The following is a 220632-nucleotide window of genomic DNA, read 5'->3' as shown; positions in this document are numbered from 1 at the left end:
ATTCCTGGCACCCTAAATGTGGGGCATCCAATCTAGACCTTTTGAAGAGCTGATGGGACTCCCATCTGTGCTCTCTCCACCTAAGGAAACCCCAGCTCTGGGGAAATGAAGGAACATTGGGTCTGCTCTCTGTGCGACGCACACAGCACAAAGGACACTGTCTTGTGTGGTGGCCTTTGTGTGACGTCACTTTTCCCCCAGTATTCATTTTAGCTAAACAAATGTATCTTTATTTCACTATTGTACTTTTGCAAGATCTTCCTTCAGTTCTTTCAACGTTAGGTCTTTTTTTTTAATTATTTTTTTTATTTTTATTTTTATGGCTGTGTTGGGTCTTCGTTTCTGTGCAACGGCTTTCTCTAGTTGTGGCAAGCGGGGGCCACTCTTCATCGCGGTGCGCGAGCCTCTCACTATCGCGGCCTCTGTTGTTGCGGAGCACAGGCTCCAGACGCGCAGGCTCAGTAATTGTGGCTCACGGGCCCAGCTGCTCCGCAGCATGTGGGATCTTCCCAGACCAGGGCTCGAACCCGTGTCCCCTGCATTGGCAGGCGGATTCTCAACCACTGCGCCACCAGGGAAGCCCAACGTTAGGTCTTTTTAATTAAATCTTTCTTTCCTGCATATAGTCCCCTTCAATAAATAATAATGGACACTCTAACCCCTGCTTTTATCAGTACTCCCAGTGAGATCATAGGGCCTCTTTGCCTGCCCCTTTCTCTCTCCATATCTAATCAATCCCCAGACCTGTGGCTTCTACCTTTTTATCTGGCAGAATGACATTTACTATTCACTGAGCCCTTCCTGTGGGCCAGCCATGCTGCTAAGCGCTTTACACGTATTAACTCTTTATCTCCATTTTACAGATGAAGAAACAGATTTTTAAAGGAAAATAACTGATCCAAGTTTCCACAGTAAGTGGCAGAGTCAAGATTTAGATGCCAATTGAGTCCATTTAAGCGGGTATTTCATATCTTTGAGACATCTAGACTCTCAGAACTCTCTACCTAACCTCTCAGTTCTTACTAACAAGGTTGATTTCTACTAACTGGAGTGAACATATCCCAAGAAGGAAAGCCAGTCATGTAAAGCTGTGTGAACTTTGTAAACTTAGGGTGGATTTTTTTACTTGAGGTTTGTATCACAAGTAAAGCTGTCAATTTTCTGTTTGATTAGGCTGAATCGTGTTCTGTGAATATCAGCTTTTAATTCTTACCGTAAAGAATTTATTCAGCTGTGGTGACCTAAATGGGAAGGAAATCCAAAAAAGAGGGGATATATGTATACATATTGCTGATTCACTTTGCTGTACAGTAGAAACTAACACAATATTGTAAAGCAACTATACTCCAATAAAAATTTTTTTAAAAAAGAATTTATTCAGGTAGGAAGAAAGATCAGCTGAGGTGGGCCTTTTAGAGTGGTTAATTGTTTTTTGTTTTTTTTTTTTTTAGCACTTTTCTTTTTTATAGCTACTTTATTTATTATTTATTTTATTTTATTTTTGGTTGTGTTGGGTCTTCGGTTCATGCGAGGGCTTTCTCTAGTTGAGGCAAGTGGGGGCCACTCTTCATCGCGGTGCGGGGACCGCTCTTCATCGCGGTGCGCGGGCCTTTCACTATCGCGGCCCCTCCCGTTGCGGGGCACAGGCTCCAGACGCGCAGGCTCAGTAGTTGTGGCTCACGGGCCCAGCCGCTCCGTGGCATGTGGGATCTTCCCAGACCAGGGCTCGAACCCGTGTCCCCTGCATTAGCAGGCAGATTCTCAACCACTGCGCCACCAGGGAAGCCCCTGGTTAATTGTTTTAAGTGAGCAGTTTTCTTCTGAGGAAATTAGGCACCATTTTAAACTGCACTGATTTATCTTTAAGAAGAATATGTACAGTAAGTTTTCAAGCATCATAAGGGAGTAGAACAGTGATGTAATGTGTTTGCATTATCTTGGAGGAATAGTTGGGGCCATGAGACCCAACTCCCTTCATGGTCCCCGCCCCAGAAAGCCTATCTCACGGTGTCTGTTTTCACACCTCTCAAGCAGAGGCAGACTAGAGCAGCCCTCTCCCGTGCGCCTGTAGGCTTTCTTCCACCCTGTGAGGTTAATGCACTAAATCATCTGTGTCCCTGAGAGCCAACTTCCTTAGACATCTTAGTAGTGAACCCAGGTCTGACTCGGGTATCAGGAAACATTATAAATTTGTGGGTTTTTTAAAAATTACATAAGGGAATTCCCTGGCGGTCCAGTGGTTAGTACTCAGCGCTTTCACTGTGGTGGCCCGGGTTCAATCCCTGGTCAGGGAACTAAGATCCTGCAAGCTGCGTGGTGCAGCCAAAAAAAATAATAAATTTAAAAGATAAAAATGAAAAAGGACATAAGTAATGTATTGCAAGAAAAAATAGAAAATAAAGCCATTAAGTCATCCTTTGGGTCTCATCTTGAAAGTCACTTCCTTCTGGAAGCCTTCTATGACCCACTAGTCTGGAAGAGATTCATTTTATGTTGTCCCATAGCAGAGCATACCATAGCATCCCAATCAAGGCTCATTTTACACTCTGGTTCCCGTGGCTTTTCTCTTCTGTAATCTCCCAATAGATAAGAAACTCAGACAGAAGCTGTGTCTGTGTTCCTTCCCCAGCACCTGGCACTTGTTTGGCAGATAGAACGAACTCAAAAATAGTTACTAGAATAAGAATAAAATAAGCATGAGAGGAATTAAAACCACCTGTAACCCCACCCATGGTGATTGTAACTAATTCTTAACAACAACTCAGTGGGGCTCAAGCTCCACAGAGACCACTTCTCCCAGAAGAGACCACTGGAGAAAAAAAAAATCTCATTCCTATAGACTGTGCAAGGGAACAAAGGGAGGTCTCTCCTCCACAGACCCTACGAGCGTGTCTACTGTGGGGCGGGGGCATCTTGACTTCTAGAAGTTGTAAAGGTGATGGGCAAAACTCAGCAACACGGTAATAGAAGGATTGATCTCTGAAGGAAAATTAAAGGACAGCTAAGATGAGGGGCTAGCTGATGCTCTACCGCAATTTGCAATCAAAAGGAAATGACATTCTTAGCTCTATTCTTGTGATCAAGTTCCTTTTATGTGAGCCTAAATCAGTAGGGCTCTGAATGAAAAATTAAATCGCTAGATGTGCCTCTCCCTTGAACTTTCTCTTTTCCCTTTCCTAGTAGATCAATGTATTTTTAAAACAATCAGTGACCAGGACTTCCCTGATGGTGCAGTGGTTAAGAATCCGCCTGCCAAAGCAGGGGAGGTGGGTTCGATCCCTGGTCCGGGAAGATCCCACATGCCCCGGAGCAACTAAGCCCGTGAGCCAGTACAACTGATGTGTTCTTCAACTTCCCGGGCACTTCAGATTTAAATAAAACCCCTGAAAGGCTGTATGTGATAAAGCATGTTTGTCTTACAGCCTTTACAAGAGTATCTCAAGATTGCAACAGTAAAGCCTTGCGCATTTCTCTGTGGTGGGGACCACAGACACTAGTCCAGAAGTCCCCACCAGGTAAGTCCTGCAGTGGAAAGTAGTAATCAGAGGAGGAGTGTGAACTCCAGAAAAGGTGTGTGAAAGCACAGGAAGGGAAGCTGAGGAATGGGGCAAGAAGCGCCCCCTGCCCTTGTGTGAGAGACCTGGTTCCAGGAAGGAAAGTGTTTCAAGCAAGGTGTGCAAACATGGAAGAGGAGCAGTCTGATTCAAAAAGAGACTAAACGTGTTTGCATGAGGACTCAGAACTAAAACCTGCCCTCTTCTCATAAACCAAAACTGATTAAGATGTAATCCACATGCCATAGAATTGTATCATTTAATGGTTCTTAATATTATTCACTGTCATGCAACCATCACCACTATCGGTTTTAGAACATTTCCATTAATCCCTAAAGAATCTCCACACCCATAAATAGTCACTCCCCTTTCTCCCCCCAAACTTCTCAGCTCCAGGCAACCACTAATTTACTTTCTGTCTTTTTTTTTTTTTTTTAATTATTTATTTATTTATTTATTTTTTTTTTATTTTTTTTATTTTTTTATTTTTTTTATTTATGACTGTGTTGAGTCTTCGTTTCTGTGCGAGGGCTTTCTCTAGTTGCGGCAAGTGGGGACCACTCTTCATCGCGGTGCGCGGGCCTCTCACCATCGCGGCCTCTCTTGTTGTGGAGCACAGGCTCCAGACGCGCAGGCTCAGTAATTGTGGCTCACGGGCCCAGTTGCTCCGTGGCATGTGGGATCTTCCCAGACCAGGGCTCGAACCCGTGTCCCCTGCATTGGCAGGCAGATTCTCAACCACTGCGCCACCAGGGAAGCCCTTTACTTTCTGTCTTGATGGATTTCCCTGTTCTGGATATAGAATCATATAGCATACGTAGTGTTTTTTTTAATATTTATTTTTATTTATTTATTTGGTTGTGCCAGGTCTTAGTTGCGGCTCGCCAGCTCCTTAGTTGCAGCATGTGGGCTCCTTAGTTGTGGCATTTGAACTCTTGGTTGCGGCATGCATGTGGGATCTAGTTCCCTGACTAGGGATCAAACCCACGCCCCCTGCATTGGGAGTGCGGAGTCTTAACCACTGCGCTACCAGGGAAGCCCCCAACACTTGTTTTTGCCCATTTTTTAAATTATAGCCACCCTAGTGGGTGTGAAGTGATGTCCTGTGTTTTGTTTTGTTTGGCCGTGCCTCATGGCATGCGGGATCTTAGTTCCCGGACCAGGGGTTGAACCCGTGCCCCCTGCAGTGGACGTGTGGAGTCTTAACCACTGAACTGCCAGGGAAGTCCCTTGTGGTTTTGATTTGCATTCTCTGATGGTAAATGATGTTGAGCATCTTTTCACTTGCTTATTGACCATTTGAATGTCTTCTTTGTAGAAATGTCTATTCAGAAACTTTGTCCATTTATTAATTTTTAAATTATTGAATTATGAGTCCTTTATATATTCTACACACATCTGTTATCAGTCTATGATTTGCAAAAAATGTCCCCCATTCTATGAGTTATATTCCCTTGATGGTGTCCACTGAAGCACAAAAGTTTTTAATTCTGATCTACTCCAATTTAACTGTTTTTCTTTTGTCATTTGTGCTTCGGAAGTCATATCCAGGAAACCATTGCCTAATACAAGGTCATGAAGATTTACTTCTGTGTTTTCTTCTAAGAGATTAATAGCTTTAGCTCTTACACTTACATCTTTGATCCACTTTGAATTAATTTTTGTATGTGGAATGAAGTAAGGGTCCAACTTCATTCTTGTCCATGTGGCTGTCCAGTTGTTCCAGGACCAATTGAAATTCTTTCCCCAATTGAATGGTCTTGGCACCTTTGTTGAAAATCAATTAACTGCAAATATGAAGGCTTATTTTTGAACTCTCAGTTTTAGTCCATTTAATTTTATGTCTATCTTTATGCAGGTATACATTATTTTGATTCCTGCAGTTTTGTAGTAAGTTTTGAAATTAGGAAGTGTGGATCCTCCACCTTTGTTCTTTTTCACGATTATTTGGCTACTCCGGGTCCCTTGAATTTCCATATGAACTTTAGCATTAGCTTGTTAATTTCTGTAAAGAAGCCACCTGGGATTTTGATAGGGATTATGTTGATTCTGTAGATCAGTTAAGGGAGTACTGCCATCTTAATTATATCAAGTCTTTCAATCTATGAATACGGAATGTCTTCCCATTTATTTAGATCTCCTTTAATTTCTTTCAACCATGTTTTGTAGTTTTTGGAGTATAGGTTTTGTACCTCTTTTGTTAAATCCTTTTCTAAGTGACTTATTTTGATGCTATTTTCAATGGAATTGTTTTCCTAATTTCATTTTCAGACTGTATAGAAATACAGTTGGCTTTTGTCTATTGATCTTGTATCCGGCAACCTTGCTGAACTACTTTCTTAGTTCTAATACTTTTTTAGTAGAGTCCTTAGAATTTCTACTTACCAGATCATGTCTTCTGCAAATAGGGATAGTCTTACTTCTTTCTTTCCAATCTGGATGCCTTTTATTTCATCTTCTTGCCTTGGCTAGAATTTCTAGCACCGTGTTGAATAGAAGTGGTGAGAGAGCACATCTTTGTCTTGTTCCTGATCCTAGAGGAAAAGCTTTCAGTATGATGTTAGCTGTGGGTTTTTTGCAGATGCTCTTTATTAGACTGAAGAAATCCCCTTATACTTCTAGTTTGTCGAATGTTTCTATCACGAAGGAGCACTGAATCTTGTCAAATGCTTTTTCTGCATCTATCGAGGAGATCACGTGGTTTTGGTCTTTTATTCTGTTGATATGGTGTATTACATTGATTGATTTTCAAAAATTGTCTGACACATTATCTGCTCCATGGATAGTCTGGAGCTAATGGTGAAGCACTGCGGGTCTGCATCCTCTCATTAGGCCTGGCCAGGGATGCTGAGCTGTCTTAAAACTTGCTCTAGCTAAAAGAAACTCTCAGCTCTTTCACACTTTGGTTATTGCATCTTCTTTTCAACATGTTTTTGTTCAGAGCTAGTGTACATGTAGCCAGTAATGTTCTGGCACTTTCTGTACTTGGGAATTGCTTTGTCAATTCTTGTTTTAAATGAGTCAAGACATTTCCATTGCTTCTTTTCAGAGAGTGCTCTACCAACAAAAAATTGTTCACTTTATTGCATTACATCTTATTTTTCTCCATCTTATGATTTATTGTGACTCTCAGCAGTTCACTGCCTTATTCCTTATTCTTTCCACTGGACCATCTGTAGCATTTCCCCTTCTGTTGGATCCCGGTAATAACCATGTTCCAGTTATTTTCTTCAGCAAGAGAGAACGTGGAAAAGCCACATTCTTTCTTCTGATATTTTTGTTATTCTTCTGATATTTTTGTTATTCTTGAGTTTATTGAGCTTTGCCAGCATGCTGGAAGGTTTTATAGGACACATACACATACTCATTGCCCAAGTATCTTGCAGTCTGATTTAACACCAGGCAACCGATGCAGACAGAGACTCGGTAATGGCGTGGCGAGAAGGCAGTTAGCTGAGTGTCACAGGAATGAGACTATTGGCTTCTAATAGCAGATGGCTCTCTGCCAATTCCTGGGCTTCAGGAGGCAAGAAGCAGCAATCTGCGTTGCTGAGTGATGCTTCCACACATAGCAGGTCCATCCTCCACTTCCAAAGTGGAAACTAGTCTCCAGGGAGACAGGCAATGTTTCAGCCTTGTCAATATCCAAGGAAACCAGTCAGATTCCATTCAGTCTTGCCCAGGTTTTAAGGCTCCCCACGCCATCCTATTATCTCATTCTTGATAAGTAGCCTCATCAACCTGATTCCACAGAAACCACTCTAAACTCCAGGTTTAAGGCCACAGCAGCTCAGTCTCTTCCACAGCATGGCATAAGGAAGATGTGTAAACAAGCTAAAGGCCTGGTCCCTGCCCTCGGGAGCTCATGGTTCAAGATAACATAAAAACACTTGAATCCTCTTTCCAAGGTGGGATTATATGTTTATTTAGAAATCATTTCACTTGGAATGATGGTACCATCAGCTAGCCTGTCCTCAGGGGGGACCTCTGACATGGAACTAGCTGTCCACATTGATGGGGCATCTGGAAGGAAGCACTGCCCCATGTCGGAGGGTTCCTTACCCAAGGCTGGAGTGGAAACCCAGCCACTGCTTTATTTATTTTTTTTTAATTTTATTTATTTATTTATTTATTTTTGGCTGTGTTGGGTCTTCGTCTCTGTGCGAGGGCTTTCTCTAGTTGCGGCAAGCGGGGGCCACTCTTCATCGCGGTGGGCGGGCCTCTCGCTATCGCGGCCTCTCTTGTTGCGGGAGCACAGGCTCCAGATGTGCAGGCTCAGTAGTTGTGGCTCACGGGCCCAGTTGCTCCGCAGCATGTGGGATCTTCCCAGACCAGGGCTCGAACCCGTGTCCCCTGCACTGGTAGGCAGATTCTCAACCACTGCGCCACCAGGGAAGCCCCAGCCACTGCTTTGCAGTGCTCCACTCTCTACCTTATCTCCTGTTCTGACCAACTGGCAGGTGCCCCAAAGGAATGACAGCTCCTCTCCCAGGGGACACATCCTGCCCTTCTGCTTGAGTGGGACGGGGACGGGCTCCAACAGTTTACATGGGACTCAAACATCATCAGTCACCTAGAGAAACACAGTGCGAGTGAGGTGACATTGCAATTTTAGATTCTTCCTCATCTGTGTTCTGTGGAGCCGCCCGTTGTGGCCCTATCTATCTTGTCAATAAAAGTGATGTTTCTATTTTCAAGAAAAAAAATAATTCAGTACAAAAGTTATTTTAGGCTATGAGTTCTGTGAGCCAACCTGTCTGCTCATTGTTTTCCTTATATTCTGGTCCTCTTCTCTTTGATAGAGTCTCATTTTAATCTGCCCTCTAGGAAGGATTCTAATGTGTAACACAAAGCAAAACAAAAAGTTCTAATGTTTACAAGGAACAAATGAATGCTTAGGGCCAAAGTCTATATTTGAGGCTATTCATGAATGTGAGGCCTGGGTCAGATGACTGCCCCCCCACCCCCACCCCAGGCTCATCCTGTTCCACAACAGACCCCCTGCAGAGACAGAGAAGTGAGCTGAACCCAGTATAGCTACCAAGGTGTAAGTAATTTAAACAGTTATGGATTCTAACTCATGAGTTCTGAGATACTACACACCCTCGTTCTTGTCTGCTTGTATGAGTGCCCGAGAACAAGAAATCATACTTTTTCTGAATAAGGTTCTCTACATTAAGCCAGTAGCAGGGCCTCTGGCAGAAAAGGCAAATTTGGGCTTTCCCCAGCAGCCTTTATTATTATCAACTTGCATTCACCCTAAAGGTAACTGGGAAACTAAGCCATTGTTTTTTCTTACTTGATATTTCAGGATACTGAACTCGCTTTTGCTTCTTTTTTTTTTTTTTTCTGGCAGACCTGAAGATTGTTCCACAAGGTGAACAACTCACTGACCTATTTGACTTGGCCACAGGCATGCTTTGTACAGAAATTTCCTCTTCTGAAGAATTCTGATAGAACTCCCTGGGGAAAAACATCCATCTTAGTTGACATACACCAGAATCACTGAAATCTGTTACTACTAAATTACAATTCACTAAAATTTGGAAGGATTTCGGAATTACTATTGTTTTCCTGGTTAAGTTACTGGATCATACTGGTGTCTTGAAATAAGGCAACACATTTAAACTGTAAGTTTCCCTAAACTGTAACTTAACTTCCCCAGCTCCTAGGGGATTTTCACTGGCCCAGACTCAGGAAGAATTATTTGTGGGATCCAAGACTTCAGAGACCAAACATTTCCTGAAGACTTTCCTCTGCTTTCTGACTTCCACTTACCTCCTCCCAAAGACATACAAATAAACTATTTCTGATCAGTGCAGGCAGCCAAGAGTGCCCAGTGGGCCTAAAGTGCACGATAAGGGAACATGAATCCAAGATTCTTTCTTGGCATTAGGATACCACTGAGTTGCCCGATGGCTTGAGTATGTTGACCCCTTGCCTTATGGCTAGGATTTTAATAACCCACCTGGAGCTTTCCTGGAAAATTGATTTTGTACAAGATTTTTACTCATATTCCAGAAACCAACTCTATCATCAAATAGGAGTGACGACGGTTCGGAGTAAAGGCAGCCAAGAGGACTTAAATGATCAGATTCTGGCACCAGATGTTTTGAAACTTGTTAATTCTGCTGCCTCTCCCCCACAGCTTGTTAAAACCTGAACTGAGCGGTTGGGTTAATGGTTTGGGGTTAGAATTTTGGAGCAATTATTAGGAGATGTCCTAGCCTGTTGTAACGACCCCACTCACCCCCAGCTGCCCAGGAGCAGGGAGAGCTGGTAGAGTGGCATTCCCCAGCCCTTTCCCTGCCACTGACCAATCCTGGCTTTTGCATCCCTCCAAAGTTCACTTGGGGACCTCTCAGGGCACGTTCCCCCGCTTTACAAAATTGCAAACATCTTTGCCCATAATTTCAAAAATCTTGCCTGGACTAGACTTTCTCTGCTCCTTCAGGGTAGGAACCTTGTTTCCTTTCGGTCCTGGCATCCTTAGTCCCGTCCCCACCCAGGGGCCTGGTCTCTGGCCAGTGGACGCTCTGTTAATATGAACTGGCACCGGTGTTCTGGGCACTGCCAAGACAGCTTCTGGCGCTTGTCACCAATTAGCCCAATTCTCACCACTTTCTTCTTCATCACCGTCATCGATGGTCTCCTCCTGTAGATCATGACCCCCAGTTCAGGAAACAGGACCCCTGTCATGCCTTTCTTCCTCCAGGAGATGCTCTCCTCCGCTCCCCACCCCACTCCCCTCCGCCAAGCCCCCAAAGCTCCTTGTTGTTCTGAGCCTGCGTGCGGCTCCAGACCCCTGGAGTCCGATCCCCGCCTGGGCTTGGGGACGGACCGCGCAGAGCGAGGTGGCAGCAGGCAGGGCGCGCGGCCAGGGTGCCCAGCTCCCGGGGCTGCCTGCAGGGGGGGGCGGTCCTCGCGGCCTCTCCCTCTCCGCTCCTGCCCCATCCCCAAACAGTACACCCCTCCTCCCGCCGGCCCGCTCCCCACCCTCCGCGGCGCCGCCTCCCCCGCCGCCTGCCGGCGCTGGCCCAGAGCCGCCCAGGCAGCCAGCGAGCGAGCGGAGCGCTCTGGGATGGGACTCGGAGGAAGCGGAGAAGGAGGAGACAGCGGCAGCACCTCGGGCTTCTTCCTCGGCTCCCACGAGCGATTCCCGAGGAGAGCCGTGGCTCTCGGAGCGGCGAGGAGGCCAGCGACGAAGACCCGGGAGGCTGCGCCCCTGTCTCGCTTCCCAGGCGCCGGCGGCGGCTGCAGGTGAGCGGGGCGCGCTCTCCCCGGGGCCCTGCCTGGCCCCGCAGCCCCGAGGCGCAGACAGACAGACGGACAGACAGGCAGAGCTTGGGCACCCACGCACGCGGGCGCGCCCAAAGGCCCGCGCCCCGGCCCGTGCGGCCCCACGCGGCCGCTCCCGCCGGACGCCCCCTCCCGCCCCGGGCCCCTGGCTCCCGACCCCTCGGGGCCGAGGGCGAGAGGGGGGGTGGCGCTGCGGGACCCCCAGTCGGGGCCAGTTGGGCCGCCCTGGCCGGGCGAGCTCCGCGAGCTCCCTGAGCCCGGCGCAGCGCGCGGCAGCCACCCCGCAGTGCCCCGTGGGGGCGCTGTGCCCCGCCGCGGGGCCGCCCAGACCTGGCCTCCACCGACCCCGGGAAAGCGAGACTTGTTGAGCGGGGATCCGGTGCGATTGCTGTTCAGCTGGCCAGCGGATCGATTCCGACTCCCCGCCTCGGTCGGCTGGTATTTTAATGCCCGTGTCATCTGCATTTTGTTCTTGGTTCTCTAGGACAGCTAAAGCTCCAGCTTCTCTACATTGCGGAGAAAGGAAAGAAAGGGGAGGGCGTTTTGTGGTAGTTGCTAGAAACCCCGAGGGCAGTTTGGAGAGAGGACAGAAAAATGGGGACCCTCACTCGTTAAGGTCTCCTGCACTGGACGCACAGGAAGGTAGCTCCTCGGGAACACATACTCCCGCCGGGAACAAACCCAGTTGACCAAGTACCAAATCGTCATAAATCAGGGAGCTGGGCTGCATCTGCACCAAGTGCATTTAATTGGTTTCCCGCTGCGGGGGTGGGGGAAGGGTGGGGGAGGGGTGGGGGAGGGGTGGGGGAGGGGTGTGGTCAAGACCAGAGACTCTGGGGTTGGCTTGCTTAGGTTCAGACCCCGGCTGTGAGTGAAGCTTACAGGTTGGCAACTTGGGAGTTACCCAACTACTCTATGCCTCACTTTCTTCATCTGTCCAATGGGGTTGATAATACCTAAAGGGCTGTGAGGATTAAATTCAAGTCCTTAGAACGGTTCCAGGCATTTTAAGATTGGTGATTAGTTCCATCACCTGTCTCTCCAGAAAAGCAAGGCGTTCCTCTAAGCAGTCACTTCCTCTCCAAGTCAGGAAGGTGGGCCCTCTGTGGGTACGTGAGGGTGGTAGATGATCTACATGTATTTAACTGGAGTTTTCCATTCAGGAGTGCATCCTACACGGTTCTCCCTGCCTGTTTCTCCCAACCTTAGAAAACCATATTGCTGTTCCAGGATGGGTTTATGGTCTGGAAAGTTTCCTCTCAGCCCCTGAAGCTTGGTCCCTGAGAACCCCCTGTTGAGAATGCAGGTAGATATCTGTTGGCTCTTCACCTTCTGTTTTCCTATCTGCCCAAACTTTTAGTCCTGCCAATAGAATTCAGTCAGACCTCTGTGCTGCCAGGCTTCTCTTTTCTACAAATCCAGGGTTCCGGGCTCAGGAGTCCAGGCCCTGGCAAGCTGGAGGCACTGAGGTCTGAGCTCACTGGCTGGAGGTGCCGCACCAGAGTCCGCCTCTGAGACACCCTCAGATGGCCGTCATGCTCTAAGCTCTTACCAGCATCACCATATATCTCCGTTCAGCAAGAGGTAGTTGAAATGAGGCCCAAGATTTAAAGAAAAGGAAATAGAAGATTGCTCCTTGAAAGATAGAGGAGGAATAAGAGGATCACTGAAGCTTCTACAGAGAAATCCCACAGTTTTCCTAGAATCAGCTCTGCCTGGGGCGAAGAGGGAGTGCCAGTGTAAACGCTGGCCTGCAGGGTGTTGGGTGTGAGGCTGGGTGGGAGGTGAGAAGGCACATGCTGGGACTCAGGGGTGAGCAGCTGAGTTTGAGACCAGCCAAGTGAGCCAGAGCCTCGAATGCTATCCCTGGGACGGGACTGGCTCCCCTCTGGTTTTTAGCATGTGTGTTTAAGAGAGCCCTTTCCTGGGACTCCCTGTCTTTAGGGAAGCTCAGGAGGGCACCCCTGTTTAACGTACATGTGGGAATAAGTCAGGAGGGTCAGAGGAAGAGGGAGGCTGAAGTGCCAAGGAGAGAGTGGAGGCTATCGTTGCTGTTGCTAATAAACAGTGCCAGGGAGGCCCTTCCAAGGGACCAGTTGCCACTTGGAGCTCTAGCCATGAGGTCATCTTTGAACCCTGCCACGTGGCTCGTTAGACAGCCACCGCTGCCTTACCTGGTAGGACCCTGAAAGGGACTCAGAGAGAAAGGCAGGGCTGGGCTCCATCCCAGAGGCCTCGGCTGTTATCAATGATTGGTGGTAATGATGCTGACAGTGAGAGGTTGTGGGAGTACGACCCTGATCTTGGCACCTGAGGGACCTGGGTTCCAGTCTCAGCCCTGCCACTCATTACCTGCAAGGATTTTGGAACGTTACTTAGACACCCTGCCTCAGTTTTCTCATCTGTAAATGGGAATGGAATTGTTGGGAGAATTAAATTAGTTAACACACATGAAGTGCTTAGTATAATGCCTAGCTCAGAGTAAGTGCTCAATATTTATTACCTATACTTATTGTTATTATTATCTGAGCCTCAGTTATACCATCCATCAAATGGGGATGATACGATCTATGTCATAGTGTTGTTATAAGGGTTAAATAAGATAATTAATGTGAATTAATCTGCCAGTGCTCGGAGAGAGTTGATTGAAAATAAGATTTTTACCGAAATATCTGCATGTAAAGTCAGTGGCCTAGCAGGTGGCCTAGCTAACATTTTTCGAAAGTTCTTTTAAGAGTATTGTCAGAGAAAACTTTACTGTTGGAGACCGTGGCTCCATCCCCATTGGAATACCCCACTGCTTTTTTAGGTTATTGTACTAGTTTCTTATTGCTGCTGTAACAAATGACTGCAAACTTAGTGCTTAAAACAACACAAATGTATTGTCCTTCAGTTCTGGAGGTCAGAAGTCTGAAACAGGTCTCACTGGGCTAACATCAAGGTGTCGACAAGGCTATGTTCCTTCTGGAGGCTCTAGGGGGAAATCTGTTCCCTTGCCTTTCCTGGCTTCTGAAAGGTGCCTATGTTTCTTGGCTCCTGGTCTTTTCTTCCATCTTCGAAGCATAGCAGCTTCCAGTTCTTCTCTCCCTTCCCCCTTCTCCCCCCTTCTTCTCCTTCCCCCCTTCTTCTCTCTTTTGTAAAGACCCTTGTGATTACGCTGGGCCCACTTGGATGATCCAGGCTAATTTCTCCTTCTCAATATCCTTAGCTTAATCACATCTGCAAAGTCCCTTTTTCCACAAAGGTAACATATTCACAGATTCTGGGATGATTAGGTCGTAGACATCTTTGGGGGCATTATTCTGCCTAATAAACAGTTATTATTAGAGAAAATGATGTAAATCAAAGAATTTTTTTTTAAGATTTATTTCTTATTTATTTTTGGCTGCGTTGGGTCTTAGTTGCGGCACGCGGGATCTTCGTTGAGGCATGTGGGATCTTTCGTTGTGGTGTGCAGGCTTCTCTCTGTGGCATGTGGGTTTTCTCTCTCTAGTTGTGGCGCGCAGGCTCCAGGGAACGTGGGCTCTGTAGTTGCGGCAAGTGGGCTCTGTAGTTGTGGCGTGTGAGCTCAGTAGTTGTGGCACATGGGCTTAGTTGCCCCGCGGCATGTGGGATCTTAGTTCCCTGACCAGGGATCGAACCTGCGTCCTCTGCATTGGAAGGCGGATTCTTTACCACTGGACCACCAGGGAAATCCCAATCAAAGGATTTTATCTCACGTCTGTTTAGGGCTTATCCTTGCACCTTCCCAGTTAGGTGAGTTTGTTTTCACTTGTCTTAAAGATGAGAAGCTCAAGACCACAGGGGTCAAGACTATGGGTCAGATCTTTCGTGAGCCCTGGGTTGCTTCAAACTCAGTTCTGAAGTTGCTACTTTCACAGTTTCTCCCTTTCTTTGACAAACCCTCAACTTTTAACACTAGCCCCTCAGAATGGTCTCCTTTTCCCCATCAACAGTGTTTGCTGATTTTTTTCTAGCTCCTTCTCCTTCTCCATTTCCATTGAAATACAAAGAATGCCCCCACCCCCAAGATCTCCTCTAATAAAATTACCACCTCTCTGAAATTTCCAGACAGTGTCTGTATTAGTTTCCCACTGCTGCTGTAGTAAGTTACCACAAACTTAGTGACATAAAACAAGTTTATCGGAAGCAACCTATACGTCCATCCACAGATGAATGGATAAAGAAGATGTGGTATATATGTACAATGGAATATTACCTAGCTATAAAAAAGAATGAAATAATGCCATTTTCAGCATCATGGATGGACCTAGACATTATCATATTAAGTCAGACAGAGAAAGACAACTATCGTATGATATCACTTACATGTGGACTCTCAAAAAATGACACAAATGAACTGATTTACAAAACAGAAATAGACTCACAGGCAGAAAATAAATTTATGGTTGCCAAAGGGAATAGTGGGTGAGGGGGGAGAGTTAAATTAGAAGTTTGGGGTTAACATATACACACTACTAAATATAAAATAGGTAGACAACAAGGACCAACTGTGTAGCACAGGGAACTATACTCGATATTTTGTAATAACCTATAATGGAAAAGAATCTGAAAGAGAATATATATATTATATATAATATATATATATGTATAACTGAATCGCTTTGCTATGCACTTGAAACTAACACAACATTGTAAACTATACTTCAGTTTTTAAAAAGTTTATTATCTTATGTTTCTGGAAGTCAAAAGTCTGAAATGGGTGTTACTGGGTGAATTGTTCCTTCTGGAGGCTTTAGGGGAGAATCCATTTCCTTGCCTTTTTCATCTTCTAGAATCTTCCCTCATTGCTTGGCTTGTCGCCTCCTTCCATCTTCAAAGCCAGCAATGTCAGGCTGAGTCCTTCTCATGCTGCCTCACTCTTCTGTTTTTAAGGACCCTGGTGATTGCGTTGGGCTCACCTGGATAATTCAGGATGCTCTCCTTATTTTTTTCTATTTTTTAATTGAAGTATAGTTGATGTAGGGTATCTCCCTATTTTTAAAGTCAGCTGATTAGCAACTGTAATTCCTCTTTGCTGTGTAACATAACATATCCACAGATTTTGGGGATTACGACATGGACATCTTTGGAGGGACATTATTTTGCCCACCCCAGGGCTTGAGAAGGAGTTCCAGGTCAGGACCAGCTGTGCACCCTCATTCTTATTAACACCTCTTCCAGAATGTGCACAATAGCCCACTCAAGAGAACACCCATTAGCCTCTCTCTAAAATCTCTGCTGCAGCTCACATCTCTCCCTGAATCCCTTTGTCCATGGCATGATCAGAGAGCAAGGGGGGCAGAAGTAGTACTGCACACTTCATTTGTTAAGTAAATTTTTAATCAAAAGAACATATAAAAAGATGCACAAACCATAAGGGAACAGTACAATGGATCTTTTGCAAAATGAACACTCTCATGTGACCACCTCCCAGATCGGCACCCCAGAAGCCTCCTTTGTGCCCACAATTACCCAATTAATTATCACCTCCCCCTGAAGGTAACTGCTCTTCTAACTTAGTTTGCCTGTTTTTTAAGTAAACTTTTTACTGAAGCATATATATAGAAAGGTGCACAAATCTGGCGTGTAGCTGGATTATTTTTCATGAATGTGTAGTCAACATCCTGAGTAATCAGCAGAACATTCCCAGTACCCCACAATCCCCACCTCACACCTCCTTCTGTGCACTGACACCTCAAGTGTAACCACTATCCCGATTCCTAAGATTGTAGATTCATTTTGTCCATTTTTGAATTTTATTTTGTTCAATATTATGTTTGTAAGTTTATGATGATATTGCACCAAGCGGTAATTCACTCGTTTCTATGGTTGTATAATAGCCCATTATATGACTCCACCACAGTGTATCTGTTCTCTTGTTGAGGTTGTTTCCATTCACACTTCAATTTGAAAGGGAGTGATTCCCTCCCTATATCTCCGTGGTCCTAAACTCAATCCAACCAGTGGTGAGTAAGAGACATTGTATGGAGCTACTGGGCTGGAGTGGAGGGTTAGTGTGTGTGTGTGTGTGTGTGTGTGTGTGTGTGTGTGTGTGTGTGTTGGTGGGATGGATGGTGGTGTTTCTGAGGTTAGCATTGTAAGACAGGGCCAGATTATGGGACTTTGAGTGCTAAGCTAAGGAATCTGGATTTTATCGGCTTGGTATGTAGAAGTCACTGATAGTTTTTGAGCAGGCGCATGATAAGCATGATATTGTGTTGGGAAGATTGAATTCAGCTGGTGCCAGATGGCGTCAATAGGAGAGACTTAGAAACAGTCAATTAGGATTATGTTCAACTCCAAGTTATAGAAAAAACTGAAATGACAGTGACTTGAAGAAGGAAGTTTATTTCTGTCTAGAAGCCTGGAGGCAGTGTGTCCAAAGTGAGCATGGGGTTGGGGACCCACACTTTTGTGCCCTGTCACTTTTACCATGCAACATGACTTCCATTTTCATGCTGCCTCGTGGTTCAAAATGACTGCTGGGTTTCCAGCCAGGATATGCTCATTCCAGCCAGCAGGAAGCAAAAAGCAAGGCGGTCATCCCCCCACCCCTCCTTTAAGGACACTTCTCTGAAGTTGTACTCGCCACATCCACTTCCATCCCCCCTGACCCCCATGTAGTCACCTGATAGGGAAGAAAGGAAGACTGGGCATCTTGGTCTTTATTCCAGCCCCATACGTGTCCAGTTAAAAAGTGAGGGTTCTATCACTAAAGAAGGAGGGGAGGATATTGGGGGGCAACCAGCAGTGTCTGCCAGGACCTTTGTAGTCTCTCCAATATGAATAAGGGGCAAGACTAGGGCTGTGACCTTGGTATGAATGGAAAAGGGAGAAGGCATGCGAGACATCACGTGGTAGAACATGGTGCTGATTGAATGGAAGGGAGAAAAGATAAGGTAGGAATGACCATATATTCCAAAATATGAGGTGAGGGTTTTTTTCCCCCAGAAAATGATTCCTTGGAAAAGAGGAAATTGCTCTATATGTGAGTCCTTGCAAAGTCTCTCAAAGTATGTGGAACTCTGTCAGATATGTTGAACAAAGTACTATCTGGGGAAGACACGTTAGCTTGAAATATCCTCAATCAGTGTGCTAATTTTGAATACATGTAGAAGTCAATGACCAAAACAGTAAAAGAAAAATCAACTCAAATTTAGTCATTATTCTTCTGGGCACAGTTTCACAATTGCAAGGGCTGGATGACACTGGATATGATACTTTACGAGCAACACAGTGAATGAGTAAGTTGCAGAGACGGTGAATTTATGCCTCCAGGACATATTAAAAAACCCAACAACTGTCCTCATGTTACATAAGTGGGAACTGGTGGTCTGAGATAAAATTTCCAGTGACAGTATCATATATAGATTCAGAAAGCACTGTATCTCAGGCAACCTAGAAGTAAAGATGTCAGAAAACAAAAAAATCTTCAGCGTTGATGAAATACTGATGTTAGAGAGGCAAGCATTTGAAAACTGTTTTATGAAATGAAAGAAAGAAAACACTGTTTTCTGAAACATTTTTAATGAATAAAGCATTATTTCTAAACGAATATATATTTTGTAATTTCAAATGTTTTGAATATGCATGTATGACTAAATGGATACTTTAATTATTATAACTAGATATTTGATATTTCACCTGTATCATTTAAAAATTATACATTCAAGGCCAAGAAATCTGGGGCAGAGGCTTCTCCCATCATAGGAGAGAGCCATTGGGGTTGCCTGCATTAAGGCAAACAGAGTATGTAGACGAAGACCTGGGCTCGGCCTTGCCAGTTGTCAGGTGCAGAACTAGGGCCAATTTGATTCAACATTTATTGATCTTTTGTTGATCAATAAATGTGTTTATTCAACATTTACCTATTTTCTAAAACTTTATTTATAAAATTCAGCATCTAGCACATGGGTGTGGTTTCAAGGAACAGCTCAGAGTCTAGGCAGGGAGACAGATATGGAAGCAAGAAAAAGAAACACAGTGCTAGGGAATTCCCTGGCGGTCCAGTGGTTAGGACTCCGTGCTTTCACTGCGATGGTGTGGGTTCGATCCCTGGTCAGGGAACTAAGATTCCACAAGCTGCGCAGCGCGGCCAAAAAACAAAAACAAACAAACAAAAAACCCAGTGCTAGAGCAGACAACAAACCCATTGTCAGGGGTGCGTAGAAAAGTCAATCCTTGCTGAGAAAATCGGAGAACATTTTAGAGAGTGGGTGACGTGTGACTTGAGCCTTTAGGAATGAATGTGTTTCTGAATAATACAGAAGGTAGACCAGGCCAAGGGACCAGCATGGATGAAGGCACCCAGCTAGGACAAGAATCTGAATTCTTTTTGGCACCGTTAGAGGGGCTGGGGTGCACGTGGGACTGCCATGGTTGTAGGGCGGGCAGTGGTCTGTCATGGAGGGCCTTGAACATGAATGTTACGCAGTAAGGCCATAGGTGGGTTCTGAGCAGGGAAGGGACAGGACCCAAGGCAGGAAGAGCAGTTCCAGAGCTTCTGGAGAAGTCTGGGTGAGAAATAGAGAGACTGGAGCATTGCTGCAGTGGCGGGAACCGTCAGGAGGGCTGGAGCAGGGAGCCGGCAGAGGCGGGAAAGCCAGGGCTTGTCCACCCATGAATGTGATGGTGATGCAAGGGAGACATGGAAGCTGAGGCCAAGTTTGCAGTCCGGGTACCTGAGCAGATGGAGTTACCTTGACCATGAAGGGACTTGAGTCTGTATCTGGAAAGGCCGGGCTGGCAAGCAGGCCTTGACCACTGGGTGAAAGTCACAGAAAGCCAACGTCAGGTCAACATCTAAACGGAGGTTGGGCTCCATTTGCCGGCCCTGTGGGAGCTGGGGATTCTGGTCTGAGGTGGGAGACAGGAAGGAAGGCCTCTGGGGCTGCTGCGGCCCCAGCCCTGTGTGACTGGTTCTCATTGAACACAGAGTAGTAGTAGTATGCACACTAGGTGTGCCAATGGAGTGGCCTTTGAGGGACAAAACTATTGAATATGATGTCTAAGAACTTTCAGAATTGGAGAGGGGACTCAAAATCTCTTTTTTAGCAAGTAGGCTGGCTGCCTGAGAGGTGGTGGGGGTAGAATCTTGGCTTTGTCACTTCACTAGCTCTGAGACCTTGGAGAGTGTCTTTCTATCTGTGGCTCCCGGTGTTCCTCCCATGAAATTGGGACCTCGTCCACCTCACAGAATGATTGTAGGACCAAATGAGATAACAGTCTACAAGTGCCCAGCTCACTGCCTGGCCCATAGTAGGCACTTAGGAAATATTAGTGCCTTAACTCTGTTGTCTTCTTGTGCAGGGGCAAGAAGAGGGTGTCATGCCCATCTTCCTCAGGGGAGCGGCGTTGTCCTGTCCTGGGCCCCTGTCCTGTCCTGGGCCCCTGTCCTGGGCCTGTGGTCTGGTTTAGGCTGAGAAACACTGCTTCCAGACCACGCCTCTCATTTCATGGCTGACTAGTTAAAGCCCAGAGAGTTAAATCACCTAACTGAGGTCACGCAGCGTGTTGTGACAGAGCCAGGCCTCTCCTCTCAAGGCCCACAGCACACAGTGTTGGCTCTGATGGGATTCTACGCATCTGTTCATTTACTTGAAACAGTGATGCTTAGAACAATCTCCTTCTCTCTCTCTTCCCCACCCTCTTGGTAAAGCTAAATGAAAAGACTCAGTTGTCTCATGGAGAGGAGAAAAATTGCTAGAACAAAAGTCAAAGCTGTTTAATTGTTTTAAAAATATTCTTTCCATGCCCCCAAATGCTTCATGGAATCTGTCCTGATTGAATTAACCTCTATTTCTCCGCAAAACAATTCTTCTCATATGCCCATATGTGAAAGGAACTGTTTCTCAAACATCATTTTGTTTTCCAGTTGGAACTGGCTCTGGCTCCTGTTTTTCAAATGCTAGCAGCTGTAAATGCTGCCCTGAGAAACAATGATTAATGTGGGCTACATGTACTGACTTATTTTTTCTTGTTTCACTGCCCTTGCATTTTTTAAAAAAATGCCTGTCTTGTCTGATATGAATATTGCCATGCTGGTTTTATGTTGACTTGTATACAGTATCCTTTTCCCCATTCTTTTAGTTTCTATTAAACAGCTTTTTTGAAGTCAAACGTAAAACAATAAAATTCATCACTTTTAAGTGTATAATTTGATGGGTTCTGACAAATGTATAGAGCCATGTAACCTCCACCATAATCATGATATGAACATTTCCATCACCCCCGAAATTTCCCTCCTGCCCCTTTGTAGCTGACCCTCTTCTCGCATCCCACCCCCTGGAACCATTGATCTTTCTGTCACGGAGTCTTGCCCTTTGTTGAATGTCATATAAATAGAATTGTTCAGTATGTATTCTTTTTGTGTCTGGCTGCTTTCACTCAGCCTAATTATTTTGAGATTCACCCATTACATCATTCCTTTAACTGCTGAGTAGTAGTCCATTGTATGGATGTACCACAATTTATTTATCTGTTCGTTAATATATGGACATTTGCGTTGTTCCCAGTTTTCAGCTTTTACAAAGAAAGCTTCTATGAGCATCTGAGATAAGTCTTTGTGTGAGTGTGTTTTTATATCTTCTGGGTAAATATCTAGGTTGCTGGTTTGCCCAGTTTGCCCAGGACTGAGTTTTCTGGGATGAAGAACTTTCAGTGCAAAAACACAGGCAATTCTAGGCAAACCAGGCCATTTGGTCACCCTGTGCTGTCTCATTTGGGAAGTGTATGTTTAACTGTATGAGAAACTGCTAAATTGTTTCCCTAAGTGGCTACACCATTTTGCATTCTTACCAGCAATGTATTAGGATTCCAGTTTTCCACATCTTCGCCAATACTTGGTTATATCGGTCTTTTTAATTTTTGTTATTCTAGTGGATTTGTCATGGAATGTCATTGTGATTTTTTTTTTTTTTTTTTAGAAATTTCATGTAATGTCTGAAACATTTATATTAACATATTTCCATACATATTTCCATACAAATAGAAATATAAGATTTTTAGAAATTTCATGTAATGTCTGAAACATTTATATTAACATATTTCCATACAAATAACCCAATGAAAGTTTAGTATTAGTTGTTTTGTTTGTTTGTTTTTTTATACTGCAGGTTCTTATTAGGCATCAATTTTATACACATCAGTGTATACATGTCAATCCCAATCGCCCAATTCAGCACACCACCATCCCCACCCCACCACAGTTTTCCCCCCTTGGTGTCCATATGTCCATTCTCTACATCTGTGTCTCAACTTCTGCCCTGCAAACCGGTTCATCTGTACCATTTTTCTAGGTTCCACATACATGCATTAATATACGATATTTGTTTTTCTCTTTCTGACTTACTTCACTCTGTATGACAGTCTCTAGATCCATCCACTTCTCAACAAATGACTCAATTTCGTTCCTTTTTATGGCTGAGTAATATTCCATTGTATATATGTACCACAACTTCTTTATCCATTCGTCTGTTGATGGGCATTTAGGTTGCTTCCATGACCTGGCTATTGTAAATAGTGCTGCAATGAACATTCGGGTGCATGTGTCTTTTTGAATTACGGTTTTCTCTGGGTATATGCTCAGTAGTGGGATTGCTGGGTCATATGGTAATTCTATTTTGAGATTTTTAAGGAACCTCCATATTGTTCTCCATAGTGGCTGTATCAATTTACATTCCCACCAACAGTGCAAGAGGGTTCCCTTTTCTCCACACCCTCTCCAGCATTTGTTGTTTGTAGATTTTCTGATGATGCCCATTCTAACAGGAGTGAGGTGATACCTCATTGTAGTTTTGATTTGCATTTCTCTAATAATTAGTGATGTTGAGCATCTTTTCATGTGCTTCATGGCTGTCTGTATGTCTTCTTTGGAGAAATGTCTATTTAGGTCTTCTGCCCATTTTTGGATAGGGGTGTTTGTTTCTTTAATATTGAGCTGAATGAGCTGTTTATATATTTTGGAGATTAATCCTTTGTCTGTTGATTCGTTTGCAAATATTTTCTCCCATTCTGAGGGTTGTCTTTTCGTCTTGTTTATGGTTTCCTTTGCTGTGCAAAAGCTTTGAAGTTTCATTAGGTCCCATTTGTTTATTTTTGTTTTTATTTCCATTACTCTAGGAGGTGGATCAAAAAAGATCTTGCTGTGATTTATGTCAAAGAGTGTTCTTCCTATGTTTTCCTCTAAGAGTTTTATAGTGTCCAGTCTTATATTTAGGTCTCTAATCCATTTTGAGTTTATTTTTGTGTATGGTGTTAGGGAGTATTCTAATTTCATTCTTTTACATGTAGCTGTCCAGTTTTCCCAGCACCACTTATTGAAGAGACTGTCTTTTCTCCATTGTATATCTTTGCCTCCTTTGTCATAGATTAGTTGACCATAGGTGCGTGGGTTAATCTCTGGGCTTTCTATCTTGTTCCATTGATCTATGTTTCTGTTTTTGTGCCAGTACCATATTGTCTTGATTACTGTAGCTTTGTAGTATAGTCTGAAGTCAGGGAGTCTCATTCCTCCAGCTCCTTTTTTTTCCCTCAAGACTGCTTTGGCTATTCGGGGTCTTTTGTGACTCCATACAAATTTTAAGATGATTTGTTCTAGCTCCGTAAAAAATGCCATTGGTAATTTGATAGGGATTGCATTGAATCTGTATATTGCTTTGGGTAGTATACTCATTTTCACAATGTTGATTCTTCCAATCCAAGAACATGGTGTATCTCTCCATCTGTTGGTATCATCTTTAATTTCTTTCATCAGTGTCTTATAGTTTTCTGCATACAGGTCTTTTGTCTCCCTCGGTAGGTTTATTCCTAGGTATTTTATTCTTTTTGTTGCAATGGTAAATGGGAGTGTTTCCATAATTTCTCTTTCAGATTTTTCATCATTAGTGTATAGGAATGCAAGAGATTTCTGTGCATTCATTTTGTATCCTGCAACTTTACCATATTCATTAATTAGCTCTAGCAGTTTTCTGGTGGCAGTTTTAGGATTCTCTATGTATAGTATCATGTCATCCGCAAACAGTGACAGTTTTACTTCTTCTTTTCCAATTTGTATTCCTTTTATTTCTTTTTCTTCTCTGATTGCCGTGGCTAGGACTTCCAGAACTATGTTGAATAATAGTGGTGAGAGTGGACATCCTTGTCTCATTCCTGATCTTAGAGGAAATGCTTTCAGTTTTTCACGATTGAGAATGATATTTGCTGTGGGTTTGTCATATATGGCCTTTATTATGTTGAGGTAGGTTCCTTCTATGCCCACTTTCTGGAGAGTTTTTATCATAAATGGGTGTTGAATTTTGTCAAAAGCTTTTTCTGCATCTATTGAGATGATCATATAGTTTTTATTCTTCAATTTGTTAATATGGTGTATCACATTGAGTGATTTGCGTATACTGAAGAATCCTTGCATCCCTGGGATAAATCCCACTTGATCGTGGTGTATGATCCTTTTAATGTGTTGTTGGATTCTGTTTGCTAGTATTTTGTTGAGGATTTTTGCATCTATATTCATCAGTGATACTGATCTGTAATTTTCTTTTTTTGTAGTGTCTTTGTCTGGTTTTGGTATCAGGGTGATGGTGGCCTCATAGAATGAGTTTGGGAGTGTTCCTTCCTCTGCAATTTTTTGGAAGAGTTTGAGAAGGATAGGTGTTAGCTCTTCTCTAAATATTTGATAGAATTCACCTGTGAAGCCATCTGGTCCTGGACTTTTGTTTGTTGGAAGATTTTTAATCACAGTTTCAATTTCATTACTTGTGATTGGTCTGTTCATATTTTCTGTTTCTTCCTGGTTCAGTCTTGGAAGGTTATACCTTTCTAAGAATTTGTCCATTTCTTCCAGGTTGTCCATTTTATTGGCATAAAGTTGCTTGTAGTAGTCTCTTAGGATGCTTTGTATTTCTGCGGTGTCTGTTGTAACTTCTCCTTTTTCATTTCTGATTTTATTGATTTGAGTCCTCTCCCCTTTTTCTTGATGAGTCTGGCTAATGGCTTATCAATTTTGTTTATCTTCTCAAAGAACCAACTTTTAGTTTTATTGATCTTTGCTATTGTTTTCTTTGTTTCTATTTCATTTATTTCTGCTCTGATCTTTATGATTTCTTTCCTTCTGCTAACTTTGGGTTTTGTTTGTTCTTCTTTCTCTAGTTTCTTTAAGTGTAAGGTTAGATTGTTTACTTGAGATTTTTCTTGTTTCTTGAGATAAGCTTGTATAGCTATAAACTTCCCTCTTAGAACTGCTTTTGCTGCATCCCATAGGTTTTGGGTCGTCGTGTTTTCATTGTCATTTGTCTCTAGGTATTTTTTGATTTCCTCTCTGATTCCTTCAGTGATCTCTTGGTTATTTAGTAACGTATTGTTTAGCCTCCATGTGTTTGTCTTTTTTACGTTTTTTTCCCTGTAATTCATTTCTAATCTCATAGCGTTGTGGTCCGAAAAGATGCTTGGTATGATTTCAATTTTCTTAAATTTACTGAGGCTTGATTTGTGACCCAAGATGTGATCTATCCTGGAGAATGTTCCGTGTGCACTTGAGAAGAACGTGTAATCTGCTGTTTTTGGATGGAATGTCCTATATATATCAATTAAATCTAACTGGTCTATTGTGTCATTTAAAGCTTCTGCTTCCTTATGTATTTTCATTTTGGATGATCTGTCCATTGGTGTAAGTGAGGTGTTAAAGTCCCCCACTATTATTGTGTTACTGTCGATTTCCTCTTTTATAGCTGTTAGCAGTTGCCTTATGTATTGAGGTGCTCCTATGTTAGGTGCATATATATTTATAATTGTTATATCTTCTTCTTGGATTGATCCCTTGATCATTATGTAGTGTCCTTCCTTGTCTCTTGTAACATTCTTTATTTTAAAGTCTATTTTATCTGATATGAGTATAGCTACTCCAGCTTTCTTTTGATTTCCATTTGCATGGAATATCTTTTTCCATCCCCTCACTTTCAGTCTGTATGTGTCCCTAGGTCTAAAGTGGGTCTCTTGTAGACAGCATATATATGGGTCTTGTTTTTGTATCCATTCAGCCAGTCTATGTCTTTTGGTTGGGGCATTTAATCCATTCACGTTTAAGGTAATTATCGATATGTATGTTCCTATGATCATTTTCTTAATTGTTTTGGGTTTGTTTTTGTAGGTCCTTTTCTTCTCTTGTGTTTCCCACTTAGAGAAGTTCCTTTAGCATTTGTTGTAGAGCTGGTTTGGTGGTGCTGAATTCTCGTAGCTTTTGCTTGTCTGCAAAGCTTTTGATTTCTCCATCAAATCTAAATGAGATCCTTGCCGGGTAGAGTAATCTTGGTTGCAGGTTCTTCCCTTTCATCACTTTAAGTATATCATGCCACTCCCTTCTGGCTTGTAGAGTTTCTGCTGAGAAATCAGCTGTTAACCTTATGGGAGTTCCCTTGTATGTTATTTGTAGTTTTTCCCTCGCTGCTTTCAATAATTTTTCTTTGTCTTTAATTTTTGCCACTTTGATTACTATGTGTCTCGGCATATTTCTCCTTGGGTTTATCCTGTATGGGACTCTCTGCGCTTCCTGGACTTGGGTGGCTATTTCCTTTCCCATGTTAGGGAAGTTTTCGACTATAATCTCTTCAAATATTTTCTCTGGTCCTTTCTCTCTCTCTTCTCCTTTTGGGACCCCTATAATGCAAATGTTGTTGCGTTTAATGTTGTCCCAGAGGTCTCTTAGGCTGTCTTCATTTCTTTTCATTCTTTTTTCTTTAGTCTGTTCCGCAGCAGTGAATTCCACCATTCTGTCTTCCAGGTCACTTATCCGTTCTTCTGCCTCAGTTATTCTGCTATTGATTCCTTCTAGTGTAGTTTTCATTTCAGTTATTGTATTGGTCATCTCTGTTTGTTTGTTCTTTAATTCTTCTAGGTCTTTGTTAATCATTTCTTGCATCTTCTCAATCTTTGCCTCCATTTTTATTCCGAGGTCCTGGAACATCTTCACTATCATTATTCTGAATTCTTTTTCTGGAAGGTTGCCTATCTCCACTTCATTTAGTTGTTTTTCTGGGGTTTTTTCTTGTTCCTTCATCTGGTACATAGCCCTCTGCCTTTTCATCTTGTCTATCTTTCTGTAACTGTGGTTTTTGGTCCACAGGCTGCAGGATTGTAGTTTTTCTTGCTTCTGCTGTCTGCCCTCTGGTGGTTGAGGCTATCTAAGAGGCTTGATGGGAGGCTCTGGTGGTGGGTAGAGCTGACTGTTGCTGTGGTGGTCAGAGCTCAGTAAAACTTTAATCCACTTGACTGTTGATGGGTGGGGCTGGGTTCCCTCCCTGTTGGTTGTTTTGCCTGAGGCAACCCAACACTGGAGCCTACCTGGGCTCTTTGGTGGGGTTAATGGCAGACTCTGGGAGGGCTCACACCAAGGAGCACTTCCCAGAACCTCCGCTGCCAGTGTCCTTGTCCCCACGGTGAAACAGAGCCACCCCCCGCCTCTGCAGGAGACCCCCCAACACCAGCAGGTAGGTCTGGTTCAGTCTCCCCCAGGGTCACTGCTCCTTCCCCTGGGTCCCGATGCGCACACTACTTTGTGTGTGCCCTCCAAGAGTGGGGTCTCTGTTTCCCCCAGTCCTGTAGAAGTCCTGCAGTCAATTCCCACTAGGCTTCAAAGTCTGATTCTCTAGGAATTCCTCCTCCCGTTGCAGGACCCCCAGGTTGGGAAGCCTGACGTGGGGCTCAGAACCTTCACTCCAGTGGGTGGACTTCTGTGGTATAAGTGTTCGCCAGTCTGTGAGTCACCCACCCAGCAGTTATGGGATTTGATTTTACTCTGATTGCGCCCCTCCTACCGTCTCACTGTGGCTTCTCCTCTGTCCTTGGACGTGGGGTATCCTCCTTGGTGAAGTCCAGGGTCTTCCTGTCAATGATTGTCCAGCAGCCAGTTGTGATTCTGGTGCTCTCGCAAGAGGGAGTGAGAGCACGTCCTTCTACTCTGCCATCTTGGTTAATCCTCTGTCATTGTGATTTTTAATTTGCATTTTTCTAATGACTAAGAATGTTGAACATCTTCTCATGTGTTTATTTGTTATCTGAATGTCTTCTTTGGCAGTGTGAGTGTTCAAATATTTTGCACATTTTCAAGTAGGTTTTTTGTCTTTGTGTTGAGTTACAAGAGTTTATGTCCGGAGATAAATGATATACCAGATAATGTTTTGTAAATCTTTTCTACCAGACTGTGACTTGCTGTGCCATTGCATTTTGAAAAAAGAACATTTTAAAAAATATATTTTATTGAAGTACAGTTGATTTACAATGTTGTGTTAATTTGTACTCTACACAAAGTGATTCAGTTATACATATATTCTTTTTCATATTCTTTTCCATTATGGTTTATCACAGGATATTGAATATAGTTCCTGTGCTATAGTAGGACCTTGTTGTTTATCCAGTCTATATATAATAGTTTACATCTGCTAATCCCAAACTCCCAATCCATCCCTTCTCTCCCTCGGCAACCACAAGTCTATTCTCTATGTCTGTGAGTCTGTTTCTGTTTTGTAGATAAGTTCATTTGTGTCATATCTTAAATTCCACATATAAGTGATATCATATGGTATTTGTCTTTCTCTTTCTGACTTACTTCACTTAGTATGATAATCTCTAGGTCCATCCATGTTGCTGCAAGTGGCATTATTTCATTCTGAAAAAGAGAGTTTTAAATACTTTTAGATACTAACATGTATTTTTAAATTATGGATTTGTGTGTCATTGTTTTATTAGAGTAGTCATAGGTAAGCATCAAAGTTAATTTAAGGTACATTAAATGGCTCAGTATGACAAAAATTAACAATGTGTACTTTATATTAATTGGTTTGATTGCATAATGATGATAATAATAATAAGTAGCTATCGCTTCTTGAGCACTTACTATGTGCCAGGCAGTGTTCTATGTGCTTTATATATATATATCAGCTGATTTAATTCATACAACGACCAGGTTTCTTCATTATCCCCAGTTTAAAGATGAGGAAACTGAGGCAGAGAGAGGGAAAGTAACCTTCTCAGGGTTAGACAGCTAGAAGTGTTTACTTCTGTTTATTTTTAACTCCCTATCCCTCACCTATCTTCAGGGCCTTTTGGTGAGCAATGGTGACTTGAAAATGCAAACACTTCTTGAAATCCACAGTAAACCCAAGCCACATGAAGTGGTATTTGTTTTCTGAAAATGATAATTATCCACCACATCATGCTCTAAATGTTTGGATTTAATTGCAGATGTGTCAGGAAGGACGTGTGCCTTCAGAGCATGTTGTATACATTTTAAAAGAAATAAACGTGGACTTTGTATTTGCTCAGATGGGAGGAAGGAGAACATCATTAAAATAATAAATCGCATATAAATGACATAACACACTTAGAATGTCACATAAAATGTGATAAATACCAAGGAAACTTGACAGTAAACAGTAGGTTTAAGATCAGAGAAAGAGGCAAAATCTTTTTTCTTCCTTTTCTAAAAGGGAATCTCACAGATTAAGCTATGAATAGGGAACAGTCCAATTAGTAAAGAGTTTAATTTGTTTATAAGGGGTGGGCAGTAGTTATCTGTAATGAACTAGCAATGCTCTGGAGCTTCACCCCTTTATCAGCTGCATACCCTTGGGCAAATTATTGAACTTCTCTAGTTACTGTAAGAATTAAATGACTTAATAAATTTAAAGCACTTGGCCCAGTGCCTGGCACATAGTAAGTGCTGCATAAGCATCTGCTATTTTTAATAGAATTTTAATGCATAGTGAAAAGTGAGCTAGCTCAACACAGCAAGTGTGAAAAACTGTGGACTTTGAAGGTCGACAGGCCTGGGTTCATCTCCAGGTCAATTCCTGAAAGCAGTTTGCTGAGCAAACAGTTCACTGAATTATTGAGTATTATTTTTTCACTTTTTAGAAAGTGGTCCCTGCCCCTGCCCTGCCCTATTTCCATCTCTGATGGTGAAACAGCTATGGCCTTTCATGAATTGCCTTCTGGGGACTTGACTTGCAGCTAATCAAGTTTTCTGCTAATCAGTGAATTGGCAAATTAGCCTCTTACCCTGGGTTTGAGTCCTTACTTTGCTACTTACTTTAGCTGGGTGACCTAGGTCAAGTTACTAAACTTCTCTGAGCCTCAGTTTCCTCATCTCTAAAAAGCAGAAATAATAATTCTGATTTATGCAAGATAGGTATGAAGATTGGATGAAATCAATTGGGTGAAATTGCTAAGCACAGGATGAGGATTTAGTAAAGACTTTACAGGCAGATGATCTTCCTTAAATGTGGTTCCTCCTTAAATATTCCCTCCTCCTCACTCATTTGTATAAATTAATAAGTTGCTATGACACCCACCATAATGATAGAAACTAGAAGAAAACTACGTTTAAACCTAGTGCCAGGATATTGCCTTCTCCATGAAGGTTTGCCAGGCAGAATAGTCAATATCATTCATCATGTGGAAAGTACCTTTCTCATCCCATGTGAAGCACTGAGATTGGCCATCCTGGGAAACCCTGGATCTGACCATGTCGCTTCCCTGCTCAGAATCTTTCCTCCTGAGCCTTCACACCAGCTACTCTCCAGGACCAGTACAGAAAACGGGTAAAGTCTGGTCAAGAGTGTGCTACTCTGGTTGAAACTCCCTCGCCCCTGTGGATATCTGAAACTCAACTCAAGAGTCAAAATTCTTTCTGCATCCAAGAGCTCTGTGCTCAACGTTGCGTTTGATCCTATTCTTCTCTGGTGCCCTAACGCTGTTGCTTGTTTGCTTGTACTCATCTCCCCATGTGTGCCAGACACTATCCTGAATGCTTTTGTTACATGGATTAAGTCACCCAATTAACCATATTCCCACATGGCATGAGAAGGTTAAGCAGATTGCCCAAGGTCACACACAGTTAGCAAGTGTCAGAGCCAGGACACTGCAAAGCCAGGCGGTCTGGTGCCAGGGTCCAAGCCCTTAAAAACACTGCACCATGTTCCCTCTTAATAGATGTGTGTGGAAGGCAGAGAGGCTAGGAGGCTAAGTCATGTTAACTTATGCAACCGTATATGTATTCCTTGGGAAACATATATATTAATGTGTACCATCCACTATTATTAGACTAAGAAAATATTGTTACTTGGAACCCTCAGATGTAGTTTTTCCTTTTTCAAATCCAAGATATAGAATGTGACTATGAATAATTGATAATGAACTTGATTGAAAAGAAACTTCAGGGTAGACTTTTTTCCCCCAAGTTTTCCATTCAGTCTTATAGTGACCAAAGTGACAAAAAACTCCAACTATGCACGCCCTGCTCAGAGTATCCAAGAACCTACCAGTGGGTCTGAGGGTCATACACACAAATGGAATTTTCAGTACAAGTGGCCTGTCTGATCTGGGGAAAGGTGGGGGGGGCGAGTCTGCAGCACCTAGCATTCAGGGAGACCCAGAAACCTCACCCAGCCCTCTTCTCCCATTGTGTTTGTCACAGCCTTGCCCCTCTTTCTCCTCTTGAAGATGGAAAAGATGCTGGTGGGCTGCTTTCTGCTGATCCTCGGACAGGTCCTCCTCCTCCCCGCTGAGGCCAGGGAGTGGCCTCCTTCCAGGTCCATCTCCAGAGCGAGACATGCTCGGACCCACCCTCAGACGGCCCTCCTGGGTGAGTGACGGGGCTCCACCTACAGAAGTAGGAAGAGGTGGTCGAGGGTGGACCTCCAGACCAGGGGATGGGTGTCCGTCGGGGCAGCTCTCCCAGCCCTGGGTCCCGTGTTGGGCGTGCTGGGGGAGAGGGCATCTCATTGGCAATGAGTGTGTCCTGAGTTGAGAATGTGGTTGTACACGGGTTTTCAAATGAAATTAAACCTCTTCTGTTGCAAAGCTTTTCATTTAATCCAAAGCTCATGACTTTTCCTCAATAAGCAAGGGCACGAGTTTTCATCTGAAAAAGTCCTGGTTGGACTTACCTGGACAAGGGTGTTATGAGAATTTTTTATTGGATTTGTCTGGCTAATCTGTGTTAATAATGCTTCCCTGCCTGGCAGCATGGGAAGAAGAGCAGGCGGGTTTGGGGAAGGTGGGAGCCGGCCCAAAAGAGAGGTGGAATCAAGATATTAGAAATGGAAAATGTTAGAGGTCTGTTAGGCTCACCCAGTGAACGTGTTTTCTTCAGGTGAATTCTTTTCTTTCTCCAAGAGGAAGGAAAAGTCCTGAAAACACACAGAATATAGATGCATGGGCCTGGTTCTAAACATGGGCTCTGGAAGGCCTAGGATGCGGGGGTAACAGGAAGGCTGGCCAGTGGAAGGATGGTGGGTTTTGGCATAGACCTGAGTTCATAGACCTGGCTCTGGTAGTGACCAAGTGTGTACACTTAGGCAACATGACCACTCCGAGGTTCAGTTTCCTCATCCATAAAATGGGAATGTTAATGCTGATCTTGGAATATTTTTGTGAGGAGAAAGCAAGATGATTAATATATGTAAATTATAGGTATGCAGTGAATGAAAGCTTTACCACAACTATCATTCCATGAAGTTGTTCTCCAAAACTGTGTTTTATATTTGTACCCCCTAAAATCTCACCCCCTGTGAAGGCCACTGAGAGAACTGCCCAGTGCCTGGTCGCCTCAGCATCTGAAATGACAGTTAGAGACCAGAGGAACCAAAAGCTCTGTTTTGAGAGGTCAGAATCTTTACGGTGTTAACCTAAACAATGACTCCATGATGCTGGGCCCTCCATGTCTTTAGTCTCTTGAGAATCTGTTTCCATAGTGACATAAACATAGGACTTCTGCAAATGTGGAAAGGGCTGGGGGATATTTAGTATGCTGATTAAAGGGTTTTTTAAAAACAAATTTCAAGATGATAAACATATACCATCATATGATAAACATATCTATCTATGTATCTATCATCTATCTATGTATCTATCATCTGTCTATGTATCTATCTATCTATCATCTATCTATCATCTATCTATGTATGTATCTATCTATCATCTATCTATGTATCTATCTATCATCTATCTCTCTATCTAGAAAGACAGAGGTGGTGGAGATGTGTAGGCGTGTGTGTGTGTGGGAGAGAGAGAGAGAGAGAACTGGAAACGCCTGATTCCTAGATCAGCAGCAGCGATTACACAGTTGGGTTTCTGATGGGGCTGCTTTCCGAATGAGCCTCTACGCTCTTAGCCAGAAATTCATACTCCTCTTGGTGTCAAATATCTCTGCCCCCGTGCCATCCCCACCCCCTGCCTCTCTCTCTCTCTCTTCTCTCCCCACCTCCGACACATACTTGTACACACACATGCACACAAACACACACACTCACACACTCTCATACCCCCCCTCCCCCCACGGGGCCTCCCCTAGTTGTCAGCATTCACTGCCCTCTCTGTCACCCTGAGCTCAAGCTCTGAAGTAGAAACCCCTTGTCTTCGGAGGTAAAAGATCCTGTTTTGCTAAGGGCATCCATCCCACGTCCAGTATCCTCCCCATCCCCTTTTCTCATTTTGTAGGAGAATGTGTCAGGGACAAAGAGGGGGATGGGATATGGCACATCTCTGCTCCCCAGGGGATGGTGTGGCCGCTCCCTGACATGCTGGAGGGCTGCTTGACTTGGGAACATGGTGAGTGAGTGAGAATCGTGAAACCAAAGGCAAACACCGCAACTCTGGCCTGGATCCTCTAGTGCCATCTGCTTTTGGTCTACCTTTGACAGTGAACAAAGATGGAGAAGCTGTGTTTGTTTTGGTCCTTGCCCTGATCTCTTTTTTTGTGGCAAATCATTTTGGCTGTATTTGTGATATCCACTGCATGGTGTATTTCCCCAGTTACTTGCTTGCATGGGGTGTCTCTGAAAGTTTAACAGAGTAGAAGCAGAATTGTTTCTTAGGTTAATTTTTCGTTTGAATTTTCTGATTTTTAAAAAAATATTTATATTTATGTCTAAATTCAAGTCAGAGGCCCAGTAACAACTTGAGCCAGTTAAAAAAAAATAATGCAGATATTTATCTGCCCTCCTATGAATGTTTGCACGTAGCGCGGGCAGTAGCCTGTGATGTGTGTCCACGTGGGCTTCCCTTCTACTTCGTTCATTCATCTGGACTTTCTGCTTTGTGCCAGACATGAGGGGGTTAAAGAACAACCATCAATAAATCACAGCAAGATCCTTTTTGACCCACCTCCTAGAGAAATGGAAATAAAAACAAAAATAAACAAATGGGACCTAATGAAACTTAAAAGCTTTTGCACAGCAAAGGAAACCATAAACAAGACCAAAAGACAACCCTCAGAACGGGAGAAAATATTTGCAAATGAAGCAACTGACAAAGGATTAATCTCCAAAATTTACAAGCAGCTCATGCAGCTCAATAACAAAAAAACAAACAACACAATCCAAAAATGGGCAGAAGACCTAAATAGACATTTCTCCAAAGAAGATATACAGATTGCCAACAAACACATGAAAGAATGCTCAACATCATTAATCATTAGAGAAATGCAAATCAAAACTACAATGAGATATCATCTCACACCGGTCAGAATGGCCATCATCAAAAAATCTAGAAACAATAAATGCTGGGGAGGGTGTGGAGAAAAGGGAACACTCTTGCACTATTGGTGGGAATGTAAACTGATACAGCCACTATGGAGAACAGTATGGAGGTTCCTTAAAAAACTACAAATAGAACTACCATACGACCCAGCAATCCCACTACTGGGCATATACCCTGAGAAAACCATAATTCAAAAAGAGTCATGTACCAAAATGTTCATTGCAGCTCTATTTACAATAGCCAGGACATGGAAGCAACCTAAGTGTCCATCAACAGATGAATGGATAAAGAAGATGTGGCACATATATACAATGGAATATTACTCGGCCATAAAAAGAAACGAAATTGAGTTATTTGTAGTGAGCTGGATGGACCTAGAGTCTGTCATACAGAGTGACGTAAGTCAGAAAGAGAAAAACAAATACTGTATGCTAACACATATATATGGAATCTAAGGGAAAAAAAAAAAAGTCATGAAGAACCTAGGGGTAAGATGGGAATAAAGACACAGACCTACTAGAGAATGGACTTGAGGATATGGGGAGGGGGAAGGGTAAGCTGGGACAAAGTGAGAGAGTGGCATTGACATATATACACTACCAAACGTAAAATAGATAGCTAGTGGGAAGCAGCCGCATAGCACAGGGAGATCAGCTAGGTGGTTTGTGACCACCTAGAGGGGTGGGATAGGGAGGGTGGGAGGGAGGGAGACGCAAGAGGGAAGAGATATGGGAACATATGTATATGTATAACTGATTCACTTTGTTATAAAGCAGAACCTAACACACCATTGTAAAGCAATTATACTCCAATAAAGATGTTAAGAAAAAAAAAAAGAACAACGATCATCAGGAAGCACTTGTGCAGTGGGGGAGACAGACATGTAAAAAGGTCATTAATTGGTGGAATCGGCGTTCAACGGTAGAGGCATAGCTAAGTTACAGCTCTACTCTGCCTGCTGTAGGCTCAGTAGAAGAAAGTGGTCTCAGGACCCTTGTGCACTCAAAAATTATTGAGGATACCCAAGAGCTTTTATTTTTGTGGGTTAAGTCTACTGAGGTTTACTGGATCAGAAATTGAAATGGAGAACTTTAAAAACTATTAATTAATTAATTTAAAAATAACAATAATAAACCCATAACCTAACCATAATGTAAGTAAAAATATTTGTATAATAATATTTTCTAAATAAAAAAATTGTGAGAAGAATGGCAGGATTTTACATTTTTGCAAATCTGTTCAGTGTCTGGCTTAATTAAAGACAGCTGGATTCTCATTTCTCATCCATTCAGTCTGTCATGAAATATTGTTTTGGTTGGGTTACATGAAGAAAATATGGCCTCACACAGATATGTAGTCAGAAAAAGAAGACGTTTTTCAATAGCCTTTTCATGTGATTATGGATATTCTTCTCTGATATGACACCAAAACTTGACAAATGGTAGTTCCTTAAAGGTTAATTGCAGTGTGGAATCTAAAACCACATCAATAAACATTTCGAACTATGTTCACACATAAGAGAGTTAGAGTATAACAGGCAAACATTAGTACAAAAATAGTTTTGATTTCATGGACCCTGTGAAGGGGGTCCCCAAACCACACTTTGTAAATGGCTGGTTTCGGGAGACATTCCTAGGGAATGTTTTCTTCAGGTGAATTCTTTTCTTTCTCCAAGAGGAAGGAAAGGTCCTGAAAACACACAGAATAGGGAAAGCTGAGACCATGTGGAGCTGGGGGATGAGCTGGCAGGAGAGCAGTGAGGATGGAGCACGGGGATGGGACCTGGTGAAGCCACTGGGGCCACCGTGTCTGTCAGGCAGGTGGTCTGGGCTGGAGACAAGCCCAGAGGAGTTGGGAACCAGCTCACTTAGGACCTCAGGGGCTCCAACGAAAAGTCTGGGCTTCATGCTGCAGGGGTGGGAGCCCCTGGAGGACTTTAAGCTGACAACAGTGGCGATCACTGCTGACTCCCTTTCTACCCCCTACTGTGCCATCTGGACTGCCTAAGCCTTCCAGGGCTGGGGCAGGGAGAGCCTGCACTCCCAAGGCCACCAGGAAAACCAGTGAGCACATTCTCCAACTCAAAGTCCCTTCAAGGCAAGTGTGCCGGCAGGTGGAGTTGGAGCAGCAGGGTGTGCTGTACGCAGAGCCTAAGCTCATGGAAGCCTTCAGGTTCTTCCCTCTGCACCCATCCTGCATCAGTGGCACTCGTCCCCTCCCAGACTCTTCCCTAAGGTCCCCTCAAGGTGGTGCTAACTGGAAGTCATGCTGCTCCCTATCCTTAACTGCTGCCTGCTTTGCTTGTGCACATTTTTCTCTTTACTGTATCACAGTCATATGGGGGTGGACCTGTCGCCAGGGCAACCAGTGGGGGCATATCAGCCTTTTTGGAAACCTTCACCCTCCTTGCCCAAACTCCCACAGTATTGGTGACTCCCCTTACTCCTGGAATGAGAGCACACACTCAAACTGTCTGCACTTCAGCCCACTGGCTCCCCTGTTTCATCTGTCTTTTACCAAGTCTTGTTGACATGTGCTTTTTTTTCTAAATTTACCAGCCTATCTCATTTTATTTCTACTTCCTTTCCCTATAATAGATTCCCCTTTTGGATCAAGAGCACCCACGAAGAATTCATGTTTGTGTTTTTTTTTTAATATTAAAAAAATTAAAATTAAAAGGAGGGTGACCCCACAGTGTGTTCAGGGGATGGTGGGACCTGACACTCCCTCCCCCCACACACTCCGCTAGGAAAAATTCCAGAGGTGTGCGAGGGTGGAGGTCACAGAATTTAGTGAAATTTCTTCATAGCAGTTAATTTACTACTTAAAAATAAAGCTAATACAGATAATCTAAGAACTCACTGTATACAGCCCCAAATTCTGTTCCTTGGAAATCACAGTACATTAGGAGGCATTTATTTTCAATTCTGCATACATCTCTAATTAAATCTGACATCAAAACATGAGTAAAAATGCAATGTGTTTTGTATGAGGAGCTGAAACCGCCTAAATTAGCAATGTGACTGAAGGAGTTGGCTGGCATAGAGAATTAAGCGTAAGAAATGTCCTGCTCTGTATTGCCAGTGGAGGTTTTCGCCTAGGTTGATAATTATTAACATTTTCAAGCATTGGCTGACAGTAAATGAATTTCCACATCCTGAAACAATCCCCCTAATTGACATTTGTTAGCACCCTCAGTGAAGGAGGAAAAGCAGATGCCGGAAAGCCATCTGAGCTTCTGGTTTCTGGAAGGACAGACCCATTGAGGCCACCAGTCTTACATGCCCTGAAGCCACTTTGTCAGGGATACAACTTTTGTCTCCTTCCCTGAGCTTTCCAGGGCTTTGTTCACTCTCTTCCTTCTACCTGGAGTATCTTTCCTTGGCCAAGGCTTGTGATCACCCAGGGCCAGGCCAAATGCCACCTCCTCCGGCTGCCCACCAGGCAGGACCCTCCCATCCCGGGATGGGCCACACGCACTGCAGGTCCTCTACCAAGGTGACAACCCTCTTTGCCTTATTCTGAGGGGTGATAATGGCACCTATCCTAGGATTCCTATTCTGGTTATTTTTGTACTTGCCTTGTTTTTAGCACCGGATTGTAAACCCTTGAGGAAAGGGACTGTTTTTCATGTTTCATGACACCTCTGGAGGTACTCTCACTTACTGAGCCACTGTTGTGAGCAGGGACAAGCTAGCTCACTTGATCTGTAAAAAAAAAAAAAAAATACAAACCACTGCAAGGTGGTTATTGGTTTATCTCATTTTCAGACGAGGAAGCCAAGGCGAAGAGAAGTAAAGCGATCTGGCAAACTTGTTAAGGCTTCTGAAAACCTAGAATGAAAAGGTGACCTCCCGCCCCCGCCCCTCGCCCCAGGAGAGGATGCATGACTCAGGAGATGTGTGTTTGAGCAAAGAAAAAGGCACCTCACACTCGAGCTTGCTCCCCGACCAGGAGTTTTGAGAACAGGAAATGCCCATCAGTATTTGGAGGTACTGCGGCTCCTGCGGGAAACACGGGGGTCGCCGACCTCGAGCCCCTGCTTTGGCCCCGCCCACAGCGAAAGCTCCGCGTGTGTTGGACCCCTGAGAGGATGAGGCGTACAGGTGGCTGATTTCATCCTCTTGTGCATGGTTTGAGCCTCTTAGCAAGTGCCCCGGGGCAAGCCGCATTTCCTCTGAGGTGGCTGAAGTCAGGGATCCTTCAGGTCTCGTCTGGGGCGTGGTGACATCACCGATTCCCGCCTTCCAGTTGTCCCTTCTCTGGTTCCCGTAGTGAACCCTCCCCCCCCCCCGCCCCCCCATGCAATCTTTGGCTTTCTTTCCCTCTCTCCAGGTGAGAGGGAGAAGCTTTGAGACAGAAGGAGTGGGGCAACAGAATCAGGCAGGAGGCGGCGGCAGAGGGGGGAGGTGCGTAAGGATCAGGAAACTGAACAGTGGTTCCCAAACTTCACTGGGCGTCAGAAGCTCCTGAAGGGCTCGTTACGCGCAGACCACTGGTTCCCATGCCTGGAGTGTTTGATTCAGTAAGTCTGGGTTGGGGCCTGAGAAATTGCATTTGTGGAGACCTCAGTTTGAGAACCTTCGCAAAAGAGAAATCTAGGAGGTGGGGTGGGGATGGGCAGGAGGAAAAGGTCTTAGGAAGAGGTGCTGTGGGGCACGAGCCAGATGCAGGATGAAAAACATTTGCTGAGAAAATTGCAGCTGGAGAGTATAAGCAAACTGTAAGTCAGGTCAATCAACCCTTTCTGGGGCTTTCAAAATAAGCTGCTAACATTTTTCTACCTAAGGGGAGTTAGCAAAGGGGGGAGACTCAAGCCTCTTACAGCGCAGCGATGAACACATATCTAAAGAATCCAGTGGCTGGCGTGTGTCTTTATCATTAGAACTGATTATAAAAATGAAGGTTGATGCGTAGAACTTATCGAACTGTTTTAACTATAGCAAAGGCTTTTTATTTTATTTTTTATTATTTTTTAAAAAATTATTTATTTATTTATTTATGGCTGCGTTGAGTCTTCATTGCTGCATGTGGGTTTTCTCTAGTTGTGACGAGCGGGGGGCTACTCTTCGTTGCGGTGCACGGGCTTCTCATTGCGGTGGCTTCTCTTGTTGCGGAGCACGGGCTCTAGGCGCGTGGGCTTCAGTAGTTGTGGCGCACGGGTTTAGTTGCTCTGCGTCAGGTGGGATCTTCCCAGGCCAGGGATCGAACCCGTGTCCCCTGCACTGACAGGCAGATTCTTAACCACTGTGCCACTAGGGAAGTCCTGTAGCAAAGGCTTTTTAAAAAATAAACCCTTTGAAGTAAAATCACCCCCCCCGCCCTTTTATCAGTCCCCCTCTATGCATCCTCTGTAATACGGTCGGGACGGAATTATGGACCTGATGGAGGGACTGTCATGGCTGCTGCTCAGCCCAGATGCAGAAAGTGCATCATCTCATCTCATCTCTCCCTGCCTGTGCTCAGTTTTACGTATAAACTAACGTCTCTGGGATCATTCAATTTTTAGAAACTGTATGCAGTGAATTCTTCATTCCAGTCTTGTGATTAATACTGGGAAAACTCCAAAAAGCATTAGTATCTGACTTCCAACAAGCCACAGAGTTAAAAGCTTTCCTACCCAGTGAATGTATAACTTGATTTTTTTTTTCTTTTACAGATTCTCTCTCTCACCTTCTCTTCCCTAGTAAACGCTTTATCCCCTTCCTTTTCCATAACTTTCCATTATCCCTTCCTCTCCATTCACTCCCTCCTTCAGTTCCAGGATGTTTGATCCTCAGCTTGCCCATGTGTTTGGCACCTGCAGTGTGTATGTGTGGGGGATGGGGTGGAGGACGTCCCCTCGGGGGGTGGCATGGCCACCGTTCTTTTCTCCTCTTTGATGACTGCTCCTCTTGGGGGGCGAGGCATACAACCTTACCCCTCTGGAGCCAGTCGTGTCCCAGGTTTCCCCACCTGATGATAATAATGATAACAATGGTAACGACGGCTGCCCGTTTTGGGGAAACGTCTACTATGTGCCAGGCACTGTACTAGGCAGTTCACCCTTCCCTTCGTGGTATTATTATCCCCATTTTACAGATGAAGAAACTGAGGCTTAGAGAGGTTAAGTGTTTTGCTCAAGGTCGTGCAACCACTGAGCAGCAGAGGCGGGGTTGGAGAAGCCAACATAACATTTCCTCTGCTCAAACCCTTTTTGGCAGTCCTACCTCCTCTGTTTCATCCAACCGAATTGGACTCATCTTTCGGGTCTATGTGGAAGCAGCCCTAATCTTCTAGGTTGGGATTAAGTACCCCACATCACATCCCTGCAGCATGCCCATCTGTTCCAGCCCAGCGCTTGTCAGCCTTGGTAGTGATTGATTGCTGGCGTCGATGTCTGTGTTGTATTGGCGATGCTAGTAACGTGCCAGGTACACGACAGACACTCAGTAAATTCCTAGAGAAGGAGAAAATGAACCAACAAATGAGCAAAGAGGAAAAGTCTCTAAAGCCAGGGCATGTGGAAAAGAGTTGAAAGACCTGAGGATGTTTAGTTTGAAAAAAAAAGTGAAGATGAAGGGCTCTCTGAAGGCTGTGTTATGGCAGAGTTTAGACTTGTTAAGAATTTAAAGAGGAGATGCGGACCCAAATACCTGTGCTTTTTTAAAAAATAAATATATAAATTTATTTATTTATTTTTGGCTGTTTTGGGTCTTCGTTGCTGCGCACAGGCTTTTTCTAGTTGAGGCGAGCGGGGGCTACTCTTCGTTGTGGTGCGCAGGCTTCTCATTGCTGTGGCTTCTCCTGTTGTGGAGCACGGGCTCTAGGCGTGCGAGCTTCAGTAGTTGTGGCTCATGGGCTCTAGAGCGCAGGCTCAGTAGTTGTGACACACAGGCTTGGTTGCTCTGTGGCATGTGGGATCTTCCCGGACCAGGGCTCGAACCCGTGTCCCCTGCATTGGCAGGCAGATTCTTAACCACTGAGCCACCAGGGAAGTCCCAATACCTGTGCTTTTAAGGAGACAGATTTTTCTTCCATATGAAACTTTGTAGCCCCTGGATTAGCCCAGGAAATGAACTGGCTCCTCAGGCTTCAGGGATATCGAAGGCCTTGTGTGCAGGGAGTTAAATAAACCTCTCATCTGCAAACCATCACATTCCAGGATTCTGGGGAGGTGCTTGCAGAATCAGGAAATGAACTCAAAGATAAGGACTTTCTCCTCTATTAAAAAAAAAAAAAGCTAAATATTTGCTTTCCAAGAAAAATCTGCCTTAGGAGCCTTTGAAATAACATTTTTTAAACAAGGGAGAAATTGCCAAATTTTTAGTGACTGGCAACATATAATTTGTTGAATACCTGGGTTTCACTTCTGGCAATGTTAACTGAATGAGTGAAAGAATGATTACAGGTATATTGCCTTAGCTTTTTGGGTTAATTCACGTAGAGCTTGCAGTCAACAAAAATCACTAAACTTTTATTACAGGTGGCTTAGTATCGTATAGCACAGCGGTCCCCAACCTTTTTGGCACCAGGGACCAGTTTCGTGGAAGACAATTTTTCCACTGACGGGGGTGGGGGGTGGTTCAGGAGGTAATGGGAGCGATGGGGAGCGATGGGGAGCGATGGGGAGCGATGGGGAGCGATGGGGAGCGATGGGGAGCGATGGGGAGCGATGGGGAGCGATGGGGAGCGATGGGGAGCGATGGGGAGCGGCAGATGAAGCTTTGCTCGCTCGCCCACTGGCTGCTCACCTCCTGCTGTGTGGCCCAGTTCCTAACAGGCCGTGGACTGGTACCGGGGGTTGGGGACCCCTGATATACCAAACTTTTTTTTTAAACTTAAGTGGAATACTTAAAATTCTTTTTTTTTTTTTTTTTTTTTTTTTTTTTTTTTTTTTAAATTCTTTGTATTAAATTTTATCTTCTTCATTTAGGTTCATCATTCTCAACTAATTTATTTTTCCTCCTTAACTTAGCAAGTTTGAATCATTTGCAAATTTGATGAAATGTTTTCTGTATCTTTCTCCAAGTCCCCACTGAAAATATTAAAAGATATTTTATGTTCTTTTGAAATGATTATGAAGAATAGTCATCTTTACTTTAAAAATTCATGTCTAAATATTTAATGAGTATTAGATACTGAAAATCTTGATACGAGGAGAGCTAGTTCCAAAGTTGCTTGAATAATCAATCCATAAACAGTTCATGTATTCTTTTTTTTTTTTTTTTTTTATAACCATGTTTAAATTTAATTTTGTTGCCAAAGTTATTTGTTAAAATATAATGGTGTTAGGATGTTTAGATTTATATAAGGAAAATTTTTCAATATTTTGAAAATTGAAGATCAAAAAGAAAGTTGTATATTATACATTATATATGTGTATATATACATTGCTCGTAGGGAACCAAATCATTTTGGCCATCATAATATAGAAGTTCTATTTTTTTTTTTTTTTTTTTTTTTAAAGATTTGATGAAAGTTCATAATAATGCAGTTGACAAGAAAATTAGTTATTTCTGAGATATACATTTTAAAGTAATAACTAGGATTATTACTTATAACATTATACCCGACAGTTCATGTATTCTTGAGAGGAAATATTATGGAGACTTGAGTTGTATATTAGTTTATTAGGGCTGCCAAGACAAAGTGGCACAGACTGGGTGGCTTAAACAACAGAAATTTGTTTTCCCATGATTCTGGAGGCCAGAAGTCCCAGGTCAAGGTGCTAGCTGACTGGATTCTTGGTGATGTTGCCGAACGCAAGTTTGTGTGCCAGAGACACAGTGAGGCCAAACGAACCAAAACGTCGTAGTCTGGAGCAGAGAAAGGTTTATTGCAGAGCTGAGCAAGGAGAACGGGTAGCTCATGCCCAGAAAAGTCCCTGAACTCCCTGAAGGGTTCCAGCAAAGCATTTTTAAAGGCCAGGTGAGGAGGGGTGTCCCAGAGCATGTGATCAGCTCATTCACAGTTCCCTTATTTGTTGATGGTGAGGTAGCAGGGCGGTTAACATTATCAGTCCTTAGGTGCCAGAAGGTCTGGGGGCTACTTGCTGATGATCGTCAAGTAGTTAATTTTTTCTGTTTGGGTGGTGGTTTTTAGTATCTGAAAAGCTCAGGAAATATGCATGAGATACTGTTATCTGGGTACTTCAGAGAGGAGCTAGAGAAGAGGATATGGGGAGGGGTCTGTCCCAGGAAGGCCCCATAGGGTCCTGCTCAGTTACAGTGAGGCTTCTCATCTGGGCTTGCAGATGACCACCCGCATCCTGTGTCCTCACATGGGCTTCCCTCTGTACCTGTCTGCGTCCACATTTCCTCTTCTTATGAGGACGCCAGTCATATTGGATTAGAGCCCACCCTAATGATCTCTTTAAATCTTTATCACCTCTTTAAAGACCTTATCTCCAAATACGGTCACATTCTGAGGTAGTAGACTTCAACTTATGAAATTTGGGGACACAGTTCAGCCCGTAACAAGCTGCTTTGCTTCCTGCTTTCCCAGTTTGTGGAGGACAGTATGTCTTCTCTGACACGTTCCTAAGTAGCCTCTTTTTCCTTTCTGTTCCCTTTATCTTCCCATTTCAGGGCGATATACCGTTACTGACATGCGCCAGGGAAGCATGTTCAAAGACTTCTGTGGTGTGGTACTTTTTAATTTACCATTGTGCATTTCTGAGTCTTTAAAGCAGATTGGACAAGCCCATGGGGTTGGGCAGCCAATATCCTCGGGCTGCAGATGGGAAACCAGTGCAGTCAAGCCAGGATGTGAAACCAAGTCCGAGTAAGATCTTTCAAAAGCCAGGAATTAAAACCACTAGCTCAGACAAGCTTCCTTTCAGTATATCCAGAGGAGGCTGATTTATAGGGAAAGATGAAAGGAGAAAGGAGGGCAGTGTGTGTATTTTGGCGGCTCAAGAGGATGGTGGGGCTGAGAAAGGAGGAGGAGGGAGAAGTTATCCTAAGCCCGCAGGCAGTCAGTGAGTAAGAACATCAAAGAGGAAGCTGGACGGCCAGATGTACGAAGAGCTGATGCAGGGGAAGGGGCTGGGGGAGAAACAGGAGGATCGTAAGCATCTGACCACTTGGACTCAGAGCCAGGAGGGGCCTTTGGAAAGGCACGATGGAGGAGGTGCAGTGAGGGGCATTTGGCCTTGAGAAACCCTGGGAGGATGAGCCCCTGGGGCTTTTAAAGTTAGGTTGGACCATGAAGTAAACTGCAGAGGAATCCTGTCCAAGGGGCTCAGGTCTGGCCAAGCCTGTGAGAGGCTGCTTTCCATCTCCAGCTCTTAATTCCCCAGGCCTGACACTGGGCCTTCTTCCAGTCTACTCCATCCATTCATTGAATAAATATGTTAAGAGAGTCCCCATGTTCCAGGCGCTGTGCTAAGCCTGGTGCAAGATGAAGAATCCTTATATCTTTGGGACTCGTTGATGGACAGCCAGGGAAGCATCCCCTCCTCCTCAGGGTACCATTCACCCGTGTGCACCGGTGCCAGTGTCTTGTGGCTATCCTGTGTGTGATTGTCCCAACCACTGAAGGTGGCAGGCTCCTTCACTGCCCTCTTCCAATCAAACTTGAATTTGTCTCCAAAATGAAGAGGAATAGGTAGACCACGCATTTTACCTAGCTGTTTTTCTCTACCAAAATAGTTTAGTTCTAATACATTATGTTTCGTTTCATAATTTGCCTCAGTTTTATCATTTATTCATTCATTAAAGGAACACGCGTCTTTAGGGTTTGGTACACATTCCACAGTTTCAGGCAGCATGGGTCTTTTGGGGGGAAATTTGTATGGGATCAGTGAGAGAAGACGTCCTCAAGAGCTAGTATAACTTACTCATAAAACCATCTGGGCTTGATGCCTTCTGTAGAGAGGATATATTTGACAACTCATGCAATTTCTTTAAGAGTCATTAGTGTGTTTAGGTTTTCTGTTTCTTCTTGAGTCTATTTGATAATTGGTATTTTCCTTAAAATGATCTGATTTGTCTGTATTTTCGAGTCTGCTGGCATACATTATAGTTCATAACACTATGTTTTTACACGGGGCATGGTATTCTTTAACAAAGGGGGCCCATTGTTTTGTTCCCACAGTTCACAAAGATCTGAGCAAAAATTCTGAAGGAACCCTGAGCCCTGGGGGACGGGCGTGCAGGGGATGGGGCAGACGTCTTCATGGACTCTTAGGTTTCCCTGATACTACCTAGCATTTACAAGAGAGCTTTACGGTTTTACAAAGCTCCTAATGCTTTCCTTACCTCCCTTTCCCTCACAAAGTCCTTGAGAGGCAGATTTTATAATAATCCCCAGCTACAGATAAGAAAAAAAACTTATCAGAGATGTGAATTTATCCATAATGTTCAGATGAGCCAGAAATCACTGCTAGATCACACCGTTTTAATTAGAAGAGAGTTTAGAGATCATCTCGTTGAGAGGTTTTTAACCTGGGGTCCATGGGCCACCAAAGATCCCTTGGATAGACTTCAGTGGGTCCGTAATTTGGATGAGAAAAAAATAACATCCTTTTTCACTAACCTCTAAGTGCAACTTAGCATTTCCTTCTATTATAATTGTAAACCACAAACCACAAGAGTAGTAGCAGTGCCGTCTCAGCAATAGAGATCACAGATCTGTTCATGGCACATTATAGTCGTGAGAGATAACTCAAAATAGTGCTTACGCTCACCACTACTTCAGAATTACACTACTTAGTAACCCATCTTTTGATCTTGTTATTTAGTGTTATTTTTTAAAGTCAGTATGTTAATATATCCACAATTTTTTTTCTTTTTAATATCTTGATTCACTGTAGTTCAAATAATTGGCCTCCTTTCTCTTCCTTTGGATTTATTTGTTTGTTTATTGTGTTAATATATACATAAAATAAAATTAACCATTTGAACCATGTTAAAGTGTACAGGAGACACGTAGTTTTAGGGGGCAGGAGCCCACTGTGTCCCCGTTTGCCTGGCAAAGTAACAAAGCTATTCTTTTCTACTTCACCTCCCACCCCCAAAAAAGTGTACAATTCAGTGGCATTAAGTACATTTACACTGTTGTGCAACCATCATCACTGTCTATTTCCAGGACGTTTTGAACATTTTCATCCTCCCAAGTAGAAACTTTCTACGCATTAAGAAATAACTCCCCATCCCTCCCCCTCCATCCCCCAGGAATTTCCTTTCTACTTTCTGTCTCTATGTTGCCTATTCTAGATACCTCATGTAAGTGGAATGATACCATATTTGTTCTTTTGTGTCTGACTTTTTTCACTTAGCGTAACGTTTTTACGGTTCAGGCATGTTGTAGCATGTATCAGAACTTCATTCTTGGGGCTTCCCTGGTGGCGCAGTGGTTGAGAATCTGCCTGCCAATGCAGGGGACACGAGTTCGAGCCCTGGGCTGGGAAGATCCCACATGCCGCGGAGCAACTAAGCCCGTGTGCCACAACTACTGAGCCTGCGCGTCCGGAGCCTGTGCTCCGCAACAAGAGAGGCCGCGATAGTGAGAGGCCCGCGCACCGCGATGAAGACTGGCCCCCGCTCGCCGCAACTAGAGAAAGCCCTCGCACAGAAACGAAGACCCGACACAGCCAAAAATAAATAAATAAATAAATAAATTTATTAAAAAAGAACTTCATTCTTTTTATGGCTAATGGTCCATCATACGTATGTACCACATTTTGTTTATCTATTCATCCGTTGATGGACACTCGGGTTGTTTCCACTTTTTGGCTACTTGAATAGTGTTGCTATGAACATTGGCATACAAGTATCTGTTTGAGTGTCTGCTTTCAATTTTTTTGGATATGTACCGAGGATGGAATTGCTGGGAAACATGGTAATTCGATGTTTAACTTTTCTGAAGAACTGCCAAACTGCATTCCGTAGCAGCTGCACCATTTTGCATTCCCACCAATATTGCACAAGAGTTCCAATTTCTTCACATCCTCACCAACACTTGTTATTCTCCATTTTTTTTCTACTTGCCATCCTAGTGTGTGTTGCATTTTATTTTGGACATCTAAAAACTGTATTCTGAGAAGGGGTTATGGGCTTCACCAGACTGCCATGGAAGTCCCTGGTACAAATAAGGGTTAAGGGTGAGGGAACCAGAGTCCAGAAATATTCCTTCTTGCTAAAGGTGAAGTAATTGACCAGCAGCAGCCTAGGGCTTAATACCAAGTATTCTAGGGCTCAGGGGAGCCCTTTCCCCTCCTACCACATGGGCTGTTCTCACGTAGACGTTTGCCTCAGCCAGTGGTCAGACTGAGTCAGGGCTGGAACAAAGCCATCAACCAACCAGCCACTGAAGCTAAGACCAGCCCCAGACACAGACGAGACAGACATAATCCCTGTCTGCTGCAGAGTCAGCCTAAGATGGTTTCCTTTGTCCTGACAGTCTCATGGCCCCATTTTCTTACTGACCTTCCAATCAACCGTGGCTCCTGAACCTTTCCACGCCTGCCACCACCCTTGTCAGCTTGGTTTTACAAATAACCATAGCTAACTTTGAACAAGTGTGAGCTCTGGCTTTCCACTGTGTGACCATGAGTAAGTAGCGGAACGACCCTAACCCCAGTTGTCTCGCTTGTGAAATGGAGATGATAATGGCACCTCCCTCAGAGTGGGAATGAAGATGGGATGAGATCATGCAGATAAAGGGCTTGGCCCAGAGCCTGGCATGGACTTAGCTTTCAATAAATGCTTGTTGCTGTTATTGTCGATTTTAAAGTTTATTTTGAAAAAACAATTTGTACATTGCAAAGTGGTGTTAACTCTCCTGTGGTCCCACTCTAGTGTGAGATCTTTAAAACTAGGAACTAGGTCTTTTCGTCTCTGGGTATAAAGCATCTGGTGTAGCAGCCTCACAATAAATGTGTACTGAATAAATGAATGAGAGATGACATTTATTAATATTATTAGTATTATTAATTTTTATTTATCTCTTTGAGCACCTACTGATTTAAATATAAAGTAGCAGTTTTTTTCTCTTTCACCCTTAAATCAGATATTGATCTTAGAGAAGGACGTCTAAAAAATTGATTACATGAGCATTTCAGAAAATACGTGCAATTAGCAAAACACTTTAATACATTTTATTTTTAAAGTGTCAAAAGTTGTACCATCAGATTCATTCCTTCCTACGTAGAACAAAGGCATTTTTGTTGAGCAGCTACTCTATAGCAGGCTTGGTATCAGTAGTGAAATCTCTGGGTATTAGGTAGGGTGCAGTTGGAATAAGCTAACAGTGTATGTCTTAAAAGATATTTGAATATCTTACAAGAAGTCTGGAGATCCGTGATTCCCAGTTCGTGGCAGTGGCTCAGCTTTATCATTGAGGCCAGGGTTATTTCCAGCTGAAGCGACCTCATCCCAGGAGATTGGCTCTCCTTTCTTAGGCTTCTGCCTTAATAGTCACAGGATGGCTGCTGCAGCTCCAAACATCACATCCTTCCATGGTTATGGTCAAGGCAGGAAGAGAATAAGAGTGGAGGAAAGAGGACATTTTTGTCCCTTCACTCACTCCTTTTAGCAGAGACCAAAATCTTCAGTAGACTTTCCCTTACTCCCCATAGGCCAAAACTGGATTGCGTGCCTACTCCAGCTACCTTGTCTGGAGACTGGGATAACCAAGACTGTCTTCTTCCAATAAGGAGTCGTTCCTGGTGGGGATGGGACCTATCCTCGCAGAGATCATGGTCACTTTCTTGCTGCTTGGAATCTTAGCAAGGAAGCAGGAAGGGGATTAGTAGAGAAATGACGTTTAAGTAGGCAACACTAGCGTCATCCAGTCTACTTTGTTAAGCCATTTTCTTGAAGGTGGTGAGGGGACAGTCGCTGAATCCAGGGGAAGAATGTTCCAGCTCGCCTGAAGTGTTTAGAACAGCAGTGCCAGTGCAGTGTGGCTCAGGGAAGTAACATGGGGACCTTGGTGAGTCGTTGTTAGGACTTTGGCTTTTCTCTGAGAGAGATGGGAACCATCGGAGGGTTTTAAGCAAAGGAGTGACATGCTTTCACTTGTGTTTAAAGGATTGCTCTGGCTGCCTGATTGAAAGCAGTCTGTAGAGGAACAAAGGCAAAGGCCGTTTAGGAGGCTAATGACATCATCCCAGTGAGGGATGTTGGTGGATGTGATCATCCCTGGCGTGTAATGAAGAACTAAGAACTATTTTATTTGTGGCAAGTTTCCCAAAACCTTCTTGAATAGTACCAGTTGCTGGGAATTTATGTAAAGCCTGCAGAGTACCTACAGTTACAATGAGGGAACATTAATGTGATATAAAGTCATGCAGGTTGTATCCTTCTATAGCTGTGTTTGTACATTTGTTGTTTCCTGTAGATTAATCATCAGGAGTATGAATTCTAGATTCCTGGATTTGAATCTTGATTCTACTACTTACTAACTGTGTGACCTTGGACAAATTAAACTCTCTGAGACTCAGTTTTCCCACCTGTTAAATGGGGATAATAGGTTGTTGTGAATGGTAAGGAGTTAGTGCATGTAGCATTATATTGATATATAATCGTTGCTCAATCAATATTAGCTATCATTATAGATATGGATATAACCACTTGTAAAGGTCAAGGAACATCCCTATTTAATTCATTTTACTTAAAACCATAGCATACGAGAGCTGGAAAGGAACTGAGAAATTATTTAGTCCAACCCTAGAGATCAAAGTAACATAGCCACCCTCCCCCTCTCCAAAAAAAGAAGGTTATGTGGCCACTGTCACCTCGTGGGTGGCAGAGTGGGGACCAGAACATGGGTCTGTGGACTCCCAGTCCATAGCAGTGCTTTCTTTATGGCTATGGCCATGTTGCTTCCATACAGCCCTCAACACAATACCAGGCGGAAATAACAATAATAACAAAAATAATTATTTGACTCTTACTTTGTGCCAGGCACCATTCTAAGTACTTTACACATATTCACTTACTTAATCTTCTTGGCACCCCTCTGAGGCAGGTACAGTCATTGTCTCCATCTTGTAAAAGAGGAAACTGAAGGTTAGAGAGAGGAAGTAACTTGCCCAGGATGGAGAATGTGTGTGGTGTCGGGGAACATGGGCGGCCTGAGAGTCAGGAGGCTGCCCCACCTTTACCCTGCATGACCTTCTCCATTTGCAGAACAGGGAGATTGAATCCAGCCTTTAAAGTTCCTTTTCAGTGTTAAAATTTGCATATCCTAAGTGCTTTGTGATGATCAAGTCTGATCATTTCATCATCATGAAACTTGCTGTCTTATTAACTGCTCTTCATCTTAATGATCAGCTACAAGAAAGACGATTTGTAGAACAGCCTAGAAACCAAAGTCACCCAGGCTGTGAGGGATTCCTGAAATGTTATTTCTGGTTTCCATAGCAGCCCTGGCATTGGGCATTAAGCTTACTGGAGTCAACTGCAGCAGCTGGAGCCCAGTGTTCGCTGGAGCACCACGAGTGATGAGGAAACAAATCGCTGGCTCGGTAGATTTCCTTTTGTGTAATATACTGTCTCAGTGTACTTAGGGAGTGGAAACCTAAGCCAAGTTAAGTAAGGACGGAGGAAATGAAGCATTGTATCAGAGTGGAGAGAGAGAGGACAAGTTTCCAAAGGACATGGCGATGAGAACAATCTAGGTTCCTGAGGGAGTCACTGTAGAGAAGAGGAGGGGATAGGCAAACAGAGGCTTCAGGGGAGGGGAGGAAAGTTGGCCCCGCTTTCACAAAGCTTGGAGGGACTAGGTCTTCAGGTGAGCTTTGTGAAGAGGACTGAGCATGCCTTGTATTTTTTTGTTTCAATGTATTTGGAGTTTTCATCAAGACCCTACTGTAGATGAGGGAGGCATCAAGAAGGCAGATGTATTGAGGAGTTGAGGGGGCCACCAGGGCCAGTGCAGGAAACAAAGCTCTCTAGGTATTTTATTTTATTTTTTAATAAATTTATTTATTTATTTATTTTGGGCTGCATTGGGTCTTCGTTGCTGTGCGCGGGCTTTTCCTAGTTGAGGCGAGTGGGGGCTACTCTTCGTGTGGTGCGTGGGCTTCTCATTGCAGTGGCTTCTCTTGTTACAGAGCACAGGCTCTAGGCGCATGGACTTCAGTAGTTGCGGCACGAGGGCTCAGTAGTTGTGGCTCACAGGCTGTAGAGCGCAGGCTCAGTAGTTGTGGCACACGGGCTTAGTTGCTCCGTGGCATGTGGGATCTTCCTGGACCAGGGATCAAACCCATGTCCCCTGCATTAGCAGGTGGATTCTTAACCACTGCAGCACCAGGGAAGTCCCTCTCTAGGTTTTTTTTTTTTTTTTTAAACATGCACATTACTTTTTTTTTTTAATTAATTAATTTATTTTTTTGGCTGCGTTGGGTCTTTGTTGCTGTGTGCGGGCTTTCTCTAGTTGCAGCGAACGGGGGTTACTCTTTGTTGCGGTGCGCGGGCTTCTCATTGTGGTGGCTTCTCTTGTTGCGGAGCATGGGCTCTAGGCGCGCGGGCTTCAGTAGTTGTGGCTCACGGGCTCTAGAGCACAGGCTCAGTAGTTGTGGCGCACGGGCTTAGTTGCTCCGCGGCATGTGGGATCTTCCTGGACCAGGGTTCAAACCCGTGTCCCCTGCGTTGGCAGGTGGTTTCTTAACCACTGCGCCACCAGGGAAGTCCACCTCTCTAGGTATTTTCAGCAGAAAGGGATTTCATGCAGGGAATTAGGTGCTTACATAATTGATGGAAAGGGTGAAGGAGTGGAAGTTCAGGACCATCACCTAAGAACCCATTGCTGGGATCGGGATGCTGTTCTGCCATAGCTACATCTGTGAAGCTGGTGAGCAGACACTAGAACACCGAGTCTGTGTTTCTACCACCTTACTTGCCAGCAGAAACAGGCTTCACCTCACTTCCTCCTTTGTGAGTGTATCTACTTGGTGTTACCTAATTCTCACCCAGGACCCTAGCTGCAAGGGAGTCAGTAAAATGTGCTTCTTGTCTTTTTAACGTCTGCAGTACTGGAAGGCTCATAAAAAGAGGTGGGAGTTCATGCTGAGTGCCCGCTGACATTCAATCAATAGTTATTTCCTTTGAATATTCAATTAACTAGGGAGAGAAATAGCAGTAGAGGAGTTGGACACCCAAGAGGGATGAATTGGAAGGGGCCAACTGCTGACCTAAGCTTTCTGCTCCACCAGCTGAAAGTCCTTCAGGTAGACTCACTCCAGGGTTAGATAACAAAGGGGCAGAAACTCAACTCCTAAAGACAAAGGAGTTGTCTTTAAATTCTCCCTGGTGCCTTCTCTATAGTATATACATAGGGGACATTCATTTATACCTGAGACCACGCTGGGAACTCCAGTGGGAGGGGCTTTGGGTTAGGCCAGGGATGGAGAAGAGTGAAGTCTGGGCTGAATCAGGAGCCCTTAGAATGTGCCCTAAAAGAGGATGGGCACATTTAAAACCCTTCAGTGGCTCCCCATGGGCTCCTGAATGGAGTCCAAACTTCTCAGTAGGAGGTACATGCAGCCCTCCCTGTCATCCCCATCCTGTCCTTTAAGATCCAGCCATACCACCCTATCTGCATTACCCATGCACATGGCACCCTGCTCTGTTCTGGCCTCTAGGCCTTTGCTCATGCCAACACTTTGCCTAAAATGCCCAACCCAACTCTGCCTGGCCAATACCCACTCATCCTTTAATAATGGAATAATATTATAAGACAATATAATGTGGTACCCTTCAGCTTCTTTAAGAATCTTCCCACCCATCATCCCGGGATCGTGCTCTCCTCCAGGCTCTAGTTGCACATGATTTTTATGAATCTTATGAAGCTGTCTTCTCTACAAGGTTGTAAGCGTCTCCCAGGCTGAGATTAGTTCTTGGGCTGTATCCCCAGCACCTGGCACAGAGAGGAGGGTTCTACAGTGTTTGCATAACTCAACCAAACCGAAATGATGAGAGAAACTTTTCCTTGGCTGGTACACGTCTGTGGAAGCTTCTGCCCCTGCCTCTGTGTGTGCCTGCACCCCTCCCCTTCCAGGGAAGAGCTACAAGACTGCATCTAGCAAGGCCTCTTCCTCGTGGCCCTCACTCCTCCCCAGCCCGACCCTATTGCTATTCACAGGTCTCTGCTCTGTGCCCGACTTCCATCTGGACACCCAGAAAGCAGATGAGGCAATTGTTCAATGTATTAAGTTAAAATGCACCTGTGGGTGAAATGCCAGTTTGCTTTTTGAAAGCCACCTACACTCTTTTTCACTTTGCAGAAAGGAGAGATCACCTGTTTCCCAGTACTTTCTGTACTGTCTTGTATTGGGGGATGGGGTGTGTGTGTGTGTGTGTGTGTGTGTGTGTGGATTACAATTTTAAGATATGAGTCATTTCTCAATTTGAGGAAGGAAGAAAGCTGGTGAGAAGGGTTTTGATAGAGAATACCAAACTGATTCCGTATCTATTCAGTCAGCTCAGTGAATTTTAAAACCATCGACCATTTCAGGGCTTCTTTATCCGTCTTTTCTCAATTAAGAGAAAGCCTGTTTGTAGACACACTGAGAGTAGATGTGAGGGGCATTTTTTTTTTAAGCGAAACTTGAGCAAACTGCTTTACCTTGCAAGGAAATTCAATTCATTGAAAATTGTTTTTTCTCCAGGGCTAAACTGGGGCAGCTTTCTCTGGCTCCCTCGCAAAGAAAATTGTCCAGGGTTCTGGAAACCACAGTTGTCGAACTTCATACGATGTCTCTTTTCTTTTAGCTCATGTAAGAGTTACGAGAGGAGACTGGTGTGATGTGGCATGTTTTTTCTTTCTTCTCTTTTTCTTTTCCATTTCTATGGCTAGTTGGTGCGTACTCCCTGAGGGCCTTGCAGAGCTGCGTTCCTAAAGGAATTTATGAGGGTCAGCAGGGACAAAGGAAATTTGAGCTGGTGTCAACCCAGGATCCCTCAGGGCGCCACTGGCCCTTGTCTCTGGTTTATGCAGCACCATTGCTAACCAAAGATGCAGGCTCATTCACCAGAACCTTCTTTTAAATAAAGACAAAACCCAAAACAAACTCATTGTGACATTGGCAAGTATATTTTGCATAAAAACTCCCCAGTGTGGATCTCCACGAGCAGACAGAATCCATCCTGCAAGTCTCTCTCCCACCACAGCCATCTCTTTCTGCCCTGCAGGGGCTCCTCTGGGTTTTGGTTAACGTGTACACAGGTCAAATCTGACAGTAGGTTTCAGTGCTTGCCTGTGAACTTTGGTTCTGCTTGTAGGTGTTGGAAAGAAGTTAATGGAATGAAAGTTGACATTCAGACCATATCTCTGGGCGTTCATGAGGGGAGCACATAAATGGTATCAACTGGCATTCAGAGCAGGTGTGTGAGGGGAGGAGATCACAGAAATCACCTCCGTCTGGATATACATCCTTGCTTTGTCCTCAGTAATCGGCCAAGAGATAGAGATGTGTTTGCTCTGTACCTCTGCTGGAGTCATGCCTCCTTGTTCATCAGTACAGTCTCTACTGACCTTTGTGACTGAGGGTGCAGCTGTTCTGGCTAAGCATATATTATGCTTCCTGAATAATAATTCATTTTCCCTGCCTCGTTCTGCCGCCATCTGCACGCTCGTGTCACTACCTGCCTGGGCTGTAAGCCGCCCAAGGCCAGGCCCGGCATCCTCTGGGTGGCAACAGCCCCACAGCACGAGCACTGTACAGACAGACCTTGTTTTATTGGGTTTTGCTTTTGTTGTGCTTCGCAGATAACTGTGTTTTTCACAAAATGAAGGTCTGTGACAGCCCTGCATCAAACAAGACCATTGGTGCCATTTTTCCAACGCATTTGCTCACTTTGTGTCTCTGTGTCACGTTTTGGTAATTCTTGCAATATTTCAGGCTTTTTCATTGTTATTCTGTCTGTTACGGTGATCTGTGATCGTTGATCTTTGATATTCTATTGTGAAAAGATTACAACTTGCTGCAGGCTCAGATGATGGCTGGCATTTTTTTAGCGATAAAGTATTTTTAAATTAGGGTAAATTAAGGTACACTTTTTTAGACATAATGCTATCGCACGCTTAATAGGCTACAGTATACTGTAAACATAACTTTTACATGCGCTGGGAAACCAGAAAGCTCGTGTGACTCGCGGTGTGGCGATATTTGCTCTATTGCGGTAGTCTGGGACCGAACCTGCAGTTCCTCTGAGATGTGCCTGTATTTTGCCCATAGTGGCGTCAGTTCACTGCCTTCTATGTGCAGCCCTGAGCCAGGCATGCGTGAAATGAGGATGAACAAGGCCCACTCGTGACCTCAGAGGTTTGCCTTATGGTCTGGTGGGGCTTGCAGGCCAGCATATACGGAATTTGTGGGATGATGTCACTGCACATTGTTACTAGTTGTGCTACTGTTATCTGTGCCTGGGGGTGCAGAAGGCACCTGTGGACGTGAGTAGGTGCAGCGGATGTGCTCGTAGGTATCAGAAGGAACTTAATAAAATAAAGGTGAAGCTCTGGGGCCGAAGGCACTGGCCCAGGACACAGGGTGAAGAGGACTTCGCACTTGGGGGAGTGTCTTGAGTTGAGCTTTAACTCCTGAGTCTCATTCAAGTCTCTGCCGTTGGCCCTCCCAGATATTAACTGGGGTTTAATGTGTTAACTGGTGACTGGGAGAGTAAGTTCATAAGCCTCTCCTCTGGGACGTTTTTCTGTTCAGAGGAGACACTTCATGCTAGGTCACCTGCTGGGAAACGGAGGGTAGAAATGCAGGTGCTAGAATCAGACTGGCTTGGATGTGAAATCCCTGTCTCGTACCACTCATTCCCCATGCCAGTGGACTTGTCATTTAGCCTCTCTAAGCCTCAGTGCCCTCATCTGTGAGTTGGAAGTAATAATGGTGCCTACCTCGTTCATTTTCTGAACCTAATCAAAAGCCAGGACACAGCTGACCTACACATGATCTGACAATGGACCAGATGTGGATCAGAACCCATGAGAGAATCCAGGATGTAAGGTTTCCATATCTACAAGGTCTCTCGTGGTCTTGCGGAGGAGGGTGCTGAGACACAGGAAGGGGTCTCTTCTGGGCTCTTGCTCTGTGGCCTCTTTGATGGTGTCTCAGGCTCACATGCCCCTTGGGATAGAGTCTTCAGATTTGTCACACCTATGAATCATCTGGAACAATTGTCTAAGTGCAGATTCGTGGGCCTCAGCCTCAAAGATTCTAATTCACTGGGTCTAGGGTGCTGCCCAGGATTCATCATTTTAAATAAGTACCCCCAGGCGTTTCTGATGTCATCAGGACATTGAGGATCCCCACTGTGGGCTGTTTTTATTGGACCTCCACTGACTAGCTCCCCCAGCCCACTCTGGCTCGTGGAGGGGTATGTGCAACTTCTCCCTTCTTTGCCCTCCTACCCCTCCCATCACATATGCACCCTGAAGGAAAGAAGCCAAGACCCTACTGAGCATCTATGTGCGTTGCACTCTGCTGGGTGCTAGGGATTCATAGAAGACACTACATGTGGCCGGTAGCTCCATACATGAGATGCTGGTAGGAGAATGCTCAGACATAGGTGACCACAAGGCCAAGTCTTAAGCTGAGGAGGCAGCTGAGAGAGGATGGTGTGTAGGGAACTACAAACTGTTAGATATCACTGAGGTGTAAGATATAGGGCAGGGAGTGGTGGGTGGGTCCAAGAGGCTAAAGAGTTCATTAGTTCATTCTCCCATGACCTTGCTGTCCGTGACCCTTAGGGTGGTGGCTTTTGAAGAAATTGCTTTGAGGAGACAGCGTCCTGGGCTCATTTATCCCGAGAACTCACAGCTGCCAAGTTGAGCTACTGTGACTCTGATGAAACTCACCAAAATATTTAGTCATCGGAAAGTTCTGCTCTAAAGAGGGGAAGAGTAAGGTCCATTTATGGAGAGAGTCTCTCTACTCTCCCAGGCCAGGAAAACCATCGGTGAGATGATGGGGCATTATTGCCTGGAGGGCTCTGATGGGAGTGAGTGGAGAGAATGTCTGGCTGGCAAATCGGTTTTGTTTCTCAAGCCCCTTCCAGGCACTAGGGGGTGGGAAGAGGATGAGGGATGCTGTGCCGAGAGGACCCCTGTGGCTGAGCTTTGATTCTGAGGCTGGGATTGATTAGCAGGGGGGTTGGTGTCTCACAGGTGCTGGAGTTGGGGGTCTCGGGGCCGGCATGCAAGGCTTGGGATTTGCTGTCCTGGCTCGACATTTTATCATGTGACTAGCTGTCAATCCAGATGTCTCCTTTCTGTGGTTTATACAGTTGATTTTTTGAACCTTATGTTCAGGGCTTGACATTTATACCACTTAGATTTCCTCGTTAGTTTTTTTTTTTTTAACATCTTTATTGGAGTGTAATTGCTCTACAATGTTGTGTTAGTTTCTGCTGTATTACAAAGTGAATCAGCTATACATATACATATATCCCCATATCTCCTCCCTCTTGTGTCTCCCTCCCACCCTCCCTATCCCACCCCTCTAGGTGGTCACAAAGCACCGAGCTGATCTCCCTGTGCTATGCGGCTGCTTCCCACTAGCTATCTGTTTTACATTTGGTAGTGTATATATGTCCATGCAACGCTCTCACTTCGTCCCAGCTTACCCTTCCCTCCTCTTGTTAGTTTTGACTCATTATTCCAGCCCTCAGAAATCCTTTCTGGTCCTGACTCTGTTATTCAGCTTTTTAGCGATTCCTTCCAGCATAGTGTGTAGTGGTGTAGTGAGAACCACAAATGCCCCCAGAATTTGGAAAACTGTTTGGAAAATGTTACCAAGTGGGGACTGATTTTCTAATGTGTCTACGATATGTCTTAGATCCCATTAAGAAGTCCAGGGTGTATCCATAATATAATATAATCAGCTTTTCAGGCCACTCCCCAGGGGTTCTTTAGGAAGATGTGAGTGGAGCATGATTGATTCAGAGGAAGCCATAGCTCATCATCTGCATTGTAAAACGGCTGGCGTGAGGTAATGCAGTAGCTGACAACTGACTAAGAAGGGAATTAGAGGGGGAAGGATTGAAATGTGGTCCTTTCAGCCCTGGCCAAGGACCATGGCACCCTAGTCAAGAGCCCTAAATACAGGGGAGTTGCAGATTAAGTCGCACTGGAGGCAAAAATCAAAGGTGCTCCAAATTGCCTCTGAAATATCCATGAGATCACCTGTAAATCGCAGGGCTGGTCATAGTCTAGAGGCACAAGGGGATGGAACACATGAGGTGGCCACAGGGGCCACATCTAAGGCATCTGTGGGCACAAGCTCATTGAGTGTGATGGTGGGTGTTATGCGGTAGTCTTTTCTCTCAGTCTGTCTGTCTTTGTTAAGCCCATATAGTTCAATACACATAAACCAATTGCTTAAGGGATGCAATTTCCTTGAATTCTGATGTGCTATTTTATATTCTTATAATGGAGGATACATACCACTTGTACAATTTGATGAGACTATTTCTTTTCTTTTTTATAAATTTATTTATTTAATTTATTTTATTTTTGGCTGTGTTGGGTCTCTGTTGCTGCACGTGGGCTTTCTCTAGTTGCGGCGAGTGGGGGCTACTCTTTGTTGCGGTGCGTGGGCTTCTCACTGCGGTGGCTTCTCTTGTTATGGAGCACGGGCTCTAGACGCGCGGGCTTCAGTAGTTGTGGCGCACGGGCTCTAGAGCTCAGGCTCAGTAGTTGTGGCTCACGGGCTTAGTTGCTCCGCGGCATGTGGGATCTTCCCGGACCAGGGCTCGAACCCGTGTCCCCTGAGTTGGCAGGCGAATTCTTAACCCACTGCGCCACCAGGGAAGCCCGAGGAGACTATTTCTTAGGACATTTCTATTTCCTTTGCTCTGACCCCATGCCCACCAGCAGCCTTCCATCATAAGTGTGACTTTACCTAAAAGTTCATGTGCAGGCCGTCGACGTGGCCACCCTTATTATTTCTCATTGAATAGTAGTAAGTTAGCACTAATTATCAGATAATGTCTCAAAAGTATGATTAGCTAACTTACCTTTATTCAGTTTCTTAGAAGTAGATAAAATTGAGTACTTCAACCTTTGTTGGAGAGCCCCAGACTCTAAAACCAGGTTGGCAAAATGATTCCATTTCATCGTCTGTAGGTACTTGCAGGGCAGTGTTGAAAGCATCCTGAGGCTGAGTCCAGGCTGAGTGGGAGAGGGTGGGAATTGATTAGTAATGTCTGCCAGGGACAAGATAAAAAAGAAAGGGGACATTGCTAATCCTGCCCTGGAGCCTGGGTACCTACACCCAGAGGTAGTCAGCCATGCCTTCCCTCTCTCTCTGAGAATCCTACTTATCTTTTTAGTCTGCCTATTTTATTGTATCCTGTTATCATTGGTCTGTATGCCTGCTGTTAACAATTGGGAGTCTTTCCTTTGTTATATTCCCAGAGCCTGACACACAATAGGTTCTCACCAAATATTTGTTCAAAGATTGGCTTTATTTAACTGTTCTACCTAACTGGTCTAAATGTGTGGAATCTGCATTTCTTCCTCACTGGAGTCAATTATTTGTCTTGCTGAGATACAAACTATAGATTTCCTCTGATTCTCCTGATCTATCCTAACTAGGAGTAAATACATAAATTGTGCATGCTTTTTTTCCCTTCTCAGTCTCCTGCTGGCTCAAAATCATCAAGTTCTCCCTACCGCCACCCCCGCTTTCTGTAATTATAAAACTGCTTTTCTCCCTTTGAAACTCTTGGTGAGCTAGTTTTTTCTCTGTCCCTTTATGACCTTTGAATCATGTTCCAAAGTGTCTCTGGTCACTCTTAGGGAGTTAAAGAAAACCCTCTGGTTAGTCCTAGTTGTAAAACCAGTTTTAGCTCTCGGCTCCTTGCCACTTTCTCCAACGTTACTCTTGTCATAGTTCTTGGTGATTTCAATATCCACATGAATGATGCCCCCTTTGAGGGATCATTACTGGAGTATTCGTGTCCTCCACCATATCTCAGCCATTTACCTCTCTTACCATACTCCTGACCCTGTGATTATAATAACTGCAGTCCCTTCATCATCTCAATTTAAACCTCCTATTCCCCCAGCTCACCCCTTCTAGGATTCAACAATCCTGTGACCTCATCTGGACTTTCAATCCATTGGCCCTGCTGCTTTTTCTCTGCCCTTCACCCCTTCCTGTCTTCTACTTCCTGTTCCCCCAGTTTAATTCCATAGGAAATCTTTATAGTCGTTCTGTTGCCTACCTTTGTCACTCTCCTGATTCATCACTCTCGCTTGGCTAAATGACAACCCTGGTTATATCAACTTCTGCCTGCTTTCCCCCTGTTCCTGTGCAGCTGAGTGTAGCCGGAGCAAAACACACCACATGCTATCGGTGTCCCTTCAGTTTCATGCTCACCACCCTCAAGTTGGCCTTTAGTGTCACCTGGAAATCATACTTCAGTCCCCTCGTCCATCCACTCTTGCACTGTCCTAGAAATTATTCCATTTTTTCCCCTTGTATCATTATATTTTTCACAGTTCTTTTTTTAAAGTGCCCACAAACCATCTACTTGTGGGAACTTTGCTGGGAATTGTTAGGAAGCATCACATTTTCTGAAATCCATTTCCCTTCTCCACCCCACCCTGGGCATTTGCCTGTTGTCCAGATCATGTTTCTCCTGTTCCATCAACGATCGGTGATCGACTTTCTGTCATACCTGTCCCATTCTTCTGTCTCCCCCAGGGCCCAGCTCCTACTAATCTCACAGTAGGCAAGTTAAGTGCATGAGAATGTGAACCACTAGCAGCCTCATGTGCTGAGCTGCTGCTATTCAGAGAGGCGAGCATCTGTTTTCATCATTTTATTAAATCTTAAAAAAATACAAATAAGCATTTAGCAGGGGAGAAGCAGTTGGCAGGAGACAGCCAATTTTGAGCCATAGCTTTCAGGCCCTGATTCCAGGGAAGGAAAGAATTGACCCCAGAGAGCCAGTGCAGTTCTGGTGCATCTTGAGTGTGCTGGGAAAGGCAGGTCTAAAAGGACAGAATCCTTTCTGAGCATTGCTTGGTGGTTAAGAGTGTGGGCTACGGAGCCAGACAAGATGAGTTCAGATCTGGGCTCCTGCTAAGTATGAGGCCCTGAGCTAGATATCTAACCTTTCTAGACTCATTGTTCTCATCTGTAAAATGGGAATAGTACCTACTTGCTAAGTTGGGTGTGAAATAAATAAGCCATCCCGTGTAAAAGTACTCAGAACAAGGCCAGGTACTTATTAAGTGCTCAATAAACAGTAGCTATAAATTATTATTATATTCTCTTTTGAGTATCCCGATAGCCCTGTGAGGTATTGTTATTCTCATTTCGCAGAAGAGACTGAGGGTCAAAGAGGTGAAGGAGAGGTTTAAGACCACATGGACAGAAAGTGGAATTGGCTGGGCTTGCCCTGAGGTCATAGGACTCTGCTGCTGTTTCACTGAGCATTTCAGAGCCCCTTTCAGTCTCTGGATGAAATTATTTTACCCTTGTCATCGAGATTCACATACCTTCCTTCTCTAAACATGCCCTGACCTCTCCAGGCAGATGGTACCAAATACTTACTGTACAATTACACAGCCGTAATTAAATAGAGCTGCAGCAAGGGAGACCGATTAGCAACAAATCTGCAATCCTGAGAGGAAGGAAATAGTTCCAAGGCTGCACGTTGTAATCCTGCTGGGGTGGGAATGTTGCTTAAAATTGTTCTGGCTCAGGTTCACCTTCTCTGCAGGGGGAAGAGACACTTGTTTGCCCATTGAGTAGGCTGTAGAGTCAAGCTGACAGAACTGGAAGTACTGTTCACAAGGCTCAGACCGTTACTCTTTTGGTTCAAGGCATGACGTTTTTATGATGTGCCCAGAAACCCTCTTCCAACTGCTGTGGAAAGTCTGTTGTGAGGGGCGAGAAGGAAGATCGTGTGTGTTCTTCTCACAGGCTGAGACAGGGAGGGAGGCTGTTTATCAGAACCAGTATGTGAAAGGAACACGCACAGAGGAGAGTCCATTTTCTGGAAACATCTCTCAGCAGTCCCCATGTGGAGAAACTGTGAGGCACGTATTTCAGAATGTCCCCAAGTATTTACAAAGCTTGTATTGTAATGTCAGCGGTATTGAGAGTTTTCCCAGATGCCCACCATGACATGGAGGAAAGGCACCAGGATGGTCCCAGGTCTGATCCTAATGAGCCATGAGGCCTCGTGGAGATAGAGTCACCTGCCTGGGCCTCAGTTTCCCCTTCTGTAAAGTGAGTAACTTGGACTCTATTTAGACCCTCCAGCTCTAAGATTTTATTAGTCTGTGAGTCCATGGACCAGAAGTTCAAAAGTGGCTATGCTCCCCCATAAAATGGCAAAGATTTGGGTCCTAGAATCTGTGACTCTGTTAGCAGGACCCAGAGACCTGCTCCAGCACTTTTTGCCTCTGTGGTTTTAATCCACCTCCTTGAATTGCCTGCTCTGACTCAGTCCCTTCCACCTGAAACCTTGCTCCACCACCCAGAATTCCATTTAACTCCACAAATGTTGACTGAAGACTTACTGTATTCCCACCGCATGGCTATAGAGATGATTAGTTTCCCACGTTGGGGAATTCACAGTGAGATATGAGATCAAGACTTGCCAGAACTTCGTTTCTCCGGAAATCTCTCTAGTTCCTAAACTAGTGGTTTCTCAGAGTGTGGTCCTTGGACCAGTGGCATCAACTTCACCCAGGAACTTGCTAGAAATGCACATTTTCAGGTGCCAGCCTAGACCTACAGAATCAGAAACTCTGGAAGTGAGGCCCGCTGACCTTAGTTTTTAACAAGTCCTCCTGGGAACTGGGAGGCACCTCGAGTTTGAGAACCACTGAACTGGCCCTTTCAGGGACAAGCTGCAGAGCTTCTGAGCTCTCGAGGGACCCGAGGAGACATCCTGAAGAAACTCCGTCACTTGGGCTGCCAGGACTCGTCGTTTCCAACTCACAATCACTGCTCTCTGGAGGTTCCCTCCAACTCTATTTCGAACCTTTGTGGTGTTTTTGTAAATGCCAGGCATCGTGGAAACTCCCCATTTGTTTTGATGGGAACTAATCCAGTTGAGCACATAATTCCCCATGGAACTTCCAGGCTTCCCTTTAAATTGATTGTGATGCTTCCTGGGATGCTGACACCATGACTAAGACCCACAGTAACAATCCCAGTCCCAGAGGATCCCCTGCTTCCAAAGATTTCCAGAGAAGGAGAGTTCTTAGGGAACCAGTCTGCAGACTCTTTCCCTGTCTCCCTTCCAAGGAGTCTTTCATTAATATCCTCCTCCGTGGCAGGGTCTGGGCTGGTTCCGGTCCTCCTGAGCAGGTGGAGGTCATTGGGTCACATCCTCCCTGCATTAAGTTCAGACTGAGATGAGGGGCAGGTGTGGCTCCTGGAGTGGGGCTAGCCTCAGTCCTGGCCCTTGTCCTCTTTCCGGGGACCTGCAGGTCTGTCATGCTTTGCTCTGGCCCGGGACCACGTGCTAGACCGTAGACACCTTTGTGAAAATTAGAGAAAGGCACTCCCTCCAGGTGCCTCTCAGGGTGGACGCAGCCCCTGGGGCTCAGAGCTAGCCTGGATTTCAGGCCCCTCGCTTCCTTGGGCAGCACAAACTACACAGCAGCAGTAGCCCTGCCCCTCCCCAGCCTGGGCCTAGGAAGGTGTGGACTTGGGGGGCGGTGTGGGCCGGGCAGAGCCTGCATGTGCAGCTCCCACGTATTGGGGGTTTCCACATGCTGGGCCCAAGGCTAAGCTCTTTACCCACAGCATTTCCTGAGATCCTCACAACCACCCAGTGAGATGGGTGTTGGTGTTGTCTCCACATAGGTTTTCTTTTTCTAAATTATAAGAGATTTTCAAACTCTCAGTGCCTTCATGTTCTCATCTGTCCAATGGGTACGGTACTCCTAGCTCCTTTCTTAAGAGCTTATTCTGGAAATCAAATGAGACCGTAGCGATGAAAGCTCTCTGGAGTAAAGATGTTAAAACACCCTGCAAATGTCAGGGTTGATGTTGATCTTATCCCTGCGTCCTCAAGGGCAGTTTCTGGGAGCTCTGGTTTGAGAAACTCACCTTAAATTCACCCAGCCTCCAGTGTTATATGTGGGTGCCACAGAAGGTTGGCTTTCTGCCATGATGCCGGCATGCGGGCGTGCTTCCTCCCCTAAAATTGTTAGACTTGTGAGGCTGCGATGCATGAGGTGTGTGTGCAGGCGCTCAGGGGCGAGTCACGACCTGGCAGGCCGGCCCGGTTGGGATGACCTCAGCCGCCTTTTCCTACTTCTCATTTTAATGACTGGGTTCACTGCTTCATTTCTGGTTTTCTCCCTCTTTCTTGCTGCAGCTGCAGTGATTGGGATTCAGGGCAAGCATTTGAGATCCCTTTTCTAATCCCTATCAAATCCGGATTTAGCAGTGGGAAGTCTGGGAAAGGGAGGGGGGGGGAGGGGCTGGAGGCCATAGCTCAGAACATCTGAGAAATCCCAACAGGAATGCCCGGCCTCCACCCTGTGGGGCCAGAGGCCTCTCATCTCATCCAATCTCACCCGCTTCCCAGAATGCCTTCTTGCTTGCCCACTTGAGTACAGCGATTGTGGTGGTAAGGGAGAGACTTCGACATTTGCCTTTTTCCAATTTAACTGTGCCCTTTGTTGAAATGTTTCTTGGCCAGGTACCTTCTCCATTTCCACTACTGCTCCCACCTCCCTCCCCCGACCACCCACCCCTGGTTGAGATTAAGTTTCTCTCTCAACCAGATTTGTGCAAAAATGGTCTGGATCGTCCACCCTGCAAACCCCTGCCTGACTCAACTATTTTTTTTTTTTTCGCTTTTTTTAAAAAGACTGAGGTAGAGTTGATGTACAATATTTTATAAGTTACAGGTGTGCAACATAGTGATTCACAGTTTTCAAAGGTTATACTCCATTTATAGTCATAAAATATTGGCTATATTCCCTGTGCTGTACAATATATCCTTGTAACTTATTCATTTTATACATGGTAGTTTGTACCTCTTTATCCCCTACCCCTATATTGCCCCTCCCCCTTCCCTCTCCCCACTGGTAACCACTAGTTTGTTCTCTACATATGTGAGTCTGTTTCTTTTTTGCTTTATTCACTAGTTTTATTTTTTTAGATTTCACATATAAATGATATCATACAGTATTTGCCTTTCTCTGTCTGACTTATTTCACTTAGCATAATGCCCTCCAAGTCCATCCACGTTGTTGAAAATGGCAGAATTTCATTCTTTCTGTGGCTGAGTAGTATTCCAGTGTGTGTGTGTGTATATATATATATATACACACACACACACCATATCTTCTTTATTCATTGTTGGACACAATGAATGGACACTGTTGATGGACACTTAGGTTGCTTCTGTATCTTGGCAATTGTAAATAGAGCTGCAATGAACATTGGGGTGCATATATCTTTTTGAATTAGTATTTCTGTTTTTATGAGATATATACCCAGAAGTAGAATTGCTCGGTCATATGGTAGTTCTATTTTTAGTTTTTTGAGGAACCTTCATATTATTTTCCACAGTGGCTGCACCAATTTACATTCCCACCAACAGTGTAAGAGGGCTCCCTTTTGTACATATCCTCTCCACAAACTTCTGCCCCACTCAATTGACTTTTTTTTTTTTTATTTTTTATTTTTTTTATTTTTGGCTGTGCTGGGTCTTCGGTTCGTGTGAGGGCTTTCTCTAGTTGCGGCAAGTGGGGGCCACTCTTCGTCGCGGTGCGGGGACCGCTCTTCATCGCGGTGCGCGGGCCTTTCACTATCGCGGCCCCTCCCGTTGCGGGGCACGGGCTCCAGACGCGCAGGCTCAGTAGTTGTGGCTCACGGGCCCAGCCGCTCCGTGGCATGTGGGATCTTCCCAGACCAGGGCTCGAACCCGTGTCCCCTGCATTAGCAGGCAGATTCTCAACCACTGCGCCACCAGGGAAGCCCTCAATTGACTTTTTATTATGTAACTTCCCTACAGAAGAGATAAGTTACATAATATAATGCCAGTCATATTATGCCCATCACCTGTGGCATCATGTACAAATTTCAGTCTGAATTTAAAGTCATTTTGTAACTGGCTTCATGCTACCCCTCCAACTTAATTCCTATCCATAACTCCTAGCAGGGCCTTCATCACTCGTTCTTTTATCCACTCTATTCATGCCATCTTGGGCTTTTGTTCATGTGTCCGTCTCCATGTGTTCCTTCTTTCAGTCCAAACTCTATGCATCTGTAAAGCCAGCTCGTGTCCCATCTCCTTGACTCCAGCCCACTAATATCCCTGTTCTTTGAACATCTAGTGTCAGCACCACATAGTTTCATACTAGTTATTCTTTCCTTGTTCCAGTAATTAAGTCTCCCCAGGTAGACTGTAAGCTCCTTGATTTGGGTCGCCCCCCACCCCCAAGTGTCTTCTATACTCCCTGCAGTATCCAGCCAAGCTTATGTGCTGTGCAGTAAATGATAAAGTAATTTTGACCCTGCTCAGGTGTTTGCCCACCTGAAAACTGCATTGATGACTTTCTAGAAACTGAAGTTCATTTATCTTATAAAAAGAAATAGTATCTTTGTTGCCAATACTGATGATCACCCAGTCATGCAAATATACACCCTTACAACCTTCCCAAGGGGGGAAGAAAAACGATGAAGACGGGAGGTTTGAAAGGTGATCCCTGGCCCTAGGATTTCCAACCTGCACTGGGTCCTTAACACTCTTCTTTTCATTCCTTTCCTTTTCTTTTCTTTATTTTTAATTGAAGTATATTTGATTTACAATATCGTGTTAGTTTCAGGTATACAGCACAGCGATTCAGTTATACATATATATATGTATATATAACTTCTTCAGATTCTCTTCCCTTATACGTTATTACACAATATTGAGTAGAGTTCCCTGTGCTATACAGTGGGTCCTTGTTGGTTATCTATTTTATATATAGTAGTGTGTATTTATGCTTAACACTCTTCTGATGCGTTTGCCCTCCCCTCTTTCCCCAGAGAGCTCCTGTGAGAACAAGCGGGCAGACGTGGTCTTCATCATTGACAGTTCCCGCAGCGTCAACACCCACGACTATGCAAAGGTCAAGGAGTTCATCGTGGACATCTTGCAGTTCTTGGACATTGGCCCTGACGTCACCCGGGTGGGCCTGCTCCAATATGGCAGCACCGTCAAGAACGAGTTCTCCCTCAAGACCTTCAAGAGGAAGTCCGAGGTGGAGCACGCCGTCAAGAGGATGCGGCATCTGTCCACGGGCACCATGACGGGGCTGGCCATCCAGTACGCCCTGAACATCGCATTCTCAGAAGCAGAGGGTGCCCGGCCACTGAGGGAGAACGTGCCGCGGGTCATAATGATTGTGACCGATGGGAGGCCCCAGGACTCGGTGGCCGAGGTGGCTGCAAAGGCCCGGGACACAGGCATCCTGATCTTTGCCATCGGCGTGGGCCAAGTGGACCTCAACACGCTGAAGGCCATCGGGAGCGAGCCGCACGAGGACCACGTCTTCCTGGTGGCCAACTTCAGCCAGATTGAGTCGCTGACCTCAGTGTTCCAGAACAAGTTGTGCAGTAAGTCCTGTTTCTCTGGGGCTCTTCTCAGGGAATCATTAGGATGAGTTCATTCATCTTCCAGTGTTCATCCTGTGCTAACCTGGTCCCGGGTACCGGGCTGGCAAGGGGTGTTTAACAAAGGCCAAGGTAGACACAGTGCTCTCTTGGGGCTCACGCTCTGGCCAAGGAGACATATTAAGGATGCAGTTATACAAATAAGTAAGTAAGTGCAGTTGTAACAGTGTAACGGAGGAAGAATTCAGGACAGGACCTGACCTAGGCCAGGGGGCTCAGGGAGATTTCCCTGAGGAAGGGACATTTACGCTCAAACTGCAGAATGAGTAACAGTAGATAGGTGAAGTTTTTCTCCAGCACATTGGCTTGCCCTGGCATTCCCTAGGTTGGAATTCATGAGTTGTGGTAAGCATGGGAATGGGAGGGCAAAAATAATAACATAACTTCTCCTTGGATGGTGTGGAATACTGAGCATTTTTGCCCCATGGTGGTGCTAGCAGTGGATGTTTTCTCAACCCAGAAAGCAGCCCAGTGTACGGGGAAGACCAAGACGTGCTCCTGGTACCTTCCCACCTGGTAGGATGGCAGGTGTCTCCCGACTCCTTCTGCAAGGACATGCCTCCCCAAGTCCTTGAGCTGCATTCTTCTGCTTTAAGGGTCTTCTTCCCCGTCTTGCTTTCTAACCCTACCCTCCCCAAGGCTTCTTTCACCCTTTCTTGCCAGACTCCTCCCAGCTACCTCCAAGCCGAGCTCCTGCCTCAGCTTTCCCAGCAGGTCAACTTGCCCTCTCCCCAGTTTCCTGCTTCTGCCACCGTCTTCTCGTCCTTTTCTCCTCCAGAAGGGCAGGGCGCCAGGCTGCCAACCCAGGCTCCACACTAGTCCCTGGAAATGGGAAACAAGCCTCCTGACCTGGTAAACAGTGTCCAATCCAGCTTTGCCCACCCCCATTGGTCCCTGTCCCCTCCAACTGCCATGCTTCTTCGACGGGAAAACAAAAGCAAGTATCTATTCTGAAATGACTAGTATTTCCCTGGAGTCTGCATGGAGAATGACCTGAAGGACCAGACTCATCTCCAACTCACCGGGAGCAGGAACCTTTAGACCAGTTCTCAGAATGTGACAAAGCCTAGAAACACCCCCCAACCACCAACCTCCCCCGACCCTGTCAAAGCCTCAGGAAGGAAGTATGGTGTGCTTTTGACGTCTTTTTAAAAAATTCTCTGCTGAAAACTAACTTCAAAAAGCAGAGACCCCATGAATTCTTGACTCCAAAATCAAAAGTTTTACTTAAAAAATCAAGGCCATGAAGGAAAAAGAAACTTTTGCTCTGCAGTGTCACTTGGAAAACATTCAGAAGTGCCATTTCCCTGGCGCCGCAGAGGGGCTGGGTCTCTGTGGCGTGCCGTGGCCTGAGTCACCTGGAAAACTTCAGCCAGTAGAATGCACTGCAAACATTTTTAAGGTTTTATGACTTTAAATGACTTCTGCAGAATTTATATTCCCCCTTTCCTGGAAATATTAAAAAAAGAAATTGGTTCTGTAACAGTTTTGACGTGTTTATTCAGTTGTCTTGGAAAAATGTTAATGGATGAGTTCTTTTATAAGCTCTCTGAATTGCTCAGCAAAGGGAAAGGTAATATGAGGCTGAGGATGTGGACTTGTTCGTAGAAGAAGCTTCTCTGTGCTTTATGGCCTGGCAGCAAAATTAAAAGGCAGTTTGGCTACTCCCGTTTCTGTAATCTTGAAGCTCTAAGAAAACATCAGTATTGTGCCATTCATTCATTCATTTGTTAGGGCCCGGGAACTGAATCCCCCTTCCTACCCCACAGAAGACCAGCTCCTGTCTCTCCTCATTGCAGGGCTCTGCTGAGCAGACTTGTCAACTGTCTTGAAAGGTGAAGGAGGCCCCGGGGCCTCTTCATCAACCGTGCAGTAAGGATCGCAATAACTAACATTTACAAAGCACTTTCTCTTGTGTTTTCGCACTTTATCCTCACGAAAATCTGGGGAGGCAGCACGATGCTATCCCTCCCTTTCACAGGACTGTAAACTTGTTAAGTGAATTCCCAAGCAGCCAGGAGATGGTGGGTTCTACTTCCAAACCTCCTGCTCATGTCATTCCTCTTCGCATTGGGAGATAGAAATTCCTCTTTTAAGGTAAACGGTTTTCTGCAGACAGCCTCCGCAGTCCAGCCATGCTAGGCACACCAGCTCTGAGGTTGATATTCACCTCGGAGTTTGATGGGAAGCCTTTGTGATGGGGAGGGATAGACTGAGATTTCAATGACCCCACCTGCCAGCTGTATAGGTGCTGAGCACATCTGTAAACTGGGGATTTTACCTGCGGAGACTAGATGTGTGAACAGGCGTTATAAACTGTAGAGCCCCATTCAGTGTGCACCATGTTGTGTATGATTACAGTCAAACACACGAAGGACCAGCAGGGTAGGCAGTTGGCCTCAGCTTTGACCTGCCCTCCAATCCTCAGACAACAGCGTCTACCATGTTGCAGATGGCAGTTCTCTTGGGTTTTGGAAGTCTCATTTGTTCCTTAAACATTTATTGAGCTACACTCTGAGAATAACAGCCAGTTTTGTCCTGGGCTAGGTACTTACCAATATGTTATTTCATTGAATACTTATAACAGCCCTGTGAAGCAGGTACTATTATTACCCCATTTTACAGAAGTAGAAACTGGGGCTTAGAAAGGACAAGTGGCTCCAGGTGGCAGAGTTGGAGTCTCTCTGGCTTCAGAACTCTTACCCTCCACCTGCCAGGTCTGAGGGTTTCAGGCTGGTGGGAAGACGCTCTCATCACAGAGAAATGGGATGTTGGCTATATGAAGTATGCACTTCAGAGGCCTTGGGAAGTCACCTGGCACTGGGGGCCCTCTGATCAAAGAATGCCAGGGTCTGCCTAGGGAGTCCAGGAGAGCTTTAAAGAGATAATAATGATTATACCTAACACTTACTGATATTAATATGTGCATTGCTGTTTTGCGCTATTAGTGTATGTTAACTCATTTTATTCTCACAACAAACCTGTGAAGTAGGTGCTCCTATAATTCCCATTTTACAGAAGAGGAAATAGAGACCCAGAGGAGTTCAGTAACTTGTCCAAGGTCACATAGCACAAAGTGGCAGAGTTGAGGTGTGAACCCAGGCATTCTGGCTCAGAACCTACATCTTAACTACTATGTGCTACACAGACTTGAAAAAGGAGTAGGGGGGACTTCCCTGGTGGCCCAGTGGTAAAGAATCCTCCTTACAATGCAGGGGATGCGGGTTCGATCCCTGGTCAGGGAACTAAGATCCCACATGCCGTGGAGCAGCTAAGCCTGTGTGCCTAACTACTGAGCTCGCGTGCCTCAACTAGAGAACCTGCGTGCCGCAAAGTACAGAGCCCACGTGCCCTGGAGCCTGCGCGCCACATCTAAGCAAGAGAAAACCCGCACGCCACAACTAGAGAGAAGCCCGCACGCCGCAACGAAAAGATCCCGCGTGCCTCAACGAAGATCCCGCATGCTGCAACTAAGACCCGACGCAGCCAAAAATAAATTAAATAAATATATAATAAATAAATCTTAAAAAAAAAAAAAAAAGAGAGTAGGAGTTTACCGGCTAGAGATGTGTAGGGAGGGTGATTGCAGTAAGCCAGGAAAAGAATGATATGTTTAATAGTTTTTTTCTATTTCATTTAAAAACAAAAACAAAAAAATGAGTCCAGAGTCTCTGTTAATTTCGTGACCTGCTAAGGAGACACAACCCACAGCTTGAGAAATGCTGATGAGAGGCTAGGCAGGGACGTGGAGGTCAAAGTGCACCTAGAGAAGGGATTTCAGAGGGAAACTGAGCGGAGGCTTGTGTGCTTTTGGGCAGAACCGAAAACCGCTGCTGGATCGGTGGATCGGTGGGGACAGGGTATTTCCAGGAGTGATCAAGACAGGAACCTTTATCGTACAGTTAGGAAGAGAGTAGGCTCTTGTGCTCACTGGCTGTGTGGACGTGAACTCAGGCACAGGGGTGGCTTTGTACCCACAGGCAGTGAATTCCCGCACCAGCCACAGCTGGGGGCAGGGGAGCTCCTGAGGTTGCATTCTCAGGCCGCTCCGAGACCTCCAAGAGAATCTTAGAGGCCTCCTGTGAATGAGGCCCTGTCTACAAGATGACCAAAACCTACCCATCCTGGGGCCCACCATTTCTGCCACCCAGTGAGAGAGGACACTGAATCTAGGGGCTGAAAAATGCATGTCTATCCTGAGCCTTCTGATGACTTGCAACCTGGGCAGGGCTGCCTTTTTTTTTTTTTTTTTTTGGCCGCACCAAGCAACTTGCGAGATCCTAGTTCCCCCACCAGGGATTGAACCCTCGCCCTCGGCAGTGAAAGCGCAGAGTCCTAACCACTGGACCGCCAGGGAATTCCCAGGGCTGCTTTTACTTAACCTCTTGGTATCTGCTTTATCAGGCACTATTGAAGGCCCTAACAGTGTTCCTAAGACACACCTCCCATCAACCAGCCCGGGTAAAGTCCACACTTACTGCAGCCCTTCAAGGCCCTGTTGCTAAGTGGGAGGCCAGATGGACTTCCACAGGCCTTGACTTTCCGTACCCAGTAATTGTTCCTTTCAAGACCCCCAGTCAGCCCACCACTCCTTTGATCATTCCTTTAGTCAATCACACAGTCATTAATAAACATTTATGAACATTCAGATCGCCTGGTTAAAAATCCAGTCCTGCCAAAGACTTAGTCTGCTGATTAGTGATTTCTCCCGCTGAATGCAAAGCCTTGACCCAGCTTCAACCTACAAGGCCTTCTGAGGTGTGAGACCACCTGCAGGCCACCGTAGGAGGCAGGACTCTTGTGCCCGCTTCAGTCACATCACAAAGGCCTGCCCCACGGGAGGGCAAGGCATTAGGGCCAGATGCTCTTAGTATCACCGATTCCTCATCTGTAGAATTTTACAGGTGGAAAACTTTTATACTACCTTAGTAAAAATGTTTGGGATTCTTTTGGTTGAAAGTAATAGAAATTCAACTTGAACTAGCTTTAGAAGGGCGGATTGTGTTATATTACTCATGGAAATAAGGAGACGCATAGTGAATGACAGCTTTGCTTTCTCTCCACCCCTACTCTGCTTCCCCTTGGACTTCTCTGGTCCATGGGCAGAGAGCATGCACCCTGTCAGCCCCCAGATATGCTTGCCCTCGGTATAAACCCCCTTTTCCTCAATTCTAGTGGCTAAATGCCAAGAAAAGACTGACTGTCAGACCCTGAACACCCAACAGTGGCCAGGAGAGGGGCTACCTCACACCAACACAGCCGCTCCCCCAGTCAGCATGCATTTAGAATGAGAAGGAAGGCAGCTTCTAGAAAATAATTCAGTGTCTGTACTGAAGGTCCCTGGACATCATACATGCCTTGATTCTACAGGTAAAGAAATAAGCCAAAGAGAGCTACGCAACTTACATGAACTTCCCTCACTTGTTCGAGGCAGAGGGGAACTAGAGCACCTGTCTTCTGGCTTCTGACCCAGTGGTCTTTCCATTACACCAGGTTTCTGGTTTCAGTTTCTTTTGTGGTACGTGGGGCAGTCTCCTGGGTCCAATTTCTTTTATCGTACATGGCCAAGACAAGCCTTAGTAACAAGCTGTCACTCCAAAACCCTATGCAATAGTTCTTTTAATTTCCCTATTTGACAGGTGAAGAAAGTGGAGTTCAGAGTAATTAAGTAATTCATACAAGGTCATGGTGAAGCTCAGCTGTAGTCTTATTTCCAGAAGCCTTTCTCATCACCACTGTGCTGTCTGCTGCCCAGCAGGTATTTCCTCTGCCTCACATCTCCTGTCAAAATAATTATCTGTCAGGGTCTCGGTGAGAAGTCAGGCAGCAGGGTCATCACTTGGGCCTCATACCAGTGGATAACCGCTGCGTTGCCGGTTGTCTAGACTTTAGATTTTCTTCATTATGGAGGAAAATAGTGACATGCTGGGAGTTGCATAAGAAAGAACTCCTCTATGCCCGTGGGTAATTTGACTCCAGCAGCCTAGGAAAAGAAGAGAGCCTTCCAGGGTGCAAAGCAAATACAAATTAAAAACAGGATAATGATTTTTCCCTCTTAACACGGTCAAAATCTTAACGTTTGATAATCCTGAGTGCTGAAGTTTTGAGGAGGTGAGCATCATTACTCTCATGCATTGCTGGTATAAACTACCTTGCAAGACAGTGAGGTGATATCTATTTAAAGTAGGACCCAGGAACTTCCCTGTGGCGCAATGGTTAAGAATCTGCCTGCCAATGCAGGGGACATGGGTTCGAGCCCTGGTCTGGGAACATCCCACATGCTGCGGAGCAACGAAACCCGTGCGCCACAACTACTGAGCCTGCGTGCTGCAACTACTGAAGCCCGCACGCCTAGAGCCACTGATCCACAACAAGAGAAGCCACCACAATAAGAAGCCCGTGCACCGCAACGCAGAGTAGACCCCGCTCACCACAACTAGAGAAAGCCCTTGCGCAGCAATGAAGACCCAACGCGGCCAAAAAAAAAAAATAAAGTAGGACCCGGTCCTAGAGAAACAACTGCACATGTGCTCAAGGAGATGTGTTTAAGACGGTTCATCACAGCATTGGGAAAGCGAAACTGTGGACTGGTGGGGAAATGGCTAAATATAATGAGGACTAGTCATGTGACCAATGGATAAAGCAATTAAAAGGAATGAACTAGATCAAATGTATTTGATCAAAGCTAAGGTGTACAGTTGATTCTCATTGTTCTTGGTAATTATGTTCTATAACGTCATGGTGAACGCTGACTGAAGTAGCAAGTACTGAACCACAGCTCCTAGGGGAAATACAGATTTAGGTTCCTCGGAGCCTCTGGTCCAACACTGTTGTCAACTGATCAATACATAATCTTGTTTTATGTGTGTTTCTGTGTAAAGACACCTTATTTATATACTGTTGATTCATTAACATTGAATTCACAGCCAACAGCACTATCACTCTTGCCCGAATGAAATTTATCAAACACACATTTTCTCCATAAGGCACATCATAGCCTCCTTGCACTTAGGAACACCAGACACACTTCACTTCAGCAAACACCAACACTTCAGCACTACACTTGGGGCCATTTGAAACAGCAAAATCATCAACAAAAAAGCACAAAAATGCAAACAGTGTGGCACTTGAAAAGGATACTCATTCACAGTCTGAGAGCAGAAACAAGAATGCAGAGAGAGCATCGTCTTGTTCAACCTCAGCTGGCGACCTAAATTTTTCATCGCTCTGAGTGCGTCCACGAATGATGATGAAAGCACTCTGAGTATTGATTTCAGGGTTACAAATAAACGTTTGCAAGTAGGCAAATTCTCAAATATGGAATCTGTGAATACTGAGGATCAATGTATGTGTCCTCACACTTTAACATCTCGGAAATTGGGTGCATCTTAGATTCCATGAAAGATAGTATATATCAATAGAGATAGAATCTGTTATTAATGCTGAGTGAAAAACCAAGGTGAAGATGAATATATATAGGATGAACCCAGGTATGTAAAATAAAACAAAAGTCCACCATGCTTCTCCTTTGCTACATACAGTTAACGCATATCAAGCATTACCCTGCGCTATGTTTTAAGCACTTTACCATCTTAATTATTTTTAACCCTTACAAGGCCCTTATGAGGTTGGTACTATTTTTACTCCCATTTAATAGAAAGAAGTTAAGAAAATTGCCCATGGTCACAAAAACATATTTCTTTCACTCTGAAGTAAAAATGACTGATTGGATTTAATCTATGAACTTTCCTAACATTATTTGTATCCTAACAGGAATTAAAACACAGTCAATCGTAAACTCAGAACAATCATTCTAAATTGTATCATGAAATTAAAAAGTTTTACTTTTGGGCTTCCCTGGTGGCGCAGTAGTTGAGAATCTGCCTGCCAATGCAGGGGACACGGGTTCAAGCCCTGGTCTGGGAAGATCCCACATGCCGCGGAGCAACTAGGCCCGTGAGCCACAATTGATGAGCCTGAGCGTCTGGAGCCTGTGCTCCGCAGCAAGAGAGGCCGCGATAGTGAGAGGCCCCGCGCACCGCGATGAAGAGTGGCCCCCGCTTGCCACAACTAGAGAAAGCCCTCGCACAGAAACGAAGACCCAACGCAGCCATAAATAAATAAATAAATAAATAAATAAATAAAGTTAAAAAAAAAAAAAGAATTCGCATGCCGCAACTAAGACCCAGCACAGCCAAATAAATACATAAATAAAAATATTAAAAAAAAAAAAAAAGTTTTACTTTCACTTACTGCCCACCATGTTTCTTACTTTGAAGTAAAGGGACGTATACTTAAGATATGCCACGATTTCATCAGTAGCTGAGTTTTCCTAAGCACTGGAGTGAGGGGATTATTCTTAGCTTTTGAAAGCCTCTTCTGTTTTAGCTTTATAAAAATATATTTCTACATATGGACATCCTTTTTGTTTATGACAACACTTGCATAAATTGTACTCTGCTTATGCTGATGCTTGTTAATTTTAAATATGTTCAGGTTGAATTATATGGAATAAAGTCATAAATTAAGATGTAAAAAACAATAAGAATTTTCATGAGCTCCAACAGACTTATGCAAGAATCAATGTATCTGAAAGCCGAGGTACTTCAGAAACTAAACGCAGAAATATATTATTTATTTATTATTATTATTATTATTATTATTTTTTGTAATGTCTGAAACATTTATATTAACATATTTCCATACATATTTCCATACAAATACAAATATAAGATTTTTAGGGCTTCCCTGGTGGCGCAGTGGTTGAGAATCTGCCTGCCAATGCAGGGGACACGGGTTCGAGCCCTGGTCTGGGAAGATCCCACATGCCGCGGAGCGGCTGGGCCTGTGAGCCACAATTACTGAGCCTGCGCATCTGGAGCCTGTGCTCTGCAACAAGAGGCCGCAATAGTGAGAGACCCGCGCACCACGATGAAGAGTGGCCCCCGCTTGCCACAACTAGGGAAAGCCCTCGCACAGAAACGAAGACCCAACACAGCCATAAATAAATAAATAAATAATAAATTAAAATGAAAAATTCATTAAAAAAAAAAAAAAAGATTTTTAGAAATTTCATGTAATGTCTGAAACATTTATATTAACATATTTCCATACAAATAACCCAATGAAAGTTTAGTATTAGTTGTTTTGTTTGTTTTTTTATACTGCAGATTCTTATTAGGCATCAATTTTATACACATCAGTGTATACATGTCAATCCCAATCGCCCAATTCAGCACACCACCATCCCCACCCCACCACAGTTTTCCCCCCTTGGTGTCCATATGTCCATTCTCTACATCTGTGTCTCAACTTCTGCCCTGCAAACTGGCTCATCTGTACCATTTTTCTAGGTTCCACATACATGCATTAATATACGATATTTGTTTTTCTCTTTCTGACTTACTTCACTCTGTATGACAGTCTCTAGATCCATCCACGTCTCAACAAATGACTCAATTTCGTTCCTTTTTATGGCTGAGTAATATTCCATTGTATATATGTACCACATCTTCTTTATCCATTCGTCTGTTGATGGGCATTTAGGTTGCTTCCATGACCTGGCTATTGTAAATAGTGCTGCAATGAACATTCGGGTGCATGTGTCTTTTTGAATTACGGTTTTCTCTGGGTATATGCCCAGTAGTGGGATTGCTGGGTCATATGGTAATTCTATTTTGAGTTTTTTAAGGAACCTCCATATTGTTCTCCATAGTGGCTGTATCAATTTACATTCCCACCAACAGTGCAAGAGGGTTCCCTTTTCTCCACACCCTCTCCAGCATTTGTTGTTTGTAGATTTTCTGATGATGCCCATTCTAACAGGAGTGAGGTGATACCTCATTGTAGTTTTGATTTGCATTTCTCTAATAATTAGTGATGTTGAGCATCTTTTCATGTGCTTCATGGCCATCTGTATGTCTTCTTTGGAGAAATGTCTATTTAGGTCTTCTGCCCATTTTTGGATTGGGGTGTTTGTTTCTTTAATATTGAGCTGAATGAGCTGTTTATATATTTTGGAGATTAATCCTTTGTCCGTTGATTCATTTGCAAATATTTTCTCCCATTCTGAGGGTTGTCTTTTCGTCTTGTTTATGGTTTCCTTTGCTGTGCAAAAGCTTTGAAGTTTCATTAGGTCCCACTTGTTTATTTTTGAACTTTGCTCAACATAATAAAGGCCATATATGACAAACCCACAGCAAACATCATTCTCAATGGTGAAAAACTGAAAGCATTTCCTCTAAGATCAGGAACGAGACAAGGATGTCCACTCTCACCACTATTATTCAACATAGTTCTGGAAGTCCTAGCCACGGCAATCAGAGAAGAAAAAGAAATAAAAGGAATACAAATTGGAAAAGAAGAAGTAAAACTGTCACTGTTTGCGGATGACATGATACTATACATAGAGAATCCTAAAACTGCCACCAGAAAACTGCTAGAGCTAATTAATGAATATGGTAAAGTTGCAGGATACAAAATTAATGCACAGAAATCTCTTGCATTCCTATACACTAATGATGAAAAATCTGAAAGAGAAATTATGCAAACACTCCCATTTACCATTGCAACAAAAAGAATAAAATACCTAGGAATAAACCTACCAAGGGAGACAAAAGACCTGTATGCAGAAAACTATAAGACACTGATGAAAGAAATTAAAGATGATACCAACAGATGGAGAGATATACCATGTTCTTGGATTGGAAGAACCAACATTGTGAAAATGAGTATACTACCCAAAGCAATCTACAGATTCAATGCAATCCCTATCAAATTACCAATGGCATTTTTTACGGAGTTAGAACAAATCATCTTAAAATTTGTATGGAGTCACAAAAGACCCCGAATAGCCAAAGCAGTCTTGAGGGAAAAAAAAGGAGCTGGAGGAATCAGACTCCCTGACTTCAGACTCTACTACAAAGCTACAGTAATCAAGACAATATGGTACTGGCACAAAAACAGAAACATAGATCAATGGAACAAGATAGAAAGCCCAGAGATTAACCCACGCACCTATGGTCAACTAATCTATGACAAAGGAGGCAAAGATATACAATGGAGAAAAGACAGTCTCTTCAATAAGTGGTGCTGGGAAAACTGGACAGCTACATGTAAAAGAATGAAATTAGAATACTCCCTAACACCATACACAAAAATAAACTCAAAATGGATTAGAGACCTAAATATAAGACTGGACACTATAAAACTCTTAGAGGAAAACATAGGAAGAACACTCTTTGACATAAATCACAGCAAGATCTTTTTTGATCCACCTCCTAGAGTAATGGAAATAAAAACAAAAATAAACAAGTGGGACCTTATTTATTATTTTTAATTAATTTATTTATTTTTGGCTGTGTTGGGTCTTCACTGCTGTGCGTGGGCTTTCTCTAGCTGTGGCGAGCAGGGGCTACTCTTCGTTGTGGTGCATGGGCTTCTCATTACGGTGGCTTCTCTTGTTGCAGAGCACGGGCGGTAGGCGTGCGGGCTTCAGTAGTTGCGGCACGCGGGCTCAGTAGTTGTGGCGCACGGGCTTAGTTGCTCCGCAGCATGTGGAATCTTCCCGGACCAGGGCTCGAACCCATGTCCCCTGCATTGGCAGATAGATTCTTAACCACTGCGCCACCAGGGAAGTCCCCATTATTATTATTTATAAAATTTAACTTATTTTTGGCTGCATCGGGTCTTAGTTGCGGCACTCGGGATTTTCGTTGAGGCATGCAGGATCTTTCGTTGTGGTGAGCCGGCTTCTCTCTAGTTGTGGTGTGCAGGTTTTCTCTTCTCTAGTTGTGGTGCGCAGGTTCCAGCGCGCGTGGGCTCTGTAGTTTGCGGCACGCAGGCTCTAGTTGTCCCGTGGCATGTGGGATCTTAGTTCCCTGACCAGGGATCGAACCCGCGTCTCCTGCATTGTAAGGTGGATTCTTTAACACTGGACCACCAGGGAAGTCCCAGAAATTTTTTTTTTAACATCTTTATTGGAGTATAATTGCTTTACAATGTTGTGTTAGTTTCTGCTTTATAACAAAGTGAATCAGCTATACATATACATATATCCCCATATCTCCTCCCTCTTGTGTCTCCCTCCTACCCTCCCTATCCCACCCCTCTAGGTGGTCAGAAAGCACCGAGCTGATCTCCCTGTGCTATGCGGCTGCTTCCCACTAGCTATCTATTTTACATTTGGTAGTGTATATATGTCCATGCCACTCTCTCACTTCATCCCAGCTTACCCTTCCCCCTCCCCAGGTCCTCAAGTCCATTCTCTATATCTGCGTCTTTATTCCTGTCCTGCCCCTAGGTCCTTCAGAACCATTTTTTTTTTTTTTTTAGATTCCGTATGTATGTGTTAGCATACGGTATTTGTTTTTCTCTTTCTGACTTACTTCACTCTGTATGACAGACTCTAGGTCCATCCAGAAATATTTTAAATGGAGACATAAAGATTATGGAAACATATGAGTGCATTTTTTAACTCCAAAAATTTTTATAATACTTTTGCCTATTAAAAAATTACATTGGGGGCTCCCCTGGTGGTGCAGTGGTTGAGAGTCCGTCTGCCAATGCAGGTGACATGGGTTCGAGCCCTGGTCTGGGAAGATCCCACATGCCGCGGAGCAGCTGGGCCCGTGAGCCACAACTACTGAGCCTGCGCGTCTGGAGCCTGTGCTCCGCAACAAGAGAGGCCGCGATAGCGAGAGGCCCGCGCACCACGATGAAGAGTGGCCCCCGCTTGCCGCAACTAGAGAAAGCCCTTGCACAGAAACGAAGACCCAACACAGCCAAAAATAAATAAATGAATTAATTAATAATTTTTAAAAAATTACATTACTCTTGGGATTTATGATCCTGAGAAACCGTTGATTCTTTACCACATCCTCATTTAACTAATAGCTTTTCCTCCAAACCCGCTGCGGCCTACCAAGTCCACACGTTAGTCAGAGCCACTCCTGGTATCAGCAAACTTTCTGATCCCTCTGCCCACCGACTGGATAGTATTAATTGCACTGTGAAATTGCTGTTTTTGTAGGTCGTTTTTGACCTGTGTTTAGTTGGATATCAGCAATCTCGTATGGCTCAGCCTAACATCATTTCCCTTTGACCCTCTGTGGCCCCCTATCTATATATTGCTGATGGCATTTATGTAGAAGTGTCTGGTCCTACCAGAGGCTACCCCTTGAGGGGAGGGACTTCAGCTTGTTTCTCTTTGAGTCCTGCTCGTTCCTTCACAGAGTAGATTCTGGATGAATGTTCGTGAGGGGGATGCAGTTAGAGAAGGCATCATCGTTGCCTTAACTTGCCGTGTCTTCCCTTTCAGCGGTCCACATGTGCAGCATCCTGGAGCATCACTGCGCCCACTTCTGCATCAATACTCCTGGCTCGTATGTCTGCAGGTGCAAACAAGGCTACATCCTCAACTCGGACCAGACGACTTGCAGAAGTAAGATTGCTTTGCTGATATATTTGTTCTGTCCTCCTCTGCTCTCCCACTCTCTCCTCTTTTATCTGGGCCCATTTAATTCATCTGTGGTCCCTCCCCCAACCAAGTCATCGTTTCCCTAAGGACAGAAACGAGGTTTTGTAACTCGTGCATTTTGTGTTGACCCCTGGCCCCCACTCTGCCTTCACAGCGCTGAGGCCAGAGCCAGGCACACAGTAGGCCATCAGGAAGAGTTTGGAAGATCGTTGGAGGCTCCTTCTCAGAAATAGCCTCCTTGAAGTCATTTTGCTGAGGTTGAGTATTTTACAAAGATATTCTGATAATGCTAAATCAGAAAATTTAATTGATTAAGACCCATCACCCCAAATCACCTTTTTATACACTGAAATATTTACAAGTAAAATGATATGATGTCAAAGATTGGCTTCAATATAATTCGGTGCTGAAGTAGGTAGAAAAAAAAAAAAAAAGAAATAGCCTCCTTGAATTCGTGAGCTGCTGTCCTTTACTTCCAAGCTGTTCTTTAGGGGGGAACCGCTGAAGAGCCTTTTCATCCGCTGTCTCTATTGACTGTGCCCTGAGGAATTGTTTCTGTATTTTATTCTCTTCCCTGAAGTGTGGATTTAGGATGAGCTACTAACATTGGCTGGGAATGATTATTCAAGTTCTGTTTTAGAGGTGTGCGGGGACCTCATTGCTTTGGTGAGGGATGCTTTATAGGTCTCCTAAATAGAAAAGGACAGACAGATATAGTGTTAATAGAATGCACATTCTCTTTTTTTGGCCAAGCCCCAAAACTAGGCAACATACTGACATTTGAGGCACATGAGGTAATCCGCCTCTTAGAGGAGAGAATTACCCATACACTGAGTGTTGTGCCTGTAATTTTTTTTCAAGTTATAAATAAAGCCACTGTGTTAGCCCACAGACAACCAGACTTCCTCAAGACATGAGGAAGACTGGCCCACATGGAGGCAAATAAAACTCAGCTAATCTGACATGTAGGTCATGCAATGCGTAATTGTTATTATACTGCATGGTAAGCAATTAAGCACTAATGGAAAACAGTTTGCACAAATGGCTATAATTAGTATCCCGTTTATAGAGCCAAACCACATTTTCCTTTTGTCTTCTCAATTTTCTTTGGGTTGAGAGTGGTTGGCCAGGGGCCCCCTGACCCCCAAGATTAGGGAACATCTGCTCGACTTCTCCGGTTCTGTGGCCTGTAGAAGCCCAAAGCCCTCAGGCTATGTAAGTCCTGGGGGACCCTGTGTTCTCCGGCTCCTCCAGGTTGCCAGATTGTTTGTTGTGTGGAGCCTGAATCATCCTGGCCTTCCGCTTGAACCTCTGACCCTTCTTCAGTTTCCACAACGAAAATCACTCGTACCATATGCTCATGGGTTTAATAGAATTTACTGGAGGACTGAGGGAGCCCAGGCAAGGTCGCCTCACATACTGCTCAGCAAACAACCTAAACATCTTCTTAGACGTGCCCCATCCTCTCCAGGAGCCTCCCACTCAGAGTTTCTCTGCAGAGCACTCAGCCTCCCTCCACCTTGCTAACTCCCATCCTGCCCTTCCCTTCCCCGGAGCACAAAAAGTTCTTCTCCTTGCGACCTGCCCCGGTGATCCGCTGGGATCCGGGCATCTGCCGGTGTCCACTTTCCATGGTCTGGCTTAGTCAATCCAGAGGAATTTCGAGACCAGAAACTAAAAAATAAAAAGTTTGATGTCATGAGCTGGGCCTTCCCCACACAGCAGGTTTGCCAGCCCCCCGCCTGGTCCCACCTCAAGTCCTGAGGCCCCAGGCTCTCCCAAGGTCGGTCTGGCCTTGACTCCCTCCTGTTCTCGGGCTGTGGGTGCAAAGAGCGTGATGCAGAAACTGCCTGGGTTCAGACAGACTGATTTGGGTGGAGGAGCAAGGAGGCCCGGGTCAGAGGGCCCTGAACCCAGGCAGTGGTTCTCAAGCATCAGTAATTAAGAGTCACCCAGGGGACTTCCCTGGTGGCGCAGTGGTTAAGAATCCGCCTGCCAATGCAGGGGACATGGGTTAGATCCCCAGTCTGGGAAGATCCCACATGCCGCGGAGCAGCTAAGCCCGTGCGCCACACCTACTGAGCCTGTGCGCCACAGCTGCTGAGCCTGTGTGCTGCAGCTACTGAGCCGTGATCTTGGTCTGGCGAACAGTGCAAAATTGTGCCAAGGGGAGGCTGTTCTGAGCCGCTCGCGGGGGCCTGTCCCTGCCGACATGGAGAGAGACTCACTGGGCCTGGAGGGGAATGAGACACAGCTATTTCCAGTTTTGAACCTTTAAGGTGTTCCAGGCCCCGTACAAATTACTAGAAATCAAAGAGTGAATAAAACAGCCGTGTTTCTGCTCTCTTGGAGCTACATTCTTGCATGGAAGTAAATTGGATAAACAGCCAAGGTAGTTACGGTCCAAAGTGATTGCAGCCCCTGCCCAGCTCAGTGTGCCGCACAGGACGTCTGGCCTAACTATAGCCACTCATTAAGTGTTTCCCATGCGCCAGGAGCTCTCCTGAGTGCTTCATACTCATCATCTCATTAACTCTGACACTGAGCTCTTCAGGTAGGTTTAGCATTCTCATTTTACAGGCAAGGAAAATAAGGTACCAAAAAAGGTTAGACTATTTACTCAAGGTCCTGTGGCTAGTAATGAGACCAAACCAGAACCCAAATCCTATTATGTGTGACTGCATGGGCCTAGCTTTTACTCACCATTCGATACTGTCCCATGATCCTTGAGGTGGAAGGCAACCCTGCAGCCAGAGACACTCCTCCAAGCCCACGAGGACAGGCAGGTTCAAAGGCTCACTGTTCCCAGGGGAGACTCAGAACTAATTCACCAGGACTAACATTCAAATGATTGTCGTTCCCCCAAGTTAACTACCAACTCCTGTGATATTGTCATTGTACAGGATGATTGTGAGAGGGACTCTTAGGCGATGGCCTTCAAACACACACACACACACACACACACACACACTATACCCACCATATTCTATTCCAACCCTGCCTGTGTGGAGAGAGTAGTCAGACACAGCTGATTCATAGGTTCTTCGAGTGGAAACAGACCTTGTCTATCAGACTGTTAGCTCTCTTTCCCACTTAACCCAGGAATTCTGTTTCTTCCCGGTGTCCCACAGTGATGGTGCATGTCCAACCATCATCACCCATCTGGAACACCAGGTCATTACAAAGCACCTGTATCCCACCTCCAGATAGCCTGGATCAGTGGTCGAGCTGAAGTCCTACTCTCTGTAATTCCCACCTTTGATCCTATTTTTGCCATCTGAAGCTGTATACCAAAAAGTTTATTTCCTTTTCCAACTAAAAAGAGAAAGCCCTTTGATTATTGACGAGTGTAATCCCCTACCCCCCATTAATTTTCTCTTTTTCAGGGGAGGCACGAATACATCTTTAGATGACTTGGATTTGGGTCTTTTCAGTCCAGAAACCCTCTTCTGGACACCAGTTAGTCAGTGTCTCAAAATGTGCCCTTTCATTTAGAGACCAGATCAAGCATATTAAATAATCTTATGTTCAAAGTTTTGCCCACATGAGCAATTTGGAATGTATTGGGGGCAACATTATGGATTCTTCTGTTCTCCAAAAAGGCTTCCCCATCCAAAACCATTATATAAGGTATATGCAAAAGTACTACCATAGTGCATAGCTCATAGGGCTCAATAGAAGTTTATGTTCTTCCCTTTCTCCATTTAAAAACGTGGGGGGGAGGCGATCCTCATGAAGTGTGCCTATCTTCACATGTCTATTTCCCTCTACCATTTCCCTCCCCTTGAATTCTTTTCCCACTAACAAGAAGGAACTTTATCTTGTTTTCTTTCTTTTTTAAAAAATAAGGAATTCTCCCTTTCTTTGCCTCCCTTCTGGAATATTTAATCTATCTGGAAGAATAATGAAAATGCAACATTTAGAAAACTTCACTTGGCAAGAAAATGTAACTTGCTTGTGCAGCTTTCTCATTTTTTCTCTCTCAAGAAACACACCAAATGCATTTTACAGCTTTCATTGTTCAGATATGTTCCTGACATTATTTTCCCAAGCTACATAAGAGATTTAATAGCTTTTATTTTATTTATTATTTTTTGGGGGCCACACTGTGCGGCATATGGGATCTTCCCTGACCAGGGATCGAACCTGCGCCTCCTGCAGTGGAAACATGGAGTCTTAACCACTGGACCGCCAGGGAAGTCCAAGAGCTTTTATATTCGAGTTTAATCAAAGGGCATGACCCCTTTGATGTGACAGAAAAACAGTCACATTATTAAAAAGGGAAAAGAAAGCTATACCCAACATTTTGAATGTGAATGCAAAAATTATTAAAAACTTATCAAATAGAATCCATATATGTAATGTAATGTAATCAAGACCAAATGGGATTTATCACAAGAACGCAAGGTTGGTTTAACATTCAAAAATCAGTCAATATATGACATGATACTATACATAGAAAATCCTAAAGATACTACCAGAAAACTACTAAAGCTCGTTAATGAATTCGGTAAAGTTGCAGGACACAAAATTTTTTTTTTTTAATTTATTTTTGGCTGTGTTGGGTCTTCGTTGCTGTGCGCGGGCTTTCTCTAGTTGCGGCGAGTGGGTGCTACTCTTTTGTTGCAGTGCACAGGCTTCTCATTGCAGTGGCTTCTCTTGTTGCGGAGCATGGGCTCTAGGCACGCGGGCTTCCGCACTTGTGGCACACGGGCTCAGTAGTTGTGGCTCACGGGCTCTAGAGCGCAGGCTCAGTAGTTGTGGCACACAGGCTTAGTTGCTCTGTGGCATGTGGGATCTTCCCGGACCAGGTCTTGAACCCGTGTCCCCTGCATTGGCAGGCAGATGCTTAACCACTGCGCCACCAGAAGCCCTGTAGGATACAAAATTAATATACAGAAATCTGTTGCATTTCTATACACTAACAATGAACTATCAGAAAGAGAAATTAAGGGAACAATCCCATTTACCATTGCATCAAAAAGAATAAAATACCTAGGAATAAACCTACTTAAGAAGGTAAAAGACCTGTACTTGGAAAACTATAAAGCACTGATGAAAGAAATTGAAAACGACACAAATAGATGGAAAAATATATGTGTTCTTGGATTAGAAGAATTAATATTGTTAAAATGACCATACTACCCAAGGCAATCTATAGATTCAGTGCAATCCCTATCAAAATACCAATGGCATTTTTCACAGAACTAGAGCAAATAATTTTAAAATTTGTATGAAACACAAAAGACCCTAAATAGCCAACACAATCTTGAGAAAGAAGAACAGAGGTAGAGGAATCACACTCCCTGACTTTAGACTGTGCTACCAAGCTACAGTAATCAAAACAGTATGTACTGACACAGAAACAGACACATAGATCAATGGAACAGAATAGAGAGCCCAGAAATAAACCCACACACTTATGGTCAATTAATCTATGACAGAGGAGGTAAGAATATACAATGGAGAAAAGACAGTCTCTTCAATAAGTGGTGCTAGGAAAACTGGACACCTACATGGAAAAGAATGAAATTAGAACATTTTCTAACACCGTATACAAAAATAAACTCAAAATGGATTAAAGACCTAAATGTTAGATCAGAAACCACAAAACTCCTAGAGGAAAACACAGGCAGAACACTCTTTGACATATATCATAGTAATATATTTTTGGATCTGTCTCTTAAAACAAAGGAAATAAAAGCAGAACTAAGCATATGGGACCTAATTAAACTTAAAAGCTTTGCACAGCAAAGGAAACCATTGACAAAACAAAAAGCCAACCTACTGAATGAGAATATTTGCAAATGATATGACTGATAAGGGGTTAATATATAAAATATATAAACAGCTCATACACCTCAACATCAAAGCAAACAAACAACAACCCAATTGAAAAATAGGCAGAAGACCTGAACAGACATTTTCCCAAAGAGAACATGCAGATGCCCAACAGGCACAGAAAAGAAGCTCAACATCGCTAACCATCAGGGAAGTGCAAATCAAATTCACAGTGAGATATCACCTCACCCCTGTCAGAATGGCTATCATCAAAAAGAACACAAATAACAAATGTTGGCGAGGATGTGGTGAAAAGGGAACCCTCATACACTGTTGGTGTAGCCACTGTGGAAAACAGTATAGAGGTTTCTCAAAAAACTGAAAAAAGAACTACTGTATGATCCAGCAATTCCACTCCTGGGTATATATTTGAAAGAAACAAAAACATGATACATGCACCCCAATGTTCATAGCAGCCTTATTTACAATTGCCAAGATATGGAAGTAACATAAGTGTCCATCAACAGATGAATGCATAAAGAAGATGTGATATATGTATACAATGGAATACTACTCAGCCATAAAAAAGAATTAAATTTTGCCATTTGCAGCAACATGAATGGACTTGGAGGGTTTTATTATGCTAAGTGAAATAAGTCAGACAGAGAAAGACTAATACTGGATGTTATCACTGATATGTGGAATCTAAAAAATACAACAAACTAGTGAATATAATAAAAAGAAACAGACTCACAGGTATAAAGAACAAATTAGTGGTTACCAGTGGGGAGAGGGAAAGGGAAGGGGTAAGTAAGGGTAGGAGATTAAGAGGTACAAACTATTATGTATGAAATAAGCTACAGTGGACTTGCCTGGTGGCACAGTAGTTAAGAATCCGCCTGCCAATGCAGGGGACACGGGTTCGATCCCTGGTCTGGGAAGGTCCCACATGCTGCGGAGCAACTAAGCCCATGCGCCACAACTACTGAGCCTGCGCTCTAGAGCCTGAGAGCCACAACTACTGAGCCCACGTGCCACAACTACTGAAGCCTGCACACCTAGAGCCCATGCTCTGCAACAAGAGAAGCCACCCCAATGAGAAGCCCGCGCACCGCAGCGAAGAGTAGCCCCAGCTCGCTGCAACTAGAGAAAGTCCTTGCGCAGCAATGAAGACCCAATGCAGCCACAAAAAAAGACTACACACACACACACAAAACTACAAAGATATATTGTACAACACAGGGAATATAGCCAATATTTTATAATAATTATAGAGTAAAACCTTTAAAAATTGTGAATCACTGTATTGTACACCTGTAACTTATACAATATCAACTATACTTCAATAAAAATCAATATAATTCAATTCACCCTATTAACAGATTAAAAAAATGAAAATATATAGGATCATTTCAATAGATGCCAAAAAGCATTGGACAATACACAACGTTTGTTCATGATAAAAACTCTCAATAAACTAGAAATAAAGGGAAATTCCTCAACCTGATAAAGAGCACCTGTGAAAAAACCTACGGTTAACATCATACTCAAGAGTAAAAGACTAAGTGTTTTCCTTTTAAGATAAGGAACAAGAAACTATGTCCACTGCCACACTTCCATTCAACATTGGACTGGATGTTTTAACTGATACAATAATGAAATAAAAAGAAATTAGAAAGTCATACAGATTGGAAAGGAAAAGGTAAAACTGTCTTTATTTACAGACTATGTGATTGCATATGTAGAAAAGCTAATAGAATCTTCAAAAAAGCTACTAAAATTAATGAATTCAGCAAGGTTGCAAGATAAAAACTCAATTTACAAAATTATTTGATTGTATTTTTATATACTGGCAACAAAACTCTGAAATAAACATTTAAAAAGTACCATTTTACACTAGTATCAGAAATATAGAAATTAGGGATAAATTTGACAAAAGATGTACACTGACAAAGGCAAAAGATGTCTACAATAAATTAAAGAAGACCTAAATAAATGGAGAGATATGTCAAATCATCGAATAGAAGACCTACTATTGCTAAGATGTCAGTTCTTTCCAAAATGACCTATAGATTCAAAGCAATCTCTATCAAAATCCTAGCAGAATTTTTTGGGTAGAAACTGATAATCTGATTCTAATATATAAATGAAAATGAAAAAAATTGAATAGTCAAATACGATTGATTCTTATTATTCACAATAGTTATGGTTTATAAGTCTCTGTTAACATTGAACTAGTGATTACTGGATCATCGTTCCTAGGTGAAGTACAGGGTTCGTTTCCTGAGAGCTTCTGGCCACAACATCTCACCAATCGATACAGAACCTTGTTTTATGGGTGTTTCTGTTTAAAGACACCTTATTGAGTGTATATTGTTGATTCATTAACATTGAACTCACAGCCAACAACACTATTACTCATGCCTGAATGAAGCTCATCTAACACACATCTTTCCTCCAAAAGGCAGATCACGGCCTTCTTGCCTTAGGAACACTAGACAGCACTTCAACACTACTGTTAGGGGCCATTTTACACAGTGGGGTCACCAATAGAAAGCACAAAAATTTTTAAAAATATGGCCCTAAATAGAACACAAAAAAGATGCTTATTTACAGTATGAGAGCTAAAACAAGAAGTCAGAGCATTGCTTGTTTGACCTTCACTGGGAAAGTGCATTACGTGGCTCAATTTTTTCACCACTCTGTACAGATCCATGAATGGCCCTGAAAATGCTACAAGTATTGATTTTGGGTTCCAAGAAAAATTTTATCAAGTAGGTGAATTTGCAAATATGGAATCTGCAAATAATGAGGATCAACTAAAACTTTGAAATAAATAAAGTTGTGGGGATCAAATTATCTTACTTGAGGACTGACTGTAAAGCAATAGTAATCAAAACAGTGTGGTATTGGTGTAATGATGGACATCACCTGAGCAGAATATAGTCCATAAATAGACCCACACGCATATGGTGAAGTGATTCTTGACAAAGGTGCCAAGGCAATTCATGGGGAAAAAATAATGTCATCAACAGATGGTGTTATAACAATTGGATTGCCATGTGCCAGAAAATGAGCATTGACCCTTACCTCACACCATATACAAAAATTTATTCAAAATTGATTTTAAATGTTAATATAGAATAGAAACATTTAAATATCTAGATGAAAATGTGAGAAAAAATTTTGATGACCCTGGGTTTGGCAAGGATTTTTTAAATAGGACACAAAACATAAAAGAAAAACTCAGTAAATTGAACATCATCAAAATTAAAACACTTGCTCTTCCAAATACACTGCTACTAAAGGGAAAAGGTCAAGTCACAGACTGGAATTAAATATTTGCAAATATATATCCAACAAAGGACCTTAGAATTTATAAAGAATTCTTACAACTCAATAATAGAAAAATAAACAGCCCAGTCAAAATGGGCAAAAGATTTGAATAGACACTTAACCAAAGAAGATATATAAAGAAGAGATGCTCAAACTTATTAGATACTAAGGAAATACAAAATTAAAGCCACAATGAGATACCACTATACTTCCACTAGATTAGATACATTTTAAAATATTGACCATGCCAAGTATTAGCAAAGTTGGGAACAGAATTATCATTGTTCCTGGTAGGAATGTAAAATGGTTCAACCACGTTGGAAAACAGTTTAGCAGTTTCTTACAAAGTTAAGTATGTACCTACCATAATTCCACTTTTAGGTATTTACTCAAAAGAAATTAAAGTTTATATCCAAACAAATGTTTATAGCAGCTTTACTTGTAATAACCTAAAACTGGAAACAACCCAAATCATCAACAGGTGAATTCTTAACAAATTGTGATATATGCATACAATGTAATACTACTAGGCAATGAAAAGAATGAACTATTGACCCATGCAGCAAGCTGGATGAATGTCAAAATAACCATGTTGAATGAAAGAAATGAGACCAAAAAAAAAAAAAAAAAGAGTACATATTGTAGGATTCCATTTATATGAAATTTTAGAAAATGGTAACTAATCTATGATCAGCAGATTAGTGGTTGCCTGGGGCCAAGGGGAGAGAAGGGACAGGTGGAGGGATTACAAAGGGGCACTAGGAAACTTTGGGGATTTGGAGGTGATGGATATGTTATCTTGATTATGGTGATGATATGTTGGTATGTCAAGTTTACCAGCTTGTCTATGTTGAATATGTAGTTTATTGTATGTCATTTAAATTCAATAATATATATGTATGTATATATATGTATTTTCAGAACAGGGTGGTTTGAGAAGGTAACTGGTGCTGAGACAGAAGGCTGCAAGAGAAGAGACTGGAGAAAGAGTCATGGAACAATCAGGGAAGGCTTTGGGGAATAGGGGTTTTTCTAGCAAGTCAAAGAAGAGAAGAGAAATGTAGAGCTGTTGTCTTTAGGGGATGCTGCCTGTACAGGCTGCCTATTTGGAATAGTTTGGGACATTAGTGGGGGATGAGGAAACGAATTTAAGCTGGAACAAATTATGGAGTGATTTGATTCTCAAGCTGAGTTCCAGCTGCTGTTTCTGGTGGATAGAGGGGCTGAACACAAGGTGTCAAGGGGAAAACCACATTTTAGTAAATTGACCGTGGCAGTAATATATACCTAGGATTAGAATTAGGATTAGATAATAGGTGCAGAAATACCATCTATCCATCCACTCATTCGTTCATTTATTCATTCAATACTTACTGATTCCCCTCTGTGAGCCAGACGCTCTTGTGGTGTGTGGGAGAAAAGTAAGTGTTTTCTCTTATATATTTGAGACCCAAGACCCTCCAAGAACACTCAGATCTTGGCTTCGCTTGTGCTCTGCACGTGCGGAGCTGAACATGGACGATGCAATCAGTTTACAGTTCAAATCAGTTCAGTCAATTCAGTGCGTGTGTTTCTTATGCCCATGGAGTTAATCAGGAGATCACAGCAATAATCCCCGCCCCAGGGAGGAGTTTATGACCGAAGATGGGGAATGGTGGGTGAGGGGTGTTAGAATTAAAACTGATAAATAACTTAAGAGAGGAAACAAGAATTTAAACTGATAAATAACTTAAGAGAGGAAACCAGAATTTAAACTGATAAATAAGAGAGGAAACCTGGTTTTGCGGGGAAAGCAGTGAGTCCAGGCGAGAGCCCACACAAGTGGTTGGATGCAGCTGGAGATGAGGGTTAGAGTTCAAGAAAAATGCCTGGCTGGATACGCTTGGTGGTGGTAATTGGCCCTGAAGATGGTTGGAATCTTGGAGGGATTGTGGGAAAGGGGAGGGAGTGGGAAAGGGAGTGTGGAAAGGGGAGGTCAAGGTCTCAGCTTTGGGGCAGCCCACAAAGCTGAGACAGCGCGGAGCAAGTGCAAGAGCGAGCAGACTGCGTGCGTGCACACAAACAGGCGGCTTTGGGGGTAAACTTGTTAGGAATGCAAATTCCCAGGCCCTACTTACCCCAGACCTACTGAATCAGGGACTCCAGGGATGCAGCCTAGGAGGGTGTCTTTTAACATCCTTTTAAAGCCCTCCAGGGGATTCTGGTCAAGTTTGAAAACCACTGCTCCCGCTGTTTTAAACTAGATCTCTCCCTGGGAGATTCCACTCCGCAGGGAGTTCATAGTGAGAACGTGATGATGTGACTGACAGCTGTTTGGAAATTGCAAAGCGCTCTGCATGACTAGGGCATTATTCGTTCACGCTTATTTATTATTTTGATCAACCTCATTCAGTCAGATTTACTTATGTTTTCAGGCTTTGTTTTGGGGATCCTCCTCTTTTCCCCTTCTGAAAAGAAAACTAAAATCTCGTTCATGAATTGGAGAACTGACTGAAAAAGAATGAAGCCGTTGGGGGAGGAGGGATGCGAGGCACAGCTGGAGTTTGCCTGGAAGGACGGGTTTGTTTTTCTGGGTGACATTGGGTTGGTGGTGTTTCTTCCAGCAGAGAAGCACAAGGCTGGTGGCTCCCAGTTACTGCTGAAAGTCTTTAAATCCAAACCGCAGCTGTCAAAATAAGATTAGGGCTTTCAGATATGATGAAAGAAGGGGGATGGTCCCCAAAATGCAGGCTTAGGTTTGGCAGGTGTTTGCAGAGCCCTAACTCCAAGTGAGTTTTCGGGGTTGGAGCAGGCAGAAATCGCATTGTTTCCCAGCTGAGTGAAATAACAGCTCTAATAATACATTTCTCTTCTCTCTCGCTGTGATACATAATTTCTGATTTCTACATCTCAGGCTAAATAGCAGCAGGAGCCGTAAAAAAAAAAGTGGAGCATGTCTTTAAAGGTGTTCATTTTGCTTTAAGTCCAGAGGAGAAATTAAACTGTCATTGGTGTCAATAGCATGCCATGCGGCTTGTCTCCAATTCTGAAAAGTCAGTAAAAAGCCTTTGATTTTGCCCAGGATGATGTCAGGCACAGCCACTGCAGTCTTTGTCCCGTGCTTCTCATCCAGTGTAACCAGATGGAAGTTTTCCAAGTTCTTCGGCTGAGGCGCTGTGCTAGGGTTTCAAGATCACACACTGAGGAAGGCCCTTAAATCTAGAATGGCTGTGAGCCTCAGGGGAACGCTAGGGCAGGATTTGAGCATAGCCCTGGGGCGCTTAGTTATCAAATCCTCACTGATTTATTTCACTTGGGAAGACTGAGCAGCTGCAGCTAACATCCCTCCTAAAATTCTCCTGGAAACAAGAGAAGCAAGCGGATTTTGCTGACTGTCAGCTATATAGGCTAACATTTGCCCTCTGGCAAGGCATTGTTTGAGTTTGTTGAGATCTTTTGTTATAAAATTCAAAATTGCCTACTTTACTGTGTCAGATCAATTCAGCATAGAACTCACAAACCAAAACTTAGTCACAGATACACTGATGTCATTTAAAGAAATCTGAATCTAGTGGGGGGTTTCATAGGCACCCAATGAAGTGATATTATATTAGAATTGTGATGTAGGCAAAATCTGGTTGGGGTTCACCTTTCCTCCATGCTTAACTAGGCCTGCACCACCAAGACCTTTCTTTACCCTAAACTAGGAAAAAAGGAGACTAACATTTGTTGAGTACCTCCCATCTCTCAGATGCTTTATCATCTATATTATCTCATGTAACCCTGCAATAAGATGTTTTCTCCACTTAATTATTTAACGTCTTTGAAAATTCAATCTCATAGAAATCACTTATATGAAGTCACACAGGTCACCTCACTGAAGCCAGGTCTGGCTCCAAAGGCAATATTCTTTTCATTCTATCCGATTGCTTCCCTTAAGCCCTATGGAAAGAAACATAACTGCCCCTTATCTCCTCCTCCAAGATTCAATCCCCTTGATCCCTACTTTTTCATATTACCTCCCTCAGGTTCTTGTATAAAATAATCTTTTCTGTGAGACCACCTTCTGACCACACTATTTAAAACAGAAGCTCCCTTTCCTCCATACTCCCAACCGCCCTTTCCTGCTTAATTTTGTTCTATAGCACTTCTAAGATCTAACGTAATATATATTTTTACCTGTTTATGTTGTTTATGTCTGACCCCTGTCCATGGTATGCTAGTAAATGTTTAACAACCAGATCTCCAGGGGGAAAAGGTCCAATTTGTAATGTTCACCAATTCCTGTGTTGTCAATACTACCACCATGGCTGATTTCAAGCTACCCACTTGGCCTTGCTGAACGCAGAGTTGGGAAGAGGTGGGCACGGTCTGTCAATGTGAGTCAGTAGGAGCTGGCTTCCCAGTTGAATATCTGCTACATGAGGACAGAGATTGATTGATTTTTTTAATCTATTTTATTCACTGTTTTTTTCTCAGCAGTTTGAGCAATTTGACGAATGAATGAATGAATGAATGAATTCAGTCATTCAAATATATTTTTAAAAATTGACCACATGCCAAACACCATGCTAGTTATTTGAGCTGGAGGGCTGAACAGAACAAGCACTGCCTTCAAATGGCAGAGGAAGTAGACATGAAATAAACAATTGCAAATTAAGTGTTAAATTATAACTGTGGTAAGGGAAACCCTGAAGGGGAACTTGACCTCTAAAAGGGAGTGGTCAGATAAGAGCCCCCCATCCCTGAGTACTCCAGGCTGGTGACTGTCAAGTCAGATCAACACATGTCCACTAAGCACCTGCTATGTGAAGTGTGTGGTATCACAGGCACCCTGAAGACCACCGAAGACTTATCCTGTGCCTTTCAGAGCTTACAGCCTGGGTAAGACTGATGAGTGAGGAATGACTGACAACCCTGTATTTCAGGTGTTGGGTCCATTCATCCATTCATAAGCACTTAATGAGCACCTACAATGTGCCAGGCACTGCGCTAGGTACCAGGGATGCAGCAGACAGCAAGGCAGCTGGTTCCTTAGCTGTCATGAGAATTCTGGTGTCTGCAGCTGGGGGCTGGCTCCCCGATGTCATTGTACTCTTCTGGGAGAGGAATATCTCTTGCTGGGGACGAGGAGAGGTACAGAGACTCAGGAAACATTTTATTCCCATCTCACTCATCTTCCCAGGACCCCATTTCTGGTGGAGGAGATATTTTAGGACTCTAGGAACATCCCTGTTGGGAGGCAAGGGGTATGGGACTTTGTCACTGTTCATTCAGTAGACGAACACTTATGGGGCACCAACTACATGCGCTAGGACACTGGGGAATCAAAACTGTGTCAGACCAGATCGTTCTCATGGGGCAGACAGACCTGTGATCCGGTCCTTCTAATACTGTGGGCTAAATGCATAAGTGCTCTAGTGGAGCTGTGTGTATAGGGCTAGAGGAGCCCAGAGGAAGGAGACTCTAAACCCAGCCAAGCTGAAGAAGGCTTCCTGGAGGAGGTGACATCGGGCTGAAGTCAGCAGCCATGAGTGTGGGTAACGGGGTAGAGAAGGCTTGGAAGGGTAATGGGAACTCTGAATCCACTGTTTCTCCGACGTCCACGGTTTTATCACCCTTCAGTGAAATCCTCCCAGGCTGTGAGAAAAAGAAGTGCTGTTTTCCTAAAGAATAAGGAGTCATCCAAAAACATCTGTATTTGTTTCAAATGGAAGTGACCACTGCCAGGAAAACAACAAAGTTGTTTTGTGAGAACCTAGTCTGTATTTACTCCTTACTCTTTGTTTAATTAAATTAATCCTGCATGGTTTCCTTTGGGACAGTACAGATCACTAGTGGTCATAAATCCCCAGTGTTCTAAAAACAGTATGAAAGGCCTGAGGCCAGCTGGCAGGCCTGCTGTTTGTGGGATCGTTCTTCGGGAACGCAAGCCATGATCCTCCCGTTCCAACCACACTTTGCACCCTCACTTAGTGTCCGGGGTCTTTTAGCCACTTGGAGAGGGGTCCAAGGACAGCAGAAAAAAATCTGAGATTTGCTTAAAAGAAGAATCTGAGCCTGCAGACTCAGTTGATAAAGGGGGAGGCTGACTCTTGCCTCTGGGCCCCTTCCCCTTGGGTGATTGTGAGGACTTTCATCCCGTAGTTCAATGGCTCTCAACCTGGCTGCACATCGGAGTTATCTGGGAGCGTTAGCAAACAGTGTTGCCTGCATCCCAGCCCCAGCTGTCTGATTTAAGGGGTTGGGCTGGGCATCAGGATTTTCCAAATGTCCCCAGATGGTTCTAATGAGCAGCCGAAGTCGTGCTCTGGTAGACGGGACCCTGCAGTGATTCATGGCTGTCCCGTTCTGGAAGGCATAAGCATCTCATTGCCTCTCTACCTACCTTATGGGGGGAAGTCTTGGGGGAACAAATGTTTATTGCTTCAAGATCCTGGTTCACTGCTTTTATTTTATTTTATAAAGACACGCTTTGTTTTTTATTTTTTATTTTTTTTTTATTTTTATTTTTGGCTGTGTTGGGTCTTCCTTGCTACGCGCGGGCTTTCTCTAGTTGCAGTGAGCAGGAGCTACTCTTCCTTGCGGTGCACGGGCTTCTCACTGCAGTGGCTTCTCTTGTAGAGCACAGGCTCTTGGTGTGCAGGCTTCAGTAGTTGTAGCACGCAGGCTTCAGTAGTTGTGGCTCGTGGGCTCAGTTGTGGCTCGCGGGCTCTAGAGCACAGGCTCAGTAGTTGTGGTGCACGGGCTTAGTTACTCTGCGGCATGTGGGATCTTCCCGGACCAGGGATCGAACCCGTGTCCCCTGCACTGGCAGGAGGATTCTTAACCACTGCGCCATCAGGGAAGCCCTCACTGCTTTTAAGATGCTACTTTCAAAGGAGTTCTTTTGTAACGTTGATTTTTTTCATTATTATAAAACTCTTGGTATAAGCTCTTGTTAGAAAATTCAAAAACAGATCATTATAAATAAGAGAAAAAATTTACTTAAACTGCCACCACTCCTTCGTAACCACTGCTAGGCAGGATTCCTGCTGGACACAAGAGAGGAGGCAAAGCAGCTGTGGGAGCTGAGAAGGGGGACCCAGGTGGAGAAGCTCCTACCCCCCCACCTTCAGAGATGGGCTTGGGATTTGGGGGTACGTTGTTCCAGTGTACTGGGGTGTCATTTTCCAGCCATCAGGACTTTGTGCAGGGTCGCTCTCCTCCCAGTTAGGGAGCCTAGCAAGGGAGACACAGTAAATACATCACTACATGAATGCCTATGTAATTAACATCGTGATACATGCCAGGAGCGAGAAGTGCAGGGGTGCACTGACATGCACTGACAGCCGATGGGCGGGGCCAAGAGCTCTGAAGAACAATTGAAGGTCCTCCTGTCAAGAGGTTGATTTTCCCATCAACGTGCAAGCAAACCCAAGCTACTTTGGCTTGGAATTCAGAAAACTACCGCTGTTCCCAAAGTAGTGATTTTCATTTATCTGTTCTAGACGTCCTTTATATTTCCCAGAGCTAAAAGAAACTGTGATGCAACCAGAATTATCCTTCCAAAGCACGACTCAGGTGAAATGGCCCATCTCCCTTTTTAAGGCTTTTACCTTGAGTGGTCCCCACTGCCTGCTGAACGCAGTTAAGACCACGCAGCCTGATTCCAGGCCCTCTGCCATCTGGTGTCAATTGTCCTTCCGATGCTCCCTCCTGCTACTTCCCTTGGAATTCCCAGAGTGGAATTCAGCTACCATGCCTGTCCTGCTTTCCTCTGTTTCTGCACATTTACTGTTCCCTCAGCCCTGGGTCCATTTCCCTTTCTCCATTCTCTCCCACTTGCCTGCCAGCCTTTTCTGATGGATCCAGCCTTGGCTGGCAGTAATTCATCCCCGTTCTGAACTCCCATTGTATTGGCAGCACCTCTCTTCTGGATTTCTAGCATGTTTTATTTTGTATTTTAGTTATTTAGGATGCATCTGATAGCTACTCTGGCCTTCCCAGTCCTCAAATGGGGCTAGTTTTTTCTACCTAAGGACCTTTGCATTCACTGTTCTTTCAGTCAGAAACACTCTTTACATCCAATATTAGTTTCAGGTGTACAACGTAGTGATTCAGTATTTTACATTTTCATTATATACTTTTTGAAATAATCACCACAATAAGTCCAGTTACCATCTGTCACCGTACAAAGTTGTTACAATATTATTGATTATATTCCCTATGTGTACATTACGTCCCTGTGACTTATTTATTTTATAGCTGGAAGTTTGTACCTCTTAATCCCCTTTACCTATTTCATTCATATCCTTAACCCATCCCCTCTGGCAACCACCAGTTTGTTCTCTGTATCCATGAGTCTGTTTCTGTTTTGTTGTGCTTGTTCACTTGTTTTGTTTTTTAGATTCCACATATAAGTGAGATCATATGTATCTGTCTCTCTCTGTCTGACTTATTTCACTTAGCATAATACCCTCAAGGTTCATCCATGTTGTCACAAATGGCAAAATTTCATTCTTTTTTTATGGCTGAGTAACCTTTCATTGATTTTATGTAGCACATCTTCTTTATCCATTCATCTGTTGATGGACACTTAGGTTGCTGCCATATCTTGGCTATTGTAAATAATTCTGCAATGAACATAGGGGTGCATATATCTTTTTGAATTAGTGTTTTTGTTTTCTTTGGATAAATTCCACTTCTGAGTTTTTATCAGAAATGCTCTTCCTAGAACTTCACATTACTAACCCTTAGAGTACAAGCTGTGTGTCGGCAGGAACCCCTTTATCTTTTGGTTCACCACTACATCCCCAGTGCCTGGGATAAAGTAGGCGCTTCATTGACTGAATAAATGAAAAGTGTCTGATGATTCAGATTTTTCTTAGGTCTCTGGCTTAAGCTTGTAACTAACTGTAAATTTTGTCACTCTTTAATTATTCACCATGATTTTTGCATGAGCTGAAGTTTTTTCTGATTCTTGCTATTTTCCTTATATCTGGATCCATGGGAAATCTCAGTTGGAGTTCCCAATTGGAAATATAAGATAGAAATAGACTGGTAAGAGAGGAATTTGCATCTATAATTTTTTCATCTACTTTATTGATTTAAGAATGAAAATAATTCTTTTAGCATTTTAAAACCAGAATCCTTATTTCTGGAATCTTAGACCTAAATGTTTTTTAATCTTATGATGTAGCTTTTATTTTTAAAAAGAATTTAATGCATTTGATGGAGGTGATGAATATATCAGCTTTTATCTTTTTTATCAATTTGATATTTTATAATTATCTAAAAGCATAATAAACTATAAAACTCAAAGACCTAGGAGATTACATTAAAGCGTAGCCATTGGATTCAGGGATTAATCCAGCTTTCTATGTATTAAGTTTTTCCATAGCTGTCCTAGTGGTAACTTTTAACCAGAGGAGAACAATTTTTAATATATTCAATCCCTTTAATGCTCTTTGATTTTCTCCAACTTTAATGGGAAAGTCACTCAAAGAGCTAGTTATGAAACCAAGCCATTCTCCTTGCTGAGAAATAATGCCATCATGTCAGCCTGTTTCTTCAAAGGAGAGACTGAGTCAGTGATGGAGTGAAAATGCCTTTAACCGTTTCATCCTCTGATAGATTCTTAGTTCCACGGCAGTAAATGCACTGCTGTGAATGTGTTCTTACATTGCATTTGAGTAAATAGCCAGGGCCCAGCACTAATAAATATTTGACCAAAATAGAATTGTTAATAGCCATACATTCATTTCTCCCTAGTAATCTTTGTTAACTCTACCTAACCTCCTTTGGCTTCCCATTTTCCTCATCTATGGGATGAATAAGTAGAGCACAAAGTGGATTTTGAAAGGTCCTTCTGATGGAGAAATGGAATGAGGAAAACTATGTCCAAAGAGACTAATGCAGATTTGGGAATAAGGGGCTCTTCTAGACCTGCCATGTTTTTGGTGGAGTAGCAGGTCTTTTCACTGTACTCTCTCTCAGCTTCTGCAAAATGTCAAAGGCAGCACCAGATTGCCTTGGTGAGACTGTGTATATCGGTGTGTACCTTGGTGAGACTCTGATTACAAAGCCTTTTATTTCTCAAAGAATAGGAATGGTACTTGATGCAGACAAGCGCAAATACCTGCTTGTGATAACTTCAGTCCTCAAGAACCATCCAGATGTTTTCAGAACACTTTCACTGAGATGGGAAAAATACAAATTCGTGGGTTTTTAAAATTAATTTATTTATTTGGTGGCACTGGGCCTTAGTTGAGGCACGCAGGATCTTCGTTGCCTTGTGCAGGATCTTTAGTTGTGGCATGGGGCTCTTTTAGTTCCGGCATGCGGAATCTAGTTCCCTGAACAGGGATCGAACCCACGTCCCCTGCGTTGGGAGCACCAAGTCTTAACCACTGGACCACCAGGGAAGTCCCACAAATTGATGTTAATTTTAAATTATTTAATGCATTTAATAGAGATGAATAATTCCAACTTTGAAAAATGAGTTTTTCTATATACATAGAAACACACCCGGGTGTTAAGAGCGGTGGCCTCTGGATGGTAGGACTGCAGGTGGCGGATTACAGGTGACTTTTCTATTTTCTTTCTATGTTTCCCAAATTTTCCACTATGATCTCATAACGCTTTCAATGCTTTTAAAGGTTGTTTTGACAAGTGCTGTAGAGTTGCTTGCTGATGGCCGAGGGTCACCGAGGGTCACCTCCTTGAGAGCCATGTTCTAATGGTATGGCTTTGCCCCAGTCCAGGACCTGTGTGCAGCGGAGGACCACGGCTGCGAGCAGCTCTGCGTGAACCTGCTGGGCTCCTTTGTCTGTCAGTGCTACAGTGGCTACACCCTGGCCGAGGACGGGAAACGGTGTGTGGGTGAGTATCCCACCCAGCCTTGCTTGATGGGGAAGCACAAGAGAAGCTAGTAAGAAGGGAGGGGGGGGCCCACGTATCCAATTGCTCTCCTTTGAGTTTCAACAAAGTGCTCCAAGTTCTCTGGCCTAGTTGTTAGTCAGAATTTGAACTTTAAAGACTTCGTTTGTGGCTGAGGTTAGCATTTTCTCTACTGATTCCCTCGGAAAGGACTGGGCAGATTTCCATTCAGTTTGGAAGGTATGTCTGGGCTGGCCTGACTTCAGCACAGCTCACGTGTTATACATGAGGTCCAGCCGGTGGTGGGTAAGGTTGCTGAGTGGCACCTCGAAGAGGCAGGCAGCCTTCCTTCTAAGTACGGATCTGCAGTTCAGTGACAGGCCCCAGGGACCGCCAGGTGTAAGAGGCCAGCTGTGTGTCGTGAGACACCACGGTCAGAGAAAACAAATAGCAGCCTCAGACGCTGGTCCTGGGTAAGAAGTCTCAAGGGCAGTGCTCGGAACTACAGGCACTGGCTCGCAATCAGCTGAGCGGTTTCCCATTTGAGCGGCAACTCCACATTGCGAGGGCCGGTGGGAGGTGGGGGGATGGCATCTAATTTCTTCGGTGATGGATAATGGTTTTCATCGGCACCTGCAGGGCAGACCAGTGAATCCCTAATATGCATGTGGCACCTCCCAGTTTGTCTGCAAAGCCCTTGAAACTTGCACAGCCTCATTTATCTTTCCACCAACAAACAGTGCCTGGCAAATAGTAGGTGTTCAGTAAACTGAGCTGGATACTTATGAGGCAGAAAATCCGTAAGGAAAGGAAGGAAAAGGACTTGACTGACATCAGAACTGGAACCTTCATTTTCTAACTCTGAATCCTACACGTCCTGTTCCACATTCTGTTGTTTTCAGAGGACCTGTTCTGTTTTGCTTCCCACAAACAGTCGATTTTTTTGCCCATAGAACTTACGCTTTCCAGCACACTGCGATTCTTAGCTGAGGATGTGAAAGGAAAAAGCAACAAAACAAAAGTGCAGGTGGGGCCTGTTCTTTGCAGGTGATGATGAGAATAAAATGGGTTTGTTTGTTTGTTTTTACACACTGATGGAGATGAAAACGGCCCTCATCAGAAGTCCACAAATGGAACTGGTCTCCTAAGCCTGCGTTGTTTTTTCCCCCTTATTCTGTGGGTGGTGACCGTGATAGGTACCACATCCATTAACACTGGCAAAAAAGAAGCCAATGTGGAAACACCAGCTTTTTTTTTTTTGCTTCATTAATTTTTATTATGCAAATAATCTATTTTCATTGAGGAACTTAAAACAGACGAGAAAAGCACTATTAATAGCTTGTTGTATTTTCTGCCAGACCTTTCCCCACATAAATATCTACTTCTAAACATTTTGTTAATATTTACCAAAATGAGGTCATACTCTCTATTTTGTTTTACATATATATTTTTCCCTTACCAGTTGTTAAATGGGGAGAAACTTTGGGTGCTGTTGTGTCAGAAGGAAGTCAGTTGGAAGTAAGGCCAGTGGATGAGCTACAGGATACAGGTTGAGGGTGTCTGGTTAATTAGGGTGAGAGAAGGAACAGGGAGGGCCCAGAGCTTGTGTGAGTGACGGGGAGTAGGCGGGGCAGGGGCATTAGGGGCCGTGGCTGGGGCAGGAGACCAGCCTTGGCCCTTGGGAAACTGGAAGGCAGTGAGGAGCCCAGGTCTGGGTGCTGCCAAATAATTGCCTAATGGTCCTCTGTAGTAGACAGCCTTTGAGCCTCTAAGGGTTTTGCTGAAACTTCTGGAGCTTGACATTTACTGAAGAGCAACAAGCATGAGAAGAAATGCCGTGGTTGCCGGGGAGCTGGCACGGGCTGCGTTTATTAGAGATGCGCGCTGCTCTTGCTGCCGCTGTCAGTGTGTAAGAATGTCTGCCTTCCTCAGAGCGGGGGTTCAAGCTGAAGAATGGGAAACTGGGAGAGACTGTGTGTGACCCCGGCCTGATGCATCAGATGTTCTTATTCTCATCCTCTTCCACCAAACGCCTGACCTGTTAGAGGCTGGGAGTCAGATGATTAAGTGGCCCTGGACCTTTGTGGCCAGTTGCTTTGGTTAGGGAGACTGAACCAACTTCCAGAATGTCAGTTGCTGCTCGATGGGGCTGTGCTGAGTGCAAAGCAAATGATGGAGGTAATAGAGGCCACAGGAGGTCAGAGAAGAGGGACAGACTCATGGCTAGTGTGGGGAAGATCTGGGTGAGGAAGGAAGGGTAGCAATGGGACAGATGTCTAAGGCAAGGGGAGACATGAGGGCAGTGACGGTGTAGAGGTGGCAGTGCGGACTGAGACCGGGCTGGGAGGGCCAGGTAGAGAGCTGGTAGATCAGGAGAGACGGTCACAGTGAGAAGCCACCAAATTGAAAGCTAAACCGGCAGCCTAACCTGAAGACATCAATCTGAAGGCACTTGTCAAGATGGAGACTCCAGGTATCAGACTTAGAGCAGGAAATTTAGAGGAGAAACAGAGGCTGTTAGGGACCCTGGAAGCATTCCGTTAGCCCCTGGTCTGAGTGGCCTGTATGTAGATGGGCAGAGAACGGTATGAATAGGGGGAACCGTAATCCCAGTTAATCCAGGAGGGTCCCAGTTTATGGCTGTTGGCTCACTTCTCAAGAGCACTCCCTTTCACTTTCAAGGGGGTTCCAGTCTGAACACGAAAATATAGGATCACCCTAGGTAAGGCCAACCTGACTTCAGCAGTTAAGGAGACTAACGCTGTTGAAGCAGAGAATTCCTGCAGGTGAGAAGTAGGAGATGAAGTTGAAGACATCAGGTGGAACCAGAGTATACAGGGCTTTGAAAACCAGGCTAAAGGGTCTGGACTTTATCTCTGAAAAAAGAGACACTAAAGGGTTTTTAAGTGGGACTGATAAAGGCAAAGCCTCACTTTAGGAGACTTAATCTCGTGGTAGAGGGCAGGATGGATTCCAGGAGGAAGATAGGGAGGGCTGCAAAGACCAGTTAGGAGACTGTGGCAGCCCTCTGGTGAGGGGTGACAAGAGCCAGATTTGAGTAGCGACCGTAGAAATGAAGAGAGAAGGAAGGGGTAAGGAATGAGAAGAAGGTGCGATGAATAAAGAGGGGGAGGAAAAGCCACAATCGAATCCTGGGTTTGAGCTTCCATGACTCTGAGAGTGATGGCAACAGTGATGAAAGAGTGATGGGAGTTTTAGAAAAGATAACGAGGAGTTTTAGACACAGTGGGTTTGAAGCTGAGATGGGACACCTGCAAGGACACATCGAGAGGGAGCAGGGGCGACAGTAACACCACAAGGAGAGGGTAGAGCCAGTGGTGCAGGCAGGAAGCAGCACAGCCCGTTTCCTTCTGAATTTTAATTTCCATTTCCAGTGTTCACTTATGTGTTTGTTTTGGACCTTCAATACAGCGAGACCTGGGCTGAAATCCCAGTTCCGCTACTTGCGAGTCATGTGTCATTTTATTTCTGAGCCTTGGTTTTCTCATCTATAACATAGAGTAAAAATACCTCCATCATAGAGTTTGTGGGATTAAATAAGATAACGAGTAAAGTTCCTAATACGCATTAGACAATTGTTGTTATTACTGTTGTTATTATTATAACACATATTATCATCATCATCATCTCCTGGATGCCATGAAGTGTGGCCTTAGGAGGGAGTGAAGCCTGAGCCTTGGGCTGCAGCCACATGCAGGAAGCAGGAGGGAGACGTGGGGCAGGAAGAATGTCCATGAAGGAACCGCCTAAGGTGGGGATGGAGGAGTTGGGGAGAGGTGGGCGAGAGAACCAGAAGTCATGGAATATGACAGGAAAGAGAATTTCTAGGCCAAGTCAATATTAGTGTCATGCCCCAGCGAGGCCAAATGGAACAGAACTTAGAGAAAAAGCCATTGAGTTGAGTCATTGATTCATCTCAGCAGACATTTCCAGACTCTACCAGGCACTCTGCTAGACATTAGGGACACAAAAATGACCAGGAGGTCATTGATAATGATCAAGAGGGGTGGGGTAAAGGACAGATTTCAAGGGGGAGGGGGGAGGGGGGAGAAAGTAGGGACAGCAAATCTAATCTCTTCGTTTAAAGAAGTTTGGTAGAAATTCACGATGACCAGCTACTGGTAAATGGACCCCATGGGAGTACTTTGACTCATCCCAGAATTATGACTGTGACCACATGAAAATTCAATTCTTAGCCAGACTCAGGACCTTTTAGCCAACATTTCCACACTTTTGAGTTAGTGGAACTTTAACTTCGAGTGCTAGAGTCTGGAGTTTGACATTTACTGAAGAGCAACAAGCATGAGAAGAAATGCTGTGGCTGCCGGGGACCTCTAACTGCTCATTTAACTCTGGTTAGAACTGAATTTGTTTCAACATTCAGGTGATCAGGAGTGGATTACTGACTAACGAAAGTCCTCATTTTGCTTTAGTTGAGTCCTGGTGTTTGTAATCCATCAGCTTCCACTAAAGCTGTGTTAATTTCCATCCAAAACTGTACATTTTTCAAAGACCATTTAGCTCTATCTTTGAGGGTGAATTTTTTACTGAACTTGCTCTCCTGATGTTTACTGACTGCCTTGTCTTTTGGGGTAGCTTTGGTCCTGTTTGCATCTTATCTGCCCAAGCAGATTGTAAACCCATGGGGGGGCGGAAACCAATTCCTATACTTTTCATCTTTCACAGAGTAGACTTGCAAAATGTTTTTGTTGAATCATTGACTGAGATTGAGTGATCACAATCTCAAGTATTCATGTTTTTTTTTTAAAAAAAACTTTTCCACTTCATTGGTTTTTAAATTACAAAATCAACTTTTGCTTATTAAAAAAAAGTCAGAGTACAGATGTGTATAAAATCAAAACCTGAAAGACATTACTCCTCAATTTCACTTCCTGGAGGTAATCACAGCTAAAAGCCTGGCTTCTCCTTCCTGCCTTTCTTCAAAGATGTCTTACCACCTTAACCGGTTTGCAGGGCAGAAATTGAGACACAGATGTAGAGAACAAACGTATGGACACCAAGGGGGGAAAGCAGAGGCGGGGAGGGGTGGTGGTGGTGGTGTGATGAATTGGGAGATTGGCATTGACATGTATACACTGATTTGTATAAAATGGATGACTAATAAGAACCTTCTGTATAAAAAATAAATCAAATAAAATTCAAAAACAAAAAGATGTCTTGGGCTTCCCTGGTGGCGCAGTGGTTGAGAATCTGTCTGCCAATGCAGGAGACACGGGTTCGGGCCCTGGTCTGGGAAGATCCCACATGCCACGGAGCAACTAAGCCCGTGAGCCACTATTACTGATAAATAAATTAAAAAAAAAAAAAAAAAAAAAAAGAACCTCTCATTATGGGCTTCCCTGGTGGCGCAGTGGTTGAGAATCTGCCTGCTAATGCAGGGGACACGGGTTCGAGCCCTGGTCTGGGAAGATCCCACATGCCTCGGAGCAGCTAGGCCCGTGAGCCACAACTACTGAGCCTGCGCGTCTGGAGCTTGTGCTCCGCAACAAGAGAGGCCCGCGCACTGCGATGAAGAGTGGCCCCCGCTCGCCACAACTAGAGAAAGCCCTCGCACAGAAACCAAGACCCAACACAGCCAAAAAAATATAAATAAATAAATAAATAGCGTTCCCTTTAAAAAAAAAAAAAAGTACGATTAAAAAAAAAAAAAAAAAAAAAGATGTCTTACGATCTTAAGATGCTATTTGCTTGTCATTACCATCCAGGATTTAGGGCAATGCCTGACACATAGTAATTGCTCAGTAAACGGTTGTGGAACAACTGAATAGCATTAAGGTATCTCTTTACTCCCAAATTCAACCTTATCTGATTAGGGAGGCAGTGTGATAAAAATATAATCTACACTTCTTTAATGTTACTAAATCCTAGGACCTGTTTGAAACCTTTTACTTATAATTGCAACAATCCTTTGAGGTAGGTACTATCGTCATCCACATTTTATAGGTCTCTTGACCTCTCTGTTCCAGTGGCTTCATCTGTAGATTGAGGAAAACAATACCTACCTCCAAGGGTTGTTGTGAGGGTGAAATGCGTTAATATATGGGAAGCCTCAATACTCTGTAATGACCTATATGGGAAAAGAATCTAAAAAAGAGTGGATATATGTATATGTATAACTGATTCACTTTGCTGTACACCTGAAACTAACACAACATTGTAAATCAACTGCAGTCCAATAAAGATTTTTTAAAAAATATACGGGAAGCACTTGGAACAGTGCTATACACGGTCAACTGAGAAACAGTTGAATCTGAATTTCTATATCCTTTATGAATTTTTGTCTTCTTCTGAATGCTTGCATTTAATAATGCATCAAACATATGGTACATTTGAAAAATCATATTGAGGTCCATACCCAGAATGATGGTGGTACATAACATGGGGATTTAGTATGCTGTTATTGCTGCCCTCAAAGCTTTCCTCCTATATTCTCCTACATCAGTCACCTTCAGTGAGAAGGGGATGGTTGATATTTAAGTTGGCGACGAGGGATGGGAGGATCAATCTTTGTATTGAAAGGTCAGATTTTCAGCTTACTCCTCATGCTTGAAACATGATCTCCCCCCAGTACAAGGATTTCTCCCTGTCTTAGTTTGCTAGGGCTACCATAACAAAATACCACAGAGTGAGTGGCAATAGAAATTTATTTTCTCCCAGTTCTGGAGGCTAGAAGTCCAAAGTCAAGGTGTCGGCAGGCTTGATTTCTTCTGAGGTTTCTCTCCTTGGCTTGCTGCTTCTGCATGTGGTCTTTGTTCTGTGCCCATGCATGCCTGGTGCCTCTGTGTGTGTCCAAATTTCCACTTCTCATAAGGACACCAATCAGATTGGATTAGGACCCACCCTAATGGCCTCGTTTTAACCTAATCACCCTTTAAAGGTCCTGTCTCCAAACGCAATCACCATCTGACCAACTGGGGATTAGGACTTCAACAAATGAATTTAAGGTGGGAAGACAGAATTTAACCCAGAACACTTCCTTATTGTTATCAAAATCAATAGGAAACTTTCTCTGAGTTTTAAACTCCTACATGTAAGAATTCAGTCATGCCCTGGGTAAGAGAGGTTTTGTGAATCTGACTCTGTGAGTGTGTCTTATATATACTCAGCAAGTAAATTGGTTCTACCATTTCTCTAAATGACAAATTTGGTTTTTCTTACTCTGTCATCAACACACTTAAAAAGCCAAACACTCCTCTGTAAAATATCCTGTTTCTTCTAAGGCCATCCTCTTTGCAGACTGATCCCTGCTGAGGAGACCTTGAAATCTGACCAGATTGTAAATCAGAGACTGTCAATCTTAGGCTTTATTACCTTGCACCAAATAGGAGACAGATGAGCGATTTCTCACATGTTAGGCCAAGACTGGCTTCCAACCCTGAGATCTTAGCACTTTGTGATCTGGAGGGCCAAAGGACCACAACCAAGGAATTAATCTTTCTGGTTGTAGAGAGTAGAATTTTCAGGCAAAATGACCAAGAAAGGATTTCATTGAAGTAGGAGAGGACTTGGAACAACAGTCCTCTGAGTTACACACACAAAGTCACCTCCATACATCCACCCCCTAAACTTGGCCTCTCTTTTTATAAGTACAATTTGGCAACCAAGGAGGTTATGCAAAGAACCCAAAACATGCAGCAAAGGATGTCAGAGTTGAATGGACGGGAACTCTCTCACCCTTAGAAAGCTTTTAGGTTCACGTGCCCGGAAGTGGGCTCCTCCGTGTCTCACGATGGCCTCCTCTGCTGTCCCCAGAGGTCTGGCAGTGAGCCCGTGGGTGGCCCTCAAATCAAAGTGGGGTTTGACACCTTCAGGTTTTACAGGCCAGGGTCTTGAGACCCAGGAATGCTTGAATCCTGCCTTGCCAATCTCCCCTTTTCCCTTCAGTTCCCCAGAGAGCTATGCACACTAGAAATAAAACCAACACGAGAATCAAAGTCCAGGAGAAAACTTCTTATCCTGTGAGATTGGCTAATTGATGAAAAATTTCATTCAAAGAGCAGAATCATGGAAAATGCATCTCCAAACCTACCTTAAGCATTTACATTTTCTTTAAAACACATAAATGTACTTATAATAAAAATTGCTTTTGATTACTCTTCCAAAAATTACTAATTTTAAGTTCATTTTTTAAATATATGATTTAAAAAGATCTTTCTTGCATAAATCATACCCATAATGTGTTGTCTATGGTTTTCAATTTTGATTTTTTTAAATTGGGGCAAGAATTTCAAGACTTTGGGCTTCCCTGGTGGCGCAGTGGTTAAGAATCTGCCTGCCAATGCAGGGGACACGGGTTCGAGCCCTGGTCCGGGAAGATCCCACATGCCGTGGAGCAACTAAGCCCGTGCGCCACAACTACTGAGCCGGCGCTCTAGAGCCCACAAGCCACAACTACTGAGCCCACGTGCCACAACTACTGAAGCCCGCGCGCCTAGAGCCCGTGCTCTGCAACAAGAGAAGCGACCGCAATGAGAAGCCCACGTGCCGCAACGAAGAGTAGCCGCTGCTCGCTGCAACTAGAGAAAGCCTGCGTGCAGCAATGAAGACCCAACGCAGACAAAAATAAAGAAAGAAAGAAAGAATAAGCATGCAGCCCAACCAACAAGAGAAGTGCACAGGTATTCGAAAGCACAGGGGTCCAGTAACCTTGAACATTTAGCGTGTTCTGGGCATCAGGTCCCATATTTTCAGAGAGCATGGAAAGCAGTGATTGATCGGAAGTTGGTTGAGTGGAGGTCAATGAAAAGAGCTGCTTCCGTGCAACTTTATTAACACCTGATCCGATATTGGATACTGTGTTCTAGAGCGTTCTGGAAAAAAAGGCAAGGTTGGAGTATGTGGCTTAGACTTTAGGCCTAAGCAAAGTTTCTAGCCTCTCCCCAGTCTAATATGGGGCCAGTGTCTCTCTGAGGGACAGAGACGGCTGGGCACAGAGATTATACCCCACGGTGTGTAAGAGGAAGTTCGAGAGAGAGGCAGAGTCTTGAGTTTCGGCCTTTTAGGTACAGTGACCTGCCCACTCATCATCGTGGTGCTGTCAGGGGCGTGGAACGTGGATGTCAGGTAGATTAGCAGCTCTTCTGTTTGGAAGGGATACTAACGAGTGGGTGGCCTGAGGTGGGTGCAGCTGACTGACAGCAGACACCCATATCAGGGATTGGGAGATTTTCAGGATGGCAGCTCAGGCCCAGCACAAGGAGGTTGCGGATGGGGAGTGTCTCCTGCTAATACAGGTTAGCGTGGGCTACAGCAAGGCCCACTCCTGTGACATGTGGCCTGGGGCACGTGCCAGGGCTGGCTTGGTATCCTTTATCTGTGCCCTCAGTGTCCCCGGTTATTTGTTTAATGATACAGTGATTCTTTTTTTTTTTTTTTTTTTAATATTTACTTATTTGGCTGCACCGGGTCTGAGTTGCAGCACGTGGGATCTTCGTTGCCGTGTGTGAGGTCTTCGTTGCCACACGCGGGATCTTTTAGTTGCAGCATGTGGGTTCTTAGTTGCGGCATGTGGGTTCTTAGTTGCAGCATGTGGGATCTAGCTCCCCGATCAGGGATCGAACCCAGGCCACCTGCACTGGGAGCGTGGTCCTCTTAACCACTGGACCACCAGGGAAGTCCTGATACATTGGTTCTTGAAAGATGAGACATTAACTTTTAGAAGGATCTGGTGCTAGCTCAAAATTTATATTTTGACTCAACTCCAGGAACTGGCTAATGCCCATGATATTCAGATCCTAAGACTGTATGAATGCACTGTTCCCACCAAAATTGCTTGCGTATTAAAATCACAAATATCAGGCGCTATTAGAACTCTTTAGGGAGTGAAGAAGTTACAAAAAAACAATAACTTAACAGAAACTTAATGAAGCCTAGGAGCAAAAGAATAAACACAACACATGTTATTACCCTTTAAAAATCTTTAGCTTTTCCCCTTGCATCTTTTGATTAGTGTGTTAAGCATGTAATATCTTCTCAGTGCGTGGTTTTGCTTTTTTAAATTGTGCATGTGTATTGATTTGCAGATTCCATTTCCTTGTTATTATTTGCAAAGTTTTGATATTCAGATATCCTAAATCATTATATAGAGGGAAACATTTTTTAAGGAAAAAAAAATATCATCCTTAATCCTACTACCTTGCCTACACAGCAAGCATTTTTATTTCTAATTTTCAGGTTTTGCCTTAGAGCCATATTTTACCTGGATATAATCACTGTAAATATATAACTTTCAGATCTGCTTCTTTCACCAAATTGTAATTGTCTTCCTATTTACAGTTATGTAAGAATTATAATGTTAACTACTACCTACTGCCCCAAATGGAACTCCTGACCATTCCCTGCAAAACCTGCACCTTCCCCATCCCTGAGTCAGCCTTAATCCCTCTCTTTTTCCCTCACCTCACCTCTAATCTGACAGGAATCTTACTGACCCCACTTTCAACCTGGTGTATTATTGACAGTTCTCTAGGGCTGCCACAACAAAGAACCACAAACCAGGTGACTGAAAACAGCAGAAATGTATTGCCTCCTAGCTCTGGGGGCTGGAAGTCTGACATCAAGGTGCTGGCAGGACCATGACCCCTCTGAAACTTGTAGGGGAGAATCCTTCCTTGCTTCTGACGCTGGGTGTTGGTCCTCGGCACCCCTCAGCTTACAGCTGCATCACTCTCATCTGTCTTCACGTGGCATTCTTCTCTTCCTATAAGGACACCAGTCATATTGGATTAGGCCCCAGACTAATGACCTCATCTTACCTTGATTGTATTTGCAAAGACCCTATTTCCAAATAAGTTCACATTCACAGGTATCGTTTTAGGGGGACACAATTCAACCCAGAGGACCACCCCTCTCTCTCCGCCCCACCTCCTTCCTGCACTGTTCTGGTTTACCTCCCCCCGCCCCTCCAATTCCTCACTGGGATTATTGTACTAGCCTCCTAGCTGGTTTTCTACTGTCACATTTGCCTGCTATGGTCTATTCTTGATTCCTTTGTTCAGAACACTCCAGAGACTCCCTAATCACTCAGAGTAAAAGCCAAAGTCCTGGGCTTCCCTGGTGGCACAGTGGTTAAGAATCCGCCTACCAATGCAGGGGACATGGGTTTGAGCCCTGGTCTGGGAAGATCGATCGCACATGCCGCAGAGCAACTAAGCCTGTGCGCCACAGCTACTGAGCCTGCGCTCTAGAGCCCACGAGCCACAACTACTGAGCCCACGTGCCACAACTACTGAAGCCTGCATGGCTAGAGCCTGTGTTCCGCAACAAGAGAAGCTACTGCCATGAGAAGCCTGCGCACCACAACGAAGAGTAGCCCCCGCTCGCCGCAACTAGAGAAAGCCCGTGTGCAGCAATGAAGACTCAACGCAGCCAAAAATAAATAAATAAATAAATTTACTAAAAAAAAAAAAGCCAAAGTCCTGGCAGTGACCCTACGGTCCCTCCTGATCTGCACTTGTTCTCATCTCTCACCCCTCTCTGCTGCAGCCACTCTGGCCTCTTTGCTGATCCTGCAGCTCACCAGGCATATTCCCACCTCTGGGCCTTTGCACCTGCTGTTGTTCCCTTTGCCCGCGATGCTCGCTCCCAGATATCCACAGGGCTCATGCCTCATTCAAGACTCTGCCCAACTGCCACCTTCCTGACCACTGCTGTTACATCACACCCTCACTCTCTCCCACCCCGCCACGGTCTCTACGCCTTTGTGCCTTGTATTTTCTCCAGAGCACTCTCCACCTTCTAAGAGACTGTGTTCTTTACTTGTTTATTTTCTTTTTTATCTACCACCACCATCCAAATGGAAGCTTCTCTAGGACTGGAGTTTTTGTCTGTTTTGTTATTTGTTCCATCCTTAGCACCTAAAACAGGGCCAGGCCCAGAGTAGGTGCTCAGTGAATATTTGTAGGATTAGTGAGAAACAGGCCAGCACATTTTCTCGTAAATTACTAAACCATTTATCCTCATTAAATGTTCATCTTATTTTCCTAATTTTTTGGTCACTGTAAATAATGCTGCTACAAATAGCTTATTCTGTATAGTTAATTTCCTCCTTTTTTTCAATTACTTCTTGGGGCCACATTTCCAGAGTGAATATTGTCAAATGTCCTTCCAGAAGAATTTTTATCAGTTCATAATGCCACCCACTATTAATAATTGGACTCTGTTTCCATGCTGCCCTGCCACCATTGGATTTTTTTTTAATTAATTAATTAATTAATTAATTTTTGGCTGCGTTGGATCTTCGTTGCTGCACGCGGGCTTTCTTTAGTTGCGGCGAGCGGGGACTACTCTTCGTTTCGGTGCGCGGGATTCTCATTGTGGTGGCTTCTCTTGTTGTGGAGCACAGGCTCTAGGCGCATGGGCTTCAGTAGTTGTGGCACATGGGCTCAGTAGTTGTGGCTTGCGGGCTCTAAAGTGCAGGCTCAATATTTGTGGCGCACGGGCTTAGTTGCTTCACGACATGGGGGAATCTTCCCGGACCAGGGTTTGGACCCGTGTGCCCTGCATTGGCAGGCGGATTCTTTTTTTTTTAACATCTTTATTGAAGTATAATTGCTTTACATTGTTGTGTTAGTTTCTGCTGTATAACAAAGTGAATCAACTATACATATACATATATCCCCATATCCCCTCCCTCTTGTGTCTCCCTCCCACCCTCCCTATCCCACCCCTCTAGGTGGTCACAGAGCACCGAGCTGATCTCCCTGTGCTATGCGTCTGCTTCCCACTAGCTATCTATTTTACATTTGGGAGTGTATATATGTCCATGCCACTCTCTCACTTCATCCCAGTTTACCCTTCCCCCTCCCCGTGTCCTCAAGTCCATTCTCTACCCCTGCATCTTTATTCCTGTCCTGCCCCTAGGTTCTTCAGAACCTTTTTTTTAGATTCCATATATATGTGTTAGCATACGGTATTTGTTTTTCTCTTTCTGACTTACTTCACTCTGTATGACAGACTCTAGGTCCATCCACCTCACTACAAATAACTCAATTTCGTTTCTTTTTATGGCTGAGTAATATTCCATTGTATATATGTGCCACATCTTCTTTATCCATTCATCTGTCGGTGGACACTTAGGTTGCTTCCATGTCCTGGCTATTGTAAATAGTGCTGGCAGGTGGATTCTTAACCACTGCACCACCAGGGAAGTCCTGTAAGTTCTTTAGTATCTTCTGATATGAATTGTCTGATCCAGACTCCTGATTTTTTTTTTTTCGGAAGGGAGGTTTTAGATTAAGATTTATTTATCCATCTTCTTCTAGGGGCAAAAATATTAATCCTAACTTATATTTGTTATAAGTATGTTTCCATTCTACAATGCCCTTTACCTCTGTTTGTGTTTCTACTTAAACTCTGTGTTTTAATCTTTACAGCTGTGGACTACTGTGCCTCAGAAAACCACGGATGTGAACATGAGTGTGTAAATACCGACAGCTCCTACTTTTGCCGGTGCCCTAAAGGATTTGCTCTTAACCCGGATAAGAAAACATGCACAAGTAAGTTACACACATACACACACATTTTTTGATGCAACTGCTATAAGCCCTGTGGCTGAGGAAATCTTCCAAGCACAGAGTAGCACAGGATTATGTGCTGGGGTTAGGGGACCTTTTACCTTCTGCCCTATTCCTCCTTTGTCAGGCCTTTCTTAACTTGTCCCAAGACCGTAGCCCGCTCTATCTCAGTGTCACCCTTCACAGCATCTGACAACAGTATGTGTCTTTGATCAGAGACTACATGTCGGAGTGTTCCCCCAGCATCTACAGAGCGTGTTGACAATCAGACCATCTTACTTCATGCTGGCTCAGCCTGCCTGTGCCCACCAGTGTTAACAGGGCTTAAGAAATACTTTCACTGAAGCTTTGTGGCTTGTGGGCTGCAGCTCTGACTTCACACAAGTAAAGGAAAATCTTTGAGCCAAAAGGAGTTGACTGTGGTTGCCCCTGGGTGGGGGAGGAGTTGGTGCAGGGCATTTTGCAGCGAACTGCTCAGTTTTTGTTTGAGCTATTTCGTTCTATTTGGTTTTAACTATACGATCCACATCAGAATTAATTTGAGCTCCCCAAATCTGACCATAACAGTTTATAAACTGACGGTGGCCGTTCGTTTTGTAAAAGGATTCCAAAAACATCCTTTTAAATGTAAAGATACGTCAGAGCACTTAAGGGATTGTGTATGGATAATTATCATCCTATAGAAAGGTTCACTTGAGAAAGTTTGTTTTTAAACTATTGGGGCCCAGCATTTTTAAAAAGTGACATTTAATAGCAACTTAGAATAAAGTCACCTCTGAAACGTCCGTCAATGAGAAAACAGGATTTCAATTCATAAAAAGTTCATGTACCCACAACCTTTCTAACTACATCTATTATGTAAAGCACGATATGCCTGCATAGTTTTTAAAAAGCATCCCCCCAAAACTCCTGAAACATCAACTTGTTTTTCAGTCCCTGCATATCAACAGGTTATAAGCACCAGAGCTAGAGGCAGGGGTGGAGGATAAAACTGTAAGGGGCACAGGAAGTCAAAACATACATTTCTGGACCCCAAACCACATGCCAACAGCAATGAATAAGGCCAGGTCCTTCCTGGAGGAGATATCTCGGCTGAGTCTTGAAGGCAGAGCCATCCTTCACCAGGTAAAGCAGAGTGAGATGTAGGTGGCCAGGAGGAGGAAAAATGTGCAAAAATATCAGCCAGGCAGACCCATCTCCACAACTGGCCTACAGTTGCTTATTGAACAAATAAGAGAAAGAGTGAATGGGCTGTTCTGTTCCTAGTCTCCCTTCCTTTCTGAATATTCTGAGCTATGAGCCAGCGGCCCAGACTGGGGTAGTGTTTGTGGAGTTGCGGCTGCTGGGCTGATGAGTCAGTTCTGTCCATCAAAGGGGAGCCCACATGCCGCCGAGGGCAGTTCAAATCCCAGTTCATCTGCGTTTTTGCCGGATGATCTTGGGCAAGTTATGCCTCAGTTGCCTCGACTGTAATAAGGGAGATAATACCGCCTACTCCATAGTGTTGTCTTGAAGACTAAATGAGAGAATTCATCTGAACCATTTAGCACGTGGCCTGGTGCCGAGCAAATTCTTGAAGGGATGACACTGGCTTCAAAAAGACTTTAACTTGGGGCTTCCCTGCTGGCGCAGTGGTTGAGAGTCTGCCTGCCAATGCAGGGGACACGGGTTCGAGCCCTGGTCTGGGAGGATCCCACATGCCGCGGAGCAACTAGGCCCGTGAGCCACAACTACTGAGCCTGCGCGTCTGGAGCCTGTGCTCCGCAACAAGAGAGGCCGCGATAGTGAGAGGCCCGCGCACCGCGATGAAGAGTGGCCCCCACTTGCCACAACTAGAGAAAGCCCTCGCACAGAAACGAAGACCCAACACAGCTGTAAATAAATAAATAAACAAACTATTTGTGAAAAAAAAAAAAAAAAAAAAAAAAAGACTTTAACTTGGGGCTTCCCTGCTGGCGCAGTGGTTGAGAGTCTGCCTGCCAATGCAGGGGACACGGGTTCGAGCCCTGGTCTGGGAAGATCCCACATGCCGCGGAGCAACTAAGCCCGTGAGCCACAACTACTGAGCCTGCGCGTCTGGAGCCTGTGCTCCGCAACAAGAGAGGCCGCGATAGTGAGAGGCCCGCGCGCTGCGATGAAGAGTGGCCCCCGCTCGCCACAACTGGAGAAAGCCCTCGCGCAGAAACGAAGACCCAACACAGCCCCCCAAAAAATAAATAAATAAATAATTTTTAAAAAAAAAGACTTTAACTTGGGATCTATTGAGCATATACCACGTGCCCAGGGTAAGTTTAACAGTGCCTAAAAAATTCAAAATTCAAGACTTCCGCTGGAGGCTGCTTGGGAACACACGCCACCGAGAGCAGCTCAGTCACCTGCAAGGTGTTATACGACCAAAGGCTCCCAGGGTGACACAGACAAGACTCATGTAGGCGTTAAGGAAAGGAGGAGGCCAGCTGGACGAGAAGAGGTGGGGATGCGGCTGCCGCCCTGGGACGAGGCCCGGAGGGACACATGCACCCTCTCCAGTCTCCTTCCTGCCTCTGTAGCACTCCTGCCCTGGCTGGGGTCGCCTGACCTCACCCTCCAGCCCCTGTTCCCAGAGCCTCACCATCAACATGTCACCTGTCCAGAATCTCACGGGATGTGGAGAGTGACAAGCCCCAGGACAGTACAAACAAGGAGACCCTAGAAGTCGATAGTGCTGTGCAGGGGACCTGGGAGAGGAGTTCCGGCTGAAAGTCCGGGGAGGGACTGGTCCAGCTGTGAGGTCTCACCAGCTAGGCACGGAGCCTGGCGGTTCAGCTGTCTCTGGGCCCTGTTGGGGTCAAGACCCAGAAGTGGGCCCCCCCAATGTGTGGGCAGAGAAGAGTGCTGGGCAATCAGCCTCTGGGAGATGAGTCCCCTAGAAGGGTCCCCTTCCTGCTATGCTTGGGGGCAGGGCAGGGAGCCAGACCTGGGGAGGGGGCTGGCAAGAGAATAGAAACCCACCCCGGGAGGACTTGGAAGGCTGTGAGAGTAGGGAATAAGGCAGTTCAGTTGTAAGAACCAAGGCACTTGGGAATGCTCCAGATCTCTGACAAAAACAGGACCACAAACTGAGAAATAGGGACCAGTTAAGAGGACAGAAACACAGGATGGAGGTGAAAGCTCAGAATCAAGGCAGGGATCCTGTTTTTAATTAATGAGGTATCACATCAGCTTCCAGCCAAGTCAGAGCCTGGCTGCTGCTGTGATGTTGAGAGATTTAAAACAATTTTTTCCCATTCCTCATCAACTTGCAGAAAATGAAATAAAAGAAACTCAGTTCCTTAAATTTGAGTCTCTATTTTTTTTTTTTTTATAAATTTATTTATTTATTTATGGCTTCCTTGGGTCTTCACTGCTGCGTGCGGGCTTTCTTTAGTTGCCGTGAGCGGGGGCTACTCTTCGTTGCGGTGCACGGGCTTCTCATTGCGGTGGCTTTGCTTGTTGCAGAGCACGGGCTTTAGGCACGAGGGCTCAGTAGTTGTGGCTCGCGGGCTCTAGAGCACAGGCTCAGTAGTTGTGGCGCACGGGCTTAGTTGCTCCGTGGCATGTGGGATCTTCCCAGACCAGGGCTCGAACCCGTGTCCCCTGCATTGGCAGGCGGATTCTTAACCACTGCACCACCAGGGAAGCCCCTGAGTCTCTATTTTTAACCAAAAGTATATTTGAAAGCTAATCCAATTAGTAAGTGTGCAATTATTGTCTAAAAAATATAGGCTTGTCAATGTAATATACCAAGCACGATTAATTTATGATTAAACCAAAATGTACATAATAGAGCTTTATGTTCCTGAACAAATCATATAATTAAAGTATGTAAGTAGTGTTCAGTTCTTTACTCTAAAGCATCCCATACAAATCCATCTGAATATTTTCTAGAGGGGAGAAGGGTAGAAATATGCAGGTGCCATCAATTTGCAAAATATTGGCAAGACTTTTTTTTTTTTACTGTGGTAAACTATACATAATATAAAATTTTCCATTGTAACCATTTTTAAGTGTACAGTTCAGTGGCATTAAGTACACCCATGCTGTTGTACAACCATCACCACCATCCAGCTGCAGAACTTTTTCATCTCCTAAACTGAAACTCTGTACCCATTAAATAATAATTCCCGCCTCCCCTTTCTTCCCCACCACCCCTGGCAACCACCATTCTACTTTCTGTCTCTATGAATTTGGCTACTCTAGGTACCTCGTGCGAGTGGAATCATACAATATTTGTCCTTCTGTGATTGGCTTATTTCACTTAGCATAATGTCCTCAAGGTTCATGCATGATGTAGCATGTGTCACAATTTCCTTCCTCTTTAAGGCTGAATAATATTCCATGTATGTATACACCACATTTTATTTATTCATCCTCTTGTGTTGCTTCCACCTCTTGGTCATTATGAACAATGCTGCTATGAGCATGGGTGTACATGTATCTGTTCAAGTCCCTGCTTTCAGCTCTTGGGCATATACTTAGAAGTGGAATTGCTGAATCTTATGGGGACAAGATTTTTAGAGGTCCATAGACACCATTACTCCTGAGCTGGCACGAGAACATTCTCAGATGCTCAAGGTCTTTTCAGGAGATAGATAGGGATTTGTGTCTTTGGTATCAAGGAGACTGTGGGTTTCATGTCTAATGCTTAATCATCTAACACCTGTAATGTTGAGTAAAGGCAGTTGTCGACATCGTATTTTACATCTTGCTGTTTATTACTTACTGGCTTTGAGATCGTTATACTCATTATTTTTCAGCCTCCATTGATAACTTGGTTGACATTTCTATCCTTATTTTTCAAATAGGAGTGCTTTCACAAAATACCAAATGAATATTTATACTTGCATTAAAAATGAAACACAGACATAGGAAATAATTTTTTACTGCATCAGCGATAGACGAACTAGAATGTGTCAGTCTTTGGGTTTCCTGGCCAGCTTGTTGTTAACCTGCTGAGCCCCAGTATCTTCTTACAGCCTGCAATATGCCACTTGCTTTTGTAAGACCTGTGTGCATGAAAAAAAGACTCTCAGTTGGTAAAAATAGAGTTGCCATATGATCCAGCAATCCCACTCCTGGGCATATATACAAACAAAACTATAATTTTAAAAGTTACCCCTATGTTCATAGCAGCACTATTCACAATAGGCAAGACATGGAAACAACCTAAATGTCCATTGACAGATGAATGGATAAAGAAGATGTGGTACATTTATACAATGGAGTATTACTTAGCCATAAAAAAGAATGAAATAATGTCATTTGCAGTTACACGGAAGGACCTAGAGATTATCTTACTAAGTGAAGTAAGTCAGAAAGAGAAAGACAAATACCATACGGTATCACTTATATGTGGAATCTAAAATATGACACAAATGAACTTATCTGCGAAATGGAAACAGACTCACAGACATAGAGAACAGACTTGTGGTTGCCAAGGGGGAGGGAGGGTTGGGGAAGGGTGGATTGAGAGTTTGGGATTAGCAGGTGCATATCCATATATATATCCATATATATAGATCCATATATAGAATGGATAAACAACAAGGACCTACTGTATAGCACAGGGAACTATATTCAATATCCTGTGATAAACGATCATGGAAAAGAAAATAAATGTGTTTTCTTTAAAAAAAGACTCTCAGTTGAAAGAGACCTCCAAGTTCAACCTACTTCTAGCCCAACCACCCATCCTACAATATCCTCACTGTGTCATCATCCAGCCTCCACTTGAATACCCCTACTGACAGGACACTCACTACACCCCCTGCAGTGCATTTCACTTTGTACAGCTCTGACTCTTAGAAAGTGATTCCTTACACTGAGCTGATCACTACTTCCTTGCACTTTGAGACCAACAGGACACATTAAGCTTCTCACATTTTCTTGTTCACTAAGAATGAGTCACATCAGAATAATTTTATTTCATTTAGTAGACTAGCCAAGCATGGAAAATGTGGGAGCAACTATCTAGACTCTAACAGACACTCCATCAATTTGCTAAAGAGATCCCCATGCCCCATAGACTGGATGGAGAAATGTGTGCTGGATGAAAGAATCATTGGTTGAGTTCATAACTGGCTGAATGTCTGAGCTGAGATCCTCCTGGAGGGAAGTGTTTAAACAGCCTGGCCAGAAGCATCAAGGAGGGTTCACGAGCTGTCTTCTGTTCTTAGTGACTCCTTGTTGGTTCTTAGTGGGCAGTGTTTACACATCTAAACTTTCACAAAACACTCCATTAAGAGTAATACCAGTAACCATTTATTTATTCAACAAATACCTGTCGATCGCCTACTATATGCCAGATACTTTTGTAGATACTGGGAATGCAGTGGTAAATAAAACAGACCAAGAACCTCTTGTACTTATGGAGCGTACGTTCTATTGGAGCAGGGTAACAAAGGATTACAAGTCTCAACAAGAAAGTGACATTTGGTCAAAAACTTGAAGCAGATGAGGGAAGGAGGAAACTTTTGAAGTAGAGGAAACAACACTGGTGCAAAGGCCCTGAGGCAGAAACTGTGATGCCTGGCAGTGTTGAGGGACAGCAAGAAAGTCCATATGACTAGATTAGAGTGAGAGATGGTGAGGCAGGTGTTGTTGTGGTCCACAGTTCATACAGCTTGCCCTCTCCACAGTCATACATTCGCTTCCTATCATCTCCCCAAATTCCAGTGATCCCTGGGAGCTCATGGTCACTCCCCTATGCTGAGCTCCCAAACAGGCTTTGTTTGTTTGCCTATATCTTGTGTGTCAGGTATAGACATCAGAAGCTATACATATTGTTCCTAGCAATGTTCCCTGATTATTTTCTTCTCCAAATTACTGGGCACCTCCCACACCGTTCTTTTTTCTATTTTATTTCTGCCATTTTCCATGGCAACTAGTCTCACAATTATGTATGTGTATATTTATTTTTAACACCTTTTCTAATTACAAAAGTAATGTAGACTTATTGTAGAAAACTGGATAGTATAGAAATAACATTGTATAAAATGAAATGATCTGTAATCTTATCACCCAGCAATAACCATTGTTAATATTGATTTGCTACATTTCTCTTGGTCTTTCTTTTTTCTTTTTTTTTTTAATTTTATTTATTTATTTATGGCTGTGTTGGGTCTTCGTTTCTGTGCGAGGGCTTTCTCTAGTTGTGGCAAGCGGGGGCCACTCTTCATCGCGGTGCGCGGGCCTCTCACTATGGCGGCCTCTCTTGTTGCGGAGCACAGGCTCCAGACGCGCAGGCTCAGTAGTTGTGGCTCACGGGCCCAGCTGCTCCGCGGCATGTGGGTTCTTCCCAGACCAGGGCTCGAACCCGTGTTCCCTGCATTGGCAGGCAGATTCTCAATCACTGCGCCACCAGGGAAGCCCTGGTCTTTCTTTTTAATGCATATGTATATATTTTTATAGAGTTGAGATCATGGAGTATAACATTAAATCATGAGCATTTTCACCTGTCATTTAAACTTTATCAAAAACATTTTAATGTCTGCGTAATATCCTATCATATATATGTATCACAGTTTGTTCGGCACTTTTTTTGGCTGTTCAAATTGTATTGTGATAAATGTTCTTGCATATAAATCTTTGCATTTCTGATCATTTTCTTAGGAACAAAACATGAAAGGAAATTTATTGAGTCAAAGGCTATTAACATTTTTAAGGCTTTTGATGTATATTACAAAATTATTTTCCAAAAACTTTGTACCATTTTTTTATACTATACCATAAAATTACCTGATTTTTTTTAATAAATTTATTTATTTATTTATTTATTTTTGGCTGCGTTAGGTCTTCGTTTCTGTGCGAGGGCTTTCTCCAGTTGTGGCAAGTGGGGGCCACTCTTTATCGCGGTGCACGGGCCTCTCACTATCGCGGCCTCTCTTGTTGCGGAGCACAGGCTCCAGACGCACAGGCTCAGCAATTGTGGCTCATGGGCCCAGTCGCTCCACGGCATGTGGGATCTTCCCAGACCAGGGCTCGAACCCGTGTCCCCTGCATTGGCAGGCAGATTCTCAACCACTGCGCCACCAGGGAAGCCCCCCCATTTTTAAAAATCATCTTCAGTTTCCTTTATCAATGTTTTATAGTTCTCAGCATATAAATCTTTCACCTCCTTGGTCAGGTTTATTCTAAGTATTTTTTCTTTTTTGATGTAATTTTAAAAGGGATTGTTTCTTTCTTTTTTTTAATATTTATTTATTTATTTGGTTGCACCAGGTCTTAGTTGCAGCTTGCGGGCTCCTTAGTTGCGGCTTGCCGGCTCCTTAGTTGCAGCATATGGGCTCTTTAGTTGCAGCTCGCTGGCTCCTTAGTTGTGGCATGCATGTTGGATCTAGTTCCCTGACCAGAGATCGAACCCAGGCCCCCTGCATTGGGAGCATGGAGTCTTATCCACTGCACCACCAGGGAAGTCCCCAAGGGATTGTTTCTTTACTTTCCCTTTCTGATATGTCATTGTTAGTGTAAAGAAATGCAACTGATTTCTGTATGTTAATCTTGTACCCTGCTACCTTGCTGAATTTGTTTATCAGTTTTAGTAGCTTTTGTGTGGAGTTTTTAGGGTTTTCTGTATATAGTATCATGTCATCTGCATATAATGAGAATTTTACCTTTTCCCTTCCAATTTGGATACCTTTTATTTCTTTTTCTTATATGATTGCTCTGGCTAGGACTTCCAGTACTATGTTAAATAGAAGTGATGAGAATGGGCATCCTTATCATGTTTCAGATTTTAGCTGGAAGGCTTTCAGCTTTTCACCATTGAGTATTATGTTGACTGTGGGTTAGTCATAAATAGCTTTTATTATGTTGAGATATGTTCCCTCTATACCCACTTTGGTAAGAGCTTTTATCATGAATGGATGTTGAATTTTATCAAATGCTTTTTCTGCATCTGTTGAGATATCATGTGGTTTTTGTCTTTTCTTTTGTTGATGTGGTGTGTCACACTGATTGATTTGCGTATGTTGAAACATCCTTGTGATCCTGAGATGAAGCCAACTTGGTCATGGTGTCTGATCTTTTTTATGTGTTGTTGGATTCACAAACTCCTAAAATTAACTCAAGGAGAAATAGGTAATCTGAATAGGCCTCTATCTATTAAAAGAAATTGAATTTGTACTTGTAAACCTTCCCACAAAGAAAATTCCAGGGCTAGTTGGCTTAACTGGTAAATTCTACCAAGTTCTACCATTTGAGGAAGAACAAATACCAATTTTACACAAATTCTTCCAGAAAACAGTAGAGGAAGGAGCATTTTTCAACTTATTCTATAAGGCCAGCATTATCCTAATACCAAATCCAGAAAAAGACATTACAGGAAAAGAAAACCAGGGACTTCCCTGGTGGTCCAGTGTTTAAGACTCCGTGCTTCCATTGCAGGGGGCACCAGTTCGATCCCTGGTCAGGGAACTAAGATCCAGCATGCAGCATGGTGCAGCCAAAATAAAAGAGAAAACCACACAAATATCCCTCATGAAATAGATGCAAAAGATCTTTAATTATTTTTAGCAATAAAATTCCACAATATACAAAAAGGATAATACCTCATGAACAAGTGGGATTTATCCCAGGAATTCAAGGATGATTTAACATTCAAATGAAATTTAAAACATTAACATACTAAAAAGCAGAAACTATATGATCCAAGTCAATAGATACAGAAAGAGCACTGGACAAGACCTGACATTCATTTACTATTAAAAAAAAAAAGTCTCTCAGCAGACTAGGAATGAAGAGAACTGCCTCAATCTGATAAAGTGCATCAGTGAAAAAACTATCAGCTAACATCATACTTAATGATGAAAGACTGAATGCTTTCCTTATAAGATGAGGAACAAAACAGGATACCCACTCTCACCACTTCTATTTAGCATGGACTGTAAGGTTCTGGCCATTGTAATAATGAAGAAAAAAAGGAAGTAAGAAATGAAACCTAGACTGGAAAGGAAGAGTTAAAAGCATCTTTATTATGGTCATTGTTAAGTATAGCACTCTCCTATGTTCTGTGAGTGATTCTAATAAATTCCTGAAAGGAGTGAGTTGTGGGAGACCCCAAAATTGTAGGTGGCTATGCAGAAGTGAAGGTGGCCTGGGGACCCCACTGCAGGCTGGTATCTGAAGTAAGGGCAGTCTTACTGGGGACCTTACACTTTACCTTGTGAGACTGGATTTTAACTCTGGGTAGTTAGTGTCAGAATTGAATTAAATTACAGGGCTCCAAATTGGTGTTGGAGAATTGTCTGCAGAACAAATTGAAGCAAATGAGCCTAACTGTATATGAGGTTGTTAGCATAATCACCCAGAGAATTATTTTAAGTGACAGGCAGGGAATATGTTGACTTTACATTCCAAGTGGCAGATATCCGAAAAACAAAAGAGCTTTAACTGTTTCCAGTAGTATTAGCATTAATAATAGAATTGTTTTCTTATTTTGAAATTATACATATACACATATAAATATATGATACAATAAATATATATAATGTTAATGTCACTTTGTACCTATACTTTCAGCATAAGAGAAAACAAATACAAATGTAAAATCAAAATGATTAAGTAACACATTTCAGGGCTGGTTTCTCTGTTCATAACCAATTCTGGTGCTTAGGAACAGGGACCTATGCTGATGCCCAAGGGCAAAAAGCCCCACTTCCTTTAAGAAAGGGAGCAGGCCTGACCCTGATACCCAGTAAGGGGCAACCCTAGACTTTTTGTTGGCCTTGTGCTGGGTTTGTTTATAAAAGATGTTTTTTTGTTTAAACAAATATTAAAAATGGAAAACTCTATACAAAAAATATGATTAAGTAAAACAAACAAACAAACAAACAAAACCCGTCTTTATTAACAGGCAACATCTCCAACGGAATTTACAGAAAAGTTCTAGAACTATTAAGTGAGTTTACCAAGGATGCAGGGTACAAGGTCAATATACAAAAATCAATTATTTTTTATATACTTTCTTTTTTCTTTTAAACTGAGTCTCTTTTACTCTATATGTCCTCCTTCCCTCTTTTTTTCTTTGCCATTCATTTGTTTTTTTGTTTTTTGTTTTGTTTTGGCTGCTTTGGGTCTTCTTTGCTGTGCACGGGCTTTCTCTATTTGCGGCGAGCGGGGGCTACTCCATTGCGGTGCGTGGACTTCTCATTGCGGTGGCTTCTCCTGTTGTGGAGCATGGGTTCTAGGTGCGCAGGCTTCAGTAGTTGCAGCACGCAGGCTCAATAGTTGTGGCGCACGGGCTTAGTTGCTCCGCGGCATGTGGGATCTTCCCGGACCAGGGATTGAACCCGTGTCCCCTGCATTAGCAGGTGGATTCTTTTTTTTTTAACATCTTTATTGGAGTATAATTGCTTTACATTGTTGTGTCAGTTTCTGCTGTATAACACTGCCAGGCAGATTCTTAACCACTGCACCATGAAGGAAGTCCGTTTTTATATATTTTCAATGGAAAATCACAAATTTAAATTTTAAAATGCTATTTGTAATAGCATCAAAAATATGTACCACCTAGGGATAAATTTGACAAAAGATGTGAAAACCTTTACAATGAAAGCTACAAAACATTGCTAAGGGAAATTAAAGAAGACTTAACTAAATAGATATATTCATGGATCAGAAGACTTAATACTGTTAAGATGTCTGTCCTTTCCAAATTAATCTATATAAATCACAGTATTATCTATCATAATCTTAGCATGCTTTTTTTTTGTAGAAATTGACAAGCTGATTCTAAAACATACGTAGAAATGAAAAGGACTAAAATAGCCCTTTTTGAAAAAGATACACAAAGTTGAAGGACTTAAACCACCTGATTTTTAATACCAATTATAAAGCAACAGTAATCAAGACAGTGTGGTACTGGTGTAAAGATGAAGTATAGATCAATGGAACAGAACAGAGTCCAGAAATAGACCCACACATATATGGTGAAAGTATTTTCAACAAAGGTACTAAGGCAATTCATGGGGGAAAGGATAATGTCTTCAACAAATGGTGCTGAACAATTGGATTGCCATGTGCAAAAAAAAAAAAGGAACTTGACCCTTACCTCACACTACATACAAAAATTAACTTGAAATGGGTTTTAAACTTAAATGTAAGATTGAAAACTATAAAAATTATAGAAGGAAACATAGGAAAAGATCTTAGTGACCCTGCGTTTGGCAAAGATGCCTTAAAGAGCACACAAAAAGCACAAACTATAAAAATAAAAAATGAATAAATTGAACGTCATCAAAATTAAAACTTTTGTTCTTCAAAAGGTACTATTACTAAAATGAAAAGGCAAGCCACAGACTGGGAAAAAATATTTGCAAAATGGATATCCAACAAAGGATTTGTATTTAGAACATTTAAAGAACTCTTCAAACTTAGTGAGGAGACAAACAACCTAATAAAAATGGGCAAAAGATTTGACCAGACACTCCATTAAAGAAAATATAGAGATGGAAAATAAGCATATGAAAATATACCCAACAGCATTAGTCATGAGGGAAATGCAAAATAAAACCACAATGAAATAACCACTATGTACTTACCAGAAGGGCTAAAATTACCAAGTGTTGGTAAGGATGTGGAGCAACTGGAACTCTCATAAACTGCTGGTGGGAATGTTTAAGAAATTAATACATCTACCATACAACCCAGCCATTCTACTCCTAAATGTTTACTCAAAATGAAAGCATATGTCTATGGGACTTCCCTTGTGGTCCAGTGGATAAGACTCCATGCTCCCAGTGCAGGGGTCCCGGGTTCGATCCCTGGTCAGGGAACTAGATCCCACATGCTGCAAGTAAGAGTTCGCATGCCACAACTAAAGATCCTTCATGCCTCTACTAAAAGATCCCTCATGCTGCAACTAAAGATCCTACATGCCCCAATGAAGATCCTGCATGCCACAACTAAGACCAGATGCAGCCAAATAAATAAATAAATAAATATTAAAAAAAAAAAAAGAAAGAAAGCATATGTCTACACCAAGACTTGTTCATGAATGTTCATAGCTGCTTTATTTGTGATAGCCCCAAACCGGAAACAACTCAAATCCCGCCAGCAGGTGAATAGACAAATAAATTGTGGTATATCCATATAATGAAATACTACTCTACAGTAAAAAAGAACAAACTGTTGACATACACATGAACATGGATGAATCTAAAAATAATTATGAGGAATGAAAGAAGCCAGACCAAAAAGAACACAACTGTATGATTCCATTTATGTGAAATTCTAGAAAATGCAAACTAATTTATCTTTTTTTTTTTTTTTTTTTTTTTTTTTAATTTATTTATTTATTTATTTATTTTTGGCTGTGTTGGGTCTTCGTTGCTGCATGCGGGCTTTCTCTAGTTGCGGCGAGTGGGGGCTACTCTTCCTTGCAGTGCGCGGGCTTCTCATTGCAGTGGCTTCTCTTGTTGTGGAGCACGGGCTCTAGGCACACGGGCTTCAGTAGTTGTGGCACGCGGGCTCAGTAGTTGTGGCTCGTGGGCTCTAGAGTGCAGGCTCAGTAGTTGTGGCACATGGGCTTAATTGCTCCACGGCATGTGGGATCTTCCCGGGCCAGGGCTCGAACCTGTGTCTCCTGCATTGGCAGGCGGATTCTTAACCACTGTGCCACCAGGGAAGCCCAAACTAATTTATCTTGACAGGAGATTAACGATTATTTGGGGGCAGAGGGAGTAGGAAAGAATGAATTAGAAAGTGTCTTGAGGAAACATCTGAGGGAAATGCGTAAGTTATCTCGGTTGTGGTGATAGTTTCATGGGCACGTATGTATGTCAAAACATCAAATGTCCATCTTAAATATGTGCAGTTTGGTTTTTGTCAATTGTACATCAATAAAACTAAAAATGAGCAGGGGAGACTGTTTTATTTTAAAATGTTAATGTCATAAAACACAAAGAGAGGCTGTGGAAGTGTTTCTAGACTGTTGCTACTGGATAGAACACTCTGTGATAGTGAAAATGCTCTATATCTGCCACATACAACATAGGAGTCAGGAGCTACTGTGGCTACTGAGCACTTAAGGTGTGGCCAGTGCAACTGAGGAACTACATTTTAAATTTTATTTACTTTTAATCTATTTTAATTTTTTAAAAAATTTTATTGAAGTATAGTCGATTTACAATGTTGTATTTAATTTCTGCTGTACAGCAAAGTGATTCAGTTATACATATATATCAACACGTTCTTTTTCATATTCTTTTCCATTGTGGTTTATCACAGGATATTGAATATAGTTCCCTGTGCTATGAAGTAGGACATTGTTGCTTTCCATCCTATATATACTAGTTTGCATCTGCTAATCCCAAACTCCCAATCCTTCCCTCCCCACCTCCCCTCCCCCTTGGCAACCACAAGTCTGTTCTCTATGTCTGTGAGTCTGTTTCTGTTTCATAGATATGTTCATTTGTGTCATATTTTAGATTCCACATATAAGTGACATCATATGGTATTTGTCTTTCTCTTTCTGACTTACTTCACTTAGTATGATAATCTCTAGGTTCATGCATGTTGCTGCAAATTCCATTATTTCATTCTTTTTTATGGCTGAATAACATTTCATACTGTGTGTGTACATATATATACACACACACACACATCACACCTTCTTTATCCATTCATCTGTTGATGGACATTTAGGTTGTTTCCATTCCATTTTAATTTAAATGGCCACATTAGACAGCATGGTTCCAGATTAAAGGAAGCTAAGCATACATGAATATTAAATATAATCTCTGACCCTCTATTGGGTTCTATACTGGAGGATGAAAAATGCTACAAAGAACATTATTAGATGAATTTAGAAGACTAGAATATGGATGGTAGATTAAATAAAAGTCTTGTATAAATGTAAATTTATGAAGTTATGGCTACACTGTGGTTATATAAGAGAATATCCCTCCTCTTAGGAAGCACACACTGTGTTTAAGGAAAAAGGATGGTGATATGTGTAACTTACCCTCAAATAGTTCAGAGAGATAAGCAAATGATAAAGCAAATGGGATAAAATGTTAACAATAGATAAATCTGGGTAGAGCGTATATAGGTGTTTCTTGTACCTATCTACTTGTATTTTTATGTTTGCAACTTTTGTAAGTTTAAAATCATTTCCAAATAAAAAGTCTTTTTAAATACCTTTATATGTGATTGTGGTATTGCAGTTATATTTTTTAAAGAGTTCCAGTCCTTTAAGGATACATTATGAAATATTTATGGACAAAATGATATAACATCTGGGGTTTGCTTTCAAGTAATATGGCATCTTAGCATGGGGGATGGGAGTATACAGGAAACAAGGTCAGCTGTAGATTGATTCTCTTGAAGCCGAGTGATATGCACGTGGATTTATTATACTACTCAGTTCATTTGTTTATATATGTTTAAAATTTTCCATGACTTTAAATTCGGAAGAATTGGCATTTTCTCAATGTTTTTTCTTTTGAGAATATTGTACGCCTTTCTCTTACTCGTTTCGTTTCCTTTGGTACAGGCTGGGAAAACTCATTTATACCAAATGCTTCATTAGGAAAATGATAGATGTAGTTCATATATTCCTTAAAACAATAAAAATCCTCATTAAAACAAAAAGACACCTTCTAAGACCCCATCAGTGGCCACTTATTTCAAGCCATTTTAGACAACGCACCCAAGTTCCACTACAGCAAAGTACTTGGTGCAGACCTGTCAGTAGAACAGTCCTAATCCATATCTAAAAAATACTTATACAAGTAAAATTTCACTATTAAAAATTCCATGTGACCTTTGTTTCTGAATATTTTGGTTTAAATTAATGTGGACCTAGAGATCACATTCCCTGACTGTGAAGCCTTGAGATGATTTAAGTGTAGATGAGACCAGTGACGTAACAGGGGAGGTGTTTTGCCCTCAAAATATGCCTTTCACTCCCAGGCCTTCTTTTTCCCAGGATATCATTTTTATCCTATTTGGCTCAGTGTTTCACTCAGTTAAGTGGTTTAAAGTTTGACTTTGGGAAGATTTCATTATTTTAATTGCGTAAGTTCAGTAAAATATTCAGCTAAGCTCTCTCTTCCCAGCCTGTGGCACAACAACCGACACCCAGTCACACACTTCCATTTTAGTGGCTCTGACATGAACCAAGACAAAGTAAGCATCTTCACAAAGCATAAACATTTTGTAACATGTCAAGAAAGTTCTCTTCCTGGGAGGCTGTATCCCTAAACATGGAAATACCTTCACTGAGAGATCCCTCTGTGGCATGAGTGTTTGCGGTCATGGGAATGTATTCGTTTAGGAAAAGTTAAGACTGCAAATCCTTTGACTTTTCTATGCTAGATTTCTAGTTTTGTTCATCACTCTGAGTTTTCTTTCTTTTCAGAGATAGACTACTGTGCCTCACCTAACCATGGATGCCAGCACGAGTGTGTTAACACAGATGATTCCTATTCCTGCCGCTGCTTAAAAGGCTTTACCCTGAATCCAGATCAGAAAACCTGCAGAAGTAAGTTGCACTGGGCCTTGAAGAAGGGCTTGTTCCTCAGATGGCCCTGTTGGTTTTCCTTTCCCTTGCAAGTCTCAACCAGGTGCACTTGTACTCAGCATTTGTGTTTGCTAACAGTATTCTGCCTTTTATTTTACCTTTTGTCTCACCTGATCCTGTGATGGGGATAATTTTTAGAGACCGCATAGACTGGGTCTGCCCATCAGATTCATTTAGTGAAATCGAGGCCCAAGCTGAAGCTCCCACCTATTTGAAATGAGGGCACATCCTCCCTTCTTTTACCACCCCCCCAACCCGCCCCCAACCTGCAACAAGTATTTGGAACTTTGAGAAAGAAAAGGCTGGATCCAGAGTTGGAGGGAAAAGGAGCTGGTTTCTTCCAGTCCTACAAGATGAGACACTTGATGGCTGCTAAGAAAGGGGAAGTTGCAGCTCTTTCCTCTTTGTTATGAAGGAAGGAAAAATACAAGACTCTGGGGCATCCCTGCAGCATTCAAGAGGCACATGGTGTCAGCAGGATGATATTAAGGATGTGCTGAGTGGCTCAGATACTGTTGTGCAGCACCTCAGAGGGCTTGACTGGGGATCTAGAGCACGGACCCCCAGTGGGATCTCTTTAAGAGATCTGTCCCTGAGAGGCTGCTAGAATGCAAGGTCTACAAGGACAGAGGTTCTTCCCTTCTTCTCGTTCGTGAATCCTCATCACCTCAGTGTTTGGCGCGTGCTGGTGTGACACAATATTTAGTGAATGAATGAATGAGCAAATGGATCTCTGAGATTCATCATCCTGGAGAAATGGCAACTATCGTCTGAATTACTCTACCTTGTTAGAAAGATGGCCCTTTTAAGGCATGCAAGTGTTTCCTCAAAAAGCATTCCCGAAGTTAGTCCACACATACGCACACTAAATTGTACACGTTCTCCCAACAGTGTCATTCACAGAACTCTCTGGAACTCCCATTATGGGACATATTCTCTTATGTGTCCCTTCATCCACTTCTTCCTGGTGATAAGTACAGCAGTGTTCTGCATCACAGGACCGGAGTTTCAAAAGTTTTACCATATATCTTTTTTTGAAAAGCTTTGTGGTTTATAGAATTGAGTCCACAAGCTACAGTCTGCTTACAGCACATGTTAACTCACACGCTCACTCTAATTCGTGTTAAACCTTATACGGTGGTGGAGGGTGGCAGAGCCCATATTTTGAAACGGAGCCTCTCTTATAAAAAACGATTCCCACCACCTTGCCTGGATGCAAACCCTGGAAACATTCAAGCATCGGACGGGAATTTTAACTGAGAGCATTCAGAATGTGCAAACAATTAGATGGACACATCTAATTGTTTTCCATTAGACCACACATGCATGCAGTACGTGGGAAAGGCCAGCCTGGCCACTCCTCTCTGTGCTATTTACACCTTTTTCTAGGGGTGAGAGTGTCAGTGGCTGACTTCACCCAGGGAAAAGCACTCACCATTGGACTCCTTTGTGAACCCAAATCTCTTACATGGGGGATAATTAGATCTGGTTCAACTCAGACACTCATTGGAGTTGCAGGCTTCACTGTGTGTCGCTTTTGGAGGGAGAAGGAAGCGAGCTGGGCGTGTGGCCATCAGTGGAGGGGAACTGGTTTGAAGCTCTGCATCTCTTACAATCGTCTAGGAGTCCCTCGCCCTCTGCCCCTCCCTCCACATCCTGCCTGGAGAGGCACTTGGAGTAAGAGAAGAGTCCAAGGCATGGACTGCACAGTTATCAAGGGAGGAGACAGGCCAAGAACAGAAGGACGAGTGCAGAGCAAGTGACCATTTGGGAGTAATGTGACCACTGCCCACAGACGGCCAGTCTCAGGCTGCGACCCAGCCCGAGTCCCTAACGCTCATTCATATGTATTCAGTGATAGCTCCATTTCCTCTTTAGCCAGGTGCCCTACTTTTCATCCAAGAAAAATGGAATTTGTTTTTAAAACCCAATGTCCTCATCAGCCCTTCTCCCAGCATCCTGCCTCATCATTACTTTTTCCATTGTCTTTGCTACAAACCCAGCCCTTGACTCCCGAGGTCCCTCTTGAGAGCCACCTCGCCCTAATGCGCACACGCCGGCGGTTAGGGCAGAACGGAAAGTGAGCGCTCACTCTCTCTCTGGAGCATTACATGGAATCGGGAAGCAGAGGAATGGGGCTTAAAATCTGGAGGTTGTTATTAGGAGTCTGAGGATACTGAGAGCATTAAAGATCTCAAGCGCAGGGTACAGCCATTCACATTTAATCGGCAGTTGATGGATGTGGGCTATTTTCAATTCTAATAAGAAATCTATTTTTCAAAGGAATTTGATGTCATCCAGTTTAACTGGAAAAAAAAAAGTTCAAGGCAGAATCCTACTGAAGAAAACAGTCTTGGCCAGGATTTGTTCTTCCTCCTCATCCAGGCATAATTTCTTTTTCTGGAAATTGCTGTCATCGACTTAAAGCATAAATTATTAAGGCAGCGACACAGAGACCGGAACTGGCGGTCTAGGCGGGGGCCCCAGGGTGGAATCAGAGGTGGGTGGGACCCGCTTGCTGGACTCCAGGATTGCTCACACTGGCACCATGGCTGAAACATCATATTCGTTTTTTTTTTGGCCGCATGATGCAGCATGCGGGACCTTAGTTCCCCAACCAGGGATTGAACCCGTGCCCCCTGCATTGGGAGTGTGGAGTCTTAGCCACTGGACCGCTAGGGAAGTCCTGGAGACATCACATTCTAAACAGCTGGGGCGGGGGCCACAGGTTGAGCCGGGGGACGCGAAGGCTGGTCTTGGCAGTGTCACTCATGCTGGCCATGTGACCTTGGACAGCCTTGGACAGGCTGATTTGCTTCTCTGGACCCCGATTTCCCAAACTGAAGGAACACGACTTTCTGCTTTAACATTTTGTAGCCTGTCCAATTTTTCTAAAACTTACTCTCTGTGCCACTCAGTTGGCATTACAATTTACTGTCTGGGTCACTAATCTTTCATGTTTTTATTTCTCATCTTCTCAGTGAGGTCTCCAGCTCCTTTGCGAGTTGGCACTCATAAGCGCTGTTTAATTGGTCATCTGACAGTCCTGCCATGTGACCTCACAGGGTTATTGGACACTCCAGGCTTTGCCAGATAAACCTACACCCAAGCCTGGCCCATGTATAGCTCATCACAGTTAGGGAGGAGACTGGACCAGATGTGGGGGGCATAGTGGGTAGTCAATAAATACAGATTGAATGAATAAATGTGTGAATGACTAAATAACATGTGAAGAATTGTGACTGAAGCACGTAAAGAAGGCAAAGATCTACAGTTAAACCTCTGCTGTAAACTACCATTTGGAGAAGAGGCATTTTTTTAATTGCTGTTTGCCAGATAGCTGAGTGATAACCTCTTTAAGAACCTTCATGTTTTTTAATTTAATTATTGTGTGTAAATCTTTCTTAAAGACAATGTTGGCCCTTTAAAAAATTGTGTTAAAATATACATAACAAAATTTACCATTGTAACCATTTTTACAGGTACAGTTCAGTGGCATTAAGTACATTCATGTTGTTGTACAACCATCACCACCATCCAGCTCCAGAACTTTATCATCTCTCCGAACTGAAACTCTGTACCGATTCTCTCTCCCCCCAGCCCCTGACAACCCCCCATCCTATTTTCCATCTCTATGACTTTGCCTACTCTAGGAACCTCATATAAGTGGAATCTTACAATATTTGTCCTTCTGTGACTGGCTTGTTTCACTTACCGTAATGTCTTCAAGGTTGATCCATGTGTGGCATATGTCAGAATTTCCTTCCTTTTTAAGGCTAAATAATATTCCACATTATATAACAGAAATAAAAACAAAAATAAACAAATGGGACTTAATTAAACTTAAAAGCTTTTGCACAGCAAAGGAAACCATAAACAAGACAAAAAGACAACCCTCAGCATGGGAGAAAATATTTGCAAATGAAACAACAGACAAAGGATTAATCTCCAAAATATACAAATAGCTCATGGAGCTCAATATCAAAAAAACAATCCAGTTAAAAAATGGGCGGAAGACCTAAATAGACGTTTCACCAAGGAAGACATACAGATGGCCAAGAGGCACATGAAAAGATGCTCAACATCACTAATTATTAGAGAAATGCAAATCAAAACTACAATGAGGTATCACCTCACGCCAGTGGGAATGGCCATTATCAAAAAAGCTACAAACAATAAATGCTGGAAAGGGTGTGGTGAAAAGGGAACCCTCCTGCACTGTTGGTGGGAATGTAAATTGATACAACCACTGTGGAAAACAGTATGGAGGTTAAAAAACTAAAAATAGAACTACCATATGACCCACTACTGGGCATATACCCTGAGAAAACCATAATTCAAAAAGAGACATGCACCACAATGTTCATTGCAGCACTATTTACAATAGCCAGGACATGGAAGCAACCTAAGTGTCCATCGACAGATGAATGGATAAAGAAGATGTGGCACATATATACAATGGAATATTACTCAGCCATAAAAAGAAACGAAATTGAGTTATTTGTAGTGAGATGGATGGACCTAGAGACTGTCATACAGAGTGAAGTAAGTCAGAAAGAGAAAAACAAATACCATATGCTAACGCATATATATGGAATCTAAAAAAAAAAGGAAAATTGGTACTGATGAACCTAGTTGCAGGACAGGAATAAAGAGGTAGACATAGAGAATGGACTTGAGGACATGGGGTGGGAGGGCGAAGCTGGGGCGAAGTGAGAGTAGCATCGACACATATACACTACCGAATGTAAAATAGTTGGCTGGTGGGAAGCAGCAGCGTAGCACAGGGAGATCAGCTCGGTGCTTTGGGATGACCTAGAGGGGTGGGATAGGGAGGATGGGAGGGAGGCTCAAGAGGGAGGGGATATGGGGACATGTGTATGCATATGGCTGGTTCGCTTTGTTGTGCAACAGAAACTAACACAGTATTGTGAAGCAATTATACTCCAATAAAGATCTATTAAAAATTTTTTTCGAAATAAAATTCTGCAAAAAAAAAAAAAATTCCACATTATGTATATACCACATTTTGTTTATCCATTCATCCGTCAATAGGCACCTGGGTTGCTTCCATCTTTTGGCCTTTGTGAATAATGCTGCTATGAACATGGATATACAAGTATCTGTTCAAGTCCCTGCTTTCAGTTCTTTTGGGTATAAACCCAGAAGTGGAATTGCTGGATCACATGTAATTCTATGTTTAATTTTTTTGAGGAACCTCTATACTGTTTTCCATAGTGGCTGAATGCTGGCTTTTAAAAACAGTGTTTACTGAAGATAATTTCACTTTTCTCTGATGGTGTAATGAAGTGTAGGATTTGCAGGCCCTACACTATGTGGCCCCAAACTGTGGGACCCTTTGTGTTCTGTGTTTGCTTGGCTTTTTGTTTGTCTGTCTGTCTGTGGCCGGAGTTTTATTGCCGGGCCTGTTTTTCTTCACTGAAGCTCTTTACTTGTTTCCTGGCATTCAGTCTGTTCTGCCCAGGTAAGGCTGTTGATGAACTGAGAAATCGCACACAGCTAACAATATTCTGCCTCTGTCCTGCAGAAGGGATGAGGTACAGAGAGAGTGCCAAGGGGTCCGTGACCCTCGTGGTGGGATCTCTCCTCTTAGGCCAGCCCCTGCGTGTCGTGGGAGTTCTCTCCCTGTGCTCGGTCTGCACCTACTTCTGCCCGTGCTCTGTGCACGTGGAAAGTTCCACCCACCAGTCACATGGGAGGGCACATCATGGACCCTTTAAGGGATAGTCTGAGGTCCCTCGGGTGTGGGTTTCATTTCATTTCTTTTCATACATCTTTGTCTTTTCAGGAAGGGAAATCTTTCCTAGGGGCCCCAATAAATTCCTCCTGTGTCTCATTGGCGAGAACTAGGCATATTCCCAGCTCTAGACCAATCACTGACACAGGAAAACATGGTTGCCAGGCTGGCTTGGACAACTCATGACTCATGCCTTGGGGGTCAGGATTCTGGTTTCAAGAAGACAGGGTAATAGTTGCTGGCAAGGCAACCAACAATGTCTGCCACATCCCCAGGAAAAAGAACAATGCAGTTAAATGGATCCAGCTCAGCCCCTGAGGTTGCTGGTGACCATTTCTCACAACACCAGTCTCATAGAGGCCCTCCACAAGCTTACTTTATTTCCCGTTGTACTTCTCCGTCTCTCCCATTACCTTCTCTGGTGTGTGTGAGTTGCGGTGGGTGGGGGGGGAACGAGGGTGGGGGGGGAGTGGCCTATCTTGTGGTTTTAGCATTTTCTACCAGAAAATGAAACTGCTAATTGGCTGCTGGTTGTGATGCTGCTTCCCTCTGCTGGCAGAAGCACAGCTAGGATGGGGGTGAATGTTACCATAGGACAGAGCCGCAACTACCTGGGCCGGCATCAGAGATGCGTCTTCTCCAGTTTCTTGATAGCTTTGCTGTTATGCTCTCACCCAGAGCCAGGTTGAGCATTGGATCCTTCTTAATGCAACTGCCTTTTCCTGCCTCTCCTAAATAGCTGGGTATCTTGTAAGATCAGCTGTTGTGTATTCTGTCTTGTGCTGTCCCATGTCACTGTCAGATGTCACTGCCAACAGCAGCTCCCTACATGTTTTGAGCCCTAGTTATCAGGTTAACTGTAAGAAGAGACTGAATTTTCCCAGCTTTTCCATCTTTCTTGGGGGGAGATGGGCTGGGAACTATGGCGCTCAACCCATTTCACCAGCTTTTTGGCCATCAAATGGGGAAGAGACCTATGCTGGAGAATGCGAAGGTTCACTGCAGGTGCCAGGTTCTCTTTCAAACAAGCACATGGAGAGCAGGAGCTGTTGTCTCCAGCCTATAGAGGAGTGGTCCCTAAGCTTTTTGGCACCAGGGACCGGTTTTGTGGAAGACAATTTTTCCACGGGCTTGGGGGTGGTGGGGTGGAGGGGGATGGTCTCGGGATGATTCAAGCGCATTACATTTATTGTGCACTTTATTTCTATTATTATCACATTGTAGTATATAATAAAATAATTATACAACTCACCATAATGCGGACAGGAGGCGGAGCTCAGGCGGTAACGCGAGTGATGGGGAGCAGCTGTAAATATAGATGAAGCTTCGCTCAGTCGCCCGGCGCTCACCTCCTGCTGTGCGGCCCGGTTCCTAACAGGCCACGGACCGGTACTGGTCTGTGGCCCGGGGGTTAGGGACCCCTGCTATAGAGCATCTTACTTACTGAATATTTACTGTGATGGGCTGACATCAGCCCTTGGAGAAGCCCTGAGCCTGAAGTAGGGTCTGCCCTTTCTCCCCTCAGGGATCAACTACTGTGCGCTGAACAAGCCGGGCTGCGAGCATGAATGCATCAACACGGAGGAGGGCTACTACTGCCGCTGCCACCGGGGCTACACCCTGGACCCCAACGGCAAGACCTGCAGCCGTGAGTGTGCCCGGGGCAGGGGCTCTGATGGGAAGGCCAGGTTCACACACAGGCCCCCAGGCTCGCTAGCAGCCAGTCACTTTTGAGGCCCCTGGGTTTCCAGTGAGGCTGACGGTCCGACAGGCTTGACGGTCCTGGCCTCAGTTTCATCACCTGTAAAATGGGACTATTCATGCCACCTACCTCAGAGGTTGGATTGTTTAGTACCACATACTAGACGTGTGACCCCAGGCAAGTTATTTAAGTTCTCCAAGCTTTGACTTCCCCATCTGTTTAAAAAAGTGAAGATAATAATAGTATTGGTCTCCTAGAGTTGTTAAGGGGAATAATCAGGACCATTTCAGTCTCTTAGCACTGTGCCTGGCACAAGGAAAACATACAGTTAAAGATAATAGTTCATTATTGTCATGGAACCTGGCAGAGTAACCAGTGCTGGCCCCAGGGTGAGACGATGGGACGGAGGAGACAGACCTCAGAGAGCCCTTGGGCTACCACGGAGCTGATCTGAGGGCAGAGCTGAGAAACATGGGACTTTTTATGAAGACTTTTCTTAATTTTCTTTTGTAAGAGGCACAACAAAGCTCCATTTGGTGATGTAAATGCACGGAAACGTGCAGGCTTTGCCAGCTGGATGGCTCCGTCGTTTTTTATGAGGCACAGTCTCCACTGGTCCAGGCCAGCGGGGGTGGGGGACGCATGACACTGCGGTGGATGTCTGTGACCCTGGTGTGCTGGAGAGGGGTGCAGTGACGTGACCAGCACAGAACGGGCCCTTTGTGTCGCTTTCCACCCAGCAAGCCGCACATCTGCTCCAGCTTTGGGGACAGAGATAGATTGTGAATGAGAATACTGCAGCTGTTCAGCATTTGGACCTTAAACTGCCCGGAGGGGAAGTTTCACAGATGAAGTATTAGATAGAGAGCAGTCCTCAGGAAAGCTAGTGCACAAAGTGCCTCAATTAGGCTTTCTAAGGATCGATCTCGGAAGTCAAAGAAGTTTTGAACCAGAAAGTTGGCACTGCTCTGCATTTGCCTCTGGAAGTCTCTGAGTCCTTATGAGAAGCCAGTGGTGAGCAAGAGTCCTTCCACTCATCAAGAAGATGCCCTGGGGAAGACGGATCTGTGTACAGTCTGCCTTCTTCCAGGAGTGCGGGGTCTGCCAGCCGACAGCTCTGGCAGGTGTCCCAGGGCAGGCTTGGCATGACCTGGATGAGCCCACCTAGAGCCCCAGGGGCCATGACCTGCCTCTCCCTCCCAGCATGCCTTGGGGGAGCCCAGAAGCACTCAGAGGTGCGGCCAAAAGAGATTGAACCGTCCTTCCTCTCTGGGATCTAGTAAGAAGGACCGTCTAGTCAGCTTCAGGAAGGTATAAACCAAGCCATTTCTTCCCAGGGGTCCCCAGAGAAAGGCATGGTATCCTCTTCCCCGTGGGGGCTCAGGGAGCCCCCAGGCCATCATGACAGGAAGCCCTTACAAGGCACCTGCTCTGTGCAGGCACGGCCGTGAGCACTTTCCAGGCACTCGCTCACTTTACCTGCACCGGAGCCTTATGAGGCATCGACATTCTTATCCCTATTTAAAGATGGGGAAACTGTGGCACAAAAAGATTAAGCTTCCCGGGGGTCACGTGACTGGTAAATGGTATAACTGAGATGTGAATACAGGCCTCTGGCTCCTGAGATCCTGCAAGTGTTTGCAGTAGGCAGATCCACTGGTGGAATGTTCCAGAAGGCACCAGTCCCAGGTCCTGTGGGAGTCAAAGAGGCCCACCCGATGGCCCTGCACAAGGCCTCCAGCGTCTCTCCAGTCTCTGGGAGTGCGTTTCCTCCATCAAGGAAATCTGGGAGGCAGCCTGCAGGTCTGTCTTGTGGGAGCCGTTCACCGCAGCTGTGTGTCTGTTATCCTAGCGGGGCCAGCTGTTCAGGGCCCCGGTGCCAGGATCGGCCACGCATGCAGGCCTTGGCTTTGGTTTGTTTTCTGAATCTGGGTGTCCTGGTTATGGGGGGGTAACAACACTTTTTCATTTTCAGATGTCAAGAAACTACACAATTCTTCCCCAGCAATGTACTAGTAATAATAAGCGTTCAGGAAGTAATTACTGTATGCCAGCTACTGTTCTGAGGGCTATAGATGAATCAACTCCTCTCACCACGTTCCTCTAAGAAAGTAATCGTCAACCCCATTTCTCAAGTCATGAGATGACGGCAGAGAGGCCAAATGACGGCCCAGCATCCCGCGGCTGGGAAGCGGCGAACGTGGGATTTGAGCCCAAGTACTTGGGTGCGGAGCCCTCATTCTGATGCACTGTTCTGTCAGCTGCGGGCTGTGGGCTCAGCAGCTCGACTTTCCTGAGGCTGGCTCTCCTCTCTGTGACAATGGGGATGGCACCCGCTCTCAGCGTTGCCCCGGGATTGCAGGTGATGCGTGCCCAGGCCTGGCACAGAGGGCTGCTGTCATTACCACCCATGACAGGAGTCGTATGCACGTTACTCCTCAAAGAAATGCGAAGGAAAACAAACAAGGCCGTGGCACAGGGTAGAATGAAACCTTCCACGTCACTCTTTTTGAAGTGAAGTAGCCCAGCAGGGGCTCCCTGGGAGGTGGTTTTGTTTTTTGATGCCCCCTCGCTGGTGGGCGCAGCGCCCTTGGTTACGGTCTCTTCCGTGTGTGATTGCCTCAGGGGTGGATCACTGCGCCGGGCAGGACCACGGCTGTGAGCAGCTGTGCCTCAACACCGAGGACTCCTTCGTGTGCCAGTGCTCGGAAGGCTTCCTCATCAACGAGGACCTCAAGACCTGCTCCCGTGAGTCCCTTCGTGCTTCTCTTACTGGGAAAGGTTTCTGCAACAGGCGTGAAAAATGTGACGACTGCAGAGGACAGCAGGCCCCCTCTGTCCCCTGCTTTTGGCCCCCCAGAGAGCGTAGGGGTGTCTCCTGGGGACTGCGTGCCTTCCCGGTGCAGAACCTGGGGCGGAGGTGGGGGGGGGTGTAAGCACGAACGGTCACTTGATTCCCATCCTCAGTAGCCCAGGAGCCTCGAGGACATCTCACCGGGCTGTTGGGTTTTGCAGGAGTGGATTATTGTTTGCTGAGCGACCACGGTTGCGAATACTCCTGCGTCAACACCGACAGATCTTTCGCCTGCCAGTGTCCCGAGGAACACGTGCTCCGCAGTGATGGCAAGACCTGTGCCAGTGAGTGTTCTGAGGTTGGACGAGCGGGACTTGGCACAAGCGATCGTGAGTGGGGGGCACTGAGGACAGGGGCCACCGGTGTGTCCACACCCCGGTTTTCGTGGGTGAAAGTGTGTGAAGGCCTCTCCCAGAGATTTCAGCGCTGGTGGCTGCTTTCTCCCGCTGCCCCGAGCTCCTTTCCCCACTGCCTGAGACGGCTGTTTGCTATTCCTGTCTGCCTCGTGGTCATTTTGGAGCTGGCACGAGTTATAATAATGCGGATGCATTACTGACTGGGGACTTCAGGCGGGGCTCTGTGCTGAGCACATGCTTTGTCCGGCCGCAGCCCCGTGGAATCCCCATCTTCCGATGAGGTAACTGCAGCTCAGATTAAGTAAAGAGCCTAAGGTTACCAGCTATTAAGTGATGGGTTCAAACTCTGGGCTATGTGACTCCAAAGTCAGTTCTGGGAGAAGGGGAAGCTGCTGAGACCCTCACCCCCAATCCGGATAATCTGGCAGCAGATGGTGATGTTTCCTGGGTACATACTTCCCTGCAGCTGGTCCCAATTCCTGTCTCCATGACTTTAAAAAAAAAAAAAAAACGACTCCCAGATATTCTTCTCTTCTTCACTCAAGAATGCTGTGTCTTCTGCCCTGCAATCCTGTTTCCAAGTTGGCCTAGATAAAGATTAAAAAATAGTCATTTTGAGAGAAGGGATCAAAAGTGGAGGGAAAGGATTGTAATGTACCTCGTCTGTCCTGCTGGTCTTTCTGGTTATAGGGCCGACTTCCCTGACCCCTGATACAATTGTGGCCACAACTTGTCCACCTTTTTATATCGTCTGTTCACTTGGGCAGGTGAGCTGATTGCACAGCTGGGTGTGCCTCTCTAACTATGCAGCCTGTGAGAAAATGTTTCCCCCATTTGGGATAGAGTCTTGAGTCTTATGGCTTGCTTGTGGCTGCCTGCCCAGCTGCCTCCCAGCCCGCTGCTCTGGCCAGCACGGCCAGCACCACCAGCACCGGGACGGGCTGGGTATCGGGGTGCAGAAAGAGGGTGGGTGTGTCGAATTGTATCTACCTTTGACTGCAGGACAAAGCCAGAAGCACACTTTTATATATTTTTTTTAATTTATTTATTTTTGGTTGTGTTGGGTCTCCGGTTTGTGCGAGGGCTTTCTCTAGTTGCTGCAAGCGGGGACCGCTCTTCATCGCGGTGCGCGGGCCTTTCGCTATCGCGGCCCCTCCTGTTGCGGGGCACAGGCTCCAGACGCGCAGGCTCAGTAGTTGTGGCTCACGGGCCCAGCTGCTCCGCGGCATGTGGGATCCTCCCAGACCAGGGCTCGAACCTGCGTCCCCTGCATTAGCAGGCAGATTCTCAACCGCTGCGCCACCAGGGAAGCCCCAGAAGCACACTTTTTAACTGGTTTGTTTTAATTCTCATCATCTTAGATTATTCATGCCTTTCTTTGGTCCTCCCCATTACTGTGATGACCAAGAGCTGACCATAAGATAGTTGCAGGAGTTCTACGAAATTCTCAGGGCCCTTCCAGACAAATGCTACTCCTTCTCCTTACAATCGCGTGCCCGTCCCCCTCCCTCCCTACGTCCACATCTGTTATGGCCACTGACACTTTTAAATGTTGCCCATTTTCTCATTTATGGTGTTTGTAACTAATGATACAGTGATATCATCCACATGAGTAAATGTTCAACAATGCCATTAGAAGTGAATTTTGATAAGTATTTATTTATATATGGTGTGTCCATATGAGGTGTGAGATGATCAGATGGGTTAGAATTATCCTATCCTCAGGCAATGGTGGTATGTAAGAGATGCACTTTACCCATACATATCTGTTGAGCTCGTCCCCTAATTGAAGACTCTCTGTCTGCCCAAGGATGATTCAGTCTAGCTGACCTGTCCTGAAATAATGGGCTGTGTTTTCGGTGTGGCCGTAGTTAACTGGGGTTGGGATGTATGTTTCCCAGCTCTATGCCAGATCACAAAGAGCCTGATGCCATGACTGCATCTTTTTTGTAAATCGTGCTGGGCTGTGGATGGGGAGGCAGCTGGGGTTCAGCCAGGCCTGGCTCAGGAGCTAAGGGTGTCCTTGGCCCTTCATAAAGGCAGCCTCCACTTAGAGCCTTGATAGCAGGTGTCCTGCAGAACACTTCACTCGCTTTTTGGAAGGTTCTCTGAAGCATGGAGAGCAGGCCCAGTTTCCCAGGGCCCAGGAAGGAAGTAGACACAGTTATGCCCACACCCCTGCAGGCACCTTGGGCTCTCTGGCCTCTAGAGTGACGCCCATCCTCCCTTCCTCTAGGTCCCCTGGCCCCCAAGCTGTGATTGCCTGTAGAAGCCTTCCTTGCCTTGGAGGGATGTTCCACAGACTGGGGGGTAAGGTGGGGAGAGGAACGGGGGAGTCTCTTCTACAAGCTGCAGCTGAGAGGACTCCTCCCATCTCTACCTCCTGGAAATTTCCCTGAGACAGACCTCGTACAAGGGCATCCCAGCACCAGGAAAGACTCTGTAGGCTAGATGTGCATGGAACACACAGCCCACTGCCCTGCGAGCTCCTGGAGGTTAGAGACCGGATCTTATTCGGACCCTGAGTTCCAGGCCTGGCCCACAGGAGATGCTCTATAAAGTTCAATGAATGAGAGAGTGAATGGACAGAGACCACCAGTCTTTTCATCCTGTGGCACCTGGCACAGGGTCCACCCCTGCCCAGTAACCTTCAGTGGCTCTCCACTGTCTCCCCCAGTTTCCAGTCGAGTGCCTTGATTTGGCAGTGGTCGAGAACCCTTTCCTCCCCTCCTGAGCCCCACCCAGGTCTTCCCTGCTCCCTCCAGTTCTTTAGGGGGGCAGCTCCCCTATCCTCTGAGTAAGCCCTGTACCTCCAGCCCATCCTGTCTCCACTGAGGACAACGTCCCTATCCCACCCTGCTGGCGGAAACCCAGCCCAGGGCCAGCATCACCTCCGTGGGGAGCTTCCTGCCCCTCCCCCCTGCTGGGAGCAGCTCTGCTCCACCCACTGCAGGCAGGCTCCACTAGGACCTCTCGTGGCCCCACCTCGCCCTGTGGCTGTCTGTGTCCAGATCTAGAACCAGCGTGGCAGAGTAGAAAGAACACTGAACTGAGAGCCCAAAGACTGGGTTTAAATCTTGTAGCTCCCATGCTGGGCAAGGGAATTGACCTCTCTGGATCTGATTGTTCATCTGTAAACTGAGAATGATCATTTCTGCCTCTCTCTCAGGGTCTCTGTGTGGCACAGGGAGAGACATTCATTGGGAAACTTGTCAGTTGCCATAAACCCTAAGGTACTCTTGTTATGGTCTTGCTTCCCACTGCTGGACTGCCCCACACTGAGGAGAGGGCTGAGGTAGCATCCTTGCCTTGATGCCTGGAGACCCACTCCCAGGGCCAGGCCTGCCCCCTTGTGGGGCTCCAGAGATGGACCACCCTGGGAGGAGTCAGACTCAGGAACCCAGGGACTACCTTCTTCTAGCAAGTGGAGGGTGCTGATGGGGATCTGAGCTGCAAGCATAGGGCACTGGGAATTTCGGTTGGGGATACTCCTACTGTGGCCACCAGAGGTGGGTGTGCAAAGGCCTTTTCCCACCTGATGCCTACCAACTTGACTTTGAAGGACAGAAGCAACCCTGAGCAGGGCAAGAGGAGTGTATAAGTCTGCTCAGGCTGCCATCATGAAATACTGTAGGCTGGGTGGCTTAAACAGCAGAAATGTATTGTCTCACAGTTCTGGAGACTGGAAGTCCAAGATCAAGGTGCCAGTATGGTTAGGTTCTGGTGAGAACCCTCCTCTTGGCTTGCGGATGGATGCCTTCTTGCTGTGTCCTCCCATGATAGAGAGAGAATAAGCTGTCTTGTGTCTCTTCTTAGAAGGGCACTAATCCCATCATGGGGGCCCCACCCTCATAACCTCAACTAACCCTAATCACCTCCCAAAGGCCCCACCTCCAAATACCAGCACATTGGGAGTTAGGGCTTCAACATATTAATTCGAGGGGAAACACAATTCAGTCCATCACAGAGAGTGAAGGCAAAAGACCACCTTTACCCTCACATATTCACATTAGAGGTTTAACGGAACAGAAGGAAACTTAAAGATCTTTCCTTTCTTTTGTGGGAAACAGGCACAGGGAGAAAACTGGTGCCCTCAAGCTGGCCCTGGGGGTCAGTGACAGAGTCAGGACTAGAACTGGGGTCTTCTGACTTCAGGATCTCTTACCCAGTGTGAGATGCCCTTTAAAAGTACATCTCAGTTCAGCTGCTTCTGGTCTCTCTGAGAAAAAGCCTACACAGGGTTAGCAAACGAATGGCTGCTTCTAGTTTTACTACTTTAAAAAGCCAGCAAATGGTGTAATTCTATCTCTCGGCCTTGGTTACCCTCTTGGCAGGGGGCCACTGTGGCTTTCTCCCTCGGGTTGGGGTTGGTTTTAATAACCTCCTACGTGGAGCGCCAGACGCAGGATTGCTGTCTGTCATCGCCACAGAGGTGCGAGTCCTTGGAACACATCACCCCATGACTACTGCACCACAGACGTGCATGAGTCACCATGAGTCACGTGCATGTGGAATCCAGATGTGAGGAGCGCAGGCTGTATCAGTGTGTGGGGCTGTTAGACACGGGCCCTAAAAACCTGTGCTATGTCCTGAAACTTCTGCTCACCTTGATCACAAATCGCAGACCCCATTCACGATGAGGGTTTAATTAATGTGTAGACCTGCCTCCTTACATGTAAAAAAAAGAGGATCCTTCTTTTACAGGGAAAATGTTTTCTTCCTGCACCCTGGGATTTCTCCTAATTCCTCTCATCCATTTCACTTAAATGATGGTTCCCAATCAAGTCTGTCCTCACTCTCGTCTCTGGATTTGAGTCTAGGTACTTCCTTAAGCTCTTGGTTCATTGATTCTCAGTCTCCACAAGTATTTACCATGTACCTGCATTTTTGTGCTGGTCATATTGTGCTGGGCACTGGGCATCCCTGGGGTTGATGCAGGTTCCGTTTCTGCCCTGGCAGTGTTTAAAGTTTCTCAGGGAGGAAGGATATTAAAGATGGATCATCCATTCTGTGTGATGAGAGTCATGATATGGGAAGAAGAGGTGTCACAGGGGCGTGTGGCAGGGGGACCCTCACCTAGTCTAGAGAAAGTCTCCTGAGAAAGAGATGTTTGATCCAACACCTGGAGATTGATGGAGGGAGCTAGCCAGAGATGGAGGGTGTTATGGACTGAATGTTTGTGTCCTCCCCAAATTCATATGTTGGGAGTCTAACCCCCAAGGTGATGGTGTTAGGAGGTGGGGCCTTTGGGAGGTGATTAGGTCATGAGGGTGGAGCCCTTATGAATGGGATTCGTGCCCACAGGGCTCTCCAGCCCCTTCCACCATGTGAGAATACAGGAAGTCTGTGACCCGGAGGAGGGCTCTCACCCAGCCATGCAGGTACCCTGATCTCAGACTTCCAGCTTCCAGAACTGTGAGCAATACATTTCTATTGTTTAGAAGCCACTCGGTCTGTGGTATTTTGTCATAGCAGCCTGAAAGGACTAAAACGGAGGGGAGCAGTCTTCCCAGGCATAGGAAATAGCACATGCAAGCCCAGGGTCCAGAGAGTGAACTGAAGGAAGCTGAGTGTACTTAGTACTGAGTACTAAACATTGAGTACTGAGTACTAAGTACTGAGTGCTGAGTGTGAGAGGGAGACTGGAGAGAGGTGAGCCTGGAGAAGCCGCTGGGACAAATCACCTGCAACATTTAGTTACATTAAACTATTTAGAGACCCAGCCTCCCTTGAGAAAACCATTTTAGTTTGTCTTCTGAGAATCTACCAGTCTATCTGAGCAGACTCTGCTGACCCTGCTGGGCTAGGATGACCACTGGATGTGCAGCTGGACCAGGGAACATGGAGGTGATAGACTTGTGATCTAATCACGCCTCTGCCCCCAGCACAGCTGACACTAATCATCTCTGCAGGGTAAGGGGCCTTGTGAAAGTCACTTCCTCTCTGTGGCCATCAGTTTCCTGGACTCTAAAGGAAGGAGTTGGACCACTTCATCCCCAGGGTCCCTTCCAGCCCGAGAATGAGGGTAGAGCCTGGCAGAGTAAGTGCTTCGTTAACACTTGCTGAATGAATGAATTCTCGGCGGGGTGCCCACCATTCTCCCCAGGCTGAAGGCACCCCATGATCGTGAGTCAGGGATGGTGGCTCTCTTTGCCTGTTGGGGAACCACTGAAGTGCTTTCCTAGTGGGAGTACCTTTGGCTCTGGGGAGAAGCTGACTCCAAGCTGGTTTCCAGACTTGGTGACTGGAGGGCAGCTAGAGCCTGTGGTCGGGGAGTTACCACGTGTAGTTCTTTAATTATGAGTGACCGGAATGTCCCTGATGTGCAGAAACTGGACATTTTGCTGAACAAATATGAATTGCGTTCTGCGAGGCTGGCACGTGGGAGAGAAAGGGGCGCCCAGCTGACCGCCAGCATCCCCACCACATGGGTTCTGATTTAAAACACCTGCACAAGACCCCTGGGCGGTGGATCTAGTTACCCTCAGTTTTCAGAGTAGAAAACTGAGGAAATGTTTCCTTGTACTCAGCAGGGATTTGCTGAGGACCTGTTGTGGGCCAAGCATTAAGTTAGGTCCACAGAGAGGAGGGCAGAGGCAGCCCGTGGTCCCCTGGAGGTCAGAGCCCATGGGAGCGTAGTCCAGTGAGGAGGTGGGCACAGATCCAAAGCAACCACATAACTAACTGTTCAGTGACAGCTGTGATGTTACCAGAGGGGGCAGATGCCTGGTGCTTTGGGCCCTATGCCGGGGGGGTCTAGGAAGACATCTGGAGGAGGTGGCGGAGGAAGGAGAGGCAGAGGAACGGCTGTGCAGAGCCCTGTGCGGGGAGAGCTTCTGGCTTGGCACTGAGGTTCTGAAAGAAAGTACTCAGAGTTGGGGGAGCATGGATGAGATGACGCAGCAGGGCAGGTCCCGCGAACCTCACCAATGATTCTGTGTCTTATCCAGACTCTTGGAAGCATTAAAGGATCTCAGGCAGAGGCAGGGAGTGATGTGAGCAGATTCACATTTTGGAAAGAGGACTTGGGCTGAGTCGGGGAGGATAGGCTGGAGGGGGCGGAAGTAGGTTTGTGGAGACCCCGTTAGCAGACGATGTAGTAATAGCCCAAGAGAAAGACGATAGCATGTGGTTCATGATGGTGGAGGTGCAGAATCATCTGGACACTTGGGAAGGTCTCTGAACATAAGCTCTGGGTCCAGTGCCAGCATCTCACCCCTGGTGGTTTACTGGAATCATCTGTGGGGCTTTTAAAACATCTAGAAGCCCAGTCGGCACCCTGGACCCCCAGAAATAGAGATTATCTTACGGTGATTGATGCAACGTCCTTGGAGGACAATTTGAAAATATGTATCCAGTTGTAAATGTTCATTCCCTTTAACTAGGCAATTCCACTTCTAGATGTTTATCTTTCAGACATGCTTTCACATTGTACGCAAAACTACAGGCACACGAATATCCATTGCAATAATGTTTGTAATAGCAAAGCCTAGGAACCACCTAAATGCCCTTCCAATAAGAAACTGGTTAGGGCTTCCCTGGTGGTGCAGTGGTTGAGAATCCGCCTGCCAATGCAGGGGACACGGGTTCAAGCCCTGGTCTGGGAAGATCCCACATGCCGCGGAGCAACTGGGCCCGTGAGCCACAACTACTGAGCCTGCGTGTCTGGAGCCTGTGCTCCGCAACAGGAGAGGCCGCGATGGTGAGAGGCCCGCGCACCGCGATGAAGAGTGGCCCCCGCTCGCCGCAACTAGAGAAAGCCCTCGCACAGAAACGAAGACCCAACACAACCAAAAATAAATAAATAAATTTATTAAAAAAAAAAAAAAAGAAACTGGTTAAATGAATCATGGTGCAGCCTTTAAAAATAATGCTGTAATGTGTCAAAGGTGAGCAAGAGGAGTACTTTTGTAAGATTTTTTTGTTTAAAGTTTATTCTATTTTTAGAATAAGTAAAAGGTTTTTACATGGTTTAAAAATCAGAACAATATGAAAAGACGTACATTAAGAAGTCTGGCTCCTATTCTTGCCCTTCCACCCATCCCCTACCTCCACTTCCCATCAGGAACGGGTAGTGGGCCGCCTCCAGGGTGGCCCCCAGCAATCCCCATCTCCTGAATTCACACACGTGTAGTCCCTCCTTCACTGTTGGTCTGTGTGACCAACAGCATATGGCAATAACAATGGTATGTCACTTCTCCAGTTACGTTATCAGAGACACTGTGGCTGCTCTCTTGGGAGCTCTCTCTCACTTCTTGAATCACTCACTCTGGGGGAAACCATGTCGGGAGCAACCCTGTGGAGAGGCCCACATGGTGAGGAACTGAAGCCTTCAGGCAACCACCAGGGAGGAACTGAGGCCAGTGAATACATGAGTGAGCTCAGAAGCAGATCCTCCAGCTCCAGTCGAGCCTTGAGATCAATGCAGCCCCAGGGGACAGCTCGACTGCAGCTTCTTGAGAGACTCTGAGCCAGAACCTCCCAGCTGAGCCACTCGGGGATTCCACAACCTCAGAAACTGTGTGAGATAATACATGTTGCTTTAAGCTGCTAAGTTTTGGCATAACTTGTTTCGTAGCAACAGATAGCTAATATTCCATTTTTATTTGTGTATTATTTATCCTCCATGTTTCTTTGTGTGAATAAAGGCCAATACAAATATCTGTTTATATTTTTTCCCCTTTCCTTAAACACACACACAAAGTGGTGCACTGTATACCCTATTCTATGCCTTTTTTTTTCTTCATTCAATGATACTTATTGGAGATTTCTTCAAATCATTACATAGAGAACTGCCTCATTCTTTTTACAGCTGCTTCGTGTCTCATTGTATAGAATATTTATTCAGCTTGTCTCCTGAGTAGTCGTGGACACTTGGGTTGTTTCCCACTTTTCGTTATTACAAACAATGCTGCCGTGAATAACTTGAAAGTATACCAGGGGCTTCCCTGGTGGCACAGTGGTTAAGAATCGGCCTGCCAATGCAGCGGACACAGGTTCGAGCCCTGGTCTGGGAAGATCCCACATGCCGCGGAGCAACTAAGCCCGTGCGCCACAACTACTGAGCCTGCGCTCTAGAGCCCGGGAGCCACAACTACTGAAGCCTGCGAGCCACAACTACTGAAGCCCACGCGCCTAGACCCCGTGCTCCGCAGCAAGAGAAGCCACCGCAATGAGAAGCCTGCACACCTCAACGAAGAGTAGCCCCCGCTCGCCGCAACTAGCCCGCATGCAGCAACGAAGACCCAATGCAGCCAAAAATAAATAAATAAATATTTTAAAAAAGTATATCAAAATATTGATACACTTCATATGTGCCAGGGTATCTGCAGGAGGGAATTCCAGAAGTGAAGTTGCCGGGTCAAAGGTACATTTTGTACTTTTGGTAGATATTGCCAGATACCCCTCCATAGGGGAAGTCTGCCCTTAATACGTTTGAATTTTGAACGATGGGCCTGTTTTGCCTTTAAAATAATCTCTGCAAGTGACTGATGCTCACCAGAGGGTGAGAACCGCAGCTCTCCCCTCTCTTGATCAGATGCTCTAAGGGGGTGAGGAGGGGAAAGGTTAAAAACCCAAACTCTCTACATGCTTTTAAAGCATGCACACCACAAAATTTCCAAACAGCTATTAGTACAAAAGCCCAGGAGAGCTCAGAAGCTGGGCTGGGAGCTCCTGGGATAGTCTGCAGCCAAGAGTGAATACGCCCCCTGAGAACAGGGGCTTCAGGCTCAGCAGGCTCCTGATAAAGGATAGCAGCGCCACTCTGCCTAGTACAGGCTCAGACCATCACGGCTCGGCGTGGGAGAACCTGGGGGCCGATGAGCTTTCAGGGCCCCTGCACCGAGACAATCACTCTTCAAAATTGCAGCCTGAGATGGAGCTACGGAGACAGGACAGGGCATGGGGGAAGCTCCAGAAAGATGGCGGGTGGGCTTCCCTGGTGGCGCAGCGGTTAAGAATCCGCCTGCCAATGCAGGGGACACGGGTTCGAGCCCTGGTCCGGGAAGATCCCACATGCCGCAGAGCAACTAAGCCCGTGCACCACAACTACTGAGCCTGCGCCCTAGAGCCCACGAGCCACAACTACTGAAGCCCGTGCACCTAGAGCCTGTGCTCCACAGCAAGAGAAGCCCGCACGCAGCAACAAAGACCCAACGCAGCCAAGAATAAAAATAATAAATTTATAAAAAAAAAAAAAGAAGGGGTGTGCTCAGGGGGTTCTGTCTGGATTATGGCTTGGCAAGACTGGACTGAAAGAGTTATGTATAGCTATTTTATTGCATTGGAAAATGGAGTATTCTTAATATAAATTCATGGTGAGGAAAAAAGTGCTCGCCTCCACAGCCAGCCAGCTGTCTGTATTATGGATCACTCAACTGCATTTCCACTCAACACTATGTGAGGGATTACCCCAAGCCATCGGGTGATGTTCTGCATTAATAATGAGTCTAGACTGTGCCCAGAGAAGTAAGTCATGTTCAGAGCAAAGAGGAAGGGGCAGCTCTGTTTTGACTCTCCTCTGCAGTTGTAATGTTAGTTGATATAATGCCTTCCCGTTGTACAACGATTTTGGCGGTGCTTCTGCCCAAACGAAGACAAGCACAATTCCCTTCATGTTTGGAAGCTTACTTTAGAATATAGCAACGCAGTGTAGCTAGGGAAAACATTTATTTAGCTAGGGATTTATTATCAGAAAATTACATGTTTAATCTGGTGCTATCACTTATTAGCATTTGATGTTGGCAAGCCATTAATCTTCCCAAACCGTAGTTTCCCTAGCTAGTAAATGAGAATAACAACAGCTGCTTTAATTAACGCATAGGGTGGTTCTCAGGACTCCCTTCCAAAAAAAATACTGCAAAAATGTCTTAGAAAAAAGCGTATAGTCTGTGCCTGACTATAAAAGTGATTATGCACTTTGGAACATTTATTTAATAACCTCATGTCATATGCATTGTAGAAATTCTCCTCGATCTGAAATGATAGCGTTGACTCTCAGAATTATGTTTGGTTCTTATAAAAAATCACTTCCCACCTGTCCTCAGTAATGGGTTTTTTAAATATCAGCCTGGTTTTCACAGGTTCACAAACCGGCTCCCGCAGAAGCTGCTCCAGCCATGTGGACGGCAATGCCATTCTGCAGTTGCTCAGTCCTGTAACCTCAGAGTCACCTGTGACTCTTCTGTCATATCCATATGAAGATAAACTCTTTATATTAACCCATCAGCAAAGCTTGTAGGCTCTACCTTCAAAGCACAGGCACAGTCTGACCCCTCTCACCAGCCTGTCTGGGCCACCAGGATCAGTGCACTGGGTTTCTTCCAGCTCTCCGTGCTCCAGCCTTACCTGTACCCCATTCTGTGCACGGTAGTCCTTTAAAAATAAAGTCAGTTCATGTCTCTCCACTGCTCAAAACCATCCAGTGACCCCTTCTTACTTAGATGCAACCACTGCCTGTGACTCCCACGTGGTCTATCCCGGCTTATCACTTGCCTGGCCCCCTGGTCTCCTTACCTTTCCTGAAACGTGCCACACCCACTCCTACCACTGCCATTTGCAGATGCTGTTCTCCTTGGATGCTGTTCTTTCCAAACACTACGTATTCACTCATCTCTTTCTTCAGGGCTCTGCTCAGCGTCACCTCCTCTGACTGCAGCTTGTAAAATTACAAGCCCTCCCTGTGCCCCAAACCAGCAGGCACTCTCCATCCCCCTTATCCTGCTTTTCCCCATAGCACCTTCCCCATCTAACATATATATTTGTTTGTCTGTCGTTTGTCTTGCCCCCTCTTTCCTCCCACCCTTGCCACCAAATGTAAACTTCACAAAAGCAGAAACTTGGTTTTATTCATTGTTACATCCCCAGACCCTAGAAGAGTACCTGACTCAGAGAGAAGGGACTCATGAAATATTCCACAACTCGGTGAACAAATGAATGAACGACTGGATGGATGGATGACCAAAGTAGGACACATACATGCATACATAAGCAGATATGTAGATAAGCTGACATTATAGTTATATGATAATCAATGATGTGGAACTTATTTTCTAATATTTATAGGCCATTTTTATCTCTCCTTTTGTAACTTTTCTTTCCATGTCTTTTGTTCATTTTTCTTATGGAGATGATCATATTGTTTTATTTTATGTGCTCTTTATATATTAAGAACTTTTGCTCATAGACATGCTTTCTATTTTGAAATGTGCCCTGTGGGATAAAGTACTGCTTTCATTTAAGGTGTCTGAAATGTCTTATAAGATTGAATAAGTAATGTAAGAATCATTTCCTTTTTCTCTTTCTCTAATTCCAATTGGATTGTCAGAATTGGACTCTTGCGCTTTGGGGAACCATGGTTGTGAACATTCGTGTGTAAACAGTGGAGGCTCTTTTGTGTGCCAGTGCTTTGAAGGGTATATACTCCGTGAAGATGGGAAAACCTGCAGAAGTAAGTTTTTATTGGAGTGGGCTCACATTACTGTATCTGACCTCTGCATGAAATCCACCGTCCTGATCTCTGTGTATCAGTTACTCTCAAAAACCAATGCCACAAGACCACTAAATGTAATGTAGGATCCTGGATCAGAAAAAAAGGACTTTGGCTTAAAAACTAAGGAAATATAAATAAGCTATGGACTTTAGTTGATATTACTGTGTCAGTAATGGTCCATTAATTGTTAACAAACATGTCACACTAGTAAAAGATGTTAATAATAGTGGAAACTGGGTATGGGGTTTATAGGACCTCTCTGTACTATCTTCAATATTTCTGTAGATCTAAAACTGTCCTAAATAATAAAGTCTATTAAAAAGAAAACAAACAAATGGACAAATGAAAAAAGTCAGTGCCAGAGCTACAACCGAAGGTGTTCATTTATGCCCTGTGGAAAGAAACGACAGGTTGGCAGTGTGCTCTACTGGAAAGATGTACAGTCTGAAATCCAGTATTCTATCAGCTTCTAGCTCTGCCATTTATTAGCTGGGCAAGTTGCTTAACTTCTCTGAGCCTCTGTTTCTTTATTCTTAATAGTATTGTTGTTGTTTCTGGTGGTGCAAATCCCTCTTAGAGACCATCTTATGATGAGGCCATTCTACGTCTCAGAAAGCAAGGCCTCTTAGATGGGGCCAAGACACGTCTCTATATAGTCAAAGGGGGGTGTGTAACCCTGAGCAAATGATTCCCACCCCTATCAGTCGTCTTTTTCTCAAGCTTCTCAAAAGTACTTTACAAAGAACACCTCATATTTCACATTTGAAGAAAAGATGGGTAACTGGAAGTATTTTTCTCATTTTTCAGAAAGGAAAGTTAAGGTTAAGTCATTCTCCAAAGTCATATGTCAGGGGAAAAGCCAAAATTAGATTTCAGTGCCACTAATCTAAACTGAGGTTTAATCTCCTAAGTAATCATACCAACAGTGTTTCCTTTCTGATATCACAAACTGCATCTGCAGAAAGCTGATGATGGCTTGCATATTTATGAGACACTGAAGTAGGTGCTGGTGAATGACGGCGGCGGTGATAGTGAGGAAGTTGGGAGAGTGAGCCCAAATTAGAGCCGCTGAACTTCATCCTCAGTTTTACCTTCCTCCCCACGGATCACTGAGCTCAGGTGGCCCTGGAGTCCAGTGGCTGAGATGGATGGAAATTCGCAGGTGAAGCCCAGGGAAAATTGATGTTGGTAACATTTAACTTGCTCTGCTGTCCTCAGGGAAAGATGTCTGCCAAGCAGTAGACCACGGCTGTGAACACATTTGCGTGAACAGTGGTGAGTCGTACATCTGCAAGTGCTTGGAGGGATTCCGACTCGCTGAGGACAGGAAACACTGCAGAAGTAAGTGGCTTCAAGGTAGAGGCGGACTTTTCCATCTATGGGTCTTGGACAGTTGGAGAACTTCATTAAGCATTGAAAGTCTTCCTTTATAATCAATGTCACTATTGTAAGTTCCTGCCTTGGGTGCTCTGAAACTGTTGTGCTAGTGATCAGTACAACAGACCCTTAGTTCTTCAAGAATTTCTCAGTCAAGGTCCTGAGTTGTCAGGCTCTTCGCTGCTTTTCACTTTCTCCCAGCTGTAGGCCCTTTCCACAAGAGTTGTGTGGATGCCCAGAGCCTAGCACGGTGCCTGGCTAGTCATTGGATGGGATTAGAATCTCTGCCAGCAATCTCTATAAGGATCAAAGAATAGTTATAGTGCTATTTTTTCTTGGAAAACCTTATAAGTAAGGGCAGAAGGTGCGAGAAGGGCCGAAAGGATTTTCTGTGAGTCTTGTTTATCCATTCTATCATTTGCTTCTGTAGGTCACTCAAAACAGATGCTGAGTTTACTTAGAAGATATATTGGTCAGGGTTCTCCAGAGAACCAATAAAATGTATGTGTACGTGTGTGTGTGTGTGTGTGTGTGTGTGTGTGTATAGATCGATAGATAGACAGGGAATCTGTAGGGCAGGCTGGCAGGCTGGAGACCCAGGGAAGAACCAATGTTGCAGCTGTAATCCAAAGGCAGTCTGGAAGCAGAATTCCCTCTTCCTTTTGGGGAATTCAGTCTTTTTTTTCTCTAAAGGTCTTCAAGATAAGGCCCACCCACAATATGGAGGATAATCTGCTTTACTCAGTCTCCTGATTTAAATGTTAATCTCATCTAAAAAAAATACCTTCACAGCAACATCTAGACTGGTGTTTGATGCAACAACTGGGCACCATAGCCTAGACAAGGTGACACATAAAGTTAACCATCACAGCCCCCAACAGAAGAGACAGGGTTGGCCAAGCTCAGTGAGGTGGGCAGTAGACAAGAACAAGGTGGAGATTTTTCCTCCACTGTGAGATTCTGAGCTGTTAATCCCTGCTTTGGAGGATCTTGACACTGTCCACTTGCTTTTGTGATACTCTGCTCTGGTGGGCAGGATGTTCCTTTTTTAGTTTAAAAAAAAAAATTCACTTGCTGTTGAGGTTGATTTGGGGGAATATCCTCATGGATTCCCGAAATAACTGGGGGCCTCCACAGGTCAACCTTAGTGGGGTTGGGGAGAACTCATTCCGCATTCTTCTGCCAGGAAGAGGGGCTTCTACTGTTAGTGAGAAGTTCTGTCTGAAAAACCGATTCCTGGGATGCCCGTGGGTCCGTGGCCTGACTCTGCAGGGCTCCCTACACTAGCCTATGTTTTGCCTTCACAAGGCGGTGTCCTTCTACGGAGCCCATGGCTACAGTTCTGCCCATTATGTCTGCCTGAGCCATTTGTTCTTGCTTCTCTTTCTGTAAGCATGGGCATACATGTGCATCATTTCTTCGTTCAACATATTTTTTGCTCAATAAGTTGAGCTATTGTACACAATTGTACACAAGGCACAACTTCTTCCTCTGAAATTTGATTGCTAAATCAAATCCCACCATTCCCACTTCCAGAGGGATCTGTAGTCACTGATTCCAATTTTGTAGGAAGCTTCTCCTTGTAGGGAGCTAATGACAGAAAAGAACCAGAGAACCAAAGGCTTTCATGCCGCGGAGGAGGACTACTCGGGACACATCCTGCTTCAGCTGTGTCATCAACTGGTTGTATGACCTTGGGCAACTCTGTGAAACTTCGTTTCTTCATTTATACATTGGGTATAATTATCCCTGCCCTCCTCTTTGCACAGGACGTTGTGAAGATTAAAAGGCTGTAACTACTTTGGAGAGTTAAAAGTATCTCACACATGAAAAATGTTAATCAGACAATTAAAACTGAAGCGTTTGGGATGTCTATGGGGAAAAATCAGTAGCTTGGGAAAATCAAAACTCAAAGCACATCGAACAATTCTAAAAATTAACAATAAATCCAGGACACCTGATTACCCATCTCACCATTCAGTTTCATGGGAACTAGAGCTTTCTGAGAGGAGGAGGTTTCCTTTACCATGCCGTATCCTGAGTATTAGACTGAAAAGGGGGATGTTATAGAGGAAGTTTGACTGAGATTTTTTTTAATGGATTATTTCTATGATCTGTCCTGACATGACTGTTCAACCCAGCTCATTTCTACATTGATGAGGTTGCTTAACTTCCTACATTACCCTCAGGGAAGGATGTCTGCAAATCAACCCACCATGGCTGTGAACACATTTGTGTTAATCGTGGCAGTTCTTACATCTGCAAATGCTCAGAGGGATTTATTCTAGCTGAGGATGGAAGACGGTGCAAAAGTAAGTGATCTCAACTTGGTTTTCTACCTTAATTTGGTTTGGGAGCAATTGCTTTTTGGAGTATTTGCAGGAAGTAAATCCCTCACCTCTGCTTCTACCATAGATATAAATGTGTATGCATAGATACAGAATGGGGAAGAGAGAGCTTAACTGCACCTATGAAAAAACTTCTGGTTTTAGTTGACAGTAAGTTCACTATCAGCTAAGAGGCTAGAATGATCCTAGCTGAATAAGAATATCTGGAATGAGGGAGGTAAGACTTGTGCTTTTAAACTTAAAAAATAATACCTCTAAAGTAGCAGAAAAAATCTTGAGTTATTTTATAATCTCAGAGTAGAGAAGAACTTTCTAAACATGACATGAAACATAAAAGCCATAAAAGAAAAGAAAGGGAAAATGTATAGTGAGAGATTAAAGCTACCATACATTTTTTTCACCTGTTATCAGAGTTCAAAAATTTTGATGATTCCTTATATTGGCAATGGTGTGTGTGTGTGTGCGTGTATATATATATATATATATATAAAAATTTTTTTTATTTATTTATTTTTTGGCTGCACTGGGTCTTAGTTGCAGCACGCAGGATCTTCATTGCCATGTGCGGGATCTTTTAGTTGTGGCACACGAACACTTAGTTGCAGCACGTGAACTCTTAGTTGCGGCATGTGGGATCTAGTTCCCTGACTAGGTATCAAACCCAGGCCCCTGCATTGGGAGCATGGAGACTTTAGCCACTGGACCACCAGGGAAGTCTCCAGCAATGGTATGTTGTAATAGGCAATTGTAAATTTATCACTAGGCATCTGAATTGGTACAACTTTTAGGAGGGCAATTTGGCAATATTTTAAAGGCAGTTCCAGTTCTAGGAGTTTATCCCACAGATAAGTGCATGTGTTCTTATCACGTAAGAACACATAGCCATATTTAAAGGGATGTTTTGTGCAGCGTTATTTGCAGTAGCAAAAATGGGAAATAAGGTAAATGTCTATCCATAAGATACTGATTAAATAAATTATGGTACATCTATACAATAGAATACTATACAGCTGTTAAAAGGAATGAAGCAGCTCTAGATGTATCCCCAAGATATTTTAGGTGAAAAAAGCATGGTGCTGAATGGTTTTTATAGTATGTTACCATCGATGTATTTTGCAAAAGGCTCTCTCTAACCTATATTCTCTCTCTCAATAGAGATATAGCTATATAGGTAGATGGAGATATATAGATATAGATACCCTTTGTAGTGTTTGAACTTTGTTCCATGTGCATGTAATGTTTTTTTTAGAAAAAAAATAAAGAAAAAGGATAGAGACAAGATTTAGAAAGCATCATGGTGGGGAAGTTCAATACGATGTCAAGTGAAAAATAAAGGAAGATCTATGTAGAAAAAAAGACTTGAGGTACCTTTCAAATACCAAACTGACAATCTCCTCACCCATTATTTATATGACACTCCCCCCAGACCCCAGGGAAAGAAAGGACATCGGGGAGAAGCTACAGCTGAGTATGAGGACAAAGACACTTTGTCTCAGAGAAGCTGTGTGATTAATTAGTTAAGATCATGAGCTTCGACAGACCTGGATTTGAACCCCCTATTCATACATTTGTGTGACCTTGGAGAAATTATTTAACTTGAGTCTCAGTTTCTTCATATAATATGAAGATAATACCTCACAGAATCGTCATGAGGAATACATGATATCATGATTTAAAAGTGTTTAGCCCAGTGCTGGCACATTCCAATTGCTCGACAAATGATGGCTACAAATGTAATCATCAACAGCAGAGCTGTCTACAGATGGGGCTTCAGTGGTGAAGTGATGAGTTCCTCATCAGGAGAGGTGTTCAGGTCCAGGCTGAATGAATGGCTACTGGGTAGGGATGCAGTAAAGATGTGAGCAACAGGGGTGGCTGGACCAGTGGCTTTTAAAGGTCTTGTCCAACCCTGAAATTCTGGCACTCTGTGAAAATTAAGTTCAGAAAGCAAAACACTGCTCCGTTCCAGTCTCATTGACTTAACTACCAAAAGAAAACATCCAAGGAAAGCTGAGTGACCTTCCTGCAAACAAGTAGCCAGCAAGAGGGCCTGTCATTCTCCCTGGATCTGAAAGTGAGAGTCTGGCACCTCTCACCCTGATGCTCTTCCACTCGACCTAGGATTCTTGTTTCCTGGCGAAGCCTTCTACACCCCTCTATGCATGGAGTCTGCAGGTGTTGGTTTCATTCTGTAAGAAAAGAGTATATGGGGAAGAAGAGAAAACAGATTCACTGCTGGAAAATTATTTCACTATTTCTGAAATCCGCTGGAGAGTCACGTGCACACTCCTTGAGATTCAGGCTACGAATGTAAATGAAGCTCTGAATTGGCCTTTTCCTCTCATTAATAACAGATCAATAGGTTGGGTAAAGAGGACAAGCACTTAATGAAGAAAGAGAGGAACCCAACTCTTCCAACACACACACACACACACACACACACACACACAATTACATTAGCATATTAGTTAAGCCCAGGAATAGAAATATTTTTGCATGTGTCTTTACTTCCTAATATTGCTGTGCTTCATTTTCAAATATTAGACAGCTGCTTGATATGTAAAAGGGAATGTATATTGCATAGACTGTTTGAAATGAGATCATTCATTTGGAATCTGTACATTTTTCTTATGCAGCCCTAAATAACAAAAAAATCTCTCCACACCCAGTTTGCTTACGTATTTGCATAAAGCTTTTACTGTCACCCATCTGCGTTGCTTGGAAAACTTCCATATAGATAAAGAATTCACAGTGATAATTCATTTTAAAACTTTAAAAGGTCAATAGGGGGGGAATTCCCTGGCAGTCCAGTGGTTGGGACTCCGTGCTTTCACTGCCGAGGGCCCAGATTCGGTCTCTGGTTGGGGAGCTAAGTTCCCACAGGCTGTATGGCTCAGCCAAAAAAAAAAAAAGTCAATAGGATACTAACGGGTGTGCTACCCAATGGACACCACCTCCTTCGTTTATTCTGTCAACAAGTATTTATTTAACAACTATTGTGTGCCAGGTATTGGAGGTACAGAAATTAATGAGAAATGGCTCCTGCTGAGGAGGAACTGGCAGACTGGAGGAGGAAACTGACACATAATTAACTAGCCGTTGTACTGTGTGGAACACTGCACAGAGTACATTGGACTGTAAGCAACGTGGTGTCAGGGAGTTTGCTTTGGTCACTGTTGCAATCCTGCTGCACTGACTGCCTTACACAAAGCAGGTGTTCAATAAACAATGTTTTGTCGACTAAATTAGTAGTGTTAGGGCTACACAGAGAGTAACTAAGACAAGCTGAGTTACTAGGAAATCTCCCTGGAAGAGGTGATGGCCGAGCTGAACTGGAAGACTTTCCAAGTCTGTTGTCTGTCAGATGCCAGCACTGGGGTGGTATCACCCGCCTGGAGTAAAGTTATTGGAATCTTTTGGGTGCTGTCAGACCCTTCAGAGTACTATACACACAGTCCCTCCCAGACCTGGCTGCCGGTGACCCAGGGTACAGTGTGGACCTGGTTTCCAATTTGTACATCTGCTGTGTGTTTTTGCTTGTGGAAAATACTACTTTTTAACAATTTGACAAGCCGCATCTAAAGGCAATTCTGAGCATTATTGTTGCTCGTTACTCTCCCTACACTGTCTGTCCTGTGTATTATGTAAAGAATAAAGGTGGCTCTCCCAAGTGGTTATGCCTCCAGTGGAAGCACAGTTTTCTTCTCCTCTTGTGCGTAAGTGATTTTTATCATTTAACTAGCTCAACTTTCCTTTCATTCCTGTAGGATGCACTGAAGGCCCAGTTGACCTGGTCTTTGTGATCGATGGATCCAAGAGCCTCGGAGAAGAGAACTTTGAGATTGTGAAGCAGTTTGTCACTGGAATTATAAATTCCTTGGCAATTTCCCCAAAAGCCGCTCGAGTGGGGCTGCTCCAGTATTCCACGCAGGTCCGCACAGAGTTTACCCTGAGAAACTTCAGCTCGGCCAAAGACATGAAAAAAGCTGTGGCCCACATGAAATACATGGGCAAGGGCTCTATGACTGGACTGGCTCTGAAACACATGTTTGAGAGAAGTTTTACCCAAGTAGAAGGGGCCAGGCCTCTCTCCGCACGGGTGCCCAGAGTGGCCATCGTGTTAACAGATGGACGGGCTCAGGATGATGTCTCCGAGTGGGCCAGTAAAGCCCAGGCCAATGGTAATATGGGATGGAGGTGTGGTTTACACCACTCAAGGTTCGGGTTTCTTAAACTCACTTGGTGTTCACATGGGGCCACAGGAGTGAGATTCTTTGAGCAGACAGAAAGGCTTCCTGTCACCACTGTTACACACCTTTACTAAACTGCCACCTAGTGGCCTTAAAGGCACCCCACAGGAGTTAAAGGACTCGGGAAGGATACGAAAATCTTGCAGACTGGGAGGTTGGTCTACACACAGACTATACCTGAGTAATCATCTACTGTGATTTACTAGCCAGGGTGTGACCGGCAGAGCAGAGAATCAATCCTGCACGTGCTATTTAACCAGAGAAATACACAACAGTTCCGACACTGGTCTGGTTGCTTTAGAATCACCTGAAGAGCTTGATAAAAATAGACTCCTGATAGGAAGAACGCTTACCAATACTTTTCTTTTTTAAGCAGTGCTTCCAGTGAACACTCTGGGAGTGCAGTAGCCTTAGGACATCGAATACTCGTGTGTGTTTGCAGGAGGCAAAATTTAACTTTTGAGAAAATCAAAATGTCCCACAAAAGATCATGACTCTAAACTCTTGCTGCTCAGTAGAGCTCAGCCTCTTCTCTGAGGTTTGTCTGACTCCATGTATAATGCAGGGGGCATTTGAGGTGACTTCATTTGTGTATAGATGTCAAGTGTGGCGGGGGAATATGGCTCTTGACGAAAGGAAACCCAAAAGCTATGATGGTTGGTGGAGAGAGCTTGAGGGAAAGTGTCTGGATCTCCCTTGGGGAGATGAGAAACCTTGAGGCTGTGAAGCAGTTTGCTTGAAAGCTGCTTTCTTTAAGAACTTGTCGAGGGCACATTGCTTCAGCAGGTCCTATAAGAGGGAAAGGATATGTACCAACCAGGGCTTCATCCAAGACGTTATGGACTCAGTGCCTCCATCAGGCATGGAACACAGTACATGTGTGACCAGCCCTTGCTGAGTGAATGAACAAAGGATGAAAGTGCTGGCAGTAGCATTGGTGAACTCCGTTCCTGCTCACAGAAAGGCTGGTTCACGTCAGCATTCAGTCACTCTCTTCACAGAGGAGGCCGTTTTATTGATATTGCTTACGTCACTCTTTTCTTCTGAACCCAACAGAGTAGGAGCCACAAAAAGTGTCCTGCCTGAATCATCTGGGTGGATTGTAAAACTGGCTGCTCACAGCCAGTTCCCCTGCTTCTAGACTAGCTTACCTGAGCCTATGTCAAACCCACAGACCCCTCTAACCTGCATTCTTAAAATGTATAGGGGAAAGCACCCTGTCTCCAAAGACAGTTGTCAACCCTTTTATTTGTCTCATTGAAGCCAATCTACCTTACTCTTACCCACTCAAATTTCCACGAATCCTCCAAAGACAGGTGGTGGAAGAAACAGATGTTTACTTGGTTCTTGAATCAACAAGATTTATCTGAAGTGACATCCTCTAATGAATTTAATTACTGCTATGTATAGCTAACACAATCTTAAAATAGTAGTTATCCTTTTTAGGAAGTTGTGCATAAAGTCACTGGGCTCTCAGACAAATATGCTGAACTTGGCTGTTGACCTGACACAGACTTTAGAACGAGGCCAACTCTTGCCCTTTGGCTTAAAGAGCCATTTTTATGTCCATTAAAAAAAAAGAATCTAGTCTAATGAATTAGCCAGAGTAAGATACCTGCTGAAAATCAAGCAGAACTTAAGTTCTTATTATGTTTTACTTTCAAATGAAGGGGATATTGAGGAAGGGAGTCTAATGATTAATTTTGTTTAGAAAAGCTTTTGGAACAATCTCATATGCCTCTTGGAATCTAAGGTTGATACTTGGGTTTGTTCTTTTTTCTGACTTACTTTGGGGATTTCCACTGGTCTGCAGATTCTCCTTTTCAGCTTAGCACCTCCTCACAAGGCTTTGTCCTCCCAAGATGGGTGGGCAGAATCCAGCTTCACTTGGCCGCAGGTCACTTAAAGTTCCTATCTGTACCTCTGAGAAGTAGAAACTAGGTTACAAGGTCATAAACTGACCTGTTTCTTAGAATTCTCCCAGAAGAGATTCTCATTTAGCAAGCAAGCCATAAGGTAGTGCCCTTTTCTAATTTACCCACAAGGCTAATTCAGGGGAAGGTTGAAGATTTGTTAATGACCTTGTCCAGAGCTGAGCAACAGGTTGGTGGTCTAGCTCCCCCTCTCCTTCATGCCTCACCTTCCTCTCTTGGATCCCTTTCTTTTGCTCACAAAGCCAAAATTAAAATGATGCAAAAGTAAAGGGAGGTTGACATGGACCCCTCAAATCACACCACTTATTAATATCTAGCTGGCTTTGGGTGCAGTACACACAACTTCCAGATCCTGGGAATACAACTCTAACTACTGTGGTTTTTTTTAATTTAAGTAAAGTTGGTTTACAATGTTGTGTTAGTTTCAGGTGTACAGCAAAGTGATTCAGATTATATATATATCACATATATATTACATGTAATCACAGATTATTCTTTTTCAGATTCTTTTCCATTATAGGTTATCATAAGGTATTGAATATAGTTCCCTGTGCTATACAGTAGGACCCTGTTGTCTATTTTATATATAGTAGTGTGTATCTGTTAATCCCAAGCTCCTATTTTATCCCTTCCCCCCCTTTCCTCTTTGGTAACCATAAGTTTGTTTTCCATGTCTGTGTAACTACCCTGCTCTTAATTTGCTCTGTTCCTTAGGTGTAACCATGTATGCTGTTGGGGTAGGGAAAGCCATTGAGGAAGAACTACAAGAGATTGCCTCTGAGCCCACAGAAGAGCATCTCTTCTATGCCGAAGACTTCAGCACGACGGGCGAGATAAGTGATAAACTACGGAAAGGCATATGTGAAGGTATTATAGCTTACGTCTAGGAGAGACCTTAGCAAACACAGCAGCACGTGAATGAGAAATTCTCAATCCATTCCTTCAAAGTGCTCAAAAAAGTGCCTCCCTTGTAGGCAGGGCCAGTGAAGCCCAGAAACACTAAGCACAAAAAGTGGAATAGGGGAGAGGGAAGACAAAATAATAGCTAACGTTGCTTGAGCACTTGCTCTGTACTGAGCAGTGTGATAAGTGTTCTGACACATGGCAAAATTCTTAATCATCACAAAAACCCTATGGAGATGATCACGAAACTAGAAAAAACCATTATATGAATCAGGAAAGCTGATGCACAATTTTGGGATACACCTGTAACTAGAGTGGAAAGGGATGGTAGTCCTTCCAAGCTCACTGATGAAAATTTAAAGAATGCCCTCTTGCACGGACTACTTGTTTACAGAACATTAAACTGCCGTTTAGAATTTAGATTTTCTTACGCATAGGAGCCCCTTGTGCTTTTCTGCAGTTCACTGTTGTGCCGGGTGTCCTTGCATATAGCAGTTCTCACCATTTTTCCTTTTATTCCTGTCCCAGCTTCAGTCGCCAGTAAAATCCCAAAGTGATGTGTCTTATTCCTCCATAGGAAAGAGCAATGGGATGAAAGAGGCCAGGAAGGGAAGGCCTTTCAGATTTCTAATGCAACTTGGTAATGTTCTGCCTTTAAGCTCTTTCATTTAAGCTGAAACGCCTCAAATGGAGCTGCTGCCACTGCAACTTAATCCTTGGACAAACTTAATTTTTTTTCCCACCCTACCTTCTAGACGTAACATTTTGGGGGATATTCTTAAGATGCATTTAAGGGATCCAAGCTTCTCTTACTAAAGAGAACTGCCCTAGAAAGGTCTTAGATTATCGGGGGAACCAAGTGCTTTTGTGAATCGGTGGTGTTACCAAATCAAACCAGAACATCCTGGGTGGTGGCAGCTAGGTAAGGAGTTGGTCTGGGACCAGTTTTCTAAAGAACACATGCGCCCATGTGGACAAGTGTCACTCTTTTGGTCATCTTTTACCTCTCAGCTCTGGAAGACTCTGATGGAAGACGGGATTCCCCAGCAGGGGAACTGCCAAAGAGGGCCCGCAAGCCAACAGGTACATTTTTTAAAAGCAGTATTTTTAGAATCTTTGGTTGATGCTTTGCACCATGGTTTCCCCACAGACAAAAGTTGTTCCATCACACAGGAAACATTTACTCTACACTTTTTTAGCCATAGTTGGTAATAGCCTCTCTGCTGACAGTCTTTCTGCCATAGTATGTCCCAAAATAAAGCTATGTACCCCATTCTATGTACCCCATTCTATAAGTACCAAGTACCTTACTCTGACAGTTGATGGCTGTATTATAACCACAACCATGTTAAACAGGTTTGACTTCAGTTTTCTTTTTCTTTACAGAATCTGAGCCAGTCACCATAAATATCCAAGACATACTTTCCTGTTCTAATTTTGCAGTGCAACACAGATATCTGTTTGAAGAAAACAATCTTGCACGGTCTACACAAAAACTTTTCCATTCGACAAAATCCTCAGGTAATTCCAAGTAAAATATTACTATAGGGTAATTTGCTATCAGCCTCTCAATTTGCCAACAAACTCAGCTTAAGGGAGGACAGGAAAGGAGGAAGTAGGAAGTAGGACAGGGGGAAAGAGAAGAACTTAAGAAAAATTAGAGCTAAAAAAATAAACTAAAAGAAAGTGGAGTAGTCGTCCCGCAGTCCACAAAAAAGGGCACTTCCAGCATTGGAAGCACATACACCCCTTTCCTGGTATTTACTGGATCTGGCTGCATGGAAAAAGTTGAACATTTCTTTCATTATGGTTTCCTTCATATGCTGATTCAGTCCTACTATTACGAGTCTGGGAAGTTTGGTGGGTTATAGAGGTGAACACTTTCCATCTGCTTTCTTAGGAAGTCCTTTGGAAGAAAAACACAATCAATGCAAATGTGAAAACCTTATAATGTTCCAGAACCTTGCAAATGAAGAAGTAAGAAAATTAACGCAGCGCTATATCCTTTTCTAATGTTATGTTTCTGTATGGAATGCAAAGAATATTATCACAACTTCAAAAAATTCTATATATGGGTATATATCAAATGAAGTCATTTCCATAAAGTCAAGAACAGTGAACTCCAAGAAAGGCTTTTTCTTAAGCAGACTGATAGGTGCTTGAGAGCCAAGGGCAAGCCAAGCTTCCGGCACAGGTCAGGCACTTAGCTGCTATCTGCGGTTGGTTCTAGGAGGTTTAGCAGTTAAGGCCAGTCAGCCAGTCAGTATGCAAAGTAAAGAAAAGACAGACTTATTTAACTCCTTCTCTGCTGGGAGGAAATGAAAGCTATATACCAGATCTGAAGTGCATTAAAGATACAGTGCGTATAGGCAAACAATTAATGTAGAATGAAGAGGTTTCAAAGTCTTTTACCTAAACTCCAAACCCTTCCTTTGGTCCCAAGCCATACTGTGGCCACATCTGGTCAGTGTGTAGGTTCTAGAGGACTGGGGTGGGGTTTTGTTTGGCAGCAGGGATCTTTTATATCAGCACTCTAAGATGAAACATTCTACCAAGGGAACAGCAGGATCCAATGATTCATTAATACAATTATTACAAATAAAAGGGATGCTTTGGGATAATGGAGAAATGAGGATTCAGTGCTTTTATACACTGAACACCCTGCCAAATGCTCTGAACTTAAAATTATAGTAAGCTTATTAAAGCTGCCTGATTATCTAGCTCAACATGCATCAACTAGTCTAAAGGGAAACGGTTTAATTCTGAATTATTTCTGTGCAAATGGGTTTATAAAATAAAGAACAGCATATAGCCATTCCCTCTCTGAAAACCAGAAATATGCTCCATAAAGTAAACTAAAATAATCTGACAGTGTTTAATATAGGTGATGAATCCAGGCTCTCATTCTGCCATTGAGGGAGCAGGTGGAGGGTATTAAGAAGCTTCAGGAAGGAAGACAAATGTTTATTCTAATGCTCCTCTGCTCTGCCTTTTCCCAGCCCACCTCTGAGGGTTTACTTCACAAGAGAATAAGGAAGTTATATATAAAAGAGAATAGGTTGGGACTTCCCTGGCAGTCCAGTGGTTAAGACTTCGCCTTCCAATGCAGGGGTGCAGGTTCAATCCCTGATCAGGGAGCTAGGATCCCACATGCCTCGCGGCCAAAAAACCAAAACATAAAACAGAAGCAATATTGTAACAAATTCAATAAAGACTTTAAAAATGGTCCACATCCAAAAAAAGAAAAAAAAAATCTTAAAAAAAAAATTAAAAAAAAATTAGAAGAGCATAGGTCAGAAGTCTTCAAGGCTGCTACACTTTGGTCCTATCATCATTGGTGAAAACTCCTCATCTTTCTTCATCTCTTCTGATGTCATCTTACTTTCCAAGGCCTAATCCTTTTGTTTTCTTCTCTTCACCTCATTCCCAACATTATCAGTTTGGCTTTGAGAGGTGTGCTATGGCAAATTAATTTATAAGCAACAGGGGTGTGAGTAGAATTAAAATTTTTAAAAAGAAAAATTTGAACTGAACTATCTGGCTTTAAAAAAAAAAAGAGTATTTAACCCCATACAGATTTATAGTCTTGATAGCATGTGCTAATAAGTTACTATAAACTTGTAAGTCAGAATTTTAAAATACTTAACAGAAATGGGGAAAAAAAACCCCAAAAGCCTTGGATTTTTCAGGACACAAATTCTTATGTAGATAAATCAAGTTGATTTGAATGTAAATAAATACAGGCCATTCAGATTCCTCTTCCTTAATTTGAGATTTACTAGAAGAAATGACACAGAGAATGGAAGCCCTAGAAAATCGCCTGAGATACAGATGAAGATTCAAAATGATACATGTATTTGCACGTCATTGTATCAAGGATTACAGTGAAACAGTTCAGAGCCCCAAAAGCTCAAGCTATCATTAATTCTGTAAGGTTGTAAACTAAAACATAACTAGTACTGAGAAAGCTGGTTTGCTATAGAACAAAGGCAAAAAGTACACACCAACTTGTATAAATTCATTGAGGAAAAAAAAATCTTTCAGAATCCTAAAATGAGTTTATCAAGTGAGAACAAATAAGCTATGCAAGATATTCTGTAATATACTGTGGACACATCTGCTTTTGCCTTGTTCTGCCTTAGTGTTGCAATCTCATTTGACTACAAAATAAAGTTTGCACAGTCTTACTTCCGTAGAACACTGGCCATGGGAAAGCTATTTTTTTTTTGTATTGGACTTTACCTTGATATATGTATATGGATGTATGCAAAAAGTCACAGAACATATGTACTGTGTAACAAGTTTGATTTTTTAATACAATATTAAAATTCACTTCAGAGAATGGTATTCTGTGTAAAATTCTAAGTTTAACTTTAAATGAAAGGTATGTATACATGAGAAATGGCTAAAATACATATGAAAAAAATGTTGAGTCTCACCAATAATCAGGAAAATGCAGGTTAAAACAATCAGCTTGGCAAAGTTAGCATGCCTGACTATAGCATTGGTAAAGATGTGAAAATATGGGGCTCTTGTACACTGCTAGTGAGAACACAAATGGGCAGCCTCTGGAGTATAATCTATCAACACCTAGGAAAACTGAAAATGCAGCCCTACCCTGTACTCTAGCTACTGCAGTTACAGGTATTTAACTAGATGATTTTAGCTTCCTCAGTAGTGTATGCAGCCTGTTGCCTATACGGGTTGCCCTAAGGGACCTTGGAGACAGCCATTTCCAGTGTACACTAATGACTGGCATGCTGTCCCCAATCTAGGCTCCAGACAGGTATGCGCGGTACCTTTGGAAAGCGCCAGGGTCCACATTGGCCAAATCATAATGTCCATCCGCACCAAGCTGCAGAACAAGGAGCATGTGATTGAGGCCCTCCGCAGGGCCAAGTTCAAGTTACCTGGCCGCCAGAAGATCCGTATCTCCAAGAAGTGGGGATTTACTAAGTTTAATGCGGATGAATTCGAAAACATGGTGGCAGAAAAGTGGCTTATCCCGGGTGCCCGTGGGGTCAAATACATCCCTAATTGTGGCTCTCTGGACAAACGGCGGGCCCTGCACTCATGAGAGCCTTGGCGCTGTCCCCTCCTTACTCATGCCCACCAATAAATCCTACTTTCTTGTCCAAAAAGAAAAAAAAAAGAATGTGACTCGAGTTGATAAAAGTTAAAAAATTACAAATAACCTAATCATCCTCAGAGGGGGAAGTGATAAATTGTGGCATACCTCAGAAATACTATGCAACATTTAAAAGAAATGTATTGGGCTTCCCTGGTGGCACAGTGGTTAAGAATCCGCCTGCCAATGCAGGGGACATGGGTTCGAGCCCTGGTCTGGGAAGATCCCACATGCTGTGGAGCAACTAAGCCCCTGCGCCACAACTACTGAAGCCCGCATGCCTAGAGCCCGTGCTCTGCAACGAGAACCCAAGATGAGAAGCCTGCGCACTGCAACAAAAAGTAGCCCCCGCTCACCGCAACTAAAGAAAGCCTGCACGCAGCAACAAAGACCCAACGCAGCCAAAAATAAATGAAAAAATAACAAATAAAAAATTAAAAGAAATGTATTGCCTACATGTATACATGGTAAAACTCAAAAACAGAGATGAATTTAAAAAGTCAATGGCAAACTGTGTTTACCATACCATTTCTGTAAATGAAAAAAAAACAAACTACACTGCTAGTTATTCAAAGATACATAAATATGTACATTAAAGTACAAAAAATGTTCCAGAAGAATATACACAACAGTGGTGTTTTCCCTGGGAAAACAAGGAAGTGAGAATTGGGACAGAGTCAAAGGAGACTTCAAATCTATGAGTTCAAGGCACTTATAGGATCAAGAAAATACGACAAGTGGCAGCTTCTTTAAGAAATGAAGACCCCCCCACCCCCAATGACATCCATCCTATGGAAGCTACTGTATTTTTGAGGCCAAATGATGCTTTTACAAACAAAACACCTTGAGTAAGCTTATGTTTAAATACTTCAAGACAAGTGTTCCCATCAAAATTTCCTCCCAAAGGGCAGTGTGGTAAAACTAGGAAGAACATCTCCTGGGCTACAATCCTATCTGGAAATCATCTAATTCTATCCAGGTATAAGAGTTGTGATTCGAAGTATTAAACCTTCAGTTTATATTCATATTTGAGTCCTCCGAGTGATCCTGAAAACAGGTTTTCATTCGAAGTGCTGATTTGGATTGGCGTTACCTTTTGAGATGCAATCATAGTTTAGGCATTGCTTCCAGCTGGCACAAATCTGTCTTCTGTTGAGTCCTGGCTCCCTCTAGTGGCTCTAGACTGTGCGCACACACAAACACAGCCACCACTCCCACACACTTTAGCTATTAAATACATGTTTCAACTTTCTCCAACTTGGGAAGGAAAATGCCTTCGTGGGAGACAAAACCTCCAACCAATCCATCAAATTTACGTATTAATCTAAGATATTTAACTTGAATATTGTCTAAAATTTAAAATAGTTCTCCATTTTCCTTGTTTTGCTCTCTGTACATCTCAGGGTAAAAGTTTTGCTTTCCAGTTTCATTATTTGTGTGACCTTTCCAGCCTTGATTTCCTCATCTGTCAAACAGTACCACCTCAGGGCTCTAATCAAGACGGCGGAGCATAAGGACATGGAACTCACCTCCACAAATACATCAAAAATACATCTACATATGTATTCTCACAGAATACCTACTGAACACTAGCAGAAGACCTTAAACACCTGAAAGGACAAGAAAGATCTCCCCGTGAACCTGTGTAGGACACGGCAGGGGTGGGGGTGGGGGAAGCGGGATGGGACCTGCGCCCCTGGGAAGGAGCTGTGAAAGAGGAATCAGCCGGACAGAACAGGAGCTTCCGAGGCTCAGAGGGGAGCACAACCACGTGCCACGTCCCTGTGCTCCCCAGTCTGAGACGCACGCACCCGTGGGTACAGGTGGGGGCTGGGGGCTGAAACTCGGGTTTAGAGGACAGACCTGGGGAGAGGAGTGAGGTTGGCTGTGTGAAGACAGCCCAAAGGGGCTGGAGCGCGGTACGGCCACAAGCAGAGGTGTACACAGAAGCCCAGGCCCACCACAGAAGCAAAGCGCCACTGTTAAGCGGTGCACGAAGGGGCAGTGCCCAGTGTGGCAGCCTCTTTCCTCTGTGCACCAGCCACTGCCCCAGCGGCCTCTGAGATCAGGTGCCAGAGGCTGTGCAACTTAGGAAGCAGGGCTAAACCTCTCCTCAGGGCTGCGTGAGACGCGGGTTTACACCTCCACCGCCAGCTTTGTAAACTCAGCACTACGGGACGTGGAGTGGAAAACGGGTGTCCCCGTGGCTGGGACAAGTCTGGGCTGCCTCCATAGCTTCCACAGAGGGTCCAGGTGCGAGACTACTGCAGTCCTGGGACCTGACTTCAGTGGATCTGCGCTGGTGCCCTTGTGAAAACACCACCTCAGGGACACCAGGGCCAGTTGCCAGCACTCCTGTGGTTGAGGCAGGACAGATGGCAGTGCCAACAGTGTACTCTGTGAGCCCACACAAAAGTATGACAGGTGACACAACAGAGCGCACTCCCAGGCAGACAGCTCTGGCGGAGGAATACTCAGTGGCTCTTCTCCCAGTGGGAGCACTTCAATCCCACCTACCTCGCACCACAGCTCAGAAGTGCAACTCAGAAACACATCTGGGGGCTTCTACTCCAACAACTAGGGAGCAGACACGGTCCCTGGCAGGGTTACGACAACCACAGAGCAAAAAGGCAGCCCCACTTAACATCCAGTGCAGGCGCTGGTCACCACACCACCAGTGACACCCCCTTATCAAGGGGAGAAGGGCCAGGACACACTGAGGAGAGAGGTGGCAGGCATCCATACTAAACACAGCCCTCGCACCAAAAATATTAAACCCATGCAGGCTACACAGGGACGCTCCTACACAGCCCTCCAAGATCACAGTAGGTAACTGTTTCTCCTAAACTCAGAGTAAGAGAAATACAAGTAAAATGAAGCAGAAGAATGACCCCCAGTTAAAATATCAAGAGAACGCCCCTTGAAAGAGCAAACAATGAAACAGATCTCTTCAGTCTGATAGACACCAAGTTCAAAAAATAGATAATGAAAATACTGAAGGAATTAAGAAAGGCTATCAACAGAAATACAGATTACTGTAAAAAGGAATTAGAAACTCTAAAGAGGAGCCAAGAAAAATTAGAAAACTCATTTGCAGATATGAAAGCTAAAGGCAGTGAACAGCAGACTGAATAGTGCAGAAGAACGAATAAGTGACCTGGAAGATAGAATAATAGAAATCACCCAATCAGAACAGCAGTCAGAAAGCCAAATGAAAAAAAAAAAAGAAAGCAATATAAGAGACCTATGGGATAATATAAAGCGTGCCAATCTATGCATAATAGGAATTCCAGAAGGAGAAGAAAGAGAAAAGGGGATCGAAAATGTATTTGAAGAAATTATGGCTGAAAACCTCCCAAACCTAGAAAGGAAACAGATATCCAGGTACAGAGGGTCCCAAATAAGATGAACCCAAACAGACCTACACTAAGACATATAATTCAACTGGCAAAAGTTAAAGATAAAAGAGGATTCTAAAGGCAGCAAGAGAAAAACAGAGTTAATTACAAGGGAACCCTCTTGCTGATTTCTCTAGAGAAAAGTTACAGACCTGAAGGGAGTGGCAAGATACATTAAGTCCTGAAAGGGAAAACTATGCAACCTAGGATACTCTACTCAGCAAGATTATCATCTAGAATAGGAGAGAGAAAGAATTTCTCCAACAAGCAAAAACTAAAAGAATACAGCAATACTAAACCTATCCTAGGGACTTCCCTGGTGGTCCAGTGGCTAAGACTACACGCTCCCAATGCAGGGGGCCGGGTTCGATCCTTTGGTCAGGGAACTAGATCCCACATGCTGCAATGAAGAGTTCGCATGCTGCAACCAAGACCAGGTGCAGCCGAATGAATGAATGAATAAATGAATGAATGAGTGAATGAATGAATGAATAAATAAATAAATAATTTTTTAAAATGCTTTAAAAAAACACTATCCTAAAAGAAATACTGAAAGGTCTTCTCTAAATAGAAAAGCAAGAAGCTATAGGAAAGAGAAAATAAGCCAGTATAGAGATTAAAAGAAAAAAATTTTTTTGTCAAAGCAGTGATAACCACAATGAACAGCAAAAGGATAAACATGGATAATCCTGCAGCCTGTGGACCAAAAACCAGTTACAGAAAGATAGAGAAGATGAAAAGGCAGAGGGCTATGTACCAGATGAAGGAACAAGAAAAAACCCCAGAAAAACAACTAAATGAAGTGGAGATAGGCAACCTTCCAGAAAAAGAATTCAGAATAATGATAGTGAAGATGATCCAGGACCTCGGAATAAGAATGGAGGCAAAGATTGAGAAGATGCAAGAAATGATTAACAAAGACCTAGAAGAATTAAAGAACAAACAAACAGAGATCACCAATACAATAACTGAAATGAAAACTACACTAGAAGGAATCAATAGCAGAATAACTGAGGCAGAAGAACGGATAAGTGACCTGGAAGACAGAATGGTGGAATTCACTGCTGCGGAACAGACTAAAGAAAAAAGAATGAAAAGAAATGAAGACAGCCTAAGAGACCTCTGGGACAACATTAAACGCAACAACATTCGCATTATAGGGGTCCCAGAAGGAGAAGAGAGAGAGAAAGGACCAGAGAAAATATTTGAAGAGATTATAGTCGAAAACTTCCCTAACATGGGAAAGGAAATAGCCACCCAAGTCCAGGAAGCGCAGAGAGTCCCATACAGAATAAACCCAAGGAGAAACACGCCGAGACACATAGTAATCAAAGTGGCAAAAATTAAAGACAAAGAAAAATTATTGAAAGCAGCAAGGGAAAAACGACAAATAACATACAAGGGAACTCCCATAAGGTTAACAGCTGATTTCTCAGCAGAAACTCTGCAAGCCAGAAGGGAGTGGCATGATATACTTAAAGTGATGAAAGGGAAGAACCTACAACCAAGATTACTCTACCCAGCAAGGATCTCATTTAGATTTGATGGAGAAATCAAAAGCTTTGCAGACAAGCAAAAGCTAAGAGAATTCAGCACCACCAAACCAGCTCTACAACAAATGCTAAAGGAACTTCTCCAAGTGGGAAACACAAGAGAAGAAAAGGACCTACAATAACAAACCCAAAACAATTAAGAAAATGGTCATAGGAACATACATATCGATAATTACCTTAAACGTGAATGGATTAAATGCCCCAACCAAAAGACATAGACTGGCTGAATGGATACAAAAACAAGACCCATCTATATGCTGTCTACAAGAGACCCACTTTAGACCTAGGGACACATACAGACTGAAAGTGAGGGGATGGAAAAAGATATTCCATGCAAATGGAAATCAAAAGAAAGCTGAAGTAGCTATACTCATATCAGATAAAATAGACTTTAAAATAAAGAATGTTACAAGAGACAAGGAAGGACACTACATAATGATCCAGGGATCAATCCAAGAAGAAGATATAACAATTATAAATATATATGCACCCAACATAGGAGCACCTCAATACATAAGGCAACTGCTAACAGCTATAAAAGAGGAAATCGACAGTAACACAATAATAGTGGGGGACTTTAACACCTCACTTACACCAATGGACAGATCATCCAAAATGAAAATAAATAAGGAAACAGAAGCTTTAAATGACACAATAGACCAGATAGATTTAATTGATATATATAGGACATTCCATCCAAAAACAGATTACACGTTCTTCTCAAGTGCGCACGGAACATTCTCCAGGATAGATCACATCTTGGGTCACAAATCAAGCCTCAGTAAATTTAAGAAAATTGAAATCATATCAAGCATCTTTTCTGACCACAACGCTATGAGATTAGAAATGAATTACAGGGAAAAAAACGTAAAAAGGACAAACACATGGAGGCTAAACAATACGTTACTAAATAACAAAGAGATCACTGAAGAAATCAAAGAGGAAATAAAAAAATACCTAGAGACAAATGACAATGAAAACACGACGACCCAAAACCTATGGGATGCAGCAAAAGCGGTTCTAAGAGGGAAGTTTATAGCTATACAAGCCTACCTAAAGAAACAAGAAAAATCTCAAGTAAACAATCTAACCTTACACCTAAAGAAACTAGAGAAAGAAGAAGAAACAAAACCCAAAGTTAGCAGAAGGAAAGAAATCATAAAGATCAGAGCAGAAATAAATGAAATAGAAACAAAGAAAACAATAGCAAAGATCAATAAAACTAAAAGTTGGTTCTTTGAGAAGATAAACAAAATTGATAAGCCATTAGCCAGACTCATCAAGAAAAAGAGGGAGAGGACTCAAATCAGTAAAATCAGAAATGAAAAAGGAGAAGTTACAACAGACACCACAGAAATACAAAGCATCCTAAGAGACTACTACAAGCAACTTTATGCCAATAAAATGGACAACCTGGAAGAAATGGACAAATTCTTAGAAAGGTATAACCTTCCCAGACTGAATCAGGAAGAAACAGAAAATATGAACAGACCAACACAAGTAATGAAATTGAAACTGTGATTAAAAATCTTCCAACAAACAAAAGTCCAGGACCAGATGGCTTCACAGGTGAATTCTATCAAACATTTAGAGAAGAGCTAACACCCATCCTTCTCAAACTCTTCCAAAAAATTGCAGAGGAAGGAACACTCCCAAACTCATTCTATCAGGCCACCATCACCCTGATACCAAAACCAGACAAAGACACTACAAAGAAAATTACAGATCAATATCACTGATGAATATAGATGCAAAAATCCTCAACAAAATACTAGCAAACAGAATCCAGCAACACATTAAAAGGATCATACACCACGATCAAGTGGGATTTATCCCAGGGATGCAAGGATTCTTCAATATACGCAAATCAATCAATGTGATACACCATATTAACAAACTGAAGAATAAAAACCATATGATCATCTCAATAGATGCAGAAAAAGCTTTTGATAAAATTCAACACCCATTTCTGATAAAAACTCTCCAGAAAGTGGGCATAGAGGGAACCTACCTCAACATAATAAAGGCCATATATGACAAACCCACAGCAAACATCATTCTCAATGGTGAAAAACTGAAAGCATTTCCTCTAAGATCAGGAACGAGACAAGGATGTCCACTCTCACCACTATTATTCAACATAGTTCTGGAAGTCCTAGCCACGGCAATCAGAGAAGAAAAAGAAATAAAAGGAATACAAATTGGAAAAGAAGAAGTGAAACTGTCACTGTTTGCGGATGACATGATACTATACATAGAGAATCCTAAAACTGCCACCAGAAAACTGCTAGAGCTAATTAATGAATATGGTAAAGTTGCAGGATACAAAATTAATGCACAGAAATCTCTTGCATTCCTATACACTAATGATGAAAAATCTGAAAGAGAAATTATGGAAACACTCCCATTTACCATTGCAACAAAAAGAATAAAATACCTAGGAATAAACCTACCTAGGGAGACGAAAGACCTGTATGCAGAAAACTATAAGACACTGATGAAAGAAATTAAAGATGATACCAACAGATGGAGAGATATACCATGTTCTTGGATTGGAAGAATCAACATTGTGAAAATGAGTATACTACCCAAAGCAATCTACAGATTCAATGCAATCCCTATCAAATTACCAATGGCATTTTTTACGGAGCTAGAACAAATCATCTTAAAATTTGTATGGAGACACAAAAGACCCCGAATAGCCAAAGCAGTCTTGAGGGAAAAAAATGGAGCTGGAGGAATCAGACTCCCTGACTTCAGACTATACTACAAAGCTACAGTAATCAAGACAATATGGTACTGGCACAAAAACAGAAACATAGATCAATGGAACAAGATAGAAAGCCCAGAGATTAACCCACGCACCTATGGTCAACTAATCTATGACAAAGGAGGCAAAGATATACAACGGAGAAAAGACAGTCTCTTCAATAAGTGGTGCTGGGAAAACTGGACAGCTACATGTAAAAGAATGAAATTAGAATACTCCCTAACACCATACACAAAAATAAACTCAAAATGGATTAGAGACCTAAATATAAGACTGGACACTATAAAACTCTTAGAGGAAAACATAGGAAGAACACTCTTTGACATAAATCACAGCAAGATCTTTTTTGATCCACCTCCTAGAGTAATGGAAATAAAAACAAAAATAAACAAGTGGGACCTAATGAAACTTCAAAGCTTTTGCACAGCAAAGGAAACCATAAACAAGACGAAAAGACAACCCTCAGAATGGGAGAAAATATTTGCAAATGAATCAACGGACAAAGGATTAATCTCCAAAATATATAAACAGCTCATTCAGCTCAGTATCAAAGAAACAAACACCCCAATCCAAAAATGGGCAGAAGACCTAAATAGACATTTCTCCAAAGAAGACATACAGATGGCCACAAAGCACATGAAAAGATGCTCAACATCACTAATTATTAGAGAAATGCAAATCAAAACTACAATGAGGTATCACCTCACTCCTGTTAGAATGGGCATCATCAGAAAATCTACAAACAACAAATGCTGGAGAGGGTGTGGAGAAAAGGGAACCCTCTTGCACTGTTGGTGGGAATGTAAATTGATACAGCCACTATGGAGAACAATATGGAGGTTCCTTAAAAAACTAAAAATAGAATTACCATATGACCCAGCAATCCCACTACTGGGCATATACCCAGAGAAAACCGTAATTCAAAAAGACACATGCACCCGAATGTTCATTGCAGCACTATTTACAATAGCCAGGTCATGGAAGCAACCTAAATGCCCATCAACAGACGAATGGATAAAGAAGATGTGGTACATATATACAATGGAATATTACTCAGCCATAAAAAGGAACGAAATTGAGTCATTTGTTGAGACGTGGATGGATCTAGACACTGTCATACAGAGTGAAGTAAGTCAGAAAGAGAAAAACAAATATCGTATATTAATGCATGTATGCGGAACCTAGAAAAATGGTACAGATGAGCCAGTTTGCAGGGCAGAAGTTGAGACACAGATGTAGAGAATGGACATATGGACACCAAGGGGGGAAAACTGCGGTGAGGTGGGGATGGTGGTGTGCTGAATTGGGCGATTGGGATTGACATGTATACACCGATGTGTATAAAACTGATGCCTAATAAGAACCTGCAGTATAAAAAAACAAACAAAACAACTAATACTAAACTTTCATTGGGTTATTTGTATGGAAATATGTTAATATAAATGTTTCAGACATTACATGAAATTTCTAAAAATCTTATATTTGTATTTGTATGGAAATATGTATGGAAATATGTTAATATAAATGTTTCAGACATTACATGAAATTTCTAAAAAAAAAAAAAAAGGATAAACATGAAAATGTAAAAGAAGAGCTCAAAATCATAAAATGTGGAGGAGAGTAAGAAAATGTAGTGTTTTCTTAGAATGTGTTTGAGCGTATATGAATAGTCTAAAGCACGTAAAGGAAGGGGTTAACATACTTGAAAAACAGGGTAACCACAAACCAAAAACATATAAGAGATTCACAAAAACCAAAAAGAAGAGAACGAGGCTTCCCTGGTGGCGCAGTGGTTAAGAATCCACCTGCCAACGCAGAGGACACAGGTTTGAGCCCTGGTCTGGTAAGATCCCACATGCCACAGAGCAACTAAGCCCGTGCACCGTAACTACTGAGCCTGTGCTCTCGAGCCCACAAGCCACAACTACTGAGCCCACGTGCCACAACTACTGAAGCCCACACTCCTAGAGCCCATGCTCCGCAACAGAAGCCACCACAATGAGAAGCCCGTGCCCCGCAACAAAGAGTAGCCCCCTCTCGCTGCAACTAGAGAAAACTAGTGTGCAGCAATGAAGACCCAACGCAGCTGAAAATAAATTAAAAAAAAAAAAGAGAACAAAAGCACAATATAAAAGGAACTCATCAAACCACAAAAGGAAAAACAAAAAGAAACAAAGAAGAAATAGAGAATCAACTGGGAAACATGGTTTAAAATGGCCATACATACCTATCAATAATTACCTTAGGGCTTCCCTGGTGGCACAGTGGTTAAGAACCCGCCTGCGAATGCAGGGGACACAGGTTCGAGCCCTGGTCCGGGAAGATCCCACATGCCACGGAGCAGCTAAGCCCGTGCGCCACAACTTCTGAGCCTGCGCTCTAGAGCCCATGAGCCACAACTACTGAGCCCACGTGCTACAACTACTGAAGCCCATGTACCTAGAGCCCATGCTCCACAACAAGAGAAGCCACCGCAATGAGAAGCCTGCGCACCGCAATGAAGAGTAGCCCCCGCTTGCCACAACTAGAGAAAGCCTGCACACAGCAACGAAGACCCAAGGCAGCCAAAAATAAATGAATAAAATTAAAAAAAAAAAATAATTACCTTAAATGTCAATGGACTAAATGCTCCAATCAAAAGACACAGAGTGGCAGACTGGATAAAAAAAACAAGAGCCTACAATATGCTGCCTACAAGAGACCCACTTTAGGACACAGACTGAAAATGAGGGGATGGAAAAAGATATTTCACTGAAATGGAAATGACTAGAAAGTGGGGGTCACAATGCTCGTATCAGACAAAATAGACTTTAAAACACAGACCATAAAGAAAGACACCATATAATGATAAAAGGATCAACACAAGAAGAGGATATTACACTTGTCAACATATATGCACCCAACACAGGAGCACCCAAATACATAAAACAAATACTAACAGACATAAAGGGAGAAACTGAAAGGAATACAATAATAGTAGGAGACTTTTAACACCCAATCACATCAATGGACAGATCTTCTAGACAGAAAATCAATAAGTTAACAGAGATCCTAAATGATACAATAGAACATTTAGACTTAATTGATATTTTCAGGACATTATATCCAAGAAAACCAGAATACACATTCTTTTCAAGACACTTGGAACATTCTCTAGGATTGACCACATACTAGGGCACAAAATGAGCCTCAACAAATTTAAGAGTATAGAAATTATTTGAGTATCTTTTCTGACCACAAGGGCATGAAACTGGAAATCAACCACAGAAATAGAAATGAGAAAAAAATGATTACATGGAGACTAAACATGCTACTAAAAAACCAATGGGTCAACAATGAAATCAAAGAGGAAATTTAAAAATACCTTGAGACAAATGACAATGAAAGCACAACCATACAAAATTTATGGAATGCAGCAAAAGCAGTTCTTAGAGGGAAGTTCATAGTGATACAGGCCTTCCTTAAAAAACAAGAAAAATCTCAAACAACCTAACCTACCACCTAAAAGAATTAGAAAAAGACCAAACAAAACCTAAAGATGGCAGAAGGAAGGAAATAGTAAAGATCAGAGAGGTGATAAATAAAGGATGTTTTAAAAATAGAAAAAAAAATCAATAAAAACAAGAGCTAGTTTTTTGAAAGGGTAAACAAAAAATGACAAACCTCTGGCCAAGCTCACCAAGAAGAAAAAAGACCCAAACAAACAAAATAAGCAACGAAACAAGAGAAATAGCAACCGATACCACCGAAATACAAAAAACTCTAAGGGAATACTATGAAGAATTATATGCCAACAAATATGACAACCTGGAAGAAACAAGACAAGTTTCTGGAAACATACAGCCCACCATAACTGAATCAAGAAGAAATAAATTGGGACTTCCCTGGTAGCGCAGTGGTTAAGAATTCGCCTGCTAATGCAGGGGACATGGGTTCAAAGCCCTGGTCCAGGAAGATCCCACATGCCGCAGAGTAACTAAGCCTGTGTGCCACAACTAATGAGCCTGCGCTCTAGAGCCCATGAGCCACAGCTACTGAAGCCCACGCACCTAGAGCCTGTGCTCTGCAACAAGAGAAGACACTGCAATGAGAAGCCCATGCACCGCAACGAAGAATAGCCATCGGTCACTGCAACTACAGAAAGCCTGCACACCGCAATGAAGACCCAATGCAACCAAAAATTAATTAATTTAAAAAAAAAGAAAGAGATTGAACAGACTGATCACTAGTAATGAAACAGAACCTGTTTAAAAAAAAAAAAAAAAAATTCCCTACAGACAAAAGTCCAGGACCAGATAGCTTCACAGGTGAATTCCACCAAACATACAAAGAACTTATACCAATCCTTCTTGAACTCTTCTTCCAAAAGACTGAACAGGAGGGAACACTCCCAAAGACATTCTATGAACCCACCATAACCCTGACACCAAAATCAGACAAAGACACTACCAAAAAAGAAAATTACAGGCTAGTAACTTTGATGAATATAGATGTAAAAATTCTCAACAAAACATTAGCAAACTGAATCCGACACCACATAAACAAGGACCAAGTTGGATTCATCTCAGGGTCACAAGGATGGTTCAACATAAACAAATCAATCAATGTGATACACCACATCAACGAAAGAAAAGACAAAAAACACATGATCATCTCAACGGATACAGAAAAACCATTTGATAAAATTCAACATCCATTCATGATAAAAACTCTTACCAAGAGATATAGAGGGAATATGTCTCAACATAATAAGCTATTTACGACAAACTCATAGCCAATATAATACTCAATGGTGACAAGCTAAAGCCTTCCTGCTAAAATGTGGAACATGACAAGGATGCCCACTCTCACCACTTCTATCCAACACAGTATATAGGAAGTCCTAGCCACAGCAATCAAACAAATGAAATAAAGGTATTCAAATTGGAAGGGAACAGGTAAAATTGCCACTATATGCAGATGACATGATACCATATATAGAAAACCCTAAAAACTCCACACAAAACTACCAGAACTGATAAATGAATTCAGCAAAGTAGCAGGATACAGCAAACATACAGAAATCGGTTGCATTTCTTTACACTAACAATGAAAAATCAGAAAAGGAAAGTAAAAAAAACAGTTCCTTCTAAAATCACATCCAAAAAAATAAAATACTCAGGAATAAACCTAACCAAGGAGGTGAAAAGACTTACATGCTGAGAACTATAAAACATTAATAAAAGAAACTGAAGATGATTCAAAGAAATGGAAAAATATCCCATGTTCTTGGACTGGAAGAATTAATATTGTTAAAATGGCCATACTACCCAACACAATCTACAGATTTAATGTGATCCCTATCAAATTAGCCATGACATTTTTCAGAGAACTAGAACAAGTAATCCTAAAATTTATGCGGAACCACAGAAGACCCGAATTGCCAAAGCAATCCTAAGGAAAAAGAACAAAGCAGGAGGCATAACCCTCCCAGACTTCAGACAGTACTACAAAGCTACGGTAATCAAAACAGCATGGTATTGGCACAAAAACAGACATATGGATCAATGGAACAGCATAGAGAGCCCAGAAATAAACCCACAAACCTATGGTCAATTAATCTTCGACAAAGGAGGCAAGAATATACAATGCGGAAAAGAGTTTCTTCAGCAAGTGGTGCTGGGAATGTCGGACAGCCACGTGTATATCAATGAAGTTAGAACACACCCTCACATCATACACAACAATAAACTCAAAATGGCTTAAAGACTTAAATATAAGACATGACACCATAAAACTTCTAGGAAAGAACTTAGGCAAAATATTCTCTGACATAAACTGTACCAATGCTCAGTCTCCCAAGGCAATAGAAATAAAAGCAAAAATAAACAAATAAGACCTAATCAAACTTATAAGCTTTTGCACAACAAAGGAAACCATAAACAAAACAAAAAAACAATCCATGAACTGGGGGAAAATATTTGCAAATGATATGACTGACAAGGGCTTAATTTCCAAAATATACAAACAGCTCATACAACTCAATATCAAAAAAACCCAATCAAAAAATGGGCAGAAGACCAAAACAGACATTTCTCCAAAGACATACAGATGGCCAACAGGCACATAAAGAGATGCTCCACACTGCTGTTTTAGACATGCAAATGAAAACTACAATGAAGTACCTACCACCTCACAACAGTCAGAATGGCCACAATTAAAAAGTCTACAAATAACAAATGCTGGAGAGGGTGTGGAGAAAAGGGAACCCTCCTACACTGTTGGTGGGAATGTAAATTGGTGTAGCTACTACGGAGAACAGTATGGATGTTCCCGAAAAAACTAAAAAAGAGTTGCCATATGATCCAGCAATCCCACTCCTGGGCATATATTCAAACAAAACTATAATTCAGGGCTTCCCTGGTGGCACAGTGGTTAAGAGTCTGCCTGCCAATGCAGGGGACACGGGTTTGAGCCCTGGCCTGGGAAGATCCCACATGCCACAGAACAACTATGCCTGTGCGCCACAACTACTGAGCCTGTGCGCCTAGAGCCTGTGCTCCACAAGAGAAGCCACTGCAATGAGAGGCCCGCGCACCACAATGCAGAGTAGGCCCCACTTGCCGCAACTAGAGAAAGCCTGCATGCAGCAATGACCCATTGCAGCCAAAATAATAATAATAATAATAATAATTCAAAGAGATACATGTACTCTTATGTTCATAGCAGCACTATTTACAATAGCCAAGACATGGAAACAACCTAGGTGTCCATCAACAGATGAATGGATAAAGATGTGGTACATATATACAATGGAATACTACTCAGCTGTAAAAAAGAATGAAATGCTATCTGCAGCAACACGGATGGACCTAGATTATCATACTAAGTGAAGTCAGGAAGAGAAAAGACAAATACCATATATTATCACTTAAATGTGGAATCTTAACCATGACACAAATGAACTTATCTATGAAACAGAAACAGACTCACAGAGAACAGACTTGTGGTTGCCAAGGGAGGGTGGGGTGGGGGAGGGATGGAGTGAGAGGTTGCGGTTAGCAGATGCAAACTATTATATATAGGGTGGATAAACAACAAGGACCTACTGTATAGCACAGGGAACTATATTCAATATCCTGTGATAAACTGTAATGGAAAAGAATATAAAAAAGATGTATATGTTTAACTGAATCACTTTGCTATACAGTAGAAATTAACACAATATTGTAAATCAACTATAGTTCAATAAAAAAATAAAACAGTACTACCTCATTGGATTGTCACAGGATTAACATGTACAGTACTTACATGTTACGTTAGATATCATGTTTTTACTCTTCAGTAGCCAAGAGTATTGCACACAAGGATGATACTTTAACTGTATGTTAAATGAATGAATGGATTCTTTGCTTATCTTACCTGAGGAAAGTACTTTGGCAGACTCCCACTCCTGCATTATCTTTTGAAGCAAATAGGTAGGAGGTAGTAAAGGTAATAAATGGTAAATATACAAGATGTTCAAGACCTACTATCAACAAGAAGAGGAAAGAGGGAAAGAAACAAGATGCCACTGAAAGCAGAGGGAGTGCAAGTCTAAGGGGTAGCTGGAAGTAAGAGCTGCAAGAAATCAAAGAGAACTGTTTTCTATGAACTAGATGATCATCGTCTAGAAGGCCCAACTAACTGCATTTGCTACCAGCCTGAAGTTTTCTTTCTTCTCCATATACCTTTCGCTCCTGCTTCCATATCATATCGATTGCAATTAACATACTCCACAATATCCAAACTCTTCTTTGGGACCTTCCTATCTCTAGGCCTAAAAACAGGTAGTTCAGCATTAAGTATGGATTAAGTCCAATTGACTGGAATTTCCTGCAATCCTTGCATATTAGAGCTTCCCGGCCAAATACATTACTGTAAGTCCCCTACATACAAACCTTCAAGTTGCGAACTTTCAAAGATGCGAACGTGCCCTGTATGCCAGCTGTTGTACTGTACTACTGTACTTTTCAAGGTACTGTACTGTAAGATTAAAAATGTTTTATTTCTTATTATTTGTGTGAAAAGTATTATAAACCTATTACAGTATAGTACTATATAGCCGACTGTGTTAGTTGGGTACCTAGGCTAACTTTGTTGGACTTACAAATAAACTGGACTTAGGAACACGCTCTCGGAACGAAACTCGTTCGTATGCATGGGACTTACTGTACTTTCATTATAATCAGAAAAATATATTTTAAAATGCTACCTTAGACCTTATTTTCTCCAATTCTGGCAGCACTTTAATGGCACTTCATCACAGTTGCCCTAGGCCAGAATGAATGAGGTATGTTTCCCATCTACTAGTTCTAAACTCCTTTCCTCTGAACTTTAAACTTTCTGCTGAAACGATGAGTGCACAAAAGCCACATATAAAGAAAAGGTAAAAGCCAAATGATCTTACAGCATATTAACACTACCTAGAAGGCCCTAGAAATCATAAATTATTTTTCTAAAAACCATAATTCCAAAATGCCTACAGCCAGTCATGCAACAGAACCTTTACAAAGAAATGGTACACTGGTAGTCACAATATTGTATTCTTTGGGTACCACCCAAACCTTAAGAAATTAATTGAAACTAGTCAACCTTGAGGGGGAAAATAATCCAAAAATAACCCGAAGGGACTTCCCTGGTGGTGCAGTGGTTAAGAATCCGCCTGCCAACACAGGGGTCACAGGTTTGAGCCCTGGTCAGGGAAGATCCCACATGCCACGGAGTAACTAAGCCCATGCACCACAAGTACTGAGCCTGCGTTCTAGAGCCTGTGAGCCACAACTACTGAGCCTGTGTGTCACAACTACTGAAGCCCACGCCTAGAGCTCATGTTCTGCAATGAGAAGCCCGCACACCACAACGAAGAGTAGCCCCCGCTCACCGCACTAGAGAAAGCCCGTGCGCAGCAATGAAGACCCAACGCAGCCAAAAAAAAAAAAACACACCAAATAGCATGAAAGGTCAATCTGAAAGAAGAAATTGACCAAGTAATAATCACACAAACTTCCTTAACCAAAAGACAAACATTTGAATGACCATGGAAACAGACTAACAGCATTAGAAATCAGCAGTAGTCTGACCAAGGAATTCTTATCAGAGATAAAGATTTTATAACTGTGGTTCTTAACCAAGAGATGCTGTGAAAACGTGGTGACACTTGGGGGTGTTGTTACAATAACATGGAAGGAAAACCAGGAATGAGACATATCAAGCAGTATCCACAATCCTCCACAACAAAGAACTGTCCCATCGAAAAATGTCAGTAGTACTCCCTAATCGAGAAAACTTGAGTAAATGAACTGGTAAGAAAACTCTAGTTAATAATGGCCACTCTCCAAATTATACCCACAACCTGATTAACTTCAGATATTAACTAAAATCATGCAACATCCAGCTTGAAAGAAACCAATTCCCTCACCTGTGCAAGTAGGAATTTGACCCACCCATGGCTGTTACATAACTATTAAGGGGTAGCCTTCTGACTCCAAGTTCAGTAAATACTTCCTGGATAGTGTATTGAAGGCAACCATATCTCCTATGGCTCATTCCTCTACCACCAAAAACTGCCTACCCAAGTTGATTGATTCTGAAGACCAAAAGACATTTCTGACACTTCTGCAACCTTAGAACCCAACACAAATTGTGCAGGGTACCCTACCAGCAATATTCAGCTCTGTAAATCTAAGTCAACATTCTTCCCCCAAGTTAACTTCTTTGAATGTTCCAAAGGATATTATTAAATGTGGGAAAAGGTTTACATAGGACATACTTGGGAGATGTAGTATGCAGTTTCCCCAAAATCTGAACACCAAACCTACCTCACAGTATATCTTTTAGGACTAAAATGATATAAAACACACTTTGCAAAACTGTGGAATTAACACTATTTAAGATCTAGGAATAGTCTTAAGTTGTCCAAGTACATTTCTTCTACCCTAACCACTGCACATCCTTCGGTAAGACCTTGCTTCATTAAAGTTCAACAGAACTTTTCTCAGCCTGTGAAAATTTTGGGGTGGAAGGAGCATATTTCACTTAATCCTCTTTGCTACTCAGATTTGGTGGATTTAAGCTGGACTGTACACTGCAATTCTGGTTAGATTCTGGGTATTGAACCTTGCTGCCTCTGACATACTCAAATATAAAATAACAATATCCTGAGACTGAAAATGATGAAAATTAAGTCTCTTAAAAATCTAGTACAGGAAAGGAACTCAGTGCGCTCCCTTTACAAAAACAGGGGAAGAAACTGGGATGTCTGGGAAGTCTTGCCAATATATCTAGCTGCCCCATCCTCTCTAATCCTAGCTTCAGGAAAGTATACTGAAACAAAAAGAAATTTTAAAAAATGACTGAAATGAATACAGTATTTTTAAAAGAAGCTCTGGCCAGTTTTATTAAAGAAAAATTGTGCATGATTTACTTTTCACCAGTCTGTTCTGGCATGCTTCTAATGATATCAGAATCACCTAGAAAATAAAACACAATAATTTTACAATTCATTTAATGTCAACAGGTAATCATCAAATTAGCAATGGTTATCTTCAAAAGATATTACACTAGCTGTGCTACCATTTCTCAAGGTTGATTGGATACGTAGAGTCACAGACATTTCCCACATAAGATTCATCGTGTAAATCAGACTTGGTTTATCACCAGCATTTATAAAACCAGACCTAGGAAAAGAACTAGGTCTGGGGACACATGCATGGTCTTAATATAGCGAATGTTTAGCCTGCCCTGATTATTACAAAATCAGAACAGCGAGAATATTCGCAGTATTTTATGAATTAATTAAAAATTCGTAAGTTCAAAACATGACATGTTTTTGTAGGCCCTTCTTTTTCTCAACTTAATTTTATCCATCTGTTCTCAGGCAGCCAGTTAACATTCCTTTTTTCTACTGTTTCACCTGATTGTTCTGTCCCTTTATAATTTCACCTTTTACCAAGGCCCTAAAGTCATCATTTCTTAGGTGCTGCATGAAATGAAACTCATGATCTCAAAGTAAAAAGAATTTCATTTATAAAAAGGTAATTCTGTACTGACATTCATTATCAATTCTCTGTAAAATAAAATTACAGCATATCCCTTGCTATATCCAAATCCTCAACATCTGAACTTAGAAACCAAAGACGTTTGTATAGCAAGAAATACTTGTATTACATTATAAAGGAAAAGCATTACTTTATGATTTAAAAAGCATACCTGGATCAATGATAGCAAGTGTGCATACTCTGTAGTATTTTCCACACGCTGTGCCCAATTCAATATTATTGCCACTGTAGTGATGGACACCAGTTTTGGCCAACATGGCATAATACTCTATTTCAGATTTCCTTTGGGAACCAAAAGAAGGTAAATAAATACCATACCAAGTGACACAGATTAAATATTACTTCTCTCATTAGTTCTAATGTTGGTAAGGCCTTCAAACAGTAAGCCAGTTATTACTCTTAAAAACATTACCATATCCATTATTCAATACAAACCATCTTTCCTTGGATCCCTTACAAGGGATGGGACAACCAGTAAATACCTGTGCTCGTGGAAAAGAGTAGAGTACAAAATAAAATTAGCATTTACTTAGCATTTACTATCGCCAGACACTTTACATTATATAATTCCCATGACAACTTCTAAGCCATTTCTATCACCCTCTGGTGCTCTGAAACCTAGATGGAGAGTGATATTACAGGTATACCTCAGATACTGCATATTCATTCCAGACCACTGCAATAAATCAAATACTGCAATAAAGCTAGTCACAGGAATTTTTTGGTTTCCCAGTGCATACAGAAGTTGTGTTTACCCTATACTGTAGCCTATTAAGTGTGTAACAACATTGTGTCTAAAAAAACCAACGTACATACATTAAAAAATACTTTATTGTAAAAATAAATAAATAAATTTAAAAACTACCCATCATCTGAACCTTCTGGGAGTCGCAGTAGTAACATCAAAGATCACAGATCACCATAACAAATAACAGAGAAAAAGTCTGAAATATCTCGAGAATTACAAAAATGTGACATAGACATGAAGTGAGCAAATGCTGTTGAAAAACTGGAACCTACAGACTTATTCAATGCAGGGTTGCCACAAACATTCAATTCGTAAAAAAAAACAAAAAACAAACAAACAAAAAACCACCCCGCAGTATCTACGATGCACAATAAAGTGAAGTGCAATAAAACCAGGAATGCCATATGCTTGTGCTTACCCAGAGTTAGCAGTTTTGTGTCCACTAAGTAGGTAGACATGAATGGTTTTACGAATTTGAAGGGAGTCCTAATACACTGTTGCCACTACTCACTCAAAAGTGTGGATCCGCACACAAGTAGTGCCAAAAAGTGCTTGTTAAAAATGCATAATCTCAGGCCCCAATCCAGATCCATTCAATCAGAAATTGCATTTAAACCAGATCATTCGTGACTGTGTGCATATTCATGTTTGAAAAGCACTGCTATAGAAGGTAAGCATGAAAGGTTTGGAATAAGACCAAAGGTTTGGGAGGGGATGGGATGGAAGAAGAGATCTCTCCAGGCTTTGCCAATTACCTACAGACACTATATGAAACGCTGTGAGGTTATGTATTACCATAGAAAAATCAACAAGGGAAAGGGACTGAAAACACGGCTTATATTCTGCATGACCCAAGTTTCTTTAACTTATTTACAATACCCATTAAATTCAGTTTCAAAACAGTGAGGCAAGCAAAAACTGGGGGAACTGGGAACCTGCAGCTCCACAGGCCAGCCTGAACTTTTCTGACCTTAGCTTTTCTACACTACAACAAGTTCATAAAATGAAGCTCTTTTGAAGCATCTCAAAGTTAAAAAAAAATGACCCAAAAGGCAGGACACATGGACAAACAAGTTATGTTTCTGCGCTGCCCTCAAACTTCGACGTTCTCTCGTTTTTACCCCTTCTGCCACGCATTTCTCCCAAAGAGAACCTCATACGAGGAGAGAATATGACGAGGAAGAGAAAAATCAAGAGCCAAAAATCAACAACCGTTAAATTATTCTCCAGGTGTCCCTTTGTAATACAAAATTTTACACGATACCCAGTTTATGCTACCCAGATTGCAAGTTCACATTCCCGGATATTCGCTCACGACCAATTTGCAGTGGGAGACAAACATACTCAGGTTCTTTCAATTACCTCAAGGCTGGGCAGTTGTTGGCGAGGATGACCAGTTTCGCTTTGCCGTGTCGGATCATTTTCAGAGTCTGCTTGTACCCCAGCACGTACTTTCCACTTTTCATAACCAGCTGGAGCCTAGAGTTGATCGACTCCAGTGACTTTTTCTACAAAGCAAACATGTAACACGGACTTGAAGGCCTTGTTTGTAACCACTCAAAACTGGATCCAGCTTCCTGGAAGCTGAACCCATTAATAAAACCTCCGTAGAGGGTCCCAAATCCCTGAGAGAGTCCTTCGGGTTCATTCTGGCCCCCTACAAGGCCAGCGGGCACGCTGTGCGCCCACTGTGCTCGGACCTGCCCGCCCCGGCCGAGACTCATCTCTCCACGTGAACAGGCTTCCGGCCCTGGCCTGCTACACTTACCGTCTTCTTTGCGGCCACCATCTTCCTGCCTTAGGCGCGGGAGGCCCCCAGTCTAGAACACAGAGGACAAGACAGGAAGTTTAGGATCCGAAGCTCCAAACGGCAACCCCCTGGACTCCCCGCGTGGCTTAAACCTCGGTACGGAGGAGCCTACTCACTCACTGCAGCCGCCAAGATGGCCGGAGAGCGAGAAAAGAAAGATATCCCACAATGCCAAGCTCTTCACGTCGGGGCTGGGACCCCGCGACCGGAAGCGGAAGCAAATCACAAGCGGAAGGGGCGGGGCAAGAAGAGAAGGGGTGATGTGGGTATCTCTACGGACTTTGAATTGGTTTGGCCGCTGACTGCCCACCTGCCGGCTGCGGGCCGTAAACCTCGCCGTGTGTGTTCCGCTGCTCATAGCTGAGGACTGAGGAAGTGAGGAAAGTGGACACGAGTTGGAGAAGCCGACTGAGAGTGAGGCGGGAGGGACGGTGAGAAGAGGCGGCGGTGGCGGCGGCTGGACCTCGGTCTTAGCGCCGCTGAGCGCATCTCTGCCCCAAGTCGGGGCTCTTGAGGAGACTCGGGGAGGACCGGGGTGTGCCGCAGCTCCCGGGTCTACCCTCTGCCGTCGGTTCCGCCGGGGCTGAAGCAGCTCCGTGCACTCCCCTGCCCTCACCCAAGTTGCCGGAGAACGGTGACGCCCCCCTCTGGCTCCCCTAAACTCACCTCTTTTGTGGCCGTGTTAGTGGGAACTTGTAAGCCGAATTTTCACTGGGAGTGATAACAGGTCTAATTAAAAATCTTTTTGTTGTGAACGTTGGACCTTGATACAGATATCCAGTAACGAATCAATCAAAATATTAGGCACAGAAAGCCTCTCACCACCACACACACACACACACACACACACACGCAAAAAAAGGTAAATCTGACCAATAGGTAAGCTGTCATCGTGTGTCAACTTTTAGGAATCTATCCTACAGGAACAGTCACACTTGCCCAAAGACATAAGAATAAGGATATTTATTTCAGCATTAATCTTTAATAGCAGAACAAAAATAGAAACAACATCAAATGTTCATCATTCTTAACCAGTATATATGTTGGTATATGCATAGACAATTCAAGTCTGGAAAGCTAATCATCGGAACGTATCTTGGATGAGAGAGATAAGAGTAGGTGGTGAGGAGAGAACATTTACTTCGTATGTTTCAGTACTGCTTGAATTATTTTACACTGGATTATTTTACAGCATGCATTGTTACGTAAAGAGCTCCTTTTTAATAAAAAAGTGGTTGTTTTCAATAGAGCTTGTGAAACATCAATTATATCTTAAAGCAGTATTTTTCAAAGTATGGCTCCCAGATCACCTGATTCAGAATCACCTGGAATTCTGAGTCCTGGGCCCCACCCAGGTCTGTGGAAGAAATCTTTGGATGTGGGGCCTGGGAATCTGAGGTTAATGAGCAGCCTCCACGATTCTCATACATACTTAAATTTCAGAAGTAGAGAGGAATGGAATAGCCTAGTTGGTTCTGAGGCATGCATGCTTAGACAGAGACACAAACTAATGATGCCTTACACTTTTATAATGAGCTCTATACTTTGAATGCTTTTTTTTTTTTTTTTTTTTTATAAATTTATTTATTTATTTATTTTTGGCTGTGTTGGGTCTTCGTTTCTGTGCGAGGGCTTTCTCCAGTTGTGGCGAGCGGGGGCCACTCTTCATCGCGGTGCACGGGCCTCTCACTATCGCGGCCTCTCTTGTTGCAGAGCACAGGCTCCAGACGCGCAGGCTCAGTAACTGTGGCTCACGGGCCTAGTTGCTCCGCGGCATGTGGGATCTTCCCAGAGCAGGGCTCGAACCCATGTCCCCTGCATTGGCAGGCAGATTCTCAACCACTGTGCCACCAGGGAAGCCCCCTTGAATGCCTTTTAATATCTACTTTCCCTCAAAGTAATCAGGCCAAATATTACCCGCATTTTAGAAAGTATATGATTAAAGCACTTGAGGTGACTTTCCTGGGTGCTTTTCATTTTATAATACCAAATTTCTGGTCCTTAATATATGTCCTCACTATATATATATATATATATATATATACTTTTTTTTTTTTTTTCTTAATGTCCTCACTATATTTTAAAGAAAGGCCTTAGGTGCTTTCTCACAGGGATCTTACCGTGGTTTTGTACTGGAAGCCAGGGAAGCCCAAAGTACTCATTCATCCGTACATTCATATATATGAATCATGACCACAAAATGTTTGAGAATTCTTCCTAGGGAATCTTAACTGATTTTTGCCATATCTTTTTGGAGATATATTTAGGTTCTTGGTTTTTCTATTTAATACCTGCAGGACTTTGGTCAAATTGTCTAACCTCTCTAAGCTTCAGCTTCCTCATCAAAAAACTGGAATAATAATGTCTACCTCATGGTATTGTTATGAGGATCACAGTAAACATAATGGTGTATGAAGCACCTAGCACAGGGCCGTGTACATAATAAGTGTGCAGTGGATGTTAGTTCTTTTCCTCAGTCCCACTCCTATCTCCCTAACTCCCCACTGCAGCCACCCATCCACACCTTAAGTTGTGGTTCACAACATTGCAAAACCCAAACGCTAGGGGAAGAAACACTTGCCATGCAAGAACGACAGTCAAATCCTTTGGCTCATGAAGATTTTGTAAATATTTCCACACTTGTATTTATTAGAGCAGGAGTTGGCAAGCTTTTTCTGTAGAGAGCCAAATAGTAAAGATTTTAGGCTTTTGGGGCCATATGGTCTCTTTGGCAACTGCTTAACTCTGCTGGTGTAGCACAAGAGCAGCCACAATATGTAAATGAATGAATTGCATTCATTGAATGAATGAGCACGGCTGTGTTCCAATCAAACCTTATTTACAAAGTCAGGATTTGGCCTGCAGGCCATAGTTTGTTGACCACTGTGTTAGAAGATTACTATTACTTTCATTAAAAATAGCTACTTTAAGTCACGTCATTTTTTTTTTCTTTTTTTAAATAAATGTATTAATTTATTTTTGGCTGTGTTGGGTCTTCGTTTCTGTGCGAGGGCTTTCTCTAGTTGCGGCGAGCAGGGGCCACTCTTCATCGCGGTGCGCGGGCCTCTCACTGTCGCGGCCTCTCTTGTTGCGGAGCACAGACTCCAGACGTGCAGGCTCAGTAGTTGTGGCTCACGGGCCCAGTTGCTCCATGGCATGTGGGATCTTCCCAGACCAGGGCTCGAACCCATGTCCCCTGCATTGGCAGGCGGACTCTCAACCACTGCACCACCAGGGAAGCCCCTACATCATTATTCTAAATAGATGTGTATTGAAGTATTTACAGATGAAGTGTCATGATATCTGCAACTTACTTCCAAATTGCTAAAATAAATGTAAATAAAATCCTAAAATAAACGTAGATAAACAAGTAGGTAGAGCAAATGCAGCAACATGTTAACAACTGTTGACTTTACAGTGCAGGGGGAGGGGGTGAGGTGCGACTTCCCTGGTGGTCCAGTGGTTAAGACTCTGCGCTTCCACGGCGGGGGCCTGTGTTTGATTCCTGGTCAGGGAACTAAGATCCTGCATGCTGTGCAGCGTGGCCAATAAATAAATAAGCAAAACTACAGAAAAAAACCCCCAAGAATATTTTAAAAAATAAAAATGAAAAACAAAGTGGGGGGTATACAGGTATTCATCGTACTATTCAACTTTTTGTGAGTTTGAAAATCTTCATACCAAAAAGTCGAGGAATTTATATGTTTCAAGAAAGGACTTTGCCATTCAGACATTATTTTATTTTTTCTGGATGCTACTCTGTAGCATTTCAGAGTGATTTAGAAAGAATACCAACAGGTAAATGTGACAGGACAGAATTCACACAAGGCTCTCTGGTTTTCCTTCCCCAAAATCACTGCTCTAAATTTCTGAGAATTCTGCAGGCACCTGCATTTATTGTGCTTCTGGTTTTTACTTGCTGTGAGAATGAAAAGTGACAGGCTGCATTCCCTGTTAGAGCAAATACCAACAAGATCATCTGCTATTCATTGGTTCAGTACACTGGCCCATCCCCTTATTGTTAAGCAATTAAATCTATCATATTCATTGTCATCAACTATTACTTATTCAATGTCCAAATTAGGAAACAACCCATCAATGATTTGGAATTCTATTTGTCTAACTCAGCCTTCATATTCTTAAGGCACACTGGACATTAAACGTGCTCAGAAATAAAGCAGGGAGAGGGAGGGATTGTGAATCCAAGTGAAAAGACCCTGTGTAAACTCAGTGAATGTTGGTGGCCTTTCAGCTAGCTAAACACACATACACTGAGACACAAATTCTGAACCCATAGAGGACAAGAGGGAATAAATGCCACCTATTCCTCTCCACCCTTTCTGCCTCCACAATAGTGAAGAATCCAAAATATTTCTCCTATACCCCTTTCTGTTCAGACTGGGAATGCTCCAGACTGCACTGCATTAAAAATAGGGCAGAGAGGGCTTCCCTGGTGGCGCAGTGGTTGGCAGTCTGCCTGCCAATGCAGGGGACACGGGTTCGAGCCCCGGTCTGGGAGGATCCCACGTGCCGTGGAGCAGCTGGGCCCGTGAGCCACAGCTGCTGGGCCTGCGTGTCTGGAGCTTGTGCTCCGCGACAACAGGGGCCGCGGTGGTGAGGGGCCCGTGCACCGCGATGAGGAGTGGCCCCTGCTCTCCGCAACTGGAGAGGGCCCTTGCGCAGAAGTGAAGACCCAACACAGCAAAAATAAATAAATAAATAAATGTATAAAGTTCCTACCAAAATTCAAAAAAAAAAAAAAAAATAGGGCAGAGAAACACCTTCTCCTATTTTCTTAAAAATCATTTTTCCATTCCTCAAAATGTGTATATTTTTATACTCTTGGATACAAAGAACCCAGAGCACTTTATTCACTGTTTTACTGTGGCGGAGTGACACTTTTGGAAAGTAGAGTAGTTTTACATTTCTTAGAGTCAGTTTTTGAAATTTTAGTGTTAAATGAGATTCCTGTGTTTCTAAGCGTCCACAAAAGTATGATGTTTTACATTTTATTTTTAATAATTTGAAAAGTCTAACATATACTTTTATTCTTAATAAAGCTATAAGGCACAGGCTTCTTTTTTTTCTTTTAACTAAAATTTAATTCCATAACACTGCATGTCATGCTGATCAGGAAATGTCCCTGATTACTTAATGGAGAAATAGATAATAAATGCAATTTTGTGACAACATCATAACACGGGTATGTCAAAGAAAAGTGATAAAAGGAGTCCTTGAAGGCAAAAAAGATTTATGAACTATGCCTTCAAGATGTAACACATCAGCCTGTAAAATCACAGTATCGGTTATGATTCCATATTATCAAGACAGGACTAAAGGAATAAGACAGGACTGGTAATTGCTAAGAATGAGTGTGGTCTGGGAGAGGGGAGGGAGAGTAAGCATTATATCTTAGTTTAGATACTTATTTTGTAAGCAATAGAAACAAGTTAGCCAGTTAAGCAGAAAAGGAATTTATTTTGTAGTTCACCAAATGAATAGGAAGCCTGGAGAGCAAGAACTGGATCTGTGTATACTGGTCATGGGGGAGGCACCACCATTTATTAGTCACTGGTTCAGAGCACACTCTGCAAACCTCAGGATAGCATCCCAACTTTCAAAGGTGCTTTACCTTGGCTGTGCCATAACTGAGTGCCACCCTATCATTCTATAGGTTTGGCTTCTTCTGGATGATGAGGTATATGGAAAGACCAGTAAATCACATAGAAATTAACCTATTACCTTGCTTGTCTCATAGTAAAGTGAGTTCTTTGATAAGATATGATACTGAATGTAATGTCTTGATGGATGTGTAATGGCTTGATAATACCATCCCCTAATTGATGGTGTTGGCAGAGGCATGATGGGCAGGAAAAGCAAATTTAATCCAGTGTCTATTACAGTAAAGATTCTCTACTGTCCCCAAAGAGGTCCAATAAGTCTTCTGCAAGGAAGATCTTCAAAGTAAGGATACCATTTCAGAGGCTTACAGTTGGTTACTCTTGCTGCTGCTGGCAAATTAGGCACTCAGCTAGGAAAACCATGTTAAGTGGTTTGAGCCCATACATACCTTCTATCCTTGTCATTTTATACTTGAGCCCATTGAGCAAGCATTGGGGTGGCTCGTGAGAAAGATCTCCTAACATCCATGGGGCACCTGATTATTACTGTTTACCTGATTATAAAATGCTTCCTCTGAAAGAAATGGAAGAGACCATGACTTGAATAACAAATTATCTCTGAGGCAAAGTAAGATACCCAAGTCAACTCCTAAACAATAAATGATGGGGAAAAGGGGGAACTTACCTGGGCTCAGTAAGCCCTGGTTTAGCACAAAAGCATTAAGATTCAGAGAATTCCAAGTCATGTATTTATATTTAATCTGTGAGTGATTGCATCCCTTTCTGTAACAATGGAGTTTTGAACATTTTCACTAGCTAAATAGAATGTGGCTTTCACTTAAAAAAAGAAAGAGAATCATCTGAAGTGGGAGCCTGCTATGAGCTGACTTGTGGCCCACCCCAAAGTCCTATGTTGAAGGCCTAACCCCCACTGTGGCTCAATCTGGAGACAGGGTCTTTAGGAGGTAACTCAGGTTAAATGATGTCATAAGGGTGGAATCCTAATCTGATAGGACTCTGGCTTTACAAGAAGAGGAAGATCTGCCCCCCTCCACAACCCCCCATATGAAGACACAGTGAGAAGGTTGCCATCCATAAGCTAGAAAGTAAGCTCTCACCAGAAACCACATTGGCCAGCATCTTGATCTTGGACTTCCTAGGCCCCAGAAGTATGAGAAATAAGCATCTATTGTTTAAGCCACCAAGTTTATGGTATTTTGTTATGGCAGCCCACACTGACTTCTACAGGGCCTTTTGATAACATTTATATAAGAAATAAATATTTCCCAAATCTAGGCTTATTCTGAAAGGTCCATCCACATTCCTCCTTTAAACTTCCTGGCACTAATCCTGTATTCTTGCTCCTTCTCAGTTCTTGACTTGGAATCCAGCCAAATCATTAGCCACTTTCAAAGTACTTCTCTTTCCTTGGGGCACAGTAACCCCAGACAGAAGGTAAAGAGAAGAATCACAGTACATATTTGTAATGTTATGAAGCATACTTCCTCAAAGATACCCAGTCTCCTCTTCCTACCAAGGGATTTGTGAACTGACTGCTGGATGGCCAAGGCTTCATCTGGCTTGTGCTGCAGAAGGGAGAGGGAGAGGAAGATGGAGAGAGAAAAAAGAGAAGGGATCAGGAGGGGGAGGAGAAGGGAAGATGGGAATGAAGGGAGGGAGGGAGGGAGAGACCTCTAAACATATGGTAATGTCCATAGCTGTGTACCCCATGACCCATAGAGGGAAATATGACAAATTTTAGGCAATTTGAGCATCAAAATAAATAATGATGGTGTTATGAGCTGATAGTGTCCCCACCAAATTCATATGTTGGAGCTCTAACTCCCTATACCTTATAATGTGGCTGTGTTTGAAGCTAGGGCCTTTATAGAGGTAATTAAGGTAAAATGATATCAATCCAATATGACTGGTGTCCTTATAAGAAAAGGAGATTATGACACAGAAACACATGTCAGGAAGACCATGTGAAGATACATAGAGAACACTGCTGTCTACCAGCCAAGGAGACAGGCCTTCAGAAGAAACTAACCCTGCTGATACCTTGATCTCAGACTTCCAGCCTCAGAACTGTGAGAAAATAGATTTCTGTTGTCTAAGTCACCCAGTCTGGTACTTTGTTATGGCAGCCCTAGCAAACTAACACAGATGATAACATAACTCATTGACTAATATAAGAATTAATGAGTATTTATTGCTCTAAATAAATGAATAATAAATGGAGGGAAAGGGAAAGTGCTCCCTAACAGTAGAATGTCAATAATAAATGTAGATGGAATAATGTAGAAATTAGGAAATTAGAAAAACCACCGTTTGATAACCATCATAGTAGTAAGTGTTCCAAGCAAGAATATTAATGTATGCTAAATTAGCAGATAAAAGTTTGATGAGACATGTACACACTACTACACTTTAAATAGATAACCAACAAGGACCTACTGTATAGCACAGGGAACTCTGCTCAGTATTCTGTAATAGGGCTTCCCTAGTGGCGCAGTCGTTGAGAATCTGCCTGCCAATGCAGGGGACACGGGTTCAAGCCCTGGTCTGGGAAGATCCCACATGCCGTGGAGCAACTAGGCACATGAGCCACAACTACTGAGCCTGCGCGCCTGGAGCTTCTGCTCCGCAACAAGAGAGGCCGCGACAGTGAGAGGCCCGTGCACCGCGATGAAGAGTGGCCCCCGCTTGCCGCAACTAGAGAAAGCCCTCGCACAGAAACGAAGACCCAACACAGCCAAAAATTAATTAATTAATTAATTAATTTTAAAAAATTCTGTAATAACCTAAATGGAAAAATAATTTGAAAAAGTATAGATACATGTATATGTATAACTGAGTCACTTTGCTGTACACCTGAAACTAACACATTGTTAATCAACTATGCTCCAATAAAAAATAAAAATTTTTTAAAAAGTTTGATGAGATACAGGATACTTAGTCTTAAACTCTCTTCCCATAAATTACGAAGAGTAAAATAGTAACTTTCCAGTGGAGAAACCTAGCAGACTAACTGCTAGGTAGTTAAGAAACCTACCTTAACTAACTGATCAAAGTTAACATCACCAGACTTCCCTGGTGGCTCAGTGGTTAAGAGTCAGCCTGCCAATGCAGGGCAGGGGGTTTCAATCCCTGGTCCAGGAAGATCCCACCTGCCAGGAAGCAACTAAGCCCATGCACCACAACTACTGACCCTGCGCTCTAGAGCCCACGAGCCACAACTACTGAGCCACAGCTGCTGAAGCCTGCACTCCCTAGAGCCCATGCTCCGCAACAAGAGAAGCCACGGCAATGAGAAGCCCGCAGACCCCAACAAAGAGTAGCCCCTGCTTGCTGCAACTAGAGAAAGCCCGCACGCAGCAAAAGGTTAACATCACCAATAATAGGGCAAATTGACATCATGTGCCCTTTATATGAATCCACAGACAACATAACGTCTGCCCATTCCAGACAAAACTGCATCACCTGAAAACAATCATGAGGAAACATCAAACTCAAACTGAGAAACTTTCTACAAAATAAATGGCCTGTTCTCAAAACAAAGAAAAAACAAAACAAAACAAAAAACGAAAGACGAAGAAAGACTGATGGAACTACTTTAGTTCGATAAAGCAAACTAAAGAGAGGCACGACACCTAAATGCAATGTGTGGTCCTGAGTTGGACAACTGAACACACTTGAAGGGAGAGTGGACTAAATAGTATGTTATAAACGTTGAAGTTTCTTCTGGTAACAGTACTGAAGTTATGTAAGAAGACTGTCATCACATATCTAGTCACCAATCAATAGCCACTGGCTACAATCGCCTCCTCCCCTCCCCAGCGATTTCGCGATGATTCAGATGAGCCCTCCCAGGCCTTCGCCCTCTCTCTCCCTGACATCACCCTATCCCTGCTGAAGCCCTTTTCCTCTCTGCCTTTCCCACCCTCTCCACCTCCTCCTCCCTACCTGGCTCCTTCCTTGTCTTTGTCCTCTTCTGCGTCCTTGCTGTCCCCACCCTGGCTCCTTCCCCCAGCGAGCGGCTCGCTTTCCTTTCCAGGCTTGCGCTCTGCAGCCGCGGGAGCCGGCCGCGCGGAGTCGGAGGAACTGGTGCTGAGGCAGCGGTTCGCGCGGGATCCGGACTCAAGGACCCAAGCCCGCGCGGAGCTGGGACAGGGGGCGCGCTCGCCCGCCGGGCGCCCTCCTGCCCGCGATGGGCTGCTCCAGCAGCGCCCTCAACAAGGCCGGCGACGGCAGCAGGCCCCGCAGCGGTGAGCAGGGGACCGGGCCCCACCCACGCCCGGGCGTCGGGCTTCGGGTCGTTTGCTCCCCGGGTGTCCGTCAGGTGCGTCTCGTGCCCACGCGGCCCGGCAGGGGGCAGCTCCTCCCTGAGGATGCGAGTGGAACCCGGAGCGGCGCTGCTGTGCCCCAGGATGCGGCGGTTCCCGTGCGCTCCGCCGCGCACGTTGCCCCCCGCGAGAGCCCAGGCGTGGGGAGGCCCTGCTGGGGGGATGTGAGCGCGGGGAGCTCGCCTTAAATCCCTAACGCGGTCAGCCACAGAGTTCTCTTAAACAGAGGCGGAATTGCCTCAATTTACGATAACTGCTGTTAATCCCTTAAACGTACGAGATTTCAGATTACTCTACAGATGGGCATTCACTCCATCAAATAGGTTCCTGCAGTTTTAAAGAGGTCAGATACATTTTCCTCTATCCTTGGCTTAAGTATTTCTTGACGAATATGCATGTGATAAAAAAGAGGTCTTCACTGAATCCTATATAGAAATGCAACACGTATTCTAAGTGTCTACTGTATGACAGCCAGGTGCTTGGCTAGATGCTGAAGGTATTCAACGTAACTGACCTTACTCTTGGGGGTTGAGATTGGAAGAGACAGACAACAAAAAAGTTAAACAAATGATTGGAGGGAATGTTACTCTTGGGGAGGGACAAAAGTGTCCAACGGATGGAAGGGGTTTTTTAATTCTCTCAGAAAAGAATGAGTAACCTTGTTTTAAAAAACATTTTATCTCCAGTATAAATAACCATCCACATGAGTCACACCGTTTCATTTTTTATTCATGCTTTCATTGCTGGTCTAAGTTTTCGCGGATGCTGTTCTGAAAGAAATGTTAAAACGAGTGACAACCAGTTGCATAGAAAATTAATTAATACACTGCATAAATTGCTCAATGCACATCTCGAATCAATCAACAGGTGTATTTTGCTTCTGACCCTCAGTTAGACAGTACTCTCTTGTAATTGGATACTATTGTATGTTCATTAGCATTTCAACTCCATGGTCTTGGAGGCTCCATAAATAATTCATTCCTGTTTCTGTAGCTCACAACTTCTTTAAATTCTGTGTACAACCCTAAGCCTGTGTTTATGTGCTTTTAGATAAAAATAGTCCAAGGTTAGGGCTTCCCTGGTGGCGCAGTGGTTGAGAATCTGCCTGCTAATGCAGGGGACACGGGTTCGAGCCCTGGTCTGGGAAGATCCCACATGCCACGGAGCAGCTGGGCCCGTGAGCCACAACTACTGAGCCTGCGCGTCTGGAGCCTGTGCCCCGCAACGGGAGGGGCCGCGATAGTGAAAGGCCCACGCACCGCGATGAAGAGTGGCCCCCACTTGCCGCAACTAGAGAAAGCCCTCGCACGAACCGAAGACCCAACACAGCCAAAAATAAATAAATAAATAAATAAAGTAGCTATAAAATTAAAAAAAAAAAAGATATTATGATTATTCCCAATCTATAGATGAGGAAACTGAGGTACAGAGAAATTAATTCATACAAATGATAAGTTGCAGAGCTTCTCCAAAAAGAAAAAAAAAAAAAAAAGTCCAAGGTTATTAAATGTCCCGTACATGCATTTACTCACTGTACCCCCAGTGCTTAACAATGCTTGGCACATGATTGTTGAATGAACTACTTCATTTAATCCTTATAACAACGCTTTGACTAAGTATTATGATCATCCCCATTTTACAGAGTATATAATTTGTCCAAGGTTGCGGGGCTCCTTGAGAGTCAGAGCTGGGCTTGGGACTCAGGTGCTGTGATTCTAGAACTTGACCTTTTATCTGTTCTTTTCCTCCTTAAACCAGTTTGTGATAACTAGATTTAAACCTGTTTTTGTCTCAAATCCCTCTGGTTCCCCATTACGTGTGTGGTCATCCACTATGCAAACAACAAAAGAAATATAGTAAAGTATAATAGAGTATTTATTATAATTTAATAAATTTAATTTAATATTATAATAGAGTTTATTATAGAAATATTATAATACATGCACATAATATATTAATATGATATAAATATAATAAATATTATCACAAGTAAAATATTTATCCCTAAGTAAGAGTCAGTAAAATATGAAGTTTATATTTGCTTCCAAGTTTAAACTAGGAATATTTGGAGGACATTTAGCCTTAGAGATATTTTCAGCAGCTACATAGATGCAGAGAAGTTTCCTGTGCCCTCCCATAGAGCTACAGATAATCTTCATATCATAAGAGATTCTTTTAAAATTCACAATATCAACCTTAGAACTCCATGAGTTAAAGCTAAAATACATCAACTAGCCTGTAGACTGGATTTCTGTTTGTACAGTTCCGCCTAACAATTTTCTGTAACTGGCTTAAGAACTGTTATACATAGTGCAGTATTAGCCTAGAAGCAAAAGCATCATAAAATAATGGCTTGGACTAGATTACCTCTAAGATCTCTTACAGCTCTAAAATCCTGTAACACTAAAATATGGAGGTATAATACTTATTTTCTGGGCTCCAACGAATCAGATAGTTACTACTGGTTAGGTAGCTGTTAGGCTGAATAGGAATAGTCCATACTATTGATCGCATGCAGACATTTGCCCTGACCCATCAGACACCGAATCCCACCGAGCTGCTTTCCATCACCTCCAAAAGATGACTCACTAGGGAAAGAGATGTGGGGGGCAGGGGACGAGGACAGAGGTAGAGACTGGCCTCCGGTGTAAATAATTAACCAGTGCTACTCAAAGTACAGAACAGAGCCTGGTACGTGGTAGTCACACATAGATTTTTACTGAATGCCCTGAAATGTGTGAGGAAAGAGGCTTTTCTTTTCCAAAAGACAACTAGACAGATTGAATTTGGAATTTCTTGTGTTCATGGAAGCATGTTCTACATATTAGGACAATTTTTGGTCCTTTCAGTGCCTTGAGGAGCTGATGAATCTGAACACAGAGATTCTGTTGACTTCATAGACATTAATGGACCCAAAGGTTTCCAGGTCTTTGGCATCCAAACCTTCCTCCCTGTGCTACCAGCCCCCTGCTTCTAGGTGTGATTACTGTTCCACTCTTTTCTGATATAAATGCCATCCGTTTCTGGCAGACTTCTTCCTGAGATTTTATAGCTTAAGCACCAATGTGGACAGAGTAAACAGATGGTAATTATTGACAAATTCATTGCTAGGTTAATGTGTACATTTCCACTGACAGCTGTTATCATGTGTTTGTTCTTATCTGAACTCTCACTAGCTGCTTGGAGTTCACACTGCTTAGGTAATAGGATGAGGGTTGAATTTCACAGTTATGTGAATTGATCTTTGTACTGTAGAAATACCTTCAGTCATCAACCAATATTTTCACACAGTGACATTTCAGTCCTAAGTAGACAAACACTTCTCCTTTGTAATTGAAGAACAAACATCATTGACATTAAAATGAGTTTTATAGGCTTTTCTGGCGTACACATATATAAATGGAATTCCTTTCATTCAAGTGCTAGAAGTCTCTGGACTGAGTCTTGTATGTCTTTATGTCGCCTGTAGAGCTTGGCACAGAGAATGCTCAGTAAGTCTTTGTGGTGGGCCTGATTATTACATACAGCTAATTATAATGGAATATAAGAACTATGTACATGGTTCAAAAAATTGAAAACATTTGAAAAATGCGTACAGTGAAAAGTATACCCCCCACGCTAGCCCCACCATCTGCTTAGTTCCAATCACAGCCATGGGTAAAACTTTTATTAGGTTTTTTTTTTTTTTGTATATTGTTCCAAAGTTTCTTTATACACTGCCAATATTATTTCCCTCTCCCATCTTTATTCATAAAATATAGTGTATTATACCTATTATTCTTTACCTTGTTTTTTCAGCTAAAAATATGGAGCTCTTTCTATAATCTCTCTATAACATAGAGTACTTCTTTCTCCTTTTTTACCCTTGTTTAAGAATCCGTTGTGTAATTTATTTACCCAGACCGCCAGTGAGGGACATTTGATTTGTTTCCAGTCTTTTCCATTGCAAACAAGACTGCAGTGAATTCCTTTACACATACATCATTTTGAAAGTATGCAAGCATAACTGTAAGACCATTTCCCAGAAGTGGCATTACTAGGTCAAAGGGTATGCACATTTATAATTTTGAGAGCTAACTGCCTAAATGCTTTCCATAAGGGTTGTACCATATTACACTCTCATCAACAACATAATACATCTTTTTCTAAAATTGAAGGCTTTTGACATTAGTTCAACCTCATCAAAACATGAGCATGGAGCAGAAATCAGGAGACAAGGTAGGAGCACCCAGTTGGTTTCAGATGTCTCATGTAATCCCCATAAGAGCCTTAGTTTCACCAAGTACAGCTAGAAAACTGCAGCTTAGGGAGGATAAGTAACTTGCCCAAGGTCTCAGAGCTAGTAAGTGATGGACCTGGGGCTTAAGCCCAATGTGTGTGCCTCCGAAGCTCTTGTTCTTTTCACAAACTCCAGTTCCATCTGGGTCCTGTCCTGGTTCTGCTAGAACTCATCATGTCGCTGTCCACGAAGGAGAAATGCAATCCATATCTCTTGAGGGGGTGGTTGGGTCAATGGATGGACTGATGGAGATGGGGATTCAGGGGGATGAGAGTACAACTGAGAAAAGCAGAGGGAGAGTAGGCATCAGGACCCATGGAATAACAAAGACTGGAAGGTAACATTGGCCAAGATGGACTTGAGAAGACAGGGTTGGGTTGTGAAGAGACTCTCCTAGTCGTGCAGGAAAAGATCAATCCAGCAAAACAAAGCTTTATTGTGTTCTATGAAATCATTCTTCTGTAAGATTGCCGCACGTCCCAGCTCACATGTACACTTTCACTCTTTCCCTTTTGTGTTAATGTTTTACAACATCAAGGTTAAAATAAAAAACCAATACTTGTGAGGGTTCCTGAAAGGCTCACCAAAACTGATTTTAAAAAAACATCAAACTTGGCCAGGCTTCGAATCCCGGTGTATATAAGTGTAGGTAGTACAGGTAATTATTTTGTTTTTTTAAAGTGAAATATCAGAATATAGCTCTCCAAGTGAGTGTTAATGTCAGGGAAGTATCATGATGGCCTCAGAAGCTTCCTTACTGTCCCGGAGCTATTGCTGTTGTTCACATTCCTTAAACCCTTCCTTGGGAATTGCCATCAGGCGTTGGAGTTCATTCTTTTGTGTGTATTCAAGGGTGTCAGAGCTTCATCCCTTTAAGGATGAAGATTGCCGGGGGTGGGCGGGGGGACCCGGGGACCCCAAAAACCCAAACCAAAACACTTCACATTGTTTTTAACAGCTAAAACGCCATAGGCATTACGCTTTATGAAGGTGGGTGAAATAAGCCAGGTGGTGCTAGCATGCTGAGAAACAAGGGTGGTCATTGGAGATGGAGAAAAGAAAGGGCAACCTGTGTCATGGGGTCAAGTTCAGCTGACCCCATTTTCTTCTCCGTGGAAGGGCCCAAGGGGCTGTAGGGTCCCCAGGACTACTGCACTGGGCTCTGGTGACATGGTGACTGTGTGGCCGTAGCCCCACATCCAAGAGAGATGACCCTCTTTTCTCAGATGACACAATCAACAGTCCTTGGGCCTCTCCTCCAGCCTGACTTTTCTAATAAGACAAAAGCCCCCAAGGCCTGATAACATGCTCTTTATTCATACCAAACACTTCTCGACTTTCTAATCTGTATGGCTTCACTTGCTTTGAGATGAGCAAATTCATATTAGGCCCGTTTAGATAAGTGACAGGTCCAAATGAACATTAAGTAGGAGAGGCAAGATGTAAAAAGATGCAAGAAGCATCATGACATCTCTGCTCTATCTATATATTTTCCAGGTCACCGAAAGTCACATTTCATTTATATACAATTTACTCTATGGCCATGACAGTATAATTCAAAGTGGACATCAAAATAGCACCAATTAACATCGTGTAAGACAGATAAGTATAAAATGAACTTGACTTCGTAGGCTAAAGATTGAAACGACTCTTGGTCAAGAGGCTGCTCAACAAGCCTCCTCTACGACCTGAGCCCCCAGCCTCGGCCTGCTGCTCTGTGGCTGTTCCAGATTCCTCTCCCCCAGGTCCCCCCATGCCAGGCCCCTGGGGGTCAGTGATAGACCTGCCTCCTCTTCACTAAAAGAAATGCCCTTGCGATCTGCTTCCGTCCCCTACAGTCATAAGGATGTACCATCAAATCAAGTTTTTTTTTTTTCCTATCAATTAATTGTCTGCTCCTTTCACCAGGACACTCATTCGGGGACAATACTTTTTCAAGCCTGTAATGTGTTTGTCTTTATACTCAGTGAAAAGGCCCTTTGTGCTCTCTCCAACAAGCAGTTTTTCTTTAAAACCTAGTCCTAAAGGGTCCCTGCAGGATGAGAACATCCCACCCTTTGCAGACTGCCCTGCTTCATCTATCTTTTTTTTTTTTTTTTTTAGTAGAGGGATGACTTTTTTTTTTTTAATTAATTATTTATTTATTTATGGCTGTGTTGGGTCTTTGTTTCTGTGCGAGGGCTTTTTCTAGTTGCGGCAAGTGGGGGCCACTCTTCATCACGGTGCGCGGGCCTCTCACTATCGCGGCCTCTCCCGCTGCGGAGCACAGGCTCCAGACGCGCAGGCTCAGTAGTTGTGGCTCACGGGCCCAGTTGCTCCGCGGCATGTGGGATCTTCCCAGACCAGGGCTCGAACCTGTGTCCCCTGCATTGGCAGGCAGATTCTCAACCACTGCGCCACCAGGGAATCCCTGCTTCATCTATCTTCTCAGCCTTGCCCAGCTAATGCGGCTCTAGTCTATTTTTGGTGACAGAAATACACTTGTCCCTGTATCATATGTATCACAGCTTCCCAGCCTGTGAGCATGGGATCCAGTGTGCCAGCCTTCCTCCCAGCCTCTAGGGAGGCAGGGTCGGGATGGTCCGAGCCCTCCGGGTACAGCTTTCTCCATGTGCCCCGTGTGCTGCACAAATACCGTATTCTATGCGTGCTGTGACATTAAAGAGATGGGAAGACCTGGGCTAGGCCTTCCAACTGCTCTATCGCTTTCACTAGTAGTTTCTCTTACTGAGAGAGAACATTTGCCTTCAGCCATCCCAGTGAGGACCTCTGTTGAAATGTCCTCCCCAAACCACCCTCCTTGCTTCTTTCTCACTGTCATTGGTAATGATAAGGAACTTTTTTCCCCTCCTTATCCTTTTCCATTTTCCTAAGACTGCTAGGAACTGCATAGTTTCCTTTGGCTAATTTCCTTTTCCTTTGTTTGCCCTGGAGTAGCCTCTACAGACTAGATGGCTTTTTGTTTTTTGTTAATTTATTTATTTTTTTGGTTGCATTGGGTCTTTGTTGCTGTGTTCGGCTTTCTCTAGTTGCAGCGAGCGGGGGCTACTCTTCGTTGTGGTGCGCAGGTTTCTCATTGTGGTGGCTTCTCTTGTTGCGGAGCACGGGCTCTAGGCGCGCCGGCTTCAGTAGTTGTGGCACGTGGGCTCAGTAGTTGTGGCTCGTGGGCTCTAGAGCGCCGGCTCAGTAGTTGTGGCACACGGGCTTAGTTGCTCTGCGACATGTGGGATCTTCCCGGACCAGGGCTCGAACCCGTGTCCCCTGCATTGGCAGGCGGATTCTTAACCACTGCGCCACCAGGGAAGTCCTCTACAGACTAGATGGTTATGAGAGGCTATAATCACCTGTACACCTTGAATTAGTGTGTGTGTGTGTGTGTGTGTGTGTGTGTGTGTGTGTGAGAGAGAGAGAGAGAGAGAAAGAGAGAGGTGGAGGGCACACGTGAGAGCGAGAATTTCAACATACTAAGAGACAGTATAGAGTTCCAATTTAAAATGTGGGTCTGGAGTTGACTGTCTGGGTTTAAATCCTGATTCAGGATCATTTATTAGCTGTGTGACTTTGAGCCACTCAACCTCTTTATGCCTCAGTGATGTCATCTGTAAAATAGGATTAACAGTAGTTCCTATTTCATAGAGTTGTCCTGAGGAATAAATGAGTTAATACTATAGTGTACCTGGAATGGAACCTAAATATTGCCTACACCAGGGATTGGCAAACTGGCCTGCTGGCCAAACCAGCCCACCACCTGTTTTTATAAATAAAGTTTTATTGTAACACAGACATGATCATTCACTTACACATCGTCTAAGGCTGCTTTCTCACTACGATGACAGATGACAGAGTTGAGTAGTTGCAATAATGACCCTATGCCAGGCAAAGCTGAAAATATTTACTGTCAGTCCCTTTATAGAAAAAAATTTGCTGACCCCTGGCTTGGAATATTGTCTAGTAAGTCCTCAATAAAAATGATCAATTAAAAAAAAAATGATCAATTAATATCAATTTTAGTAAATCTCAATTTTTATTGCCTTTCCAAGATCAAGTTTTGTTTTTTCCCTCAAGATCAAGGTCTAGATCTGAATTTGTTGATTTTCTGATCTTTTTTTCTTTTTAGTAAATGTGTTAAGGGAAAGTGACAAAAATACTGTCAGTAACAGCAAAAGTGGTACAAAAATATTCAAAAATCACAGAAGTGGTTATGCGAATGGCCCAAGTTTTACGAACATTTTTCTAGGGCTTCTAGAGCTTATTTTGCTAGGTTACTTGCTCTTGTACTTTTGCTACTATAATTTTTAAAAAATAGACTTGATTTTAGAATAGTTTTAGATTTACAGAAGAATTATGAAGATAGTACAGAAAGCTCCCATATAGTCCACATCCACTTTCCCCTATTATTAACATCTTACATTAGTTGGGTACATTTTTCACAAGAAATGAACCAAGCTTGATACATTATTATAAACCAAAGTCCATACTTTATTTTTAAATTTACTTAATTTATTAATTTGTTTATTTTTTGGCTGTGTTGGGTCTTCCTTGCTGCTCATGGGCTTTCTCTAGTTGCGGTGAGCAGGCTTCTCATTGCAGTGGCTTCTCTTGCTGTGGCGCACTGGCTTAGTTGCTCCCAGGCCTGTGGGATCTTCCCAGACCAGGGCTTGAACCCGCATCCCTGCATTGGCAGGCAGATTCTTTTTTTTTTTTTTTTTAATTTTATTTATTTATTTATTTATTTATGGATGTGTTGGGTCTTCGTTTCTGTGCGAGGGCTTTCTCTAGTTGCGGCAAGCGGGGGCCACTCTTCATGGCGGTGCGCGGGCGTCTCACTGTCGCGGCCTCTCTTGTTGTGGAGCACAGGCTCCAGACGCGCAGGCTCAGTAGTTGTGGCTCACGGGCCTAGTTGCTCCACGGCATGTGGGATCTTCCCAGACCAGGGCTCGAACCCGTGTCCCTGCATTGGCAAGCGGATTCTTAACCACTGCGCCACCAGGGAAGTCCCCCCTCACTTCCCTTAATGTGATCTGTACTAACCATGACAGCAAAGTCATCTGAATTGCATGTGGATCCCTAACCTGAGAGAGCAGTAGCAGTGGTCAGCTGAAAGACCTGGGCTCACAATCCTACCTGGCCTGCCCGCTGCTTTTTCTGGGGGCTCTCAGGGTACACTAACCACCCAGACTTGAGGTCCAAATGTCTGGCGTGACTCTGACTGCTCTGTTGCAAAATTTAACTATTCCATCCCAGCCACAGACTTGCTAACTGCTAATGGGAACACTCCCTTCTTGGGCACAGACACCTGCTCTTGGCCACAGACACCTTTGTACTCTGCACCGTGATGGAGTGAGGCACAGACACAGTGGCTGAGCCGGGAGAACAGCCGCCAATATGAGCATCGGTGGAGCCGCTTGCTCACAGCTCTTAGAGAGCAAGGCACAGCAAGTATTAACCTTCATTTCAGATGAGAAATTAGAAGACCTCTTTGTCCTGACCTAGCCAAGGTGGAGGCTTAGCAAGCCCAGCCAGTTCTGGGACATGAGGAAGCTTGAGAAAATTCTTGCTCCCCAGTATGGAGCTCACTTAGATCAGCTCTGGCCCTTGCTTCATTGCTGAAGCAATATACTCACCTCATCTCTCATGCTGCCATGGCATGCTAGCATGAGGACAGAGACCATACCCAATGTTTAAAGATGGGCAGCAATGCCTGTGGAGAACACGGGACACCCACACGCATCAGTTCTGTGTGTTTGTCATCCACTTTAGTCTCTCCTAACTAATCCCATCATGCCTTTCCCTGATAAACCCAGAGTGCTGCCATAGATAAGCTAACTATCTGGGGATCTTATTAAAAATACTGATTTTGGTTCAGTGGATCTGGGCTTGGGCCTGTGAGTCAGCACTAAAACAAAACCCAAAAACCTCCCAGGTAATACTGATGGTGCAGGTTCTGGAACCACAATTTGCTTTAAAGCACCTAAATCTTCAAAGTAGGATCACACTTCCTTTGGCTCACATCTGAGCTCTGCTACTCCGTCGGAACTGTGCACCCTTCCCCGATAAATGTTCTTAATCTTTCTGTGCCGTATTTCCTCAACTATATAATGGAGATAATAATGGACTTACCTGGTGGAGTTGTTGGGAAGATTGAATGAGATAATCCCTATAAAGCTCTAGGCACAGTGCCTCAATAAATGTTAGCCACTCTTGTTCCTAGTGAAGCATCATGGGCGAGGCCTGTTTAGGTTGGTGAAGTGTCACAATTTATACATATCAGAGACATAATCTTCACTTTCTCTCTCTTTCCTTGTTCACTGACGAGTCTTTGATTTTGTAGACTGGATTTCTGCTCAAATGTTGGATCCCCATGTACCGATAATGACCATCAGTCAATGAAACTTGCCTTTTTTAGTACAAATACTGTTGATAATTTTTAAAGTGATGTTTTATGCAATCACTGTAAAATACCTTTTTTGAAATAAGAGTTTATCTTATGGGAGTCTAGAAGAAACCAAAGAAAATGAAACTAGAAAATCATATCTGAAGGCAGTGACTATTTGCCATGTTTGATGACTTGCTCTGAGGCTCTTCAGTGTCAGCCTCTCCGCTAGGCAGAAGCCCCCCATCTCCACGTGTACTTATCAAGTATTCCAGAAGTAGCTTTCCAACTACATGGTCTTGTTACTCTGTAGTTAAATTTCAAAATTAGATTTACCTTCAAACTTTATTGCATTTACCTTGTGATATCAAAACTAATTTTAGGGACTTTACTGGTGGTGCAATGGTTGGGAATCCGCCTGCCAATGCAGGGGACACGGGTTCGACCCTTGGTCTGGGAAGATCCCACATGCCGCAGAGTAACTAAGCCCGTGTGGCACAACTACTGAGCCTGAGCTCTAGAGCCTGCGAGTCACAACTACTGAGCTTGCGTACCACAGTTACTGAATCCTCCGCGCACCTACAGCCCGTGCTCCGCAACAAGAGAAGCCACCGCAAGGAGAAGCCCCCGCAATGAGAAGCCCGTGCACCGCAACAAAGAGTAACCCCCGCTCGCTGCAACTAGAGAAAGCCCGTGCACAGCAATGAAGACCCAAAGCAGCCAAAAATAAAATAAATAAATAAATTTATTAAAAAAACCTAATTTTAGATACGTAAATTCAGGTAGTTCTACTAAAAAAAGAAGGGTGGTTTGTCTGATTTTTATTTGTCCTCTGTAGGATTTTTTTGGCTAATGGTTTCATACTCCAGTTACATGGGATATTGCGTAAGTTCACCTCTCTTCAAAATGAGTGCCTTTTTAACATCTATTGACTGGTAGAACACACCCTTGGGGATTAACATTTGTGCCAAAGCACATAAGGACAGTATCTTTACATACTTTGACGAGGGAGAAGGGAAAAACAGCTAGAATAGCACCACTGTTAGCTCCAGAAATATTTGTTGTATGGATGGATAAATGATGGAATGGAATTGAGGAGAAAGCAGAGAAAGAAAATGAGAAGAAGATGAGTGGACTCTTCCCTTAGAGCAGACTCATGCCGCATCCCTGGTTCCCAAAGCTCAAAAGCTACCAGAACCTAGAAATGGTGGCAGCAAGGGAAAATACCAGGATGCCGTTTCTCATTGATTATCTAGAAAACTCAGCAGACAATCCAGTGGGATCTTTGGGATGGCTGATATGCCCTAGCCATGGATTAGGAAATATTGACCTCAAGTTTTTCTCCTTGCTGGGTAGAAACTTTTCATTTTTGATTAGGGTGATGAACTGAGTAGAAAAGCTTCCACCATAATGTGAATTTCAGGTATGTTAGTTCTGGTTCTAATCCCTTCTGTAATGTTGCCTAGTATTTAATTTCTTTGTGTGCCTATCACAACTGGTGCTTGCAACAAGGGTTCTGTTAGTTCAGCTGTCACAACAAATTTGTGCAGGGATCAACTTACAACAGAATCAAGAGAGATAATGAGCACCAAAGGATTAGGCCCAGAGCAGTGTATGATTTGATAAAATGTAGGGTTCAGAAAACAGTCACACCCTTAAACAACTTCGGGTGTGGAAACAATGCATCTGTCCACAATATTTATTACATAATAATACAGATTAGGCACAGAATGTCTCCTGTTTGTGAACAAAAGATCTCACTGCTTTTCAAGTTAGAGTGCTAGAAGAAATGATGTAGAACCTTCTTCTACCTCAAGGAGTTATCCTGGGGATTCACAAAACCATGTGGACAGAGTGTGGAGACCCTTGGGTAAGAGGTCGTGCATAGGTACCAAGCTGTGCTTAATAAGGAAGTAGCTATTATTTGAATTTCCTTGCAGACAGTAAAGTCTAGGATGGCGAGGACCAGATCTTCCTTGTTAACTGCTGTAACCCTTGTGCTTAGCCCAGAGCGGGCATATAGTAGGCACTTGATCAATACTTGATGAATAAATGAAATCAAAGCCAACAAACAGAATGAAGCATATTTGTGTATATAAAAGCTAACAGTGGCCTTTATTAATGCCAGTCAAGTCCGGTCAAATCATGGCTGACATGAATACTACTTCACTCTCTATCAACAATCACGATTTAAAACTTACCATTAGTAACAACAGAATTTTATAGGTCAACAGTGACAACGTTACAGTGTTTAGGGGACTGTTTATCCAAGCTCTTTAATGTTGCAGTTCATTCTTTCGGTTGCTAAATTAGCTATAATTTATTGACAGGGCTACTGCTAACCCACAGAGGACCTTTATGAAATTAGAAAAAGCTGCCCTTCCCACCCCTGATGCATGCAACCTTGCTGGTGCACACAGGCTGGACTTCATCTCTCCCTCGCCCCTTCAGCGGGACACACCCCATGCAATGAGAAACCTGCAGAGCCGTTTGCTGCGTCCCTGTTTACTGAGTACCTTCTCATGTCACATACCATGTTGAGTAATTACACACATATCATCTCAGAATTATCAATGATCCTAACAAGCCTAAAATGCAAAGATAATATCCCCATTTGATAGATAAGGAAACTGAGGTCCAGAGAGTTTCGTAACTTGTCTGCTGGATTGCACAGTTAAGTAAATGATGGGATAAGGAGTCACACTGAACATCAGAACAGTCTGGAATGCCCTGCTCCACCTGAAGAGGAAGGAGCCCAGAATGAAAGGAGCCCCTTTTCATTTATTCACTCTGATCTTTCTTTTTTTCTGAATAGGCTCAGAGAAAGGTACCAGTATTAAGATGAATGGAATTACCTTCCCTTTCTGTGTGTCCACCACGGTCTCTTCCTTGCTAGGGCTGGCAGGTGAAGTATAACGCTTTCCATGGCTGGCTGGCTTGGCGTTCAGGGGGTGCCAGTCGCTGTGCTGGTGTTTTCCAGGTATTAACTCGTGTAATCCTCACAAAAGCTCGACTGCTCCTCTTCCCACTCTACAGGTGATGAAACTGAGGCACAAAGAGGCTTAACAAGGCTAGTAAGTGGAAGAATGAGGTTTCAAACCTAGTACATTGGAGGTGTCATTTTCAAGATCATAAGATCTCTGTCCTCCCTTTTAGAGCAGATTACTCTCTTCTATCACATAGGAAAAAGAACTACTGAGTGATTAGTGAGGAGTTATTAACTCCGAAATACATTTATTTCAAAATTCAGAGTGCAGTTAACATGAATTACAAAATGAGTGTGTCCCTACACTTTTTTCACATTTTCTCTAATTGTTGATGATCATTTTAAAGATGTTTTAGCTTTTGGGGCTACCTCAGAAAAAATGTTAGAGACAGTGACTTCTTTTGTAATATTTCCCAGCTTGGTTGACTATTTTCAGGTTGCAGTATAAGAATGTTATATGTTGAGGACATTTCCCTACTTCACGTATGCCAGTAAGATTAGAAAAAGTATATAAGAATGAAAATCGATACTGTGATCATGGGCATCAATGTTCTAGTTATGGCAAAAATTGATAGATCCTTTGGAAACTTAAGACACCATGTGTGTATAAATAAATTTTCACAAAGCTTTTGGTTTTAGGGGAAAAAAACTTGACTTAGCCTGATAGCATAATATATTTTTCAAAATATAAAATTGAGTGGCTATGATTTGGGTGTGTCAACACATTTTTTTCCTTCAAGCTTTCTGCTCTAGAAGAATGATGACAATAGAATGCACCCACAGCTGGCACAGCTGGATGAAAATCATTCGTCTCATTTAACTGACGGTACTGATCACTGTAATAACTATTTTACCAGAAAATATAATTTGGCAGACATCTGTGATTAGCATAATAATACATTTCCTTGTCAACTCCCTAAGGCAGCCATCACCTAAACATCCTTTGTGTGATATCTAAATGAATTATCTTGTCATAATGAATTTCTTTATAGGCCTGAGAAATTGCTTCTGTTAAGTTGCCTTCTGTGCTATTAATTTGGAGGCTTCGTGCATAATGAGGCTGGAGGGGGAGGTGAAGGCTAGCTTTCCTCCCAGCTCTGGACCCCAGGCCCACAGCCTGTGTCCTGTGTCTCACAAAATCCTCTCTGAACTCTGCTTCTCCAGCTTCGGGCTCTAATTCCTTTCCACGGGGGGATTCAAACACAGTCGCAGAGGTAGGGTGGGAGACTATTTGATGTGAGTAAATGTATTAAAAAGAGAAACAATTGGCAGTGAAATGAAGTAATGAGAATACATAAACTAAGGACGTGAAGATCCATGACAGTTACTAACTCAGGGGAAAAACAAACAAACAAAAAATGTTTACACAAGTAATAGTTTACTACATGGCTCAGTTCTTCATAGCAGACATATTCATTATGTGTACATATAACTGAATATCGATATAACCCAAATTACAACATGATTACTATTGTATTTTATTTTTATTTTTTAAAAGATATTTATTTATTCATGTATTTGGCTGCATCGGGTCTTAGTTGCGGCACGTGGGATCTTTGTTGCGGCATGCAGGATATTCCTTTGCAGCGCGCAGGCTCCAGAGTGCACAGGCCAAGTTGCCCCACGGCATGTGGGATCTTAGTTCCCCAACCAGGGATCGAACCCGCGTCCCCTGCATTGGAAGGCGGATTTTTAACCACTGGACCACCTGGGGAGTCTCATGATTACTATTTTAAATCATTACTAATATGCAATTACTGAATTGAAAGGAAATGTGAATGTGTAATGGGAGAGGGTGAAGGATGATGGAGGTGCGGGAAAAAAAGAGCTAAGTCTTTATTTTCCATAGTGGGAGTTAGTTGAAGTGCCCAAACTAAAAAATAATGAAGTAGCAATTCACTTAGAGATATAGGAAAAAAAAGTATCCCTCCCAGACAGCTAAATTTGACCCTAGAGAAGGGGAAAAGAGAGAGGAGACCTGAGTCTTAGTTGTATATCTGGTTTTTTTTGTTTGTTTTTTTTTGTAAATGGGATGTCTTTTTTTTTTTTTTAATTTATTCATTATTTATGTTTGGCTGTGTTGGGTCTTCGTTTCTGTGCGAGGGCTTTCTCTGGTTGCGGCAAGCGGGGGCCACTCTTCATAGCGGTGCGCGGGCCTCTCATTATCGTGGCCTCTCTTGTTGCGGAGCACAGGCTCCAGACGCGCAGGCTCAGTAGTTGTGGCTCACGGACCTAGTTGCTCCACGGCATGTGGAATCTTCCCAGACCAGGGCTCGAACCCGTGTCCCCTGCATTGGCAGGCAGATTCTCAACCACTACGCCACCAGGGAAGTCCTTAGTTGTATATCTTAACTTACATTAAATAAGCAGGTAACTCTTTAAACTATATGCATATATAACTGGGGTCAGGGGTAACTTAGGGAAAAAAAGAACAAGAAAAGATGAAAAATTATCTTTGGGGGAAATAAGGTAGAAGAGGAAATACATCACCTAGAGGCCCATTTTAACATGCTGGTTTATCTTCTTCCAGTATCTCCCCCTCTGTTTGCTTTTCCTGTCTTTCTCCTTTCCAATGATCAACATTGCTATAATCATACTGTATATAAAATTGATAGCTAACTTATTGAGCACATAATTGCACAGCAGACCTTGTGCTAATATACACTTTATATCCATTATTTTATTTGATTAACCCAACTGGGAGTGCTGATTTTTTAACTTATTATACAATAATTATTTTATTATTTTAGCATATGGTCTTCAGAATCATCTTTTGCATGGTACAGTAATATTCCACCCAATGGATTATTGATCTTTCCCCCAAATTATTAGACTTTTAAGCTGTTTTCCAGATTTTGCTGTTATAAAGAATACTGGGATGATATACTTTCCCCCAGAGCATTTCCCTGAAGTTTATGCTTTTAGGGTAAATTTCCAGAAGTAGGATCACTGGGTCAAAGAGTATAAACATGTTGCCACATTGCTTTCTTAAACTCTCCAGGGGGCACTTATGCATTCATTGTTTAATGTGATACGATGCCTCTTGCAACTCTGACATAGGTAGGAGAGACAGATTCACTGCCATTTTATAGACATGATTATTGGGAGCTAAGTTCCCAAGGTCACACAGTTGGGGGAAGAGCCAGAATTAAAATGCATGTTTCCCAACTCTCTCTTGATTTCTCTTGTAACTGGGACCCCCAAATGAAATGAAACTCAGGCTGGACTGTGCCTGCCACTTTCTCTCCCAGACATCTTAGTTTTGACCTAGTGGGGCTTCTCTGTCATGGGACCCTTTCCTTTCACTGAGGGCCATTCTGCTTTAGGGGGAAGGTAAGACCTCTCTAGCAGCCCAAGGACCACTTCTTGGGCTATAAAATCTTCTACTAAGCCTAAGGAGGAGAAAGGGTGGGACAGAGGAAAAAGCATGAGGGGACAAAGGGTACTGAATTAGAATATGGGACAGGAGTCATGAGAAGGTGCCCAACGAGCAAACAGGAAAAAAACCCTGTGATTTTGGGGGACCTTCATGCTTAAGACTAGGTATTTGAGCTGAAAACACTAAAGAGATTGGACTTAGGGAATGTTAGGGTCATGGTATGGCCTCTCTGTACTCAACTGTACTGTACCCAGGACTGTCTTGAACCGTTAAATCTACTTCTTGATAGCAATACGCTTTCTCAGGATAGAAACTAAACAATTTGTATTTTTTCTTTTCAAATGAATGATAAAAAGTAACTTCAAATATGTATTTTTCAACCACAGAAGAAAGCAAGTCCTGCTTTGTCCAACCAAAACCACGTACACTGGGAAGAGAATCTACGTTATATGGCAAGGTACGAAAGGAAAGCCTTCCTCGACTAGAAAAGCCCAAGATTTCAGCCGTGTCTACAGCTAATGGTGTTAAATCCCTCCATGAACAGCCCCTGGCAAAGGATGCTGTAGACCCACCAGGATCCACAGAGGAAACTCAGCCTCTTAAGGGACTGAAGGAGTCTGGGCCACCTCAGCCAGGTGGCAAAGATGATACTCCAGGAGCAGGAGAAAAGAAGGACGTGGAAGCAGTGACAGAGGCTCAGCCTTTTAAAGGAAACGCTGAGACCGAAGCTTTAGGAGCAGAAGCTGAGAGTCAACCTTTGAGGACAGCGGGAGAGAGGGACTCTCCTGGAGCAGTGGAAGGTACTGAGAATCCACAAGCTGCCGGAGAGATGACACCTCGAGGAACAGCTGAGAAAATTCCACCTCTGGAAGCAGCTAGAGAGCCACAATCTCAAGAAGCTCTGGGGACGGATGAACAGTCCCAACTCCCAGAAACAGTTCCCAAGGAGATGGAATCTCCAGAAATATTGGAAGGAAGTCAGCTTGTGGAAACAGCTGAAAAGCAGCAACTTCAAGAAACATTGGGAGAAGATGAGCAGTCCCAACTTCTAGAGATGATTCCCAGAGAGAATGGAACACCAGAAGTATCAGACAGAAGTCAGCTTATGGAAACAGCTGTCAAGGATGATTCGCTCCATAAAACTCCTGAAGGTCCAGGAGACATGGAGCAGATCCAACCTGAAAGAATAGTTGGAAACATGGAACATCCAGCAGGAATTCTAGAGACAGGGGCCAATGTGGAAACGGTCAGGAAAATTCATGCTAACGAAGAGGACCAACACGATGAAGGTAAAAGTCATGCTGTCACAGATTCAGGTTGTTTAGGTGTGCTCCATAAAAGATCACCTCTGGGGGACAGGGGTGGCTGACACAGTCCCTCTAGTTTCTGTTTCCGTGGTTGAAGTTCATTTGACCCAAACCAAAAAGGCTTCCATACTTGAAAAACAGGCATTTGACTTTCTGGCACAAATTTTCTAAAACATAGTCTGTGTTCAGATTTGTAACCTAGAGCTTCATTGTTGAATAAAATGGAATATTGAAGGAATGTTAAATTTCTGAATTTTTCCAAGTTCACTCTTCATCAGGCCCCATGTATGGCACGAGGGTACAAATTGAAGATGGTCAGTGGAGGAACTGACTTTTTAATGAAAGAACACACAAATGACTCTTAGAGTGTCATTT

The 220632-nt window shown here is 43.5% G+C and overlaps 3 protein-coding genes and 2 non-coding genes across 7 annotated transcripts in view; 3 read left to right on the top strand and 2 right to left on the bottom strand.

Moving 5' to 3' along the window:
* Positions 1-10581: 10581 nt before the first annotated feature.
* MATN2 (matrilin 2) lies at positions 10582-169828 on the top strand. Of its 3 annotated transcripts, none has more exons than XM_036830498.1 (19): positions 10582-10814; positions 31321-31488; positions 67351-67920; positions 81296-81418; positions 101291-101413; positions 114826-114948; positions 131345-131467; positions 138790-138912; positions 141592-141714; positions 141982-142104; positions 154505-154627; positions 155888-156010; positions 158236-158358; positions 162162-162575; positions 165293-165445; positions 166493-166564; positions 166925-167002; positions 167382-167480; positions 169261-169828. In XM_036830498.1, the coding sequence occupies exons 2-19, from the start codon at positions 31347-31349 to the stop codon at positions 169314-169316; spliced, it is 2814 nt and encodes a 937-aa protein (XP_036686393.1). In that variant the 5' UTR covers positions 10582-10814; positions 31321-31346; the 3' UTR covers positions 169317-169828. The 3 variants fall into 3 exon arrangements, with proteins under 3 accessions (XP_036686393.1, XP_036686391.1, XP_036686392.1); XM_036830496.1 differs by having other exon boundaries at positions 166868-167002; XM_036830497.1 differs by having other exon boundaries at positions 10593-10814; positions 31347-31488; positions 166868-167002.
* A 252-nt stretch (positions 169829-170080) lies between these two features.
* LOC118883903 lies at positions 170081-170212 on the top strand. Its single transcript, XR_005017132.1, has one exon. It is a non-coding gene; the product is annotated as a small nucleolar RNA SNORA70 (small nucleolar RNA).
* Positions 170213-188717: 18505 nt separating this feature from the next.
* RPL30 (ribosomal protein L30) lies at positions 188718-192172 on the bottom strand. Its single transcript, XM_036830678.1, has 5 exons — positions 192083-192172; positions 191925-191976; positions 191519-191664; positions 189560-189690; positions 188718-188820 (listed from the first exon to the last, which is right to left on the bottom strand). Exons 2-5 carry the CDS (start codon positions 191943-191945, stop codon positions 188771-188773), a joined length of 348 nt encoding a protein of 115 aa, XP_036686573.1. The 5' UTR covers positions 191946-191976; positions 192083-192172; the 3' UTR covers positions 188718-188770.
* Positions 188999-189130, bottom strand: LOC118883900. The gene has a single exon (XR_005017130.1). It is a non-coding gene; the product is annotated as a small nucleolar RNA SNORA72 (small nucleolar RNA).
* Positions 192173-201727: 9555 nt separating the features above from the next.
* The window catches only part of ERICH5 (glutamate rich 5), a 20380-nt gene continuing 1475 nt past the window's right edge, over positions 201728-220632 (top strand). Inside the window, exons 1-2 of the mRNA XM_036830677.1 lie at positions 201728-201855; positions 219337-220239. Coding sequence (XP_036686572.1) covers positions 201798-201855; positions 219337-220239 — 961 coding nt within the window. The 5' untranslated portion in view covers positions 201728-201797. The remainder of the gene's footprint in view (positions 201856-219336; positions 220240-220632) is intronic.

This window comes from Balaenoptera musculus, chromosome 17, assembly GCF_009873245.2.
Source record: "Balaenoptera musculus isolate JJ_BM4_2016_0621 chromosome 17, mBalMus1.pri.v3, whole genome shotgun sequence".
Lineage (NCBI taxonomy): Eukaryota > Metazoa > Chordata > Mammalia > Artiodactyla > Balaenopteridae > Balaenoptera > Balaenoptera musculus.
This window is presented reverse-complemented; position numbering and strand designations above follow the sequence as displayed.

Bases quoted from the DNA above. Each gene is read 5' to 3' on its own strand.
- RPL30 (XM_036830678.1), bottom strand. From the start codon at position 191,945: ATGGTGGCCGCAAAGAAGACG. The intron at 191,665-191,924 runs GTAAGTGTAGCA...TTTGCTTTGTAG, and splicing joins TGGTGGCCGCAAAGAAGACG to AAAAAGTCACTGGAGTCGAT. The intron at 188,821-189,559 runs GTATGCTTTTTA...TTTATTTTCTAG, and splicing joins ACTTGCTATCATTGATCCAG to GTGATTCTGATATCATTAGA.
- MATN2 (XM_036830496.1), top strand. From the start codon at position 31,347: ATGGAAAAGATGCTGGTGGGCTGCTTTCTGCTGATCCTCGGACAGGTC. The intron at 141,715-141,981 runs GTGAGTCCCTTC...TGGGTTTTGCAG, and splicing joins GGACCTCAAGACCTGCTCCC to GAGTGGATTATTGTTTGCTG. The intron at 158,359-162,161 runs GTAAGTGATCTC...TCATTCCTGTAG, and splicing joins GGATGGAAGACGGTGCAAAA to GATGCACTGAAGGCCCAGTT.